General features: G+C 30.0%; 5 protein-coding genes across 19 annotated transcripts; 3 read left to right on the plus strand and 2 right to left on the minus strand.

Annotated features, from left to right (window-relative positions):
* The first annotated feature begins 4,818 nt into the window (after window positions 1-4,818).
* LOC142330041 (uncharacterized) lies at window positions 4,819-84,979 on the plus strand. 12 transcript variants are annotated; one of them, XM_075375053.1, is made up of 8 exons: window positions 5,027-5,272; window positions 13,259-13,422; window positions 36,778-36,910; window positions 52,402-52,573; window positions 62,971-63,210; window positions 66,544-66,692; window positions 78,333-78,419; window positions 82,657-84,976. In XM_075375053.1, exons 6-8 carry the CDS (start codon window positions 66,615-66,617, stop codon window positions 83,149-83,151), a joined length of 660 nt encoding a protein of 219 aa, XP_075231168.1. In that variant the 5' UTR covers window positions 5,027-5,272; window positions 13,259-13,422; window positions 36,778-36,910; window positions 52,402-52,573; window positions 62,971-63,210; window positions 66,544-66,614; the 3' UTR covers window positions 83,152-84,976. The 12 variants fall into 12 exon arrangements, with proteins under 12 accessions (XP_075231176.1, XP_075231168.1, XP_075231171.1 ...); XM_075375061.1 differs by lacking the exon at window positions 66,544-66,692 and having other exon boundaries at window positions 4,819-5,272; window positions 82,657-84,979; XM_075375056.1 differs by lacking the exon at window positions 36,778-36,910.
* A 7,651-nt stretch (window positions 84,980-92,630) lies between these two features.
* On the plus strand, window positions 92,631-132,270 carry LOC142330326 (uncharacterized). 2 transcript variants are annotated; one of them, XM_075375548.1, is made up of 6 exons: window positions 92,631-92,740; window positions 94,182-94,268; window positions 111,815-111,895; window positions 116,890-117,094; window positions 127,023-127,103; window positions 131,652-132,270. In XM_075375548.1, exons 2-5 carry the CDS (start codon window positions 94,185-94,187, stop codon window positions 127,058-127,060), a joined length of 408 nt encoding a protein of 135 aa, XP_075231663.1. In that variant the 5' UTR covers window positions 92,631-92,740; window positions 94,182-94,184; the 3' UTR covers window positions 127,061-127,103; window positions 131,652-132,270. The 2 variants fall into 2 exon arrangements, with proteins under 2 accessions (XP_075231663.1, XP_075231662.1); XM_075375547.1 differs by lacking the exons at window positions 111,815-111,895; window positions 116,890-117,094; window positions 127,023-127,103; window positions 131,652-132,270 and adding an exon at window positions 98,976-100,832.
* An 18,236-nt stretch (window positions 132,271-150,506) lies between these two features.
* LOC142330043 (Golgi-specific brefeldin A-resistance guanine nucleotide exchange factor 1-like) lies at window positions 150,507-169,379 on the plus strand. Of its 2 annotated transcripts, XM_075375065.1 has the most exons (5): window positions 150,507-150,908; window positions 157,874-158,047; window positions 164,756-164,869; window positions 165,311-165,478; window positions 169,139-169,379. In XM_075375065.1, exons 2-4 carry the CDS (start codon window positions 158,015-158,017, stop codon window positions 165,335-165,337), a joined length of 174 nt encoding a protein of 57 aa, XP_075231180.1. In that variant the 5' UTR covers window positions 150,507-150,908; window positions 157,874-158,014; the 3' UTR covers window positions 165,338-165,478; window positions 169,139-169,379. The 2 variants fall into 2 exon arrangements, with proteins under 2 accessions (XP_075231180.1, XP_075231181.1); XM_075375066.1 differs by lacking the exon at window positions 164,756-164,869 and having other exon boundaries at window positions 150,508-150,908.
* Window positions 169,380-177,254: 7,875 nt separating this feature from the next.
* Window positions 177,255-203,773, minus strand: LOC142329740 (uncharacterized). Of its 2 annotated transcripts, XM_075374485.1 has the most exons (7): window positions 203,634-203,773; window positions 202,091-202,237; window positions 195,501-195,629; window positions 194,377-194,490; window positions 190,298-190,426; window positions 186,336-186,443; window positions 177,255-184,723 (listed from the first exon to the last, which is right to left on the minus strand). In XM_075374485.1, the coding sequence occupies exons 2-7, from the start codon at window positions 202,232-202,234 to the stop codon at window positions 183,650-183,652; spliced, it is 1,698 nt and encodes a 565-aa protein (XP_075230600.1). In that variant the 5' UTR covers window positions 202,235-202,237; window positions 203,634-203,773; the 3' UTR covers window positions 177,255-183,649. The 2 variants fall into 2 exon arrangements, with proteins under 2 accessions (XP_075230600.1, XP_075230601.1); XM_075374486.1 differs by lacking the exon at window positions 186,336-186,443.
* Window positions 203,774-229,330: 25,557 nt separating this feature from the next.
* On the minus strand, window positions 229,331-271,654 carry Sirt7 (sirtuin 7). The gene is made up of 8 exons (XM_075375601.1): window positions 271,468-271,654; window positions 263,082-263,179; window positions 252,530-252,745; window positions 248,768-248,939; window positions 245,307-245,401; window positions 241,264-241,399; window positions 235,418-235,538; window positions 229,331-231,051 (listed from the first exon to the last, which is right to left on the minus strand). The coding sequence occupies exons 1-8, from the start codon at window positions 271,570-271,572 to the stop codon at window positions 229,595-229,597; spliced, it is 2,400 nt and encodes a 799-aa protein (XP_075231716.1). The 5' UTR covers window positions 271,573-271,654; the 3' UTR covers window positions 229,331-229,594.
* Between the last annotated feature and the right edge of the window lie 6,665 nt (window positions 271,655-278,319).

Here is a 278,319-nt window from a genome sequence, read left to right on the forward strand (position 1 = left end):
AATTTAATAATAGTTGGAGATTGGAATGCAAGCATTGGAAAAGGCAAGGAAGGAAATATAATGGGTGAATACAGGCTGGGCAAAAGGAATGAAAGAGGGGACAGACTTATAGAGTTTTGCACGAAGTATAATTTAGTAATTGCCAACACCCAATTTAAAAATCATAATAGAAAATATACACTTGGAAAAAGCCAGGGGATACTGCAAGGTATCAGATAGATTATATCATGGTTAAGCAAAGATTTAGAAATCAACTCGTTGACTGCAAAACATGTTTTGACGAATTCGGCGCGAACCAGGTGGATGGACGAGTAAATCGAATACATACAGCAATTACGCTATCTGTTCCATTCTCTGTACACAATCACCACTACGTACAAAGTACCACAGTTTCAATTTTTTTTCACTGTATCGTTCAGAAGATATTTTATACTGTTAGGATTTTTTTACTATTATTACCTTATTAATCTGAATTAATTAGTTTTAATTTTCAAGTTAATAGTTTTTATATTAAAATATTTTTAAACTATTTTCAATATAATATATTTAAAAATGTATTTTTTAAATGTAATTAATAATTTTATCACACAAATACAAAAAAATAATAGGATTTATAACTGACAGTTCGATTTGGTTCGCTTTTAATCTTTATCTATTAGAATTGCATTATCTTAAATAAATTTTAATGGTTTTCTGAGGAAAAGAAATTATGACTATTAAAAAAGTAATCAGGTATACTTAACTTTGTTGCTTTACAAGTTACAAGCTGTTAACTGCCACCTTGACTGGAATTAAGTAGCGTTTAATGATTTTGTAGTCTAGGAACTCTTTATAACCTTATTTGAAAATATATAATTTCACATAATAAGTAAATATCCTCGATGAATCGGGAGCTAAAAAAAAAATTAATTGGTTCTGAAACTTTTTCAAAATTTGTTGAAAAACAAAATGTTAAATTTCTCAGTAAACAAAACCTATCCATATTTAATTTATTCTGTAGTAAAAAGATTACTTAAATAATGACAATCTACCATCGTTTACGCTGTACTAAATATTTTACAATTCCATTTCAGTGTTTCCGATATGTAGTCCGATATAAACTAAAAAAGCTACTGGACCGATTTATGCGCGGGGGAAAAAGGGAGAAAGAGAAGAATAGGAAAAGGGAAACAAGGAAAATCGGAAAAAGAAAAAATCAAAAAAAGGGGAAAACGGGAAAAGAAAATTGAAAGGAGTAAAAGAAAAGGAAATAAGGGAAAGAGAAACGGGGAAAATGGAAAAAGAACGTGATAAAATGAAAATGGGGAAAAGGAAATGGGGAAGGGAAGGGAAAAAGGATAAAATGGAAAGGTTAAATTTTGTGAAGTTCCGTAATGGTCATTTTAACTTTCTGTAATGCTTTATCTAACTTTCAATTGTGTTCATTTAATCTATATTTACTCAAATCTAGCATAGTGAAGCATGCGAGTCTGCTAGTTCAAATAATTAAATTATTTAAGATAAAATACATAAAGAATACTTGTTTTAATGCGTGATGAAGATAAAAGTTGTTGCCGCACTATCTAGCCAGCGTGTCTTTGCTGACACAGTTATTTTGTAAACATTCCTCACTCCAACCGACTACGACGTTCAAGGTTAACAGAGTCTATCACTTTTATAGATCCCTTACGCAGTAGCAGGATTGACTGTTATCTTATAAAACAAATTAAATAAAGTCAAAAATATAAAATAAAGCATGCAACTTTACACTGTACTTTTTATTTATTTTATTATTATTTGAATTATTTTTGAATTTGTTGTCGCCTTAAGAATTATTTTTATGTGCAAACTAAGAATGAAATATTAAAAAACCCTCTAATTCAAAGCGGAACCCAGTATCTTCAGTTTCTTTAATCTGATTAACCTTTTAATTTTTTTGTTTAACCTCCGGGACTACCGTCAGGTATTTCTTTAGAGGATGAAACGAATGATTTGCAGCGTGTGTGAAAACGGCATGCCTGACCGGGATTCGAACCCGGGACCTCCAGATGAAAGGCGGAGACGCTACCACTCGCGCCACGGAGGCCGACAATGAGGCTGGTTAACCTGTAGATTTATAAGATTACGTCTAAACTGAGAAACGAGCCCCAGACTTCCAGCGTATCCAATTGGTTCTTTTTAAAAATTTTTATTATCAACTTATTTACAGATGATTCTTACGTAAGTAAAATTTAACTGTGTGAGGAATAAATCGATTCCGTATCTAGTATTTATATGAATATAAGCGATCTGAAACAGAAGCATTACGCAAGTAATTCTGTGCGTCAACTAAGAGTCAATCACAGTCTTAACGTTATGAACATTCTAAAATGATACTCGCGTAACCATATTATGTTACAAAGCTGCGACCTTTCTCCAAGCTGAGTAAAACTCTTCAGACTATGATTAACGTTTTTTAATTGACAATATCCAAATAAGCATTTAACATATGAGCTAGCGTCCAAGCCAAGAATCGAACCCAAAACCCTCAGTATATCATTCGGTTGTTCTATTACGGAGGTGACAAAATAGATTAAAAAAACCAAAAAAATCCGAGATCCGACAAAATTTAATTCCATGTCACTTAATGACTTTCAATATAATTTTTGGATTAAATTGTTTCATTCATTGAGAGCCAAGTATTATTTAAAAACAACAAAATATATTGTAAAAGATCTAAATAAAATTAAATTAGGCTTTACATCTATAATAAAGTGTATTAATAAATAGATCTGTGAGTGTATGTACGCGCGTACAACATACATTTATTTGAAAATTGTAGACGGGCTTAACCGTAAAATATGGAGGTCGACTAGATATAACTTTGAAATTTAGATATAATACTAATCATTACCTCCTTACGTACCATTCCTGGTTTCTATAATCTATATCATAAAAAATGTGGGTGGCTCTGTTATTTACCTTTTTCAACTGATGACTATTAAAGTCATAAGGGACTGCGTTGTTACAAAATTTTCCAGATCCTAACCGGGTAGCGAATTCGAAACTTTTAGTCTGGCAGGTAAGAAGCTACCTCTGTAACAGCGTGGAGGTCACGTTACATCTAAAAAAATTAATATATAACTTTTTAATCCCTGATTTGATCTTTAAACAAATAGAGTAATAATTACACAATTGTATATGCGCGCGCATATATAATATAATTTGTGCAAAATTAATAATAAATTTAAAAAATCTGATGTTGACACCACATGATTTCCTTGTACGCCTATTAGATTACATATACATATTTTTTGCTGCACTTCATATAAACTTATTTCATTTGAAAGTGAGTACGATCCTCTAATTTATTAATAAAGTGTTGTCACAATTGCTGAAATATTCGTTTTTATTCACATAAAATATTTATACAATTATTAATTCAACAATCTTACATGAAATAATAGAACAGAGTAAAATTCCTTTTATTATTCGTATTACTAGATCAGTATTATTCGTATCTTCGTGAGTTGCTGATTAACAAAAGTTTTAGATTTCTGTTGTGTCGTATAAACAAAAGTTAATAATAATTAAACTATTCCGTTTAGTGAACTCCTGTATACCGGTTACAAATGTTAATTTCGACCTAGCTGTGTAAATTATTCACATTTTATTATTGGATTATTTGCTGAATAATCAAAAATAAAAAAGAAATAATCATACAGGAAAAAGAAAGATAACATGAAGAAATATATTTCAAAAAAAGAGGAAGAAAATGAATATGAAGGGGAAGAAAATGTTTAGAATACGGTAAGAATAAGAAAAATTAGAAGATGAAAGATATAAAGAGGAAGAAAATGTTAAAACCAAATAAACAATAAAAAAATATTGAGATGGTAAATATGAAGAGGAAGAAAACGTTAAGACAAGGAAAGAATAAAAATATTAAGAGGGATGATGAATATAGAGAGAAAATTTGAAAAATAGAGAACTAATTAAGAGCGGAAAAATTATATAAAACGATAGAGCGATTAAATGATTGGCAACAAAAACAATTAAACGAAATGATGATCAACTCCGACTTATGAGAATATTGTCCGATAATATCAGAGGAGCAATGAACTAAGAGATAAGAATTTTTTGCAATCTACTAAAGATCGGGTATGTATGCCTCAGTGTATATGTTGTTCTTGTGAGGGACTATTTTTCAGTCACTCTGTAGTTAACTTTAATGTGGATAAAATTAAACAGAAAATTCCAGAATAATTAAACAGAAATTAAACTAGAAAATCCAAAAAAATAATACGATTTTAAATTATATTTTCAATTAATATTAAATAATCAGATGTTTCACCAACATCTATTCATATACAAATACGAGTATTGTGTATATGTACGTATACGTATACATGTATATATATCGTATGTAATTCCTATTAAATTATATTTACACATTTTTAAAGTACATAACATTTATTTCACTAATAATTTTTGTCACTTTTTTTTATTATCACTGAATTATTATGTATTGTAATTTTTTTTACAATCACGGGTTAATTATATATTAAATCAATATATTTAAATTAAAAAAAAGAAAAGGTAAAAAAAACAAATGGAGATGAAGTCTGATTCAAACCGATGTGCCTTCCCTTTAAGATCAAAATATTTTATTAATTAAAATTTTATTTTTAATTTCGATGGCAATCAAAAAGGGAGGTGCACAACTAGTTGTTACAACAGTGCTAAATCCAAAATTTCAACATTCTACGACTAATCGTTTTTGAGTTATGCGATATACAATCGCACATACATACGTACTCGTACAGACGTCACGACGAAACTAGTCAAAATGGATTCAGGGATGGTTAAAAAGGATATGTCCGTTGAAATCTGAAAACCGAAACGTATCGCAATTACAATACTTCCTTTACTTCGTACAATAAAGTAAAAATAATTTAATATTAGACAACGTATAATGGATGGTCTAATGTAAAAAAAAAATAATAATGGTGAATGAAACAGTTTGCGAACCAAATTTTAAATGGAATAATTTTTCATGATAATTTTGTTGTACAAAAGTAGTGGTGGAAGAAGTCTGTCGCTGACGATCGTTGCCGTAGTGAGGCGAGGCATAATGAGAGAAAAAAATGATGAAATCCGGCAACACTGTTGTACTTGTCGGCGGGAAGTCATGGTAGATTACTTACACGCAGTACAATTAGTGAATCCATGGAACAGTTGTTTAACCTAACCCACTTGTAACGTCGTCGAATTTGCATATTTCTATAGAGATATTTGTTATTACTGTTTAAGGGTGAGTTTTATTTTATATTTTTAATATTATTAATTTTTATATTATTACAATTTGTTATACTATAATTTGCATTTGTTTTATCCTTTGTTTGTATTATTCAAATAAAATACGAGTAAATTAAATAATCTTTTTAACAGAAATTCTTTAGTAAAAAGATTAGAATTACTGAAAAGAAACGTACTTCAGTATAACGTAAATGTAATTCAAGCTACCTTAAATAAAATTTCAGACACCCAAGATTTTATTAAGTGCAATATTACATCCGAAAACCGTATTTATTCCGTTCTTTACACACAATAAATAAACTGCATGTCATTGTACTTACTGAATTAATGTCTACTCAAATATTCTAATTTTAAAATATTTATTAGATTAAAAATGTTAGAACCCAGTTTACACTCATTTGTACAATGAGATATATACAACAAATAATTCATTATGAGTTTTTATATTGTATCATTTTCCATATTTAATTTATCTGTTTTTAAGAATTAAAAAGAAAATCATAAAATTGTTGGAAATGTATATCCATCATTTTTTTAGAGGAAAATGATTTTTAACAAAAATTTAATGACCTTCCTTAGATCGATCGGTTGGTAAATTAATCGACTGATATACCGATAATTCTGGGTTGGAATCCTAGCATCATTCGGCATTCCTTATCAGTCACAAAATATCTCATAACTACTCATAAGTAATAATGTAAACAGAAATTACTCGTAAATTATACGAAGATTAATTTTTCCTTGAAAATATTCGGAACGAGCGTTAAAATATTTTAAATTTTATTCGTAACATTTAAAAAATATTTACCTATAATTTTTTTAATTGAATTTTCGTTTTAAAGTGTATTACAAGGCACAAAAAAATCGCTTCAGTAGGTTGACTGGATCAAACACCTGCTAACATGTCGAAGGTTCTGCTTTGATTCCAGGCACGGGTTCAGTAATTCTTCTTATCAGCCGTGATTCATCTAGTTAATTATGTGTTTAAGAAGGAATTATACATCGCAAATATATATGAAAAAACTGTTTTTCATTTTGAGGCATTACGACCGCACTATTAGGTTTTGTAGAAAATCTAAAATTATGAAGGATTCTGTGAGATCGGCCCGTTAGATCTTGAGATTATCCAGGATAAACTAATTGTGTCTTCATATAACTTACATAATGGTGTAAATTAAATTTAAATCTATGTAGACTGAAATTTTTTTTATTATACTTGTTCGTTATTATTTTTTAAATTAATCTAACAGAGAAAAAAATCACATTAGTACATAGTTGGGTTCTATAACGATCGACTGATCTACTGAAGGTCTTGTGTGTTCGATTCTGAACTTGGGTTAGGCAATTTTATATGATCACCATTTCATCTCATTCATTACGTACAATAATAAACGACGCGAAATAAAGAAATTACAAAAAACTATGTTTCTTTAGCTGATCAAAGGAGGCACTGCAATTTAAAAAAATTTAAGTAGCAAAATTTATCGATGTACTCGTATTTTCTAAATAAAATTCTATATGTTTAATTTTTTATTACTAAAAACGATTTTTCTCCAAAAAAAAATATTTAAGCGAAAAGGACGATTACAGTGGTAGTTCAATTGCTAGAAAACCGACTAAAATACTGAAGGTTCTCGGTTTGATTCCAAGCATAGGTTTGCCTTTCCTCAGCAAATCAAGATGCATATAAATAATTACGCGTAAGTAAATACTTGCGCAGGAGTTATAAATTTAAAAAGTACGTAATTTCAACAGAGGATTGGAGACCTTGTTTTCGGTTCTATTCCCAGCTTGTGGTGTTCTTTTTTTGTGGCTATTTATCACATTGGATATCATTAACTACGCAGAAATAAAATTTGTCATCTTAATTTTTTTTTTTTAATAATAAATGGGTATAAAAAAGCTTAGATCGCTGAAGGGGATTTACAGAAAAATAATATTTGCAGAATACTGAAATTCCGATATTAGAAATAGATTATCTTTATTTAAAAAATAAAATAAATTAAAGAATAATTTTCGATTAAAAAGAAGGTATGTTTTTCGCAAAAAGAAAATTAGAGACCGGGTCCTGGGTTCGAATTCAGCTTGTGTTCATTAACTACTCACAAGTCATTATGTTATTATGAAAAAGTCTGTAGAAAGCGTAGGATCACTAAAAAAGGGTATACTATAATAAATAAATTTTAAGGTACTGCATTTCTGAATCAGATAATGAACTATTTTCTAGAAATAAGTGAATTAAATTAAAATGTTCAGGTCATTGCTTTAAAATTAAACGAATCGCGAATGTTTGAATAATCGATTATAAAATATATATTTATTTCCAAAATAATTACTTCCATCCAAACATTTAAACGAAATTTTGGTTAATACGATGTCTGAAGTTTGGCATTTAAAAAAAATAATTTTTGTCCAGATAAATGTTTTTGTGTGTACTTGCAGAGCTTGGGTTATTAATCCAAAGGTATCAGATCCGAATCCTAATCAGACTCATTAAAAATGATTTATATTAATGTACATGTATCATTTACAATTTTTAGCTATATCTACGTATACCTCTCTCTCTCCCCGTATACCCACACACCATCACACACACACACACACACACACACACACACACACACACACACACACACATGTTATATATATATATATATATAGAGAGAGAGAGAGAGAGAATAAAAATAATTTTTTCCACTTCATGATGGTAAAGCCTTTACTTTTTCATTAATATATATTTTTCTTAATTGTAGAGAATTTTAATTTTTCAGTAGGAAAAGAGCAGAGCTACCAATAAAATTTTAAGGAAGTTTATAAAAAAAATGAGAAAATTTTATCAGTCTTTATTTTTATATTACAAAGGTTTTGCTAAAACAGACTTCGAGTGAGAAAAAAAATTATATATATATATATATATATATATATATATAATAAAATTTTGCGTGCGCACGTGTGTATACAAGTAAATAGATAAATAAATTAATGTATTATTTATTAACAGATAAGTTTACTGAAACTGAACACTACTTCAAAATATATATTTATATGAAAAATATCAAAATATTCTTTATTAAAGAATTAGAGGATCGTATCTCACTTTCAAATGAAATAAGTTTAAATAAAGTGCAGCAAAAATGTGTATATGTAATTTAATAGACGTGAAAGGAAGTCATGTTGTGTCCACATCAGATTTCTTTTTTAAATTGACAGTGAGGTGGTTTAATATTTTCGTACGTAAAAATTAACTGGATTCGGATCCAGAACCTTTTGGATATAAGTCAATTTCGTGATACATTTAATCTGATAAAGTAAAATGAAATGTACATTGTTTTGTCAACCAGAACGGTAGTAATAAAAAAAAACCCAGAAAATTGAGTTCTGCAGCCATTTCAATATGTATTATGCGTTGACTGTTAGGTAAGCATGTCAATTGACCTGACAATTTCTAATGCAGTAAATTTTCTCCAAAAAAAGTACTCTTCCCGTACATTTTTTGGGTCGGTGAAATCAAAGAATGGATCTGTGATGTACAAGTATTTTGTTAAGTTTTGAGTCTGTTGTGTAATTAAGGAATAATGGAGTTAAATAAAAATATTGTGTGTGCGCACGCGCACACACACAATATTTTTATGTAACACTTACTCGTATTTATTGTTAAAATGGGTGACGTTGCATCTGATGTTCGTCTGAATTCCGTTCTTTTTATACAGTAAATAATTCTAGGTTCGATTTCCGGTTACGCTTGGCATTTATTATCAAAATTCATAACATGAAAAAATAAAAAAAAAAACAATGTAAAAAATGCGTGATAGTAACTGACGTTTGTCGGCCTCCGTAGTGACCGTGTCTCGGCCTTTTATCCTGAGGTCCCGGGTTCGGATCCCGGTTAGGCATGTCATTTTCACACGCTACAAAATTGCCATTTGATCTCATCCTGTGAAGCAATACATAACGGATGGCCTGAGTAAACGAAAAAAGAAAGTATACTTTGTATGTTGTCAATACGAGTAAAATAAATTAATTAAAAAAAAAAAAACTAGTTGTAAATATTCGTTTAATTTAGTATGAGATAACTTTTTAAATCATACTGCAATCATAGACAGAACTGCTCGCCGACGCGCTGCTACAATTCCCGCCTTGTTATGACACGTACAAGGTTAAACTGAGTTCAAGGTTAAACTACAATGCCGTCCCTTACACCACTGCGTAAAGCACATTTTAACTATAATAATTATTTACGAGTTTATAACACTGAATAAAATAAACTGTTCGATTCATTTCTTTCTCATACACCGACTTTTTATTTATTTATTTATTTTTGTTTTTAATTAATTTTTATTTTTTTATTTATTTTATATTTTAAATACACGTATAAGCAGCATGGATGTAAGATGATGGGTCGAAGCCGATAATATCGAACCTTGGTTCTTAAATGTTTTTTTTTTTTTTTTAAGTAGGTTTAAATAAATTTAACTGTTTGGAGACCAAATTAATTCTAAACGAAGTATTTTATAAATATTACAAATGCAATTGTGTTTTGAAATGTGATCATGTTATGAAAGTCGAACCCAGGATCTTCCACTTAAGCTGTTATTAATAGTGATACTCGGATATTCATTACGAATAGAACTACAGCTTCTGTAGATATACAGCCTTCGCTGCGGTGAAAGAAGTGAAGGTGTCATTTGTACGACTGAACTTCATTTCCGTTTCGACGCAATATTTTGTATTTATCTGGCCGTCTGATACTTTTATTTACTAGAAATGTAATCGAATTAATTACGAATTTTCAGATTTTTTTTTTTTTAACCTTATTGCTTTATTTCATTTTATATAAATTAGTTTACAACATTCTATCATATTAAAAACTGGCCGATCAGTTGATATAGTTGTTAGCTTCTAAATCTGCTGGTCTCGGGTTTGATTCTGGGTAAGAATTTGGCTTTTTTTAAAGTATCTCACTAATATTATCTACCTCATATTTCTCGCTCGTTAAAATACACGTGTAGGATAATACGAGGTCGTATTGTAAATAACGTTGGAAAAAATAGATCTGTTATTATTTAATATTATGTTTGTTTATATATTACTTTACAAAACGGATAAACGTTATCGTAATATTTTTATTATACCTATTGAAATTAAATACTATTTTAATAAAATGTAATTCGTATAAAATAATGGACTAATCTTTATTTAATTTAATTATGTCAGATGTATATATAAGAAAAGGACTATAATTTTTACCTCGCATACCAATAATGACCGTTATGTTTAGGGTTATATTTGAATTGTATCACGCGTGATGTCCGACGCTAGCCACCAGCCAGATGCGAAGAAAGACAGCTGGCCGTTCTGTTCACCATCATCCCCCCTCTCTAGACTCACACCATCTTCGCATTAGTCATCGACTGACAAATCTTTTCACTTGACATTCCACAAAAAATTAAAAAAAAAAATAATAATTACCTCTAAAATTCGTCTTTACAAAATACTCCTCCCATCAGCGTATGATCTATACAATTTTATAAATTATAATATTTATCATCGGCTATTGAACTATTTTTTTTGTATTTATTAAAATATTTATTACTATAAAAAAATATTTTATTACATTTATTTATCATCAAACAATTTGTTTTAATCACAATCTTATTATTTTTTTTTAAATTAGCGCAAATAATGTATTTTCAATAAATTAAATAAAATTCTACCTTCAAAACTAGATTTAACTAATATACCGACGGTACACAAGAGTGATGAAGCTTTCTATTATTTAATCAAATGTAATGTTTCATCTGGATAGAACTATACGTGTACTGTCTTCATCAGTAATCCAAGAATTCACAGGTACACGTACATGCACGCGCAAAGGGAGAAATCTGTTACCAGATAATTACAATTTTTAATTTTTATTAAAATAACGTTTACTTCTTAACAAATGTTATATATTCATAAATAAATGCATGGAAACATCAGAATATTTAATTTACTAAACAATTTACACGAATCTCATTTACCGGTACAAAACAAAGTTCTGGTAGCCCATTTTAGTATATTTTTTTTTACTTTTTCAAGTAATCACAAAACATACTGTAGTATTATATTTTAGACAAGATATACATAAACGTAATAAATGATAACGATGATACAAGATTAGCATTTTATTAAAACACTTGAAAGAGCAAAACAGTGTGATTTGACTCGATTGTAAATGAAATCGGTTTAGTCATCTCATGAAAATTTGCTACGTAATTAGACGGTCCAAACATTTTACATAATGTACAACAGAAAATGTTACTATTAAAAGGAATAATATTTATGTAATTAGCATATTATTTCTTACTGAGAAGTGGATCGCACAAACTTTAACCTTATTTAAAGCTAAAGTTAGGATTTGCATGGCGGGTCGGTAACTTTATGTAAGAATTCAATTTCCACGATGAGGTTTACAAAGTTTTATTCTGTTTTGCTCGATCTATCTGAAAATTGTCCGGAGTGCGAGGTGGAAGAGACCACCCAACATGTGTTGTTTTTTGTCCACGATTCGCCATAGAGCGTAGAGAGATGCTCGGCAACCTGAGACGTGAGCACATGTTCTGCCCTGAAGATACCCTACGAATCTTATTAGAAGGTGAGGCACAGTGAAAGACTGTGGAAAGATTCGTCAGGACGGTCATGAGGAAGCTGCAATTATATGAAGAGTTCCGCAGAGGAGAATGGCGGTGGAGGGCGCAGGGGCGGAAAAGTTCTCGTATGAGTGCCTAGGGGGTCGCCTGGGTGGGATGAGGCCGGGCACATTCTGCTCGTGCGTCTGATGGTGGCCACTGATAAGTGGTGTGACTATTTGAGATATTTGTCTTGACTGCTGTGGGTGTTAGAAGCTTTGTCCTGTTTTCTGCAGGGTTCTTGTGTGATGTTGTCGGTGTTTGTAGCTGACGTGCTGTATGTGTTGCTTCAAGTAGTGTTGTTTGTGTGGTGTGTGACATTTGTCGATTTGTTACGACTGTGTTTGTGGACTATTCCCCTTTCTTTTGTTGAAATGTTTCTATAAGCAGTCCCAGGAAGGGGGAAGCCAGGAGTGGAGGTTTAGTCGGTAGTGCGCAGATATACATACGCCCTTGGTTATTACTGGCGGAACCTGTTAGCGAGCCCGACACTGCTTAGGCGTCCGTAAATGGGGTTCCTCCACGACTAATCATTAATTAGTCGTGGAGTTAGTGCGTGAAGTTGGTTAATTTGTATTTACAATTATAAGTGGCAAACGTTTTTGTTATTATTAATATCACCCGATATTACCATTTAGATTTATTTATTATACAAATATACTCATAATTTAACCAAATTTAACCTACGCTCGCTTTGATCGCTAAACTTGACTGATTAACAGAGTAATGTTTTGAGTATTTAAACAAAAATTATAGTATAGGTTATTATTACCCACCGGGTTGGTCTAGTGGTGAACGCGTCTTCCCAAATCAGCTGATTTGGAAGTCGAGAGTTCCAGCGTTCAAGTCCTAGTAAAGCCGGTTATTTTTACACGGATTTGAATACTAGATCGTGGATATCGGTGTTCTTTGGTGGTTGGGTTTTAATTAACCACACATCTCAGGAATGGTCGAACTGAGAATGTACAAGACTACACTTCATATACATATCATCATATACATATCATCCTCTGAAGAATTATCTAAACGGTAGTTACCGGAGGCTAAACAGGAAAAAGAAAGAAAAGAAAAAGAGTATAGGTTATATTGGTTTTTAATATCTGAATAGATTTTAAATACATTCAAATGTTAAAATAGGTCTAGATTCGATCAATTATAGATTTGAAAATTTTTTCAAACTGCGGTACCACCGAAAGTGCGCAAGTGCCAATTTACTTTTGTAATTTTTTAAGTTACAACGAAATACTTACTTTTAGTAATACTTTACAATGTTACTGATCATATTAAAGACCGTTTAATTTTTTCTCTTACAGATGCGAAAGGACTGCCACGATTTCCTACATGTAATCGCAGCACGATGCCTTTCAATGCACGATTATTGGTAAAGATATGTTCGGAAATTTCAGGATTTCTTCTATTTTTCTAAATTCTATTCTTCCCTTAAAAAGGCGAAGGCTTAAGAATTAACAGTACCAAGGTAAGCAGTTTACAGTTAAAATCTCATTCAGACAGCTAAAAAGTTAATGATACGTCAACAAAGATTTTTAGATGTGGTTACGAATTACTAAATTCTTGTAAATAACTTTTTAAAAACGTGAAGAAATCTTAGAAAACAAAGGCGGAGATAGAAAAATGTAAAACACCAGTAAAAGAAGTATTATTCGTTTTTTGGGTACTTTTTCGTTTCTCCCCCTCCCCAAAAAAAGTTTCCACATTTTTCACCTGGAAATAACTCAAAATAAAAGGAAATATTGATATTAACAACCTGGTAGAAGAAAAAACCCAATATAACCATTTATTTTATAAATATAATCTAACAAAGTTAACCTACGCGTGCTTCACTTGCTAACCTTGACTAATTAACAGTAATGTTTTGTGTATTTAAATAATAAATTCAGTAAATATTGGAATTATTTATGATAATCAAAACATTACTGTTAATTAGTCAAGGTTAGCGTGCAAAGCGAGCGTTCGTTAAGTTTGTAGTATGTTAAGTTGAAATATCGATCCTTTTTCGGTAAGGGGGTACCACATTTTTCCTTTTTTTATTTCCTTGTACAAAGTAAAGGTAGTATTGTGATCGCGAAAAATTTCGGTTTTCAGATTTTAACGGAAATATCTATTTTGATCATCCTTGAATCCATTCTGACTAGTTACCGCGTGACGTCTGTACGTATGTATGTATGTATCTCGCATAACTCAAAAACGATTAGTCGTAGGATGTTGAAATTTTGGATTTAGGACTGTTGTAACATCTAGTTGTGCACCTTTCCTTTTGATTGCAATCGACTGAACCAGTAATAAGCCCTTATTGAGAGCCTTTCAACGATATATCAAAAGTGGTACTTATTTTTATTGGTTCTACAGTTATAGTCAAATAAATTTTTTATTAATGACATATTTGGATCTTACAAGGGGAAGGCAGATCGGGACGAATCCCACTTTACACACACATATATATATATTTAAACTTTTTTTTAATTTAAATATTTTGATTTATAATAATTATTAACCTCTGATTGTAAAAAAATTACGATAAATAATAATTCAATAATAGTAATAAAAAAAAGATATTAGCAGTTATGAATGAAATAAAAATTAATGTACTTTTATTTTAAAAAAAAAATGTGCATATGTAATTTAGTAAGCGTACAAGGAAGTCATGTGGTGCTCAGATCAGATTCAAATGACTGAAGACAAAAAAAATTCTAATACAACTACTCCAAATAGTTCAAGTTGATTGACGTATTCACTCAACCTTTGGTTTTTAAACCGATCAAAATATTGAGCTAATAGTTTTATTAATAATTCCAGTTTGTTTATTGTTAATGGTTTGTTTATTTATCCTGTTGACGAATCCATTTGAGTATTAACATTAAAAAATGTAGTACCAATGATTAATATATAAATCCAACCTAATGTTTCTACTATATTATTTTTTTAATTCAACTTATCCTTTTAATAGCAATGAAAAGCTACTATTATCAGGAGTACTATTATAATTTTCCCATTAAAATTCTGTATAATTAATTTCATGAGATTTTTATATCATAAATAAATGAAATTTTCTTTTGTTTTTTAATTAAATATGATTTAATCAAATTAGGTGAAGTAAAGTTAGGCAGGTGAAGAAAGTATTATTTAAACATGTTTTACATGATTTTTAAAATAATTTGTAATTTCTTATTGTTTAAATTAGTCTAAAACTATTAGGGAATGACTTAAGAATAAAACTGTAACAAAACATCACTAAATTTCAATTATCACTTACAACAGCATTTTGAAAGTTATTAGTTAAAAAGAAAATTGTACTAGTGATTTCTTAACACAATGTCAAAAAGCCATTCATACAAAAAGAAGGAATAAAAGCAAAAAAAATGGAAGCGGCTTATCATTTTAAAGAAACAGTTACAATAAAACATCATTATCCAAAAAAGCAAAATTAAGACACTAAAAAGCAAATAGCATTGCCTGAAGTCTTATGTAGTTCGGAAAGCCTACAGAATTTCTTAGGAAAAATCTAGTAAAAGTAAAAAATTACTTTATGAAAAGTACAAAATAAGCTAGTTCAAAGAAATTGGAAAAGATCTAAAATTATTAAATATTTCTGATGAAATAATTTTTGACAAATAAAATTAGTAGATGAATCTAAATTTTCAATGAAACAGAAAAGGAAAGAGTGGATGAACCTAACAAGGAAAGAATGAAAGAATTTTAGAAAAGAAAGAAGTCAGGACAGGATGCGTAATCTTTAGGAGGTCCAATCACAAGCAGAAAAATAAGAAAAAAAAAAGATTTTCATGAAGAAAACTATTTAGTAATAGAAGATAATTATACTGATAGAAATGTTTAAATAGACATTCTGATTTTAAAATAGCTACAACTATATCAATGTGCAGTTTCAATTACGATGTGTTATTTTGGTGGTGGGGGGGGGGGAGAGAATACTTGCTTTTATTACATTTAAATATGTATGTGATATAAACATTACATATTTATATGAATGTATAGGCTGCTTTTAATTACATACACACACTCACAAAAATTTATTGTGTGTTCAAAATGTACATGCATGGGCACACGCACACACACAAACACAATAAAAATATATTACATATGTTCACAAATTATAACAAACTTTAAATAACTTTTCATAAACCATATCTCTACCTACATTGGGGATAATTGAAAAAAATTTAATGAAAAGAAAAAGGGTTATGACACATCATTTTAAAGAGCATCAAAAAACAAAAAGTTTTGATATAAAATATGATCCTACAACTCTGACCAAAATGAAGGCCATTTAATACCTTTCACAGATAGTTTCAATAGTAGCTTATAAACATAAGAAGTGGTGGTTTCATACCACAGAAATAGATTACACTGTAGGCCACTTTTGAAAAAAAAAATGGCTGCCATTTTGGTTAGAATTTCTGTAGCCTGATGTTTTATGGCCATTTTTTTTTTATTATTTTTGTAATGCTTTTTAAAATGAGACATTATAACCTTACCCTTCCCATTAAAGTTTTTTGATTAAATCCTAGGCCCCTTGGGTGCTTCAAGGCGTGATGTTCTTATTCTGAATTGTTTTGGGGAAAAGCAATAACTAAATCTTATTTTTATATGTTTAAGGAGTAAAACTTTATTTCATAATACTTGTGTACACTAAATAAATGTGTTTATCGTTGTATATAACAATTTTTCATTTTAGATAAGAATACAAAATTCAATATTCTAAGTTGCATAGTTTTTCAAGTTAACGATGTAAATTTTATTCATAAGAAGTTTTCATTGTTTTTAATATCTAAATGTTATAAAAGAAAAGAAAATGAATAGAATAGTTACAATAACAAGTGTAATTTTTTTAAAATTAAGTGATTTCAGTCTTTAAATGGAAGGAGGGATTAGAAGACTCAATAAGAAAAGTTTTATCCAGTATCCAATTAAAAGAACTTCTGTACTAACAAAGAATTATAAAAAAAAAACAAGAAAAGAATCAGGAGAAGAAAGATAGATGAGTAAAGAAAATGGAAATACATACTATTCTTACTTGAGTGAGGATTGTAAGAGAAGTTAAGTGAATATTTGTAGAATATATTCTGTCATGTGATAAATTTAAAATAAACTGCATTTAGATGAATATGAAGAGGATGAGATGAAAAAATCGCTGCATATATATATATAGATGGAAAAATGAAAATGTTCAGTTTAAATTAAAAAAAAATAATTGACATGTAATGAAAAAATAGATTAAACATTATTGTACATAATAATATTTGCAAACGAGGGAATTTATACTCAGGCTATGGATAGAAGACATATTTGAAAACTTATTCTTACCTAAGAACGTCTTTTCAAGCTCACCTGCTATAAAATATTAACTTAATACTGTAAAAAATATTACTATAAAATATTCAGCAATTCAAATTTACAAATAAATCACCCACCAATCCCTCTCTAGTGTTTCGGTACTTAGTTGAAAGAAAATTATTTTGCTTTATTGTATATTTTTATAAAGTAATCTATATAAATTTTATTTTATTTAATTAAAATATATTCGGCTAAACTAAAAATAATAATATTTTTAAGCCTACAAAGAGTGTAAATGATAAAACGAAGTTCATTAAATCCCTTAATTATGCTAACCTATTCCTAACCTTGTAATTAATATTAACATAAATGCAAATCACATTATTTAATTGTGTACTACTTCTTAATATAAAATATTATTACGGAAAGAACTTACCTAGTTTACACGCCGAAATTCTTTTCTAATATATACTGAATACGCTAATTACAAATAATCATATAAACGAAATTTGATACTGTTTTAAAAACACCACTACAGATCGCAAAGAAATAAATATTATTTACTTAATATTAAAAACGGTAAATAAATATTATTTACTGTTAGATTTGACAACGTTAATAATACTTATATTAGATTAATAAGTTATCATAAAGAAAATATTACTGTCAGTTTTGTTTATTTTCACTACATTGCTTTATACGTTGGAAGCAGCTAATAATATTATAAAGTGATATAATTTTTCATCAATGTAACACATATTTTGACACTGTTGCTAAAACACATTCAAATGTTGACACTGTTGTCAAGTTGTTTTGATGAATTTGTGACCAGCGGATGGGTGAGGGGATACACTTACAGCAGTTACGTTAACTTGTTCCATTCTCTCTATACAAAAGCCACCTTTTTATTTTATACTGTTAGATTTTTTTTTTTTTTACTATCATTTCCTTATTAATCTGCATTAATTAGTTTTAATGTTCGAGTTAATAGTTTTTATATTACTTTAAAACTTACTTTAAATTACTTTTAAACTATTATCAATATAATATATTTAAAAATGTATTTTTTAAATGTATAATTAATAATTTTTTCACAAAAAAAAAAACAAAAGGATTTGTAACTGACAGTTCGATTTGGTTCGCTTTAATTAAAAAAAATCTTAACTAGAATTCTACACAGAAGAATTGAGAGGAGAGTGGAAAGAAGTGTTAGGAGAAGACCAATTTGGTTTCAAGAAAATTATAGGGACAAGGGAAGCAATTTTAGGGCTCAGATTAATAGTAGAAGGAAGATTTAAAAAAAAACAAATCAACATACTTGGCATTTATAGACATAGAAAAAGCATTCGATAACGTAGACTGGAATAAAATGTTCAGCATTTAAAAAAAAAATTAGGGTTCAAATACAGAGATAGAAGAACAATTGCTAACATTTACAGGAACCAAACAGCAACAGTAATAATTGAAGAACATAAGAAAGAAGCCGTAATAAGAAAGGGAGTCCGACAAAAATCTTCCCTATCACCGTTACTTTTTAACCATTACATAGAACTAGCGGTTAACGATGTTAAAGAACAATTTAGATTCGGAGTTAACAGAACAAGGTGAAAAGATAAAGATGATACGATACAGGGAAAAATCGGAAAAGTAAAAAAATCAAAAAAGGGAAGAAGGAGAAAACGGGAAAGGGGAAAAAGGAACAGGGAGGGAGATAATGGAAAGAAAAACAGGGTAAAGGAAAGTGGAACGTGGTATAATTAAAATTGGGATATTTTAATAAATTATTTAAAACAGATAAGAATATTTGTTTTAATAATGCGTGATGAAGAGATAAAAAAAAGTTGTTTGCTGCGGTGTCTAGCCGGCTTTCGTTGTTTTGTAAACATTCCTCACTCCACCGACTACGAACGTTCAAGGTTAACACAGAGTCTAGTGCTTTTATAAATTTCTTACGCAGTAGCAGGATTGAGTGTTATCTTATAAAACAGTTAAATAAAGTCAAAAATTTTTGGATTAAATTGTTTTATTCATTGAGAGCCAAGTATTAATTAAAAACGACGAAATATATTTTTAAATATCTAAATAAAATAAAATTAGGATTTACATGTATAATAAAGTGAATTAATAAATATATCTACGGGTGTATGTACGCGCTACAAACTTAATATATATTTTTTTAAATTCCTGATTTGATATTTAAAAAATATAGTAACACTTAATAACAAAATTGTATGTGCGCGCGCGTGCGGGTCCGTATTTACATGTACTATTTCTTGAGCTTGATTTCGTATATAAAATAATTATTATATGTAATTAAATAATAAGTAAAAATCTCGTTTTAACCCCTTTGTGTATGGTTGGCTGTTGTAGTAATATGTCCATTTATAGTTTTAAGTGAAAATTTATTCTCTTTAATATTTTATCTAATTACAAGTTCGGCAAGATTGATAGTAAATTTTAAAAACAATTTAATATTAGACGACGTGTAATGATGGATGATGTAACGTTAAAAAAATTTGATGGTGAATGAAACAGTTTGCGAACCAAATTTTAGAATGAATAATTTTTCGTCATATTTTGTTGTTTAAAATAGTCTATCGATGACGTTATTCCGGAGTGGGGAGACGATGAGAAGCATTATGTGTTGTGTAACTAAAGAAATTCACCGAGATGTTTTGTCTTGTAGTTAGTTGGGAATTATCGGTAGATAGATGACTGAATATATGCAGTGCAATGCCTTCACATAAAATGTTGTTTATTCTAACCTAATCCACATGTAACGTTATCCAAATTTCATCATTTATTGAGATATTCCTTATTACTGTTTTAAGGTGAGTTTTATTTATTTTGTTAATACTATCTTACAATTTTTTATACAATAATTGGCAGTTGTTTTATTCTGTGTATGTATTATTCAAATTATTTATTAGATTAAAAATGTTAGATTCCAGTTAACGCCGATTGATTTTTACAAAATAAATTAATAAATTTAATAATAATAAATAAATAAATTTGTTGTATTAATTTATCCAATTAGCGGCTAAACCATATCGAAAAAATAAAGGAAACAAGTTATATGTTCGGTTGTAATTTTAGTTTATTTGGCCATTACTTAACAACGGTGACTGGAGCTCCTAGGTTCGACACCCAAAGTAGCTTACCGTTTCTTCACCGATCTCAATTAATGTCGTTAAATATTCGGGAATAACACAAAAATTTGAAAAAACTATTTTTTGATAGGAAAGAAAGCTACAAATAATCATTTTAATAAATTTGTAAAAATATTTTTAGAAATTTATCGGTGTATTTTTTATTTAACATATATATATATATATATATGTTAAATAAAAAATATATATATACAGAGAGAGAGATTGACGGAGGGGGGAGTGAGAGAGTGACTGAGAGAGAGAGGGGTTGAGTGTGAGACAGAGCGGCTATATAGAGTGAGAGAGATAGGGTGGGAGAGAGTGCGATGGTGTTGGAGAGGAATTGAGAGAGGAAGATAGGGGGATCAGTGCGGGCGAGGGAGAGGAATAGAGAGGGAGAGGGTCTCTCTCCCTCGCTACGTAAAAGCGTGGTAGAGAGACACAATTCTTAATACGGAGTGGTATATAAACAGCTCTAACATTGTGACTCCAACAGGTGCTATCTTCTTTAAAAAAATTCCAAAATTTTTTTTTGAACAAAGGACGTTTATGAAGTTATAACTGGAAATTATATGACGCTTTAACTCGACCAGTACAAAAACCTGACTTCTTCTGCTCGCGGAAACGATAATACTGTTTTAATTCAATAATTTATAGTTATTAAATATTCACTATAATATAGGTTGGAGGTTGTGTGTAGAAGTACGGTATTGAAATTCTGAAGTGAATTAAAATTTATAGCCTGACAGGGATATGAACCCGGGACCTTTCGGATAAAAGGGAAGACATTACTACTCCACCTCGGCGACTGGCGAGGTGATTAGTTGATACGTTACGTGCAGAAGTATTAATTACCCGTGACTTTCAGTATAGTCAGTTTCTCTATTGCGTTACCGAGGTGACAAATCGATTACACGTGTTTGCACGTTTGTGTTCGCGCGCTTTTTTGTATTATCGACGGGCTGGGCTCTACTGTGAAATACGGTAGTCGGCTTGCTGAGATAAATTTAGAAATAACACTTTTATATCATAACCCCCTTATGTACTCATTAATATTTCTTATCTATATTAAAACAAATGATCCCCTATTTTTTTTTCTCTGTGATTAGTTACTAAAGACGATATGGTCTAAGTTATTGTAGCAATATTTAGTAAAAAAGATGAACGGGCGCTCTAGTTTTTTTTTGCTCTTGGACATAAAATATGCGTGAGTGTAAATTATATCCGTAAATTGAATATTAGGTAAAAGGAAATAACTGAAAACTTAACATTACAGTTCAACGTTGGTTACGTTCCTTTGTTAACTTTGTATACATAGGTTTAAGCGAAAATTTGGTTTCAATTATTATTTTGTAAAATTAAAAGTTTTCAAATCTGTAAAACATTAATGCTATACTGTCGGTTGTTATTATGAGAGGAGAAACAGTACAGTGTAGGCAATACATTTTAGTTGGCGCGCTAATTTTATAATTTATTTTGCAGGTTTGTTGTTCGGACGTTGTTTGAAGCGACAGAGAAATAACGTGCGTGGCAGAGAACGTGGTAATGTGTAAAAACAATTATTTTAAATCTTTAGTCGCCATTAATCAGTTTCACACTTTCTAGATCCAAGCCGAGAATCGAACCACAGATCTTCGGTATAAAAGATAACTACGGCTGTGCCATCGATGCGGTGATAAATTAATTTCTAGTTTTACCGATTTCAATTATCGTGTAAGATTTGCAATTTATAAAATATTATTGCGTTTTTAACTTAGAAAAATAATTTTTTGAAAAAATAATATCGATCAAGTTCATGCCACTACATCTTTTTAATTAAATTGTACAATTATAAAGATTATTATTTTTTAAGATATTGTAATTAATTTTCATTTTTTTATTCACAAAGATACTAAAAAAAAAGAAGAACAAATCCACTTTAATGAAATCAGACTGTTTTCATGTAACCCGACACAATACTTCAAAAGTAGATAGACAGCGGTACATTTTTTTTTTAGTTTACTACTATTGGGGCAAATATCAAGCCTCTTTTTGCCCTTTTCCATGACTTTTTTCACTCATAAAAAAAATAATTTTTTAATTTATAAAGAAAAAATCATTAACAAAAGTATAAAGAAAAGTTTATACTGGATTTACTCGTAAAAATAATACGCATTTTTCATGCAATTAAAATGTTTAATTTGTAACTCGCTAGTTAGATTTTTTTTTACAAAACTGTTGATCATTTTATGAAAAAAAATGATTACGATAACTTTTGTTATTAATTTTGTAAAAGTGCTTTTAAGAAACAATAAATTATATCGGTAGAAAACTATCTGATATAGACTTAATTCCACACAAACTGGAGTCTGTGTATAATACATCGTTTCCTGAAGAAAGAATCCATTAATTTCTCGCATTCTTTCTTGCGATTGTGATAGATATAAACCGTCTCTGGTATAGGAGGTACCAATAAGAATTGCTTTCTCGGATAGTAATGATGCTCGGTATATACAGCCTTCGTTGAGGTGAAGGAAGTGAAGGTGTCATTTGTACGACTGAACATCATTTCCGTTTCAGTAGGTTAGCACCTTGTTACGCGACAACATATGTTAGCTAAGTAAAGTATCTAACGGGAAACGGCTTCTTCGTAATTCTTCTTAAAGAATATGCTAGCCGTAACTCGATTACAAACTGTTTTCGGACATATGTTTGTACGAACCCTTCTTCTTAATTTCAAGCTCTAAAATCGGTTCCCAAATTATTTCTCTTTCCTCCTAAATCATCTTGTGTGTGTTACATATATATTTAATTACACAAATTAAAATATAAAGTAAAAATACGCAAATATAAAATGTATAGTTTACATTTTATAAAATTACCTTTTTAAAAACATCATTTATGATAAAATAATTTCTTCACTAAAAGTCTTAATAAAGTTTGTAAATTCGATGCGACGATCAACTTGAACGTTTAAAAAATTTAGACGGGATTACTCTCCTGTTACAGTGAGAAATATAATTTTTGTACTTACGAAATAATTTCATAGAATCGATATACATACATATAAAAATATGCCAGAGATTCGAATTAAATTTGATTTGGCTATATTTATTCCTTATAATATTTAACAGAACTACGATTTTGCATAAATATCGTGGAGGATGGAAATTGAAAGCGCCCTGGAGAAGTTAGATCCGATAAGAAATTACTTTACAAAACGGATAAATTTAATCGTAATATTTTTAAAAAAATTATTAAAATTAAGGGAGATTAATTATTATTTTAAATAAAATGTAATAATAGAGATATAAAATGATCGACAAATCTTGATTTAATTTAATTTATATCGAACGTCTATATAAGAAATATATTAGGGATATTAACTTTGTTATTCGACCGCAATACAAACACGTACGCACATTTACGGTTGATTTGAATTGTTGTACCATCGCGTGACCAGTACTGTCCGAGGGTAGCCAATCAGAGTGAAGTTAGCCACCTGCATTGTTTGACCACCCCTCTCCCCGCTCCTGTCTACGCATTAGTCAGACTGACAGTTGGTTTTACTTATGCGTCATCCCAAAAAAATTAAACAAAAAATAATTACCTCTCACAGCATATGAACGATACAATTTTATTATATTATTGTCTTATTTTTTATCATTGCCTATCGAAGTATTGTTTTTCTATTAAAGCATTTATTATTATAAAAAATTTACTTATTACATTTATTTTATTTATATTTAATTTTTTTTTAAACACTTCGCTTTTATTATAATCTGAATTTTTTTAAATCTAGCACAAATTATGTATTACAGTAAATAAATTTGTACCTTCAAAACTTGATTGTATGTTAGTTCAATCTAGTTTTGAAGGTACAAATTTATTTACAAGAGGTTGTTGATGAAGCTTTCTATTATTTAATAAAATCTAATGTTACAGCTTGATAAAACTATATGTGTATATGTCTTTATCAGTAATGCAAGAGTTCGCACGCACGCACACCCGCGCGCGCAAATGAAGAAATACGTTACTACATAATTACAATTTTTAATTTTTATTAAATATTAAATACGTTTACTTCTTAACAAATGTTACCGTTCGTAAATGTAGATGTGGGGATACATCAGAATTTTTAATTTACTAAATCACACGAATCATTTACCGGTACAAAACAAAAATTCACATATTGCTATATAAATTCATATTTTGATTTAAGCAAGTTTTTTAAAAAAAAGGCCTAAGGATTAATATTTGAATATATGTATAAATAAATATACACTTATACAGACGTTTGAGAAAAATACAAGGTCTTCTGAAGCAGCTTTTTCAATATTGTAATACCGGGCGAGTTGTATAGCGTTATTTAGACGGGAAAGTAAAAGAACCGCTCAAGATTTTCCTGGATAGATCAAGGGAAATCATGATAAATACATAACCGTGATAAATTCATGACAATGAGTGTCACAAAATATTTAATTAAATTTAAAAAAAAAATTAAAATCGGTTAAAAATTGTATTAATACTAAGAAAAAAACACAACCTCGGGCGATTTAGTACAATTTATTAACACAGCATCGAATTGTATTTACTATATATAACCTATCAGCCAAAATGTTCCGTTGAATCGCTTAAAATTTTACTTTAATATTTACTGTAGAGATATCCTTCGTAAGTTAGATCCACGTGTGGATGTCTGTTGCGTATGGAAAAATTATGCAAACCATAGAGTGTTTATATAAGAACTGTTTGATTTCAAGTACGATTTAAACGGCATTATATTTAAGGTAGTATAACTTACTTACTGTACATTAGTGTCTACTCTTAACGGGTAGATTCTGCAGTTTTTCTTGGTGTACTTCGATATATGTACCATTCGTTGCTCTGCAAATATCCAGACGGTAATCCGGCTCTTCTCACGTACTCGTCAGGATGTCGAGTGTAATGTATGCTACCGTCGCATTGCAACAACCCTCTTCTGTAGATGGTTGATGTCGCGGATTTTCTCCGAATAATGATTTTTACATGCCCTCCCAAAAATAAATCTAATGGGGGTTTAGGTTCCTTGGTGGCCGTGCGATCAGCCCTCCATTTCCATTCCGCTTGTTTTGAAACCGATGTATAATGCAGCACGGACACGGTTGCTGTAATACCGCAGAGCGCCATCTAGCCGATAGAAAATTAATCCGTTTTACTTCCTTGTACGAAGTAAAGGAAGTAAAAAGTATTTGAGCTAAATTTCAACTTATAGTGGTTAATGGGTTCACATAAATTCGGTATTAAAGCAGGTAATGAAAAAAAAATTACAAAATGTAAAATTATAAATAAATATTCATTTTTATTATTTTAGCTGAGAATAAAGATATCAAAGATTAAATTCCACGGAAAACTAAATGAACTGTTCCGGCATTTGCCCTCTTGTATCAAGGGAAACCGTGGCAAAACCTTGATAAGAACAGCCTAACAATGTTTATGTCTACGATACATTATCAGATTACAGGCTTATAACATAGTAGAAACGACTTATACATTACGATAATATTACAATTTTAATTATAATAAATCTTTATGATTTATAAATTTCTTCCACATCTGATATCCATCCTTTTTCCCTGAAAAAAGAAATAAAAAAATTATCTAATAATAACAGCAATCTACAATCTCGTATCAGTAAAATATATCGAAAGGTTTTCACCTGTTACACCCGTCTTCAGGAGAATATAGAAAGAATGGAGTAAAAAAAAACACATTATGTGTTACGGTGGTTCATTAAAAGCACGAGTATATTACTTCAATTCTAACGATCGATTATGAATACATTTTTGATAAAATATTAAAAAAGTCTTATATAATATAAGGAAAATTACAATGAATGTAATCGATATGTGGATTAACAGAATAAAAGTTCTTTGAACAATGAACTCAAACATAGAAATTTACAATTATGTAATCTATTCTGATCGGTTCCAGATAAAAATCTAAACAGTATTTTGATCCTGTGTACTGATATTTGTCATATATATATAAATATATATATGTATGTATTTCTGGGTTTTGCAACAAAAAAAAATCACATCAGTTATTTTCCAGTTATAAATAAATCAAAAAATTATTGTGCTTTAATGAGCAAATATCGTTTACTATGCTTAATTTACAAAATGTATGAACAGAATATTGCCTTTCATACGAGTGACGTAAACAAACAAATCGTTTTCAATTCTAGATGAGGGAGATTAAAATTTAATGAATCAATTTTTTTTTTTTTAACTAATTTTTCTTCTGCTACCTCTTTAGGCTACCTAATGATGGCATAGAGACCTGCAGTCTGGTCTTTGGAACTGTTGCTAATTGTAATCTTAGTTAGCAGTCAATTTACTGTTAAAGCTAAATATTTAAAACTTATATTTAGGTATAAAATAGATAATAGCGTAGATAGGGCTATTAGTCCCTTAGTCAAATGTATGTAGACTACTCTTGCATCGATTTAAAATACCAAATTTGGCCTTATAATTGGTAAAATAAAATAAAGTTAAACGAAGTCAGGGACTCCCCTTTTATGACTAGACTAATTTACTGTAACAACTCTTATTTTAGCTGCGCGATTACAATTGTGGTCGATGTCTATACACCGTTATGGTCACAAGCAAGAATTTAGCCATCGAAAGTATCTACCTTCACAAAAAATAGACTTGTTGGCTGTAGTTGAATGAATTGACAGATTCTTGTACATTCAATCCACCAGTATGGCTTACACCATAAGGGCTCACCGTTAATGACAGATCATTTTTCCTCTTGGCTTTGAAGTTTCAAGATGTTACTTTAGCATCCAAGAAAGTTTATTTAAATGAGTTAATTAAATCTTGTATTCTGATGAGTAAATAATAATATTATATTATATACTTTATATACATCGCATCTCTTTTCCGTTAGATTCCAAAATGTGTGTTATAGTTATGATAACGAAGAAAGCAGGAGCAGATAAACGTGAAGAATACAGTAAAATTAGCTTAACTAGTCATGCATCAAAAATCTTAACTAGAATTCTGTGCATAAGAATTGAAAGGAGAGTGGAAGCAGTGTTAGCAGAAAACCAGTTTGGTTTCAGGAAAAGTATAGGGACAAGGGAAGCAATTTTAGCATACAGATTAACAGTAGAAGGAAGATTAAAGAAAAACAAACCTGCATACGTGGCATTTATAGACTTGGAAAACGCATTTGATAACGTAAACTGGAATAAAATGTTCTGCATTTGAAAAAATTTAGGTTTCAATTACAGAGATAGAAGAAAAATTGCTAACATTTATAGGAACCAAACAACAACAGTAATAATTGAAGAACATAAGAAAGAAGCTGTAATAAAAAAGGGAGTTCGACAAGGATCTTCCCTATTCCTGTTACTTTTTAATCTTTACATAGAACTAGCAGTAAATAATATTAAAGAACAATTTAGATCCGGAGTAACAGTACAAGGTGAAAACATAAAGATGCTACGATTTGTTGATGACATGGTAATTATGGCCGAGAGTAAAAAAGATTTAGAAGAAACAATGAACGATTTGGAAGAAGTTTTACACATGAACATAACAAGAGCAAAACAAAAATAATGAAATGTAGTAGAAATATTGTAGATGGACCACTGAATATGGAAGAGAAAACATTATGGATGTAGAAGAATTTTGTTACTTTTTAATAAGTTCTGTTCTTTGTGCCCTTTCTTGTGTTAAAAATGTTCGTGTTGTATGTTTTTCTGGCGAGTGTGAAGCAGGCGTCTTTGTTTTTGATTTTCTTGTTTAATTTTATCTTAATGTGGTGTCTTCTGGTGTAAGACAGTTTCCTTAAGATCCTCTCTTATTGCTCCAATCCACCTGCATCCTGTTATGGTGTTTTTCTAGTAGAGATTGTACTATACTAGCTGTCTCAGAAGACTTGAATCTTCTGATTCAAGAAGATTACTACAGTTAAATTTTGGAGTAATAAATTGTAAAGTAATGATACATAAAAAAATTAGCAAAATTTCTCATAACTTTTCATTTGTTAAAAATAAATATTTTGTTAATAGTCTATTAATTATGATTCTGGCCATTTAAAAATATTCTGCTGTTGCTTGCTGTTGTATTTCTATGCAATTTATTCAACTTCCACAATAAAAATATATAAATGACATTGAGTATTTATCGTTTTCCATAATTTATTTTAGTGTTCTATTATAATGTTAGTTAATAATAATATACTGAATGTTCAAAAATTTGAACGTATTGAGAATTCAAATTATCTATGTCCTGATTTGTTTGATTTATTAACTGTACATAATTTTTTGTTTTTAATTAAACATTAATGTCTTTTTTCTTTTTCGAAAGTATTATGTATTATTTTTAAATTTATCCATTAGGTTAAATCGATTACATTTATTATCAAGTTATTGAATTTGTAACAAAATTATTGAAAATAATGAATGGTATAATAAAAAATAATGTTAATTCCTGAATTTAAAAATTATAAAATTCGTTTACAAACATAAAAAATACCTAATTATTAGTCAGAAGTGATCCATTAGTGAAAAAAAACCTTTTGGCATGCCGAAAGGTGGAGGTAGATTTCACCGGTGCTAAGTAAGGGATAAAAGGATGCAGAGGACGCTTTGGCTCCTTCATATGCAAGAATGAAGGTCAGTTGGGGTGCTCCGATGATGCATTTGGGACCCTCAGGTGTGAGAGGGGGACGTGGCGGTTTGCCGGCTTCGCGCAATGCGTAGCCGGCAACCTAGTGTAGGGACGGGAAGGGCAGCCTCTAAGTGGAGGGATGTAGTGGTCGTCCAGAAGGGAGGGCTGCTGCATCTTGATGAAACTGAGAGGACCCCGATGGGACGCCAAAGAAAAGGCAAGACAGGGGGGCAGTCGACTGCCACGACACTCCGACATTCCTGCGCATAGCCTAACGGCGGAGGCCGGGGATGTTGGGGGTGTTTAAGAAAAAAAAAAAAAAAAGTAAGGTATAAAAAAGATTTCTACCTTAAAGTTAAGAAAAACTTTAAATTTACTTGTACTAGTTTTCCGTGTTCCAAAAAGGGGTAAGTCGGTAATCTTACTCTCTACTCAGCATCATGAGAGGCAAGTGAAGGGTGAAGGAAGTGAATACAAATCTGAAATAATACTCTGTTGCAACAAAACTAAAGGTGCCGTAGAAAATGGAGACAAAATGACAAGAGAATACAGCCGTGTTAGAGGAACCAGGGGGTGGCCACTAACACTTTTCATGGAGATGGTAGATATTTCAGCACTGAATGCATAAATTCTGTACACACAAACATTTCCTGAATGGCAGGAGAATAATCGGAGCCGATGGAAACTTTTCATGACTGAGCTGGCATTTGTTCTTGGCAAAGGCAACATGGAGGAAAGAGCTAGAAATATCAACAGTCTTAATAAGGAAGTAAAAGACGCACTGAAAGCATGCGGTACTGAAATTCCGACAGCAGTAATCCAACCTGAAAGTTCCAAGTTACCATCACAGTGCTGTCAAGATTGCAAGAGAAATGAAGATAGTAAAACACGATTCTATTGTGTAATGTGCAAGAAACTTGTTTGTAATATATACAAAGAAGAAACTGTTATTGTGAAGCGCATGTTATGCAAAAATGTACCTGAACGAACAGTTCAAAAATGTTATTTTGAGGCAAAGCACTAGTTTACTGCAATGACAGCCAAAACGTATACATTTTTAATTTTACAGGTGTCCATTATTGAATTTCTCTTGTGAATGATATAAAATTTATTGTACTTTGCTTCTACATTCAGTTTTTAATACTTTTAATTATTTGAAAAACTGTATTTCATAACTAAATAAAGCTATTCGTTGAAAATAACAGAATCTAAAAACAAATATTACACTAAATCACAAAGTAGTACTGGGGTAGTCAAAATACTCTGTTTGGTAAAATAAAGGTGTCGAAAGCTTGGCAATGGGAGGGTTAATTTAGACCGGGTCTAAGCCACGCCATCAGACAGGTGGAAAATAAATTATGGTATGTCATAACAAAAAATCTTCTATTTGAAAAGTTATATTTTACAAACCAGAAATAAATACTTGTTAATTTGAGATACAATACGTTATCGTTGTTCTTTTGTGCATATTTATAGTTTCAATTTATTTGAAGTTTGAAGAGATTCTTTTGGAATTTTGAAAACTACAAATTCATAATTATTATAAAAACATATAGAGTCGTACATAGCTGCAAGATTTCAATTAAGATAAAGATGAAAAAGGACTAATAAATCTAACAAGAATTTCCACTAAAACTGATGGCAATCTTGGACATCTCTTTGTAATGCCAGGCAGAAAAAAAAATTGCACTAATAAGAATTATGTTTCTAGTGTACCACTATTTTACACAAAACATGAAGAGACTACTTATTTATTTTTAACAGATCTCCAAGATCGAGAAGGGTTTCAAAGAGAAGCTTTCACTTTTGCAATACTGTTAAAAAATTTTACTGAAAAATAAAACATTTTTTTTTCTACTAAATGTAAGTAACATTGTACTTACTTATGATCGTAGAACGGTCCACTTGTCTCGTACAAGAACATATTAAATATTAAATAATTTAACTGTAATCTGGTGAAAATTTCATTCTCATTGTTTCAAATTCCTCTGTAAAGTTAATGAACAACAAAAGCTGAAATCATGGCAAACACGGCTGCAAAAAAAAAAAAAAAATATATATATATTAAACCCCTTAGCATAAGAGCGACAAAAGTTAATAATTTTTTATCAGAATAAATTATATCTTAATATTGTGAAACTTAATAATAGATATCGATCACCTTAATTCAGTATTTATTATTAATTTATTTTTTATTTTATTTTGTAATGATTATTTAATCATAAAAAAAAAGTTGTACATTTGGTTTAAATATTACCATGAATTACACTACAGAAAAATGGTTTTAATACCGTTGTTTTTTGTGCAATTCAAATAATTTCTCTCATAGCATTCAATAAAAGTGTTACAGACTGATTATACATCAAATTTACTTCTATAAATCATTTTAATACATACACCCCCCTCTTCTAGTGGTTGTATAAAATAAACAATCAAAAAATTCAAAAAAAAAAAACAATAATGTTCAATTTAAACATAAATTTATTTTTTTGAAGTCGGCACAAATTAAAACAAATAATCAACAATTTGCCGATTCCCACCATTCTAAAAAAAAAGTTATATTCCAATTATATGCACTTAATAAGGTGAATAGTACTGTGTGCGATTTCATATCTGCAAACCAAAATTAAATCGAAGGCCAGGGTATTTAGTAACGCAAATTTAAAGAAAACCTGATTAATGAATTATACATCTTAAAGTATGATATTACCTTACCTAATATCTGTTTTTCTTTAGTTTTCTTCTGAATCATCCTCAGGAACAACTCTTTTCATTCCCCAGCAGTAATCGGCAAGCATTTTTAGACCATTTTCCCTGGAAGCATGTTTCCATCTCTGACACATCCTAAGAAAAGTGTTCATTGTGCTTATCAGTTACGTTGCTAAAGTTAAGTGGAAAAAATTTCAAATGTGAATGTAAGATATGTAATTTTCTTTAGACATATTTGTATTTGAAGTCGCTTTCTTGATTAAAATTATTTCCTCTGTTAATTTTATTTCTTCATTTTTTGTAAAATCTTGTTTTTTTGTAATAAGTTATGTCCTTATGTTTGTCCCAATTTTTATTTCATATCATTCTTTTTTTTGGTCTTTATTATCCCATTTTTTCTTTGTTTTCTGTACCTCACCTTACATTTAGACACAAATATATTGTGGTAAGAATCTACCCTGGATGTAATTTACAATCCATAATTTAATTTGGAAATCTCTCCTAATAATTATAATAGTCTAGTAGATGGATTTCACAAATATATGTAAAAGTTCTTTTATAAATTTCAAAAAGAAATCCTGTTGACTTCCAGTTTATACATACAGGGCGGTGTTGGGAGTCTTACACATATCACCAGTGGCAGCGACCCTATGGCCCCTAACCACCTCCATGCGTAGGCTATCCCTATCCTGCCCACCATGCATGCTTTGGCAGAACACATTATCAACGATAATGTAGCCTCCGTTCACAGTGGAACTTCTTTCTCTCTACGTCTATTCACGTGTGGAGCGACCAGTATAGTAGGGGTCCAGGGTTCGATTTACAGCACCACAATAAGAGGAGGGGGTCGCTGTGTACATCCAATGTCAGCAACAGTATAGATCAGGTCATTGTCAGTCCCAAGCCGATGGGTTGGAGAGTCCTGTACACGTTGACAGTAGTGACGACCCCAAGGGAGCCCCCAACCACCTCCTTGTACAGGCTGTCCCCTCACCATCTGACATATGAAGGCTAGCCCTTGTGCAATAATTTCTGTGCAATCTTGGTTTTGAGGATACCCTCTACCAAGGCAGCCATTCTCACCATGATATTTCGCCGGTCAACATTGTCTTCAGCAGATTATCTTCATCAAGCCTACCAACAGCAATGAAGCACCAGGATGTCTTGCTATCACCAGTTTATACTTAGTTAAAAATTCTGAAGGTGTAGTTCTTTAAGTTTTTAATCTAGCTCATACTATCTTGACTATTTTTCCTTCGCTTTATTATAAAATTAATAAATGTAATAAACCTCTGTCAATTGGATAATGTTTAATTTCCCTACATATGTGAAATCTGGTTTATTTAATTCTATTGGTAAGCTGTAATCAAATCTCACTCGTGTTTTACAGTGGTAGTTCAACGTACATTTGAATGAATTTTTGCATTTTATTGTACGATCAAATGAAAATTATTCTTTTGATCCATTTTTGTCTAAAAATCAATTCCAAGGGGGTGTTTGATGCCTGCAGAGTAATTAGACAGTTAGATAGAGTCTGAAGGTAAGCTGAGAGCAAGTCTGGTTCTAGCAGAGAATACCAGGTCTGAGGTATTGCTTGGTGATGGGATAGAGATGAATGAGCAGTGTAGTTTTGTCGTGGTTATAGATTCCTCAAAGGGAGAAGACTGCAAAGCTCGAGTGTTATCGAGCATTGCTTAAGATTAACGTGGTGACAAAGCTTGACTTGGCAATCAATAGGGTGGGTAAATGCCTCCTCAGAAGGTTGCCAAGTATGTCGCAAGGAGAGCTGATCAGAGGTACTCTTTCCGGCTGGTGCCAGATAGAGCTGCTAAGCAAACAGCTCTGGGTGGAGACAAGGGTAGTGTTCTACAAACGGATATGGTGCCAACCCAAAATAGGACTCTAGTGGTTAGAGCAGAGGGACATTCTTATGTGGTTTATCTTTACTAATTTTGTCTTACTAATTCCCTCAAAACATTTTTCTATAATTTGTCTGTCTTCTTGAATAATTTCATTGATCTATGATTTCGCAATTATAACTGAAACTTTGGTCGATTATCCATTCCCCCCATGTTAATTATCAAGTCAATTTATTTTGAAGCTTTCAGCCCATTTTAACTTCAAATATTTTTATTAAAATTTTGGCCACTTTCGAACTGTTAAAACTCACTTGTAAAAATTTTCACGATTAATTACTGTATTACTTAATAAGGTGGTAATACGTTTTAGGTGTTTTTTTAGCCCTTTAAAACATTAATCTTATCACCAAATTTTTTATTCAAAAATGCACTTTTCAAGAAAAATTATTGAATAATTATGATAGTTAATATAAACAAGAGTATCTATTATTCACAGTTTTAACTGTTTACACAGATGCTCCGAACTAATGATTTTATGATTTTGAAAGTAACACAGATCTATTTTCTTTTTGCAATTGTACTGACCTAGGACTGGACCCACCCACTTTTGAAGCATTAGTCAGTCCCCACCCAGTGAGAGGTCGCCACCTACGCAAAACGGCCATACTGACATTATTGGCCACACAATTGAAATTAGTTGCTCAGTCCAATTTCATACACTGAAACAATCTTACGCACCACAATATATTTTAAGAGTTTATATATATATATATATATATATATATATGTGTGTGTGTGTGTGTGTGTGTGTGTGTGTAGACTACTTAACATACTCCTGAAAGTAATTTCTTACATATAAAGACCGAAAATACCTTTTTAGAGAATTGCACATAATATACTAAAAACTACTATCACAAACACATAATATGCAAAAATAAGACAATAAAATTCACAATACAACATAAGCCCCGACCTGAGTACTCACCTACATAATACATGAATGAAAACATGATTAATAAAATACACAAAATACATGCATAAATACCAAAGATGCAACATCATGCATATACATAAAAATCAATACACTTAATACATACAGAAACTAATCTTGCTCGACTACATATATACAATACTATAAATAATAATGAAATACACAACATTAAAACACAAGCCCCAACCAAAAAGGAGCACTACATCAACTACGACCCATGCAAGGTACTCCTACTCGCCGTCCTGTGCCTCTCTTCCACACACTATAGCCTCAACAATGGGAGTTTTACCCTGCCACGCTACTTCCAAGGCAAGCATCTTAGGGACTACATTCCTGACCATTAACTCCCCAAACTCATTCACTACTGGGTGCGACAGCCTAGCATAACATGTTCTCAGTAGTGAACGACCCCACAATACTGGCATAGGGGAGAAGCCCTCTTCCCACTTCATCCTAGTTAAGCGGAGGCACTGTACCTTCCAGAGCTACTTGAAAGACTTAAGATTGCAGTGAAGCTACTTGAACTTCACTGCAATCCCTACTCAGGTGCCCCTCCCATGCACAGTTATAACACTGCTTCCGGTGGTCGGCCACAACAAAGCAGCGCTCCTCCGATGATCTGTGGGAGACCCTATGGCAGATCCAGCAGATTTTAACTCTGTGTTTGTCCAGCAAAGCTCCGCAACGGCCACTGCATAAGAATGACCCTCTGCTCTAACCACTAGAGTCCTACTTTGGGTAGGCACCATATCCACTCATTGAACACTACCCTTGTCTCCACCCATGGCTGTTTGCTTAGCAGCACTATCTGCCATCAGCCAGAAAGAGTACCTCCAATTGGCTCTCCTTGCGACATACTCGAAGTCACTTACCCATCGCATTACCATTGCCAAGTCAAGCTTTGTCACCGCGTTAATCTTAAGCAATGCTCAATAACACTCAAGCTTTGCGGAGTCTTCCCTCTTGGTGGAATCTACTACCATGATGAAACTACGCCGCTCATTCATTTCCATCCCATCTCCAAGCAATAACTCAGGCCTGGTATTCTCTGCTAGAACCAGACTTGCTCTCAGCTTACCTTCAGACTCTTAACTGTCTAAGTACCTTGCAGGTACCAAACACCACCTTAGTGTACCCGCTACTATTTCCGTTAACATCCAACACATGGACCGCATCACTCCCCAGAGCACTGGTGGCATTGGGTTCACTCATGCAAGTAAACCACTCCTCCCGCCAGAATCTCTTGCACAGGACAACTACTTCCTCCTCGTTGACTCTCTCGATGACCAACACTCTGCTGGAGCTTCAGGACAATGTCTTTAATCTCCTTCTTAGTTTTGGTGTTTTCTTTTACAAGCAGGGTCAGTTTCCTGACTTCTTTATCAACCGCCCTGACTGCCTTCAACACCTCCGTGTCAGATCCATACCCCATAAGATCCACCATCTTCTTCCCCAGGCGTTGACTACTGAATTCAACTGGACCATCCTCCTTAGCAGGTGCCTCTGCAGCTTGCGTACAAATGGAAGACCTAGACAGGCTTATATGTGGCCTAAAGCCGTTTACCTGTAACATTTCACAGCAAAATATCCATTGGTCACATGCGAACCATCATGATCATGTTGAAGAACTGGCCAATATATTCCACCTGACCTCAACTAAGAACACATCTATTTAGATATACTTTTAACTAAAGATGTTTGTCTCTACGTACTGATAGATTCTTTATTATAATACATTATATTTCTTACTTTTATTTATAATATTTATACAAAGTGTGATGTCAATAACAAAAAATATTAATGTTTGGGTGTTTCTTCTTAAGTTTTCTTTGTCTACACCATTCTTTTTTTTTTCTCATGCGATCATTGTTCTGCAGTATATTGCACTTCACAATCAGTAGCATATATTATCAAATTACAAAAGAATTCTTTGATTAGTGTAAATAAACTTCATAAAGAAATACTGAATTGATTGTATAAAATATTATAATCCAGTTAATTAAAATTCTGCAAAAAAAAAAGAAAAATTTCTCAATATATTATGAATTTTTAAAAAATAAATTACAGTAATAAACAATCTATGTAGAATTCAAAGTTCATTATTAATTATTATTATTACCTCATGTATTTTGGGAAAGAGCAAAATACAAAATTAATTTTTGTTGTTGCCAGGGGAATCCAACAACCTGGTAGATTTTCCAAGATGGAGGAGTTTACTACAGAGTGGTTATGTCTGAAAGGAGGTAGTGTTTGTTATATTATCTGCTCATAGTGACTTACAGTAAAATTACACGGGTGATTGCAGGTAAAAAAGAAGGAAAAATCCAGTTAGTTAATGTAATTGTTTTTTGTCTGTAGAGACATATAATTTAATAATCATAAAATTTTATAAAGATTGTACTAACCATCATACTCGTGCTATTATTAGTAAAGTTAGTTTCATTTAAGTAAATAATCGCTTTGCCGGCCTCCATGGCGCGAATGGTAGTGTCTTGGCCTTTCATTTGGAGGTCTCTGGTTTGAATCCCGGTCAGGCATGACATTTTCACACGCTACTTGTCATTCATCTCATCCTCTGAAACAATAACTAATGGTGGTCCTGGAGGTTAAAAAAAAATAGAGTAAATAATCGCTTGGAGAATGTGTAATTCACAAAGTTCTTCTAGAATTATCACTTTATACAAATTCTGTTTTAATCTAAATGAAAATAAAAAAAGTTTAAAATGAAAAATGAAGTTTAAAGTAAAATGAAAATGTAAAAAGTTTAAAAATTATCTTTAAAGTAACAATTTTGGAGCACAGAACTTACTTCATCTGTTTATATTTGAAATAATTTTTTACATTATCACCTTTCTCCAATTACCCATCTAAGTCTGTTGCTTTTCCGTTTTGCTTGAATTATTTAGCTAACATTGCATTTTTTTTAAGATGTCACAGTAGCTTGAGTTTTTCATTATAAATTCTATCCACCATTCTACTTGCACCACAACATTTCCTCATAATTTATAATTTTTTATTCTTTATCTTGTTAGTTTTTCCTGTATGTTGTTCTGATATTCTATAGCTGGAGTTTCTGATTTTAATGTTTTGTCTCTCTTAGTGCAATTTATGCCTGTAAAACGAATCGAGTAAACCCTATGAGAAATTTCAAACTTAGTAAACAGGTGGTTATTTTTTTAACTAGAGATCTCCTGAAAAAGAGAAGAACTTTCTACTTGTACAACTAGTATTCTTCCCCAAACTTATTTGTAGGAATATTGAATCGGTGCACTTATTAAAATAAACTGAGTAGCTTAGTGAAAAGAGATATTAAAAACAGATTTGAAAAAAGGAGAACTAAAATGGCCATACAGAAAAATTGTTGTGATGCTGTTTTCTCTGCATAAAAATCCCTTGTGCAAAATCTTTACAACTAATAAAAAAAATTAAATTTAAAACTAGTACACTTGATTCACCTTGTGGCACATAAAATGTTCCACATAGTAACAATATTCACAAGTCTATTATTAACAAATAAGGCTATGTTAATAGGCTAGTTGACTGTTTTTGAGAAACCAGTTTATATTATGCCTCACGGTCTATTTTATTAAAATATAAATGTTATACATAAATGATCATTTACACGACTTATTTTGCATTTTTATAAAGTAATTAAAATTTTCCACCAAAACTCTTCAAACTGTCATTGCCTCTCCTATGACAACACACCTTATAAAACAATCAGATGTTTAGTGGAGTCTTTAAGATGTTTCAAAAATTACCAAGTCTAAAATGAATTCAAAGTTTTACAAGTACTGTGTAGTGCCTCAGTGTGAAAGTACTACCATTAAAACTCCTAACAAATTGTTTATTTAACTGTATATATGTTATATGTTAATTTATTTAGTAAGATCCAAATTGTAAACAAAATCCTTCATCTTTGGCGGTTATAGATTCTAATCTTCAAAGACCGGTGAAGAAATCGTATTAACTTTTTCTATATGCTAGGTGGATGAAATTTTATCGTCTAGTAACACAGATTGAAGTCTTAAAATAGGAGTATATCCTGCCCATGAAGCACAGGTCTTAATAATGTCAATGGTAGATTAATGAACTGAATAGCATCTTTTTTTTAACTACAGATATTTTGCAAACAAAAAATTGAAATTATTTTGTTTTTCACACTATACCATTTGAATACCAATCGGCATAGATGAATGAATCCCTTTGTATTACTGTACTTTGTATTAAATTTTCTGCACAAGATATACAGTAGAGATGTAAAGCCCGTGGTTTTTTTTACTTCGTAAGTTCATTTTAAAATATGCCAATCAAATTTTGCTACACCTCATTAACAACCACTTATACTGTCTGGTATAAGTTTGTTATACCGTCCAAAGTATTTGCTCAGCCTTCTGTTCAGATTAGCAATTTATAATGTCATTTCATTTACATTCGCACATATCATCTTCATTCATCCCCTGAAGTAATACCTTACGGTGGTTCCAAAAGCTAAACAAAAAAAGAGAGAGCCCATCTTTAGTATGACATAAAATAAAACTTGTACTAGACGATGGCAAATGCAGATTTAAGATGCATACATAATTAATATAATGTTCTATAGTGAATACAGCAATCTTTTACTACTAAAAATAGGGTAACAACAACATCTAAAATATAGTATTGTGCAAAATCTTTACAAATAATTATTGAAAAAATTCAATTTAAAACCAGCGCCATCGATTCATCTTCAGACATATAAAATGTTCCATATAGTAAAAATCTTCACAAGTTTGTGTTATTTATAATAAATAAGACTAATTAATTATACTTGTTTATTTTTACTAAAACTCTTTAAACTTAAATGCAGCATTCCATGAAATGTTTTACCATTTATGATGTCAAAAATTAAAATTTGTCTTTTACAAAAAGAATCGCCTTCAGTTATTTTGTAAAAGAAATCTGATCATGAGGTTTTACGTTGTTTTTCTATAATCTAATTAAACTTAAAATTATACTCACTCATATCATCTAGATGATTGTGTTAATCTTAATCTGATCATCATTTTATTAGCCTTTTCATCTTATTTTTTGTTATATATTCATCACATGCACAATTTTCTAAGCGTTACTTTAGTATGTTGTTCCAGCAGTAAGTAGTTGAAATATCGCAATTTTCTGTAGCTGAAACAAACTTGAAACAATCTGCAGAAAAATTAGTATAAAAATAATAAAATAGATTAACAAGTTATTAATATTTTAATTCTTTTGGAATCCATTTTTCATTTTTTATTCTTCATCACACAATTTTTTTCAACATCGATTAGTTAAAATATGACATAATCTATACCTGAAACAAATATTCTGAAACAAAATTAGTAAAAATATCAAGGCGGTTGATAAAAATACAGTTTGGTGTACTTGAAATATACATAATAATAAATAAAACAGTACTTCAGAAAATTCCGATCAGGTTAACATGGCTTAACAACATGTACTTAATCTAATCTTAAATAAATAAAAAAACAATATTAAAATAATACCCTGCTTTATAATCGCGCCTACTGTGGACGGGGTATGGAACGCGAACGCGACTTAACATAATTAATTCTAACTTAAAATATATAATGAACCTGTAAAAAAAACACAACACATAACATAATTAAAAAACAATTACAACCTACTGAGGGGCCTACTGGGGAAACGCGATTTTTCCTTAATTCTAACATGCAAATTTAGTCTAACATGCACATGTTTGTAAAACAAAACAAGAATATATAATTACCTGAAAAAGAAACTTAATTCTACTGGAAAAGGAGCACCAGTTACGAAGTAAGTAGTCCTCCCTTTAATCGTTATTATAAAACTAAATAGTTAAGCCACATTAACGCTGTTCACTCTTAACCTATGTAAGTAATCGTTGTCGTACCTGCAACAAAAGATAAAATAAACTATGTTAGTATTATTTATGTACCGTTAGTAACAAAAATTTATTTATTCAGTAGCATTAAGAAAATACATACTATCTAATCGATAGCTATTCTATAGCGATGTTATAATTCAATTTTATTATTTAAAAGAGTGGAAAAGAGCTTGTGTATCTATTTATTTATTGATCTAAGAAAACAAGACCGTTTATCCAAAATACTTAATTAAAAGGAACATTGTTAATCGTTATAATAGAGTTAATAGTTAAACTGTAACTTAACGGTTCAAGAAAGTAATTTTAATAAAAAGAAATAAAATAGTATTCTTTATCACGTCATTTTATCTTTATTATTTTAAATCGAACAGAATGGAATTTTTGTGTTTTAATATTTAATTATGTTTATTAATAACTTTTTATTCATTTTTTGATTAATAATAAATTAAAAGAAAATTTTTGATTACTAAAAGATTAATTAATTAATTTGGTTCTTTATATTCTGAGAACTTTTTTTTATAAATACTTTTAATAATAGCGATTAATGTAGAGTATTTTTATAATTAAAAAAATGTAGCAAATTAATAAATGTTAAAAAATTTATTAAAAAGTAAAAATATTTAATTATTTATTTGTATTGATGAAAATTATTAATTTAATAATACATTTACAATTATCAGTGGCAGCTTGTAACTAAAATTAGGTGGGGGTGCTGCTCCAGAAAATTTTTTTCTGGGCCTTTTCAAGGTAGGGTTAATGTTTTCTGTAAAATAAAAAAAACAATGAATCATAGAATAGCTGAAAGCAGGATAATAACCTAATTCTACATTTTATCGCATTCAAGAATATGATTTGTGCGCTTAAAAACCGTATTCTGTTGAACCGAATAAATAATAGAATGTGAATACAGATAATATTTTTTAGCATCATTAGATAATAATTTAATAAAGTATCCGCTTAAAAAGATTATGGTCCAACGGTGCTTAATTTTAATTTCTAGGTTCACAGAAACAAATACATAATTAGGTTTTACTAACTACCTTCTTTTTCACCTTTCCAGTGTGTTTTTGGACAGATTTGGCGATCAAAGAGCCCTTGCTTTCCGCCATCTTCTGATCGCTACAGAAAAAACAGCTAAACCGCTTTCATATTCCTTCCTCTGACTAAACAAGAAAAGGGAACATGCAATGTTCCATACACACGTGGAGTAAAAAAAAAAACTACCTTCCACCAGACGCCAGGGTCAACAATGCTGTGGCCGCAACAATGCTCTCTCTTCCTCACAGCCTTGTGTGCAGCTTCCTATCTGTGCATGCGCACAACAGCCAAAACTATGCTGCTGGAACTGTGAAGCGCACAGTTCCGTACAAAGATTTGTGGGTGGGACTGTGGGTGGGGGATGGCTACTGACATTAAGGTTAGGATTATATATTGTACGAGTATAAAGAAGGAATTAAAGAAAAAGGGACATTATGTTAAATGTTATTAATAATATAAAGTGAAAATAGGGGATGCTGTGGTTCCACAGTGCCTATACGCAAGCAGCCACTGATGTATATTATAATATATTAATATTAACCTTTTTGTTTTGCTTAAAAAAGTATTTTCAATACGTAAATTAAACGCTTTAAAAACTTGTACACAACATCACATTCATTAGTATACGTTGGATTACATAAGAATGAAAAAATCTATCGATTATACTAACAGTAACAACACCACACCTGTTATCTAAACTGTACATTATAATGCTTAAATATTTAGAATGATTGTTAAATAGATAACATAAGGTTGTTTTTAATTCCATATTAAAAATATTTACATAATGTTACAAAAATTTATAAAACTTATTTAAATATTATAGTTCAATTTTATAAGAAAAAGAAAAATCATAAAAATTTACCTGATGTGGCAAATATTGATCGATATGATGATAATCATGACTTTCAGTACTAATCAAGTTCATATTACGTATAAAATATTTAAAGGGTAGATACATAAAGGGTAAGTCAGTTTTATTGAATTAAATCTCTGTAGAAATTGAAATATTTTTATTCTTTTACTTAATTTATTTATACATTTGTTATAATAATTTGATGAATAAGATACAAAGATATAAAATATAATTATTTTAAAAATGATAAAACTTCTCTTACAAAAAATAAAAATTACGGTTAACTGACATACTATAATATTTCTCAGCCTGTCCCCTCCCCCCAAATTATAATAGTAGTACTTACCTTAATTTTATTGCCCTGTGGTGGTAGAGGCCTTCAATTGCAGCCCACGATAACAACCAGGTTGATTCGTCTTCTTTCTTCTGATTCCTCAAACACGATCGACCAGCGCTTTTATGAATCATCCGGATATCAAGGTACAGACTTGTAGGTATCCGCCGGTATAGACTTGGCACCGGTGGATACGAAGCTGAAGAACTGCAAAGAAGGCCACTGTACCGCCGAACTGGATAATGATGCCTTCTTAAAACTAAAAGTTCAAATCAGGGTTTGCTGTTTTTTTTACGATCATAGGCGATAATCCATTTTCATGAAACAACATGAAAATAATTAGAGGTATAAAAACATAGATTTATTCCGAAAATATTAAAATAATTCAAGTTGAAATTATTTCATACCCGTAATAATCGTATTTAAAAATAAGAAAAAATTATAAAAGATTTTATTATACGCTTTAAATAAATATCTGATTTACAGATTTAATTCACCGATTTTGAGCTTGCCCTGATTCAAACAAAACACATAATAAAAACAAAATAATATTGCAGAAGTATGTAGTTGATGACTGAAGATCGCTGAGAGGATAAGGGCCAGGGTGGACTATACCCCCCCTTAATGAAAAAGTATATAGTAAAAGTTAAAAAGAAATTAAATGATTTTCATTAATTACACTAATTCAAGAAACCAATTAAATTAATCTGAAAAATCTAAATTAAAAAAAAGCTTTAAAAGAGCAAACTTTATAATTAATTTTACTGTTAAATTTTAATTCGCTTAAAAAATCAGAGTAATATAACTAAAAATGAGCTTTTATTAAAATTAAAATAAAAATGTTAAATGTAAATTAACTTCTAGTGAAAAGAAAAATTAAATGAACAGTCTAAATATTAAAAAAATTATAATTTTGAAAAAAAAGAGTATTTCCCTCGGTGGATAATCGGGAGGACTGATGCTGTTGATGCTGAAGCGATGAACTGAAGAAAATGTAGACTGTGGCTCGCTGGATGGGGTAAAGGGCCAAGGTGGAGTATCCCCCCTTTATTGAATAATAATAACAATAAGTTTAATTATTTAAAAAAATGTAATTGTTAAATAAAAATTAATTATTAATCTATGTTCAAAAATCATTCTTAAAACAAATAAAAAATTACATCCCCTTAATGGAAATAAATTCCTTACATAATAAAATTAGGTTATTTCTTTAAAAAAATATAAAATAAAAAAACAATTTAAAATTGTGCATTTAAAAATATTTTTAACTTAAAACAAATATAAAAAAAAACTTTATTAAAGCAGTTATGTATTTTCATTAAAAATCTAAATTTATAAATACTATTAAAACTAGAAAATAAATAAAATTTAAAGAAAAATTATTTTAATATAAAAAGTACAATTTTGAAAAAATGAGATGTTTCTTTTGGGTGGATATCAGGGAGGACTGCTGCTGATGGAACTGCTGTAGTCGGACCTGTAAAGAAACAGCACAAAAATATATATGGGTGTTAACATTAGTAACACCCATCTTATATCATTCGTGTATCCACATTAACGAATTGAGCCCGTATCGAAGGACGGCCGGTGTCCGACGCGGTTGAACGCGTACGCGTCGCGCACTCACTTATTGAAATATTACAACATATTTATGCTTCTTACATATCAGCTGAAGAAATTAATTATATGCAGAATATGTATAGCAATATCTGTAAGACCATAATTGTGTAATATTTCCTACAGATATATACATTTATATTCTGTAATCAGAGCGAATTTGTGTTTGCTGATATGTACTATTCCCTGCAAAGGCAGGAAACATTCAGTTATCCATTGACATTGTACTCTGTACACCGCAAAGCAGAGCACAGATAATGGTACCTGATAGATGTTACGTACTCAAGTCTCAAGTACCAAACATTTATGCTGGTTACTGTTAATTCAACATTGAATTGTAATCTTATTACTATTCACCCTAACTGGAACATAAGACCAGAACAATATTATCATTTAAGTGGCTTTTACACTGAAAAATGCCGAGTTATAATGAAGTTAATTAAATTTAATGCAGATGTATTTATAAAATTCATTACAATAAAGAGTAGTAGATATTATAATTGTCACAAGTTATATTCTTACGAGTGCCATATTTCCATAGTATATTACACAGAGAGTTCTTAATCAAAAATAAATTTATGATTTTATGGTTTCAACATTTCCAGTCATTCTAGAAGCTTTCACATACTGCTTCATGCTTTGCCACCCAAACCGTTTCAACCTTGTCCTCAAATAACAATCTCTACAATATGTTGTAAGAACAACTGAATTTTTATCGGAATATAATTTATCTATATAATCTAGAATAAGAACACAAATACTTTAAAAATGGAAGAATATTCTCTTCTGAAAATTACTAGGCGAGTAAAGATACAGGGCAATGTAATGTTTCACAAACGGTTAGTTTACTGGGTTAGAACGGTTGTAACTCTATGTTATTATTTAAATATCTAGAAAAAACATAAAACCCATACAATCTGTGATAAGAGGGAACAGTAAAATGATAATGTAGTAATAAAGTGACATGAAAAAAAAAAAGATTTAAAAAAATTATAAAATTTTACTGAATTTACACTTAATAAACATTTTTGAAAAATATGTTCCTAAAGATTTGGAATCGATCGATTCCAGAACATAAATACATTAAATTGACCGTTAAAAATGAATAAAAGGTAAAAATTTTGAGCTACAACAATAGGCTGAAGGTGATTCACAGTGAAAAGTAACATAAATTAAAGCACAATTTAATTATGAAGACGAAAAACGAAGTTTATTAACAGTAGCAAAAACGTTTTTATAATAATATCAGTAGAAATAATTTATTCACCTCATCAGAATAGAATTGAACAAAAGAATATTCTTGCATTGGGGGTTGATAATACCATAAATACTGAAATATACTGGTAGATTAAACTAGTGAACGTTATATTTGAAAGAATTACTGGCCTATACGATATAACAACTTCAATAATAGGATCTGGGTCAAAATAGATTCAAATATCATTAATTATTCTGAAACAAATACAATCGTTTAATTTGTACAATTATAACTAATAGAATCATAATAAGAGAAGTTCATGGGAAAATTCTCAGAAGAATGTAAAATTAAAAATAGGAATAAAGCAAAGGGGTAGTTTATCGCTAATTCTTTTTAACCGTGTCTTAGAAAAATTAAGAGAACGGGAGAAAAAGATGAAAAAAATTGGTACACACCGTGAAATAAAACCGGGTTGGAAGTTGAAAGTTATTTGAATTAATTGCCAAAACTTTCCTAATGACACTGCAATTTTCTCAAAAAATCTCACACAGTAGGAGAACAAGTAAACGGTATAAAAGAAATCGCAGATAAAGTAGGGTTCAAAATTTCCTTCAATAAAGCATTACTGATAACCAATAACAAAAATTCAATTCAAAATGTGGAAAAATAAACAAAGTTAATAAATTTAAATATCTCTGAGAAATAATCCAAGTTAACGGTTTATATAAAGATGTCAGTCTGTTAAGAACAAGATGATGTTCTTGCATTTTATCTTTATTAAAGGATTCTACTGTGAGCAACTTAAAAAAAGAAAAAATATGATCCAAATAAGGGAAAAAAGAAAACGCCCCTCAAACTGTTTCTCATATAATTAATAACTAATTATCTTAACCTCAAACAATCAGATTTTAGTTAATTCTTTGAATACTTTGTCGATCGACAAATAAATTAACCAACAGTTAAGCTTAAACTTAATGACCTAAATTTAAATATATTATGGCAACATAAGTTTATACTATATGTATAGTATATATTATAGCAACATATATAATATACATAAAAATCCACCACCAGTTAGTTTGCTTATAAACTACCCAAATTAATTGCTAATGGTTAACAGTCAGTAAGTTAGTATATGATTAGTAGTTAAAGACACAGATTTTTATAAACTACCCAAATTAATTGTTAATGGTTAATAGTTAGAAGTTAGTGTATATGATTACTAGTTAAGACAGGAGATAGTTAAGACACAGATTTTTTTATGTATATATTAATGTCACCAAAATTAAACAAAGTAAAACTTTTTTAAACATCAACAGAGAAAATATCAATCGGCAACTTTTCTCCTAAGAAATTAAAAATTTAATCTGATTGAGGGGTTAAAATTATAATTATTATTACTGTTATGTGTATGTTTTTATATAAACTATAATTTTAACTAATCTCTTTGTTTGTTATTATTATTATTGCATGGCCAAGTAAAGTAAAAGTTCTTTTTGTTTTTCACGAATGTCCTGATTCTTTTAGTAATCGTTTCATGTTTTATTGTACAATTTATATGTACTTATAAACCCTTCCTGCAAGTTAAAATTTTACAAATTTTAAGTAATTTTTACATATTGGTTAATATTTTTATTTTATTTTTCCACAATTAAATATTAATTGCCTTCTATTTGTAATTTTGGTTTGAATCAACATTCTCAGAGTATATAATCGACTATATACAAATAAACAAATTAAAAATACGAATAAATTTAGGTACTCGGGTGAAGTTAACAGACCAAAAGAAATGGACAAGGGAACAAACATTGTCAGTACCAGTAAATTCTAACATCCTATGGCCTACCGAATAACATATAATAATATGAAACATATCACAAGGACGGGCAAGATCAGTTACTATACAACGGTAATCCAAACAGGAATTTTATATGGAGCCAAACGCATAGCTCTGAACAAAGGGGAATAGGTAAATTGGAACCTGCTGAAAGACTGATACAAGGAAAATCCTAGGGCCCACAAAAACTAACGATGGTTGGAAATTAAGGAAAAACGAGAAACTTTACTGGGAAATAAATGCGTAAGCACCACATTAAGTTAAGACTGGCATTTTACAGACATCTGTCAAGAATGAATTTAAACAGGCTTACGAATAGAATTTTTGACAAGTGTAATGGTGAAAAAATGAGTATTAAGTGGTTCAAGCAAATTAAAGGGGACCTAAGGATAGCAAACATAAATGTGACGGATTTAAAATACAGAAGGTTGCTTACAAAAAAAATCTTAGAATTGAATGGGATCCAGAAGGAGAAGAAAGAATACGGTAATCGAAAGCAGTCAAAAGAAAGAAGGAAGTTGGACAGTGAAAGAATGAAGGAGTATTGGAGGGCTAAAAAACTAGCCGGTTAACTAATTTTTGTGATTCTACAGTGACCGGTGTTGAAAAAAATTGTTTAAAGATTTTATGAGAGGTGATGGTTAAAGTTGATTTGTATCATGTGACTTGCAATCGGTTTCTGTTTCAACTTCCTAGAAATATGGAACCGCATGAAAATTAAACATAAATAAGTAATTAATTATTTAAAATGAGAAATAATTCATTTCATAATGATTAAGATCTCTTGTGATAAATGAATGAATATATCTGTTGATAATTAACTTATGTAACAATAAAGCTGTGTAAAATTTTTTAACAGTTTTTTGAAAAAAAAGTATATTATTTTCAGTCAAACGGCGGGTTTGAGGGGTTGAAATTGAATTTTCTTTATGTTTTGAGGTACGAGAAGTACTAAAATATCATTCACTCAAAATTTAAGTTCCTTATATACATTAGCGTACATCATTTTCATTGAAACTTAGATATGCTGTAGTAGTGTAACTGAAGTTGTGCGTGTGAAAATTTGATGAAGACCGGTTGAGTTATTGAACTTATGTAGTGCATTGTACTGTGAAAATCAGTGCATTTCAGACTGCGAAATAGCGAAGGTCTCATAAATGAAAAGTTTGTCAAAACTGTGCGAGAATTCATTGTAATTACAGAAGTTTATTGTTTGAAATGTTTGGAGATGTTGTGTATGTGTAAGTATGATTTTTTTTTGTTAAGATTGCTAGATATCACAATCAGATTTTAATTAACTGAAAATTACTTTTAAAAATCATGAAAAAATTATAGAAGTACAGATTAAATAGTAAGGTCACTTTTGTGTATGTAAAAAGCCTTACAACTTATTTATGTCCTATTTGAATTCCATATTACTAAAATAATATTAGATGAAAAATAATCTGTAAACATGTACAAAAGAATACGTGTAAAACACTACCGATGGTAAATAAATGTAATATTACTGCTAATAACAACTGAATTCATTTTGTTATCTAGGATCTACAAGTATCTCAGAACTAATGAAAGCATAATATTACTGCCAACTTATAGCATAATATTCTACTGGTCTCGTTCCATCATTCTAATAAACATTATCTAATTTAAAAATTTTAATTAAACAGTTACTTAAAAAATTCCAGTAATAACTGGTTTTAATTTTAAACCGATGCATTTTTGATTAAATTCATTGAATAATTACATTTTTTCTTTTTTTTGTTTCTTGAGGAAATGAACTAGCCATTACCCCAAAAATTTCTTAAGCTATAGATGCAAATTAAAATTTAAAACAGCAGTTTATTCACAACAGCCTTGATATGAAAGCTGTCTATGTAAACTGGAATTACCTCAACTGAAATAGTCAGTATATGCAATAATCCTTGGTGCATTTTTTTTTTTATTAATTATTTCAACAATAATTAATTTTTTTGCATACACCTTTTTTTCAGTATATGTCAATGCCTAATGCATGCACTTTTCTATTAATTATTTAAACAATAATTAATCTTTCTGCATATACCTTTGTTTTCAGTATATGTCATAATGCCTAATGCATGCACTTTTTTCTATTAATTATTTAAACAATAATTAATCTTTCTGCATACACCTTTTTTTCAGTATATGTCATAATCCCTAATGCATGCACTTTTCTATTAATTATTTAAACAATAATTAATTTTTCTGCATATACCTTTTTTTCAGTATATGTCATAATCCCTAATGCATGCACTTTTCTATTAATTATTTAAACAATAATTAATCTTTCTGCATACACCTTTTTTTCAGTATATGTCATAATCCCTAATGCATGCACTTTTCTATTAATTATTTAAACAATAATTAATCTTTCTGCATACACCTTTTTTTCAGTATATGTCATAATCCCTAATGCTGCATGCACTTTTCTATTAATTATTTAAACAATAATTAATCTTTCTGCATATACCTTTGTTTTCAGTATATGCCATAATCCCTAATATGCACTTTTCTATTAATTATTTAAACAATAATTAATCTTTCTGCATATACCTTTGTTTTCAGTATATGTCATAATCCCTAATGCATGCACTTTTCTATTAATTATTTAAACAATAATTAATATTTCTGCATACACCTTTTTTTCAGTATACGTCATAATCCCTAATGCATGCACTTTTCTATTAATTATTTAAACAATAATTAATCTTTCTGCATATACCTTTTTTTTCAGTATATGCCATAATCCCTAATATGCACTTTTCTATTAATTATTTAATAATAATTAATCTTTCTGCATATACCTTTGTTTTCAGTATATGTCATAATGCCTAATGCATGCACTTTTTTCTATTAATTATTTAAACAATAATTAATCTTTCTGCATACACTTTTTTTCAGTATATGTCATAATCCCTAATGCATGCACTTTTCTATTAATTATTTAAACAATAATTAATTTTTCTGCATATACCTTTGTTTTCAGTATATGTCATAATCCCTAATGCATGCACTTTTCTATTAATTATTTAAACAATAATTAATCTTTCTGCATACACCTTTTTTTCAGTATACGTCATAATCCCTAATGCATGCACTTTTCTATTAATTATTTAAACAATAATTAATCTTTCTGCATATACCTTTTTTTTCAGTATATGCCATAATCCCTAATATGCACTTTTCTATTAATTATTTAATAATAATTAATCTTTCTGCATATACCTTTTTTGTAGTACATGTAACAATCTTTGGCGTACACATTTTTTATTATAAATAATTTAATTAATAAATTGATAAACATTTTACCAATAAATTAATAGATTGTAGAACTATTTTTCAATAAACTGCATTGCTTAATCTTCACCTAATTTAGGCTGTAGCAAATTTCAACTGATTGCATCATCTTTTTTTTAAATTGTAGGAATTCATTTTATTTTTAAAAATATAAATCACGGTATGTAGAGCAAACAGCAGTAATTGAACAAATAAAAAATTATTAGAATTTGCAATTTATAAAAAACCAAAATGTTGCCATGAAAGCATGGACAAAAGACTACAGCCTTAAAACAATTTTTTATTAAAAAAAATCTATCTAATTTAAAAAAAGAAAAAAATCACATTAACATATAAATGTCATAGCAATAAATATTATATTAAATACAATTTAAATGATTTATCTATTTTATAAAAATCAATTTTTTAACATTACAAAGTCTAAAGCACGTGGCTTTATAATAAATCAGTAACCAGTCAAAATTGAATATTAATTTATATAATGAATTTAAATACTTAACAACTATTATTCCTCGCATAAATATGCTGCTTTTCAATAAGTTTACCCTAATTTTACCTTAAATCCAGGAAAATAACTTTTTAAGCTAATATTAAACGACGGTTTTTTCCGTTCAGTTACACGACGTTAAATGCACATGTTTTAACAGGTTTGTGGGTTCTACAAAAGATTTGAGTCTGGTAATAATCATCCGCGGTCATCTGTTTTTGTTTATTAGATTATTTTTAAAAAATACGTTTATAACTTTTAAATAAATAATATTTGTAAATGAAACTAAATAATATATATTAATTAATGTCTTAATTACAATCAGTTAATAGTTTTAATTATTTACTTCTTTATACAATTAGGTACTATTTTAAATACAGATCTCTTTATTTAAATTTAAGTTGGCAAAATGAGAGACCGTTGTTTTTTTTATCGGTTTTACTTAACGTGTATAATTATTTGTAACATGATTTTTTTTTACAATAGAAAATTTAATAAATAAAGTTACAAATATAAATAACTAACAACATTAAATAAAAATATTTTCAAAATATACATCTTTAGAAGAAATCCTGTAATCGGTTTAGTCTGATAACCTCATATGTTTCGTGATAACCAAATCATATGTTTCGCGATTTCTAATTTACTTAAATCGTTTTGTCTACCTAACCTACACAAGATAGGTAAACTTACTTATATGAAAAACTATGTTCGTAAATGTATTTAATTCTTATTGTGTTATTTTAAATTGATTAGTTATAGTTAAGCTTATATCAAAAATTAATTAGATTACAAATAATCTTTTTAGTTTTAATGTAGTGAGGTTATATTACTTTTTTCTTCACTTGTGTGTAACTACTCGTGACAATGTTAAAAAAACGGCTGAAAAATTAATTTTATCGTGCAGTTGATACACACAACCAAAAAATTACGGAATCAGAGATTTATAAGGGGGTAAAAATTAATCCACTTTCATGGAATGAATACAGTATGTGGTTTCCAATATGACAGAATTTTACAAACGTCTTTGACGATTTTTTTAAATCGATTATCGTAGATTTTTATATAAAAAATATCGTTACATCGTGTCCTCTTAACCTTCATTATATATATTACCGCCCTCAGTAAAAATTTAAATTACTATTTTTTGAATTTATTCGTAAAGTTATTTTGTAATTTTGATCTGCAATACAAGATGTTTCTGTATTTTAGGTTAATATTATGCAACCTAATCTATTTGTCGGCCTCCGTGGCGCGAGTGGTAGCGTCTCGGCCTTTCATCCGGAGGTCCCAGGTTAGAACCCGGTCAGGCATGGCATTTTCACACGCGCTACAAATTGTTCATCTCATCCTTTGAAGCGATAACTTAACTGTGGACCCGAAGGTAAAAAAAAAATTAATCTATTTACACGTTTCATTAGTATGTAACCTCTGATGTAATTTTATAATACATTTAGCTTCAATTATTGTAATATACGTATAAAATAAAACAGATTGTTAAATTACGGGTTAATATTAATTTTATTATAGTAAACAGTATGAAAATAATAATTGCGAGAAGATAGTACTGTCGGATAAAACGTTTTGGGTTCGATTTCGGGTTACGATTGACATTATTATCAGAATTCATAACGTGAAAAAAAGCAATTTAAAAAAAATGCGCGTGATAGTGAGCGGTTAACTCGCGTGGTGCGAGTGATAGCGTCTCGGCCTTTCATCCAGAGGTCGCGTGTTCGAATCCCGGTCAGGCGTGATATTTTCACACGCTATAAAATTGCTATTTCATCTCATTCTGTGAAGCTATACATAACGGTTGGCCCGGAGGAAAAGAAAAAAAAATGCGGATATTCTGGATGTTGTCATTGCGAGTAAAATAAATTTAAAAAAACCGATTATAAATGTTCGTTTAATTCATGTCGGATAACTTTATAAATCATCGTACATCGACAGAACTGCTTGCCGACGCGCTGTCTACAATTTACTTTGCTATGTGAGTCACCCTCTCCAATCGCCGCCAGACCAGTCCTTGATCAAGGTTAAACTACTAGCGCTGTGCGGAACACCCGTTTGTGTAAAGTACATTTTAACAAAAATAATAATTAACGAATAAATACGCGTACTTACAAGATAAATACGTAAAAAATACTTTTTTATGCGATATAATTTATTTCAATATATTGAAATAAGAGAATAAATTAAAAAAATTATAAATATAATTAACAAACTTAATCTACGCTCGCTTCGCTCGCTAGTCAAGTTAGCGAGTGTAGGTTAAGTTTGGTTAAATTTCATTTATAATTATTACAAATTTATAATTTTATTACAAACATAATTATCAACAGACAAATGCCTCATTAACCTTGACCTTTATCATATTACCATATTTCTTCTGCTTAATAATTATTTTTGATGGCAGGCATTTTACGAAAAATTACCCAGATTGATTCTAAACGGATTATTTTATAAATATTACAAATAAAATCATGTTTTGAAATCCGATTATGTTATGAGATCGAACCCAGGATCTTCAACTTAAGCTTTTTTTTTTATTACCGATACTCGGATATACATTACGAATTGAGGTACTTATGATCCAAGCCGGGAATCGAACCTGAGACCATTTCAGCATATCTCGATTTTATTTTTATTATAATGCATAATATTTTTGAATGAAACTGTTAAATAAAATAAAACTGTTCTGAGGGAAGATTAAGTCTATTTTTTAACTTATTTAATATTTATTATAACAAGTATGTGATTTTGTGCTGAAACCGAGAATCAAAATCGCGACTTTAAATTTTTCAGTCTTTTTTAATAGGTGATACCTAAATAAAATTTTTAAAAGCGAAAATCAAACTCGCAGACTTTCATTACATCTATATTTTTTAATGAACTTATATATAGATGAAATTTATATTCTGTGGGAATCAAATAGAGTCTAAATTTATTTATTTTTTTTAAACGATTATCCGTGCATTAAATATCTCTATATATATCGAATCTTCAATTTACGATAATTTTTTTTTTAACGCGTAAAACTCATACAAGTATTACAGATATGGAGTGATGCCCGAGCTGTAACCGAACCCTAAAAATCAAATATAAATTTAATACAAAAATTTGATCTTCTTTAAAAAAAATTCCAATTTTTTTTGAACATAGGACGGTTAAGAAATTATAACGAAAAGAACTGGAAATTATACGACGCTTTAACTCTCGACGAGTACAAAACCTGACTTGTTTCTCGCGGAAACGATAATTCTATTTTAATTCGATAATTTATTATTATTAAATATTCGCCGTATTAGGTTGGAGGTTGTGTGGAAGTACGGTATTGAAATTTTGAAGCGAATTAAAATTTCAAGCCTGACCGGGATACGAACCCGGGACCTTTCGGATAAGAGGAAAGATATTATTACTCCACCTCGGCGACCGGCTAGGTGACTAGTTTATATGCTCTCAAGTATTACATTACATTTACTTACGTAAACTTAAAAGAATCGTAATAGAAAGTATATGCGATAGAAGATAAAAAGTCTGAAATTTTATAGGATGTGATTTTTAGTGACGTTCTAACAAAATAATTAACTTAAAAATAATATGTAACTTTAAATTTGCTTTCAACGGCTTATTTTATTTATTTATTTAGTTTTTTTTTGTTTTCTCTTACGCGTTATACGTAAATATAATTATTGAGAAAAATACTAATTCTAAACCGAGAACTGAATCTGAGATCTTCAGTTTACTCTTATTTTCAGTAGTGAAACCCGACTAAACCGGCTAAAATTGTGATCCGGTGTCAAGTCGAGAATCAAATCCGTATCTTTCACTATATCAGTCTGTTTCTCTACTGCGTTACCGAGGTGACAAAATTGATTACAGAAATGAAATGAGACACGAAAAATTATAATTATATGTTACTTTGTGATCTCTAAATATAATTTTTGAATTAAATCCATACTAAATGTGTGTTTGCGTGTTCGTGTGTGTATTTGTATTTTAGGCGGGCTGAGCTGTACTGTGAAATACGGTAGTCGGCTTGATGAGATAAATTTAGAAATAATCCTTTTATATAACCCCCTTATGTATTCATTAATATTTCTTATGTTCTTTATTAAAACAAAATGATCCTGTTGTTTTTTTCTGATTAGTTACTAAAGACGGATAGGGTCTACGTTTTTGATAACTTTAAATGGGGCATGCAAATATATCTGAAAGGAAAGCAAAACAAAATACATTTTGACTTAATAATAAAATACACATTTACACTGATATAATACACTTATAAATAGGATGGTATCGGTAGTGCACAATGCAATGTATTTAATAATTAACTTATCAGTTCTAAATTAAAAACAAGTTTTACACCGGCCAACAAAATTTAATCTTTTGTTTGTAAAATAAAATGGTAATTTCTTATAGTATTTTTTATGCTAATTTCTTATATGTTAATGAATTTTTTCTATCGGGCTTAGTTTTTTAATAATCGAAATTTCTTTCGAAACAAAAAGTGTTATAACACTTTCTCTTGACTTGTTTCCCACGTAAACTTTAAAAAATGCACCAAAAATGTTGGCTGATTAAGTTTGTTTCGTACATCGTGTAAGCAACATGACATTGTTGTACACTATCAGCGTCCTTTCTAACCGTGCCGTTAACAACTATTACTCAATTTAACGATGTAGATTAATTTGTTACATAAAATAATCTTGCTTGAATGCTTACTAAGAGAAATAATTTTTGGTAGGTCTACCGATTGGTTTTTGCAGATAATGAAATACTATTTTGTGCCGTAGTCCATTTCTAAAAGGAAGAATGACATATAGTTAATTTTCTTAATTGTACATAATATGAATGTGAATTTTTGAACCCGTTTTACATTATTTAATTATTTACAGTTGTATTGATTCTAATTGTGTTATGTAAATAATATAAAACTTAAAAGTAACTAGATAAAAGTAACTCTTAAGGCTTTATGTTTATAGTTAACTTAGACCTAACTTTTTGGTGTATCTTTTGTCTGAAACTTTTTTACCGTTTTAATATTATTTTTAATGCTTGTAAACAAAGTTGCGTTTTATTATTCGTGCTTGTTCTAATTTTCATGTTAATTATTTTTAATATTATTAAAGCATACTGGATATTGCCGCCAAATAAGAAGTGTCTAATGATTTACCCATCCTAGCTATCTATTTCTAATTGTGTGCTTAAGGTGTTTAATACTTGTATTTAAAGAAACGCATGAATATTTACTTCCTCGCACAAATGATTTAAATGTAAGCCTCAAAAGTTTTTGCTTATAAACTCAAATTTGCAATAATGCTATTGTGAAATGCATAGCGCATTAATTCGTTGAACAGCACGACAAAAAATGACATAAAACTAAAGTCATTAATAATTGAGTTTCAGATTAATGTAATTTTTCTTCCAAGACATGTGTAGCTAATTATTGGCTCTTTCTTGGAATAATAATAATAGCTGATAATAATTAGCTGCATAAGGAATTTTGGAAGAAAGAGTTTCGTTAATCTGAAACCGGTCAAACTTTAATCCTTATATACTCATTAATTAAAATTAAATGTAAAAAAACATATTCGGAGAATTAAAACTAGAATTCAGATTTTTAAAGGAAGAAAAAATGGAACAGATTAAAGAGTGTCAGTTTTTCTCCAATTTTGTTTTAATCGTTTTAAAACAAATTTTAACTTTTCCCTTTTACAAAACCATTCAAAATTTATTTATATTTGTGATTATAAGCTCAAGTTATGTCATTTGAATGCTTCCAAAAATTCTACTAATCTTTTGATCTCAATGCGATCTCAATATCTTCTCATATTTTTTACGGTAGATCATTCTTTCCATTACTAAATAATAACTAACTCTACGGTGGGAGGGAGGCTTGGGTAAGATGATAACCCTGCTGCAACTCCTTACAGTTTGATGATTCCCCAACATTGTGCAGAGTAAGATCCTGGAAATTGAAAATTATAAAGTAAAATGGTAATGGCCGAATGATGAATGGCTTAACAAACCTCAGTCAAACCACTGGCCAGCCTAATTATACAATGAGAATATTCACGATTCTTCTTTTATATGTAATAACATTCTTTTAAATCTTTGATTCTCAAAACTTTTTTGCCCACTGCTCACATTAGAATCAAAACTTTTCTAGCGCCCCAAAATTTTTAAACTTAACCAATCCTAAAAAATAATTGCAATTACTGTTTTTAAGATGCGCTCTTAAAAACAGTAACTTTTAAAAACAATTAATGTTTTTGAGCGTTGCATATCCTACTTCTGAGTTGAAACTTAGATTTTAAATGAGAGCAATTATAATGCACATTTAATCATATTTAGAAGTATTTTTATTAAAATTGCTTTCAAAAAAATTACAATTGTATCTATACAGTTATATAACAACAATAATGATAGCGCATTCAATATAACAATACAATAATTAAAACAAAGCTTTCAATTGAAATTTTTTTTGTATGTAGTAGGTATTTAATTTTAGTTTGAAAGATCAGGAAAACATAATTTTTTCCTTTTTTTTTAATCAGTCATTGCCTTCATTCACCGTCTGAACAACCCCAATCTTCTTGGGCCCCATGAATGCCTCCAGCGCTCACAAGGGAGCATTATCAACCGCTTTGAGAATGAATGTTAAACTAATTGTTTTTTAATCGGGTACAAAATCTTGAATGTTAATTTGTAACATTGTAATTCAATTTGTAAACTTGCGGTTGTTTTTCTTTATGAATTGCATATCTTATTTTACTGCCAAAAAGTGTTAGTTACGTGCTGCATTTACATATTTTATATTTACAACTTTATTATTTTTTCCTAAGAAATTCCATAGGGCTTTCGAACAGTATAAGACTTCAGGCAAAACTAATGTACTTTAGCGTGTTAATTTCACTTTTTTGAGCGAATATGATATTTATAAATAACACTTCATGATGCTTGTATCATAGAATTATATAATCCAGCAGAAGTAAACGGAACATGAATGGGTGAGATCATAGGTGGTTCTTTTACTTAATTTGTGTTAATATGTAGCATTAAGTATCTTCAAAATAACTATATTAAAAATGACTATGTAAAGGCAATAATTATTTTAAAAAAAAATACTTTTCAATGTAAACTTGCATTTCATTGTAATGAAATGTTTTTAAATGAAATTATTTTCATGAAGACGCTTTTTCAGATAAAACATTGTCCCAGTAAGATACAACTCTGAATGAATTCTTAAATGTAGTATATTGTTTGTTTTGAAGAAGCCACTTTTGTTGTAGTTTAAAAAAAAGTTATAATTAAGAAAAGTTTTATAGTTTTTAAAAAGTTAAAGTCTTAGGAATTCTTGAGAAAAATTGTTGATTTTTTGATCAAGTTATTTTATTTGGCTTCTTAAGCAGGATGAAATTATAAAGTAAATCTGCCAAAGACCTTTTTTTTGCCATTCCTGATAAATTTGGTAATTACAGTCGTTCAGTTAGGGAAGTTCAGTGTATAAATGTGTGAATCCAATTGTCAATGCAAAAAGATGTGAACTAATAAATAAAATAATTTGCAGAATCAATAGCCAAGAGTGTTATAACAGATTGATTCAGTTTTGTTTTGATAAGCTAGACTACATTTCAAATGTTATAACGTATCCTGTTATTTTTATTTCGTTTTGTTTGCAATTACACCTTCAAAGGATCACCAGGCGTAGTCCAGAGTTCTTTCTTTTCCAAATTGTTTCGTTTTCTGTTTCTTTGGAAATGTAGATTCAATCCACTAGTTTTCTGAAAGAATTCATCAAAAATTATTTCTTTGGAAATATTTAATAATTCGAGTTCTTCAGTCGAGAATTTCAATCTATCCTCATCGAGAACTTGCTTATTTGATTTTCCTTTTTTCAAAAAAAAGTTACATATTTGTTTTATTAATTTAGTTTCATCCGTTCCATTCAAGTGACCGTAAAATTTTAGTTCTTTTTTTAATTCCATGACTTGTCAAAATTTGTTTAATTTATAAATATCATCTCAATATCTTTGAGTTTTCTTAAAATAATGTTTTCGACAATTACTAGATTTTCCTAGAAGTTCTGTATGCCTTCTGTACTATACAAAATGTCTGGAAAACCATGGTTTTATAGTGTTCTTGTTTTTTAATTGGAATTTTTTATTTTATGTTTCTTTAAGATGAAAGCCACTTTTCATTTTTTGTGTTCTGGAGATTATTTCTTTTTTTTCTAATATATTTAAAGTAATGATTTTACCTAAGCGTTTCAACTTTTTGATTCTTCTGAAATTTTCACGATTTGCATCTACGTTTATTATTTGAATCCATTATATTAAATGTATAGCTTGATTTTGTTTGCACTTTTTTCTGTTTATTGAAATTTCATTCTCCCGTCTAAAGTTTTTTCCAAAGTTACCATCATCAACTGATGGTAAAATGTAAACATTTAGATGTTTACTTTTGTATTTTTTTTTTACAAGTATTTGTATTTTCATATTCTATTCTTCAATCGATTTTTCCAGAGCGAAATTGAACGATGTGAGAGACTGTCATCTTGTCTTCTGTCATTTTTAGTTGAATGGGTTTGGAAATTCAACCTTAAATTTTAACTTTTGAATATGTTTATTTTATAATGCTTTAGTGTTATTGACAAATTCTTTCAATATTTTAACCAGAGCTTCTATTGAATATGCCTTTAGTAATCTTAGAAATATAAATATTAATTCCGGATATCTAATTTTTTGGTACGATTATTATAATTTTTTTTTGCAGAAACAAGTGTTTTAGATTTTTACGTTATTTATTCTCAAACTATCTACGGTGGAAATATGTGAATTTTTTAAAACTCAGCTCTATCAAACCAGCTGATATTTTAAATTTAACATTTTCAATTTTTATCTTCAGTAAATAACTGTTTTTTATTGGTTTTTTAAATTAACTCGGGTACTACTTTTTTTATCTAAAGGAAAAAATCAGATTTTTAGATTTTCTCATTTTTTACAACCAGACATAAAGTGTCAATCGCTACTGAAAACAGTAACAATTCTCAAAAATACTTTTTTTTTAAATCAAAAATATTCCATGTAAGTATATTCCAACTATTAGTATCTCAGTTACAATAAATAGACTTCAATTTAGAATTATTTAGACAATTTTAAGTGAAACTTATGAAAAATCGATATTTTTGTTTTCCTTTTGAAAAACTCATATTTTATTTTTGGTTAATTGAAACCCAACCGCTAAAGAACATCGGTATCCACGATCTAGTACAAATCCATACAAAAATAACCGGTTTTACTAGGACTTGACCGCTGGAACTCTTGAATTCCAAATCAGCTGATTTGGGAAGACGCGTTCACCAACAAACAACAAAATAATTATCGTGTTATACTTTCATTAGTTTTATTCATACTGTACAATCTACAGTAATAGAAGCGTTATATTATGAACTTTGTATACTAAACAAAGTAAATTGTTATACCGAGCGAGACGTAAAATAAAAACACAAATATCAGAATTGATAATTATTAATTTTATTATAAAAATCAAAGAAAATGTTAATATTTTATCAAATACAATCGTAAACATTACAGTACTGAAAAACAGTTCAAAGGAATAACATAAACAGTAGTAAATATCATAAAATATTAAAATGGAAATAATAACAATAAAAAATTGAAACTAAATGTAAACCAGCCTAAATGTACTTAAGGTAGATTTCATCAAAACAAGGAATTAAATTAAGAGCCGGTTGCGAAGGACACGATGGACAATAATATTGGGATTCTTTTTTGTTTACACATTTTTTTGCATGCGCACTCGAAATTCATCGGTTTCCATTTGCTGTGAAATATGAATTGGGGTCTTGCCAATGCCTCTATAAACTGCAAGTTCCAGCCTTATTTTCTATCGGTTAATACAGATTAATTTTTAATAAGAAGTCAGTAATGATGTTCTTACACTTAAATTTCACCTCATCTATCGCGCTGATAAAATTAATAAAAAAAAACTAACACAATTGACTGTAGAATAATGCTGTAAGAGTCCATTGAACATTAAAAACATGAATTGTAGCGGTTATAATATTTGTAATCCATTGTGCACTGAATAAGTATGAAAGACCGGTCAAGCAGACAAATGTAACTTTTACTAAGAAACATACCCGAGTCCAGATTAAATATGGAGAGGAAGAAATTATACATACTTGTATATTACAACAATTATAACTTCAATAAAGAAATGTAAATTTGATCGGCTGATAAAAGGTAATGGCATCCAGGAAGGATGATAAAGACGATTATTCCCTTAATACCAATGTCGGTGATAGAAGGGATGAAGGTTTAATTTGCAAAACCGTCATTCATTTCCTCTAAATTTACAGTTATTAGTAGTTTGGCTAAAAACTTTAATTCTTTGATTAAATTTTTTTTTGTTGAAACTATTTCAGAATTTCGAATGTAATCTCAGAGTCATTTTAAATAGGTTATTTAGTGAAAAAATATTGCTCTACATAATTCGTATATCTTTTCATAAGTTTTATAGACAGTGTGATAAAATTGTATAGAAAAAAGTTATTTACCGGTGGAAAGTATAGTTTACAAATCTCAAAGCTAACCTACTTGTAAAAAATCTTAACTGCAACCTTATGGTAAAAAAAGGTGAAGATAAATCTAAATAAAAAACGATATCCTTACTTCCATTAAACCTAAGGCATTTAAGATGTAACAGATGTAATTAGTCCTGGTATATTAGACGGAATGGAAAGAGAGATAAATAAAAGAACTCGAAGCTAGCCTACTTGTCAAAAATCTTAAATCTAAACTTACCTGCAAAAATAAAGGTGAAAATAAAACTAAATAAAAAACTTTATCCTTGCTTAAGTAGAACCTAAGATATTGAGAATGAAACAGATCTAATCGGTCCTGATATCAGACAGAATGAAAAGAGAGATAAATAAAAGAATAATGTCAGAAACAAGTTTTCTGAATAACAGAATTCTATGTTGAAAGAAGATTCGATTAATTTGAGATCCACATGTATTTCAGTGGTATTTTTCTAAAGTGAAACCTTGACATTGAGTTCAACAGATTGTAAGCTCAAGAGATGTGACAGCAGAATGATTAGTTAAGACTAGGGAGGGCTGCATACAGAATCTTAATACAGTGTTAACAGTAATTATCGCATTCAAAAATTGAAAGAATCATAACGACTAAAACGACTCAAACATCTTTTATAAATGATTAAGCAAAGATATTTCAACCGATAACACGATCGATTAGTTATCCTATCCGTTTTATTTGTAAAAATTATATTAAAATTAATGTCAACCTGAAATACAGACCGAGTTAGGATATCATTTTTTTCAGCCGTTTGAAAACATTTAATTCTTACTAATCTCTATTAAAAATGACAGACTAATAAAGCTCAGGCGACCGATAAGATTTTAACGTAACATTTGATGTCGATGACTGAATATGAAATGACATTCCAATCGATAAGGTGTTGCGTTGAAGTAAGCGAATCTAAATTATCATTTCTGTACTTTACTTTTTAAAACGTAAATTTTTTTTTTGAATTCAGTAATTTCATACGATAACTAATAAAATTCATCGAAGAAATGCCTTTTTGTTTTATTTTTGTATCGGATAGTCACATTTTCATAATTAAATATACATAACCTTGAAAATAAATGATTTTATTTACGGAAAGCAATAAAATTTAACGAAGGAAAAACATTCATTTTTTTCTGTAATGTTCTTTCTTATTCCTGTTTAGGTATTACTTCAGAGGATGATACGTGTGAGTTTAAGCGAAGTGTAATCTTGTACAGTCTCAGTTCGACCGTTTCTGGGATGTGTGGTTAATCGAAACCCTACCACCAAAGAACACCGTTATCCGCGATCTAGTATTCAAATCCGTGGAAAAATAACCGACTTTACTACGACTTGACCGCTGGAACTCTAGATTTCTAAATCAACTTATTCGGGAAGATATGTTCACCGCTAGACCAACCCGGTGAGTTTTCTGTAATGTTAGTTTTATTTGAAATTATGTAGTATTACTTATGAAGTTGTAATTTACCGATTGCATGCATCACTGTGTTTATCTCGGTATAAGAAAAAAGTTTAATTTTTAAGAAATATATATATATATAATTATACATAAAAAGAGGTACTTTTGAGGTGATCACATTTATTATGAATACAAACATAACCTCACAAATTGGTGAATTTAAAAGAGTGAAATTCTTGGTTCATATTCCTAGTCGGTATTTTTTTTAAACGCTATAAATCTTTTATATGAAAATATATAAAAAAGAAAACATGCATGAAACAGGGCAGCAAGAATATTTGTTTGTACATCTTGCCAAGACTGATGAGGAACTGATAACATTTAAACAAATAAGCCATTTTCTTCTTTATCTTTTTTTTTAATTAAAAATGTCAACCTAGTTGTTGTAAGAATTCTTAATTATTCTATTCAAGATGATATTTTTATTTACTATTTATAGTCCACATAACATGTTGGATTTATATCTGGATCGAGATATTTTGATTTATACTGCAAAAAAGTTATTAACGAAATATAGGGAGGTAAATAGCTTTGATGAAAAGATATCAATTAACACTTTATGGTAGATAAACATTTTGTACAACAATACCCAACAAAGAAAATACAATGAGATGAAGCTTCATGCTACGAACAAAGCCTCCTAATCTTATTCATTTTATACTCAGATGCAACATTGTTTACAAAGATGACGTAAAAGAGTACAAAGCTATCCTTGCTTTTATGAAGCATGTTAGTTACGAGAAGCTTTGTTATTGTTGTCAATAATCTTTATTCTATGTTACTGCATTTTTGTTTTCAAACTAGACTGATATGTTCTTTAACGTTTACACAAGTAACCTATGTATTTTACCAAACCAATTAGATTTAACCTAGGTGCAAACAACTTTTTATTGATAGATTCAATAATGCCAAAGCCTACATTCTGTTCTGGACATCAAGATTGATAATATACTGAAAGATCCCAGTTGCATACTATTACCGGAGCACTCGCACAGATGAGGTATTTCTGTGAAAATCAATTTATTTTGTAACTTTAATTAAAATAGGTGTTTTTGAGTTCTTGGATTCTTCATAGATTGGCAATAAATTAATGGTGGCCCTCTTAAACTTATGAGGGTTTTATCCACTTTTCCATCAGAAAACGGTACGCACTTTCTCCCTTTGAACACTCGCATAAAACTGATTGGTCAAATACATTAAACAAGAGTAGCAGAAAATTCAGTAAAAGGAAAACTTTGTATTCAAGTAAGTGTCAAGTGCACATAGAGCATGTAGTGAATACATTTTAGAGGTATTCATGTTTTAATTGACTATTCTTAGATCCAATAAACGATGTAAGATGCCTATAAAGGATGTAGGACCCAATAAAGGATTTAATGGATGTAACTAATTAACATATAAATCCATTCATTTGTGTTTATATATTGTTGAAAAAGAATGTATAGAAAATTTTAAGCAATATTATGGACTTTCTTTTTTGAAGTTTTCTCTAACCAGTATTATAAAATACTTAAAACATCAGCTGCTACCAGGAACTCAGTGGTTTCCCAGAAGACTGTTTGATACAGGCCTGAGGGTACATGGTGGTTGCTAACTCACCACCTCATTTCATGGTTTTCACATTTATTGTGGACTGTGATGTATGATTACGAACACCCGAATAGCACAGCAGCACAGTTGATATGTATTCCTTTCATGTGTTGTCATCTGTTGACACCCTCGGTAACAGATGGTTTAAATTTATTCTGTCAGATGGTTGTTGGTAGTCATTACAGTTATTTTTACTGAGTGAAGCAAGTGTGTTTTACATACGTGTGTCGTAAGTATAAATATAACTAAATACAATAAAATAGAAATCTCTATAATAACACATTTAATAATTAATCACATTTGCATAGCCAGAAGGTAAGAAATCGTTACGTATTTTTTGTGAAATTATAGTCCCTCACCCGTGATTGTGTCAAACTTCCTAATTAGCAAACGGGAAATTAGTCGTGAACAATAAGAGACAGATATTCAGAATTATTCTGGAGGTGAAATACTTTGAAGTATTCTCAAACAAGTTTAATAAAAACATTAAACATATTTATGGAAATAGGCAGATTTTGATGTGCTTGTGTTTTTTTCAGTTGAAATCAAATCCTACATATATATTAAATTTTTTATTAAGTTTGATATACTGGTTGTGATTGTTCAATTCTCTAAAAGGTAGTTGTAGAAGGTTCTTGTAAATTTTCTATAACAGAGATAATCTCATATTTTTCTGTTAAATTTTTAACTTTTCCACAATGGCTTCTTTGTAATACAGAAAATTAATGCAGTCTGGCTTTACCAGAAACAGTGTACAAAATTTAGATGTTTAGTTTATCGTATGCTTCTCCTGAAATTTTCATGCAAAAAATCTGTAATGTGTTTTTTTAATGGTTGGTTGATAATGGCATACGTGAGGCTGTAGTTTTACAAGCTTTTCATGTCAGATGTTACTATGTCAGATTAATTAAAAGGAAAAGAAGCTTGTCAATTACTGTAGCCAAACCGAATAGTATGCTTATGTTAAAACACAGTGTAACACTGAAGTGTCATGTCATATTATGCTAATCAATAAGTATCAGTTCTGGCATTTGTCAGTTCAAGAAGCTTGTTTGATAGAGTTATAAGTAGGATCCGGGTAGGACACTCCCTTTGGACTCCTGTTCTTCTAATAGATAGTGGAATACAGCCTTATTTTATGTTTACTGGCTTTAATTTTATCTTACTCTTTAATTATCTTTTTACATGTAAAAATTTTTTGATTCATTAAAAATTAAATTTTCTTCTTTTATACAACTGAATTGGCTTCCATTAATACTTAAAAAACATGCAATAATCCTTGTTTAATTTAGCATCAATGTCTATATGCCTAGTGAAAACTTTTCTTTTGCAAAAATTGTATCATTTTAGGTAAAAAAAAACGATGACCTCTATTGTTATTGTCAAGTCATGTATATTTTTTGGAGATTTAGAAATTCATTTATACCATAAACTGTGGTTTTCATGTGGTGTTAGTTATATAAATCTACATTATTTGTGTAAAAAGTCATTTCCATACATAACAGACACAGGTTAGTGTATTAAAACCCGCTTTGATACATAACAAGTCTTAAATTATCTCAAACAATATAGTTAGTTCCAAGCTCTTGACTTCATCAGATGTTTGAGTAATATTTCATTTAACACGCTTATTTTAAATCACACTTTTGTAGTAGAATATTAATATTACTTTAAATTTTTTTGCAGAGTATGGATGCACAAACTAATAATTCAGTTTTTGAAGAAAATCCATTATCCTTGCCCGTTAAAAAGAAAACATGCATGAAACTGGGCAACAAGAACAATTGTTTGTACATCTTGCCAAGACTGGTGATGAACTGACAATATTTAAACAAGTAAGTCATTTTCTTCTTTGTCTTGTTTTAAGTTAAAAACATAAAACCTAGTTATTGTAAGAATTCTTAATTATTCTATTCATGATAATATTTTTATTTGTTGTTTATAGCCCACGTAACATTTTGCATTCATGTCTGACTTGAGATGTTTTGACTTATAGTGCAAAAAAAAGTTATTAACGAAGTATTGGGAGGTAAATAGCTTTGATGAACCGATTGCACTTAAGACTTTACAGTAGATTTTGTACAATTTGCAACAAAGTAAAGTCAATGAGTTGATGCCTCGTGCTAATATTAAGATTGATAATATACTGAAAGTTTCCAGTTTCATACTATTTAACGAAGCACTCGCACAGATGAGGTATTTCTGTGGAAATCAATTTATTTTGTAACTGTAATTTAAATAGGTGTTTTTGAGTTCTTGGATTCTTCATAGATTGGCAATAAATTAATGGTGGCCCTCTTAAACTTATGAGGCTTTTTTCTACTTTTCAATCAGAAAACGGTACGCACTTTCTCCCTTTGAACACTCGCATAAAACTGATTGGTCAAATACATTAAACAAGAGTAGCAGAAAATTCAGTAAACGGAAAACTTTGTATTCAGTAAGTGTTAAGTGCACATAGAGCATATAGTGAATACATTTCAGAGTTATTCATGTTTTAATTGACGTACACATTTTTGAACTATTCTTAGAGCCAATAAACAATGTAAGATGTCTATAAAGGATGTAACATTTCAATGATATAACTAATTAACATATAATCTCTTATAAATCTATTCACTTGTGTTTGTACATTGTTGAAAAAGAATGTATAGAAAATTTTAAGCAATATTTTCGATGCGTCTTTTTTTAAGTTTTCTCTAACCAGCATTAGAAAATAATTTAAACATTAGCTGCTACAAGGAACTCAGTGATTCCAAGGTGACTGTTTGCCTTGAGGATCCATGGTGGTTGCTAACTCACCACCTTATTTCATTGTTTTTATATATATTTTCGACTGTCATGTATGATTACAAACACTCCAATAGCACAGTAGTATAACTGATATGCAATCCTTTCATGTGTTGTCAGCTGTTGACACCCTCAGTAACATATATATTAAATGTGTTCTGGTAGGTGTTTGGTAGTCATTAAAATAATTTTTACAGAGTGAAAGAAGTGTATATTATTTACGTGTCATAAGTATATTAATATAACTAAATATAATAATATAGTAAACTCAATAATACATTTAATAATTAATTGTATTTGCGTAGGCAGAAGGTAAGAAATTCTTATTTATTATTTTTTTTAATTGTAGAAGCTCACCCGTGATGGAATCAGACTTGCTAATTAGCAAATGGGAAATTAGTCGTGAACAAGAAGAGACAGATATTCAGAATTATTCTGGAGGCGAAATATTTTAAGTATTCGCAAACAAGTATAATAAAAACATTAAACACATTTATGGAAATAGGCAGATTTCGATGTGCTTTTGTGTTTTTTCAGTTGAAATCATATCCTACATATATATTATATTTTTGATTGAATTTGGTGTACTGGTTGTGATTGTTCAATTCTCTAAAAGGTAGTTATAGAAGGTTCTCGTAAACTTTCTATAAGAAGAGATAATCTCATATTTTTCTGTTAAATTTGTAACCTTTCCACAATGACTTCTTTGTAATACAGAAAATTAATGCAGTCTGGCTTTACCAGAAACAGTGTAATAAATTTATATGTTTAGTTAATCGTAAGCTTCTCCTGAAATTTTCATGCAAAAAATTAGTAATGTTTTTATTAATGGTGCAAAGGGCTTATGAGAGGCGGTTTTACAAGTTTTCATGTCAAATGTTACTATGCCAGTTAATTAAAAGGGAAAGACACTTGTCAATTGCAGTAGCCGAATAGTATGCTTGTGTTAAAAACACAGTATAACATTGAAATGTCATATGTCATATTATGCTAATCGATAAGTATCAACTCTGGCGTTTATCAGTAGGATGCTTGTGTAACTAGGGTGAGGTTAGGACACAAATTTTTGACTCGCGTTCTTCTAATAGTTCATGGAAGACAGCCTTATTTTCTGTTACTGGCATCTTAACTGTTGAATTATCTTTTTACATCTGAAAATTTTTTGATTCTTTAAAAATTAAATTTTCTTCTTTTATTTGGCTTCCATTAATACTTAAAAAAACTTGCAATAATCTTTGTTTAATTTAGCATTTATACCCATTGCATACCACGTAATTATAATTATACCATTATAATTTAGTCTATATACCCAGTGAATACTTTTCTTATGAAAAATATTATATCATTTTTGGTAATAAAAAATGATGACCTCTACTGTTATTGTCTACTCATGTATATTTTTAGGTGATTTAGAAATTCATTTATACCTTTGGTTATAAACTTTGGTTTTCATGTGGTGTTAGTTATAAATATAGATTATTTGTATAAAAAGTCATTTCCAGACATAACCGACACATGTCAGTGCTTTAAAACCCGCTTTGATAGTCACACTATTATAATCGAACATTAATATTACTTTTTTTTGCAGAGTATGGATGCACAAACTAGTGATTCAGTTTTGGAAGAAAATCCATTATCCTTGCCCATTAAAAAAGAAAAAATGCATGAATCAGTGCAAGAAGAACATTTTTTTGTACATCTTTCCAAGACAGATGATGGTCTGACAATATTTAAACAAGTTAGCTATTTTCTTCTTTATCTTTTTTTTAAGTTAAAAACATAAAACCTAGTTATTGTAAGAATTCTTAATTATTCTATTTATTATGATATTTTTATTTACTGTTCATTGCTCACTTATAATCATTTTGCATTTATGTCTAGCTTGAGATATTTTGATTTATGGTGTAAAAAACATTTTAGTAGAGTATAGGGAGGGCGGGAAATAGCTTTGTTTAACAGATTAACTGATTCAAGTAAATCTTAACGAACTCATAAAAGATTTAAAGTATCCAAAAACAGTCTGGAATGCTTGCTTCCCGGCAAAAAGGATGGAATCTTCTTAAAAAGGAATACGATATGTAGCATTTATCGTAATCATCATTCTCAATTTAAAGTTATTTTTCTGAAGAAAATGCCTTAGTGTTTTGTAATGACATTTCTTCTCTTATGCAGCCACTTTGTAATGAACATAACCCAACAGAATGGCACTTGTTCATAGATTCCTCTAAAGTTAGTTTAAAAGCTGTGCTTCTGCATAACAGCAATAAATTCCCATCAGTACCTGTGGCCCACTCTGCTACTATGAAAGAAACTTATAAAAATATAAATCTATATTGGAAAAGCTTCAATATGCAGTATATAAATGGAGTATTTGTGGTGATTTGAAAGTGATTGCATTTATTCTTGGTTTGCGGCTTGGTTACACAAACTACTGTTGTTTATTGTGTGAATGGGATAGTAGGGACAGAAAAACATTTATTAGAAAAGAACAGCCTAAACTAATGGCCTAAAAATGTGTATCTACCTCTGTTACATATCAAACTAGGATTAATGAACAATTTCGTCAAGGACATGGACAATACTCCTGGTTCATGTACTTAAAACAGAAGTTTTCTAAAATTATCTGTGAAAAGAAACTCTAAGAATTTGTTTTGAGAAAGCTGATGCACACCATGGTTTCAAAAAAGCAATTTTTTTGGGTAAAAAATAGTGGCATTTGAATACATTCTACTAATTTTCAGATTTATATCATGCAATACTCTTATTACTATTGTATCATCATTTTATTATCATTACCGATTATAATTTAAAACACATGAAAAAAAGATTCTAATCAAGGAATACTGAAAAATCCTAGAGAAATGGCATAAAACCACAAGGAACCCTCAGAAAACTCATAAATACCACACTAAAAACTATGCATGAAGTATAGATCCTGGAAGAGTAGCCTCACGGCTGTTATCAAAGACCAATAGGAATGGTATGAAGTACAATATTTCTTACTATTATTCATTTCTATGTTTTATGGATGTTTTAACAGCAATAATAATACAACATGCTGTCTGTTGGGAGGTAGAAAACAGTTTGATATGTTACAGAATTTGTTATGGCTGTGCCGCATTTACAGTACCATAAGAGACACAATGAAGTAGTTTCTCTTAGGACAACAATGTTATTTATAAAACTGGTTTCTGTGAACAGATTATAAATTTACTTGCAAGAATATATCAGCTGCATTTCAGCAGGTTTGTTGTATGATGAGGAACAGTATATTTTGGCACTATGAAGAAAGAAACAAGAGACCTTATATAAAACCTCGCTCGGAATGTTTATTCTTTATCAAAAGCCACGAGTTTTCAGGAGTGACTTGTCAATCGTGCAATCCTACACATACTGTTTTAACATTTCACATACAGTTTGGTATCACTTTTTAAGCTTTTAATCAAAATATCTAGCGTTAAACTAGAATCCTAAATATTAGGTAAACCATCAAAAAGTAAATGAAAATATCTTACTTGTCCAGATGTTGTCAGTTTACCATCTGTCATAGCAACAGGAGCAATCAAATGTTCTGTTCGCTCTGTTTCATGCTTGATTTCATTTTTAATATTTGAAGATAATGGATCTTCATAAAAAAAATGAACTATCAGTTTGTGCATCCATACTCTGCAGCAAAACATAAAGTAATAATAATAATTTATTATCGTTATATAATTAACATCTATTAAAAATATATCTGTTTTTCTTACAATGTAAAAATAAATTGATTTTTATAGAAATAAATCATCCTAGTGAGTACATCTATAATAACATTCATCTGGAACCTTTCAGTAAATAAACACACATGATAGTGCCAGAAAAGGGAAATATTAGAGGCATTGGCAGTAAATTAATAGATCAATAGAAAAAGATTTGCGCTTAAGCACAATCTAAATTGTATGGAAAAAGAAACAGGTTGCTGGTACATATATAAAGAAACACATCAATCTTGTTTGGAAACAAAAATGCAGTGACACAGAATAAGGATTATCGAAACCTATAACAAAGTTTCTCGTAACTGAACATGCTTGATAAAGGCAAGGATAGCTTTGAACTCTTTTAAAATATTTTCATAAACAATGTTAAATGTGGGTATAAAATGAATATGTTAGTCATCTGTATTTAAGGCATGAGGCATCACCTCACTGTATTTTATTTGTTACGTATTGTTGTACAAAATGTTTATCTAACGTAAAATGTTAGATGCAGTCTGTTAAACAAAGCTATTTACCCCCCCTATACTCCACTAATAAATGTTTTTTACACTATATTTCAAAATATCTCATGTCAGACATGAATTCTAAATGATATGTGAGCTATAAACAGTAAATAAAAATATCATCATGAATACAATATTAAGAATTCTTACAATAACTAGGTTTTATGTTTTTACCTTAAACCAAGACAAAGAAGAAAAAAGCTAACTTGTTTAAATATTGTCAGACCATCATCTGTCTTGGCAAGATGTACAAACAAATATTCTTGTTGCCCTGTTTCATGCGTGTTTTCTTTTTTAATGGGCAAGGATAATGGATTTTCTTCCAAAACTGAATCACTAGTTTGTGCATCCATACTCTGCAAAAAAAATATGAAGTAATAATAATATTCTATTATAATAGTGTGACTATCAAAGCAGGTTTTAAAGCACTACAATGTGTCTGTTATGTCTGGAAATGATTTTATATACACATAATCTATATTTATAACTAACACGAAAACCAGAGTTTATGGTATAAATGAATTTCTAAATCTCCAAAAAATATACATGAGTTGGCAATAACAATAGAGGTCATCGCTTTTTATTACCTAAAATGATACAATATTTTTCATAAGAAAAGTATTCACTGGGTATATAGACTTTGATGCTAAATTAAACAAAGATTATTGCATATTTTTTAAGTATTAATGGAAGCCAATTCAGTTGTATAAAAGAAGGAAATTTAATTTTTACAGAATCAAAATATTTTCTGATGTAAAAAGATAATTCAACAGTTAAGATGCCAGTAACAGAAAATAAGGCTGTCTTCCATGAACTATTAGAAGAACGCGAGTCAAAAAGGAGTGTCCTAACCTGACCCTAGTTATAACTCTGTCACACAAGCATCTGACTGACAAACGTCAGAGTTGATACTTATCGATTAGGATAATATGACATATGAAATTTCAATGTTATACTGTGTTTTTAACACAAGCATACTATTCGGCTACTGCAATTGACAAGTGTCTTTCCCTTTTAATTAACTGGCATAGTAACATTTGACATGAAAACTCTGAGTTCAATTGAGACGTAAAAGTAAAAGATACCTCTATAAATTTTTCTTTTGGGTTTTAATTAAGTTAATAAATAATTTTTTTATTCCGATTAGTGCATAATAATATATTATATAAGAGTATATAATACTCGGGAACGCATAAATACGTATTTTTCATTAATAAAAAAAAGGAACTGTCCCGACATTTGTGTGGATGGATCAAGGGAAACCGTGGTAAATCCTTAATCAGATCGGCATGACAAATTTCACTATCGATTAAAAAATAAAATTAGGTTCGATTAAAGTCCATAAATATAAAAACAGATGAAATAATATCGAGATAACTAAATTAAGCGACTAAATATATAATAATTCACAATTCAGAAGGCGTTAATGAAAATTATTTGTCTTTGTTTACACGGTGAACAGGATACAGGAAATTGAGGTTTTTTTTACATTTTAATCGGTATAATTTAAAAATTTATCGACACAGTAATTAATAAATAAATTCGTCATTAAGCAGGTAATGAAAAAAAACTACAAAAAATAAAATTATAAATAAATATTTATTTTTATTATTTTAAGTAAGAATAAGTATATCAAAGATTAAATTCCACGGAAAACTAAACGAACTGTTCCGGCATTTGCCCTATTGTATCAAGGGAATCTGTAAACATGAATAATTAACTGTTGGTGTTGGTCGGTCGGTTATGAGAGATGAAACAATGTAGTCTAGGAAGTGCATTTTAGACGGCAGACTTGTTGCAGGGGTGGGGAGCGACAGAGAAATCACGTGGTGACAGAACGAAGCTTATGAAATACAGCGGTCAGTCTTGGGTTGTTTACAAAGTTAGGTTACAAATTAGGTTATCGTTTCTGTGTCCACTCTTGTTTAACAGTTATTGTTACTTCTTGTACATTTTGGATAATGGTCCTCATTATTGATCGCAGTAAGTTTTTCTTATATTATTTTAGTACAGCTTAAAATAAGTGTTATTATTTTTGTTTGCCTGTTGTAGGTACTTATGCGGTTTGGTCCACCCCAAACAAAAGTTTAATTGTTATGACGATGTAAAAAATGTGCAAACAATGAAAAATGCTTAACGCGCATTAAATTGAAACGGAAAGACCTGATTAACCAAATTTTATTTGAAAATTACAAACGTCAAACAAAACTTTAATTGTAAGGCCATTCCTCTGAAACGTGTTTTCAAAAAAAAAAAACCGTTATAAGGATACATTTTACGCCACATATGACTGCAAAAGTTCTCTGTGGGTACCAAAATGTTGCTTATGCATTTCTTTTGTCTTTTGCCATGTTAATTCGATGTGATTGGTGTATGCACCGGTTTGAGGGTCAATGAAATTTTTACAACGATTAACTGTAAAATGGGTGTATCCAAGATCCTTAAAATTTCTGTAAACTAACCTAACCTAACTTAACAATAAAAAAATATTGGGGTGGAACAAACCGCATAAGTGCCCTATTGTATCCGTACTTATCGTGTAATGCATTTTATAATATAATTAGCACGCTCTTATTTTTACAAAATAAATTTATAACTATTTCTTCATATAACATCTGAACATTTCTAACGCTGTTTTCTATTTTATAATACCAGCGAAATAATATCCCAAAGATAAACAGAAATGAAACAAGTTACACGCATGGTTTTAAATATTAGGTTAATCGGCCGATATAAATAATTAACTGAAGTAAAATTACTGCACAGTCTGAACGTACTGTACTCTGAGGTAAGCAATACATGGTTAATGTGTTAAAAACAATTATTTTAGATAATCTAAAATCTTAGTCGCAATTCATCGAAGATGAATTGTGACGAAACATTGCATTTATTTTTCTTTAGATAACTTCTTGATAAGCTAACATAAAAAAGGTAGAAACCAGTTTTATTAAGATTTATTGTTGAATTTTATTGCAGCTTAAGTTCAGGTGTACGCTTTCATTCGCTAGATTACATATTATTATTTTTTTAAAATTATTATTAATTTTAATTTTAAAAAGAATAATGCCTGATCTCGGTCTAAGTAAACTATAATTAGTGTAACAAAAATATATTTCATTCTAGAAAGAAATTATTTTACTTTATATGGAATTTAAAAATCGATATAAAAAAACAAATATATATACATACTGTATATATGTGTTATACAGACATTGAAGATTGAATATCTAGCTTTAGATAAAGACTTAGTAATCTTCTTTGCAGAATCAGAACGGGAAACAATCTACAAAATTAACCGATTGAAAGAAGTAACTGAAAAAACAGGCTTGCAGATCTTCTTTTCAAAGTCAGAAATAAAGATAAGTGCCGGTAAATATTCCAAAACGTCAATAGAAAGCTTGGCAAATATGATCGCGGATCATTTTAAATATCTTTGAGAAATAATTTGTAGAAAGGTAAATTAGCGATTAAAAAAAAAAAAAAAACAAAAATCATAACAACATAACTTTTACAGAAAAAGTATTTATTTTCAATAAAATGAACTATATAAATGTAAAATTTAGACAGCACAGTTGTACAACCGGTTATTCTGTACCGCATGGAAACTACAGATGTAACTGGAATAGAAAATATACTCAAGATAGAAATAAGGTTATAAATCTTATAAATCTCAGAAGGTTAAGATTTATAAGACCGAGAACAAATAAAGAGATGTATGATAAATTGCAGACCTGGAAGTAACAATAAGAAAACGATGACTAAAATTCTATGGACAAATAACCGAACAAAGCTAAACAAAACATGTCTTCAATAAACTCTGGAATTATAAAGGTCAAGGTCGCTATGTTAAATAGAACAGAATAACTAAAAGTTCATATTACAGCAGATGACTGTCCAGATTGGTGTTTCTCAACCAGTGGGGTGTGCCCCCCTTTGGGGGGGGGGGCGTGATAACACTAAATGGGGCATGCAAATATATCTGAAAGGAAAGCAAAACAAATACATTTTGACTTAATAATAAAATACACATTTACACTGATATAATACACTTATAAATGGGATGGAATCGGTAGTGCACAATGCAATGTATTTAATAATTAACTTATCAATTCTAAATTAAAAACAAGTTTAATAATTTTACACCGGTCAACAAAATTAAATTTCTTGTTTGTTAAATAAAATGGCTATTTCTTATAGTATTTTTTATGCTAATTTCTTATATGTTAATGAATTAACAAAAAATGTTATCACACTTTCTCTTGACTTGTTTCCCAAGTAAACTTTAAAAAATGCACCAAAAATGTTGGCAGATTAAGTTTGCTTCCTACATCTTGTAAGCAACATGATGTTGTACACTATCAGCGTCCTTTCTAACCGTGCCGTTAACAACTATTACTCAATTTAACGATGTAGATTAATTTGTTACATAAAATAATCTTGCTTGAATGCTTACTAAGAGAAATAATTTTTGGGAGGTCTACCGATTGGTTTTTGCAGATAATGAAATACTATTTTGTGCCGCGGTCCATTACTAAAAGTAAGTAATGACATATAGTTAATTTTCTTAATCATACATAATATGAATGTGAATTTTTGAACCCGTTTTACATTAATTAATTATTTACAGTTGTATCGATTCTAATTGTGTTATCTAGGTAATATAAAACTATAAGTAACTCTTAAGGCTTTATGTTTATAGTTAACTTAGACCTAACTTTTTGGTATATCTTTTGTCTGAAACTTTTTTACCGTTTTAATATTATTTTAAATGCTTGTAAACAAAGTTGCGTTTTATTATTCGGGCTTGTTGTTAGTTCTAATTTTCATGTTAACTATTTTTAATATTGTTAATGCATACTGGATATTGCCGCCAAATAAGAAATGTCTAATGATTTACCCATCCTAGCTATCTATTTCTAATTGTGTTCTTAAAGTGTTAATACTTGTATTTAAAGAAACGCATGAATATTTACTTCCTCGCACAAATGATTTAAATGTAAGCCTCAGAAGTTTTTGCTTATAAACTCAAATTTGTAATAATGCTATTGTGAAATGCATAGCGCATTTATTCGTTGAACAGCATGAGAAAAAACGACATAAAACTAAAGTTATTAATAATTGAGTTTCAGATTAATGTAATTTTTCTTCCAAGACATGTGTAGCTAATTATCGGCTCCTTCCTGGAATAATAGGAATAGCTGATTATAATTAGCCGCATAAGGAGTTTTGGAAGAAAGAGTTTCGTTAATCTGAAACTGGTTGTCAAATTTTAAACCTGATATACTCATTAATTAAAATTAAATGTAAAAAAAACATATTTGGAGAATTAAAACTAGAATTCATATTTTTAAAGGAAGAAAGAATGGAACGAGTTAAAGAGTCAGTTTTTCTCCAATTTTGTTTTAATCGTTTTAAAACAAATTTTACTTTTCCCTTTTACAAAACTATTCAAAATTTTTTTATGTTTGTGATTATAAGTTCAAGTTATGTCACTTGAACGCTTCCAAAAATTTGACGTATCTTTTGATCTCAATGCCTTTAATAAATACTACATGTTAATTAATTCCTAACATTATATCTTCTCATATTTTTTATGGTAGATCATTCTTTCCACTACTAAATTATAACTAACTCAGTGGCGGGAGGGAGGCTTGGGTAAGATGATAACCCTACTGCAACTCCTTACAGTTTGATGATTCCACAACATTGTGCAGAGTAAGATCCTGGAAATTGAAAATTATAATGTAAAATGGTAATGGCCGAATGATGAATGGCTTAACAAACCTCAGTCAAATCCCTGGCCAGCCTAATTAGACAGTGAAAATATTCACGATTCTTTTATATGTAATAACGTTCTTTTAAATCTTTGATCCTCAAACTTTTTTGCCCACTGCTCACATTAGAATCAAAACTTTTCTCTGGATAAATGGCTATCCAAACCATTTATCTGTCGTTTAGATATTGTATTTAACTAATCCTAAGCATATCTATTATTAGTAGTAGTAGCTGTTAAACATTTTAGGGTAGGTATTTGAGGCTAGATCCAAATTTGTGTAACACTTCTATTTTAATGTGTGAATACAAAATCAAAGACCTGGCTGAAGCGTAGTGGCGGCCAAGCAAACCCTTGAATTTCTAACTTTGCAAAACTTTATTTGCAAAGAAAATGCTTAAGGCATTTTGAAATTTTAATACTTTTAAATTTTGTATTTAATGAAATAAGAAATAAAAAAGCCAGATTATTTAGTCGGGTTTAAAATTTTCTCAGGCTGTTTCAAAATTGTATTTCATAAATATTGAAAAAATCTAAATGTAGATAAAATTTGTTTAAAAATTTCAATGAATGAAATGTTTTACAGTTAGCAGCGATTTTATTGTTTTTATTATAAATACTTAAATTTTAACTTGAATGTTTTTATTTTTGAAGGTAATGGACATACCTTTAAAGAATATCTACACGTTTGAAGCTCTATCCTCTAACATTATGAAACTAGAAACTGAAGATGATGATTGTGTAAGTATAATTTGATTTATATTTTTTGTTTATGTTATATAGGAAGTGTCATCACATCATTAAACTTAACATTAAAATGTTGATGATTTTATGTTTTAGGATAGTAAATCTTTGCAAGTGAAAGTGGAGCCACTTGGTAATGGTTGTGATAATTATAATGAAGATCTCTTCAATCGCAAGAGATCTATTTTATAATTAAAGTGATCTATTAAGTTTATTCTAGCCCTCTCAGTGTGTATACATTGGAGTATTATATGAACGAAAGATTATGTATGCACTTAATGTCGATTCTTTAATTTGACTTCATTGCATTTTTTACCATGTTTTGAATTTTTCTTTATGTGATTTATACATAGTGCCTCAAAATCACATTACTAAACTGAAAAATAATAAATGGATTATCTACTGAAGTCTTCATGTGTTACATGTTTTCATTTTGCAGGATCGCTTATCAGTTTTAAAAAAACAAGATCTAATCAGCTGATTTTATTGCTAATTGTTGTAATGGATTTTGTGATTAACAAGTATGAATTGTATTTTGACAAAGAGCAATGCTTGTTTATTCTACAATGTTTGTAGTAAATAGTAATGATATAATGAAGTTGTAATTTCAACAAAAAAAAAGAATTATTGATATTATTAATGGTGATATCTTAAAAAAGATGCTTTATTAATTGAAGAGACCAATTTAGTTAAATAAGAAAATTTAAATGTTGAAAATGAAGTGGTGCTGTCGTTAGATTTTGCATACAGTGAAACGTAAATTATCCATCTGAGTAATTGATGGATAATTTTGGAAAATTAACTGTTTTTGAAGTCGTGAGTTCTAAGCTTCAAATCCTAGTAAAGACGGTTACTTTTATTAGTATTTGAAAACTAGATTGTCGATACTGGTATTCTTTGGTAGTTGGGTTTCAATTAACCGCACATCTCATGGATGGTCGACCTGAGACTGTACAAAGCTAAACTTCATCTACATTCATACATATCCTCCGAATCCACCTCCGAACCACCTTACTGTGGTTCCATAGGTTAAACAGAAAAAGAAAATTAAATATTGATCTATCCAGTACCAAATGTGTTTAATTTAAAAAATGTTTATCATATCATACTGGACATATTCTAATGTTTATGGGTAACACTAAAAAAAATCCACATGCAGCAACTTTTGTAATAAATAATTTAATATTAACTCCATGAAGAGCACAACAAAAACCAGTATAAATTGCATCAAGCTGAGAGTAATCATTTAGCGCATCAACAGTATCTTCCATTTATACACACAGGTTTTATTCAATTAAATTTACCTTCAAAAAATGTTTGTTCAGGAACTATAAATTTTTTCATGCAAGGTGTAATTTTCATACAAAATAACTTATCTAAGAGTTTCACAAAAACATTGCATTTCCTGATAGGGTGATAATTATTGATGTATGAATGACACCATTTTTATTTAGCAGGCACGGGCATATGTAGCAAATTTTCCAAACACCAAAGAAAATATGATTATTTAAAGAATGATTGATGAACTTAGTTAAAAACTGTATAAAAAAGGCAGAGCATTTATTGACTAAAAGAGGATGAATATATTCTGGGCCCATAAAAGAATTATTAAGTGGACAAATGGTGTCTTCATCATCATTTTCAGTTAAAATAATGTTACTGCGGTGATCATTTCAGTTAAATGTAATTTTATTCTTGGAAAATCATTGTTAGTAAAGACTCCCAAACATTTTAGGAAAAAGTTCTACAATGTCAGCATGGGATTTACTGAAAATTAGTTGCAAGTTCTGCAAAGTTATTTCAGATGACATTCATTTCATCAAGATGTGGTGCTTTGTGGAAACAGCCATGAAATTAGTAAGACACTGTCTAAGGGTTGTCTCCAGGGCAGTGTGTTGGGGCCTCTGTTGTGGGTGGTAGAGTTTGATTCTCTTCTGCGGCGTAGGTTGTCCAGCGGGTGTTGTGGTGGCTCATGCTGATGGCAGGCTCCTGCTGGTCAAACAGTGCTCACAAAGGAAGGTTGCATTCGAGCCACTTGGGCCTGCAGGATGCTTGAGCCGTGAGGTCATCAACATAAGATGAAGTTCAGCTTGGAAAAGACCACCAGTCCAAAGTCCATTTGGTGAAAAGCCTATATATTGATGTCAGGCCAGCGAATCAAATATATTCAGGTTCAAAAGTACCTCAGGGTGTTTCTTGATGACAATTTTTGATTCAAGGAGCACTTACAATAGGTTGCAAAGAAGGCCTGTAGTGCATTCTGTGGTATTGGACATCTGATCAATCCTGATGGGGTTCTTAATTTTAAGACCATGAGTACGCTGTATAAGGGTGTGTATGAGATAATTATGCTATATGCAGCGCCTGTCTGGGTGAAAAATATGAAATTTAAAAGTTATTGAGACCAAATACATCTTGCTGTTAACGGTGACAGGAGGCTACCATATGATGACATGAGTCAATTTTTGTGATTGCTGGAGTGAATCCAATTGATCTACTTGTGTCAGAGGAGCAACAGTGATATGTTGCTAAGAAGTCAGGAGAGTTGACTTCTGAAAAAGTTTGGACCATTGAGCAACAGGGCTATCCTTTATGGCAGGCAACATGGGGTGAAACAGTTGATGGGAATGATCTGTTTGCTGGTTTGCAGGGGGGCGCCTCTTGGGTATGATCAACAAATTTGTGATGCAATTTCTTCCAGGGTATGGCACGTTTAGGGACAGATTGGCTTGCTTTGGCCTGGTTGATTCCGTGTTATGTCTGCAATGTGGTGCGCTGGACAATTACGTTTATGTTTTCTATGAATGTTTCAGTATGATATGAAGCAGCCCACCGGGTTGGTCTAGTGGTGAACGCGCCTTCCCCTAAATCAGCTGATTTGGAAGTCGAGAGTTCCAGCGTTCAAGTCCTAGTAAAGTCAGTTATTTTTGCACAGATTTGAATACTAGATCGTGGATATTCCCCCTTGGGTTTTCCGTTTGTTGTTCTGTTATGTTCTTGTTATGGTATTAGTGTTCATGTTTTATGTTCTTGCTCGTGCTCTCTATTTATGTTTTGCTATGTTCTGTTTTATGTTTTTATTTTATTTTATTCATGCTGGTGTGTGTTGAACTCAGCCTTTCCTATTAGGTGTAGTTTATTTTATTGTAAGATTAATTGGTCAGTCTTGTTTAAGACTTATTGATAGGTTTTTTTGTAGGGATAATATGGAGAGGGTGACATTGCGACCAGAATCATCACATGACAGGCAGGAGTCTATTCCTACAGGGTCAGGATGGACGTGATACAGATGAAACATAGTTGTGAAATAAAATTTTATTAATGAAATGAAAGTAAAATAAATTTTAATTCTGTATTTATATTAGGTAAAACTAAACAATATTTATAAACTCTAGTCCTTCAGATCTGGGGAACAGAGACTATTGTCCTCTGCTGACTGTAAAAGCTGTATGAATGTGTACTAATGAGTTTAATGTGCAACACATTGGCTTCTTCCATCAAGACAAAGAAACAATGTGTTGCACATTAAACAACAACAGTTTTTGTCCACAATTTTAATAGAGTTAAGAATTCTTGAAAATTGTACAGAAGACTTGTACCGACAATACAGTAACAAAAATTGTTTCCTCCCATATATGTTCACCAGAAACATCTGGAAATTCATTCACTAGTCTTGATAAACGAAACCATGCCCCTCATCGGACAAAAAAGTGTAGATCTGGTGTATCTGATATCGACAATGTTTTTGAGAAGTCAATCTGCATTAATTAAGGTGTTACGGCTGGTTCTCATATGTTGTTACACAGTACGATTTCAGATTTAAATCGGCAAGAATCTAAAGGCAAAATGTGTAATTTACATTGCTTTATTTTGATATCTAATATATATATTAGATACATATGTATGTGTAGTGTATGTATATATACATACACTATAATCTACAGGGTGTCCAGACGAAAAGTATCCTAAATTACAACTTGTATTAAGAAAACCGGGTAATAATTTTTACAACTTTCTTTTCTTTTTATTAAACTCAACTTGTTAATGTAGGTTAGTCAGCTAAATAAAATATCATTATAATTAGGATTGTTTTTAATATGAATATATGTTTAAATTATTCAATTTTTTATACGTATTTAGTGGCTTTTTGAAAGATAACACTTATTAATGTTATTGTGATTGCAGTAATTTTTTATTAATTCATAATTATAACAAAAAATAACTTAATTTGCAGGTTGCTATGGATAAAGGAACTATCAAGAGAAGTACCAAGAATTTTATTACTTGTAAGAGCATAAATAATTCGTTAAATGATGGAATTATAAGTGAAAACTCTAGTGAATGTAATTGTGCTTATGGTGATGTAACGATAGAAAATTTAATTGAGAATATAAGTAGTGAAAACAAGTTGCTCGAGCAGAAAGGAAAGAAGTTGGTTTGTGAATATTGCAATGAAAGATTCAGATGTAACTGTTATTTAAAGAGACACATTAACATTCATACTAAACAGAAAAAAAATAATAGTAACTTTTGTCAAAAGTCATTTCATTTTGAAAATGTTTTAAAGAGACATCTTAATATTAATACAACAATGGAAAATTATGTTTGTAACTTCTGTCAAAAGACATTTAATAGTAAAAATAATTTAGTGACACATCTTATTATTCATACAAAAAAAAATTATATTTGTAACTTTTGTCTGAAGTGTTGTGATGATAGGTCTGCTTGAAAATCACATTTAAATATTCATATTAAGGACAAAATTTATGTTTGTAACTTCTGTCCAAAGTCATTTAATAGTAAATATTATTTAGTGAGTCATCTTAACATTCATACAAAAGAGAAAAATTATATTTGTAACTCTTGTCAAAAGTCATTTATTGACCAATACAGTTTAAATAGACATATTAATATTCATACAAAAGAGAAAAATTATATTTGTAAATTCTGTCAAAAGTCATTTAAATTTAAATCTTATTTAGTGAATCATCTTAATATTCATACAAAAGACAAAATTTATATTTGTAACTTTTGTCAGAAGTGTTTTTATCGACGTTCACATTTAATATCACATTTAAATATTCATACTAATGAGAATAATTATATTTGTAACTTCTGTCAAAAGTCATTTAAATGTAAATCTTATTTAGTGAAACATCTTAATATTCATACAAAAGAGAAAAATTAATTTATAACTTCTGTCAGAAGATGTTTAATCATTTTTTTAATTAAACGTTGTGTATTAATTTACATCTCAAAAAGAAAAATTATGTATGTAAATTTTGCCAAACGTCTTTTAATTGCAGTTTTGATTTTAAAACACATTAATTTCCACAAAAAGAAAAAAATTAATATTTCTAGCATTTATCAAAAATCCTTTAATCAGATTTATATTTTGGAAAGACATCTTAACAATATCCTTATTAGAGAATTGTTATGACCTTTTAAGAAAATTGATTAAGGAAAAAAGTAATAGCATTCTTTTATATGTGTATAATTTAAAACTAGTACGACAAAATTTTTCTTATGTTTATAATGTAATGTTACATTTTTCTCATTTTTGTATGTTACAACTTAAGGCGGGGAATTTCTATCTTGTTTGCATCAAAAACAGATTTGTATATTACTGTAGTTTATAATATATGACGAGTATGTACATTTCAACACCAGAACTATAGCAGTCAGAAAATATGGTGTAAAAAAGTTGTGTAAAGTTCTCAAGTGACTTGTATAAATCACAAGTTGCATGTGATTTTCTTGAACATTTTTTTTCTCAAATAACGCTGATATTGAATGAATCTAAAAGCCTCGTTCTGATTTTATATTAATTTTAACTTCACATCGTGTGTCTTACATTTTAGTAATGTTTTCAAATATTAAAACCAAACAAGCTGTGCCTGTTATCAATGTAGACCTCAAAATCTTTACTAGCTTTTAATTTATTACCAACATACATGTAAAAAAATTAGTGCTACTTTCATGTATCAATTTCTTTAAAAATGTCTATTGTTATCTGCTGGTTGTGAATTATTTTCCTCTTGTTATTAGCTTTTATTTAACTTTCTTTAGTTTTAATCAAATCTTGCAACTGCTATATCTTTTGATCTATTTTATGAAAATCAATGAAATTATGTACACATATGTAACTTCGATGACAATACAATATTGTGTTAAAATTTGGATATGACCTATAACAAGCATAATTAAAAATACTCCATAACTATGAAAATAAACAAAAAGTAACATTTTGAAATGTATGTCTCTATTCATTTAAATAGTCTTATTACTCTCTCAACTTCTGTTCACAATTTTATTGTGTTCACAATAAAATAAGATTTTTTTTTTTGGTAAGGATGGGAGCCGCAAATCTAAACAATAAGAGGGCAGAGACTTGGGATGGTAGGTCTCTCCACCGTGCTCAGAAATTCTATTTGCATCTCTACTAGTTTTCGTTGTTATGACTTCTAAAATATTACGAATTTATTTGTGGAAATTTAGACATATTTTTAAAAGTATATATACTGTTGGAAAATGTAAAAAATGTTTAATTTTTTTTTTTACCCGACAAGTTTAAAACATCCCGAAAAATTAAGAATCTTTAAAATAAAATCCTCTGTTGCCACTGTTAGTATTCTAATACATTTCTTTAAGACATTTTTTGTTATATATTTTAGGGGATTTTTATTTAAGATTTTTTTGACTGATTAATTAATTCATTTAAATCTGTGATAATTAATTTCTAAAGATTTTGATTTATTTTTAATATTCGTCAAACATTTGTATTTTTTTAGGAAATATATAATCCTTTTTTTCTGCAATTATTGCCTGATCTTCCATAAAGGCAAAACAATTTCTTCCTAGGTTGTCCTTTTTGTAACCCAATTTTTTTTCTACCACATTTAGTTTCATTGTTTTCCTCCATTCTTTGATGTCTATCTAGAACACAATTAAAAGGGATCTGACTCAACGGTCTCATTAACGTATATTTTACCATGCTTAAATTATTTATTGGTAATTTAAATTCTTTTTCTGCTAACTGAAAATAAATTAATCTAATTAATGCTAATTAGAAAAGGCAATAGAAATTATTTGTTCGGTTAATAAGGTTATAATTTATGCAGTTTATTAACTTTACACATACTGTTTGTTCCGCACAAAATCTCCCATTTCTAAACCATCCTGATGTATTCTCCAAATTGTTTATTGATGTGCCCTTCTATTCTCACAACTTTTGTAAGATTTTATAGGTTACTGAAAGAAGAGAAATTTTTCCTCTGTAATTAGTAACTTCCATTTTGTCTCTTTTTTGTGAAGAGGATGATTAGGGCATTCTTGTGGGATTTTTCCTCTCTTCAAAATGTTTTCAAATAATTTTTCTAATAAATCATATGATAATTTTAAAAATTGCAATTTACTCGTATATTATTACTCGTTAAAAAGGTGTGATAAAAGAAACAGTCTTTCTTCTCAATTCTAGGTGATTGATGTTCAGCATTGAAACAAATTCATATAATAGTCAAATATTAGCAGTGTATAATTTGTACAATCTAATAAATCAAAATTATAAGTAAAAAAAGGGATACATTTTTTTATTTTTTTAAGTGGATGATTATAATTAATATTTATTTTCCAGTAAAAATGGTTTTGTCGTAGACTGCTTTCTCTATATATACAGAGGTACACATGAGTTATGTACAGAAATACAGTCGTATGCTGTTTACTATATTTTTCTGTATTACAACAATCAATAAAATATCAGTGAGATATTAGGAGCTATAATCTGTTATTAGGAGTTTTTAAATTCTTGTTAGCAGAAGAATTTATATCTCATATGTATGGACAGATAGAACTGAGTAGTACATAGAAATGCATTTGGTTACTATTTATTTCATAAAAGAATTATGATGGATTAATTTTTTGCTTTAATATGATTGGTGTTCAGTATTTTCACAAATTACATTTAGCGAGCTGAAGGTTTGCCCCGTCTTTGTCGAACAAACTGTTCGCTGGCTTAGGCAAGATGAATGAGTAGGGTTTACTGTACTATCTAACCGATGACAACATCTGATTACTAATAACATGACAGATTTGTATATAAGATGCAAACACAAGAGTCTAGTACAATACAGTGACTAGTACACTAAACACAGGAGTTGCGAGTAGAAAACTTTCAGCTTGCGTATTGTATTAAAATACCAATAAAATATTTGAATTTTGTAACCTGTACAATTTAATACATGAAAATAATAAATAAAAAAGGCATTAGATTTATGATATTTTTTTTTAAATAGTTTGCGTAATTCATAATATTTCAGTAAAAGTCGCTGCTGTTAATAGGTCTTTCTCATATGATTACAGATAGGTACATGTGAGTAGTACACAGAAATACATTCGGTTGCTAATTAGTTCATTTTACAACAAAATAATGAGGTGCTTGAAAACTATCAATGTCCAATAAACTATTATAAGTGAAATAGGAATGATATAATAGTGCATTTATTCATTCTTATATGATGACTTATTTTTTCTACAACATCAATTTTGCTATTTTCCAAGTCTTCTTTGTTAGCTTTTTGTTTTTTAAAATAGTCCACTAGTATTTTCATTATTCTATATTTGTACTATTAATATGACAATAGAACATTTTATCTTCTTTCTTGAGTGTTATCCATTCAATTTTATTGTATTTTTTCTGCCTTCAGTCATTGGACTGGTTTGATGCAGCTCTCCAACAATCTGTATTTAGTGCCTGTCGTTTCATTTCAGTATATCATCCCCTATATCCTACATCCTACATCCCTCGCAATTTGTTTTATATATTCCAAACATTGCCTGCCTGCACAATTATTCTCATCTACCTGTCCCTTTAATATCAAGTGACTATTCCAGGATGCCTTAATATGTTACCTGTAAGAGTGTCTTTTTTTAACTATATTTTTCCAAATGCTTTTTCATCAACTGCCGCCACACCTCTTCATTTATCACTTTCTCCACCCATCTGATTTTTAACATTTTCCTGTAGCACTACATTACTAAAAATTTTAATGTTTTCTTGTCAGGTACTGTTATCGTTAGTTTCACTTCCATATAAAGCTACGCTCCAATCATATGCTTTAAAAAATGTTCTTCTGATATTTAAATTAATTTTTGATGTAAGCAAATTATATTTCTGACTGAAAGTTTGTTTCCCTTGTGCTATTCGGCATTTTATACCGCTCTTGCTTTGTCCATCTTTAGTAATTGTACTTCCCAAACAACAAAATTCTACCTCCATAATATTTTCTCTTCCTATTTTTATATTCAGTGGTCCATCTACATTATTTCTACGGCGTGTCATTACTTTTATTTTGTTCTTGTTTATTTTCATACCGTAGTTCTTGTACAAGTCCTTCATCTATGTCATTCATTGTTTCTTCTAAATCTTATTTTTACTCTTTGCTAGAAATACTATTTCATCAGCAAACCATAGCATCTTTATATTTTCACCTTGCACTTTTTTTCCAAATCTAAATTGTTCCTTAACACCATTAACTGCTAGATGTTAAGTAAAGATTAAAAAGTAATGGTGATAGGGAACATTTTTGTTGGATTCCCTTTTTAATTGCAGCTTCCTTCTTATGTTCGATTATTACTGTTGCAGTTTGGTTGCTATAAATGTTAGCAATTGTTCATCTATCTTTATACTTAACCCTAAATTTTTTAAAATGCTGAACATTTTATTGTAGTTTATGTTATCAAATGCCTTTTCTAAGTCTATAAATGGCATGTATGTTGGTTTGTTTTTCTTTAATCTTACTTCTATTATTAATCTGAGCACTGAAATTGCTTCGCTCTTCTCTTGACACTTTCCTGAAACCAAATAAGTCTTCTAACATTTCTTCCACCTTCTCAATTCTTCTGTACAGAATTCTAATTAAGATTTTTTATATATGTAGTTAAGCTAATTGTTTTGTATTCTTCACATTTGTCTGCTCCTGCTTTCTGTGGTATCATGGCAATAACACTCTTTCTGAAGTCTGATGGAATTTCCTGTTTTTCATAAATATTACACATTACACATCAGTTTGTATAATCTATCTATCGCTTCGTCATCTGCACTGTGCAGTAATTCTGCAGGTATCCTTTCTGCTAGTGACATCTTTTAATGTTCTATTAAATTCAGATCTCGCTATTATATAACACTAGTTTCATTTCCTCCATATAACATTTCAATATATTCTACCCACCTATCGACCTTTTCTTTTGTACTATAAATCAGTGTACCATCTTTATTTAACGCATTATTAGAATTTAATTTATGTACCACAAAATTCTCCTTAACTTTCCCATATTCTGTGTCTATCTTACCAATGATCATTTCTCCTTCCACTTCTTGAGACTTCTCTTTAATCTGTATTTCTGTTTGTACAAAATGAATATATCAAAGACAATTTATTATTAAATTCACACACAGCAAGTTTTTTAATAAGTAATTAGACATTAACTACATCAAATGCACAACGAAAGTCAGTATAAATTGCATCAAGATAATTACCATCATTTAGTGCATCAACAGTAGCTTGCATATATGCATACATACATATAAGTTTGTTCGCGTAGATTTATTTTCCAAAAAACCATGTTGTTCAGGAACTATATAAATTTCGTTATGCAAAGTGTGATTTTCATACAAATTAACCTAAGATCTTTGCAAAAAAATTGTATTTGCCGAGTGCAATAATTATCGATATCTGAATGTCACCCTCTTTAAATAATAGGCATGTTTCGGCTTACGTTGTGAAATAAAACCTCAATTTTTGAACTGTAAAGTATTTATTAATATCACACACGACACACTATTAAACTTTTAATTGCAGATTATGAGCTACACTGTTAGTAACAGAGGCCGTAGGAAGGCGTGTAAGTCAAATGGCCTCTTCAACATCATTCTCAGTTAAAATAATGTTTAACTGCAGCGATCATTACAATTAAATGTAATTTCAGTTAAGGAAAAATCATTGTTAGTATAGACACTCCCAAATTTTTTAGTTTAGAAAAAGTTTTACAATGTCAGCGCCCTTATTAGCATACCCATTTCAAAAACCATACAAGATTGAAAAGATCTGCTGTTGTTATTTTTATTAGCAAATTTAAAAAAATCTTTGGAATCATCAGATAAAGATTCCTCAACTTTAACAGTTTAAATTTAATAATAAATCTTTATGACTGAGAGTATTGCTTACACTTTGTTCTTAAATAATTCTTAATAATGGAACAATTATTAAGAATTTATGTTGTTTTTGAATAATATGGAACTTTTTGTTGTTAGTAATAATAATTTTACTGCAGAACTGCTTCAAAAAATACTTTTTTTATAAGTAGTTTTGGTATATGACCTTTAACAATATTATTAAGTGGTCGCAATGGAAGGTGGTACTTGTGTTTAAACTGATGTATATTAGTTAAAAAAAATTGCATAAAAAATGAAGGAATTGTTGGAAACAGCAATTATTTTTTCGCTAACTGGATTTGGGCAATTTTAGTTAATGCAATTTCTTTTGTAAATTAGGGTTGTGAAAAGCGGAAAACAAAAAATGTTTTCCATTTTTTTCTACTTTTGGAGGTATATTAAACGATTATTTCTCAATAATTATAATTAAGATTTAGCCCAAAATTAGTATTATTTTAGTTTGCAGAGTGTTTTTTGTGAGACAACCTATCTTTAGTTTCAGTGAATATTTTATGGGAAAAAACACATCATTGTAATCATTGAAAAAATTTGAATAAGTATTTAATATTTAGCTTCTAATTGAGGTCGAGAAGATCATTAAAAAAATACAGTTGCAACTAGAAGGTGATCGTGTATACTGTTCGTTGCTATAATGACCAGTGATAATCTGAAGAACCGGCTTTCAATTTACTGCGGAAAACGCATTTACTTTCTGTAATGAACCCTGTTTTTGCTGAACCTGCATGACATACTGTTAATATACTGCTTTTCTGATGAGTATTTTAATTTTAATATCTCATTTTTCTTTGAATCTTGCTATATGTATTTATCAGAATGATTTTCATTAACATACATCTCATCTATGTAAAATATATGTCAATCATCACATGACGCTTTTAATTTGTGAAATTTGTTTAAAAATTCAAATTTTTTTTTAATGCAATAGCATGTTTTTCCATCTGAAATGTTCAGTTTTTTTTATAACAAAAACCAATTTTTTTCACAGTGTGACAAACAGTTGTAGATGATAGCTTTACATGTAGTTTTTCCTGTATTTCCTCTTTGAACTTCTTAACGATAGGGATTTCATTCTGAACGGTAGGGCAGTACTGAGGTAACTGTTCAACACAACGTCCAGTGAGATGCCTACTCAAAGGTCAAAATAGTGATGATGATGATTGCAAACCTCCTGAAAGGAGATGCCACTTGAAGAAGAAGAAGAAGAAGAAGAGTAAACTGTACAGAAACCAATCTTACATTTGCCACACCAGATTTACAACTTTCTTCTACCTTATAGAAATAATAAAAGCCAGTTTTCTCCAATTCAATATTAGTATTCAAAAAATCTATTGGAAGATCTGTAAAAGCAAATATAATTAATTTATTTGGAAAAATGTAACTATTTCTTATTTTGTTTTCTACAACTGAAACTGTTGTCTGTAATGGAACCAAAGCAGAAAGCTGGCCAGTTTAGTGTAGTAATTATTAGGTTACAGAGCAACTAGGGTTGTATTTGATTCCTGGCAAAGATTAAAAATCTTTTCACCTCACATTTTACCTTGCCTATCTTGTTAAATACATGTGTAACATATCCCCAAGTACAACAAGATAAAATAAAAAAATACCTTACTGTTATGTTTATTTTGATTTTATTTGGCACTTTATAATCTATAATCCAGAAATAAGTAAATTGTTGAGTGGCATTGGTTCTTATGTTTCTCCAAAAACAGTATATTGTTTATACAAATATCACATATGGCAATTATCAGCCTTGCAAACTGCTTCAAGCTGTACCTATTTAGGTAATACAGCAAGAAAAATGTTTCAGAGGTGTTTTTAAAGTGGTAAACAGTTATGAAGGAAAAGATTCTCATCAATGCTTTGTTTCCTATATTGCTGGGGAGCAAAGAAATGGTTAATCTAGAGCGGGAAGCTTGATAGGATTTATGAAATGTACCATAGTGAAATTTTATTTTGGCCCTTGAACCAGTAATTATGTTAAAAATATGGTGTACGGATAAATTTGTTATGACTGTTGAAACGATGCATACAAAATGCAAAAATAAAACTATGGACTTTTTTACACAAGTAGGTTTAGAGAAAAATCTGTCGGAGACTAACTAAGAATAAAGGGCAGAGGAATTGGCATGAATCAAACTGTTTCCAGACGTAAGAGTGGGTTTAGAGAATACTGGTCAGTGCTCATAACTCCACTTGAGTACCTATAATCAAGGGAAATGAGTAACGAAAAAAGATTACTAACCAACGAGTATCTGTTTTACGCCCTCTCAACTGAAGAGTTGCATAAAAGTCAGCAAAATATTTCTGTTTGTGACTGTTTACGACAAAGTGGAGTTGAGCCTAATAGTGTTGAAAACGTTTACCATGCGATGCGTAATATTGGAGGGATTCAGTCATATTGGTATTAGATTATATTACTAGATCGTTGATACCGGTGTTCTTTGGTGGTTGGGTTTCAATTAACCACAATTCTCAGGAATTGTCGAACTGAGACTGTACAAGAATACAGTTCATTTACACTCATTCATATACCATCCTCTGAAATATTTTCCGATAGGTAATTACCGGAGGTTAAACAGGTAAAAGAAAGAAAAAGTCATATTGATATACTGCCTTCACGGATTTATTGGCAAAGATCGGAAATTTAGGAACTCTGGAATTGTACTTAACACTTTCGTGTAATGATCTGCTCTGGCCGGGACATTTTTTTTGGCAGTCGAGTTTTTTTATCTTTTAACAGATATAAAATATCTGTCATCTCTTAAATAATTTCGGTAACGTGTTCTGTGAATATATTTCCACACAATATATACAATACCGGTAAGTCGGCTAAACAATTTTTTTTTATTTTAAACTATTTAAAACGTTGTTTTATAATGTATAATTTTGGCCTTTTTTGGAAATTGTACTATAAAAAGTCATTTTATATTTCAGCATTTACATTACTGCTAAAATTCATGTTGGCATCGTCTGTCCGACTGATTTGTCGTAATCATTTGTTTGGGAGTTATGTTGGTTCAGTTAAAGACGTTGTTAGTGAATGTAATTTAATCGTCGTTCGTTGATATTCGTTACTTGTTTATAATACGTAAGTTAATTAGGCTAATATTAATAATGTCTGCTAATTTAAAAAAAATAAGTCTAATTTTTCTATTCACTAAAAATGCAGATTAATGTAAAAATGATGACGAACGTCCATTTTGTGTAGTTAATTTGATTTTTTAATGATTTATTCTTCAACGTATTTTTTAACGTTTATTGTTTTATCCTTTAAGTAACCTACTTCTAACCTACCTTTAAGTAGTATAATAAGTAACCATAAACAATAGTTTTGTTTTCAGATACAGTTGTTTAATCATTTTTAGATTATATAGTAATAATGTTGTTTACTTCAACGAACACCATAAAAAATATACACGGAAAATTATAGTAAGAGTTGAAGAGAAGAGATTTTGTCAATATTATTTTAAAAATTAATCTTTAAGGTGGAACAGCATGGTGAAACATGATTACACCTTAAATTATTTACCATTAACATTTAAATTAGCGACTGTATGGAAACAAGCTTGTGCTTACTGTATGGTTTTTTCTAGTTATTTGCACATTTACCCCATACTCCATTCGTACATATTATTACTTAACAGTGACTATAATTTTTCATTTTATTTGTGTACAAGGTTATTTGCTTGTCTTTATTATTGTATATCATTACAAAGCGGTCAGCCTAACAATTCAAATGTTCTGCAGTTTTAAAAATTCATCGAGACAATTTTAATGATAGTTCTGATTTAATATTACTTTAACAGACTTTTATTTCAGTAACAAAGAATTGAATTAAAAAATTGAAAAAATTTAGAATAAACATAATGTTAGAATAAACTACAAAAATGTAACCTCTCTCCACAGAACTCTAACCTTTGTCCACAGAATGGATTATCATCTTAACAGGTCACCATAACTCATAAAACTGATTGTTAATTGACTAAAATATTGATATCATCGGCTTGGACATTGACCTTGTACAGATCATTGCTATCCAAACCATTTATCTGTCATTTAGATATTGTATTTAACTAATCCTAAGCATATCTATTATTAGTAGTAGTAGCTGTTAAACATTTTAGGGTAGGTATTTGAGGCTAGATCCAAATTTGTGTAACACTTCTATTTTAATGTGTGAATACAAAATCAAAGACCTGGCTGAAGCGTAGTGGCGGCCAAGCAAACCCTTGAATTTCTAACTTTGCAAAACTTTATTTGCAAAGAAAATGCTTGAGGCATTTTGAAATTTTAATACTTTAAAATTTTGTATTTAATGAAATAAGAAATAAAAAAGCCAGATTATTTAGTCGGGTTTAAAATTTTCTCAGGCTGTTTCAAAATTGTATTTCATAAATATTGAAAAAATCTAAATGTAGATAAAATTTGTTTAAAAATTTCAATGAATGAAATGTTTTACAGTTAGCAGCGATTTTATTGTTTTTATTATAAATACTTAAATTTTAACTTGAATGTTTTTATTTTTGAAGGTAATGGACATACCTTTAAAGAATATCTACACGTTTGAAGCTCTATCCTCTAACATTATGAAACTAGAAACTGAAGATGATGATTGTGTAAGTATAATTTGATTTAGGTTTTTTGTTTATGTTATATAGGAAGTGTCATCACATCATTAAACTTAACATTAAAATGTTGATGATTTTATGTTTTAGGATAGTAAATCTTTGCAAGCGAAAGTGGAGCCACTTGGTAATGGTTGTGATAATTATAATGAAGATCTCTTCAATCGCAAGAGATCTATTTTATAATTAAAGTGATGTATTAAGTTTATTCTAGCCCTCTCAGTGTGTATACATTGGAGTATTATATGAACGAAAGATTATGTATGCACTTAATGTCGATTCTTTAATTTGACTTCATTGCATTTTTTACCATGTTTTGAATTTTTCTTTATGTGATTTATACAGAGTGCCCCAAAATCACTTTACTAAACTGAAAAATTATAAATGGATTATCTACTGAAGTCTTCATGTGTTACATGTTTTCATTTTGCAGGATCGCTTATCAGTTTTAAAAAAACAAGATCTAATCAGCTGATTTTATTGCTAATTGCTGTAATGGATTTTGTGATTAACAAGTATGAATTGTATTTTGACAAAGAGCAATGCTTGTTTATTCTACAATGTTTGTAGTAAATAGTAATGATATAATGAAGTTGTAATTTCAACAAAAAAAAAGAATTATTGATATTATTAATGGTGATATCTTAAAAAAGATGCTTTATTAATTGAAGAGACCAATTTAGTTAAATAAGAAAATTTAAATGTTGAAAATGAAGTGGTGCTGTCGTTAGATTTTGCATACAGTGAAACGTAAATTATCCATCTGAGTAATTGATGGATAATTTTGGAAAATTAACTGTTTTTGAAGTCGTGAGTTCTAAGCTTCAAATCCTAGTAAAGACGGTTACTTTTATTAGTATTTGAAAACTAGATTGTCGATACTGGTATTCTTTGGTAGTTGGGTTTCAATTAACCGCACATCTCATGGATGGTCGACCTGAGACTGTACAAAGCTAAACTTCATCTACATTCATACATATCCTCCGAATCCACCTCCGAACCACCTTACTGTGGTTCCAGAGGTTAAACAGAAAAAGAAAACTAAATATTGATCTATCCAGTACCAAATGTGTTTAATTTAAAAAATGTTTATCATATCGTACTGGACATATTCTAATGTTTATGGGTAACACTAAAAAAAATCCACATGCAGCAACTTTTCTAATAAATAATTTAATATTAACTCCATGAAGAGCACAACAAAAACCAGTATAAATTGCATCAAGCTGAGAGTAATCATTTAGCGCATCAACAGTATCTTCCATTTATACACACAGGTTTGTTTGTGCAATTAAATTTACCTTCCAAAAATGTTTGTTCAGGAACTATAAATTTTTTCATGCAAGGTGTAATTTTCATACAAAATAACTTATCTAAGAGTTTCACAAAAACATTGCATTTCCTGATAGGGTGATAATACTGATAGGGGATGTACTGAAAATTAGTTGCAAGTTCTGCAGAGTTATTTCAGATGACATTCATTTCATCAAGATGTGGTGCTTTGTGGAAACAGCCATGAAATTAGTAAAACACTGTCTAAGGGTTGTCTCCAGGGCAGTGTGTTGGGGCCTCTGTTGTGGGTGGTAGAGTTTGATTCTCTTCTGCGGCGTAGGTTGTCCAGCGGGTGTTGTGGTGGCTCATGCTGATGGCAGGCTCCTGCTGGTCAAACAGTGCTCACAAAGGGAGGTTGCATTCAAGCCACTTGGGCCTGCAGGATGCTTGAGCCGTGAGGTCATCAACATAAGATGAAGTTCAGCTTGGAAAAGACCACCAGTCCAAAGTCCATTTGGTGAAAAGCCTATATATTGATGTCAGGCCAGCGAATCAAATATATTCAGGTTCAAAAGTACCTGAGGGTGTTTCTTGATGACAATTTTTGATTCAAGGAGCACTTACAATAGGTTGCAAAGAAGGCCTGTAGTACATTCTGTGGTATTGGACATCTGATCAATCCTGATGGGGTTCTTAATTTTAAGACCATGAGTACGCTGTATAAGGGTGTGTATGAGATAATTATGCTATATGCAGCGCCTGTCTGGGTGAAAAAGATGAAATTTAAAAGTTATTGAGACCAAATACATCTTGCTGTTAACGGTGACAGGAGGCTACCATATGATGACATGAGTCAATTTTTGTGATTGCTGGAGTGAATCCAATTGATCTACTTGTGTCAGAGGAGCAACAGTGATATGTTGCTAAGAAGTCAGGAGAGTTGACTTCTGAAAAAGTTTGGACCATTGAGCAACAGGGCTATCCTTTATGGCAGGCAGCATGGGGTGAAACAGTTGATGGGAATGATCTGTTTGCTGGTTTGCAGGGGGGCGCCTCTTGGGTATGATCAACAAATTTGTGATGCAATTTCTTCCGGGGTATGGCACGTTTAGGGACAGATTGGCTTGCTTTGGCCTGGTTGATTCCATGTTATGTCTGCAATGTGGTGCGCTGGACAATTACGTTTATGTTTTCTATGAATGTTTCAGTATGATATGAAGCAGCCCACCGGGTTGGTCTAGTGGTGAACGCGCCTTCCCCTAAATCAGCTGATTTGGAAGTCGAGAGTTCCAGCGTTCAAGTCCTAGTAAAGTCAGTTATTTTTGCACAGATTTGAATACTAGATCGTGGATACCGGTGTTCTTTGGTAGTTGGGTTTCAATTAACCACACATCTCAGGAATGGTCGAACTGAGAATGTACAAGACTACACTTCATTTACACTCACACATATCATCCTCCTTCATCCTCTGAAGAATTATCTAAACGGTAGTTACCGGAGGCTAAACAGGAAAAAGAAAGAAAGAAAGTATGATATGAAGCATACAGAAGTGATTTGTTAGCTTGATGTTAGGTCGACGTTGGATTTCCATGAAAATTTGAAAAACCAGGCTGAATGGACCATCATTGAAAAACATATGGGATCTCTTGTAAAAGAAAGGCTTGCTGAAGGTGTGTAGAGTAGGTTCCCCCTTGGGTTTTCCGTTTGTTGTTCTGTTATGTTCTTGTTATGGTATTAGTGTTCATGTTTTATGTTCTTGCTCTTGTTCTCTATTTACATTTTGCTACATTCTTTTTTATGTTCTTGTTTTATTTTATACATGATGGTGTGTGTTGAACTGAACCTTTCCTATTAGGTGTAGTTTATTTTATTGTCAGCTCAAGTGGTATTAGTGTTCATGTTTTATGTTCTTGCTCGTGTTCTCTATTTATGTTTTGCTACGTTCTGTTTTATGTTTTTGTTTTATTTTATTCATGCTGGTGTGTGTTGAACTCAGCCTTTCCTATTAGGTGTAGTTTATTTTATTGTAAGATTAATTGGTCAGTCTTGTTTAAGACTTATTGATAGGTTTTTTTGTAGGGATAATATGGAGAGGGTGACATTGCGACCAGAATCATCACATGACAGGCAGGAGTCTATTCCTACAGGGTCAGGATGGACGTGATACAGATGAAACATAGTTGTGAAATAAAATTTTATTAATGAAATGAAAGTAAAATAAATTGTAATTCTGTATTTATATTAGGTAAAACTAAACAATATTTATATACTCTAATCCGGCAGATCTGGGGAACAGAGACTATTGTCCTCTGCTGACTGTAAAAGCTGTATGAATGTGTACTAATGAGTTTAATGTGCAACACATTGGCTTCTTCCATCAAGACAAAGAAACAATGTGTTGTACATTAAACAACAACAGTTTTTGTCCACAATCTTAATCGAGTAAAGAATTCGTGAAAATTGTACAGAAGACTTGTACTGACAATACAGTAACAAAAGTTTTTTCCTCCCATATATGTTCACCAGAAACATCTGGAAATTCATTCATTAGTCTTGATAAACGAAACCATGCCCCTCATCTGACAAAAAAGTGTAGATCAGGTGTATCTGATATCGACAATGTTTTTGAGAAGTCAATCTGCATTAATTAAGGTGTTACGGCTGGTTCTCATATGTTGTTACACAGTACGATTTCAGATTTAAATCGGCAAGAATCTAAAGGCAAAATGTGTAATTTACATTGCTTTATTTTGATATCTAATATATAAATTTTTTGGACAGACAGGTCCTTCTTTGAATATCAGCAATGGCCTCTGGAGTCATTGTAATGAAAGGTCATCTATTTCAATTTGAAATCAACTTTGTTGTATGCCTTTTTGAATTGTGTATGCTGCTTTTTGCTTGAATTCTGTCATTCAGAAACTTTTCAGCAAATATTTGATGTGTTCCTGTAAAGGATTCGAAATGTGTAAGGTGTACCACTAAAGTACTAATTTTTAAGAGATGTTTTTATTTTATAATCTTATATCCTTATAATACAAGATTATATTATTGTAATTATATATTATAAATAATGTTTTCTTAGTTTTATATATATATTTACTTACATATACAATACATACACTATAATCTACAGGGTGTCCAGACTAAAAGTATCGTAAAGTACAACTTGTATTAAGAAAACCGGGTAATAATTTTTACAACTTTCTTTTCTTTTTATTAAACTCAACTTGTTAATGTAGGTTAGTCAGCTAAATAAAATATCATTATAATTAGGATTGTTTTTAATATGAATATATGTTTGAATTATTCAATTTTTTATACGTATTTAATGGCTTTTTGAAAGATAACACTTATTAATGTTATTGTGATTGCAATAATTTTTTATTAATTCATAGTTATAACAAAGAATAACTTAATTTGCAGGTTGCTATGGATAAAGGAACTATCAAGGGAAGTACCAAGAATTTTATTACTTGTAAGAGCATAAATAATTCGTTAAATGATGGAATTATAAGTGAAAACTCTAGTGAATGTAATTGTGCTTATGGTGATGTAACGATAGAAAATTTAATTGAGAATATAAGTAGTGAAAACAAGTTGCTCGAGCAGAAAGGAAAGAAGTTGGTTTGTGAATATTGCAATGAAAGATTCAGATGTAACTGTTATTTAAAGAGACACATTAACATTCATACTAAACAGAAAAAAAATAATAGTAACTTTTGTCAAAAGTCATTTCATTTTGAAAATGTTTTAAAGAGACATTTTAATATTAATACAACAGAGGAAAATTATGTTTGTAACTTCTGTCAAAAGACATTTAATAGTAAAAATAATTTAGTGACACATCTTATTATTCATACAAAAAAAAATTATATTTGTAACTTTTGTCTGAAGTCTTGTGATGATAGGTCTGCTTTAAAATCACATTTAAATATTCATATTAAGGACAAAATTTATGTTTGTAACTTCTGTCCAAAGTCATTTAATAGTAAATATTATTTAGTGAGTCATCTTAACATTCATACAAAAGAGAAAAATTATATTTGTAACTTTTGTCAAAAGTCATTTATTGACCAATACAGTTTAAATAGACATATTAATATTCATACAAAAGAAAAAAAATATATTTGTAACTTTTGTCAGAAGTGTTTTTATAATAGAACTACTTTCAAAGGACATTTAAATATTCATACTAAGCAGAATAATTATGTTTGTAACTTCTGTGAAATGTCATTTAATAGTAAATCTTATTTAGTGAGTCATCTTAATATTCATACAAAAGAGAAAAATTATATTTGTAACTTTTGTCAAAAGTCATTTAATCGAAGTTCACATTTAATAACACATTTAAATATTCATACTAAGGAAAAAAATTATATTTGTAACTTCTGTCAAAAGTCATTTACTATTAAATCTTATTTAGTAAGACATCTTAATATTCATACAAAAGAGAAAAATTATATTTGTAACTTCTGTCAAAAGTCATTTCAATATAAATCTTATTTAGTGAGTCATCTTAATATTCATACAAAAGAGAAAATTTATACTTGTAATTTTTGTCAGAAGTGTTTTTATCGAAGTTCACTTTTAATATCACATTTAAATATTCATACTAAGGAGAAAAATTATATTTGCAACTTCTGTCAAAAGTCATTTAATAGAAAATCTAATTTAGTAAAACATCTTAATATTCATACAAAAGAGAAAAATTAATTTATAACTTCTGTCAGAAGATGTTCAATCATTTTTCTAATTAAAAGTTGTGTATTAATTTACATCCCAAAAAGAAAAATTATGTATGTATATTTTGCCAAAACTCTTTTAATTGCAGTTTTGATTTTAAAACACATTAATTTCCACAAAAAGAAAAAAATTAATATTTCTAGCATTTATCAAAAATCTTTTAATCAGATTTATATTTTGGAAAGACATCTTAACAATATCCTTATTAGAGAATTGTTATGACCTTTTAAGAAAATTGATTAAGGAAAAAAGTAATAGCATTCTTTTATATGTGTATAATTTAAAACTAGTACGACAAAATTTTTCTTATGTTTATAATGTAATGTTACATTTTTCTCATTTTTGTATGTTACAACTTAAGGCGGGGAATTTCTATCTTGTTTGCCTCAAACACAGATTTGTATATTACTGTAGTTTATAATATATGATGAGTATGTACATTTTAACCCCAGAACTAATAGCAGTAAGAAAATTTGGTGTAAAAAAGTTGTGTAAAGTTCTCAAGTGAGACTTGTATAAATCACAAGTTGCATGTGATTTTCTTGAACATTCTTTTTTTCTCAAATAACGCTGATCTTGAATGAATCTAAAAGCCTTGTTCTGATTTTATATTAAGTTTAACTTCACATCGTGTGTCTTACATTTTAGTAATGTTTGCAAATATTAAAACCAAACAAGCTGTGCCTGCTATCAATGTTGACCTCAAAATCTTTACTAGCATTTAATTTATTACCAACATACATGTAAAAAAATTACTGCTACTTTCATGTATCAATTTCTTTAAAAATGTCTATTGTTATCTGCTGGTTGTGAATTATTTTCCTCTTGTTATTAGCGTTTATTTAACTTTCTTTAGTTTTAATCAAATCTTGCAACTGCTATATCATTTGATCTATCGTATGAAAATCAATGAAATTATGTACACATATGTAACTTCAATGACAATACAATATTGTGTTAGAATTTGGATATTACCTATAACAAGCATAATTAAAAATACTCAATAACTATGAAAATAAACAAAAACTAACATTTTGAAATGTATGTCTCTATTCATTTAAATAGTCTTATTACTCTCTCAACTTCTGTTCACAATTTTATTGTGTTCACAATAAAATAAGATTTTTTTTTTGGTAAGGATGGGAGCCGCAAATCTAAACAATAAGAGGGCAGAGATTTGAGATGGCAGGTCTCTCCACCGTGCTCAGAAATTCTATTTGCATCTCTACTAGTTTTTGTTGTTATGACTTCTAAAATATTATGAATTTATTTGTGGATATTTAGACATATTTTTAAAAGTATATATACTGTTGGAAAATGTAAAAAATGTTTAATTTTTTTTTTTACCCGACAAGTTTAAAACATCCCAAAAAATTAAGAATCTTTAGAATAAAATCCTCTGTTGCTACTGTTAGTATTCTAATACATTTCTTTAAGACATTTTTTGTTATATATTTTAGGGGATTTTTATTTAAGATTTTTTTTGACTGATGAATTAATTCATTTAAATCTGTGATAATTAAATTCTAAAGATTTGATTTATTTTTAATATTCGTCAAACATTTGTATTTTTTTAGGGAATATATAATCCTTTTTTTCTGCAATTATTGCCTGATCTTCCATAAAGGCAAAACAATTTCTTCCTAGGTTGTCCTTTTTGTAACCCAATTTTTTTTCTACCACATTTAGTTTCATTGTTTTCCTCCATTCTTTTATGTCTATCTAGAACACAATTAAAAGGGATCTGACTCAACGGTCTCATTAACGTATATTTTACCATGCTTAAATTATTTATTGGTAATTTAAATTCTTTTTCTGCTAATTGAAAATAAATTAATCTAATCAATGCTAATTAGAAAAGGCAATAGAAATTATTTGTTCGGTTAATAAGGTTATAATTTATGCAGTTTATTAACTTTACACATACTGTTTGTTCCGCACAAGATCTTCCATTTCTAAACCATCCTGATGTATTCTCCAAATTGTTTATTGATGTGCCCTTCTATTATCACAACTTTTGTAAGATTTTATAGGTTACTGAAAGAAGAGAAATTTTTCCTCTGTAATTAGTAACTTCCATTTTGTCTCTTTTTTGTGAAGAGGATGATTAGGGCATTCTTGTGGGATTTTTCCTCTCTTCAAAATGTTTTCAAATAATTTTTCATAATAAATCATATGATAATTTTAAAAATTGCAATTTACTCTTATATTATTACTCGTTAAAAAGATGTGATAAAAGAAACAGTCTTTCTTCTCAATTCTAGGTGATTGATGTTCAGCATTGAAACAAACTCATATAATAGTCAAATATTAGCTTTGTATAATCTGTACAATCTAATAAATCAAGATTATAAGTAAAAAAGGGGATACATTTTTTATTTTTTTAAGTGGATGATTATAATTAATATTTTTTTCCAGTAAAAATGGTTTTGTCGTAGACTGCTTTCTCTATATATACAGAGGTACACATGAGTTATGTACAGAAATACAGTCGTATGCTGTTTACTATATTTTTCTGTATTACAACAATCAATAAAATATCAGTCAGATATTAGGAGCTATAATCTGTTATTAGGAGTTTTTAAATTCTTGTTAGCAGAAGAATTTATATCTCATATGTATAGACAGATAGAACTGAGTAGTACATAGAAATGCATTTGGTTACTATTTATTTCATAAAAGAATTATGATGGATTAATGATTATCTGTAAAATGATTGGTGTTCAGTATTTTCACAAATTACACACAGATTTGTATATAAAATGCAAACACAAGAGTCTAGTACAATACAGTGACTAGTACACTAGACACAGGAGTTGCGAGTAGAAAACTTTCAGCTTGCGTATTGTATTAAAATACCAATAAGATATTTGAATTTTGTAACCTGTACAATTTAATACATGAAAATAATAAATAAAAAAGGGATTAGATTTATGATATTTATTGTAAAATAGTTTGCGTAATTCATAATATTTCAGTAAAAGTCGCTGCTGTTAATAGGTCTTTCTTATATGATTACACGTAGGTACATGTGAGTAGTACACAGAAATACATTCGGTTGCTAATTAGTTCATTTTTCAACAAAATAATGAGGTGCTTGAAAACTATCAATGTCTAATAAACTATTATAACTGAAATAGGAATGATATAATAGTTCATTTATTCATTCTTATATGATGACTTATTTTTTCTACAACATCAATTTTGCTATTTTCCGAGTCTTCTTTGTTAGCTTTTTGTTTTTTAAAATAGTCCACTAGTATTTTCATTATTCTATATTTGTACTATTAATATGACAATAGAACATTTTATCTTCTTTCTTGAGTGTTATCCGTTCAATTTTATTGTATTTTTTCTGCCTTCAGTCATTTGACTGGTTTGATGCAGCTCTCCAACAATCTGTATTTAGTACCTGTCGTTTCATTTCAGTATATCATCCCCTACATCCTACATCCTATATCCCTAGCAATTTGTTTTATATATTCCAAACATTGCCTGCCTGCACAATTATTCTCATCTACCTGTCCCTTTAATATCAAGTGACTATTCCAGGATGCCTTAATATGTTACCTGTAAGAGTGTCTTTTTTTAACTATATTTTTCCAAATGCTTTTTCATCAACTGTCGCCACACCTCTTCATTTATCACTTTCTCCACCCATCTGATTTTTAACATTTTCCTGTAGCACTACATTACTAAAAATTTTAATGTTTTCTTGTCAGGTACTCTTATCGTTCGTTTCACTTCCATATAAAGCTACGCTCCAATCATATGCTTTAAAAAATGTTCTTCTGATATTTAAATTAATTTTTGATGTAAGCAAATTATATTTCTGACTGAAAGTTTGTTTCCCTTGTGCTATTCGGCATTTTATACCGCTCTTGCTTTGTCCATCTTTAGTAATTGTACTTCCCAAACAACAAAATTCTACCTCCATAATATTTTCTCTTCCTATTTTTATATTCAGTGGTCCATCTACATTATTTCTACGGCGTGTCATTACTTTTGTTTTGTTCTTGTTTATTTTCATACCGTTTTCCAAATCTAAATTGTTCCTTAACACCATTAACTGCTAGATGTTAAGTAAAGATTAAAAAGTAATGGTGATAGGGAACATTTTTGTTGGATTCCCTTTTTAATTGCAGCTTCCTTCTTATGTTCGATTATTACTGTTGCAGTTTGGTTGCTATAAATGTTAGCAATTGTTCATCTATCTTTATACTTAACCCTAAATTTTTTAAAATGCTGAACATTTTATTCTGGTTTATGTTATCAAATGCCTTTTCTAAGTCTATAAATGGCATGTATGTTGGTTTGTTTTTCTTTAATCTTACTTCTATTATTAATCTGAACACTGAAATCGCTTCCCTCTTCTCTTGACCTTTCCTGAAACCAAATAAGTCTTCTAACATTTCTTCCACCTTCTCAATTCTTCTGTACAGAATTCTAATTAAGATTTTTTATATATGAGTAGTTAAGCTAATTGTTTTGTATTCTTCACATTTGTCTGCTCCTGCTTTCTGTGGTATCATGGCAATAATACTCTTTCTGAAGTCTGATGGAATTTCCTGTTTTTCATAAATATTACACATTACACATCAGTTTGTATAATCTATCTATCGCTTCGTCATCTGCACTGTGCAGTAATTCTGCAGGTATCCTTTCTGCTAGTGACATCTTTTAATGTTCTATTAAATTCAGATCTCGCTATTATATAACACTAGTTTCATTTCCTCCATATAACATTTCAATATATTCTACCCACCTATCGACCTTTTGTTTTGTACTATAAATCAGTGTACCATCTTTATTTAACGCATTATTAGATTTTAATTTATGTACCACAAAATTCTCCTTAACTTTCCCATATTCTGTGTCTATCTTACCAATGATCATTTCTCCTTCCACTTCTTGAGACTTCTCTTTAATCTGTATTTCTGTTTGTACAAAATGAATATATCAAAGACAATTTATTATTAAATTCACACACAGCAAGTTTTTTAATAAGTAATTAGACATTAACTACATCAAATGCACAACGAAAGTCAGTATAAATTGCATCAAGATAATTACCATCATTTAGTGCATCAACAGTAGCTTGCATATATGCATACATACATATAAGTTTGTTCGCGTAGATTTATTTTCCAAAAAACCATGTTGTTCAGGAACTATATAAATTTCGTTATGCAAAGTGTGATTTTCATACAAATTAACCTAAGATCTTTGCAAAAAAATTGTATTTGCCGAGTGCAATAATTATCGATATCTGAATGTCACCCTCTTTAAATAATAGGCATGTTTCGGCTTACGTTGTGAAATAAAACCTCAATTTTTGAACTGTAAAGTATTTATTAATATCACACACGACACACTATTAAACTTTTAATTGCAGATTATGAGCTACACTGTTAGTAACAGAGGCCGTAGGAAGGCATGTAAGTCAAATGGCCTCTTCAACATCATTCTCAGTTAAAATAATGTTTAACTGCAGCGATCATTACAATTAAATGTAATTTCAGTTAAGGAAAAATCATTGTTAGTATAGACACTCCCAAATTTTTTAGTTTAGAAAAAGTTTTACAATGTCAGCGCCCTTATTAGCATACCCATTTCAAAAACCATACAAGATTGAAAAGATCTGCTGTTGTTATTTTTATTAGCAAATTTAAAAAAATCTTTGGAATCATCAGATAAAGATTCCTCAACTTTAACAGTGTAAATTTAATAATAAATCTTTATGACTGAGAGTATTGCTTACACTTTGTTCTTAAATAATTCTTAATAATGGAACAATTATTAAGAATTTATGTTGTTTTTGAATAATATGGAACTTTTTGTTGTTAGTAATAATAATTTTACTGCAGAACTGCTTCAAAAAATACTTTTTTTTATAAGTAGTTTTGGTATATGACCTTTAACAATATTATTAAGTGGTCGCAATGGAAGGTGGTACTTGTGTTTAAACTGATGTATATTAGTTAAAAAAAATTGCATAAAAAATGAAGGAATTGTTGGAAACAGCAATTATTTTTTCGCTAACTGGATTTGGGCAATTTTAGTTAATGCAATTTCTTTTGTAAATTAGGGTTGTGAAAAGCGGAAAACAAAAAATGTTTTCCATTTTTTCTACTTTTGGAGGTATATTAAACGATTGTTTCTCAATAATTATAATTAAGATTTAGCCCAAAATTAGTATTATTTTAGTTTGCAGAGTGTTTTTTGTGAGACAACCTATCTTTAGTTTCAGTGAATATTTTATGGGAAAAAAGTCAATTTTTGTGATTGCTGGAGTGAATCCAATTGATCTACTTGTGTCAGAGGAGCAACAGTGATATGTTGCTAAGAAGTCAGGAGAGTTGACTTCTGAAAAAGTTTGGACCATTGAGCAACAGGCCTATCCTTTATGGCAGGCAGCATGGGGTGAAACAGTTGATGGGCATGATCTGTTTGCTGGTTTGCAGGGGGGCGCCTCTTGGGTATGATCAACAAATTTGTGATGCAATTTCTTCCAGGGTATGGCACGTTTAGCGACAGATTGGCTTGCTTTGGCCTGGTTGATTCCGTGTTATGTCTGCAATGTGGTGCGCTGGACAATTACGTTTATGTTTTCTATGAATGTTTCAGTATGATATGAAGCAGCCCACCGGGTTGGTCTAGTGGTGAACGCGCCTTCCCCTAAATCAGCTGATTTGGAAGTCGAGAGTTTCAGCGTTCAAGTCCTAGTAAAGTCAGTTACTTTTGCACAGATTTGAATACTAGATCGTGGATACCGGTGTTCTTTGGTAGTTGGGTTTCAATTAACCACACATCTCAGGAATGGTCGAACTGAGAACGTACAAGACTACACTTCATTTACAGTCACACATATCATCCTCATTCATCCTCTGAAGAATTATCTAAACAGTAGTTACCAGAGGCTAAACAGGGAAAAAGAAAGAAAGAAAGTATGATATGAAGCATACAGAAGTGATTTGTTAGCTTGATGTTAGGTCGACATTGGATTTCCATGAAAATTTGAAAAACCAGGCTGAATGGACCATCATTGAAAAACATATGGAATCTCTTGTAAAAGAAAGGCTTGCTGAAGGTGTGTAGAGTAGGTTCCCCCTTGGGTTTTCCATTTGTTGTTCTGTTATGTTCTTGTTATGGTATTAGTGTTCATGTTTTATGTTCTTGCTCTTGTTCTCTATTTACGTTTTGCTACATTCTGTTTTATGTTCTTATTTTATTTTATTCATGATGGTGTGTGTTGAACTCAGCCTTTCCTATTAGGTGTAGTTTATTTTATTGTAAGCTTAATTGGTCAGTCTTGTTTAAGACTTATTGATAGGTTTTTTTGTAGGGATAATATGGAGAGGGTGACATTGCGACCAAAATCATCAAGACAAGATTGAAAAGATCTGCTGTTGTTATTTTTATTAGCAAATTTAAAAAAATCTTTGGAATCATCAGATAAAGATTCCTCAACTTTAACAGTGTAAATTTAATAATAAATCTTTATGACTGAGAGTATTGCTTACACTTTGTTCTTAAATAATTCTTAATAATGGAACAATTATTAAGAATTTATGTTGTTTTTGAATTATATGGAACTTTTTGTTGTTAGTAATAATAATTTTACTGCAGAACTGCTTTAAAAAAATACTTTTTTTTATAAGTAGTTTTGGTATATGACCTTTAACAATATTATTAAGTGGTCGCAATGGAAGGTGGTACTTGTGTTTAAACTGATGTATATTAGTTAAAAAAAATTGCATAAAAAATGAAGGAATTGTTGGAAACAGCAATTATTTTTTCGCTAACTGGATTTGGGCAATTTTAGTTAATGCAATTTCTTTTGTAAATTAGGGTTGTGAAAAGCGGAAAACAAAAAATGTTTTCCATTTTTTCTACTTTTGGAGGTATATTAAACGATTGTTTCTCAATAATTATAATTAAGATTTAGCCCAAAATTAGTATTATTTTAGTTTGCAGAGTGTTTTTTGTGAGACAACCTATCTTTAGTTTCAGTGAATATTTTATGGGAAAAAACACATCATTGTAATCATTGAAAAAATTTGAATAAGTATTTAATATTTAGCTTCTAATTGAGGTCGAGAAGATCATTAAAAAAATACAGTTGCAACTAGAAGGTGATCGTGTATACTGTTCGTTGCTATAATGACCAGTGATAATCTGAAGAACCGGCTTTCAATTTACTGCGGAAAACGCATTTACTTTCTGTAATGAACCCTGTTTTTGCTGAACCTGCATGACATACTGTTAATATACTGCTTTTCTGATGAGTATTTTAATTTTAATATCTCATTTTTCTTTGAATCTTGCTATATGTATTTATCAGAATGATTTTCATTAACATACATCTCATCTATGTAAAATATATGTCAATCATCACATGACTTTCTTATTTTGTTTTCTACAACTGAAACTGTTGTCTGTAATGGAACCAAAGCAGAAAGCTGGCCAGTTTAGTGTAGTAATTATTAGGTTACAGAGCAACTAGGGTTGTATTTGATTCCTGGCAAAGATTAAAAATCTTTTCACCTCACATTTTACCTCGCCTATCTTGATAAATACATGTGTAACATATTCCCAAGTACAACAAGATAAAATAAAAAAATACCATACTGTTATGTTTATTTTGATTTTATTTGGCACTTGATAATCTATAATCCAGAAATAAGTAAATTGTTGGTGTGGCATTGGTTCTTATTTTTCTACAAAAACAGTATATTGTTTATACAAATATCACATATGGCAATTATCAGCCTTGCAAACTGCTTCAAGCTGTACCTATTTAGGTAATACAGCAAGAAAAATGTTTCAGAGGTGTTTTTAAAGTGGTAAACAGTTATGAAGGAAAAGATTCTTATCAATGCTTTGTTTCCTATATTGCTGGGGAGCAAAGAAATGGTTAATCTAGAGCGGGAAGCTTGATAGGATTTATGAAATGTACCATAGTGAAATTTTATTTTGGCCCTTGAACCAGTAATTATGTTAAAAATATGGTGTACGGATAAATTTGTTATGACTGTTGAAACGATGCATACAAAATGCAAAAATAAAACTATGGACTTTTTTACACAAGTAGGTTTAGAGAAAAATCTGTCGGAGACTAACTAAGAATAAAGGGCAGAGGAATTGGCATGAATCAAACTGTTTCCAGACGTAAGAGTGGGTTTAGAGAATACTGGTCAGTGCCCATAACTCCACTTGAGTACCTATAATCAAGGGAAATGAGTAACGAAAAAAGATTACTAACCAACGAGTATCTGTTTTACGCCCTCTCAACTGAAGAGTTGCATAAAAGTCAGCAAAATATTTCTGTTTGTGACTGTTTACGACAAAGTGGAGTTGAGCCTAATAGTGTTGAAAACGTTTACCATGCGATGCGTAATATTGGAGGGATTCAGTCATATTGGTATCAGATTTTATTACTAGATCGTGGATACCGGTGTTCTTTGGTGGTTGGGTTTCAGTTAACCACAATTCTGAGGAATGGTCGAACAGAGACTGTACAAGAACACAGTTCATTTACACTCATTCATATACCATCCTCTGAAATATTTTCCGATAGGTAATTACCGGAGGTTAAACAGGTAAAGGAAAGAAAAAGTCATATTGATATACTGCCTTCACGGATTTATTGGCAAAGATCGGAAATTTAGGAACTCTGGAATTGTACTTAACACTTTCGTGTAATGATCTGCTCTTTTAACAGATATAAAATTTCTGTTATCTCTTAAATAATTTCGGTAACGTGTTCTGTGAGTATATTTCCACACAATATATACAATACCGGTAAGTCGGCTAAACAATTTTTTTTTATTTTAAACTATTTAAAACGTTGTTTTATAATGTAATAATTTTTGCCTTTTTTGGAAATTGTACTATAAAAAGTCATTTTATATTTCAGCATTTACATTACTGCTAAAATTCATGTTGGCATCGTCTGTCCGACTGATTTGTCATAACCATTTGTTTGGGAGTTATGTTGGTTGAGTTAAAGACGTTGTTAGTGAATGTAATTTAATCGTCGTTCGTTGATATTCGTTACTTGTTTATAATACATAAGTTAATTAGGCTAATATTAATATTTAATGTCTGCTAATTTAAAAAAATAAGTCTAATTTTTTTCTATTCACTAAAAATGCAGATTAATGTAAAAATGATGACGAACGTCCATTTTGTGTAGTTAATTTGATTTTTTAATGATTTATTCTTCAACGTATTTTTTAACGTTTATTGTTTTATCCTTTAAGTAACCTACTTCTAACCTACCTTTAAGTAGTATAATAAGTAACCATAAACAATAGTTTTGTTTTCAGATACAGTTGTTTAATCATTTTTAGATTATATAGTAATAATGCTGTTTACTTCAACGAACACCATAAAAAATATACACAGAAAATTATAGTAAGAGTTGAAAAGAAGAGATTTTGTCAATATTATTTTAAAAATTAATATGTAAGGTGGAACGGCATGGTGAAACATGATTACACCTTATATTATTTACCATTAACATTTAAATTAGCGACTGTATGGAAACAAGCTTGTGCTTACTGTATGGTTTTTTCTAGTTATTTGCACATTTACCCCATACTCCATTCGTACATATTATTACTTAACAGTGACTATAATTTTTCATTTCATTTGTGTACAAGGTTATTTGTTTGTCTTTATTATTGTATATCATTACAAAGCGGTCAGCCTAACAATTCAAATGTTCTGCAGTTTTAAAAATTCATCGAGACAATTTTAATGATAGTTCTGATTTAATATTACTTTAACAGACTTTTATTTCAGTAACAAAGAATTGAATTAAAAAATTGAAAAAACTTAGAATAAACATAATATTAGAATAAACTACAAAAATATAACCTCTCTCCACAGAACTCTAACCTTTGTCCACAGAATGGATTATCATCTTAACAGGTCACCATAACTCATAAAACTGATTGTTAATTGACTAAAATATTGATATCATCGGCTTGGACATTGACCTTGTACAGATCATTGCTATCCAAACCATTTATCTGTCATTTAGATATTGTATTTAACTAATCCTAAGCATATCTATTATTAGTAGTAGTAGCTGTTAAACATTTTAGGGTAGGTATTTGAGGCTAGATCCAAATTTGTGTAACACTTCTATTTTAATGTGTGAATACAAAATCAAAGACCTGGCTGAAGCGTAGTGGCGGCCAAGCAAACCCTTGAATTTCTAACTTTGCAAAACTTTATTTGCAAAGAAAATGCTTGAGGCATTTTGAAATTTTAATACTTTAAAATTTTGTATTTAATGAAATAAGAAATAAAAAAGCCAGATTATTTAGTCGGGTTTAAAATTTTCTCAGGCTGTTTCAAAATTGTATTTCATAAATATTGAAAAAATCTAAATGTAGATAAAATTTGTTTAAAAATTTCAATGAATGAAATGTTTTACAGTTAGCAGCGATTTTATTGTATTTATTATAAATACTTAAATTTTAACTTGAATGTTTTTATTATTTAAGATAATGGACGTACCTTTAAAGAATATCTACACATTTGAAGCTCTGCCCTCTAACATGAAACTAGAAACTGAAGATGATTGTGTAAGTATAATTTGATTTATGTGTTTTCTTTATGTTATATAGGAAGTGTCATCACATCATTAAAATTAACATTAAAATGTTGATTTTATGTTTTAGGATAGTAAATCTTTGCAAGTGAAAGTGGAGCCACTTGGTAATGGTTGTGATAATTATAATGAAGATCTCTTCAATCGCAAGAGATCTATTTTATAATTAAAGTGATGTATTAAGTTTATTCTAGCCCTCTCAGTGTGTATACATTGGAGTATTATATGAATGAAAGATTATGTATGTACTTAATGTCGATTCTTTAATTTGACTTCATTGCATTTTTTACCATGTTTTGAATTTTTCTTTATGTGATTTATACAGAGTGCCCCAAAATCACTTTACTAAACTGAAAAATTATAAATGGATTATCTACTGAAGTCTTCATGTGTTACATGTTTTCATTTTGCAGGATCGCTTATCAGTTTTAAAAAAACAAGATCTAATCAGCTGATTTTATTGCTAATTGTTGTAATGGATTTTGTGATTGTCAAAATACAATTCATACTTGTTAAGAGCAATGCTTGTTTATTCTACAATGTTTGTAGTAAATAGTAATGATATAATGAAGCTGTAATTTCAACAAAAAAAAAGAATTATTGATATTATTAATGGTGATATATTAAAAAGATGCTTTATTAATTGAAGAGACCAATTTAGTTAAATAAGAAAATTTAAATGTTGAAAATGAAGTGGTGCTGTCGTTAGATTTTGCATACAGTGAAACGTAAATTATCCATCTGAGTAATTGATGGATAATTTTGGAAAATTAACTGTTTTTGAAGTCGTGAGTTCTAAGCTTCAAATCCTAGTAAAGACAGTTACTTTTATTAGTATTTGAAAACTAGATTGTTGATACTGGTATTCTTTGGTAGTTGGGATTCAATTAACCGCACATCTCATGGATGGTCGACCTGAGACTGTACAAAGCTAAACTTCATCTACATTCATACATATCCTCCGAACCACCTTACTGTGGTTCCAGAGGTTAAACAGAAAAAGAAAACTAAATATTGATCTATCCAGTACCAAATGTGTTTAATTTAAAAAATGTTTATCATATCGTACTGGACATATTCTAATGTTTATGGGTAACACTAAAAAAAATCCACATGCAGCAACTTTTCTAATAAATAATTTAATATTAACTCCATGAAGAGCACAACAAAAACCAGTATAAATTGCATCAAGCTGAGAGTAATCATTTAACGCATCAACAGTATCGTCCATTTATACACACAGGTTTGCTTGTGCAATTAAATTTACCTTCCAAAAATCTTTGTTCATGAACTATAAATTTTTTCATGCAAGGTGTAATTGTCATACAAAATAACTTATCTAAGAGTTTCACAAAAACATTGCATTTCCTGATAGGGTGATAATTATTGATGTATGAATGACACCATTTTTATTTAGCAGCACGGGCATATGTAGCAAATTTTCCAAACACCAAAGAAAATATGATTATTTAAAGAATGATTGATGAACTTAGTTAAAAACTGTATAAAAAAGGCAGAGCATTTATTGACTAAAAGAAGATGAATATATTCTGGGCCCATAAAAGAATTATTAAGTGGACAAATGGAATTATTAAGTGGTGTCTTCATCATCATTTTCAGTTAAAATAATGTTACTGCGGTGATCATTTCAGTTAAATGTAATTTTATTCTTGGAAAATCATTGTTAGTAAAGACTCCCAAACATTTTAGGAAAAAGTTCTACAATGTCAGCATGGGATGTACTGAAAATTAGTTGCAAGTTCTGCAGAGTTATTTCAGATGACATTCATTTCATCAAGATGTGGTGCTTTGTGGAAACAGCCATGAAATTAGTAAAACACTGTCTAAGGGTTGTCTCCAGGGCAGTGTGTTGGGGCCTCTGTTGTGGGTGGTAGAGTTTGATTCTCTTCTGCGGCGTAGGTTGTCCAGCGGGTGTTGTGGTGGCTCATGCTGATGGCAGGCTCCTGCTGGTCAAACAGTGCTCACAAAGGGAGGTTGCATTCAAGCCACTTGGGCCTGCAGGATGCTTGAGCCGTGAGGTCATCAACATAAGATGAAGTTCAGCTTGGAAAAGACCACCAGTCCAAAGTCCATTTGGTGAAAAGCCTATATATTGATGTCAGGCCAGCGAATCAAATATATTCAGGTTCAAAAGTACCTGAGGGTGTTTCTTGATGACAATTTTTGATTCAAGGAGCACTTACAATAGGTTGCAAAGAAGGCCTGTAGTGCATTCTGTGGTATTGGACATCTGATCAATCCTGATGGGGTTCTTAATTTTAAGACCATGAGTACGCTGTATAAGGGTGTGTATGAGATAATTATGCTATATGCAGCGCCTGTCTGGGTGAAAAAGATGAAATTTAAAAGTTATTGAGACCAAATACATCTTGCTGTTAACGGTGACAGGAGGCTACCATATGATGACATGAGTCAATTTTTGTGATTGCTGGAGTGAATCCAATTGATCTACTTGTGTCAGAGGAGCAACAGTGATATGTTGCTAAGAAGTCAGGAGAGTTGACTTCTGAAAAAGTTTGGACCATTGAGCAACAGGCCTATCCTTTATGGCAGGCAGCATGGGGTGAAACAGTTGATGGGCATGATCTGTTTGCTGGTTTGCAGGGGGCGCCTCTTGGGTATGATCAACAAATTTGTGATGCAATTTCTTCCAGGGTATGGCACGTTTAGGGACAGATTGGCTTGCTTTGGCCTGGTTGATTCCGTGTTATGTCTGCAATGTGGTGCGCTGGACAATTACGTTTATGTTTTCTATGAATGTTTCAGTATGATATGAAGCAGCCCACCGGGTTGGTCTAGTGGTGAACGCGCCTTCCCCTAAATCAGCTGATTTGGAAGTCGAGAGTTTCAGCGTTCAAGTCCTAGTAAAGTCAGTTACTTTTGCACAGATTTGAATACTAGATCGTGGATACCGGTGTTCTTTGGTAGTTTGGTTTCAATTAACCACACATCTCAGGAATGGTCGAACTGAGAATGTACAAGACTACACTTCATTTACACTCACACATATCATCCTCATTCATCCTCTGAAGAATTATCTAAACAGTAGTTACCAGAGGCTAAACAGGGAAAAAGAAAGAAAGAAAGTATGATATGAAGCATACAGAAGTGATTTGTTAGCTTGATGTTAGGTCGACATTGGATTTCCATGAAAATTTGAAAAACCAGGCTGAATGGACCATCATTGAAAAACATATGGAATCTCTTGTAAAAGAAAGGCTTGCTGAAGGTGTGTAGAGTAGGTTCCCCCTTGGATTTTCCATTTGTTGTTCTGTTATGTTCTTGTTATGGTATTAGTGTTCATGTTTTATGTTCTTGCTCTTGTTCTCTATTTACGTTTTGCTACATTCTGTTTTATGTTCTTATTTTATTTTATTCATGATGGTGTGTGTTGAACTGAACCTTTCCTATTAGGTGTAGTTTATTTTATTGTCAGCTCAAGTGGTATTAGTGTTCATGTTTTATTTTCTTGCTCGTGTTCTCTATTTATGTTTTGCTACGTTCTGTTTTATGTTTTTGTTTTATTTTGTTCATGCTGGTGTGTGTTGAACTCAGCCTTTCCTATTAGGTGTAGTTTATTTTATTGTAAGCTTAATTGGTCAGTCTTGTTTAAGACTTATTGATAGGTTTTTTTGTAGGGATAATATGGAGAGGGTGACATTGCGACCAAAATCATCACATGGCGGGAGTCTATTCCTACAGGGTCAGGATGGACGTGATACAGATGAAACATAGTTGTGAAATAAAATTTTATTAATGAAATGAAAGTAAAATAAATTTTAATTCTGTATTTATATTAGGTAAAACTAAACAATATTTATAAACTCTACTCCTTCAGATCTGGGGAACAGAGGCTATTGTCCTCTGCTTACTGTAAAAGCTGTATGAATGTGTACTAATGAGTTTAATGTGCAATACATTGGCTTCTTCCATCAAGACAAAGAAACAATGTGTTGCACATTAAACAACAACAGTTTTTGTCCACAATCTTAATCGAGTAAAGAATACTTGAAAATTGTACAGAAGACTTGTACTGACAATACAGTAACAAAAATTGTTTCCTCCCATATATGTTCACCAGAAACAGCAGGAAATTCATTCACTAGTCTTGATAAACGAAACCATGCCCCTCATCTGACAAAAAAGTGTAGATCAGGTGTATCTGATATCGACAATGTTTTTGAGAAGTCAATCTGCATTAATTAAGGTGTTACGGCTGGTTTTCATATCTTGTTACATAGTACGATTTCAGATTTAAATCGGCAAGAATCTAAAGGCAAAATGTGTAATTTACATCGCTTCATTTTGATATCTAATATATAAATTTTTTGGACAGACAGGTTCTTCTTTGAATATCAGCAATGGCCTCTGGAGTCATTATAATGGAAGGTCATCTATTTCATTTTTCAATCTGAAATCAACTTTGTTGTATGCCTTTTTGAATTGTGTATGCTGCTTTTTGCTTGAATTCTGTCATTCAGAAACTTTTCAGCAAATATTTGATGTGTTCCTGTAAAGGATTCGAAATGTGTAAGGTGTAACCACTAAAGTACTAATTTGTAAGAGATGTTTTTATTTTATAATCTTATATCCTTATAATACAAGATTATATTATTGTAATTGTATATTATAAATAATGTTTTCTTAGTTTTATATATATATATAAATATTTACTTATATATACAATACATACACTATAATACCCTGTAGATTATAGTAGATTATAGATTATATAGATTATTAAACTCAACATGTTAATGTAGGTTAGTCAGCTAAATAAAATATCATTATAATTAGGATTGTTTTCAATATGAATATATGTTTAAATTATTCAATTTTTTATACGTATTTAGTGGCTTTTTGAAAGATAACACTTATTAATGTTATTGTGATTGCAATAATTTTTTATTAATTCATAATTATAACAAAGAATAACTTAATTTGCAGGTTTCTATGGATAAAGGAACTATCAAGGGAGGTACCAAGAATTTTATTACTTGTAAGAGCATAAATAATTCGTTAAATGATGGAATTATAAGTGAAAACTCTAGTGAATGTAATTGTGCTTATGGTGATGTAACGATAGAAAATTTAATTGAGAATATAAGTAGTGAAAACAAGTTGCTCGAGCAGAAAGGAGAGAAGTTGGATTGTAAATATTGCTATGAAAGATTCAGATGTAACTGTTATTTAAAGAGACACATTAACATTCATACTAAACAGAAAAAAAACAATAGTAACTTTTGTCAAAAGTCATTTCATTTTGAAAATGTTTTAAAGAGACATCTTAATATTAATACAACAGAGGAAAATTATGTTTGTAACTTCTGTCAAAAGACATTTAATAGTAAAACTAATTTAGTGAAACATCTTATTATTCATACAAAAAAAAATTATATTTGTAACTTTTGTCTGAAGTCTTGTGATGATAGGTCTGCTTTAAAATCACATTTAAATATTCATATTAAGGACAAAATTTATGTTTGTAACTTCTGTCCAAAGGCATTTAATAGTAAATCTTATTTAGTGAGTCATCTTAATATTCATACAAAAGAGAAAAATTATATTTGTAACTTTTGTCAAAAGTCATTTATTGACCAATACAGTTTAAATAGACATATTAATATTCATACAAAAGAGAATAATTATATTTGTAACTTCTGTCAAAAGTCATTTAAATTTAAAACTTATTTAGTGAATCATCTTAATATTCATACAAAAGAGAAAATTTATATTTGTAACTTTTGTCAGAAGTGTTTTTATCGAAATTCACATTTAATATCACATTTAAATATTCATACTAATGAGAAAAATTATATTTGTAACTTATGTCAAAAGTCATTTAATAGAAAATCTAATTTAGTGAAACATCTTAATATTCATACAAAAGAGAAAAATTATATTTGTAACTTCTGTCAAAAGTCATTTAAATGTAAATCTTATTTAGTGAAACATCTTAATATTCATACAAAAGAGAAAAATTAATTTATAACTTCTGTCAGAAGATGAAAGAAAGAAAGAAAAATTATGTATGTAAATTTTGCCAAAAGTCTTTTAATTGCAGTTTTGATTTTAAAACACATTGATTTCCACAAAAAGAAAAAAATTATTATTTCTAGCATTTATCAAAAATCTTTTAATCAGATTTATATTTTGGAAAGACATCTTAACAATATCCTTATTAGAGAATTGTTATGACCTTTTAAGAAAATTGATTAAGGAAAAAAGTAATAACATTCTTTTATATGTGTATAATTTAAAACTAGTATGACAACATTTTTCTTATGTGTATAATGTAATGTTACATTTTTCTCATTTTTGTATGTTACAACTTAAGGCGGGGAATTTCTATCTTGTTTGCCTCAACCACAGATTTGTATATTACTGTAGTTTATAATATATGATGAGTATGTACATTTTAACCCCAGAACTAATAGCAGTCAGAAAATTTGGTGTAAAAAAGTTGTGTAAAGTTCTCAAGTGAGACTTGTATAAATCACAAGTTGCATGTGATTTTCTTGAACATTTTTTTTCTCAAATAACGCTGATATTGAATGAATCTAAAAGCCTCGTTCTGATTTTATATTAAGTTTAACTTCACATCGTGTGTCTTACATTTTAGTAATGTTTTCAAATATTAAAACCAAACAAGCTGTGCCTGTTATCAATGTTGACCTCAAAATCTTTACTAGCTTTTAATTTATTACCAACATACATGTAAAAAAATTAGTGCTACTTTCATGTATCAATTTCTTTAAAAATGTCTATTGTTATCTGCTGGTTGTGAATTATTTTCCTCTTGTTATTAGCTTTTATTTAACTTTCTTTAGTTTTAATCAAATCATGCAACTGCTATATCTTTTGATCTATCGTATGAAAATCAATGAAATTATGTACACATATGTAACTTCGATGACAATACAATATTGTGTTAGAATTTGGATATGACCTATAACAAGCATAATTAAAAATACTCCATAACTATGAAAATAAACAAAAACTAACATTTTGAAATGTATGTCTCTATTCATTTAAATAGTCTTATTACTCTCTCAACTTCTGTTCACAATTTTATTGTGAACACAATAAAATAAGATTTTTTTTTTGGTAAGGATGGGAGCCGCAAATCTAAACAATAAGAGGGCAGAGACTTGAGATGGCAGGTCTCTCCACCATGCTCAGAAATTCTATTTGCATCTCTACTAGTTTTCGTTGTTATGACTTCTAAAATATTATGAATTTATTTGTGGAAATTTAGACATATTTTTAAAAGTATATATACTGTTGGAAAATGTAAAAAATGTTTAATTTTTTTTTTTACCTGACAAGTTTAAAACATCCCAAAAAATTAAGAATCTTTAAAATAAAATCCTCTGTTGCTACTGTTAGTATTCCAATACATTTTTTGTTATATATTTTAGGGGATTTTTATTTAAGATTTTTTTGACTGATGAATTAATTCATTTAAATCTGTGATAATTAATTTCTAAAGATTTTGATTTTTTTTTAATATTCGTCAAACATTTGTATTTTTTTAGGAAATATATAATCCTTTTTTTCTGCAATTATTGCCTGATCTTCCATAAAGGCAAAACAATTTCTTCCTAGGTTGTCCTTTTTGTAACCCAATTTTTTTTCTACCACATTTAGTTTCATTGTTTTCCTCCATTCTTTGATGTCTACCTAGAACACAATTAAAAGGGATCTGACTCAACGGTCTCATTAACGTATATTTTACCATGCTTAAATTATTTATTGGCAATTTAAATTCTTTTTCTGCTAATTGAAAATAAATTAATCTAATTAATGCTAGTTAGAAAAGGCAATAGAAATTATTTGTTCGGTTAATAAGGTTATACTTTATGCAGTTTATTAATTTTATACATACTATTTGTTCTGCACAAAATTTAAAAAAAAAATCTAAACCATCATGATGTATTCTCCAAATTGTTTATTGATGTGCCCTTCTATTCTCACAACTTTTGTAAGATTTTATAGGTTACTGAAAGAAGAGAAATATTTCCTGTGTAATTAGTAACTTCCATTTTGTCTCTTTTTTGTGAAGAGGATGATTAGGGCATTCTTGTGGGATTCTTTCTCTCTTCAAAATGTTTTCAAATAATTTTTCTAATAAATCATATGATAATTTTAAAAATTGCAATTTACTCTTATATTATTACTCGTTAAAAAGATGTGATAAAAGAAACAGTCTTTCTTCTCAATTCTAGGTGATTGATGTTCAGCATTGAAACAAATTCATATAATAGTCAAATATTAGAAGTGTATAATCTGTACAATCTAATAAATCAAGATTATAAGTAAAAAAAGGGATACATTTTTTATTTTTTTAAGTGGATGATTATAATTAATTTTTTTTTTCCAGTAAAAATGGTTTTGTCGTAGACTTTCTCTATATATACAGAGGTACACATGAGTTATGTACAGAAATACAGTCGTATGCTGTTTACTATATTTTTCTGTATTACAACAATCAATAAAATATCAGTCAGATATTAGGAGCTATAATCTGTTATTAGGAGTTTTTAAATTCTTGTTAGCAGAAGAATTTATATCTCATATGTATAGATAGATAGAACTGAGTAGTACATAGAAATGCATTTGGTTACTGTTTATTTCATAAAAGAATTATGATGGATTAATGATTTGCTGTAAAATGATTGGTGTTCAGTATTTTCACAAATTACACACAGATTTGTATATAAAATGCAATCACAACAGTCTAGTACAATACAGTGACTAGTACACTAGACACAGGAGTTGCGAGTAGAAAACTTTCAGCTTGCGTATTGTATTAAAATACCAATAAGATATTTGAATTTTGTAACCTGTACAATTTAATACATGAAAATAATAAATAAAAAAGGGATTAGATTTATGATATTTGTTGTAAAATAGTTTGCGTAATTCATAATATTTCAGTAAAAGTCGCTGCTGTTAATAGGTCTTTCTCATATGATTACAGATAGGTACATGTGAGTAGTACACAGAAATACATTCGGTTGCTAATTAGTTCATTTTACAACAGAATAATGAGGTGCTTGAAAACTATCAATGTCCAATAAACTATTATAACTGAAATAGGAATGATATAATAGTGCATTTATTCATTCTTATATGATGACTTATTTTTTCTACAACAATTTTGCTATTTTCCAAGTCTTCTTTGTTAGCTTTTTGTTTTTTAAAATAGTCCACTAGTATTTTCATTATTCTATATTTGTACTATTAATATGACAATAGAACATTTTATCTTCTTTCTTGAGTGTTATCCGTTCAATTTTATTGTATTTTTTCTGCCTTCAGTCATTTGACTGGTTTGATACAGCTCTCCAACAATCTGTATTTAGTGCCTGTCGTTTCATTTCAGTATATCATCCCCTACATCCTACATCCTATATCCCTAGCAATTTGTTTTATATATTCCAAACATTGCCTGCCTGCACAATTATTCTCATCTACCTGTCCCTTTAATATCAAGTGACTATTCCAGGATGCCTTAATATGTTACCTGTAAGAGTTTCTTCTTTTAACTATATTTTTCCAAATGCTTTTTCATCAACTGCCGCAACACCTATTCATTTATTACTTTCTCCACCCATCTGATTTTTAACATTTTCCTGTAGCACTACATTACTAAAAATTTTAATCTTTTCTTGTCAGGTACTCTGATCGTTCGTTTCACTTCCATATAAAGCTACGCTCCAATCATATGCTGTAAGAAATGTTCTTCTGATATTTAAATTCATTTTTGATGTAAGCAAATTATATTTCTGACTGAAAGTTTGTTTCCCTTGTGCTATTCAGCATTTTATACCGCTCTTGCTTTGTCCATCTTTAGTAATTGTACTTCCCAAACAACAAAATTCTACCTCCATAATATTTTCTCTTCCTATTTTTATATTCAGTGGTCCATCTACATTATTTCTACGGCGTGTCATTACTTTTGTTTTGTTCTTGTTTATTTTCATACCGTAGTTCTTGTACAAGTCCTTCATCTATGTCATTCATTGTTTCTTCTAAATCTTATTTTTACTCTTTGCTAGAAATACTATTTCATCAGCAAACCATAGCATCTTTATATTTTCACCTTGCACTGTTTTTCCAAATCTAAATTGTTCCTTAACACCATTAACTGCTAGATGTTAAGTAAAGATTAAAAAGTAATGGTGATAGGGAACACTTTTGTTGGATTCCCTTTTTAATTGCAGCTTCCTTCTTATGTTTGATTATTACTGTTGCAGTTTGGTTGCTATAAATGTTAGCAACTGTTCATCTATCTTTATACTTAACCCTAAATTTTTTAAAATGCTGAACATTTTATTCTAGTTTATGTTATCAAATGCCTTTTCTAAGTCTATAAATGGCATGTATGTTGGTTTGTTTTTCTTTAATCTTACTTCTATTATTAATCTGAGCACTGAAATTGCTTCCCTCTTCTCTTGACCTTTCCTGAAACCAAATAAGTCTTCTAACATTTCTTCCACCTTCTCAATTCTTCTGTACAGAATTCTAATTAAGATTTTTTTATATATGAGTAGTTAAGCTAATTGTTTTGTATTCTTCACATTTGTCTGCTCCTGCTTCCTGTGGTATCATGGCAATAACACTCTTTCTGAAGTCTGATGGAATTTCTCGTTTTTCATAAATATTACACATTACACATCAGTTTGTATAATCTATCTATCGCTTCGTCATCTGCACTGTGCAGTAATTCTACAGGTATCCTTTCTGCTACTGACATCTTTTAATGTTCTATTAAATTCAGATCTCGCTATTATATAACACTAGTTTCATTTCCTCCATATAACATTTCAATATATTCTACCCACCTATCGACCTTTTCTTTTGTACTATAAATCAGTGTACCATCTTTATTTAACGCATTATTAGATTTTAATTTATGTACCACAAAATTCTCCTTAACTTTCACCTTTCACTTTTTGCCTTAAAGGCATTAAAATCATATCTGTAAACATTATACAATTCATTGTTACACTGAAATTTAAAAAAATGTGTGAAAGGAGTTGCAAGCAACCACTTTTTCTTAAGCCAGTGTTGGGTTTCAGTTTTCCTCCAGCTGTTAATAGTAACTTTATTTACCACACCACAAAAGGGTGATAAGTTGCATTATTATTACGCTCCTTCTTGTAAGCAATTCAAAAAGTCATTTGTAAACCAATTTTTAAAACTGTCCCTATTCATTTCTGAGTGATAATCTGAAGAACCGGCTTTCAATTTACTGCGGAAAACGCATTTACTTTCTGTAATGAACCCTGTTTTTGCTGAACCTGCATGACATACTGTTAATATACTGCTTTTCTGATGAGTATTTTAATTTTAATATCTCATTTTTCTTTCAATCTTGCTATATGTATTTATCAGAATGATTTTCATTAACATACATCTCATCTATGTAGAATATATGTCAATCATCACATGACGCTTTTAATTTGTGAAATTTGTTTAAAAATTTAATTTTTTTTTAATGCAATAGCATGTTTTTCCATCTGAAATGTTCAGTTTTTTTTTATAACAAAAACCAATTTTTTTCACAGTGTGACAAACAGTTGTAGATGATAGCTTTACATGTAGTTTTCCTGTATTTCCTCTTTGAACTTCTTAACGATAGGGATTTCATTCTGAACGGTAGGGCAGTACTGAGGTAACTGTTCAACACAACGTCCAGTGAGATGCCTACTCAAAGGTCAAAATAGTGATGATGATGATGATTGCAAACCTCCTGAAAGGAGATGCCACTTGAAGAAGAAGAAGAGTAAGCTGTACAGAAACCAATCTTACATTTGCCACACCAGATTTACAACTTTCTTCTACCTTATAGAAATAATAAAAGCCAGTTTTCTCCAATTCAATATTAGTATTCAAAAAATCTATTGGAAGATCTGTAAAAGCAAATATAATTAATTTATTTGGAAAAATGTAACTATTTCTTATTTTGTTTTCTACAACTGAAACTGTTGTCTGTAATGGAACCAAAGCAGAAAGCTGGCCAGTTTAGTGTAGTAATTATTAGGTTACAGAGCAACTAGAGTTGTATTTGATTCCTGGCAAAGATTAAAAATCTTTTCACCTCACATTTTACCTCGCCTATCTTGATAAATACATGTGTAACATATCCCCAAGTACAACAAGATAAAATAAAAAAATACCATACTGTTATGTTTATTTTGATTTTATTTGGCACTTGATAATCTATAATCCAGAAATAAGTAAATTGTTGAGTGGCATTGGTTCTTATTTTTCTACAAAAACAGTATATTGTTTATACAAGTATCACATATGGCAATTATCAGCCTTGCAAACTGCTTCAAGCTGTACCTATTTAGGTAATACAGCAAGAAAAATGTTTCAGAGGTGTTTTTAAAGTGGTAAACAGTTATGAAGGAAAAGATTCTTATCAATGCTTTGTTTCCTATATTGCTGGGGAGCAAAGAAATGGTTAATCTAGAGCGGGAAGCTTGATAGGATTTATGAAATGTACTATAGTGAAATTTTATTTTGGCCCTTGAACCAGTAATTATGTTAAAAATATGGTGTACGGATAAATTTGTTATGACTGTTGAAACGATGCATACAAAATGCAAAAATAAAACTATGGACTTTTTTACACAAGTAGGTTTAGAGAAAAATCTGTCGGAGACTAACTAAGAATAAAGGGCAGAGGAATTGGCATGAATCAAACTGTTTCCAGACGTAAGAGTGGGTTTAGAGAATACTGGTCAGTGCCCATAACTCCACTTGAGTACCTATAATCAAGGGAAATGAGTAACGAAAAAAGATTACTAACCAACGAGTATCTGTTTTACGCCCTCTCAACTGAAGAGTTGCATAAAAGTCAGCAAAATATTTCTGTTTGTGACTGTTTACGACAAAGTGGAGTTGAGCCTAATAGTGTTGAAAACGTTTACCATGCGATGCGTAATATTGGAGGGATTCAGTCATATTGGTATCAGATTTTATTACTAGATCGTGGATACCGGTGTTCTTTGGTGGTTGGGTTTCAGTTAACCACAATTCTGAGGAATGGTCGAACAGAGACTGTACAAGAACACAGTTCATTTACACTCATTCATATACCATCCTCTGAAATATTTTCCGATAGGTAATTACCGGAGGTTAAACAGGTAAAGGAAAGAAAAAGTCATATTGATATACTGCCTTCACGGATTTATTGGCAAAGATCGGAAATTTAGGAACTCTGGAATTGTACTTAACACTTTCGTGTAATGATCTGCTCTTTTAACAGATATAAAATTTCTGTTATCTCTTAAATAATTTCGGTAACGTGTTCTGTGAGTATATTTCCACACAATATATACAATACCGGTAAGTCGGCTAAACAATTTTTTTTTATTTTAATCTATTTAAAACGTTGTTTTATAATGTAATAATTTTTGCCTTTTTTGGAAATTGTACTATAAAAAGTCATTTTATATTTCAGCATTTACATTACTGCTAAAATTCATGTTGGCATCGTCTGTCCGACTGATTTGTCATAACCATTTGTTTGGGAGTTATGTTGGTTGAGTTAAAGACGTTGTTAGTGAATGTAATTTAATCGTCGTTCGTTGATATTCGTTACTTGTTTATAATACATAAGTTAATTAGGCTAATATTAATATTTAATGTCTGCTAATTTAAAAAAATAAGTCTAATTTTTTTCTATTCACTAAAAATGCAGATTAATGTAAAAATGATGACGAACGTCCATTTTGTGTAGTTAATTTGATTTTTTAATGATTTATTCTTCAACGTATTTTTTAACGTTTATTGTTTTATCCTTTAAGTAACCTACTTCTAACCTACCTTTAAGTAGTATAATAAGTAACCATAAACAATAGTTTTGTTTTCAGATACAGTTGTTTAATCATTTTTAGATTATATAGTAATAATGCTGTTTACTTCAACGAACACCATAAAAAATATACACAGAAAATTATAGTAAGAGTTGAAAAGAAGAGATTTTGTCAATATTATTTTAAAAATTAATATGTAAGGTGGAACGGCATGGTGAAACATGATTACGCCTTATATTATTTACCATTAACATTTAAATTAGCGACTGTATGGAAACAAGCTTGTGCTTACTGTATGGTTTTTTCTAGTTATTTGCACATTTACCCCATACTCCATTCGTACATATTATTACTTAACAGTGACTATAATTTTTCATTTCATTTGTGTACAAGGTTATTTGTTTGTCTTTATTATTGTATATCATTACAAAGCGGTCAGCCTAACAATTCAAATGTTCTGCAGTTTTAAAAATTCATCGAGACAATTTTAATGATAGTTCTGATTTAATATTACTTTAACAGACTTTTATTTCAGTAACAAAGAATTGAATTAAAAAATTGAAAAAACTTAGAATAAACATAATGTTAGAATAAACTACAAAAATATAACCTCTCTCCACAGAACTCTAACCTTTGTCCACAGAATGGATTATCATCTTAACAGGTCACCATAACTCATAAAACTGATTGTTAATTGACTAAAATATTGATATCATCGGCTTGGACATTGACCTTGTACAGATCATTGCTATCCAAACCATTTATCTGTCATTTAGATATTGTATTTAACTAATCCTAAGCATATCTATTATTAGTAGTAGTAGCTGTTAAACATTTTAGGGTAGGTATTTGAGGCTAGATCCAAATTTGTGTAACACTTCTATTTTAATGTGTGAATACAAAATCAAAGACCTGGCTGAAGCGTAGTGGCGGCCAAGCAAACCCTTGAATTTCTAACTTTGCAAAACTTTATTTGCAAAGAAAATGCTTGAGGCATTTTGAAATTTTAATACTTTAAAATTTTGTATTTAATGAAATAAGAAATAAAAAAGCCAGATTATTTAGTCGGGTTTAAAATTTTCTCAGGCTGTTTCAAAATTGTATTTCATAAATATTGAAAAAATCTAAATGTAGATAAAATTTGTTTAAAAATTTCAATGAATGAAATGTTTTACAGTTAGCAGCGATTTTATTGTTTTTATTATAAATACTTAAATTTTAACTTGAATGTTTTAATTATTTAAGATAATGGACGTACCTTTAAAGAATATCTACACATTTGAAGCTCTGCCCTCTAACATGAAACTAGAAACTGAAGATGATTGTGTAAGTATAATTTGATTTATGTTTTTTCTTTATGTTATATAGGAAGTGTCATCACATCATTAAAATTAACATTAAAATGTTGATTTTATGTTTTAGGATAGTAAATCTTTGCAAGTGAAAGTGGAGCCACTTGGTAATGGTTGTGATAATTATAATGAAGATCTCTTCAATCGCAAGAGATCTATTTTATAATTAAAGTGATGTATTAAGTTTATTCTAGCCCTCTCAGTGTGTATACATTGGAGTATTATATGAATGAAAGATTATGTATGCACTTAATGTCGATTCTTTAATTTGACTTCATTGCATTTTTTACCATGTTTTGAATTTTTCTTTATGTGATTTATACAGAGTGCCCCAAAATCACTTTACTAAACTGAAAAATTATAAATGGATTATCTACTGAAGTCTTCATGTGTTACATGTTTTCATTTTGCAGGATCGCTTATCAGTTTTAAAAAAACAAGATCTAATCAGCTGATTTTATTGCTAATTGTTGTAATGGATTTTGTGATTGTCAAAATACAATTCATACTTGTTAAGAGCAATGCTTGTTTATTCTACAATGTTTGTAGTAAATAGTAATGATATAATGAAGCTGTAATTTCAACAAAAAAAAAGAATTATTGATATTATTAATGGTGATATATTAAAAAGATGCTTTATTAATTGAAGAGACCAATTTAGTTAAATAAGAAAATTTAAATGTTGAAAATGAAGTGGTGCTGTCGTTAGATTTTGCATACAGTGAAACGTAAATTATCCATCTGAGTAATTGATGGATAATTTTGGAAAATTAACTGTTTTTGAAGTCGTGAGTTCTAAGCTTCAAATCCTAGTAAAGACAGTTACTTTTATTAGTATTTGAAAACTAGATTGTTGATACTGGTGTTCTTTGGTAGTTGGGATTCAATTAACCGCACATCTCATGGATGGTCGACCTGAGACTGTACAAAGCTAAACTTCATCTACATTCATACATATCCTCCGAACCACCTTACTGTGGTTCCAGAGGTTAAACAGAAAAAGAAAACTAAATATTGATCTATCCAGTACCAAATGTGTTTAATTTAAAAAATGTTTATCATATCGTACTGGACATATTCTAATGTTTATGGGTAACACTAAAAAAAATCCACATGCAGCAACTTTTCTAATAAATAATTTAATATTAACTCCATGAAGAGCACAACAAAAACCAGTATAAATTGCATCAAGCTGAGAGTAATCATTTAACGCATCAACAGTATTGTCCATTTATACACACAGGTTTGCTTGTGCAATTAAATTTACCTTCCAAAAATCTTTGTTCATGAACTATAAATTTTTTCATGCAAGGTGTAATTGTCATACAAAATAACTTATCTAAGAGTTTCACAAAAACATTGCATTTCCTGATAGGGTGATAATTATTGATGTATGAATGACACCATTTTTATTTAGCAGCACGGGCATATGTAGCAAATTTTCCAAACACCAAAGAAAATATGATTATTTAAAGAATGATTGATGAACTTAGTTAAAAACTGTATAAAAAAGGCAGAGCATTTATTGACTAAAAGAAGATGAATATATTCTGGGCCCATAAAAGAATTATTAAGTGGACAAATGGTGTCTTCATCATCATTTTCAGTTAAAATAATGTTACTGCGGTGATCATTTCAGTTAAATGTAATTTTATTCTTGGAAAATCATTGTTAGTAAAGACTCCCAAACATTTTAGGAAAAAGTTCTACAATGTCAGCATGGGATGTACTGAAAATTAGTTGCAAGTTCTGCAGAGTTATTTCAGATGACATTCATTTCATCAAGATGTGGTGCTTTGTGGAAACAGCCATGAAATTAGTAAAACACTGTCTAAGGGTTGTCTCCAGGGCAGTGTGTTGGGGCCTCTGTTGTGGGTGGTAGAGTTTGATTCTCTTCTGCGGCGTAGGTTGTCCAGCGGGTGTTGTGGTGGCTCATGCTGATGGCAGGCTCCTGCTGGTCAAACAGTGCTCACAAAGGGAGGTTGCATTCGAGCCACTTGGGCCTGCAGGATGCTTGAGCCGTGAGGTCATCAACATAAGATGAAGTTCAGCTTGGAAAAGACCACCAGTCCAAAGTCCATTTGGTGAAAAGCCTATATATTGATGTCAGGCCAGCGAATCAAATATATTCAGGTTCAAAAGTACCTCAGGGTGTTTTTTGATGACAATTTTTGATTCAAGGAGCACTTACAATAGGTTGCAAAGAAGGCCTGTAGTACATTCTGTGGTATTGGACATCTGATCAATCCTGATGGGGTTGTTAATTTTAAGACCATGAGTACGCTGTATAAGGGTGTGTATGAGATAATTATGCTATATGCAGCGCCTGTCTGGGTGAAAAAGATGAAATTTAAAAGTTATTGAGACCAAATACATCTTGCTGTTAACGGTGACAGGAGGCTACCATATGATGACATGAGTCAATTTTTGTGATTGCTGGAGTGAATCCAATTGATCTACTTGTGTCAGAGGAGCAACAGTGATATGTTGCTAAGAAGTCAGGAGAGTTGACTTCTGAAAAAGTTTGGACCATTGAGCAACAGGGCTATCCTTTATGGCAGGCAACATGGGGTGAAACAGTTGATGGGAATGATCTGTTTGCTGGTTTGCAGGGGGGCGCCTCTTGGGTATGATCAACAAATTTGTGATGCAATTTCTTCCAGGGTATGGCACGTTTAGGGACAGATTGGCTTGCTTTGGCCTGGTTGATTGCATGTTATGTCTGCAATGTGGTGCGCTGGACAATTACGTTTATGTTTTCTATGAATGTTTCAGTATGATATGAAGCAGCCCACCGGGTTGGTCTAGTGGTGAACGCGCCTTCCCCTAAATCAGCTGATTTGGAAGTCGAGAGTTCCAGCGTTCAAGTCCTAGTAAAGTCAGTTATTTTTGCACAGATTTGAATACTAGATCGTGGATACCGGTGTTCTTTGGTAGTTGGGTTTCAATTAACCACACATCTCAGGAATGGTCGAACTGAGAACGTACAAGACTACACTTCATTTACAGTCACACATATCATCCTCATTCATCCTCTGAAGAATTATCTAAACAGTAGTTACCGGAGGCTAAACAGGGAAAAAGAAAGAAAGAAAGTATGATATGAAGCATACAGAAGTGATTTGTTAGCTTGATGTTAGGTCGACATTGGATTTCCATGAAAATTTGAAAAACCAGGCTGAATGGACCATCATTGAAAAACATATGGAATCTCTTGTAAAAGAAAGGCTTGCTGAAGGTGTGTAGTGTAGGTTCCCCCTTGGGTTTCCGTTTGTTGTTCTGTTATGTTCTTGTTATGGTATTAGTGTTCATGTTTTATTTTCTTGCTCGTGTTCTCTATTTATGTTTTGCTACGTTCTGTTTTATGTTTTTGTTTTATTTTGTTCATGCTGGTGTGTGTTGAACTCAGCCTTTCCTATTAGGTGTAGTTTATTTTATTGTAAGCTTAATTGGTCAGTCTTGTTTAAGACTTATTGATAGGTTTTTTGTAGGGATAATATGGAGAGGGTGACATTGCGACCAAAATCATCACATGGCGGGAGTCTATTCCTACAGGGTCAGGATGGATGTGATACAGATGAAACATAGTTGTGAAATAAAATTTTATTAATGAAATGAAAGTAAAATAAATTTTAATTCTGTATTTATATTAGGTAAAACTAAACAATATTTATAAACTCTAGTCCTTCAGATCTGGGGAACAGAGACTATTGTCCTCTGCTGACTGTAAAAGCTGTATGAATGTGTACTAATGAGTTTAATGTGCAACACATTGGCTTCTTCCATCAAGACAAAGAAACAATGTGTTGCACATTAAACAACAACAGTTTTTGTCCACAATTTTAATAGAGTTAAGAATTCTTGAAAATTGTACAGAAGACTTGTACCGACAATACAGTAACAAAAATTGTTTCCTCCCATATATGTTCACCAGAAACATCTGGAAATTCATTCACTAGTCTTGATAAACGAAACCATGCCCCTCATCGGACAAAAAAGTGTAGATCTGGTGTATCTGATATCGACAATGTTTTTGAGAAGTCAATCTGCATTAATTAAGGTGTTACGGCTGGTTCTCATATGTTGTTACACAGTACGATTTCAGATTTAAATCGGCAAGAATCTAAAGGCAAAATGTGTAATTTACATTGCTTTATTTTGATATCTAATATATATATTAGATACATATGTATGTGTAGTGTATGTATATATACATACACTATAATCTACAGGGTGTCCAGACGAAAAGTATCCTAAATTACAACTTGTATTAAGAAAACCGGGTAATAATTTTTACAACTTTCTTTTCTTTTTATTAAACTCAACTTGTTAATGTAGGTTAGTCAGCTAAATAAAATATCATTATAATTAGGATTGTTTTTAATATGAATATATGTTTAAATTATTCAATTTTTTATACGTATTTAGTGGCTTTTTGAAAGATAACACTTATTAATGTTATTGTGATTGCAGTAATTTTTTATTAATTCATAATTATAACAAAAAATAACTTAATTTGCAGGTTGCTATGGATAAAGGAACTATCAAGAGAAGTACCAAGAATTTTATTACTTGTAAGAGCATAAATAATTCGTTAAATGATGGAATTATAAGTGAAAACTCTAGTGAATGTAATTGTGCTTATGGTGATGTAACGATAGAAAATTTAATTGAGAATATAAGTAGTGAAAACAAGTTGCTCGAGCAGAAAGGAAAGAAGTTGGTTTGTGAATATTGCAATGAAAGATTCAGATGTAACTGTTATTTAAAGAGACACATTAACATTCATACTAAACAGAAAAAAAATAATAGTAACTTTTGTCAAAAGTCATTTCATTTTGAAAATGTTTTAAAGAGACATCTTAATATTAATACAACAATGGAAAATTATGTTTGTAACTTCTGTCAAAAGACATTTAATAGTAAAAATAATTTAGTGACACATCTTATTATTCATACAAAAAAAAATTATATTTGTAACTTTTGTCTGAAGTGTTGTGATGATAGGTCTGCTTTAAAATCACATTTAAATATTCATATTAAGGACAAAATTTATGTTTGTAACTTCTGTCCAAAGTCATTTAATAGTAAATATTATTTAGTGAGTCATCTTAACATTCATACAAAAGAGAAAAATTATATTTGTAACTTTTGTCAAAAGTCATTTATTGACCAATACAGTTTAAATAGACATATTAATATTCATACAAAAGAAAAAAAATATATTTGTAACTTTTGTCAGAAGTGTTTTTATAATAGATCTAATTTCAAAGTACATTTAAATATTCATACTAAGCAGAATAATTATGTTTGTAACTTCTGTGAAATGTCATTTGATAGTAAATCTTATTTAGTGAGTCATCTTAATATTCATACAAAAGAGAGAAATTATATTTGCAACTTTTGTCAAAAGTCATTTAATCGAAGTTCACATTTAATAACACATTTAAATATTCATACAAAAGAGAGAAATTATATTTGTAACTTTTGTCAAAAGTCATTTAATCGAAGTTCACATTTAATAACACATTTAAATATTCATACTAAGGAAAAAAATTATATTTGTAACTTCTGTCAAAAGTCATTTACTATTAAATCTTATTTAGTAAGACATCTTAATATTCATACAAAAGAGAAAAATTATATTTGTAACTTCTGTCAAAAGTCATTTCAATATAAATCTTATTTAGTGAGTCATCTTAATATTCATACAAAAGAGAAAATTTATATTTGTAACTTTTGTCAGAAGTGTTTTTATCGAAGTTCACTTTTAATATCACATTTAAATATTCATACTAAGGAGAAAAATTATATTTGTAACTTATGTCAAAAGTCATTTAATAGAAAATCTAATTTAGTGAAACATCTTAATATTCATACAAAAGAGAAAAATTATATTTGTAACTTTTGTCAAAAGTCATTTAAATGTAAATCTTATTTAGTGAAACATCTTAATATTCATACAAAAGAGAAAAATTAATTTATAACTTCTGTCAGAAGATGAAAGAAAGAAAGAAAAATTATGTATGTAAATTTTGCCAAAAGTCTTTTAATTGCAGTTTTGATTTTAAAACACATTGATTTCCACAAAAAGAAAAAAATTAATATTTCTAGCATTTATCAAAAATCTTTTAATCAGATTTATATTTTGGAAAGACATCTTAACAATATCCTTATTAGAGAATTGTTATGACCTTTTAAGAAAATTGATTAAGGAAAAAAGTAATAGCATTCTTTTATATGTGTATAATTTAAAACTAGTATGACAACATTTTTCTTATGTGTATAATGTAATGTTACATTTTTCTCATTTTTGTATGTTACAACTTAAGGCGGGGAATTTCTATCTTGTTTGCCTCAAACACAGATTTGTATATTACTGTAGTTTATAATATATGATGAGTATGTACATTTTAACCCCAGAACTAATAGCAGTAAGAAAATTTGGTGTAAAAAAGTTGTGTAAAGTTCTCAAGTGAGACTTGTATAAATCACAAGTTGCATGTGATTTTCTTGAACATTTTTTTTTTTCTCAAATAACGCTGATATTGAATGAATCTAAAAGCCTCGTTCTGATTTTATATTAATTTTAACTTCACATCGTGTGTCTTACATTTTAGTAATGTTTGCAAATATTTAAACCAAACAAGCTGTGCCTGTTATCAATGTTGACCTCAAAATCTTTACTAGCTTTTAATTTATTACCAACATATATGTAAAAAAATTAGTGCAACTTTCATGTATCAATTTCTTTAAAAATGTCTATTGTTATCTGCTGGTTGTGAATTATGTTCCTCTTGTTATTAGCTTTTATTTAACTTTCTTTAGTTTTAATCAAATCTTGCAACTGCTATATCTTTTGATCTATCATATGAAAATCAATGAAATTATGTACACATATGTAACTTCGATGACAATACAATATTGTGTTAAAATTTGGATATGACTTATAACAAGCATAATTAAAAATACTCCATAACTATGAAAATAAACAAAAACTAACATTTTGAAATGTATGTCTCTATTCATTTAAATAGTCTTATTACTCTCTCAACTTCTGTTCACAATTTTATTGTGTTCACAATAAAATAAGATTTTTTTTTTGGTAAGGATGGGAGCCGCAAATCTAAAAAATAAGAGGGCAGAGACTTGAGATGGCAGGTCTCTCCACCGTGCTCAGAAATTCTATTTGCATCTCTACTAGTTTTCGTTGTTATGACTTCTAAAATATTATGAATTTATTTGTGGATATTTAGACATATTTTTAAAAGTATATATACTGTTGGAAAATGTAAAAAATGTTTAATTTTTTTTTTTACCTGACAAGTTTAAAACATCCCAAAAAATTAAGAATCTTTAAAATAAAATCCTCTGTTGCTACTGTTAGTATTCCAATACATTTTTTGTTATATATTTTAGGGGATTTTTATTTAAGATTTTTTTGACTGATGAATTAATTCATTTAAATCTGTGATAATTAATTTCTAAAGATTTTGATTTTTTTTTAATATTCGTCAAACATTTGTATTTTTTTAGGAAATATATAATCCTTTTTTTCTGCAATTATTGCCTGATCTTCCATAAAGGCAAAACAATTTCTTCCTAGGTTGTCCTTTTTGTAACCCAATTTTTTTTCTACCACATTTAGTTTCATTGTTTTCCTCCATTCTTTGATGTCTACCTAGAACACAATTAAAAGGGATCTGACTCAACGGTCTCATTAACGTATATTTTACCATGCTTAAATTATTTATTGGCAATTTAAATTCTTTTTCTGCTAATTGAAAATAAATTAATCTAATTAATGCTAGTTAGAAAAGGCAATAGAAATTATTTGTTCGGTTAATAAGGTTATACTTTATGCAGTTTATTAATTTTATACATACTATTTGTTCTGCACAAAATTTAAAAAAAAAATCTAAACCATCATGATGTATTCTCCAAATTGTTTATTGATGTGCCCTTCTATTCTCACAACTTTTGTAAGATTTTATAGGTTACTGAAAGAAGAGAAATATTTCCTGTGTAATTAGTAACTTCCATTTTGTCTCTTTTTTGTGAAGAGGATGATTAGGGCATTCTTGTGGGATTCTTTCTCTCTTCAAAATGTTTTCAAATAATTTTTCTAATAAATCATATGATAATTTTAAAAATTGCAATTTACTCTTATATTATTACTCGTTAAAAAGATGTGATAAAAGAAACAGTCTTTCTTCTCAATTCTAGGTGATTGATGTTCAGCATTGAAACAAATTCATATAATAGTCAAATATTAGAAGTGTATAATCTGTACAATCTAATAAATCAAGATTATAAGTAAAAAAAGGGATACATTTTTTATTTTTTTAAGTGGATGATTATAATTAATTTTTTTTTTCCAGTAAAAATGGTTTTGTCGTAGACTTTCTCTATATATACAGAGGTACACATGAGTTATGTACAGAAATACAGTCGTATGCTGTTTACTATATTTTTCTGTATTACAACAATCAATAAAATATCAGTCAGATATTAGGAGCTATAATCTGTTATTAGGAGTTTTTAAATTCTTGTTAGCAGAAGAATTTATATCTCATATGTATAGATAGATAGAACTGAGTAGTACATAGAAATGCATTTGGTTACTGTTTATTTCATAAAAGAATTATGATGGATTAATGATTTGCTGTAAAATGATTGGTGTTCAGTATTTTCACAAATTACACACAGATTTGTATATAAAATGCAATCACAACAGTCTAGTACAATACAGTGACTAGTACACTAGACACAGGAGTTGCGAGTAGAAAACTTTCAGCTTGCGTATTGTATTAAAATACCAATAAGATATTTGAATTTTGTAACCTGTACAATTTAATACATGAAAATAATAAATAAAAAAGGGATTAGATTTATGATATTTGTTGTAAAATAGTTTGCGTAATTCATAATATTTCAGTAAAAGTCGCTGCTGTTAATAGGTCTTTCTCATATGATTACAGATAGGTACATGTGAGTAGTACACAGAAATACATTCGGTTGCTAATTAGTTCATTTTACAACAGAATAATGAGGTGCTTGAAAACTATCAATGTCCAATAAACTATTATAACTGAAATAGGAATGATATAATAGTGCATTTATTCATTCTTATATGATGACTTATTTTTTCTACAACAATTTTGCTATTTTCCAAGTCTTCTTTGTTAGCTTTTTGTTTTTTAAAATAGTCCACTAGTATTTTCATTATTCTATATTTGTACTATTAATATGACAATAGAACATTTTATCTTCTTTCTTGAGTGTTATCCGTTCAATTTTATTGTATTTTTTCTGCCTTCAGTCATTTGACTGGTTTGATACAGCTCTCCAACAATCTGTATTTAGTGCCTGTCGTTTCATTTCAGTATATCATCCCCTACATCCTACATCCTATATCCCTAGCAATTTGTTTTATATATTCCAAACATTGCCTGCCTGCACAATTATTCTCATCTACCTGTCCCTTTAATATCAAGTGACTATTCCAGGATGCCTTAATATGTTACCTGTAAGAGTTTCTACTTTTAACTATATTTTTCCAAATGCTTTTTCATCAACTGCCGCAACACCTATTCATTTATTACTTTCTCCACCCATCTGATTTTTAACATTTTCCTGTAGCACTACATTACTAAAAATTTTAATCTTTTCTTGTCAGGTACTCTGATCGTTCGTTTCACTTCCATATAAAGCTACGCTCCAATCATATGCTGTAAGAAATGTTCTTCTGATATTTAAATTCATTTTTGATGTAAGCAAATTATATTTCTGACTGAAAGTTTGTTTCCCTTGTGCTATTCAGCATTTTATACCGCTCTTGCTTTGTCCATCTTTAGTAATTGTACTTCCCAAACAACAAAATTCTACCTCCATAATATTTTCTCTTCCTATTTTTATATTCAGTGGTCCATCTACATTATTTCTACGGCGTGTCATTACTTTTGTTTTGTTCTTGTTTATTTTCATACCGTAGTTCTTGTACAAGTCCTTCATCTATGTCATTCATTGTTTCTTCTAAATCTTATTTTTACTCTTTGCTAGAAATACTATTTCATCAGCAAACCATAGCATCTTTATATTTTCACCTTGCACTGTTTTTCCAAATCTAAATTGTTCCTTAACACCATTAACTGCTAGATGTTAAGTAAAGATTAAAAAGTAATGGTGATAGGGAACACTTTTGTTGGATTCCCTTTTTAATTGCAGCTTCCTTCTTATGTTTGATTATTACTGTTGCAGTTTGGTTGCTATAAATGTTAGCAACTGTTCATCTATCTTTATACTTAACCCTAAATTTTTTAAAATGCTGAACATTTTATTCTAGTTTATGTTATCAAATGCCTTTTCTAAGTCTATAAATGGCATGTATGTTGGTTTGTTTTTCTTTAATCTTACTTCTATTATTAATCTGAGCACTGAAATTGCTTCCCTCTTCTCTTGACCTTTCCTGAAACCAAATAAGTCTTCTAACATTTCTTCCACCTTCTCAATTCTTCTGTACAGAATTCTAATTAAGATTTTTTTATATATGAGTAGTTAAGCTAATTGTTTTGTATTCTTCACATTTGTCTGCTCCTGCTTCCTGTGGTATCATGGCAATAACACTCTTTCTGAAGTCTGATGGAATTTCCCGTTTTTCATAAATATTACACATTACACATCAGTTTGTATAATCTATCTATCGCTTCGTCATCTGCACTGTGCAGTAATTCTACAGGTATCCTTTCTGCTACTGACATCTTTTAATGTTCTATTAAATTCAGATCTCGCTATTATATAACACTAGTTTCATTTCCTCCATATAACATTTCAATATATTCTACCCACCTATCGACCTTTTCTTTTGTACTATAAATCAGTGTACCATCTTTATTTAACGCATTATTAGATTTTAATTTATGTACCACAAAATTCTCCTTAACTTTCACCTTTCACTTTTTGCCTTAAAGGCATTAAAATCATATCTGTAAACATTATACAATTCATTGTTACACTGAAATTTAAAAAAATGTGTGAAAGGAGTTGCAAGCAACCACTTTTTCTTAAGCCAGTGTTGGGTTTCAGTTTTCCTCCAGCTGTTAATAGTAACTTTATTTACCACACCACAAAAGGGTGATAAGTTGCATTATTATTACGCTCCTTCTTGTAAGCAATTCAAAAAGTCATTTGTAAACCAATTTTTAAAACTGTCCCTATTCATTTCTGAGTGATAATCTGAAGAACCGGCTTTCAATTTACTGCGGAAAACGCATTTACTTTCTGTAATGAACCCTGTTTTTGCTGAACCTGCATGACATACTGTTAATATACTGCTTTTCTGATGAGTATTTTAATTTTAATATCTCATTTTTCTTTCAATCTTGCTATATGTATTTATCAGAATGATTTTCATTAACATACATCTCATCTATGTAGAATATATGTCAATCATCACATGACGCTTTTAATTTGTGAAATTTGTTTAAAAATTTAATTTTTTTTTAATGCAATAGCATGTTTTTCCATCTTAAATGTTCAGTTTTTTTTATAACAAAAACCAATTTTTTTCACAGTGTGACAAACAGTTGTAGATGATAGCTTTACATGTAGTTTTTCCTGTATTTCCTCTTTGAACTTCTTAACGATAGGGATTTCATTCTGAACGGTAGGGCAGTACTGAGGTAACTGTTCAACACAACGTCCAGTGAGATGCCTACTCAAAGGTCAAAATAGTGATGATGATGATGATTGCAAACCTCCTGAAAGGAGATGCCACTTGAAGAAGAAGAAGAGTAAGCTGTACAGAAACCAATCTTACATTTGCCACACCAGATTTACAACTTTCTTCTACCTTATAGAAATAATTAATTAATTAAATAATAGGCATGTTTCGGCTTACGTTGTGAAATAAAACCTCAATTTTTGAACTGTAAAGTATTTATTAATATCACACACGACACACTATTAAACTTTCAATTGCAGATTATGAGCTACACTGTTAGTAACAGAGGCCGTAGGAAGGCGTGTAATTCAAATGGCCTCTTCAACATCATTTTCAGTTAAAATAATGTTTAACTGCAGCGATCATTACAAATAAATGTAATTTCAATTAAGGAAAAATCATTGTTAGTATAGACAGAAACTCCCAAATTTTTTAGTTTAGAAAAAGTTTTACAATGTCAGCGCCCTTTTTAGCATACCCATTTCAAAAACCATACTAGATTGAAAAGATCTGCTGTTGATATTTTTATTAGCAAATTTAAAAAAATCTTTGGAATCATCAGATAAAGATTCCTCAACTTTAACAGTTTAATTTAATAATAAATCTTTATGACTGAGAGTATTGCTTACACTTTGTTCTTAAATAATTCTTAATAATGGAACAATTATTAAGAATTTATGTTGTTTTTGAATAATATGGAACTTTTTGTTGTTAGTAATAATAATTTTACTGCAGAACTGCTTCAAAAAATACTTTTTTTTATATAGTTTTGGTATATGACCTTTAACAATATTATTTAGTGGTCGCTATGAAAGGTGGTATTTGTGTTTAAACTGATGTATATTAGTTAAAAAAAATTGCATAAAAAATGAAGGAATTGTTGGAAACAGCAATTATTTTTTAACTAACTGGATTTGGGCAATTTTAGTTAATGCCATTTCTTTTGTAAATTAGGGGTGTGAAAAGCGGAAAACAAAAAATGTTTTGCATTTTTTTCTACTTTTGGAGGTATATTAAACGATTGTTTCTCAATAATTATAATTAAGATTTAGCCGAAAACTAGTATTATTTAAGTATGCAGTGTTTTTTGTTAAATACAGTATTTTATATTTATTTTATTAAATTACAATTTTCAGTCTTGTGTAATAAAGAATTAAAATCTTTAAAATCAGCTACAGTCATTCTTTCAATGTGGATATTCTTCCCACTTTCTTTAAAAATGTTTCCCAGTCAGAGCATGGTATTTCCTCGGTTTTAATTTATTTTCTTCTTTTTGATTATGCTGCGATTGTATTCACTTTTGCACGAGTGTGCCCAGGCAACAATTATTTGTGGTTGATAACTTGTAAATTTTTCTATTAATTACATGTACATTATAATCATATCGTGTTTTTTATTTTGACTCGAACAATTATTTAACAGTCCAGATATTAAGTTCATTTATATCATCTTGCAAATATTTCCCTGCTCATTTTAAGAAGCTTGATGGTATTTCATTTCCTCTACACCCTCCAGTGGTTTCATCATAATCGTGCAAAATGAATCTGTTGTTTTTGGATCATCATTGTGAAATTTAATGTCCATAGCTTTCTGAGATAAATTGATTGTTTGTCATAAAGGAACGAGATAGACAAGAGTTTCTGTAAATCCACCATTAAAAGTTGGCTTTCTGGCCTTTTTCCATCAATTCCTGTCTTTAGCTTTCAGTTTATAGCATTTATCAGCCTCGTCCAAATGAGTGTTTTTCTTTTATAACAAAGAAGCTCTTTCTTCCAGTGGCGTCTTTAATTGACGAATTATACTCTTTGTTAAAAACTGTAAGGGAAAGCCATTCTTTTGCCACCTCATTACTTGATTTCCATTTTGATCACACGCATATGTATAAGAAAAACCACTATATGTATATTTAATCCACACCCATGATATTTTTTTTGTATTCTATCTTGACTATAATGGCTCTCGTAAGCTGGGTATTTGTCTTATGTGCTTTTATTGCTTCAATAATATAGTTTGTGGTATTTTATTCGATGGTGCATGTTTGCCTTTCTTTATCACATGACATCATACTGCTTTCAGAAACCCTCTTCAAAACTGTCTTCACCATCGGCATACTTATTCATAGAGTACTTAAAAACATTGACTGACAGAAATGTATTTTTTTATTTAAAAATGAGAATTTATTCAGGGTGTTTCATAATCTTCTTAAGAGTTACAAAAATTCAGTACAAAAAAATGTATTTCACTGACCTAAATGAAAGTTGTACGAGGTGATGCATGGACTCAAACAGTTTTTGTTAAAATCTATAAACGTTTGATATGTGCTCCTCTGGTGACACGGCACACATCAACACAAAAGTCTAGCTCTTGCCAAACTCGTTCTAACATGTCATTTTCGATAGAGTTGATTGCATTGATTATGCAATCCTTTAGCTCAGGGATATTGTGCGGCATTGGTGGGATAAGCACATTATCTTTCACGTAACCCCAAGAAAAAAATCACGTGGCATGAGGTCTGGTGATCTTGGTGGCCACAGCATAACGTGTTGGTCTTCTTCAGGCGCACGTCCTATCCAGCGCCGAGGTAATGTTGTGTTAAGATACTGTCGAGCCTTGTTATGAAAACGGGCAGGACAACCATCTTGCTGGAAAATGAAGTCGTTGAGTAGCTGAGGCCATAAGCCATAATTGTAACATATCCAGGTATATCATACTGGTTACTGTCGTTTTTATAAAAAAGAACGGCCCATACACTGCCTCACGAGAGATCGCACAAAAAACGTTTACTTTCGGAGAATCCCGAATGTGTTCCACATAAGCGTGTGGGTTTTCAGTTTTCCAAACTCGCATGTTATGACTGTTTACTTTGCCGCTAATATGGAAAGTAGCTTCATCGCTGAAAATTATCTTCTTTACAAAACCTTCATCTAACAACATGTTTTCCTGTAACTGGAAACAAAAATCGAGCCTATGTGTTTTATCTCCATCAGAAAGACGCTGGATAATTGAAGACTGTACAGTTTGCATAATAAACGTTTACGGAGAACTCTCCACACTGTTGTTTTCGGAATTCCTAATTCTCTGCCTGCAGCTGCAGTCGATTTTGACAGGCTGCAAATGAAACTTGCATGCACACATTCGACATTGACTTCTGAGGTTGATGGACAACCGGTTGATTTTCACTTGCACAAGCAACCGGTTTCACTGAATTGTTTATACCATGCATGAATTGAATTGTCACTTGGTGGCTCCTTATGAAATTTCAACCGAAATGCACATTGCACAGAAATTACTGACTTTGACAAGTGAAATTCTAACACACAAATTGACTTCTCGCTTCCCGTGGCAGCCATTTTCTCTAATGTCGATGTCTAGCGAGCAAATGGTTTACTAACTGCCTAGTGTATGAGGAAAAAACTATTTGAACTACTCTTTCATAAAGTACTTGTTTTATTCTTTGAGTGAAATAGTTTTTTGTTAATGAATTTTTGAAACTCTGAAGAACATTATGAAACGCTCTGTATACATTTGTCATTTCCCTTTGATCCTCTCTACTACAATTTTGCATTCCTCTTCTGGGTACTGGTCCTGATGAATAAATTTTTGATACAATGTACTGTCTCTTCATTTCCCAATACTTGTCTTTAGACCAAAATTTATCAAATATTTTTCCTGTCAGCCTCACTTCAGAATGTTTCATTCTGCAATCCTATTTACAGCCAGGGCCTGTAACACGACTTGGTACTAGCTTTCCTGTTGAAGAACATTACCTTTTCTGACATTTTAATCCAAAAAGTAGCATTTCTTTTTCTTTAGGTTCATGACCTACATGATGAACTCATATCAGAATTGGAATAAGGCACAAATTTCTTAATGTTTTCAATCTTTTCATTAACTAGTGTTACATGAGACACCACAAGCTCTTCATGATTTTCACATGGTAAACACTTTTAATTTTCAATAAAAGAGATATCAGAGCCTGGCAGTAGATTATTTGCCTTGCTACTTCAAGAAAATAATTGAAATCACCAATCGAATCATCCTCTGAAATGAATGATTGTATTTCTTGAATACCTTTTAATTAATGGCCAATAACCTGCGACCCATTTAGTCATATGTGAAATACATCAGACTTCAGTGGTATTTGGATTACTATCAAACTGAATCGTAATTATTGTTAATAGCCTATTTTTGTTTCCAGAATAATTAAAGCGGTCGCTATTATCTGTCTTCAAAAATGCATATACCTTTTTCCCTTCATCACCTTCATCAGTAGAAGAATGTACTAAAGGGAAATGCAGCTGTTTTTCCATTTTTTTTCCCCATTTTCCCTAGTCTTTGCAATAATATGTAAACTAAAACTAATCAACTGCTGAAAGATTAATACATTATTTGATCTTAAGTCCAATTAACTGACTTCATGATTCGGGCTGTTTTTTCTTGCATCAAGTAGTTCTTTAATTGATGTAGTTCTATTTTTTAAATTCATTAGAAGAGAACATTATCTCTCATTTAGAGTTTACAGCTATGTATGAGGTGTTATTGTTTTTTAATGGTAATTTTAGCACTTGTTCATCAACAGTCTTGTTGATTACAGGCTTATTTTGAAAAGCTAACCTAATTTTCTAACATAACCTAGAACAATGCCTTGCATTAACTTAATATGATTACGAATTCTAACTAATTTTATTTATCCTTAATACTAGTTTTGTAAAAAATATTTCAATTATATGTAATTAAGACCCCTGGTAGTAAGACATACAAATAAGAAAATGTAAGGTTACAGTTAAAAGAAAATTAAATCGATATGATATAAATATTCTGTCTACAAAAGTTCATGTTAATATTACCACAAAATAATTAAAACTTAGGTCGATCAAATCTCAAATAGCTTAAAAAGCTTCTCATCAGCCGGAACACGTGTTAGGTTAGAATGTTTACTCATTAACATTTTAATAATTAAAGACGATAGTAATAACCTTATCTTTTGTCCAAAGCAGTTCAGATAAGAACTAAATTCATTATAATTTGACCTCTATTCATGACTAATTATATACATAAAGAGCTAGGTTAGATACTGCATTAATTCAAAACATAACTGCAATAGTGGTGGACCTAACACAACCTCTCTTTAGGACAAAAGTGATAGAATAGTTATATCCCTAGTGAGTACTGGACTTAGGAAAGGAATATTATATTTTGCTTTGAACCAAACAAACGTAACATATCATAGGATAAATCGGTTTATCTTATATTACAAAACAAGATTCCATTGTTAATTTCAAGTTACTAATGTAATACCTTCTAAAATTTATATATGTTAATCATCTGATCAATTATAAATAACCGGTATCAGTGGCGGATCATGTTTAGGCACCGTGAAACTGCAGCACCCCCTATTTCCACTTGATATTATCGATAATGAACCCTTTTTCTTTAATTCTTTCTTTATACTTGTACATTATATATGGTCTGATTCATTTAGGTGTCCTGTGTAAGAGTAGTATGCCCTCTCCGTAAATGGGGAACAATAACCTCTTAACAATTATTCTAGATTGAAGAGTTCCATGGCAGCACAGCAGTGGAGGCTTGCGTATAGGCACTGTGTAACTGCAGCACTCCTATTTCTAGTTGATAACATTTAATATAATGAGTCTTTTAATTATTTCTTTATACTTGTACAGTATATAATCCTTATGCTTAATGTCAATAGAGGCTGAAAGACAGAGAGAGAGCACTGTCGCTCTTGCAGTGCTGATCCTGGCATGCTGGTAGAAGGTAGTTTTGTTTTTACTCTGTGTACGGAATGTTCCTTGTTCGTTCCCTTTTCTAGTTTAAATATGAAAGCGGTTTAGTCGTTTTTTCAATAGCGATCAGAAGATGGCGGAAAGCAAAGGCTCTTTGATTGCCAAATCTGTTCAAAAACTCGCTGGAAGGGCGAAAGAGAAGGTAATTAGTAAAAACTAATTTGTATTTGTATCTGGGTGCATAGAAATTTAAATTAAGCACCCTTCGACTATAGTGTTTTTAAGCGAACATTTTATTAAGTTAATAATCCAATAATTCTAAAAAAAGTAATATCTGTATTGATATTTTATTACTTATTCGGTTAAACCGTGTATAGTATTCTTGAATGTGATAACGTGTAGAATTAGATTATTATCCTGCTTCCAGCTATTCTATTTGATTCATTTTTTTTTAGTTCTTTAATTTTACAGAAAATTTTAACCATTACCTTGAAAAGGCCCAGAAAAAATTTTCTGGAGCAGCACCTCCACTAATTTTAGCTATGAGCTGCCACTAAGTATCATTTATATTAATGAAAACTAATTCACCAGGTTATAATATAGAATAAAACTGCACATAAATATTCTTTTGTTTGCTAAAGATTTGAATCAACTAAAAATAAAACCTTAGTTTAATTACTTAAAATGAATATATATATATATATACACACACACACACAGATTGTCCCATGAAGAAAAGGTGAAATTTCAGAATAGTTTTGCTGGTGAAAATAATCATACGAGTATAAACATAGGTGTGAAAACATCTGGGTTCGAATCCCGGTCAGGCAGGGCATTTTTCATACACTAAAAATTGCCATCAGGCTAATGACCGTAGCAGTAGATGCTAAAAAAAAAAAAAAAATCAATTTGAGATATTATATTCAGTCGAATACTAGATAGTGGATACTGGTGTTCTTTGGTGGTTGTGTCTCAATTAATCACACATCTCGGGGATGGTCGAACTGAGAATGTACAAGACTACACTTCATTTACACTCATACGTATCATTCTCATTCATCATCTGAAGTATTATCTAAACAGTAGTTACCGGAGGCTAAACAGATAAAAGTTATATGTTGTATTTTAAAAATACATAATTTAATTTTAAAACCTGTGTCACCTGTGAACGGTTATAATACCATTACTGAATATTTTTAGCCCTTAAATGGACATTTTAGTAAGTTGTCTGTTGGGGACAAACAAACCGGCATCAACTTTTAACAGGTCAGCTCTGAAAGTGGTCATTTTAGTTCTATAGTTGACTATGTCAATCGTTGGCCCTACCCAGGAATCTCAACCTCATGTGGTTCTTAAAAGAACTCCTTTGGCTTTATTATCAGGTTCCTAGAATCGCTGCAGCGATAAAGTCTTTGATCATTTCTATTGAGCATTTTCTTCCTTTTATTTTTCTTTCTGTTTTGTTGGTTCGGTCTGTCCATCGATGGTGCTTCGACTCGGTTGTGTATGAGTAAGCATGCTATTTTACAGCTGCCAGACTACAGTGATCGGTTGAATTTAGTCAGAGTAATATAAATAAGAAATATTTCGTTTTTTATAGCTTTGTTATACATTTGTTTGCTTCTTATTTCCACTTCCGTCAATTGAATAATGAAGTTTGTTAAAACAGCGCAATAACAATGACATTAACTGTATTTAAAAAAAAAAATTGGACCCACAATGCGCGTTCTACTCATACCGACCAAGACTCCAATTTTCGCTTCATGTAAAGATTGTTCGTGTAATTCATAGGGGTTAGTTGACCGCAGTCGTGTATTTTACGAATTAATATACGCTTCATCTGTAAAAAACCGTAATGTTGAGGATACCTATAGAATTTTGGGTCAATAAAACGTTCAAACCGATGACAATCTTTCGTCTTTTGGTATATTCTTTAACACACAATACTTTGTAGAGGAGAAGTTTCAGTTTTTTCTTACAGCTTTATATGTGGTAACAAGTCCGATATCTTGCTACTGTGCTAATTTACGCATTGACTGTAATGGACTTTCGGCCATAGCATCCGAAATATCAAACAGTTTCTGTTCATTTAGTTGGTCTTTCATTTCAATCAACATTTTCAGGCCCAAAATTTTGGGCCTGTTGCCTGAAATTTTTCAATAAGAGAGAGAAAAATGCGTTCTTGTATCGAAAGAACCATTCTTTCCTAGGCTAACCGTATTTTTTTTGGGTTTAACCCAGGCTACATTTCTGAAATTGCTTAAAAGTCTTAACGGTTAACGGAATTCGGGATCTTAGGAAAAAACTTGGCTGCGATACGATAGAAAGAGACACTTTCGTGAAACTAAATTTAAATAGTTTTCGATGAAGCCACCGAACTACTTGATTACTTGATTTGTGCGCTAAAAGTAAACATATTTCATAATTTTACAATTATACTACCTTAATCGTTCGGCTTTCCTTATCGTTAGTGTGAAAAGACCACCGCTCCGATCCATATTTAAAAAAATAAGTCCTTTCAAATTTTCATATCATATTTACTTTTTTTTTTTTATTCGACTAAAGAGAGAAGGAAATCTCGTTTGAAATAAAAAAGGAAACTAGTTTCTTTAAGTTTTTAAACGACATTCTGAGCAGGTAAACCCTAAAATAAAATCACTTTTGAATGGAGTCGTTGCGAAATTTTCAAAATCGACCTCTACAAAACATTTGTCGAAATTGTTTATCAGAAATACCGTAAAGCGTTCGTTACAGTATCTGTAATTATGTTGTAATGTAACCGTAATTATATTCTGTGTATGTTTTGATCCTAGATATTTTTTTAGAAAAATCCATCGTACGTTGTAAATCGCCGATCCGACGGGTATAAAATCTCCCGTAAAAATTATCAAAATTTTTACTACAAAAATTAACCAAAATTTTATCGAGTTTAAATTAGCCGTATTAACTTTAATGAAAATAAGTCGTGAACAAGAACGTACTGAAAACATAAGAGCGCGCGAATTGTGTGGAACTAACATTTACGTACAACTTAGATAACGATCACGATTTTGCAGAAAATCATCCTATCGATTATTTATTTTCGGCCCGTTACTTTTTATTTCTACTCGAACCCGATGTACAGACAAACTCGTAAATTCGTTTACGGTACGGATGTAACCTGTACGCATTTGCATACCGGTATTAAATAAATAAAAAATCTCACAAAGGGTCATACAGCTCTAACATTTCGTTTAGCGACGTAATTTAACACCGATAATATAGCGACCACCTCCAAAATGTTTTTCATATTGGAGACTCTAGCCGCCGTTTTATAATTTTCTTTTATAGCTTATATATCGTGAGGACTGTTTTACTTAAGCGATGACAATTTAAAAAAAAAATTAATTATAATTATTATAAATGTACACGAACGACTTTCTAAACGATTTAGTGCGATAGCGGACCGATCAGTAGCGAATTTTAGTTCCTACTCGCGACTCTGAGAGAAACTACATCGATAATACAAATTACGTACATAAATTCGTTTTAATTCTTCATTTATAGCGGTTTTTAATAATAAAAAAAAGTGGTATATGTTTTTTTTCCACCGGCTGAACGCAATATCTTTAGGTTTTTAATCATTTTTATCGAAATAATATAATTTTATATTATGACTGTCGTTATTTTTCGAAGTCTCAGTTAGCGGTTATAATTATATCGGTGGATTTTGCTTTAGAACACGTAATACTCTTATTTAAACAATATTATTATATAGAAAAAATAAAATTTTATTCTTTAAATATAGTGACGAGCGATTCTTTAATTTTTTTACAGAAAAAGCCATACGATGCCGAAAATTTAAATGAAAGTTTAAAGGTTAAATGAAAATAAAGGTTAAATGAAAGTTTAAAGCTAAGACTGTCATCCGTACGAAGAAACCTGGACAGCGCCGGATTTACCTTGGACGACGCCCCAAGCAAATCGATATTTTTGAGGCCCCCTCAAAAATGGTTTGCATGACAAACCAATTTTAAAATATACTGTCATTATAATCTATGCTAAAAATATAAATGAAGCTTTTACATAATTGAAGATAGCGTAAAGTATTATAAATATATTCTTTATTTTTTGTTAATTTCACTTTTATTTTTCAACATTACTTCGAGGCCCTGTCAAAGCGAGGCCTCAAGCAGCTGCTTTTGCTTTATGGTAAATCCGTCAATGAACCTGGAAGGTGTTAAAAGTGCACTTGAAGATATTTCATATAAAACATTTATAATATAAATAATAACCGTAATAATACAAAAGATAATAATTTAGCGAAGTTAAAACTAAGATCAAGAACGATCGAATCTATTTCTTTTTCAATTAGACGTCTAAAAGCGACGAATATCAAGAATAATAACAGAAATAGTCGAGTAAGACTTAAATTTAATTTACTTAAAGGGATTGTATCTGTTCCGGTTCCAGTGAATGTTATCGACGGGCACCGACAGAAAACAGAAATATTATCCGCGGTCGGATGAAATGAAGGTAACAGGATAGGCGGTCGGTAAACATAATACGTATACTGCAGAAAATAAGTACCGTAAATAAGCGTTGAAGCACTCCTGTGTACTAGCGGCCGGAAGGACTAGCCTACCGTTTAAATATATTTTTTACCGGAAACTGCTAGAGTGTTATGTTAGCCAACATTGTTTTGACATAGTTGATTATATACTCGGAAACGGCAGATCGGTCGTCGCTAGGATCTCTTAAAAGTTGCGCGAATGAGAATTTCCTTTTTCCGATCAAGAGAAACTCAGGAGAACGAACCGTCTGTCAGAAATCAAATATAAGAAAGATCATTGATAAATTGAAGTTTTCAGTTTTTCATCGTTTCGAAGGGGTTTGACACCTATTACTTTTCCACTTAGTCGCAAAAGTAATAGTAATACTTTATTATTATTTATTTTGCGCTTTTTATTACTGTAATAATTTTATACGTAATATTACTATTACTAATAGCGTTTACTTAACCCTTCTATTACAGACGTTAAGAACGATTGTATAAACAAAAATCGATATATATGTTTAATGATGTCACTAGCAGTTTATACCGCTACTTAGAGATAGGAATTATTTTCTGGGAATCGTTTTAACATGTACAAAATTTTCAATAAATTAAGAAAAGAGGATAATTTTAATATTTTTTTTTATAAAGGCTCGAATACGAAAGGCCCCCGTACGACACGCATTTGTTTTAAAGCTACGATCGGTTTGATAAGGATGATGTCTTTTAATACTATTATATGACGCTTACTAAAATCGATCGTGCGCTTGTAAATCGAACGATGTTTGTTAAGAGGTAATCGGTATTACTTAAAAGGTACTGTTTCGCTTAAATTTTTAATCTCTTATTCTAGTACAAGCTGATTTTTACTTTAATCTTTTACGTTTCTTTGCGTTAACCTAGCTTGTAACTTTTTTAAAATCGCAAGATTTTTTTCGTTATTTCATCATCGCCTATGCTCTTTTTACGTTTAGTTTTTTGTTACCGCTTTAAAGTTTTTTTAAACGACGAATGTTTTGTCATTCTTACCGAATGCTGTTCCCGGTTATCGCTCGATCGAATTTGATCTTAAAATAGTAATTTGATGCGACAAATAAATAAGTAAAATAAAAACCCTCAGGTCTTTCTCAAGTTTTCGAAAATAAACTCTACGAGTATAAATAACCGCTAATACGGACTAGTGTACCGTTATTTATTTCATACGTAAAGTTTTTTTTGTAATATTTACGCCGCCTATCGTTAAATTTCTATTCTTATCTTGTTATGTACGTATTCCGTTTGAAGGGCACGATCGTCTTTGTAGTTTATTCGCTATTGTTGTTTATGTAACTTCCTGTTATATTTTAATCTCTGACTTAATTTCATAAAAATAAAAATATCGACAGTCGTTAAAAGTCAAACGCGTAAAAATCTTTTCTTTCGGCTAGTTTATTTGCTCTCGTTAATCGTTATTTTCTTTGAATCGGTTTCGTTTTTTTCTTAATAATCGATCCGCTGCTCGTACTTCAACGGTTTTTTAAAAACGATGAGCCTTATCGCGCGGAAACCAAAGCGGTAGTAGAAATAGTTTTCATAAAACAGTATTAGAGACCGATTCGCGTAAATTTAAAATCCGTTTTCAAGTATATATAATTTTACCGCTGTCTTTAAACGGGAACACTGTTTCCTGATGTTATATTCCTGTTTACGTTACGAGTAATTCGACGAATAATTTTCTGATCGTAAAAGACGTGGGACTATCGATTACGGCAGTCGACCGGCATCTCAGAAGTACTTAAGGTATGTGGAAATAAAACGAAGTAGAGAATAGAATCTTGATTATGTAGTTTCAAATTTCCGTTATAAATTTTCACAGACGTCGGCCGATGCATTATTATATTTTATTTCGATATTTTGTAAATACAAAGTTCAACGGGTCTGTCTAGATTTCAAGGTCAGAAGGGGATCTCTTCGGCTATCCATCCGTCCGCCGATTACCGAAGGTCGATCTCAACCGGTCTTAATCGGGTATCGACTTTATATTTCTGTGTAAAAAAACGGACGCGGTTCAATTTTTTTAGTCCGTCGTCCGACAAAGCGAGATTTTATCTGATCAGACCGGTCTCTTCGTTTGCCTCCGTTAATCTTTTCGTTTTCACAGATTTCAGCCGTTCTACTCGGTTAGGTTATCTTGTTATCCGCCGATGTAATTCGCTTACCTAACGGTTCTCTACGTTTCAGTGGAGAACACCTTACGGACGGGTTAGCCGTAGCAGTGCGCTCCTGGAATTACCGTATATATCGTACGCGACTTATAACTAAGAGTGTAACGAATACTCGCTAAAATTACTCTCATATTTTCTGAGTAAACCACCGGAATACCGTACCTTCGGTAAGACGGGGAAGGAATGGTTTTTATTTTTACGATTTTGAAACTAAAGTAAATTAAAATAATAAATAATTATATATTCGTAATATACTCGTATTTTATTATAAAATATATTATGAAAATCTTTAAGAAAACGAGATGGAAAATGATTATTTTAGACACTCTTGCGATTTTTTACGCTAAATTTTCTAAACTTTATCCAATAATAAAAAATGTATTCTATCGACTTATAATACGATTGTCGTTAGAAATTCCCTTAAGAAATAGGATTTTAAAAATTTATTGTATTCGCCTTAACAAAACCAACGTCGTTTTTTTTTAGTGAAATTATCAAATAGATGTACAAAATTCTTATGTAATAAAACATACATTAACGAACTAAAAAAACGGATGAACGTAACAAATCATACGAACGAGATAAGGGGTTTGGTCGATCGCTCGCATTCGGTTGTATTCGGTGAATTCATTTCGAATAGCTTAATATATCTCGATTTTAAAAATCGGATATTTTACCTGTGTTTTTCAAACTATATTTTTTAGCGATTGTCAGTTAGCAGTTGTTACCGAACACGTTAACTCGTAATATATTAACTCTAAAGCGGTAAATATACTTTCCGTTCGATTCTATCGATTGTTATCAGGTAACGAATCGAGAGGGAAATGCTATTCCGCGGCCGTCATCTTACAATAATTTAAAGTAAGTCGATCGTGTCGCATGAGGTAGAAGCAGTATACGGTTTTCAAGCCTGTAATTAATTCTTTAGCGCGCATTTTTACGCGATTTGTTGTAATTAGATTTTAGAGATGGAATCGTTTGATAGTCGCAAGGATTATAACGTTTAAAATCAGATTACATTAAATATATAATTATATATGTAATTCCGTAATAATCTCCGGCGGGGATCAGACTGAACGGTCGTAGTGCAGACAACTCGCTCCTGTTCGCGAGCGGTTTTTTAATTTTTGGAGGAAAGCGATCCATTAAAGCTAATAACGGTCAGTAATTTTAAGCCGATCGACTTAAAATTACAGACCGGTAAGCGCTTGCGGTTGAAATTCTTACCGGATAAAAACGTTTTTATGTACGTACTTTTAAAATACATATTATGCGTTAGTATCGTCAGTAACAGAGTACGGACGGGATACTAAGGTAGATGCATCGGGTTTATACTTCTGTATAACGAATACGTTCTTGCGATACAAGAACAAACGGTTTTTAATGTGCCTAATTCGTTTCCAGCAGTCAGATGTTCATCGACTTCAATAAATAGTATTTACTCTTGGAAATGTTTGCCCGATATTTTTATTCGGTTATTTCATCAAATAATAAAAAAGTCGCATAGCGCTGTACGTATGGTATCAGATAAATCACAAAAACATCTATTTCTAGATAGAAGTAGCCTGATTATTCGAGTAATAACATCGGTGTATTCCGATATATTTTTTCTAGTCGACTTTTACTAGCGGTTCCAGTTTTAAACATTTTCTACAGAAAGATGCCTAACACACTTACTGCATTACTATATTCTACTGCAAATCTTAATACCTTTACTTGAAGTTTCAAATTACATGTACGTATATATATATATATGTATATATATATGTGTGTGTGTGTTTGTGTGTGTAATATACAAATCCAAGCTAAATAAATGGTTTTCAGCGGGTCAAAAAGAACCCAACCCATTGAACTTTCATACTTCATCTTTAAACAAATTCACAGACGGTCCTATAATAATCGTAATATTTTACGATTATTATAGGATTTAAAACTATAATTATTTTACGATTTAAAACTCAGTAGCAATACCGCTAATGATTATATCATTAAAATCCCAGATTAAACGTATTTTTACTCGTTATTTTTAATACTGTAAAAATAAATAAAAAGATGATCCATTTTCGCTCGATTTTTCTTCAAAAATTATTTATAAAATATTTTTACACGTTTGTATTTTGTATTACGCACCGTTTAAAAGTAATTAAATTTAGTAGTATTTAAAGTTTCAATGTTTAATCTTTTTCATAAAATTTTATGTACGGGCTGCAATCGGTTCTACTGCAAGTACCAAAAATATAATCGTCTCATAGGTATGCGATCCAAAATTCTATAACACACTTTCGGTTAGAATCTGACAGCTAAAACAATACAACGCTCTTGTATGGGCGACTAAAAGTAGAATACGGCTTAAAATTACGAACAAAAAATTCCTTCGAATGAAGTCTCCAGTTTCGTTCGCTTGAATTTTCCGTTGAAATTATTTTGTAAGTGCACCCCGATCGAATATATCTCAAAAAGGTTTCGCCAATACGGGAAGGAAAGCTCGATTTGAAATTTTGACACATATTTTTCCACTAAAGTCGTTAAAAATCTATCTTAATTTCACCGTTAAGAATTCTTTCTCGAAAAAAAAATTTGATATCATACGTTACAAAAAACTGTCTCGCGCGATCTTTTGCTGCGGTGGAGCCCCTCTTCAAAATTCTGAAAATTTTTTTACTACAACTTAACAAATTTTACGGTATAATTTATCTTTTATCGTGCTTAACCGTATCAAAAATCGCGAAAAATCTTTTATCGTGAGAGTGGGTTACATGAAAATATTGTAGCTTTATAAATTTTTTGAATAAATTATTTGTCGCAGAAGGAATTAATATCAAAAGAATTATTAATAAATGAACCGTATAACTTAGCAAGGAAAAACAAAATCAAGTAAAATTTTGAAACGTTTTGTACTTACAACTGTAATGAAAATGATGTGTAATAAAGTAAGAAGAAAAAGAGTGCTTACAAATCTATTTGCTTTAGACCGGTTAATATTTAGCTGTAGAATTTGGGTTAAAAATAACAGTATAATATTTAGTTTATAAAAAGGAAAATAAAAAAATTAACGTACAAGGTTTGTTCAGAAATTAAGCAAACTCTTTTTAATTACTCGCTGACAGAAACATTCAGTGACGTGCGATCGGCAGAATTACGTTCCACATAACTTTCTCTGTAATCACATGTTCTTGGACTGTTGATATCTCATTTAGTTTTCGCGTTATTTCGATGCGCACGAGTACATCGTGTTTAAGTGTCAGTAGTGATGTTTGTAATGCGCCATTTTCAAGAGCGATGATACAACGTAAAGGTTTGCGTGAAACCGGGGAAAACTTTCACAGAAACGTTTAAAGTTTTGAAAGAAGCTTACAGAGATGACGACAACCTAGAGAGGTTGTACGCAATGTTACAAATGGTTTTTACGATTTGAAAGTGATCTTCAGTCGATCGAAGATGACCCTCGACTAGGAAGGCCATCGATTTCGACCGATGACACCCGCGTTCAGAAAATCAACGATCTGGTGCGTGCAAATCGCCGATCGACTGTCAGAGAAGGTGCAGAAGAGACTAACATCTTGATCGGATCGTGCTGTGACATGTCGACAGAAAAATTGAACGCGCATCGAGTCGCGGCAAAGTTTTTTCCTCGTTTGATGACCGAACGGCAGAAAGATCGAGTGGACGTTTGTAGGCGACTTCTTGAACAAGCAGTGACGATGAAGCATTCGCGCAAAGAATCATAAAGGGAGACAAAATCAGGGTTTACGGCCGCGATATTGAGACAAAAGTTCAATCATCACAACGGATCGGCAAAGGATCTACACACCGCAAGAGAGCACGTCAGTCTTGATCCATCGTCAAAGTGATGCTCTCTGTTTTTCTGATTTTAATGGAATTGTGCGATTTGAATTCTCGCCTCAGGGTGAAACGGTGAACCGTGCTTACTGTCAAGGAGTTTTAAAAAAGAGACCAGAGTTGTGAGGATACAACTGATGCTGCATTCACCATGACAATGCGTCTCCACACTCGGCTTTGTCAGTTCATCAATTTTGTGCCAAAAATGAAATGACTGTCCTCCCTCAGATTCCCTACTCACCGCACCCGGCTCCTTGCAATTTTTCTTTATTTCTGATATTAAAATCGGCGATGAAAGGACGTCATTTTGAGACTACCGATGACGTTAATGCAAATTTGTCACGGACCTTAAAGACCATTTCAAACGAAGCTATCTAAGACTGCTTCGCGAAGTAGAAACACCGCTAGAAAAAGCGTGTGAGTAGGGGAGGGGAGCACTTTAAAGGAGAAAAGAACCGATAAGCTGTAAAATTAATAATAAAGATTAAAAAAGTTAAGTTCGGTTCTTTTCTGAATAGACCTCGGAAATTTTAAAAAGTTAGTAATTTTCAGAAACGTGAAGTTAAGATTAAAGGGATGCTGTTACGTATAAAATTTTACTAAATCTATAAGATAATCGTAAATGTTAATTCCAGAAAATAAGTAGAAAATCTATTTTTTTAATATGTAAAAGCTAATTGCACTAATGCAAAAAAATGGAAGCTTTACAGTAATATCCGAAGAAAAAATTATTTATTTGTCTGTATGTTAATTTACTTTAATTCTATATACTCCAATTTTTTTTTAATCGCAAAACTTTAAAAAATTTCGAAATTTTGACATTCCAGATTAAAGTATTTTATACACATTATTTCTGCGCAAAAAATAAAATAAAACATTTAAGAGGTTTTCAAAAAGAAAAATTAACGTAGCAGTAAGTAAACTTCAGAACTTTAATAAGTCATCGCCACACGATCAGACAAAACGACATGTTCCACAAGTCGCTGCAAAATAAATCCAAAAAGACTTAGCCCCGGTCAAGAAATTTTTAACAAAAAAGAGAAATATTGAAGTAGAACGTTCAGCGATCGGGTTTAAGGCCTTAAGATTAACAAAGTTGTTAAGTTTTGTAATCGTAAAAATAAAAAATACGTATATATTTATACATATGAAATGTAAAACAGTATTAATGTTGTGATGATGTATTAATATGCGACTTATATTAATGCACTGACATTTAAAATAGCATTAAATCAGGTTTTTTTTTAGGAAAATAATTAACGCTCTATGTTGTATTTTATTATTATGCGTGCCAAGATTTATTTATTCACAGCCTTATTTCTTTCCTTCTACTTTCAGTAATATCTTAGCGAGCAGCAAAAATATAAATCTGTTAACTGTAATTAAGTTAATTTGAATATAGATTTAAGTCTCATGCGATATGCAATATATGAACCGTCTCGTTCAGAGAGAACTCCTCTGTAGGTTGATCGATCGATCCCTTTATCTTTTCTCCCGTTTCCTGATTTTAGTTATTTATTCCTCAGTTAAATAAACGCTACGGGAAGTTAGGTTTGTTACCGCCATAGAATCATCTGGCACCTTTTAACAGCCAGTAGGCCAGCCATTTCTTTGAGACCCGCTAGAGCAACAAATCTTTTTCGCGCCTGTGAAACCGTTTAAGATTGCGTTTCCTAAATCCAGGAATCGTTCAGAAAAACAAACTGGCGGCTGAGGTGCCTTTTGAGAAAAACCTACAGGCCTCCTGTTCCTCATCGAATATAATTTAACCTAAACTAGCTTTCTTGCCCGGTGTTAATCGATAAACATCATTCAGAAAAGCAAAATGCTTAGCCGCTTATCTTATGTTAGCACTTAATTGTCTGTGAACAGATGTCGATACTATAAGATAAAATACATAATTTTTCATTATGTATTTTATCTTATATATGATTTACATAGATTCTATAAAATATCATTACGCATATACATATGAAAATAAATAAACAAACGGTTTCAGTAATTGTAAACTACTTTTTTTATCACAGTCGGTTGCTAAATTTGTAAAAAAATGTCGTAACATAGCGATTTACAGGTTTGAAAGTCTGTTTCTTTACAGCTTTAGGGTGATTTCATCATAATTATTTGTTTGTGGAAGGGAGAAAACAAGAGTTTGTCGTGCAAGGGAGTAATCGCTTCCAACCTAACACAGTTAATTTCATTTAAAGGAAGAAAATGACCACCATGATCCTTTTATTGTGAGGATGCGCGTCGACAAAAGTGTTGCCTTAGTAAGGTTTACTGTACTTTCAGTTTTTGTTTAAAATTATATTTTTAAGTAACGCATGAAAGGTATAGCTTTAGAATTTAAATAAAAGTACTACTTTAAAAATACGATTTTGAGTTACAGATATGTAACGTAAATTTTATTTGATAAACTGATGTTCATATTCTATTTAAAAAAAGAAAAAAATGTAACCGTAAGTTGTGCTGATGTACTGGCAATTGACCAGAAAGATACTTAGTTCAAAGAACTTTAAGTACATTACGCTTTTGATATTTATATATATTTCTTGAAAATGTTCGTGGAAAGGTGCTTATCTAATAGAGAATGTTAAGAGTAGTTTTACCTCATTTTTTTTTTAACTCACTAGTTTTATTATTTAGCGTTTCACAAATTTATTGATTTGAGTATGTAATTGAAATTTCTGATTTTGATAGGTGAAAAAAGAGGAGGAGGAAAGAAGGTGATCGGAAAGGAAAAGGACGAAAAAAGGCAAGTTGTAAAAGAAAAGATGACATCCTCAAGCTCGAAGTCCAGCTAATAGCCCACATGATGCTGATGAAAGCGACTCAGAAGAGATGTCTAGCGGTTACCATCAAGTTTCCATTCAGGTAATGTTTGTAGTAAATATTTTTGTTATTTTAAATGCGGTTATATAGTCATACGAATGTTTTTTTTTTTTTTGTATTGCAGTTACAATAGTACTGATCATTATGTAATGTTACTCCATGTTGTTAAAATGCCTTGAAGAAGGTTATGAATATTCATAATCAAAATAAGTTTAAATCGATCAAGATTTGCATTAGATAAATGTATGGCATCTTATTGCTATCATTTTTTACTTGCTCCTTTTTTTTTGTAATAGAAGTGATTCATAGATGCGCTTGGTGTTGAAGTCTTAGTTCTGCTTGTCTGGCTATTTAATAATGGTAACTGTCATATCCAAGATTCACCTATTGTAAAGGTGATTTTTTGAATTACAGGAACAAAATGATGTTGTGACAGATTTAGTCGGTACAAAAAAGGATTACAATAGTATGAAATTTGTTGCGAATATGCTAACGATGAAAACTTTTACGCTACGATGCAGAAATAAATATTTAGCCGGCTTTCCTCATTTTTTCATTTTGATTGTAATGCCAGTACCATCTTCTCGTTATGATTTAACTATATTCTTAGCTTCTTGTGATGACACCAACGATTTTCATAAAATTGTACCCGTCACATTTATAGCACACGATTTTCATGTTCGCGATAAATCAGAACCTCTCAACATTATGCTTTCCCCTTTGATTTACAATTAAGTGATGAATCCAAAATTTATCCGCAGAACCATCTTTAACGTAAAGTTTTTTAGAACCGTAAAGATTTGCAAAATAAGTTGCATAACCGTAGCTAAGTTCAGTGCCATTTTTTTATTGTTTTGTTACCGTTTTCAGGACTTACTGAGCACTGAGCTCAATAAATCAGATTGATTTTGCGTGAATTATTATGCCTAAAATGATTGCTGCTTCATAGTACACGACTTGTAAATCTTTCATTCTGTCATATTGGAATAAGGGTGAAAATTATACTGGGCTAAAAGCAAAATATTATTAAAAAGCTGATCAGCCAGCCTAAATGTTATATGTCTTTTTAAATTTACAAGAGGTTGTCTCTAAAGTAAAGACGGTTTCATTGTCAAAAAATCTATTCTGAAAACTTAATAAATATTTTTTTTCTGTTAAAATTCATCTCTTATACTACTTCTCTATATAATCGCCACGTGAATTAAGAGATTTATCGTAGCGATACACCAGCTTCAACATACCCTCGTCGTATTCTTCTTAGCCACCGATCAAAGTTCATCGTCACCCGCGAATCGCTTACCGCTCAAAAATTCTTCCAATTTCCCAAACAAATGGTAATCAGAAGGAGCTAAGTCCAGATTATATGGTGGGTGATTGTAAATTTCCCGTCCAAATGTTCTCGGTAAATCACGTGTCAGACCCGCAACATGTGGACGTGCATTATTGTGCAACAGGACGACGCTGTCCGTCAGCCGCCCATGTCGCCGATTCTGATGGCATGCCATAACTTACGCACAGTTTCACAGCAGGCTTCTGCATTTATAGCTGTCCCACACGGTATGAAATCGATCAGCAGTATGCCAAAACTGATCCCCAAAAGACTGGCCATCATTTTGCGTCCACACGGCTGGCTTTACCTTTGTCGGTCTGGTTGGTGATTGAGGATGACGTCATTCACTAGACTGCCGTTTTCTCTTGAATATAACACAAAATCCATGTTTCATCACCAGTAACGATTGAATAAGGAACTTATAACCTATTTCTGTGTAGCGCATCAAAAATTTCAAAGCAGATCACATTCGGATTTTTTTGTGACATTCTGTTAAGACCCGACGTGCACAAACCTTTCTGAAGATTAAAGGTTTAATCTGCAGATTATTGGTCATGAACAATGCGACCAATAACATCTGCCGAAACATCAGGAAAAGAAGGACCGGGTTAGAAATCGTTGAGTAACAATCTTTTCTGATTTCATCATCGACGCAGTTTAACAAGTCCTTGGTGATTATGAAGGCCTCCTCAAACGTTCTTCATCGTGCACATTAATTCTGTTATTTCTAAACCTTTCACACCTTTCATTCATTACATTGTCACTGTACACAGCAACCGACTGCCTATGAATTTCAGCCGGCTTAACGTTTTGATAGTTTAAAAAATGTATGACTGCATGTATTTCACAGTCGGTGGCAACATCTATTTTCCTATTCATTTTATAACGTAATGATTCTCATATAATAAAAGTTACTACAATGCGACAACTTACAGACAATACAATGTGTATATTACTAGAGTTGCCATGAACGATAGGTTCACCAACCTTAAGGAGAGGTATTTCCCAGCGGTCTTTACTTACGATATTCCTCGTAATTGAGAAATACTGCTAAACACACACACATCATAAACAACAAAACTGTAATACTGAACAGGTCAACATTGAGCAAAGCAGATGTTCTTAGAGTGGTTCTGAAAACGTGTTAAGTGATAAAAGAATGAAGCTAAGAAAGGTAAGCAGTACTCAACATAGAAACAAAACATACAAGATATAGTAGCAAGGATAGGTTTAAGAAGAATATTAAACGTAAAGAATATTTATATATTTGGGTACAATATATATTAAAGAATATATATTATAAAGAATATATATCGTAAGAATATATATCGTAAAGAATATATATTTGGGTACTATGGTGTCAGAGGACTGAAAGAATGCAATGAAAATAAAAGGAAGTATAGCAATGGCAAAGTAAGGCCTCGGTAAGAAGAGGGTATTACTATGTAGTAAACGCCTGGACTTAGAGTTAAGGAAGAGGTTAGCCAAATGCTACATATGGAATGTCTTATTGTATGGGAGTGAAGCATGGATGATAAGGAAGAGGGACTGGATTGAAGCTTTTGAGATGTCATGGAGAAAATAAAATGGGTTGGATAAAGCAAGGAATGAACAGAATTAAAGAAGAAAGAACACGTATGCTGAAAAAGTAAACTCATTAAGACGTGTGGTTAAAGAAAGTGGAATCTTGACAATTGCTTGAGAAGGATCAATAGAAGGAGAAAGGATGAGACAAGAAGAAAAACAAAGTTAATCGTTGAGGTGAAGATTGGAAATTACAATGGGATGAAGGAGAAGGCAGAAATGGAAAGAAAAAGAAGTGCTGTAATGGACCTACCACAGGAAGAGTACTAGATGATAATGATGAGCAGAAGGAAGTGTCCTAAAAAATGAGAAAGAAAAGATTGGATTCTTTGCATGTAGTGCACAGGCACATCAATCCATGCTTATGATTTTTTTTTCTGTTTAGCCTCCGGGAATCACTGTCGGGTATTGCTTCAGAAGATGAATGAGGATGATATGTATGAGTGTAGTCTTGTACAGTCTCAGGTTGACCATTTCTGAGATGTGTGGTTAATTGAAACCCAACCACCAAAAAACACTGGTATCCACGATCTAGTATTCAAATCCGTATAAAAGTAACTGCCTTTACTGGGATTTGAACGTTGGAACTTTCGACTTTGAAATCAGCTGATTTGTGAAGACGCGTTCACCGCTAGACCAACCCGGTAGTTATTGTCAAGAGTACCTGGCACGACATAATATAACATCTCTGGAGCATCCACCATACTCTCTCGTTTTAGCGACAACTGATTTTACTTGTTTCCTCATTTGAAAAATACTCTAAAGAGGAAAAGATAAAAAGAATGCTGCTCATGAGAAGGGCAAAATAATGAAATAGCTGAGGATGATATCTCAAAATGGTTCCAGGAATATTTCTAACAACTTTATAGATGTTGACAAGTGTATAGCTGCCGAAAAAGACTACTTTGAAGAAAATATATTCTAAACTTTTTATGTAAATAGTTTTAAAAAAATAATTAATTCTAGGAGCATTTTTATCCTACCTTGTATACTGGCATAATACTAAAGAAGATTAAACTAATAATATTATGTTTAGTTTTGTAAGTATGTACACTTTGTTTTCATATTTATTTTTACTAATGACTGAATACAAGGTGTGACTGGAAAGTTTTAAGGCAGGTGCTGCCATTGCTCAGTAGGAGGGGGTAGGTTTGCCCACGGTGTGGAAAGGAAAGAATGTTCGTGCTTAAAATATCCTGAAAATATCACTGCGATTTCTTCATCCAGTAGAAAATTGCATTCTGATGACTGAAGATCTGTTTTTGGTTCTTGGCAGATTATTGATTTCACAAAAAGGATAAAAACACAATGAGTTTGTCAAATTTTGCTTGTAAACCAGAAATCAGCTTCAAAGACTTATGAACTCTCAAAAACAGCTTTCAGTGATAAATGTCTGCTGATGAAATGTTTTTATCTGGTTCAAAAGATTCAAAGATGGCCGTCAATCAGTTGAAGATGACCCCTGGTCCAGCTGGCCTTCCACTTTAAAAAGTAACAAAAACATTCTGATTGTAGACTTGTTAAATAGAGTAATTACAGGTGATGAATCACAGGTTTATGGGTATAACCTAGAATCAAAGGCACAGTCATTGTAGTGGAAGGGTCCCAAGTTCACTATTATAAAAAAAAGAAGACAAATGTGATGATTGTGAACTCAATGTTGGTGATTTTCTTCAATTCTACGGGTATTGTGCATCATGAGTTTGCCCCTAGGGAGCAGAAAGTCGACCAGGAATACTATAGAAGTGTCCTTCAGTGATTGAGTGATAGAAAAGGCCTGCACAAAACTTGGGGAGACAAAAAGCGGGTCCTCCACCACAACAACACATTGGCTCATCGTACATTCTCGATCGCAGAAATTTTAGCCAAATTCCTATGGTTCTAGAACCCCATTATTCCCCTGAGTTTTCCCTGCCAACTTCTACATGTTTCCCAAATTGAAATCTTCACTGAAAGGAAAATGATTTGACTCAAAGAGATCCGCAAATACAGAGATGGTTAACTCCCTTAAGAAAGAAAATTTTCAGGAATATTTCCAAAAGTGGAAACATCATTGAAGTAATTGTATTCAGTCAGAAGAAACTGCTTTGAAGAATCTCCATCATGATAGTCTGTAATTACTGCCATTTTGAAATTAGAATCCCAGTCTTAAAACTTTCCCGTCACACCTTGTACTCCTGGCCATCATTTTTATTGTTAGGTATTGACTGTTTAGATTCTTCATAGAAAATGATGTGTAAAATTTAAAGAGATTCTAGATATTGCACATTTTCTATAATCACATCTAATCTACGTGTCACAATATAATCATACAACTTATAAATATGCCCTCTTCATTTTTTTTTGTTTTTATGTGCATACAAGTATATATATATATGTATATATTTTTTTTAATTTAGTAAAATAAAAAATACTCTGTACTAATTAATTCCAAAAGCATAAACAAAATTCAACACAATCCACCAAAGTACAGAATCAATAAGAGGTCTTACCTTACTTTATTATTTATCTTTTTATTTTTATTTTCTATATATCAAAAGCGCTTTCAAGGAATCTCCTCATCATCAGTTGATTAAAATTAAAAACACATTAATAAAATGCTAATATAATTTTATTACATATATGACCTATGTAGTCAATTAATTAAAATAATTTAAAATCTTTTAATTATATCGCCAGCCACCATATTTAGTGGGTGGCCACAAACATGTTTATAAAAAAAAATTTTTAATATTTTTGACGTTAAAGATTTTTAATTATTTTAATTAATTATTTGACTATATATTATGTCATATATGTAATAATATTATATTATTGTTTTATTAATGTTTCAATGTGTAATTAATTTTTAATTTTAATCAACTGATGATGAGGAAATTTCTCAAAAGCACTTTTGATATATAGAAAATAAAAATAAAAAAGATAAATAATAAAGTAAGGTAAGAGCTCTTATTTTGATTCTGTACATTGGTGGATTGTTTATGCTTTTGGAAAATACACACACGCATGCGCGTGCACACACATAGCTTTTTAATCCATTTCTTTCTGCTTTTGTCTCTCTTTTAGCTGCTTCCTATTATCATTGTATTTCATGCACTATTTTTTTTCATGCATGTATTTTTTCTATAAAGTATCAATATTCCAATTTTAATTTGTTACTTCATCAAGAAAAAGTTTCAGAAACAATCAAGTAGTCATGAAACCACATTTTGAAAATTACGTTTACCTATACACAGTGTTAAAGATATCCTTTGATGTGAAGAGGTCTTGTTAACATATTACAGTAATAATAATTGTATTTAGTGAAATTTTATAAGGAAACCAATCCATTGTAGTGTAATCTGAAAATTTATGAATCGGATTAGTATTTTCTAAATGAATTGGCCGGAAAGAATTTTCCAATTCTATAAAATTCTTTCATCCTTACCTCAGAATCATATAATATTAGAATTTTTGGTTTTACAATACGATCTCATTTTATTTATTTTGATGAAGCCGTTTCAATTTTTCATATCTATAATGATTATTATTATTAAAAAATATCTGGAGTTGACAAACATAGTGTTAGGTGAAAATTATATTTTTACTGGATTGGAGCAGTACAAATCTGTGAGGAAATGAAACAACCGATCGTTACAAGAGTTGAAAAATTCCTTTTTGTAATCAGTTAGCGGTTTAATGTGATAAAGTAAAAAATATGCGTGTAAGAAATTAATCTTAACATTGTTACTTAAGTACTTGTACTTTAGAGTAAATTGCTCATTGTTATTTATTTTTTTGAATATGTAGTATAGATTAAACGATATAATGAATTATTGTTTGATTTTTATTTTTAGGTATTTCTGCATCATCTTACTCCTCTTCAAACACTGTCAATATTTACTGCACTCTGGCTGACAATTCTTGATTTTATGGATAAATATATGCATGCTGATAAAAGTGATCATTTGGTAAGTGAAAAATTAAACTGACTATCGGTGATATGTATGCAAGTCAGGAACATCTTACTTAACTATTTGTCACTCTAAATCTCATTTCTCATTTTGCTATGGTTTTTGAAACCGTGTGGATAAGTTTATCATTAGTGACTTTCTACAGAACTGTTTTTCTGATCGCTGTTAGGAATTCTCATAATTTGTTGGTACGGAAGTAAAATTTTTATTTTAACATTAGGTTTTTTATCATCTTTACATTTTTTATTTAATATACAGCATTTTACATATCTTTAATTTGTATATATATTTTCTACTGTTTGTTACGTTAATCAAACCGATGTTATTTGATGTGTATCGTATTCTGTTATAGTTAACAATCAGAAACATAGGTTAAATAGTTTTCTGAATCTTGTTATACGGTCTGATGTGTATACTGTATAATGTTTGTCTGTATAGTACGAGGCCATACCTGAGTCGCTGTAGAACATGTTGCTGGTTATGGATTCAGCCAAAGTCTTTTCTAATGGTGAGGAGTATTCACCTCTTTGGCAGTCACATGGGACAAAATTAATACATTTCTTCCTACCCTTAAGGATGAATTATTCAAAGCTCAAGCTTAACCAGGTAATCTTATTGATTTTTAATTAAATATTGAGCACAATATTTACTTAAGTAATCTGTACACAGTTTTTTACCGACTGATTGTAAAAAATAACTCTTATATTTCTTAGATGTTAAGGATATAAAGATTAATTTTGTTCAAATTAATGTAGTAGACTATGAAAAACAAAAAAAAAGATGAAAAAAATTATTCCAAATTTATATTTAGAAGAAAGACTACCTAAAAATTAAGCTTTTCTATATAGATTTGTAATATGTACAAAGAAGAAGAGTGCATTAAAAGGATTAATCAATTTCTTGTTTTGCACTACCTGTACCAGTTTTTTTTTTGGTTGTGGTAAATGTAGAACATTGATGTCAAAAGGAACCAGTCACCATTGCTTTTTCTAAAAGTATTAATTTTTACTGCTCTGCCGATCTGTGGTTCGTGAGCAGAGTGAAAAAATGATTTTATGGCTCATACTGTATTTGAATGTCATGCTGATATGTAGTTTTGCTCAGTGAAGGTGCTGAGAATCCTATTTTCACTCCCCAATTTATCTAGTAAGCCTGTCACTGTAGCTTAATATTCATGAAAATGTTATGTTATCTTCAGCAGTGACTGATATCTCGTATTAAATTGTACGCAATCGTTACAGTTTTGTCATCTAATATATCTACACGCATATGGGTTGGCCAGATAGGGTTTTCTGGAGCCGGTAAAGTATTGTGGAATCGGGAACGAGGAAACGGTTTGGAAAAATTAAATATTCTAATTGTGAAAAACTTAGGACATGCGATCAAAGATATTAATAGAAGATTGAGATTGGCTGCTAAAGTACGATCAACTTATCATTCCTATGGATGTGATATCAGTTGGTTAATGGTCAGTCGATAGATGTACACTCACTATTCAAAAGTAAAAAATTTTTATATGAAATAGATTGTGGAAAAATGTACATGAAACCAAACTTGTAGTAAATTTGGTATTCTAACCATAGGGTGAAATTCTGTATTTAAGAAATGCTTTAATTGAATTCCCAGAAAATTGTTCACTTAAAAAATGAGTAAAAGAAATTGAAAAATATTTTTTTATAACTGAGGGACTGATATTGAGTTTAAAATATTCAGTCGGCATACTCTGGGATAACTTATTAAAATAAAGACCACCTAAATACTCAATTAACCATCTAAAAATTTCATCGCGTCAGATTGCTTTCAAATTGTTTTAGTTGAGAAAGCTCTTAATTTAATTAATTTTTTACATTTTGTTGTCTAACCGAATAAATGTGTTAGGATATTAGGATTGAAATACAGAGAAGGAAAATTTGTTTAGAATATGTATAAGAATTCAGTAGCTGTGATAAGATTAGAGATCTAGAAAGGTAAGCTGAAATTTAGGAAGGCCAGAAAACCTTTTCTCAGACATGTTAGTCTTATCACCTTTCCTATTCTATTTATGTTTAAAAGAAACAATTGAAGTTGAAATTTGATAATAATCAATCAGGAAAGAAATAAAAAAAATAAGATACCAACAAGAAAGAAAATAAAGATGTTGAGATTCAATATTGATATTGCTTAAACAAGAAACCAGCAATTCTTTCCGGCTACTGGTGAAATATACATTCTGATATGATATTTTGAGAAGATGAGAACTTTTTTACTGCATCGGAGGAGCTAAATTTTGAAATGCTAGATCTTCCTTGGATCTCTGAATTACTCTTGAAGCAGAATGTTTTATTGGATACTTTGAATCCCAGTGCCACGTTTGCTGTCTTCTTCAATTCTGAAAAGGCTTAAAAATTGACTTGCTGAATAGATATGCTGCGCATCTTAAAAGAATGGGATGTAGATGGGAATTTTCTGGGTCTTCATAGTAAGATTCCTAGAGAATAATGTTTTTAACTTCAGAACCATTTACACTGGAAAATGTACCTTAAAGTACTGATGTTCTATAATTTTATTTTCTTTGGCTGTAAACAACACTATAAAATTTATTAAAAACCGCCTTAATTTGTTCATTATATGTAAATCATTTAACAGCCTACATCCATCGGCAGCTGCAAAACTTCATTTATGAACGAGTCATAAGGTGAAATTATCTAAATTAACAAAAAAATCTCAGTATCACTCCACATAAATTTAGGTCTGCTTTATGAATGCATTGCCTGAATTAAACGTGTAAGAGAACTCAAAATTCAGTGTTTAAAACATTTTGGTAGGTTAACAAGTAACAGCATAATATTTACAGTAACAGCTTTTGGGGTGCAGATGAAATGTGTACTTAAATTTTACTGAATCTTGGTAAACTACTAAATTCAATTAGTAGTTTACTCCTCGGAGTGTACAATTCTTGGGATGTTGGATCACCATTCGTAAAATTTTATTTGATTTGCTACCGGATCATTCCTGTCTAGTCAAGTAGTAACTTTAATGAAGAATGGTGAGCCTTTCCCTCTCTGGTTGAGTCTGACCAATAATGATTTACATGCATCATAAAGGGACAATCTTAGCATCTTCTGTGTGATTTTGTTTTTATTTTCAGTCTTAATCCACAGATTCCCATTTAATTTAGTTTTATGATTATTCAAGCTCCGGGAATGTTTGTTTTATCTTTCCTTAGTATGAAACTACATGCTACATTTACTGTTCATTAGTATATTTACTTAGGTGATTAGTTATAAGAAAAACAGACAATAAACGTGTATTATTATTACAGAATTTCTGCAATAAAGATACTTCTTTATAAGGTGAAGCGATTTACATCGATGGATTTAACCAGAGCAGTTACATTAGATGTTCCTTTATGGCCTATTTTCTCGGATACAGATTTTATGTATTTGTCTTACCGGTGCAAGCATGCAATAATTGGAGACATGTCATCTTCTATCTTTCAAAAAAATATATATACTGTAGTTTGAAATAAGCTCTACTTGAGAACGTTGATACAAACATATATCTAAAAAACATTTTGTTATCAAGTTACAGCTAGTGAAAGATTTTTCCTGTATTTCAGTTTTCCTAGTGAAATGAGTTCATACTGAAACTTTCTGGTGTTAAACTGGATGGTTTTGTATGACTTTTAACCTTAAAAATCAAATAAAATTGATCACAGAACTGCATCTCCTGCAGTTTTCATAATATCCAACATAAAACAGAAAAAATAGCTCTATATACATGCATGTATATATATACATGCTTCTTAGAGCCATCTCTTAACCTAAGTTGACCGTCGTAAACTATTCTTAATTTTAGGCGGCTGCTGTAAATAAATAAATGGAGAACTTAAATCTTCAGTCGTTAAAACTTTTCTGAAATATAATGACGGGAAAAATATGTTGCTGTTAAAATATATTAACAAATTTTAATATAACTTTTCAAGAAATTTGAAGGAAACTAATTGGAAAACAGTTATTTACTTTAGTTCTAGAAGTACCGTTATTCAAATATCAGTTTGATAAACATAATTGGTTTGTTATAAATTTTATATGTGTGTGTGATTGTGTGTTGTTTCTAAAAAATAAATAATTGTTACACAATTATTTACTTTTTGTATAATTTAGTATTTAATACGATTCAGTATAATTATTTATTTTATTTACTTATCTATTGTTCTGTATCTACTTTTATTATAACTTGTGTTGTGTTCATGAATTAGTTTTAACTTAACGGTTTTATTTACAGGAATACCAAGCATGCCATTATTGTTAACCGCCAATCTGCTGGAGAATTCAACTTTACCTACAGTACCTGTATTAGCACCACCAAACAGTGAATAATTATAGATTACCTTTGAACAACTAAGTTGTTCAAAGGTTTTTATTGTAAATTCGAATAATGCATTTAGCGACAGAAAGTGTAAAACAATTTTTAATGTAATTATACATGATGGTGTCTGAATACAATTATATAATTTTTTAAATGATTTTGCCTATATTTTTTTAATATAACACACACTTACTTTTCTTGTATATTTTAAACATTTAATATTTTTAAGTAGAAGTGATTCTGTCAGAAAAGAATATGTATACAATCTTAAGTTAAAATTTATTTTTCATATCATGATAATGACAGATTACTTGTGTTAATAATTCATATTTATCTTAAACTATTTCAGTGACATATTGTAGAGGTTATGATAATGATAAAGTTATTAAGCGGTAAATGTTATCTATGTACGATTTATTTTCTTCTATGGAAATTTACATAATGCTTGTAATATATATCGCATTTATGGTGTATAGTAAATTATGTTCGCTTAATCTTTATTATAATTATTGAAACTACCCTGATAAAAATATTTTTAAAGTTACATTTGTTCGATGCAAGAACTAGGACCGTCGCCTGCACTTTTACTTTACTTAGAAAGCTGTACAAAGATTTTCAAGATATTTCTCAATTAAATATATTGTGTTACAACAGAAAATTAAGGCGGGACTATATACAAATACCTTTGTGTACCGATAGATATAAAGAATAGATTTTTTAGCGGTCCTGATTTCAGGACTTAAAAACTAATGCGCATTAATTCCATTTGTGCGATTCATCTGGAAAGGGTCATTATTAGGTATTATTATTTTCTCATCAGATTTCCTACCAAAATGTGAAAGTATTTTAGGTTTATTTATCAGTCAGTGGCTTTGTTCTCTTTTGACTTATATGCGATTCTGCATTACTGAATCTTTATAGACAAGAAAAAAAAACATTCCTACTGCACCTTTTGTTTAATACCTCTATGTGGACAAGGATGTCCTGGACACCTGCACCAGTAGGAGGAGATGAAGAACAAAAAAAATTATTTATTTAATTTTTTTTGGCAATCCACTTTTGCATAAAACTTCAGCCTTATATTCTCCAAAGCAAGGGAGATTTGGCTAGAAATATATATATTTAACGTTGGAGTAAAATACAATGGTGCAATGCAATTTTTCCTCTAAGATCACTCTTGCAGAAATATGATATTTTGGAGTCTACTAAGCACTCCAAAGTCCGATAAAATTTTATCAGATTTACTAAAAATTTAAAGGTCCAAAAGAATTTCTATGACTTTCGTGCTAAGAGCTTTTGCAAATTCAAAATATCAAAGTTTTTGCCCCACCATCATGGGTTACTGTCGATATATTTGGAATTGTTTTATGGCTTTTGGGTATTATAAGAAAATCTTTGAATTTAAGAAATGAAAACGGTTTTAGAACTGCACACTTTTTGAACATTTAAAATTGTTAAAAATTTTATCTTTGTCTTATCTAGCTTTTGCTCTATATTAAGCTAATTTAGAGACTGCCACTGGATTGTTCCAGCTCTGCTTCTAGACAAGGCACTAGTGTTCAAATTAGGTTTTAAAAGATCTTTGCTTAATTAAATGAACGCAAACAATTAAAATCATGCATGCTGTTCTTACTTGTAAATAAATATTACCTTTCAAAACCCAATTTGAACACCTACATTGCAACCAGTGGTAGCAACACAACATTCAGAAGTCCCACCATCAATCTCTAAAAAAACCGAGTTCCACCCCTCAGTCATAACTTGAATCTATTAAATTCTGCAATGTTTCTGCTAAAGTTTAACTCGCGGTATAATTTTTCCAGACGGTTCTCCATTTGTGCAAACAGTTGGGTGGCTGCAAACTATCTAGATTACAACTGATCTGGCCAACAATTTTGAGAGTTTTAAGGTAGGTCTCGCAGAAATGTTTGTACTAGTTCTCTCTCTATTACCTCCCGGATTCAAATACTGTTTGGGAGGATTAGATAGATTAGAGGGCTCAAAGCTTGAATTATAGAATTTATTAAATACCACATATTACAACCGCATAATTTAAACACGTGTATAGAATTTTAATCATAGGGACCAATAAAATTTTTTTTTTTCATTGCTAATCCTCTGTTAAAATTTGTGTATATTATATTCCAACATTTAAAAAAATGTTTGGAACTATATCAGTCAATTTTTTGATTTTTTTTCTTTTGTTTACTTTTGCGTATAACAAAAGGTTTTTACAGTTTTTGTGATTGGTTTCTGTTTTTATAAAACAATTACAAGAAACTGAGCTATCTGAGTATTTTCATCATAACCATAATTTTCTATTTTCTTTTTACCCAAAGAGTGCTACGCTGTCATATAACTGTGCTATACTGTCATATACGGTCAAATCTTTATATAATGAAATCGAGAATCCCAGGAAAAATTTGTTAAATAGAGCTTTTCATTAGAGATAATAAGAATTCCGTCTAATTTTTTTTTATGAATGTTTTATCGCATTTTATAATGAATTAAAATTGAATAGTTATTTTTCTTAATAGCGCTATAGAAAAAAATGTAAGTGTATTTTTATATCATGCATTACATATTAATTATACATTCTGTATAAAATGTATGTATCTCAGGTAAGAACTTACCTCGTACTTAGAATGCTTGAAGGCTATACTTAAAAGCTTCTTGTACTCGGTTGTAGGTTGCCTTGCAACCACCATGACTGATGAAAGCATTGCAAAAATCCACAATGCGAATTTAAAAGATTGACGGTTGAAGATACAAGAGTTTGCAAAAAATCAGTAGACCGTACTCGCATCTTACACGAGCATCTGGATATAGATAGCTATCGGCACAATGGGTGCCGTGTTTTTTAACGGTTGATCAGAAACGCAGACAAATGAACATTTCTCAGCACTGTTTGGACATGTTCAACCGTAACTCGACTGAATTTTTGCAATGTTTCATTACTGCTGATGAAAAGCGGATTCATTATTACTGCCCTGAGACAAAGCAGCAGTCTAAAACAGTGGGTCGAAACCGATGGAAGGCAAAATGTATTGGACCTGTGGGAAAGTCGTGGCCACTGTTTTTTGGGATGTTCATGATGTAGTGTCATTGACTACTTGGAAAAAGAAAAAAACAATCACCGGAGAATATTATATAACGAGAAAAAAGTACTTTTTTACCTTGACAATGAACCTGCGCACACATCTTCTGTTGTTGCTGCTAAAATTCACAAACTGCGCTTCAAATTGCTTCCATATGCACCATATTTAGCTCAGAGTGATTATTTCCTGTTCCTGAATCTGAAGAAATAGCTTGGTGGGTGAAGATTTGCCTCAAATTACAAAGTCATAACCGAGACAGATGCCTAGTTTGCAGAGCTTGAGAAATTTTATTTTAATGAAGGAATAAATAAGCTGGAAAAACGATTGAACTAAGTTTATTACTTTAAAAGGTGACTCATGTTGAAAAATAAAAAAAATTTTGTTTTTTTCCTTAGGTCACAAACATTCTGAATCGCCCTCATATGTATGCACTGAACTATAGAGGGATTATGCGGTAAATGTTTTCTAAGTATTTTTTTGTTATGTCTATGTAATGTAGACAAATGTCTCGTTCAGATAAACGAATAAAGGTTTGCACAATAATGTTAGTGCTCTGCATTAGTTAATGGATTTCAGGAAATTCTGCTACTTTAATATGTAGGCAGACAGTAACTGCAGAACACATGTTTAAATTTTTTGTTACGATTTTATTGTTAATGGCTTATAAGAGAATCTTGGAAATTTTTGCTTTACCATTTCAGTAAAAATAACTTGTCATTCTTAACTGTTGTCAAGAATACTTTGTGTTTGTATACATTTATAATTTCAGTGCAGAAATTAAAAGAATAACTATCTTAAACTCACAGAGATGTCTAAAATATTAAATTTAGTGTCACTGTTAAAAAGCATTTCATAAAATTTACTGATGTTACTAGATTATCATGTTAATATGCAGTATGTCACCATTTTGTTATATAGAGGTATGAATACGTTAAATAGAGGTAAATTTATACTTAGTCTTATTAAAATGTCACTGTGCAGAAAAACAATTTGTAAAATCAAAGTTCGTTATATATAGAGGTTCAAATGTATTTAAAGTTTTATTCTTAGGTGGTAAATCAGTTTTGGTGGGCTCCCCCTCCCCTCAAAATTAACACAGCTTGATAAGGTAATCAGGTTCAAGAATCCCTAGACAGTTTCGGTTTTTCATTTCTCAAAAAAAAAACTTGAGTTGCCAGTACCGCCTGATAATGTCATATCCCTAATTTGTAATTCCTTTTAGTTTCAAGTGGTGTTAAACAAAACAGATTTGTATGTTATTTTATTTTCCAAGGCCTCCTTTCTTAAGTTTGATATATTTTGTAACTTAAAAAGTAATTAGGGTGTTAGACCTCCCACTCATCAGTGATTTGATTCTAAGTCGGTTATTTTGTTCTCGTTTTACCTTACACCTTAAATGATCAATTCCTATAATTTTTTTCACTACATTCACTCCATTGATGCAAAAACAGTTTTGGAGTAGTGCAACCTCAAGATAAGAGTGCAATTCAAGTTGTTCTATGAATTTTGAGACGAGTGAACTGAAAAGGTTCCTATACTTTTTCACAAATATTGATTTCTACTAAGTACCAAACAAATATTTGCATGGACTATGCTCCTTGCAGAAATCATACCACCCTAATTTCTAATCGGTTTTGATCATGGTGAACAAGAACAATGTAATTTAATTTAATGGCAATTTAAACTTTTCCATTATGCATCTATTTTTAAACATAAGTGTTACAGAGGGCTGCACCGCCTAATAATTATGAACTAATTGAGATTTTCATCTTCCCCTTTCATGCAGTGGATTGAGTGATGTATTAAGATTATTTTTCAAGGTTCTTTTATGTTTAATAATAATTTTGTAGAGAAAAATTCCAATGTGACCAGTGGTTCCAAGAATTCTTGGATAAATCCAACAAAAATCTTCCAATTTTTCATTCTTCAAAGCCTCCTTCTATGTTCATAAGAAACCCTTACTCAATGAATTTATGTTTGACACCTTTTCTTATTTTATAGATTTATCCTGATGCTTAATAATTGGAAAGTGAAAATTATTTGATGTTTTTTTTGTAGCATCTTTATTATTAAAACCATTTTAATTAATTTATGGCATTATTGTTTAAACTGCAGTAGAACATTGCTCAGTCAAGTTAATATAAACGGACCATACCTTGGGTAACTAAACACTCAAGTAATACAGTTTGGCCCCATTAATTCTGGTTTAAAAATAAATCTATGCTTAACATTTCCACAACTTATACTTTAAAATATTCTATTAGGCCAATAAAATAGCATTTTTAAGAAAATCATATATATATATATAGTTAATAGAGTATGACATTTAAAGTGAATATTTGAAAGTAAAAGTAAAAATTACTCTAAAAAAGTAACAAAAATTTATTATTTTACATTAAATAACTTTATAAATCATTTTAAATGTTGCAAGAAGTCCTTTTACGACCTTGTTCTGCCATTATTCCATGCTGCAACATTACGCAGCCACCATAGTGTCAATGAAGAATCTTACTCCTTTTAATGGCTTTTTCAGTTGACCCTCAGTAGTTTGTAGATTACTGCAAGCCATAAAAGAGGTTTTGATGACTTTCTGACTCGCTCAGTTTCTTGTTGATGTTGAGCTAAAATATTATCCCGACTTTCAACTGTCATTCATTGGTTTTGACAGCTTCCCAAAATTCTGGCAGTTATTAAAGTACATCTTTTACATTAATAACATTGAAAAGAGCATGAATATTCCCACTAACCGACTTAATTTTATCTGACAAAATTATCCAACATCGTGAATGATTTATATAGCAGATTATCTTCACATATTCAAAAAAAAAGATTTTCATAAAACCATTTTGTAAATCCATCCGTACACTTTTTTTTTAGTATATTTCATGGGAAGGGAGTTAATGTTTTTAAAAGCTCTCGGGTGTTAGGCTTCATCAATGAGAACAAACTTACTAAACCCCAATTTATTTGAACGGCAAGCGTGATGGTTAAACCCTCTTTTTGCTTCACTGTAGCCAAGAGCTAATTTTTCTTCTTTAAAAACAGAGTTTTGATGATAGTATTTTGTAATTTAAACCGGTTTCATCACATTTGAAAACCTTTACTGAAATTTCAAGATTTCAGCATCGGTTATTCTTAATTTTGTAGTGTTTTCACTGACAATATCTTACTAATTGTCTAGGATTTCAGTCGATCAAGCCAACCCTGATTAAATGTAAATTTCTCTTCCCCCATATTTAAAAATTCCAGAGCATTGGCATAGAATCGGGCCTGATAGCAAGCTACTTTATTTCAAATTTGATTGAACAGCAAAAGTAGAATTTACATTTTTTCACATTTGTTTGTTTGATGGCTCTAATTTGTGTATCACTACTAACCTTTGCAAAATCGATCTTTCAATTTCTGTTCCAAGTTGGATCCAAAGCCTCTTCAATTGTCCCCAGTCCAACAATGATGAAATAAATAGCCCCTAATTTTTCTTCTGTAGTAACAAACTTGTTTTATAAACTTCCAAGTCTCTATGGAGACAATAGTTTACTAGTTCTCTGTGGAGAACTAGCAAATCACACTTACAATATGACAGTAACCGGTCCTTTACTATCTACTCTCATTCTGATTACTGTAAAGAATTATTTTAATTACAATGTGTAAGTTTTAATTTGAGGCCGTTCTTGTTTATTTCTCGCCATCTTTTAAAAATATGTTGATTTGCACAAAAGTGATGCTAGACTAAATACTATATATTTCTGTTTCCTTTCAAAACTGTCCCCAAAAAAACTAAAAGGGCGATTTTGCAAACCGATTCATAATAATGAAATAATTTATGGGTCTTGAAAATGACCATATGTTTTAAGACTAAAATGTACATGAGGAAAAAATATACCAAGCACAATAGTTTTAACTCTCATTATGTAATTTTTTTTCTGTTATTTTCATAACATACAAACAAAATTAATAGCAATCACATACTTCATTCTATAGCCCCATATAAACCACCACCAAGCATTGGCAGAATGGAAGAATTATACTTTCTAATATACAGATAACATCAAAAATATGTATAATAATAATAATAATCTTGTATAATAATCCACCTACCTCTGCAACAGAACAGTATCTCAATTTAATAAAATTATTTTAGCAAGTGTAATTCACTTTCTTAGTTTCTGGTTGAGAAAACTACCATTTCATCTGTACATTTATATCTATGGGGATATTTTCTTTCAACATGTAAAAATCTATAGATTTATAGAAAATTAGTCGAAATTGATTAAATCAATCTTTCTTGGGATCACTCAATCACGTGAAAAATCTTTTAGTAGAAAAAGTAATGAAAGTACTGACTAATTTGTTGGATTTTCACTTAATGAAAAAAAAAAACTACATCAAATCAATAAATCTAATAAAATCTTAAGGTAAACAGGCTATCTCAATAATGAATTTATTATTAACGAGTTATTATTTTGAACAATGAATCATGTATGTAATAATGAAATTACTCTTAAAAATATAATTGATAAAAACAAAGAAGGAATCAGAGCTGCTTTACTAGTAGCTGTAGTGGAGGCATGTACTTGTTTGTAACAAACCCTATAGAAATTCATTCTCTTCTCAAATTCATTGTAATGAATGGGTAAATTTTTTAACCCTGCATATATATATATATATATATATATATATATATATATATATATATATATATATATATATATATGCACGGTGTCCCTGCCTATGGAGATATGGAGAAACTTTCAGGAAATTTCTACTAGTGAAAATAATAGAATAAATTAACTTTTAAACATAGCTAGATTTCACCCTGATTTCAGCTCTATATCTACGCTAAATAAGATTGATTTTCATTAATACTAAAATTAAAATAAATTTTTAAATTGAGAGCAATGTTTAATGAAATTAAAAACGAACAGTAATTGTGTAATAAACATTTTAATATTTTATTTTTTACATTTTACAACATTATCAATAATAAATATATTAAAGCATACATGATATTCATTCAATTATCAGTATAATTAATTTTTAAGGTCACCACACCAACCATCTCAACAAAATAAACAGAAAGATTCGTAATTAAATCTTAAATAAATATAACCAGTAATATATATTACATATTTTCATCAAATTCATGCAATAATAGCATTATTAACAAACTTGATAACTAATATTTTTCTTAAGTCCAATCATGTTTATGTATTATAGTAAAAACATCACAATTACGAGGGTTTTTTTCAAGGTCCGATCGGTCACGAAATTAAAACCATAATGAAAATTAAAAATTTTTTTATTTGTAACAAGTACTTACATAGTTACGCTATTTCTCTACATAGTCGCCACTCCGATTTAGACATTTGTCGTAGCGTGGTACCAACTTTCCAATACCCTCATCATAGAATGGAGCTGCCTGTGTTTTCAGCCATGTTTTTACGCTGGTCTGCACCTTGATGTCTATGCCAAAATGTTGTCCTCCTACCCGGCATTTCATGAGAGCAAAGAGGTGAAAATCTGATGGAGCAGTATCTGGGCTGTACGGTGGGTGATCAAACACCTCCCAATGAAAACGCTGCAGGAGTTTGTTACAGCTGCAGTGTGCGGCCGAGCATTGTCATGGAGAAAGACAGTGCCTGATGACATTCCTCTCTGCTTATTCTGAATCGCCCTTTGTAGACGTTGAAGAGTCACGCAGTATGAGGCTGCAGTGATGGTCGTGCCACGATTCATGAATTCCACCAAGAGAACTCCATTCCGGTCCCAGAACACAGTAGACATATACTTTCTGTTGGAAAAGGTTCGCTTGAACTTCTTTAATTTTCTGGGAGAATGAGAATGCGAATACATACACTGTTTGGATTGTTCTTTTGTTTTTTCAGTTTTGAAATGTTTGTTGAAAAAATTCTTCTCCTTCACTATGGTATAGCTGGAGAAACGTTAGGGAGGTGTCCATTTTCATTGTTTTGTGATGGTTGGACAGCATCTTGGGAACCCATCTCGCACACAGTTTGCGGTACTGAAGTCTCTCACTAACAACAGTATAGAGAGCCGACCTTGAAATTTCAGGAAACGAATCACTCAATACAGAAATTGTAAACTGACGATTTTCTCGAATTGCCACATCCACTCGCTCAATGAGATCATCGGTTGACAGTCGCTTCCTTCCCTGACCGCCTGCATCATGAAAATCTGTACGTCCTGCTTTAAAGTTCCTGCACCATTGTCGCACTTTGCCGTAACTCATTGAAGTTTCACCATACACATTACTTATTCGTCGATGAATTTCAGCTGCATTACACCCCTCAGCCTAAAGAAATCGAATTACCGCACACACTTCACACTTGGCGGGAGATGCTATTCTTGTAGACATGTTTACGTGCCAGCTGCGTGTTCAGAACTAATCGAAGTGAAGCGACGTGATTGAAAGCCTTACTAGAGATGCTGTGCAACACATACGCGCAAAGGTTCATCCGATTTTTGCGCAGGTTTTTATTTTGCGATCGATCGGACCTTGAAAAAAATAACCCTTCTAACTTCTACATTACTTTAAACTGCCCCCTTTTACTAATAGCCTACATATATCTACTTGAAAATATTTACATCATAAATTAATTAATATTCTAAAAATATCAATTTACAATTTTATTTTTTTTGTTAATAATATTATTATATAAAAACTTATGAAAATAATTGTGACTATATATTAATTAATTATAGCATGATGAACTGCCAACAGCAATTAAAGATAAAAAAATAGAAATTATTATGAAAACTACTAAAATGCAAATATGAGTTTGAAAAATACTAAAATATGAGTTTGTAAAAATTACTTGCAGAGGCAGTCAAATCAGCGTGACAAAACATTTTTTAATTAAGTTTATTTACAGAGGAGTTTCGACAATATAATTTTTACATTAATTAACGATTGTTAAATTATAATTAACAAAATTAATAAAAATGATTGTTTAATAGCAATTGAAACATTATATATTATAGTATCACATTTAAATCTGCTAAATTTTTGGTTTGAACCCATCAAAGCATGTTATTATTTTCCATACTACAATTTCGACATCCACAAGCAGCTGTAAACAAGCCTGTACTTGCTAAGGCATTGGCCTGTAGTTGCTTTAATTGCTAAAAGTAAATTAACAAATATAAAATATCTGTCACTTTTTGAAGAAAAAATCTAAAATCAGCTGTCATAAAACTCAAATAGCATTTACATAAATACAGTAAAACAGTACTTTTATCAAAATGTAAAAAAATTATGCGATTCCAGCATTCATAAATTATTAAAAAATTACTTTCCTTATTTAATAATAAAATAAATCTGTTGCAAAAGATAAAGAAAACAAATATTCAAATTTGGTATCCAACAAAACCGCTCTTAAGCAAGTTCTCAGTTTTGTACCTTTACAGTACAGCTAAACAAAAAAAGGGAAGGACTCTCAAAAAATCTTAACAGCAACAAATTATTAGAACAACAAACATCAATTGTACCATTGTGAACCGACTTATAATTAATTTACATTCTGTTCACCCACATGAAATATGAATGTCCCTCGGACAACATTTGAAGCGGGTCTTTCTGTGGGCAGATATCAATGAGACAGTGCTACTTTGGTCATGTAAATACTAAGTACCAATACATCCAGAATAGGATAAGGCGGTGGATATTTCATCTGGTGAACAGAGTGCAATTATAGGAGTTAGTTCACAAGGTACAACACGGTTTTTGTTGATCGATTGCACCGTGTCATAATGTTAGAATAAATAGTATCAGATCAGATTATTCTTAGTCTGAGAGCACATATTTTTTAATTACAAATATTGAAGGTAAAATAAATGTAAACTGCATCTGAAGGTAATAATATAAACTACATCCTGTATAACTAACCGATTGTTCCATCACACCTGGAACGTCCAGGCAGAGCATCCTGGAAATAGAAGGGTGTGAAGTAAGGATGAAATGGTAATGGCAGAGACATTTAATAAATAGGTTCTCATAGACTGAATGCGAGAAGATGAATATAACTGTAATGTAAGCCGTTTGTATTTTTTAATAGCTGATATTTTTAATAATGTTAATGTAATTATTGTAGACTGGATTATTTGTAATGCTCAAGCTCTCATGGCAATTATTCTTTAACATAGGACTGTGGTGGAAATCCAGTACAAAGGGTAGCTGTATCAAGCCCTAATTCTTTGAATTAGATACTAATGCTTGATGTTCTGAACCAAGGATGTAAATTATAGCATTATATGATCTTTCAAAATCTATTGCAATTTCTCAGGGCAATAATCTTAATAATAATGATAATCTTGCGTAATACTATTTCAATATTTTATAGAACCAAACATGTTAAAAGCACACTTAAAAACTTGTGTTTGTTCTTAGTTGATTAAACATGAAGATTTATGAGACTCAGTAAAACACATAATCACATCACTACAACAGATAAAGTCAAATATAATTACTTTTTTATTGTTTTAAAAGATGCTGCAAAAATAATTTTGTTTATTAAACATTAATGCGATCCAATGTAGATTCCCTGCATTAAACAATATTAACAAATGCAAATATAAATTTAATAACTTATTCAATAAATATCTTATGTCTTATTCGCTAAAAAACTAAGAGCAGCATTCTTTATTAAAAAAAGTACATCCAAAAATAAAAAAGCCTTTATTTTGCCTATCATTGAAACTTGTCTATATAGTAAACATTATTATTCATGAATATATTTTTTTATTAATGAAGATGTATTTTTATTTAAGTGAAACACATCTACAAATTAAACTGGTAACACATGAACATTTAAAAAAAAATATTTATAAGTAATAAAATTTAATAAGTATTATAAATTACATTACACTAACAGGCAGAAGAATGATGGGTAGTATAAACCTCATGCTAGGTGGACAGTTGCTATGAGAGACATGATAATGTACCTGGGGTACAGATCAACAAATCATGTAAATTTAGTCAACACATAGTAGACAGTTGTACAAGGACCTAAAAAATCTTGAAATCGCTGAATGTGTTGATCACTACTCAGTCGGCTCCAAGGGCTTCCAAACGCCGATTAATCATGTCAATGATAATTTCAGTGTTATTGTATGCTGCCTAGGTTTGGGGTGGAGCAATGAGAGTCATGAGGAACTGGGCACGTTTACACAGTCCACAGGTGAACGTTGTTGGGTGTTACGGTGTGTTATACAACTATGTCATACAGTGCGGTGAGCGTGTTGGCATCAGCTTTGCCAATTGACCTTCAAGTTAGAGTGCAAGAGCTTTGCTACGATGGTATGGCGAAGCGTGAGGACAAGGCTAATGTAATGGAGACATGGCATGAAAAATGGCTGGAAATGAAGCAGCCTGGACAAGGAGATTAATCACAGACTTAGACATATGGATGAAACGGAAACATGGCAATATAGATTTTTATACGTCACAATTGCTCTCCAGCAAAGGAATGTTTCAACATTACCTCAATCGATTTGGCAGACGGGACACTCCAAGCTGCACGTTTTGCAACAGAGAGGACACAGTGGAGCACACCATATTTATGTGTGCACAATGGCACCTTTGGCGAACATCGACAGATTAAGACCTGAAAACCTGGTGTCCTTCATGCTGTCCTCAGAAGAGAACTGTACCTTTGACACGTATGCTATGAAGGTATTACACGGTAAGGAACCTGAAGGGAGATGCCGTGGACTTTAGCGTAGGGAAGGGTGGACAGCCCCATCTGTGAATGCCAGTATGCTTAGGTGAGCCAGTTCCGATGAGCAGCTGTGGACGCCAGGACTAGCGTAGGTCAGAGATAAAATCAAGATAGAGACCCGGCCGTCGTGCAGGGCCCTGGAACGACATAGTCGGGCCTGGTTACCCCCTCACGGGGATTAGAGACAGGCAAAATAAAGATCAAAAGATCCGATCGGGGTGGCCAAACTGCCGTGCCGGATTTACTGCTGGTGAGCGAGAAGGCTCCCTTAGAGTAAAGGGACACTTTCTGGGTTGAGCTTTATTTATATTGTATTGCTGAGGGGAGTAGGGTCGGGAAAATTTATGGTAATACAATACAAACTTCAATACTCTGAATCGTCAGTTATATTTCCTCACCTAACCTAACTAAAATCAATTAAATCTCAGTTAAACCAGCTATTTACTTTGTAGCAGAAAGAAGTGAAAATCCACAAATAAAAATAGAGTGCACCGCCCTCCCTTTCGTTAACAATAGTACCTAGTATTTTAAATTATATACCTATGAAACTGATGGCAACAACTTTTAAATATTATTATTTTGAGCTTTAAAAATTAACATATTTCTGCTGAAATAAAAATCAAAATAAATTAGATTGAAACAATTACAAAGGATCTCCAATAAGTATGAATTGAAGAAATTTTTATAAACAGGATTTCCACTGAATTTTAAGGTTCGTTTTTCCTGACTTTACTGACCAATTCATTAAAATTTCCTGACTCTCATAATGATATGCTATTGCCGTTTACTCCGCAAAGTACATAAATATTTTTTTTTGCAGTCTCTACCGTACCCGTAGCTGCCCAACTCACACTTTTTTTTCTATTATCAAATTCATTTTTTAATGATTTTTTCCATCAATATACATTTAAAATTTGGCTAATTTTTGTGATAAATTGTTTCAGTAATTTACACTGTAAAGTACAAAACAAAAAATAACAAAACTATAAGTTTTTTCCTGATGAACATCATGGTAACTAAAAGTAACAGACAAGAAATAAAAGCTAACTAAAGCAATTTTTAAAAATAATTGGTACACACATAGAATTGCTGAACTTTTTCACAAGAACTAGCCTACATTATTTTGTCAAGGAAAAAGAAAACTATATTTCATAACTTGGTTTGCATAAAAACATTAAGATACATAGATTTCAATTTAATAAAGAATCAAAACTTAAAGTTAAACTAAAAGTAATACAGATAGAAAACTAGAACAGAAAACACTAATATTTACTTGAAAAATATGTTGTCATTATTAGTCCAGTGTATTTGCAGAATGCCATCTAAGTACAGTACAGGAACATGATTGATGACAAGAGCATTTAATAGCTCCAAGTTGGAATTTTGACACTATAAAACTATCAGGAAAAGTAATTTTAAAAGTTGCGCCAATATCTTACAAACATAATCATTACAACAAAAGGAAGTAATTTTTTAAAGTATAACTCTCATTAAAGATTTCTCACAAATGTTACAAACAAATTTTTTCTTTGGTGTGTAAATTAATATGCTTCTTTAAATTAGAAAGATGATTAAAAGCCTTTTGGCAGAATTTACAGACATAATTTTTTTTCCTTTGTATGAATATTAAGATGCTTCTTTAAACTAGAATAATGACTGAAAACCTTTTGGCAGGAGTTACAATCATAATTTTTCTCTTTTCTATGAATATTAAGATGCGTCTTTAAAGAAGAAGAATGACTGAAAACTTTTTGGCAGAACTTACAAACATAATCTTTCTCTTTTGTATGAATATTAAGATGTTTCTTTAAATTAGAAGGTTGATAAAAAACCTTTTGGCAGACGTTGCAAACATAATTTTTCTCTTTTGTATGAATATTTAAATGTAAATTTAAACTAGAACTTTGATTAAAAGTCTTCTGACAAAAGTTGCAAACATAATCTTTCTCTTTTGTATGAATATTAATATGCGTCTTTAAATTAGAAGGTTGATAAAAAACCTTTTGGCAGAAGTTGCAAACATAATTTTTCTCTTTTGTATGAATATTTAAATGTAATTTTAAATTAGCACTTTGATTAAAAGTCTTCTGACAAAAGTTGCAAACATATTTTTTCTCTTTTGTATGAATATTTAAATGTAATTTTAAATTAGAACTTTGAGTAAAAGTCTTCTGACAAAAGTTGCAAACATAATCTTTCTCTCTTGTATGAATATTAAGATGTTTCTTTAAATTAGAAGGTTGATAAAAAACCTTTTGGCAGAAGTTGCAAACATAATTTTTCTCTTTTGTATGAATATTTAAATGTAATTTTAAATTAGAACTTTGATTGAAAGTCTTCTGACAAAAGTTGCAAATATAATTTTTCTCTTCATTATGCATAAGGTGGGTTTTTAAATCGTTATCATGAATAAGAGACTTTTGACAAAAATTACTATTATTTTTTTTTTTACAATGAAAGTTAATGTGTCTCTTTAAATAACATTTACATCGGAATCTTTCATCGCAATATTCACAAACCAATTTCTTTCCATTCTGGAAAAATAACATATTTTCACTACTTATATTCTCCACTAAATTTTCTTCCGTTGTTACATCACCATATGCACACTTACATTCATTGGATATTTTGATACTTCCCTTGATGTTTCCTTTATCGATAGTAACCTGTAAAATCAAAAATAACTAATAATTACAATTGCAAATGAAAGAGACAAATCAAAAATCAATGTCCAATTATGACGGAATAAAATTGGCACCATCAGTCTGTTTTTTCATGGAGCTCACTGTTTGAAGGCAAACGTACCTCAACTGCTTGAAAACTTTGTTGTTCCTCAGATTCCTGCAGGATACAGTTTCCAACAAGACAGTGCTTCACCACACTTTTATTGAGATGTTACCATGTTTCTGAACAAGGCTTCCCTGGATGTTGGATCAGATGAGAGGTCCAACTACATAGCCAACTAGATCTCTCCCACATATCAGTCTTTTGGACTTTTTTGTTGGGATTTTATTACAAGTTGTAACAAAGAAAAGTTTGAGATTTGTACAATTTAAAACAAAAAATTGCTGTATGCAATATATATATATATAATTAAGTAAAGAATAATTAAAACATTATTTTTTTATTAACTATTATTCATTTATGAATTAGTTTTTAATTATTTATTAAGTTTATCTGGTAATAGATTGTTTAGCATGTTACTAGCAAAGATAAGGTACCTTATTATTGGTTTTTTTGTTTAACTTTGTTGTAATGCTGTGTTTACTGGTACGTTTTATCAATAATGGAGAAACCTAAAACCCATATTTTTAACAAGAATGGATGACTTCAGACCTAATGCTTTGGGTCAGTCACACTGTATCTCAACATAACATAAAAAAACCAAATTTTTAATCATAACATAAATACCAGTGAACCAATTTTTATTTTATTTGTACACAATTACTTGTCATGCAAAGGGGCTTCCAATGAGGTATCACAACCTACATTGTCTCATTTAAAAAAAATAAGTTTTCAACTCCTATACATTTTGAGAATACTTAAGAGCAACATTTTGTGTTGGTAATTTGAAAAATAATTTTCAAAGTTTTAATCTACAGATTATGATTATTTCAAATGGTTTAAGAAGTAATATCAATAACTTTATAGTTAGTTTGTTGGACTGGATTTTAATAAAGTACAACCTAAATGGTTTTCACACCTACTGAGCGAAGGAGAGAGTGGTTTTTAATTTTCTTTTCACCAAAATTCATTATTTTTTTCGCTTTGTCGATTAATGTAATTAAATGTTACTATTGCAATTTAAGATTTTTGAATTGGAATAGGTATAGTGGAAAGGGCGAGATCCACCCCTTTGAAAATAATTTTAAAAAGGTTCCCTTCGACAATGGCATGCATACATGACTGCAAACAGAAATATGATGGAACTGGTAGCTATTGAATAATAAATGTGGTAGCTTTTTACACCGACCTCTGTAAAACTAATTTATACAAGCAAATTTCTACATAATGTACTTTTTGTACCATATTACTATATCTCTTTTTTTCTTTTATTGTACATACGTTCCAAATTTCTTCTTAATTTTACTGAAATACATTTACGTTTTATCTTTAATTTTTTTACTTAGTGTCTTACCCGTTTAACATTAGAATGATATGTACAGTATATATGATAAACCTTTTTTAAATTATCCTTTTCAATTATCCATATTTGGCCTAGCAAAGATTCATCTGGATAATTGGTGTTTCACTGTATGAAAAATCTAATACCCTTACCACTTCATTTTCAACTAAATTGGTCTCTTCAATTGCTAAAGGATCTTTTTCGATGTCACCATTACTAATCTCAAGCAGTTCCTCTTCCAGTTGTATTAAATCTACTTGCTGTAACAAAAAGCAAAACATAAATGCTTCAAAGTAAATATGTTTATGACTTTTGTATAATTTATAAAATAAAAATAAATTGTATCTTTAATTCGCTTACAACTTACATAAAAAGTGCAGCCACACTTAAATTATTACTATTATTATTAGGTGATTTTAATATGCCAGGTTTGGCTAAATGTTATCAAAAAATGCTGCTACTCGCCTTACAGATTTTTCTACAAATTGTAATCTTTTACAATCAAATAATTGTTAAAACTGTTGTGGTTATTCTCATGATTCTGTTTTTTCTAATCATACTAACATTAGTGTTAATATTGCTTATGGTGAAATTTTTTATCGTGATAAATATATCATTTATCACAAACATCATCAGCGATAACATTACCTAAGATTTTCAATTCTAATCTTATTTCTTATAAATACTTACTAGATTATACAAATATTAATTTTGTAATATTCATCATTTACTAAATGAGAGTTTGATTGTAAATAATATTTATTTTTTATATCACCATATAAGCATGAAGCTAGTGTGTGGAACTTGAAAATGGAAATTTGAAACTTATGAAAAGTGTCACTCCTGATCAGGATTTTATCAAATCCTGAGGAATCACAACTATGTAATAATAATATTGAATATCATGTACCAAAAGTACATAAACAAAAAATTTAATTTTCAAAGCGATTCTCTAGTGAACTTTTTATCGCAATTACAAAGTTCCATAAGCTTCAAAAACAATATAAATCTACTTTTAAATTAAATAATGAAATTGAATCAGTGTGTCATAAATGATGTTTGTGAACCGGCAAGATAAATGAGATGTCTTGTGTTAGACAACTAAACTCAAATTATAATGCATAGAAGTAGTAAGGAAAGGAAAGAAGGTAATGCTTCCAAACGTTGTCAATGATTATATATTTATGGACAGAGTTGATAGGATGGATCAAATGCTGAGAACACACCCACTTGAAAGAAAAGACAATAATGGTTGATATAAAAGCAGTTCTGCCAACTTTTAAATATCACTATGTTCAATGCTCTGTTTTACAAAAGAAAAGCGGTGGCAAGTACAATCCTCTTCAATTCAGAGAGCAAATTACTAAAATTCATCAATTCTTGTAAACAAAAAAAATATTGTTAAAGACTGAGATCAATTAAAATTAAAATTTATTATCTTAGAAAAAGAATAAAAATAATTAAACGTAATAATACTATAACAAATGATCGCCTGTACTCATCATTAAGATTCAACATTCTAGATTTAGTAATGTGAAGAAGATACAAGAATATGAAGATGATGTAAATAATATTTATATTGTTGTACATTTTTATGCTTAGTTTATGTCGCATGTTTTGTGGCTCGATCAGAATATTGAGAGGTTGACAATTTAGAATGTTTATATAATTACAACTTACTGGTTTAAAATGTTCATAATTATAACCAGACAAATTAATAATAAGTGACAATAATAAAACAATTAATGAACACAAATATTAATATAGTAATTACAACCACAATAATAATCAGGATAAAAGTAGTAAACGATAATAGAACATGTCAATAACAACAAATCAAAATACATAATGTTATCAACAAAGAATAACAATCAAAATACTACACATCAAATAGTTATAAGCGTTAATAGTAAATACAGATTATATACACAGGACAGAGTTCAAAAAATCGTTCGGAATTTATTCCAGGTAGAAAGAAAAACTAGAATTCAACCCATTAAAAAAAAAAAAAAACGGCTAGTCTTAACCCTTTTTAAACACTTTGTCTTATATTAACAAATGATCTTATAAATTTCACTTGCAAATACCCTTGCTATCTATAATAAAGTTTATTGCATTATTTCTTCCACTTATACATTTATAGCTTTACTGTAACTCACCGATAGTATTTCTTGTTTACTGGAATTACTCGTGGCATCATCTTAGTCTTATCGAACTGGATTCAAGACTCTCCTTGCTGGACTGACGTCTTGCACTCTCATCTTCGCAGACACAACTGTGACTCTCTTCACTGGACTGGTTTGCAGAACTCCACCGAACTCACACAACTCGCAGCCTCTCCTTGCTGAACTGCCCTTGTGGGACTGACGTCGTAACACCTTGCAGACTGGTTCTAATAGAACTCTCTTTTAGCCGGTCTTACTGGGCTATTTATACTTCTAGCCTCTTTACCTACCAGACTGGACCCAACTCATAGTGTGAAAACAGCTGTTCAAGGCTTTTGTTCCCATGAATTCCAAACCTGGCCTCTTCTCACCGTACAACAGGTGTTCACTGCATGTTAACAGGCAGTATAACAAAGGATAATTGTTTAAACGACCATACTTTACAAAAAGGTTCTCCTTTTTGTCCCTTTCTAAATTCCTGCAATTGTACTTTACATTACTTTTATAATCGGTAGGAATCCTTTACTCAGGCTCACTATACCGGTCTTGTTACAATATTGTATAAATTGGAGTAAAACAAATACTGTTATATCAACACTATTTTGTAACAACTTAAATAATACAAAAACATGTTAAATAACCTTAGTATTAATGTTATGACTATAATTATAAATTTACCCTTAAGTTTGCCTTCCTTAGTTTTGATTAGCTCTGTTACAGGATTTTGTACAGACTGACAATGCAGCATCCCATGAAAGTCAAATTTTCATATTACGTTTTTAGGGTTCTGTTATTATGTTTGGTGATTATTTTTTTGTTATTTGAGGTTATTTGGCACAGTGGTAAGTATGTTGGTGGTTAATTGAATCCAGACCAGGCAACTTAAAAAAAAAGTAATACATTATTTGAAAAATTTAAACACTATTGAAATAAATCTTTGCTTCAATAAGAAATTTTTTATTGATCTTTATTTTACTGGGGTTTTCAACTGACTTTTCTGCAATTCATTTAACAAAAACACACCTGACACTTAAGCAGGATGACTGAATATGATACTCACTAAGAAAATTTTCAACATCATCAAGCCAAGTAAATTAAAGTCCATTTGGATGAAAGAAACACAAGACAACCTGGAACGACTCCAAATCTCAGAAGAAATCAAGCACAGAAGAAAATTTAGGGATGAAATTAGAAATAGGAAAATTGAACAAGAGCAAAAACGACAAACAATAGAAAGAAGATGAACTGAGGAGAGGAAGAAGAAACATAGTGAACAGATGAAGAGGTTTTATAAAGAGAAGGAAGTAGAGCCATGATGGTTAAGTTCACATGCTCTCCTAAAAGGTAATAATCAGAAATAATAATAATAATACATATGAGTTAAGAAATGTATCGGATGTAATCCAAAATTTACATACTAGATAATAATAATAGTAATGAAAAGATAATACACTGGGACACCAATTTTCCAGATGATAACTGGACTGTTTAAAATCCAGACAAAGGAACTTAAAACTAGTACATTACTTGAAAAATTTAATTACTAATCAAGAAAATCCTTGCTTTAATACCACTTATTTTTATCAATATTTATACTGGATTTTTTAACTGCCTTTTTTGCAATTAATTTAGTATAAATATATAACTGGCCTTTGTAGAACTAATTATAAAAGTAAATTTTTATACAATTTTTTGTACCATATTACTATACATCTTTTTTCTTACATTGAACTGTATTTTCATTTTCCAAATTTCTTCTTAAATATGTTTACTTTTTCCATTTAATTTTTTTTTTTTTGCTTATGTCTTACCCATTAAATATAAAATTATAAGTGAAGTTTATATGATAAAACTTTTTTAAATTGTTCTTTTCAATTATCCAAATTTGGCTTTGCCAGGTCTATCTGGATAATTGGTGTTCCACTGTATGCAAAATCTCACACTCTTACCGCTTTATTTTCAACTTTTAAATTTTCTGATTTAACTAAGTCAGTCGCTTCAATTGCTAAAGGATCTTTGTCAATATCACAGTTACTAACATCAAGCAGTTCCTCTTCCAGCTGTAGTAAATCTACTTGCTGTAACAAAAAGCAAAATATGAATGCTTAAAAGTAAATATGTTTATGACTTTTTATATAATTTATGAAATAAAAATAAATCGCTTAACACTTACATAAATAGTGCAGCCACAGTTACATTATTACTATTATTATTAGGTGACTTTAAGTTTTGCTACGTGTTATCAAAAAATACTGCTACCCACCTTACAGATTCTTTAAAGTAATAGTAATTTTACAATAGTAATCTTTACAATCTCTTTAATAGTAATCTTTTACAATCAAATAATTGATAAAACTCTTGAGGTAATTCTCATGATTTTGTTTTTTCTAATCTTACTCACATTAATGTTAATATTGCTTATGCTGAAATTGTTTTATCATGATAAATATCATTTACCTTAGAGATAACGTCATCTAAGATTTTGAATTCTAATTTTATACCACATAAAATCTTACCAGATATAAAAATATTAATTTTGTAACATTTAACATTTACTAAATGAGAGTTTGATTGCAAATAATACTTATTTTTTTATATTGCCACGTAACCTTGAAGTTTGTACATGGAACATGGAAACTGAATTTTGTAGCATAAAAGAAATGCCACGCCTGAATGGGATTTGATATTAATCACAGATACACAAATTTTTTAAAGGAATTGCAGTTATGTATTAACAATATTGTTGATTATCATGTACCATAAATATTTATAAAAAAACTTAATTTTCAAAGTGGTTATCACAGCAGATAACTTATTATCACAATTATTAATAATAAAAACTTCCATAAGATTCAAAAACAATATAGATCTACTTATAATTAAGAATTATTTAAGAACAAAGTATATGTAATATTGTTAGTCACAAAAATGTATTTTTTAATTATACTGTTTCGTTGAGAAATCTTTATCCAACGATTCAAAATACAAATTACCCATCCCTTTGCTTGAGGATAAAAATGGAAAATTAGCCTTAACGCCAAAAACAATTGAAAAATTAAAGAAGTACTTCAAAAGATTATTAAATTAAGATTATTAATCGAGGTAAGATTTCAATTCCAAAATCCAGCAACATGAAAAAAAACAACCACCCACCTGGACAGAAGATCGCCTTCACGATGAGTCTACTTCACGACTCGAGCAAGCACTATGTTGTTTGTGTCTAGTGGGCCTATTACCACCACACAACCCGCATGCTAATTGGCCGATATGATGTTATATCATTAGGTGGTTTACCTAGTTTGGTTGGTTTCAGCTATTTTCCATAGAGCCAGAAAATATTCAAGTTTGAGAATAGATGTAAAGCAATAATAATTATAAATAGCTACACAAGTACTTTATGACAAGTGAAGTCACCATTGTATATAGTTTCTGAATTAGATGGTATGCGAACGATGAAGATATTGGGGATTTTGATAGTTTAATTATAAAAATATTAGCTTCTAATTTTACAAAAACCGCAGCAAAATATAACTGTTCTGAATGAATACATAAAGTTGTTAAAAAAATCTATTCACATTAAAAACAGCTGTTGGGTTGTGTATGAGATTTCCACTCATATTTCATATTTCTTATTTATATATTTACATTTACATTTATATACTCATGCAAGCAATTTTTTTTTTCCTGTTTAGCCTCCGGTAACTACCGTTTAGATAATTCTTCAGAGGATGAATGAGGATGATATGTATGAATGTAAATGAAGTGTAGTCTTGTACATTCTCAGTTCGACCGTTCCTGAGATGTGTGGTTAATTGAAACCCAACCACCAAAGAACACCGGTATCCACGATCTAGTATTCAAATCTGTGTAAAAATAACTAGCTTTACTAGGACTTGAACGCTGTAACTCTCGACTTCCAAATCAGCTGATTTGGGAAGGCGCGTTAACCACTAGACCAACCCGGTGGGTTCATGCAAGCAATCTGTAATTTTTTTTAAACAACTTTCAAATTAAAAGATTTTTTGGAAGAACTTCAAATTAATTCACCTCAATAAAGCAGTACTTGTTGATAACACTTCCTATCTATATCAATACTATTATACAAAGAGGAAGAGCGTTTTTGTTTGTTCGGGATAAACAGAAAAACTACTCTATCAATTGCAACCAAATTTTTACCTGTGTTTCTCAGCATATTGAGGTTTTTTGATATCTTTCTGTTGTAGAAAAAAATATACATATGAGTATATGTATTTAGTATTGGAGATTTGCCAGTTGAAGCACAAACTTTAATGAATTGAATTAATGAACTGTGACTCTGTATCACTGTTTGAGCTGGGTTTGAACTGATGATTCGTATCAGTCAATTGAATAATATTACAAATATGAATAATATTAAATAATTTCTGTTTAACAATAATAGGCTTCCTGTGGAGACTGCGTATGAGGCTAGAGTGGTGAGTTATACGTGCACCTCGTGGGAAACTAGACCAATCATTAACATTAAAGGGTAACAATAAGGGTGCCCCTAGGGTGCTGTTTTGGGAGGTGCAATGTGGTGCTCTTGTAACATCTCTGCAAACAATTGTCAGATTTTCAAAATTCAAACAGGGTATTTTTTAGAAGGTTAAAAGCTAACTTTTGCATGAATCAGGTACACTCTCCAGATCATGATTATTTAGAAATGTACATATATATATCTGTTTGTTAATGCATCATGCAAGAACCAAATGACCGATTATTTTCAAATTTGCAGGATAAACTTGTGTTATCCCCAGAGAAGGTTTTAATCCTTCAACTGAGTCCGTAGCTCCCAGGGTGGGTGAAGTTGTGGAATAAAGATATTCATTAAGGAAAATATAGATTAATCCTTTTACTTCATTACTATATTTCTGCTGCCATTGCAAAGAAATAAGTTATGAATTTTTTGTCGTCAAAGGTATGTGTACTTCAGTTACCAAAGTTTTTATTATTCTCTATTTTGTAATTTAGTTTCTTTTTCAGGTTTCTGTAAAGCAAGAATAATATAATTATTATTTATCAGTATTATTCTCACAACCATGAGGATAACATACAATGCGAGGGGGGTCTAGGAGGTGAAGCCCTCTGGGTGGATGGCAACCTAAGCAAACTTTGCGGTGTCCAGGGTGCCAGTCCAGGAAAATTGGGAATGGTTAGCGAAGCAACATCTGCAGCTATGGGGTAGGCTAAGATTCACCTGGACTTATCTGAGCCCTGAAGGTTACAGATTCTGGTTAGACAGCTTAGTATTTTATACGAGACCCAACATGTGCTTAATCCCTATTTGGGCAACTAAGTTAGATCATGGGTTTTTTATACAGAAATTAAAAAAACTTTTAAATGAACATTTTTGAACATACATTTTTATAACGTTATAATGCTATACAAATATAAAACTCTCTACACTACCGTATTTTTAAAATTGCACTAACGATAACTGAAGGTGAACATTCACAATAAAAAAAGTAAGTCATTGATAACATTTTGCATCAAATGACTGTCAGTATGACTACTTTAGCATTTCTGCAACATGTCTGCAGGGTAATAACTTCAAATATCTTTTGTAATAATATGGTAAATATGTTAATTTTCCTAATGTAAATACAGAATTAAATTTTATTTTATTTCATTAATAAAATTATATGTCATGACTGTTTAATCTGTCGGGTAAGGTTTTAATTACTAACCTAATAAATATTCAAATATGACAAATGATTTCAATTAACAACCGATTACCCAGAGCTTATTAAAATGAGAACTCTATCAACAAGTTAAAATAACACATTTAGACATCACTGAAGTTTAAAAACAACATTTTTGCCCTCACGCATTAACAATTTATCATTCACACAAAACTTAATATGTCCGTATTAATTAAAAACAATCTTTTTAAAACAGAACTCACCGAGATGAAAAAAATACATTAATTAACAAAAAAATACAGTAATAAAATTAACAGGAGACAAATCAATCATATTTGTTACAATATCCAATAATTAAAAATACTTACATGACCTGGATAAAATTCCACCTCTTCTTCTGTCTTCACAGTGTGTAAATAATTTATTTCAAGTTCATCGATTTTCATGTTAAGATTAAGCTGCGGTAAAACTTTCTCAGATTCCTTTTAAAAATAAGATAAAGAAAAACCCTTATAAACTGTGAAAACAAATTAATATTTAATAAATATAACCTGTCAGAGAAAGGTTACCGTTTTTATTCTGATAATATTATTGCCTCTGAACTTGCTTTGGCTTTGAGCGAATGAAATACTGACTTATGGGTAATGTAAGAAAATACAGGCATAGTATTCAAAATCACAAATTGCAAAAGAAATTAAAAATGAAATTCATGCAGAGTGTGATAAGGTGGAAAAAATGTTGTTGAAGCAGCAAGATAAACGAGATGTTTTAGGTTTGACAACTAAACACAAATTGGATTGTGTAGAAGTAGTATGGAAAGAAAGAAGGCAATGGATCCAGATGTTATCAAAGGTTATTTTATTATGAAGGTTATGAACTATATATATATATATATAGTTTAAGAGACTAAAATATATATATATATATATATATATATATATATATATATATATATATATATATATATATTTTAGTCTCTTAAATAATTGCAATTTGTTCAACTAGTGTGAACAATAAAGCTACCCCCCCCCCCCTTGGCTCAATGACATGAGGATATGTATGACATGTAAAAAATGTGTAGTCTTTACACTCAAATCTTTGTTTCAACAAGAATTCTTTTTTATCTATCTTTATTTTATGGTGTTTTTTTTACTGCCTTTTTAGCAATTCATATAGAAAAAACTATATATAGATAAACTAATACTATATATTATATATATATATATATATATATATATATATATATATATATATACATAGGACTTTCCTTAAGTAATTACAAAAGCAAATTTCTACACATTGCATTTTTTGCACCACATTACTGTACCATATTTATTTTTTCTTACATTGTACATATGTTAAAAATTTATTTTTAATTTTACTATATATATTAAATTTTTTAAATTATCTTTTCCAGTTATCCAGATCTGGCCTTGCAAAGGTTCATCTAGATAATTGGTGTTCCAATGTATGCAAAATCTAACACCCTTACCACTTCATTTTCAACTTTTACAGTTTTTGATTTAACTGAGTTGGTCTCTTCAATTGCTAAAGGATCTTTTGGAATATCACCATTAATCGTATCAACCGGTTCCTCTTTCAGTTGTACTAAATCTACTTGCTGCAACACAGAACAAAAAATGAATGCTACAAAGTAAATGTTTATAATTTTTTGTATAATTTATAAAATAAAAATAATCTATACCTCTAATTCACTCCCCCCCCCCACCACACACACACATGCACATTAACTATCTAGCCATAGTTAAATTATTTTTTTTTTGTCTTCAGTCATTTGACTGGTTTGATGCAGCTCTCCAAGATTCCCTATCTAGTGCTAGTCGTTTCATTTCAGTATACCCTCTACATCCTACATCCCCAACAATTTGTTTTACATACTCCAAACGTGGCCTGCCTACACAATTTTTCCCTTCTACCTGTCCTTCCAATATTAAAGCGACTATTCCAGGATGCCTTAGTATGTGGCCTATAAGTCTGTCTCTTCTAAATTAAATTATTATTATTATTATTTAGTGACTTTAATGGGCCAGGCTTTGTATTAGAAAACCTAGAAAATGTTTGTTAGGCCACATTTAATCATCCAAATTCAAACGTTAAAAATGCACTCACCTTACAGATTTTTCCTACATATTGTAATCTTTTACAATCAAATAATTTTTTCAAATGTTGTAGTAATTCTACCGATTCGGTTTTTATAATCTTACAAACATTAGTGTTGTTAATATTGTTTTTATGGTGAAATTTCTGTGACAAATATAATTTACCTTTAGAGATAATGTTACCTAAGATTTTAAATTCTAATCTTATATCTAATGAATACACACCAGATTATAAAAACATAAATTTTGTAAGATTCAACCTTTAATGAATGATAGTTTGGCCCTAAATATCTAATTATTTTTTATGTTGTTACATAAGCTTTAAGCTTGTGTGTTGAATATGGAAATGGAATTTTATAGCGTATGAAACATGTCGTGCCTCACCGGAATTTTAATTGATCATGATATAGAAATCTTTGCTGAAGAGTTGCAGCTATGTATTACAGTGGTCACTATGAAAGATAAACTTGTGTTTAAACTACTGCATTTAGTTAAAAAAAAAAATATCGCACAATAAAAATGAAGGTATCAGAAACTCCAATTATTTTTGCACTAACTGGATTCAGCCGATTTTAGTTAGTCATTTATTTGAAAATTAGGGATATGAAAAGTGAATTTCTTGCACTTTTTTTTTGAAAACATGAACTTTAAATTGCTATAAAATCCAAACCAATACATAAAAAGCTTCTATTTTTAAAATTAGATTAAACGATTGTTTCTCAATAATTGTAATTAAGATTTAGCCCAAAACTACTACTATTTAAGCATACAGGTTGTTTTCAGGTAAAAACATCACATTTCGGTTAACATTAGATGTAAAAAAAATAAATTTCCATTAATATCAGGCATTAATTTTGTAGAATTTTTATTTGTTGAGTTGAGTTAATAAACATTCCTGTTTTATGGTGAGGATCATAATAATAGATTTAAAATTGTGGAAATTGGAAATATGTGAAGGGCTGAAGAAGCATTCTCAGTACGCAGTACAGTCTCAATATTGATTACAGTATATTGATATTATGTCATTGTATATTAGTAAAAATCAATTGCAATGCCAGTCTTCAGTCTGATGGGTTCATTAAGCCCTTGGCTATGATATCTAACAAATCATACGAATATTTTATTTTGATATGTTCAGTTCGTGCTGGTTTCTTAGCAAGTTTATTTAACACTATCGCCCTATGTCAAAGACAGTTTAGAATAGTAAGTTAATTTGCATTTTTTTATCGGGTTATAAGTTAAAGATTTTTTTTGTAATTTCTCTGTAACTATCTTAAGTGTAATATGAATGAGATGGAAACACCTTTGTTTACCGGTCAACAAGGCTGTACAATTAAGAGTGGTTTGAGAAATGTAATCTGCAATAAATAAACATTTTTTCAAAAGCTATACGACTTTGAATTCTGTAGTGCAATTTACTTTGATAAAGTTCATGAACCCATCACGGAAACATGAACATTAGATGAAGGTCACTACAAAGGATGTGTAGGAGTGCTATAGTAAGCACAGTTGCATTCAGTTTGAAATGCCAGGGGAAAATAGGACATGGAATGCAAATCTGTTACTGGAAGATTTCAACAGTCATGCATTGTGCACAATCTTATATCAGTACTACCCCTACCACTCAGAATGAAATCCCTACCATTAAGAAGTTCAAAGAGGAAGTAGGGGAAAACTCGATGTAAATCTATCGTCTACGACCGTTCGTCGTATTGTGAAAAAAATTGGTTTTAGTTGTAAAAAAAAAAACCGAACATGGTCAACATTTCTTGATGGAAAACCAGATAATGCATTAAAAAGAATTGAATTTTAAATATATTTCAGAAATTAAAAGTGTCATGTGATGATCAACATATATTTTACAAAGATAAAAATGAAAATCATTTTTATTCATTAACCCATGGGTTAATGAAAATCATTTTCATAAATACATATGGCAAGATTCAAAGAAAATGACATATTAAAACTAAAATGCTCATCAGAAAGGCAGTCGTTTAATAGTATGTCATGCAGGTTCGGCTAAAACAGGATTCATTAAACAACGTAAAAAGGTTTACAGCAGTAAATTGAAAGCCTGTTCTTCAGATTATCATTCAGAAATGAATAGGGACAGTTTTAAAAGTTGGTTTACAAATGAATTTTTGAATTATTTACAAGAAGGAAGTGTAATAAGAATGGAAACGCAACTTATCACCCGTTTGCGGTAAATAAAGTTACTACCAACAACTGGAGGAAAGCTGAAATCCAGTAGTGATTTCCAGAAAAAGTGGTTGCTTGCAACTGCTTTTACACTTTTTAAGTTTCATAGTTAAAATAAATTGTATAATGTTAACTGATATGATTTTTTAATACCTTTATGTAATCTGTTGTTCTTTTTATACAGATGAGTCTTTTATAGAAATATTGCAAACAGTTGTTAAAATAAATGAAAATAACAACACCAACAGTATAATAATAATGCAAAAATTACACTTCATAATATTAACAAAGTATAAAGTATCTAATAAAACTGTGTGAAAGACAATATTAACCATGCCTGCATGTCGCTGGTCATAATAGCAACAAACAGGATACATGCTCAACTACTAGTTGCGGCTGTACTTTTTGAATGATCTTTTCAAACCTTTCCAAACTCAATTAAAAGCTTAATATTAAATACTTTATTTTCAAAATATCGTCAACTTATTCAAATTGTTTCAATGATTACAATGATGTGTTTTCCCCCCAAAAAAATAATCATTGAAACTAAAGATAGGTTGTCTCGTAAGAAACACTGTATGCTTAAATAATTCTAGTTTTGGGCTAAATCTTAATAATAATTATTAAGAAACTATTGCTTAATCTACCTTCAAACATAGAAAATTTATATTTTTAAAGTTTAGGAATCTTTATCTGATGATTCCAAAGATTTTTTAAAATTTGCTAATAATAATGACAACAACAGATCTTATCTACCTTGTATGCTTTTTGAAATGAGTATGCTAATAAGGGCACTGGTATGACACAATGTTTTTGCTAAAATATTTGGGAGTGAATACTAACAATGATTTTTCCTCAACTAAAATTACATTTAACTGTAATAACTGCTGCAGTTAAATATTAACTGAGAATGATGTTGAAAGGGGCCATTTGATCTAATAATTCTTTAACAGGCCCAGAATATATTCATCCTTTTTTAGTGAAGAAATGCTCTGCCTTTTTTATACAGTTTTTAACTAATCTCTTCAATCATTCTTGAAATGCTCTTCTTTTCCTAAGACAAGGCATACATTTAGGTTTTCCAATTTTCATAGTATTTATAAATGACATCAGTTTCATTACACACTACTCATATTTTTTTTTTTATTTTTTGCAGATATGAAATTGTTTAAGCCTATTATAAAACTAGCTGATATTCAATTACTTCCAGTTGACTTGAACTTTGTATAAAAATTAATTTATATATTATTTCTTCCAACTTAAAAAAAATTGATTTCATACTCAATTTGGAAGGTTTGCAAATGTTGATATAACTGTGTAACTGAATAATACAAAAGCTATCTTCTATTAAAGACTTAGCTGTAGGTTTTGATAGCAAGTTATCCTTCAGTGAATACACAGATTATACTGTAAGACACTAAAAATTGTAAATTTAATTAAGAGATTCTCTACAAATTTTAGAAATATTAACTCGGGAAAATTTTTTTGGTTATGCATTTTATATACTGTAGTACTAAATTATGGCTCTGTTGTCTAGTGGCCTTTTGCCGACTTGCAATTAAAATTACTAGAAATACCACAGAGAATTTTTCTTAGATATGCAGCCTATAAAATCTGTGATTCTATGCACTTTACCGATCATTAACTTTATTAATATTTGCTAATAAAACTTTTAGTAGTTATTTTGAGTATCCTAAATTATTGCAGCTTTGACTTACATATAATAATGACTAGACTGCTTAGGCGTAATTTTCAATATTTTCTTGGTTCAATCCATTCCATATATCATCTATTACTAGACTACCTTTACTGTGTAAAGTACACTTACAGTACAGTTAATACCTTATCAAGAGCTATTCTAACTTATGAATGATAATTTTGTTATGTACTTATGTTTTTTTTTTTAATAAAATGATTTTGTATTCATGGTTTTCATGCCTGTCTATTTCAATTAAATAAATAAATTCAGTTTAAAATTTATCACACTTACAAAATTTAAAAACTTAGCAAATACCAATCACCAGCCTTTGCTTTAGGGTAAAAATAGAAAATTAGGCCATAACAACAAAGACAACTGCAAATTTCCAGCAAGTACTTTGAAAAATTACTAAACTACCAAGTACCTGAGGTAAGATTTCAATTCCAAAATCTAGCAACATGAACTGAAAAACCTAAATACACAATTAAATGAAAATAGACAAAATCACCCAGAAATTAAATTACAAGGTAGCAGATGATAACTTGACTGCAGCAGAATTACAGGAAGAATCATGAAAAAAAAGCAAGAGAAAACTGAAAAACTTGCTAGAACAGATATAGAAAACTGAACAAAATCTCACAAGACTGGAAAATGCATTAATACATAAACTACACAAATAAGAAGATGAAACGTAAGTAAACAACAACAAATGAATTTCCCTCTTACCTTTGACAAATAAAATCCTTTGAAATGCACTTCAAAATAGAACTGAATTAATATAGACTTAACAACTGGGAGAATATGAAGAAGGATTCAGAAAAGTAAGATCATGTGCAAAACAAATCTTGAACCTTTAAACAATAAGGGAAAAATTACAAGGCATAAAAACTAAGTAACTGTCTTTGTAGATTCAAAAAGGTATACAACTCAATCTACAGAACTTCCTTATTTAAAATTCCTAGAAGAATTTGGTGTGGATCCCAACACAATTAACATTACTGAAGAGACTCTTTCAATCACGAAGTCAGAACTAAAATTCATAACAGAAGTGTCTTCATAAGGGAAGAATTAGAAATTAAAACAGAAATAAGACAAGGGAGTGGTTTAGCATCAATTCTCTTTATCTTTGACCTACAGAAAGTAGTAAAAGAATGGGAAAAGATGAAAAAAGTTGGAATACACCACTAAATAAAATTGAGTCTGAAACTGAAAGGAATTGAAATAACTGCTTATAGCCTTTGCTGAAAATATTACAATTTTCTTACAGAACCTTGAAAAGGCAGCAGAACAAGTAAACAACCTAAAATAATTTGAAGGGGAAATAAGGCTAAAAATTTCTTAGAAAAATGCAGAATTCATGACCAACCAAGATTCTCCCGAGTCCCTAAAAACGAAATATGGAAAATCAATAAAGTTAACAAATTTAAATATATGGGAGAAATAATCCAAATTAATGATTTGGATAAAAAAGCCAATCAAACAAGAAAGAGAAAAATAAAATTAGCCTACCAACAAAGGATATTTTCAACAAGAACATCTCAGTAGGTGCCAAAATCAGACACTAAAATACAGTAATCAAACCGGAGGACCTGTTTGCATCATCAGATGCATCTTCAGTTTGAAATCAGATAAAATAAATCAAATAGAAAAATACAGTAAAAATTTTAGAAAGATTCTAGAACCAATAAGAATTCACGAAAATGGATGGAAATTTAGAAGTAACAAAAACATTTACATATACAATGAAACCGATAAAATGCCAATTTCATCAGAAAAAGGAGAGCCAAATCTTTTTTCAGTCTCACAAAACAGATTTTCAACCACATTTAAAGAAAAAATTAATGAAAATCAACACAGTTCAGTGGTTGTAAATGAAAATAAAAATATTTTTTCAATACAGAACAATGTTCAGAAAACCAGTAAAGACTTCACAGAGAGCTAGAAAAAAGAAACAACATTTGCTCAGAAGAGAGAAGGGAAAAATAAAGAAAGGAATGAAGAATTGTTGGAAAACCAGGAAAGAAAATATGCAGAAGAGAAATAAAAAAAAAGAAACGAGCTTACATGCTCATGCGATGTGTTAGTTTCAGTCAGTGGTAACAGAAGCCATATCATTTGTGCCGCATTATCCTGTTCAGTCACTAATTTAATATTTTTATTAAGAAGCACAGCTTCATTAGCAAAAGTATTATTTACAGGCCCATTCATTATCTGTAAAGAAAAACAAAATTAAAATAAATAACCATAATAATAAAAAAAAAATAAAAAAATGTATAATAAAAATACCTTTGACTCTCTTTTACACCTCTCATAAACAGCTCTCTTATAATTCCTTAATGATTTTTGTTTGTCTATGTTTTATGGTGGCTTGAGTGAGGTTATATTTGATACTGATGCAAGCTTTCTCAATGAAAAACTTAAGGACACAAGAACAAGAACCAAATAGTTGGTTTGGCTTGACATCTAAAAGAAAGTTGTTACACTTAATGTCAATCCAAAGCAAACTCTCTTAATAGATAATCAGATTGCCATTAAACTTAAAAATAAAGCGATGTTCTACAATAAAGAAAACTAGATGCCATTATGTGAGGAAGATGGAGAAAGAAGGAAGCATTCAATCTGAAAAACAGGCAACCGATATATTTACAAAAGGACTCGTCTGCTTAAAGGAATGAAAACACTCATGCATATGAAAATTCAATGTATATATCGATTTCTGAGAGCTTAAAGTTAAGGGGTATTAATATTTTCGTACAATAATCGTGTTTTATTTGTTTCATAAATTACTTATAATTTTTGTTTTTGTGAGATGTTAATTTTTGAGACTTTTTGATAGAATTGACAGTTTTGCGAAATTATTAAGCAGGTGTATGTAAATAATTATGAAGATGGTTTTCACCCTTGGTTCAGTGACACAATAGTTCTTTGCAACCTACCTCCGTTTATTTTAGCGAGTTCTACTTGACATACTAAAACCCATTGACGTTTGCTAGGAGTTATCATGAAACAGTTTTCCATTAATTATAACATAATTGAAAGCTTAAACAGTATCTTACAAAACTGTCAACAATCAACTGTTCTTTTTTATTAGTATCGGGGAATAACGGATAAGTATTATAATTTCTAACAAATAGAAAGAAAATTACGGCACTTACGCAGTTTGTTCCACCCCTTACGTTTCTTTATCGTATAAGTCATTACTGTTAACGTTTTGAGTATTTCAGTAGTAAATTCAGTAATTATTGCAATTATTTACTACTTAAATAATAAAAATTAATCACCCGATATAACCATTTTTTATTTATTTATTTTATAAATATAATTTAACGAAACTTAACATATGCTCGCTAACCTTCATTTACACCATGTAAGTAATGGCGTGTACGTTAAAAACAGTTAGGGTGGAACAAATTTCGTATGTGTCAAAATAACTAATTAAAAACGACTAATAATGATAATAATATGCCCACGATATAACATGTTGCTTAAAAAACCATTTTACGACGCACTCAAATGAATTTTATCACAGGTTAAAGCCCACACCACCAATCCAAAAACTCAACTTAAATTTGATTAATTTATATAAGAATGATATAAAATTACTTACTTAGTCAGATAAACAAAAATGAAAACCAATAAATAAGTAATACTGAAATTAGGATATAGATCTTTCCTTAACACTTTCACACTTACAGGTCATAGAATTATTGATAAATAATGCCAACACACGCAATTGTACACTTCAATACATACGATATCTCGTTATAATGTTGGAAAAATATATAAATACATATGATATTGCGCAACAAAGTTAAAAAATAATTTTTCATCACGTAACAGCTAAACAAGTTTAAAATAAAAATTTTACTGAAATTTTCATAAAATTCTTAGAAGCGATTGAAATTTATTAATTCATAAAACAAAAAATAACAATAATAATAGGTCAGCATTTAATAATAATGTTCTTTTTGTTAAACATAAAAATAATGAAACACAAAAACGTAGTAGTTATACATAAAAAGTCAAAAAATCATTTTAATTAATAAATTAAACAACCAATAATTATTTTTAATTACTTTATAGATTTTTGTCCGTGACGGTCGGAGATAATATCAATTTAAAAGTACATACTTCTGTAACGACAAACCGAAGCAAAATTATATATAATTTTATATAAAAACATACTTCAAATATTTTATAAGATATTAGCTGTCTTTTTATAGTGTTGTTGCCACATGCCTAATTTAATATCGGCGAATGTCAACATCCCCGCCAGAGCAGCAGGCCTGGCCGGCCCGCCGAGGGAGCCGCTGGACGTGGATGCTACCTTCCCGCTCCAGCTCCAGCGCGCCGGGCTTCAATCGCCCTGGCCGGCGGACTCAGCTGCAGGAGCCGGCCCAGCATGGGTTCGCTCGGGGAGAACCGCCTACGCCGCGCCGGCACTGCGGGGCTCTGGGAGCCACCACTGCCACGCTGTAGTGGCGACCCAACTGCCGCTGAGGGAAAGCCCGGTCAGACTTCAATGGACGAGCCGCAACTCCCCGACCTCGCCGGAGACCAGCTTCCGGACCTTCCAGCTCTTCTCATAGCTCACAAAACGGACCTTTTCAGGACCTCCATAAGGTTATGAATTACGAGCCGTCGAAGCCATTTGACGACAACAATCCTTCTTAGAGCTACCATAAGGTTAGCGACTATAACGAGTTGTTGAAGCCAACCACGACAAAAACGGCCCTTTTCAGGGCTACCATATGATTAGTAAGTGCCACATGCCGTCGAAGCTACCCGGTGGCAGTGTCAACTTTCACCGTATCAACTCTTCCCCACCCTACAATTAACTCGCGAAGACCGGACGTGTAAAAAAGTGGTCGATTAAACACAGCGCCTGATTTTGAAGTCGAGAGTTCTAAGGTTCAATTCCTAGTAAAGGCAGTTACTTACTATGATTTCAACCTTAGAACTCTCGACTTCAAAATCAGCTGATTTGCGATGAAGAGTTACAACTAGGCCAGCTCCGTAGTAAATACTTCAGAGGATGAATGAGGATGATATGTATGGGTGTAAATGAAGTATAGTCTTGTCCAAACCTCAGTTCGACCATTGCTCTGAGATGTGTGATTAATTGAAACACAACCACCAAAGAATACCGTATCCATGATCTAGTTAACAAATCTGTGTAAAAATAACTGACTTTACTAGGATTTGAATGCTGGAACTCTTGACTTCCTAATCAGCTGATTTGGGAAGACGTGTTCACCATTAGATCAATCTGATGGGTTAAGGAAATAGTTTACCTCACAGCTGTTTCACACTGGTGTCACATGACATTATTGGATGGTTTATTTTTTAAATCAGTTTAAACCTACTTTAGAATGTGGTTGACATAAACATCAGCTGATATAAAATTTTTTAATGCAACTAGGTATCTAGAATTTGTTCATTCAGGACAATGTATAGATGAGGTGAATGTATGTTTGCAAATGTCTTGAAGGAGAAAAGCTCAACAGCAAAAGTTAAAAAAATAATTCCTTCATACTTCTCTTAGAAGGATTTACTTCTTAAAAATCTTGAATTTTAAAAAAGGATATAAGTGTCAAATGCAGTTTGAAGATTAATTGTCAGAACATTTGGATGATTGTTGAGTTTTGATTAATAAATTGAGATTTCTTCTGGAATTGTAGGTATATGGAGAGTCATTTATATTATTGTTTATAATGGACCAAGGTAAATCTGCGAGTTGTGAAAAACTTTGGATTAAAAAAATAATATAATTGCATCAGATTCTTTTAATATTCTCAGTTACCGGCTGCCATATGGCTTTGTAAATAATTAAATTGTTCAGAGATAATTTTGAGTTTCAATTTACAATCCAGTACAACCGAAAAAATTTAGTAATCAGTTATTCTCATTTTTCCAAATGTGGGCCTTTTGTCAAGGTGAATACCAAAGTATTTCTAGAATTTGATTGTGGTAGCTGAGTCATAGAGTATAACAAATGGACATTTGTTCAGAGAATAAAACTAACATGCATACTTTTATTTTCATTAGACTATTTGCCACATTTTTCACCATGCTCAATGTTGTTTAACTTTTAAAATAGATATTTTAGATTATAACGGATAAATTTAAAAAAAAAAAATTTTTCGGTATCAAAGGCAGAGAGCGCTTAAAATCATCTACTCTTCTATTATGATTTGATATTTTCCATGATGTCCATATCTTTTTACTATAATTATTGATGTAAGAAATTTACATATCAATTATTTAAATAAAAAAAATCTGCAAATTATGTAGTACAAGTAGAATGTGCTTTTAAATGAATATAAAAATAAAAGATACAAAATGTATATTGCTTTTAATAAAAATCATACGTAATTAGTTAACCATCTCACCTCTATAATTAATTAATTAAATTTAATTATTATTATATAATAATTATATATTCAGTATATAACTTAAACATTATATATTCAGTCGGTATTGTTTGACAACCGATCAAATTGATTGTGTTATTTTAAAAATGTTATTATATACGAGGGGCACGTTATCTACCTAAGGGTGTTGCGAGTTTCATATTGAGATGTGTTTGATACCTATATGTAGTTCATAATATGTGTGTGCTACGATCTAACTGTGACTGAATTTCTAGTTAGTAACCCGGCTATGGCAATGAATTTGCAGAAATTGGAGCATCGATCAGTCATAAAGTTTCTGACCAAAGAAGGCAAATCTCCAAAGGACATCGATTGTAGGATGGTTACTGTGATTGGTGATAATGCGCTTCCACAATAGCAGGTGAAATTCTGGTCCAAACAATTTATTGGGGCAGGGGATCCATCGAACATGATTTCTACAGCGAAAGACCTGTGGAAGGAACCCTACCCAACATCTGCCAAAAAGTGGATAGATTGGTTGCGGAAGACAGGCTTGTTATGGTTGCAATACTTGCTACAGAATGTGCAGTGTAAGAAGGAACCATTATAACAATACTTAATGATCGTTTACACTTGACAAAAGTCAGTTCCCAGTGGGTCCCACAAAATCTTACACCGCATCAGAAGCAATGACGTGCACAGTTGAGTGTGTAGAACTTGCAGCTGTGTGAAAGAAATCTTATGGATTTTTTTAACAGGTTGGTGACTGGTGATGAAACACGGGTCGATTACTGAGATCCTGAGACTAGAGTCCATGCAGTAAAAACACAAAGGTTCCCCCGATGCCCAAAAAATTCAAGACCCAGCCACTGGCTGGGAAGATCATGGCCACAATTTTTTGTGGGTAGAAAGGGAATTTTGTTGATTGAATACATGGAGCACAAGCAGGCTATTGCTGGTAATGTTTATGCTGAGTATATTCAGAAGCTATGAGCAGCAATAAAGGAAAAAAGGCAAGCGAAGTTAAAGGTGTCTTGCTTGTGCTTGACTATGCTTTAGTCCACTCATCACATGTAGCAAAGTAAGCTTTGAAGGAGTGTGGATTTCAACAACTTTTGCACCGTCCATACAGTCTGGACCTGGCCCCCGGTGATTTTTTCTTGTTCAGGAACTCAAGAAAATCCTTCAGAGTAGTGTTTTCATAATGATGATGAATTGAAAACAGCTGTTTCAGGGTATTTTGCGAGCAAGATAAAATTTTTTTTACTCAGGCATAATCTCTGTGCAAGCTAACTTTTTGAGTGCTCCTTGTAGCTTGAGAAATGCAGTGTATGTATAAAGTCATGATGTGTTTTTAAATTGCTATTATTGTTAAAAAAAATTATTAAAAGATGAGAAAACATTAAATTAAACATCTCTAATGAAGTTTTAGATGGAACGACATGAGAATGTATGTATTGAACTTTTTTTATCCTGTTTGTGAATGGTTCCTGTAAATCATCAGAGTTAAGAACTCTGGGTACACTTTCAATGCTGTTGCCACATTTTTGTGAAATGTGCCAACAGATGTGTAGGAGTGGTAACACTTCCATCTTTCATCCATAAGGTTGTGGGTTTGATTCCCGGTCATTTATTGTATTTTTTACAGCTTATAAATTATCATATTTCATTTTCTTTAGAAGAATGTAGTTTTCCAACTACAAATCCTGTCTAATCCCAGAAATAAAAATAGGGAAATATATTACGAGAAATAATATGAGGGCTGTCCTGAAAGTAACTACTTTTCTACATAGTCTAGACATTTTTCAAATCTGTAGTAGAGTTTTTGTATCCCTTAATCAAAGATTTCTGCCATCTCGTTTTCAGCCATTCAGTGACACTTTCTGGAGCCCGTCACTGCCATCAAAGCACTTAGTTGCCAGCCATTTTTCATGTGAGGAAACAAATTGTAATTGCTCGGTGGCAGAGCTGGATTTTACATGGAATGATTGAAAATTTTCTATACAAACTTTCCCAAAAATTCTTGTTCAGTGAGCCGTGTGTGGAAATATACTGTCATGGATAAAGAAAATCGCAAAAGTCAACATGCCATGTTTTAGATTGCTCTCTGTAGAGTTTTTAGGGTGTCACAATATACTTCTGCATTTATTATAGCACCAAAAATTACTCACTTGCTGACATGTGTTTTCTGGCATTTTCACAGCATTTTTAGTGAAGAGTGTGTGAAGTTATAAAAAAATACAAATATGACAGATTTCTTAATAAAACCAGTTTTTGGATATATTAGCCAAAAACTATTCCCAGTATTCTTAATTTCAATGATTTATGGGACAGTTTCTTTGATATGACTTTTTTTATTGGTATTTAGTTCATTTTAACACCCTTTAATTTCCAGGAAGCTGCTCAGTGAGGTATTGCAGGTGTTGAACAGTTAGGTTGTAAGAGATTACTTTTTTATATTCCCCTGACTAAAGCAGAAAATGTATTTTTGTGTTCTTCCAAAAATGTACAGCAAGTTTAACCTTGTAGTTAATTCTGTTATTGATTTTATTATGAACAATCAACAAAATTTTATTATGGAGAAAATGTTTGTGTGCAAACTATTGCTTACTATGTGATTATTGGGTTGAATTACAAATGCATACCATACTGCATTTATTCATTGAACAGAATGATAAAAAATGACAAAACTAAAATTTTTAATTGAGTTTCAGATTAATGTAATTTTTCTTCAGTCATTTGTAGCTAATTATTGGCTCCTTCCTGAGTTTCATTAATCTAAAACCGGTAGTCAAACTTTAAAGCTAATATAGACTAATTAATTAAAATTAAAATCGTATTTAGAGAATTAAAACTAGAGATTTTTAAAGGAAGAAATAATGGAAGAGGTTAATGAATCAGTTTTCTTCCAAGGGAAGGTATTTTGTTTTAAAACAAATTTTAATGTCTACTTTTTACAAAACAATTGAAAATTTATTTTTATTTTTGATAAGCTCAAGTTATGTTACTTGAACACTTCTAGAAAATTCCATTTTACAGATGGAGAAAGAAGGAAGCATTCAATCTGAAAAACAGGCAACCGATATATTTACAAAAGGACTCGTCTGCTTAAAGGAATGAAAACACTCATGCATATGAAAATTCAATGTATATATCGATTTCTGAGAGCTTAAAGTTAAGGGGTATTAATATTTTCGTACAATAATCGTGTTTTATTTGTTTCATAAATTACTTATAATTTTTGTTTTTGTGAGATGTTAATTTTTGAGACTTTTTGATAGAATTGACAGTTTTGCGAAATTATTAAGCAGGTGTATGTAAATAATTCTCAATGTGTTTAATAAATACTATATGTTAATTCTTAACATTATATGTTAGTTTTTACCGTAGATCATTCTTTCCATTACTAAATTATAACTAACTCAGCGCTAGGAGGTAGTTTTAGAAGTATTTTTATTAAAATTGCTTAAAATTGCTTACATTGTGTCTATATAACAACAATAGTGACAGCATATTCAATGTAACAATACAATAATTAAAACAAAGCTTATGTAAACCACACTTCATAATGTTTTTATCATAAACTATCATAGAATTATATAATCCAACAGAAGCAAATAGAGCATAAATGGTGAAATCATAGGTGGTTCTGTCACTTAATTGGCTTAAGTTAATATGTACATTAAGTTTCTTCAAAATAATGGTTTTAAACCATATTAAAAAGGACAATGTAAAGGTAACCATTATTTCAAAAGAATACTTTTCAATGTTTATTCATTGTAATGAAATGTTTTTAAATGAATTCTTTTCGTGAAGGTGCTTTTACAGATGACATTGTCACATTAAGAGAAAACAATGAATAAGTTCTTAAATGTACTATATTGTTTGTTTTGAAGAAAGTTATTTTAATTTCGTATCCTGATAAATTTGGTAATTAGTCATTCGATTAGAGCGGTTCAATGTATAAATGTGTGAATCCTATTGTCACTGCAAATAACATGTGAACTAATAAATAAAATAATGTGCAGAATCAATAGCCAAGAGTGTTGTTACAGATTGATTCAGTTTTGTTTCTGATAAGCTAGAGTACATTTCAAAAGTTTATAAGCTATCAGATCTTTAAGGATCACCCATAGTCCCGAATTCTTTCTTTTCCAAATTCTTTTATTTTTTCTTTAAACTTTTATCTCCTTTCATTGGTCCAATCACTGTGTTTACTTTTCTGTTTTTCTGGAAATATAGATTCATCCACTAGTTTCTGAAAGATTTCATCAGAAATCACTTCTTTGGAAATAATTTAGATTTGAAATTTTTAATAAATAATTCTAAAATTCTTCAGATTTGTTTAATTTAGAAGTTGAGTTATGGCTGTAGTTTTCTTAAAATAATTTTTTTTCAACAATTACTAGATTTTCTTAAGAAATTTTGTAGGCCTTCCATACTATGACTATGGTATGACACACATGTGTGTTACACATACTATAACACCTCTGGTAATAAGAATTTTTTATTTTATGCTTTTTTGAGATGAAAGCCACTTTCATATTTTGTGTTAAGGTTTTTATTTCTTTTTTTTTTCCCAAAAATATTCAGGATTTTACTTAAATATTTAAACTTTTTGATTGATTACTATTCTGAAATTTTCATGGTTTGGATTCTACTTTTATTATTGGAATCCATTATGTGAAATTTGTAGCTTAATTTTCCTAATTCTTGAATATTCATTCTCCATATCTAAAGTCTTTTATCAAAGTTACCAGATCATCAGCTAATGATAAAACATTTACATTTAAATCTTAAAGTCCCCAATTTTTATTAAGTATTTGTATTTTCCTATTCTATTCTTCAATTAATTTTTCCAGAGCACAGTTGAATAATATTGTAAGAGACCTTGTCTCACTGAGATTTTATTTGAAAGGGTTTGGAAATTCCACCTAAAAATTTAACCTTTGTTATTTTATAATTTTTTAGTGTTACGGACATAAATCCTTTCAATATTTTAACCAGAGATTATTGAATCGTATGCCTTTAGAAATTTTAGAAAAATAGTTAATGTTTTTGTACAGGAAAAATGCAATGCTTTCATTTTTTATCATGCTGTTCAATGAATAAATGCAGTATGGTATGCATTTGTAATAATAGCATTATTACAAATTTGAGTTTATAAACAAATATGTAAACAGATAGCTAGGTTGGGTAAATCATTAGTGATTTTATTCAGCAATAACCAGTATGCCTTAATAATATTAAAAAGAATTATTAACATGGAAATTAAATCTAACAACAAGCACAAATAAAAAAACGTGATTGTGTTCACGAGCACACAAAAATAATATTAAAACAGTATAAAAGTTTCAGATAAAAGATACACCAAAAAGTTAGGTCTAAATTAACTATAAACATAAACGTCTTAAACGTTATTTATAGTTTTATATTATCTAGATTAACACAATTAGTACGAAGTACAACTGCAAATAATGTAAAACGGGTTCAAAAACGCATATTTATATTACGTACAATAAAGAAAATTAACTAATGTCATTGCTTACTTCTAGTAAGTACCACGGGGCATAATAGTATTTCATTATTCGCAGAAACCAACCAAAAGAACTATTAAATTATTTCACTTAGTAAGCATTCAAGGAAGACTTATTTGGACTAACAAATTAATCCACATCGTTAAAGCGAATAATAGCCGTTAAGGGTACCGCATGAAAGGACACTAACAGTGTACAACCACGTCAGGTTATGTATTGAACGCGTTCTCTCGTTGCTTACTAGTAGAAAACTGCCAACATTTTTGATGCGTTTTTTTAAATTACGAGGGAAACAACTCAAGTGAAAGTCAACTTATCAAAACCTAATAAAGAAGATTATTATTTACTTACGCACATTATTTATTCACACTAATTCATTTTTTTTATATACATACGAGTACATTTTAATTTTTTTTTTATCCAAAATCACAGTTTTGATTATTTATATACTGGAATATTCTAGTAAACCTGAACCTTCTCCTAAAATCTACAATATGAATCCTTTCTAATTCTACAGCTTAAGTACAAAATACTATAACTTGTGATATATATATATATACACTATTTAATAGTGTTACTATCTTCTTTTTACAAATAACTTATCTTGTATAGCAATGAAAACAGTATCATTTTCATTTTATAATTCGATTTCTTTAGGCTGAGGGGTGTAATGCAGCTAAAATTCATAGACGAATAAGTAATGTGTACGGTGAAACTTCAATAAGTGACAGCAAAGTGCGACAATGGTGCAGGAACTTTAAAGCAGGACGAACAGATGTTCATAATGCAGGCGGTCAGAGAACTGAGTGTCAACCGATGATCTCGTTGAGCGAGTGTATGAGGCATTTCGAGAAAATCGTTGGTTCACAATTTCTGTATTGAGCGATTGGTTTCCTGAAATTTCAAGGTCAGCTGTCTACACCATTGTGAGTGAGAGACTTCAGTACCGCAAACTGTGTGCGAGATGGGTTCCCAAGATGCTGTCCGACCATCAAAACAATTAGTATGGACGCCTCCCTAATGTTTCTCCAGCGCTACCACAATGAAGAAGATTTTTTGAATAAAATTGTCACAGGGGACGAGAGGTGGGTCCATTTCGAAACTGAAGAAACAAAAAAACAATCCAACAGTGGATGCATTCTCATTCTCCCAGTAAACCAAAGAAGTTCAAGCGAACCTTCTCCAACATAAAGCATATGGCTACTGTTTGAATGCAGCACCACCTCCTTTTTATTTTTCCTAAAAATTAAGTAATTTTTGAGCGGAAAATGTGCGATGATATCTAGCAAACTATCATACATCGGATCAAGAAACAGGTGATAAAGTTCTTCAATGAGGGGTTCTTCAGTTGTTTCCTGATATCAAAAGTGCTTGGATGCCAAAGGAAATTATATTGAGAAAAATAGTTTAAAATTAATTTTCATTGTAAAAACAAGAATCGATTTATGATAAAACCATATTAACTTAATTAACAAAAAATTGTCATTTGTACATTGTTGCATATAAAACAACCGCAATTACTCTTCATGTAATATATGGAAATGGATATCTGATATTTAGATTGAACTGTAAAATATTTGAAACAAATTTTAGAAAAATCTGTGATGTGTATTACCCAGTTTTATTTACATGAATATTCTACATGAAGTTAAACATTTCTTTTTGTTTTTTATTAAATATACCAATAAATTTGATGTACTGAGGATCAATGTGTAAATTTTCCTTCAAAAGATTATGCAATTCAAAATACTTGCATTCTAATTAATTGTTTACCTACAAAAATATATAACTGCAATAATTTTTTGTCTGTATATTTTACTGTACAAGAATTTACAATAATTAATCTGTAAAAAATTTATGATCATTCATTGTAAAAAAATAACCAGTAATTCAGCATACTGTTGGATAGATTTGAATCTAAACTGATATAACACTATATAATGAACCGATATAAAATTCCATTTGACGTTGAAATATTTGTATTTAGATTTTTTATATGGGTTGACAACTGCAGTTAATAATGAAAGGTCAGTAATAAACTAAAAGCTCCAGGTTTGTTACATATTAGTTAAAATATATATATAAACATGATGTAAATTATGCATATTGTCTAAATCACCATGTGTATAATGCTGCTTGGTCATTTTGGGAACTAAACTTGCACCTTGTATACATAGTTACATATTTTTCTGTCATAAATCTACTACAAAGCTGTAGTATTTAACCAAAGGATAAATTACATAAATAGATAAATGAAAACATTCATTTTTATTCGGATGTTTTTTATCAACAAAAAATAGGATAGTAGTAGTTTTATTAAAATAAAGAATCATTTGTACTATTAATATTTATTAAATCCTTCAACAGCTGATATACAGCAAAATGCACATACACTAATTAATAATCAATCATATGAATATATATATAAATACACTTAAATTATACAAAAATGTTATGAAATAGTTCATAACTGTGATACTTTATAACTACGCGATAACAATAATGCCAATCTGTTATCGCATACTGTATGTTCATTTAATGCTATTACCACCATACAATAGGTGTTGTATACGAATAGACACAATATGTACTTAAGTATGACACGCCCATAAAATTTATTCAAATGGTTATATGTTGACATGATAAAACTTGACATAAACATATAGGCACTACATATATATCCAACAAACTTTTAAATTTCTGTGCGTTTAATAAAAATCAATTGCAGAAACACGTAGTTAGATCAGCTAATTTAAAACTATAGTCGTATTCATAATGTACTCGATAACAAATATAAATTAGAGATAGATACTTTATTTAACTTTGAGATTCGTTGTTTTCAGAATTAAATATACAAAATTCCATTGACTATAATATAGTGAGTGTTCCTGGCCTCTACCCCAAGGCTCTAAATTCAAATCCTAATCAACCTTAACATTTCTAACAGACTGTAAAAATTTAACTCTTACCCCATAAAAAAGTAAAATTTGTAGTTACTAATAAGAATAAATAAATAATAATATTAAATTACTTATAAAAAATATAAGGAATTTAATATATTTATTAGCTAGCGGTAAGCCGCTAAATTGTTTTGTGCAATTTTTTCTAAGACCTTAAATGCTTATTTTTCTCAATAAATGTTTTTCTGGATTTAGAAAGATGGATTTTAATAACTGGATATCTTTCTTGGTGTCAATACTTCCAATATACTACATGACTTCAGTAATCAAGTGGATACTGAACCATTTACTGATAAGAATGTTAAAAGCGAAAATATTACCGCAAAAAGATTTATCTGTTTTTTCTAGACATATCATACATGACTAACTAAATGTATAGCTAGCTACATAAATACCAAATACATAAGGTCTAAAGAATGTTGGGCACAGAGTTTTTTCTAATTTTTAAATTCATCAAGGAAATTCTTAACACTGTCAAATATGTACAAAATATAGAGGAAAAAATTGATACAGCTGTCGTTCTACACTAATCATGGAAAAACGTGTATAGATGTTTGTTTTTTTCCAGAGCACAAAACAAAATTCTTAATAGTTCACGTAGAAAGTGATTCCAAGAAGAGAAGAGTTAAAAAATTGGTGCTGGACAGACACTGCATGATTTCATTTGAATGATTATTTCATGAAAACTTATGCTAAGAAGATTTGGAAATCTCCCTAACTTACATAAAAAGCTGCCCCCTCTATAACCGGAGTGTTTATTGTGTAGATATCCTAAAAGCAAATAATTTTTTTAAAAATGCATTCCAGTTACATGTTGTTGGCACAGGAATTTTGGAATGAAAGTCCAGTAAAGATTTAGTTCCTATAAAACAACCATCGTATTTCTGGAGGATGTATTTCCTCATAGAATAATTTTACAGGAATTATGGCCTTCTAGAATTCGGTTCCCTTAACTTTCAATGAGGACATCCAAAGACTATCTCTTCTTATTTGACATGTCACACAATTTTAAGAAACAGTGGATTTAATTTTCCTGAGTTTCAAGATTTATTAAACGTACAGTAACTTAATAATTTTAAACAGCGATCTTAATCTGCTTTTGCAACCACCATTCCTGCTAAAACTTGGTTGCATATGGCAGAATCAAAAGCATCAACTGGATATCTGCCTAGCCACCGATGGTGTACAACTTTCAATAGAAACATAAATAAAACCTTGAAAATCCCTGATTAAATTAGTGCGTTTCGTGTTTATGTCAGTTTTATTAAGTAAACATAGCAATCTGAATTCCAATAATGATATAATGTACATTTTAAATTCTCTTAAGACAAATACTTGCATTTATATCATATTTATAAAAAATAAAATAAATTTTTACAAAATATAAGTCAATATATTTTGAACAATAAGTAAAATTATTTTATTTACTACTAGGAAAATATGTATACTTAACAATTTTTTTTTTTGAACACACAATAAGATTAAATATTATTATCGATATAAAAATATTATAACAAACATTGTCCGATCCACACCCAGTCAGTCAGAATATGGTTTAACCAAAATATCATTTATTAGTAAAACACAGCTAATGGTTTATAAATTAACAATATTACAAGTAATTATTAATTTTTTATATTTACTGAACAACTTTAGTTTTATTGTAATCTGTTATAAAGTAAAGAAAATAACTTGTTAATAACAAAGCAAAACTAACATTTATTTTGAACACGGACGGCTATTTCAAATTTCACAAGAAAGAATATCTGTAATTCATAACAAACACATCACAACAAATATATATATACTATAAATGTCAGTTCTGCTTTACATTAAATTATTTTACATAACAATAATACAATATTTATTATAAATTATATTTAATAATAAATTACAACATGTGCAAACTTGTACAATCTTTAATTTTATAGACGCTTTCATTGCAAATCTCTTACCAAATAAGATAAACAGTTTTGTTTAATTGAATTGTTCTGGAATAGCTAGAATTATTTAACATGTGGGGATGATTCTACAGTAGAGTGAATCATGTTGCAAAATAAAATGATTAATTTTGTCATATATTTATAATTTTTAAATTTGACTAGTATGATCATTAGCCACCACAAATAAAATGGCAATGGTATGTGATGAACTTCAGTTAACTTTAAGAACCAGTTTCAATGAATGTGTGCCATTGATAAACACTCTTAACTTATTCTTCACACATATACGAATTTCTGGAATATAACTCCTTGAAAAATTACAGGTGTTGTAGAATATCAGGTTTTAAGGAATTCAGTTTTAACATTTTATTCGGAACTTATATTTTCTCTGAAAAAATGTTTAATTCAAGGAAATTAAACAATTCAAGGAAATGTTTAATTTCCTTGAAATGTTTAATTTCCAATTTTTTTTTTAATTTTAAGGAACAATTCATTTAAATTTTGATACACATGAATCATTCATAAAAATATCCCTTTAATTTCCCTCCAAAGTAAATATTATTTTATTTGTTATAATTTAATCCAATTTATTGTTTTTAGTAGAATTTGAAACAATAAATATAATATATAATATTTGTAATTAATAAAACCATTATTTGCATATATATTGGGTACCATAACTTACAGTTATAGGCTACCTATCATAAGACAAAAGTCACTAACAGAAATGACATAAATGTTCCCAAAAATAACAAGTATCCCACGGCAGACTTATCAGGAAAAATGTTTCATGTTGCATCATTCTTCACTGAACTGAATATAAAATTTCATATTGACATGTCAATACTGTTAAAATGTAGGTGATGAACAGAACTACAAATGATATAATTGCATTCTTCACCATGGCAATTGGCAGTAAAAAAAATCATTTTTTTAAAGGATGTAATATTGACTAGTGCATCTTATACTTAAGAATTGCTTGCACATATTACAGTAGGATTTTATAACCATAAGAAAACATAAATATTTGTAACCAATTAAAAATAACTACTTACAGACATTGAATGTAAAGGTACTTTGAAAATCACCTGAGAAATTATTCAACTGTAAGAAAATTACAGTTGAAATTATTCAATCGATAAGAAAATTTTGAAAATTTACTTTAAAAAGTTTTTATTACAAATTAATTCAAAGATGAGCAATGATAAACAGTTTTACATGAACAGAGTAAATTACACAGTAATCTCAATAAACATTAACTGAATGAAAAAATTAATTTTGATTATTAAAAAACTGTTATGAACTAATGAAAAAAATGACATAAAAATAAAGTTAACGTGTTAAAGTATAACAAAATCTACAAAGTGAAAAAAAAAAAAAAAAATATATATATATATATATATATATATATATATAAATTTGTAATAACCAGGCCAAGTTGAAAATAAATACATCAATAATTTGGCAAACTTTTGATATAAATAATTAAGAAATACACTCATTTAGAGCCAATGAAGTAGTTTAATGGAGTACTGTCCAATTTGTGACTCATCCTATCTCACTATTAAGTCACTAGGGAATGATTTAAAAAATGAAAGGTAAGTGATATGTTTAACACTGCAGCAATTAAATGATTAGATAAACAAGAGGAGTAATTTTGCCATACAAGGGTAAAAAAATGATCCTGGGCAAGATGGTAAACTATCCTGATCAGCCACTTCTGTGAGTTGATTTTTGCCTTCATCTTTATCCTTTATTCCTCCCTCTTTCCTGGATGAGTAATATGGTAAAATGGGCAGTCATTGTGTTTATTCCATCTGTGTTATAATGACAGGGTTGTCAATTTGAACTCAGGTGGGTAATAAGACAACTGAAACTGTGGAATTATTCAGTGAATCTTGTTTCCCATCAAAATATTAATATAGTAAAATTAGGAACTAAAAGTTGCTACACGGTTAAAACAGGCCTCCTTACTTGTCATATAATCTAATTTAGATAAATAGGTTAACATTTTAAACAAAAAAATTTACATAGAAGTTAAAATAATATCTTGCAACATATCTATTAATCATTTATAAAATGTATTGCGGAATCATAAGCAGTTTACTACATTAACCACAAAAAAAAAGTTATTTAATAGACAAATCACTTTTTCTTTGATTTATCACAGGGACTGAAAGTAGAAGAACATTATGCATGCAATTTATAACAAATGAAAAATGTTGTGATTGATTTTTTCAAATTAATTGTTTAGTTATTACTGCAATGAAACAGTCTAAAGTTATTATGTAATTACATTGTTTTTACTAAAACAAATAAATGGATTTAACAAAATGAATTTTCTCATTCCTATATTTGTTACAACAAAATTTGGCTGTATATATTATATTTTAGTAAATAATTTAACTAAAATAGATAAACCACATACATATACATATTTTCCATACAGATGAGTTATCCTTAACTTTTATATCTCAGAGCATAGTTTATATTAAATTTGATTTTCTATTTTTATACCCTTCTTGAAGAAAATTAAACTTCTTAAAAACTCAACCACATTATTTTGTATGTTTCTTTTAGAAAAAAAATATATATATATATTAATTATATAGCATACTTATTTTTAATAACAAGAATATTGGATTAGATCTAGATAATGTATGAAAAAAGATGTAATGTAACTTGAAAACGAATAAGAATTACAATAAAATTATTTCCTTAAAAATAATTTTTACTGGTACTATCTGTTTTTAAAAGAATTGTCATAACTCACACTAGTTGAAATAAAATCTAAGTTATTTAATCTAAGTTATTTTTATGCCAATACAAAATTTACTTACATTTTTAGTATGGATTAAATATTTACTAAGGAAAAACAATACTAAATAAAGCCAACAATTACATGATTTTTACTAATTATTAATAAAATAAAACAAAATCATTTTTATTCATAATAAGACTATATATACTGTAAAATAACTATCGCTTTATGTTTCCAAAAAAAAGTTATTACTTTAAAGGTATTTTACAAAGAGCAAACCAAAATTGGCATCTTCTTGCAGAAATAACATAACCATAATAATATGAGATTTGTTCAGGAAATTCATTCAATTTTTTTCTTTATTCCTGCGCTAAAAACGTCTGAAAAAAATAAATATGGCATCCATTTTTTTTTTGTTAGAACAGAAAAGCAATTTTGTTAATTATTTCATAGAATATGGCATTGTAATCAATTTAGAAGTGTGTGTAAGATCATACTTAAAAGGTTAAGAAGGGTTATTCAAAGTAAACATTGTCGCTGTAAATGACTAATGAATTAAAATTACTCTAAAAAATCATAACTTGTCACAAATTATGGTTGTATGGCTATGACACAGAAACAATGCTCAAACTGTCTGAACAATGGGATCTTCCAAATGAATAACACAAAAAAAAATTCCACTTCAATAAAGATTTAAAATTCTTCTTACAATTTTCTTCAATTATTATAAAATTGTGTTTTTTAAGTTTTTATCACAAGGTACAACAACCAATAAAGAATTTTATTTGGGCACTTTTAACTCATTTACATAAAACTATTCATATAAAATTTTTGATTTACGCAAGTAACATTTTTGGAAATGTAACATAATAATGTACTAGCCCGTACACACTTAGTTTCAACAAATAAAAAAAACAAAAGGTGTTATCCAAAAATTTCTGAATAAAATCTTAAGGTTCTACTGGAAAGTGAATTCAGAAGTGTTTCAAAAACTGGAAAAAACATCAACGTAATCATGTTTTATCTTATGAAAATTATTTTGAAAGAGAACATAAACAGAGAAGAAAAAAAAAGTTTTACCAAACTGAAAATGCTTTTTTAACTTTTATTATAAACATCTAACATTAAATGAAGGAGAAACTATATATGCATTATTATACAACTGCGTGGATATGATTTAGTTTTAAGAATATATGGCATTTTTTAAAGAAGCTAATATAAGAAAGATGTGGGTTGATTTGAACTTGCTTAGTGTGAAAGTTGAGAGAAATATTAATTCCTTTGAGTAAAAAATTAATGTAATATTCAATATCATATTACTCTTCTTTAGTTCATTTATAAAAGCACAAAATAAAAATTAAAAACATTTTTTATATAGTGTTGTTCCAAACAAACCACTATAGATACCACTCAAAATATTTATTTCTGAAAAAAAAAATTTGTTAATCACATCGATAACTCAAATCATACATTTTACATATTCGGTATCATCCAAACACAACTGCATAATTTGAGTGTTTGCACACATATAGACAACCACAATCACTGTAAACTTCCTTAATCTTTCAATAAATCTCACATCATTTTTTTTTCTGCATTAAAAGATTGAATAACAGATCAAAATTCACAAGCTGCAAGTTTTTCAATTTTATTTCATTTTAAGACACATGAGCTTTTAAAGTAATGAAACTAAGAATAAGTATGACAAACAAATGACGTACTAGTTAATCGTCAATCAGCCAAGATCATTGGTATATACAGTAGTTATGTGCAAATAGGGACTTTTCATCCAATCTTCATTAAAAAAAATATACAAAAAAAGAAAGAAAAAAACACTACCAATATTCTTATAGAACAAAAAATAAGAAAGTAAATGACAGATTTATCTTTGATAAAGAGAAATGTGTCTTGCCACAGCACATCTATAAACAAGTTGATCGAGTATGTTGGAAAAATTTAACTTTGTGGCAGATTTTTTAAGTTGATTTTATACTACATATTATTTTAATTAATTTTTTTTTTTTGTTTAGGTTATTATAAATTAAAAATTTTTGTGAAGAAAAAAGACCATTTTATTTTGCCACTTGGTGCAGGTAGACTACTTTAGCGAAAACTTATAGGGAATCCTGAAGAATACTCTCTATTTTACAACAAACATGTAAACACAGTTTATAGTAAAGAAATTTATTTTTTAATTAATAGTTTTTCATATTATAATTACAAATGTTAATCTTTAAGTAAGAAAACTAGAAAATTTTAAAAATTCTGCCAAAAATACAAAACATAATGTAAATAAATTGATTTCTATTTTTAAATATATTTATAATTTTTTGAGTGCTATTTGTTTATAATTTAGTTGTGAGCTAATGTGTCCAGTATAAAATACAAATACAGTAGTTAATTTAAAATTTAACTTTTCAGATCAATTGATTTTTTAAGTATAAAATAATACTAGAAAGCAGCCTCCCCAGAAGGAAAATATGGGCAGCACAAAAGGGAAAAAGGGTATCCCTAGATATTATTTCTTATGCTAACATTCATATTTATAGAAGAGATCCATAAAAATATGAAGAGGAAAACAAAAAGAGTCAATAAATAAGATCATAGTTATTACTAATGTTGGTGACATTTTGGTAGCAGAAAATATAATCAAAAATCACTTGCTGCTTGGATAGAAAAAATAAGAAACTACAGGATGGAAATAACCATAGAGAAAAGTAGATATTAGTAGAGACAAAGAATGATCAAAATAGAAGAGGCAATCTACAGATACAAGTATTACAAATTGATAAATTATTTAGGTAGTGAAATATCTGAGGATGGAAGAAATATTTTCACAGTGAAAATTGTTTGTTTACATTTCTGAACTATGGTTCATCTTGGGTAACAACAAGAAGAAAAATACAAGTGACTGCAGTTTTTAATAATCGTAATAGGAAAGACAAGAAGAGATCGACAGAAATACTTTGCTAGGGCGCAGAGCAATGCAAGAGAGAATCAAATAAGTCAAACTAAATATTGTTTTATCACTTCACCAGCTGTGAGTTCAACAAAGATACCTAAATATAATTGAAAAAAGGCAAGAAAGCTTAAAAAAAAACCAAGCATGAGGAGACAGGTAAAGTGGAAATCTATGATCTGCAGCTTGGCTCAAGAGGAAGGGTGAATAATAGTATTGTTATAATATTATAAATATATTACAGAGATGTTTTAGAAGATAAAACCATTATTTATACAAATAATTTAACTATGCATATTTATTTTTATAAAAACCCGTTACTATAAAGAAAAATAGCACAAAAACAAAATATCTACAATACATATTACTCAGCTTATATGAGAACAAGTTGGATCTTAATATGAAGACCAGTAACAAAAAATAATTACAGTAAAAACCAGAATATTATTTTCCTAATATCTTCTCCTTAGATCATTGTATCAAGTATTCAACAGACTGAAAAGTCAAAAACTCAGAGATGATTCAGTACAGCAGAGTGTACAATACTGTAGTTATTGATGGTACTTCTACACTAGTTAAATAGATTTCCTGTTGTATCTCTTTTCATGTTAACATCTGAAAAAAAAAATAGATTAAATTTCCTTTTCTTGAGTAATGAATTTGATTGAAGTCAATCGATTTAATTTTAACACCAGCAAATTAATATTTTATTCATTTTTCACTTTTGGGTTGAAATTTATAAGTTTGAGTACAAATTATACATTATAAGTATTACTTTGTTATTATTTAAGTAGACATTTGAGTTAGTTATATTTTTTTTAGAATTTTTTTAATGAAATTCTAAATATTCTAATTGTTGCTACATTAGAATAACCATATATATTGAAAATTCTAAGTCGATTAATTTATTAGAAATTATGAGCATACAGGAACACTGTTAGACAGATATCATTGACACAAATATAATTTTTTTTTTTTAATATAACCAAGAATTATCAACACAAATTAAAATGTAAACAATTAATTTAATTAGTACTTTCTTAAGAATAATAAATTATTACTTGAATAAGTTTTGTTACATTGTTAATGTCAAAAACAAAAAAAAAATAATAATTAGCAAGAAACATAAATAAAAAACTTACACATTACTCAACAGTTCATCAATTAATTTATCAAAAATGTTTAATCGTTTAAAAATTGAGTAAAATAATGTAAATATGTTTTCATAACTTTCTGAAATTAATAAATTAAATTACAATACAAATTGATAAAAACATCGATAAAAATATAGTATGGCAATAATTAAGTAAAGCTTACTGTCTAAGACACAAACTAATTTAAAAAAATAAAATTTTTTTAACTTACCTTAAACATTTATTTTATAGGTTGTTCGATTCAAATTTTGAAAAACTTCTTAACTGTTCAAATTCAAAATGACAGCAATCAGCAGATATCTGAACTCAAACTTAAATGGTGTAAAAAGGTTTTTATTAAAGTGAATGACAGTTGGCAGTGTATGTTAGCTTACAGTACAACTATCAGACAACATATAAGAGGTACCTGACAGGTAACGATAAGACCATAACATGTTGAGATGTCTACAGTCAAAGTATAAATATGTCAATACATTACCACTCCTGATAAATCAGCTCCTCAATAATGAAAATTCACTCATATCAGTTAAGCAGTTGTGATAAGAATATTTTAATACTTTAAAAATGTTAAGCGCTTAGGGTGTTTACAAACAATTTATATTAAAAGTAGTCATAAAGGTCACAAATGTAACTAAAATAATATTACTTTATATTTAATATCAAATGATTTTAAAAACAGACTGTATAGCAACTAAAATGAAATCACTAACTCCTTTTATCCTTTCAACACTACATATTTATGTTAAAACAAATTTAATTTATTTGTTGATCTATATGTTACTGATATTTTTAGAATTATTTTTACAATTTTTTGATACTAACTATAATAGTAGAGTAGTCAAAAAACAAAGATGTTCAGTTTAATAATTTTCTGAGTTAAAAGAATATTATATCCATCTTGTATAGTGTCATTCTCGTGCACTTTTATACATTTCAATTTATTTGTTCCTTTAGAATAATTAATTTACGATGGAAAATTACCAAAACATGAAATATGACAAAAATCTTTATCGAGGAAAAAGTTAACAAGATAACCAAAGTTACATATAAACTCATAAGAAAGATTAATGGTCCATTAGCACAAACTCATAACATATCAGAATATGTTATGAACCCTAATTCACAGAAAATAACAAAATTATACAATAAAATTGAAGAAAGTTTACATATTTTTCAGAGTATTTATGTAGGATTGATGTTAAAAAATTTGATTTACATTAAACAGTTATTGATTTTAAAACACATAAATAAAAGTTTGAGGTTAAATTGCTGGAGTACGATTGATCAGGTGTTAATGTATATTACGACAATTTAGCTTGTTTAGCCTACACTCACAGACCAGTAAGATGGTACTCTTTTTAGTTAAGTTTATAAATAAACTATAGTGAAATTAGAAAAAAAATTATAAAATTAATATGTCTTGGATGAGACCAGTATAAAATGATATAAATAATGAAATTTTAATACATTATTATTTCAACCGTATTCAGTACTCTGTTCAATCATATTTAGATCTTAGGAGGCAAGGACTTAAGAAAACTGATGTTCTAAATAAATAATTAATAAAGCATTTTTAAATCAAGTGAATTTATTAGTTTTTGAAGATGGTGGCATTGTTTAATGTTATAGAATCATATACGAATATATATAAAATAAAATTACCATAGTATTCAGTGAGTTTAGTCGATAATAAAATGTTTACTTTGTTTTTTACTAAAAACAACAATAAATAGCACAAGTTAATCTAAATTAAAAAAAGTATCAAATTGTTTCATCAATAAATGTTATATAAATAGCGGTGAAGATGATTCAATTATCTGCAGGTAACTGTTCCAGGTCATACTAGGAACAAGAAAGTTTTATAGGATTTATAAACAGTTAATATAGTTTGTACTTTTTAAAAAACCTTAGATTACAGATCTTTTGAAATTTAAAACAGAAAGATTAATGCATCACAGAAATGTTAATAAATTGTAATATCATAGTGATTCTTGTTACAGAGTTTCTATCGAATGTCGACTCGGTTAATCAAGATGTTTATCATATGATAAATGATGGCTAGGATGAAATGGTTAGCAAACAATACGCAGTTTTACTGTTTATAAAGTATTTATTCTTTTGGAACGCTTAAACAACCTGTTGTCGCATAGTTAACATCAACTCAATGATAATACACATCGGTCAAGACTTTTTATCACTTCATATCAGTTTTATTTTTCATACAAACATTACAAATCAAAAATTTTTAACACCTAAATAAAACAGGCTTTTTAAATATTAATCATAAAAACTGAGCTTTATTTTAATTTTCGAATGTATGAAACTATGAATAGCAATGATGAGAATGAAGTAATCTTAGAACAAGGAATTGGAAAATCAATGTGTACATTAATTAGGAACCGTTTAAACTGCTCGCATAAAAAAAGGTTAAAAAACTTTATCATACTGAAAAAATGTTGAATAAAACTTCAGTTAGAAATGCACGGTAGCGATATATTTTTAACTAATAAGTTCTTATCATTTAGTATTCAATTCTCTTTCACGAACATACAATGACTGAATTAAATGTAATATTTTTTCCACAAAAGTTTTAAGTTTGTTACATTCCTTAATTTTTTATGGTGAAAAGGGCTTTTTTGATTTATGCATATGCAATACTTAGGTGAGGTCAATGATATACAGTCTCAATAGGCCATACATAAAAATCAGCAATGCTTACAAAAGCCTTGGCTGCAAGAAGAAAATGCTCCATTCACTTATCATTTCACTTATCATCAAGGCATAATCGTATTCAATATTAATTTAGCTCTTCAGTGCTTTAGTCATTAAATCTGTATAGATGGGAAACTTCTGCCATGAGATTAGTCTAACAAACTGCCAGAATGGGAGTTACAATACTTTTTAAATCCACGACCTTTAGTAATAAATAAGGGATATTTTGATTGACTGTTATAACTTCCACATCTTTACTTTTAAAACTGTCATAGTTCATAATGTCAATTCTAGTAAGTAGATATTGAATAATTTTCATATTTTAGTTCAGCAAATATTTACTAATACTTTTACAAGTATTCTATTTTTACAAACATTTTCATATAGTTCTTTAATCTCTAAGTTAGAATGTAAATCTACTGTACTATTAGAAATAAATTACAGACTAAAGTTGAGAGAATGAGTTTTTAAAAATTTATTATCCCTTTGAATGTAAAATTAGACTACCACATAACCCTCAACAGAGTCAAATTTTGGTAGCATAAAGATGAAAGGAACTAAGTTTTTTTACATCAATGATATACAAGTTTATAAAATCTGGAATACCATCAATTCAAAAGAGTTACTTCATTTGCAACCCATAAGATATCACAGTATAATTCATGTACAGTTTTTTGTTCACTAAAAAATACTCTTTTTACGTAAACTGTTGACCAGTTAATAGAATATTCATAAACTCACACTGAAAAAGAGGAATAAAGGCTGTAAGTTATGTACTATTCTGTAATAAATTTGTAAGGCTGTGGTGAGAAATAGATGAATCACACCAGAAAAACAAAATTTAATTAACTGAATCTGAATTATGTACTTAATTAGTTTACTATAAAATATGTATGTTAATAAAATAAAAAAATTAAACAGTAGCAGACGCTACATTGAAAAAAAGGAATAAAAATAAATTTTTTTTTTTGCTTGATGATTTCACCACATAAGCTTGAAGCTTATGCGTTGGATACAGAAATGGAATTTTATAGCGTATAAAAATCCCATGCCTGACCAGGATTCGAATCCATGACCTTTGGATGAAAGGTCGAGAAAATGACTAAACAGAGTAACTAAACAGAGGCAGCTTTATTTCTGCTGGCTTCTTTCAAAGAAGCGGTACTCCTTTCTAAGGAAAAATAATGTAACAAGAAAAACAGGCAAAGTAAACTGATTATTTTAGAAATTATGAAAACATTCCCTTCCTAGTTTATCTAGATCAGTTTATCATTAATTTGTCTATACTACTGATATAAATTAAATATTAAGTTATAGCTCCAAAAAATTTGAATAATCGAAGTCTAGGTAAATAAGGTTCACATTACTCCAGTATAATGTGACTACATAATTTTAAGGAATAAAAAAAAAGCAAGGTTACTTTTAAAAGTTAAAACAAATTTTAAACAAAACTCAATTTTTACAAATATTTTCTAAAATAGCAACCCTGATAAAATTATCAAACAAAGAGAACTTGTAACAATCTTTTAAATAATAGCATTCAAATGAAGAAGACTGCTATTCTTTTTTGAATGATTCTTCCAATTCCTGACAAATTTGGTTACACTCAAACCAAACATAAAAATGATTGCAGTAAAGATTAGAAAATTAAATAAGACTGCATGATTTTGATGGATGCAAAATATAAGGTCAACTGGGAAAAATTTATGTAAGGTGTTATAGCTGCATGTGATTAAATTTATCATAAAAAGAAAATAAATATAACAGATAGCAATTTTCAGAATAATCTATAGAAAAATTTATCTACAAATACAGAACAATTATCTACACGTATATGATTTATTAATTACATTCATATGTAAAACCTGTAAATAATTTTGCAAATTATGCCCCAAAATAGCTTCTTGTTAGCTGCCTACAAAAAAGAAATATCCCTGGACAGGTCTGTACGAAAAACTACCACCATTTCCAAAAGGATGCAAATACCAAGGACACAGTAATTCTAAGGTCCTTAGCTCTGATTTGATGAGAACTGATTAAAAATACTGTGCATGCTAGAGAAGAAGGGAGAGATCAGAAGTAAAGGAAAGAATGGATTACGAGAAGACTGATTCACCTACATAATAAAACAAAAAAACCAACTCAAAGGAGTATTTCAAGGCCCCTCCAGTCAGTGCCTAACCCACTCATAATTTTGAGAAGAGTATCTACTTAGTATTGGAATAGAATCGCTGAACAAAGATTCTATGTAAACAAACTGGAAAGAATTCTGCAACAAACTGCTTTTTCTCCGATTACTAAAGAGGCCAATGAATAAGTTCAGCCTTTCTTAAGTAAAACTGTTCTGACATTCTAAGAACTAGGTGGCAAATTACAAATCTAAGTGAACTAAAAATCTTTAGCCAAATCACCAATATAAGTTCAATTTAAAGAAATTGTCTAAATTTAATGTTTTAATACAATTTGAAAGCTTCTAAGATTGGAATACACAACTACTGTGTTATCAGATCAACGATACTATTAAGTAACATTTCTAGTATCTGGGCTGTTAGTTCTACTAGTCTGAACTGGGGTAGACAACCTCTGCAGTAAATTAACATTCCTAAATTATGGTATATAAAGTAAAAACAATAATAAAAAAAATTACAATAAATCATTAAGTGGAAGACAATTAATATAAGGAAGAAACATTAACATAAATAACTGTTCAAAGACCACGGATATTAAATGATCATAAATAAAGAAAATCTGTACAGAAAATAATGAAATTAATTTCAAGATAGTGTAATACAGCCTTACCTTATGTAACACAGAAGTACATTTCATTACTTATGAACATTTAAAAAAGTAAAAACAATAAATAATTACAATATTAGTAAAAAAAATTATATTCCTTAAGTATATATAAAAGAAATCTTACAAACTCTTCATTAAAAAGATTAACTAAATAATTTTTTTCTCCTTTAAAAAAAATATACATTCTAATAACTTCACTTTTTCCATCAAGACTGACCAACAACATCTAGACAACTGAACTATCGATACTGTAATTTACTAAATAGTTATTGAAATACTGGTTACAATTATTTCACATGCACTTACTAGTAATAATTTATATAAATAGAGTTAAAATACTTGTATACATAAGATAAAAATCTATTAATAATTTCATCTTTTCTTTTTTGCACGTTTACGATAACCTTTACCGAACCAACCGGGGTTAACGATAGGAACTTTATTATTAGTTGCATTTGAATTATTACTGGTCGTCGCTGTACTTTTGTTATCGGATTGATTTATATTACCGTCCATTGGATTATCGTTATCACTATTGTCATCTTCATCATCGCAACAATAACAAAACGGTCCGTTTTCAGGTATCACAGGTATTAATCTCTTATAAAATTGGCACGTAACATTAGCATAGTTTTCACTACAAAACCGACAAGATAAAGTATCATCGATACAGTTTTTGTCACCACCGTCCTCATTTTTATTACCAATGATGACAGTAGTTTTTGAAGACTTTACTAAAGAGAGATCAAGTGGTACAGTCTGAATCAAATCGAACTTATTATCACAGTTTATATTATTTTTAATACCAAAATTATTACTTAATTTATTATTTTTAATATAATCGTTACTACTATTACTATTTATCAAATCTCCCTGAGAAATTTTTGTACTTTGCGTTAATAAATCGACATCGCTACTAAATTCACCCTTTACACCGTTATCATCCGTATAAAATTCTGTTTTTATAACTGGATCTACTGATTTACAAATGTTACTCTTTTTATCGTCATTGTTAAAACAAAACTCTTGAAAAAATTCACCGGAATTCTTTTTTGCTAGTTCTTTACCTATTTTACAATACAGTTTATCGAATTCATCAAGAGGTACAGTAAAACCAGTTGTTTCTACATTATCGATTAAGAAATCACTTGTTGACTTAATACTGTTATTAGTACCAGTAATACTGTTTGTATCTTTTTTATCATCGATATCATTTTGGATGTTTTTGTTATCACCGCTACTACAGCCACCGTTACCGCTGGAAACATCATTAAAAGGCCTCCAAAGATCATTTTTTAATTTAATGTTAGGATTGTCATTATCATTTTTACATAATTTATCATCACTACTGTCAATATTATCAGTATTATTGCTGTGAAATTCATGTTTATTACAATTTAATGTATTATTTTGATCGCAATCGCGAATCAAAAATGATTCATTATCATCAATAAATTCATCGGTTTCCATTTTAACAATATTACTTTCAATAATAACATCTTCTTCAGAAGTCGTAATAACAACTTCTTCCTGTACTAAATCAAATTTTACTTCTTCTATGCCGCCGATATCACTGATTATGATGTTGCCACTAAAATCATCATCGATAGATACATTTTCACATTTGATACCACACGATAACTCTTCCTGTCGTTTTTCATTTTCTTTCTGTTTCACATCTAGCTTTAATATCGGTTGCGAAGTAGTATGTAATTCGACTTCATGCAGCACTGTTGCGTGTGCAAATATTGGATCAAGGTGTCTGATATACTTAGGGATGTTCATACCAAGGTGTGACATTACCAAACTCATAACTTCATCACATTTTCCTATTAAAACAGAAACAAAAATAAAAATTAAAGAAATAGAATATCTAATATTAAAATATTACAATTATCCAATCGTAATTACGATTATGATATCCAATATTAGATATCATAATCTATGATAATATTCTAATGTTATGATTAACCATTATTTTTTAACCGATTAGCTGATAATATTTCAACGTCTTTAAAATTTTTCATAAGCTTTTTTTTTGGAGGATTCTAAGGGCTTTTTACTAATGTCTCTGCAACAAGCTATGACATCTGTAAAATGTAACTTGAGGTGTGTTACAGTTTCTCAACAGGTAGACAACAGAAGTATCCTAATTATTTTTCTTTCATTGAAAACAACTTAAAAATGCATTCTTGTTTAATACACTTGAACACCATTATTCTCAAACACGTACAAAGATGAAATGGAGAAACAATAATATTAAAGACTGCAAAACAAACATTTCTGCCTGTAAAAAATTTAAATTTGAATACAGGAAAAACTGACTTTAGCCCACTGTTAAAAACAGCTATAAAACATGAATTTTTGTTTTTATTAATAGATGATAATTTTAAAAAGGGTGAGTTTTTGGGTTTAATCCTTTTGAAGCATTAAAACATTAATTAATACATCTAGCCTGTATTCTAACTCAAAAATAAGTTTGTGTCATCACAGAAATAATCACAGCATTTTAAACTAAAGTGAGATTCAATTGATTGTTCATATTTACATATGAATCAAATATTTCTGTGTGTGGTGTTTTATAATAATATTGACTTAATCGCTTGACTGATGTTAACAATCCTTTTAACAATGTTTTTTACACAAGTTCGAGGATGGTTTTAGGCATAAATTTGTCTTGGAAATTCTATTATTAGGTAAGTAAGCTTAAACAGAGTGTGTTGCATTTACAGTGTAATTTTTCTGTGCTGTAAAACTATGAGTAACAGGCAGATTTATTGCTCCCAGGAATGACATTTAGAATTTATTTATTGAACCAGAAAACTTTACATAATCTATACTATTATACAAAGTAGAGGGTTTTTGGTTTTTGTTTGTTGGGCTCATGTTTCTTGGCATTACTGAAAATGTTTTTAGATATACTTCATCTCAAAAAAAAAATATATATATATATATATCCAGTAGTGGAGATTTGCCAGTTGAAGCACAAAATTTAATGAATTGAATTAATGAACTGTGAACTGTGAGTCTCTCTATTACTGTGTGTGCTGGGTTTGAACTGGATGATTCGAATCAATCAAACGAATAATATTACAAAACTAATAGAATTAAATTTATGCTAAATAAAATAATATTAAATAAATTAAAAAAAATTGTATAAGAATAATAATAGGCTTCCCATCGGAACTGCATGTGAGCTAGAATGGTGAGGTATGCAAGCACCTCGGGAAGGATAGACCAATCATCAGCATTAACTGGTAACAAACGGGGTACTCAGGGGTGTTGTATTGGGAGGTGCAACAGGGTGTTCTTACAATATATCTGCAATCATCCGTTTTTCAAAATTCAATAGGGGTATTTGTTAGTAGGTTTAAGGCTAACTTTTGCACGCATCAGGTACACTCTTGATCTAACAATGATCTAATAATGGTCACTCAGAAATGTTATATCTCCACATCCAATCTTCCAATTTTGATGTGATCCAAAGTGTCATAGGCTATATTAAGATTAAAAACTATTTATCTAAACGGATAAATAATAAATAATTCATTACAATGCAGCACTTCTTATTCAAACCCCTCCTTTCTTATGGTCGCCGCTCCAAGATATTTTTCAACAGAGATGTTTTCAATAGAGGTCTAATTGAAGTTGAAGTCAAGGTTATAAGTCTTGATGAAAAATATTTATGTGATTTCGGTTTACCATCGCAAATTCTCTGACACAATGTTCCAAAATTTTTTAATATCAATGAACTTCAAGAGTACATAAATATTAACCTTTCTAAATTAGAACCAGATCAAGCACCAAGCATATGATTACATCAATCACAACATCCATATCAACTATTTTTAAGAAAAAAGTATTCTTTTTAGATGCTCCTGGAGGTCTGGGAAAACCTTTTAAATTAATTTACTTCTCGCATATGTTCCATGGATAGATAGCTTGGCTCTCGGTGTAGCTCTCAGTGCTGCAACACTCCTCGCTGGTGGTAGGATTGCTCATTAAAGTTTTAAATTGCCGTTAAATATATCATGTAAATAAGAGTCGGTTTGCTCTATGCGTAAAAATGGTCTATGCGTTAAAGATAAAAGATATATTGTATGGGATGAAGCACCACGATTCATCGAGCTTGTGTTGAAGCGATTGACCATACTCTTAAGAGATCTTATGTCATGTGATAAGTTAATTAGAGCAATAACTTTTGTCTTTGCTGGAAATTTTCAGCAAAATTTGCCAGTGTGTGAGAGGGAGATGCTAGTATAAATATAAAATATAAATCCCTACAAAGGTAAACCTTGTTACCTAACTGCAGATCTAGTACTTAAAACTATCTTAAAAATATAAAAAAATTATTAAGTCTTTATTACTGAAAGGTATAATACAGTAAAGCTAGGATTACATATTTTTTCGATTAGAGTTAATCCAGTTTTTCAGTTAAATTTTTAAAGAAACTATTTCAATACAAATATTTTTTTAGATTTTTTGGTACTTCATTGAAAGTTTTGATAGCCGTATCATAACTATTTTTATTGTTAATCTTTTTTTTAGACTTTTATTTCTCGCAACACTGTTTGATGTAAGGAACTGGTTTTTGAGGATAGGGTAATAATATCTTAGTGCTTCAAAAGTAAACAATTGTTCCAAATTCACTGGGTTGACTTGCATAATAAAATTATTTTTGTTTATAATTTTTAATAATCTTATTTGTAAATCTTGTAAATAGACACAAGGCTGTTTTTAAATACACCTCCCCAAGCTATTATTCTATAATTTATTATACTATGGAAAAAAGCATAGCATATCATCATCCTTACTGTTTATATTGGCATAGACTTAAGAATTTTATGAAAAATGTTCACTAAATATTTAGTGTTTCTATATACTCAATGTGTTTATTCTGTTTCAGATTAAATCAAAAATAATTCCTAGTATTTGCAATTTTTAACTCTCTTTAGTATGTTTCCTTTAATTCTTGCATCTATTTGAGTCAGTACATTATATTACAGTAATTACTGAAAGTCATATGTAAGTCTTATCGACATTTAACAATAGCTCATATAGCCGACCAACCGTCTACTTGTCTAAGATAACTATTCATAATTTCTTGCGCTTCGTCCCAGGTACACCTGTGGATATAATTGCTATAGCATTATATAAGACAGAATTGTTTCGATGGGGATTTCTTTTAGGAAAACATTTATATAAAGTACAAACAGCAGCGGCCCCAAAGTTGTTTGTGGAACACCAGTATTTACTTTACAATAACTACTTTAATTATCATTAATTTTGACTTTTTGACATCTATTGCCAAGATAAATAGCTTGTAAGTAAATCCAAAGCCTACTCTCTAATCCCTATACAATGGCTTTTCCAATAAAATTTGACGGTCAACTGTGTCAAAAGCTTTCACCAAATCCAAAAGAAGTTATCAATAATGGTTTACCTCGGTCCAAATACTGAATATATAATTTACAGCATTTTTAGTTCCCATTTTCTTCATAAAGCTGAGATGTTCATTTTTATTTTAGTATTTAATCTACTGAAATTGCTAAACACAGTATTTGAGATATTAGTGATTTAATAGAAAATTTGAATGTACTTATACGTAGACAAACGATGTAATTTTTCTTATCGAGTTGTCTGTAACAGTATATAATTACAATTGTCACTAAAACTACAAATGCATTTTAATTTTGCATTTTACGTTACAAAATTGAAAATTATTTTCAATTTATAACCTGTTTTAATCAAATGAACATGGAATTTTAATCATTCCATGCTTCTGATTAATGTTTTAATCAGTTCCCTGCGTGGGATGCTTGTTATTCTTGATAACAGCTGTTACTTACAGGTATACTTTGTGATTCATGTTTGGTCATTCACTACCTTTCACATTATGACACTGCAACATATATTATTTTCTAGTAGATGTGAGACTAAATAAATAAGTTATTAAATAAAACTAAAGATACATTTTCATTTGTTTACTGTAAATTTAAAATGTTATAGTTAAATTTGTGTCCAGTAGGTAATCCACGTTTCTTTGTTTGGTTGTAACACTGTTATGTTAATCTCAGTTTGTTTCATCAACCTTTATTTCTGATGAAAAGTATTAGATATACATAAATATACATATATGAGTCTGTGTGTGTGTATGTATGTAGGCATGTGTGCTACTTAAAATAAAATATTTACCGTTAATTTTTAATGTTGCTTGATCATCTTTAGGTGTCCATTGTAAATTAACAATAAACAACAATGGCCTCTTCTTAACTGGCTTATCCATACACCACAACCAAGGATATCTCTTTAATACCTAACATAAACATAAAACAAACAGATAAATTAAAAATTTAATTACCAGACTTTATATAACAGATAACAATGCAGGTTATTTAAATCAATTAATATAGTTTCAGCTCTGCTCCATCAACAACAAAATTAATAATTTTAAACTTTATAGAAATTGTAAATAAATAATAATATAAAATACATTTAAGTGTTGCTGCTGGGGGGGGGGGGGGTGTCATCTACATCGGTCTAGTAAAATAATAAAATAAATTTTTTGGACTTAATGCTTTGGTTTATTTATTTTTTTCAATGTTAGTGCTTTTGGAAAGATCTCTGCTTGATCAGAACATATCTGTGATTAATTAATAAAAAGATTTTAAAATATTTAAATTATAAAGCTGTCAATTTTTAGCAAACCTTAATATTTTGGTTCGCCACATATAGTTCTCTTGTTTTATTTTCTGTTAATGAAATACAAGAATATTTTACAAATGCTAACTATAATTTTGATGATATTGATAATTATTCAGTGAATGATGAAGATTAATGCGCACATAATGAAAATATTGACAATACACAGGTTATGGAATCAAAGATTATGAACAATAAAAGTGAATAGAAAACAGATAATGGTTTTGTCTGAAGTATTTTTAACCTGATACTTAACATTTTTTAAATCAACAAGCTTTCCGATATTTTTTGTTAATTCATTAGACCAGATGCAACAGTTTTCCCAGAAAAAAATTCCACCTATAGTAACCACTTTCAATAGAGAATTTTATACTTAAGATGTTTGTAAAACTGATCCACAATAAATAAACTTGACAGTTTTAGTTTTAAGCAATTGAATTTTAATTTTTTAGTTTTGTTTATTTATTGACTTTTTTTTGTATCGCTTTATTTCTTAATGCAACATATATTTATTTTTACTTCCTTGTACAAAGTAAAGGAAGTATTGTGATGGCAAAAAATGTCAGCTTTCAGATTTCAATGGAAATATCCATTTTAATCATCCCTGAATTCAATTTGACTAGTTTCAGTATGACGTCTGTATGTACATAAGTATGTACGTATAACTCAAAAGCAATTAGCCATAGGATGTTGAAATTTTGGATGTAGGACTGTTGTAACATCTAGTTGTGCACCACCCCTTTTGACAGCAATCAACTGAACCAAAAGTGTCCAAAAAAGCACAAAATCAAAAACAAAATCTGGATTTTGGAGTTTTTCTTAACTGCAGTAATAAGCCCTTACTGAAACCTTTTTGATATATCATTAGTGGTACTTATTTTCATTGTTCCACAGTTACAGTCAAATGAAATTTTAATTAATGAAACATTTAGATCTTAAGAGGGGAAGGCACATTGGTTTGAATCAGACTTAATTTCCCTTTTTTTAAAAAAAAAATTTTTATAATTTATGTACACTGATTTATTAATAACACTGATAAACATAATTTTTGTTTCTTAACATGTGACACATGATTTTAATATGTTTTTTGATGCTGAAAATGAATATGAACTCAGAAGCTTTCTATCACCCACCATTTTTGAAAATTTTCAAATTTTAATAAAATAATTTTTTTCATTTTTCAACGTCTAGTTAGCATTTTTTAAGCTCCTATATTGTATTTTGTTAGCTCATTTTTTATTGTTTAACTTTGTTAACATAATTTGTAAGCTATAAATAAACAATACTAGACAAAGAATTAAATCACATATTATGTCATATCTAATACTGAATAGTAAGCCTTCACAGACAAGATTAATCATGTCTGTGCAGGTCAAAACATGTAGCTGAAAACACAACTGTGTTGTTTGTATTAAGCACTGGATTTTGGAATGAATTAATTTGTTCAGTCTTAGTGCTGTCTTAAGTTTTGTTAATGGTGCAGTGTCATAATGCCTCGAAATTGTATAAATGATGTGGATGCATTTTGTTATGTAAGTGGTGAGTTTACCATAAAATCAGATAGAAAAAACATTACATCTTTAATTAAAAAAACATATCATTTGCTCTTTCAGTGTAAAATTGCTGTTCAGGATAAGACCTGGGCTCCTCATATAGTATGCACTGTATATTAGAGCCTGGCTGAAAGGTACACGGAAGGCGGCTTTGCCATTTGGTGTACCTGTGGTTTGGCGTGAACCAAAGGATCATGTAACCAATTGTTACTTTTGTTTAACAAGTGTATCTGGAATTTCTAAAAAATTGAAACATATTGTAAAATATCCTTCATTGCAATCAGGCCTGTATCTCACAGTGAAATTATTCCAGTTCCTGAGCCACCTGTGAATGTATGTTTTGAAAGCAGCAATGAAGAATCAGGCAGTACTAAAGAAAACAATGATTTAAATTACCTTCCAATAAGCCACATCTTATATCACAAGGTGAATTAAATCACTTGGTTAGGGATTTAAATTTATCAAAAAATGAAGCTGAACTATTAGGATAAAGACTACAAGCTTTGAATTTACTTAAAAAAAAATACAAAAATTTCAGTTTTTTGAAGCTAACAAAAAGAACTTTCTCAGTACTTTGTTGATGAAAATAATTTGATTTATTGCACAAATATTGATGACCTTATGTTGCACTTAGGACAAGTTCATAAACCTGAGGACTGATGCCTTTTCATAGATTCATCCAAGCATAGTTTAGAAGTGGTTTTACTACACAACAGTAAAAAATATCCTTCGATACCAATCGCTTACGGTATTAATTTGAAAGAGCCATACGATGTGATGGAAGACGTTCTTGAAAAAATAAACTATAAAAAAACATAACTGGAACATATGCGGTAATTTGAGTGTTATAGCTATTTTGTTAGGCATGCAGTTAGGCTATACTAAGTACATGTGTTTTCTTTACGAATGGGACAGCCAAACTGCGGATAAACATTATGTTACCAAGGAATGGAAGAAACGAGACAACTTAACTAACTCCAAATGGGAAAAATATTTTTCTTAAGCTCTTAGTTGAACCCAAAAAAATATTTTTACCCCCTCTTCATACCAAGCTGACTAATGAAAAATTTTGTAAAAACAATGAGGAAGGAGAGTCCTGGTTTTTTGTACATCAGGCAGAAATTTCAGAATGTAAATGAAGGAAATATTAAAGAAGGAATATTTGTTGGTCCTCAAATAAGAGAGTTGGTCTAACATGATGTATTTATGTCAATGTGAAATAATGTAGAAAGTGCAGCTTGGGCTTCATTTAAAGACATTTACAAAGGTTTTCTCGGCAAACAAAAATCTTACAATTACCACGATATTGTTAATCAAATTCTTACTTCATACATGGAATGACTTTATCTATGGGATGTAATATGTGTTTGAAAATACATTTCCTCGACTCACATCTGGCTTTTTTCCCAGAAAACCTTGGAAACGCAAGTGATGAACACAGTGAATGTTTCCACAAAGACATTTCGGTGATGGAAATGGAATACTAACATCTAGCCAATTACTGTTGGACATTAATTCAGGATGTGTCTGAGGCTATTTTTAAAAGAAAAGCAGCAAAATCATTCTATCACAGGTATGGGTAATGCAAAATTATAAATTTTTCAAATTTTAACTATATTTTCTCTTATTTTTTTTGAAGCGTAATTTATTTAAAAATAAGGGCTATAGGAAAATTATATTTATAGATCTGTATTTATTATATTGTATCTGTATTATTTAATAGTATTTATTATAGATCTGTAATGCATGCAAAAAAGGAATTTCAGAAATGGTATCACACTTACAGAAACATTAAACAAAATTTTTTTTGTCTATCAGGGTAATTATTAACCTCTCATTGTAAAATAATTTAAATAATAAAAAATAAAAAAAATATCAGAAGTTATTAATGAAATAAAATTTTATGTAATTTTCATTAAAAAAAAAATGTGTATATGTAATTTAATAGGTATACAAGGAAGTCATGTGGTGGTCACATCATATTTTTTCTGAAATAACAATTGCTACTTAATAAACAAGAACAAATTACAGTCAACATTTGCAAAAGATTCCTGAGTATTTCATTAACAGAAACCTTTTAAATGATGTCTCTTTACATTATAGCTGATTTTTTTAACTTATGCCCACCCGTAAAGACTCTTAACAAAATAACATTAAGTTATTCATGTTTTTCTTTTAAATGGATCAACTTTATTACAAATAATATTTTAAATGTAAACTCCAATAAAGTTATGATTTCACATGATAAACTTGTAGGAAAGCTAATATAAAAATTGATTGATCATCATTACTGATGAGAATCACTTTAATAGAAACTGTTTATAAAGTTAAGTTTGAAAATTTTATTTAACATAAATTAAATAAGACTTTCATACAAATATAACAAAAAAGCGTACCGCATGAAAACACGAAACAGTATTCTAATTAAATCAATTTTACTTCAACTCGTATTTTAACAGTAATTACTAATATAATAAATCAAATTAAAATTTACAAGCAAAAGAGATCTAAGATGGGCATTACTCTGTAACAACAAAGATTTATCAACTTTTTTTTTTTAGAAGATAAAAGTCACTAAACACAAGTTAAAACCATAATGAGCATTGTAAATACACTTTTATATAACTATACTATTTGGTCATAAACTAGATACTGCTTCTTATAATCACTCCATTGATGACGGGAGCTGTACAACAATTTTAAAAGGATCTTCAAAAAGAATAATTCTACGTATTTATAAAGCGAGTTGATTTTCAGGTGTGTTTTGCAATTTTTAATCAAATTTAATTATTATTATTATCAATAAATATAGTTTCATACATAAAGCATTTAATATGTGTTGTTATTTAAAAAAATATTTTTCACTATTTTGTGTGTTTAATATACAATAATTTAGCTTATTATACCATACTATTTAATATGCCATAATTTCATAATATTCAAGGAGGTTGTAAACAACATTTTATAATGTTAAGTGTAAAATTTTCAAGTAGCAGTTATGTCGGTTCGCATATCCTATTTTTAAAAGGCAATTTTCAAAATCTGATTCTGTCAGAGCACGTAATGCCTACGTATGCTTCTTGCATACGCAGTTAGACCTGGCTCCAGTCTGTGCAATGTCATATATTAAACAAAAAATAAATAGAATATATTATTCGATTACATTTTTGAAGGCTTCTTTACTTTGAAGACCGGCACCGTTAAATAAATACAATCCTACACATAAAATCTACCAAAGATGTTGCTAATTAATCCTGAAAAGCTTTTTGAAAGAAAAAATTCTATGATTTTAAAGTAATTTGATATTTAATGATTTTTCAAATGGCTATGTTTTTGTAGTTTCATATTTTTTAAGGAAATAGAAAATTTATAGGGGGAAAAATATATTAAAGAAGAACAAATCTATAATTATTAGCTTGAACTTAAATCAAAATTTATTACAAACAAAAATGAAATAAATAGTTAAATTTGAACCATAAATTACAAATAAATCAGTTAAAAACTAATATATATTATAAAACTCTCACCTAGAGACTAAAAATTTAAAATTGCATAGAAGAAATACATACAAAAAAAAACCGTATTGAAATATAACAGGTTCTAAGATTTAAATTGTAACAACAAAGAATTTCAAACTTGTTGGCCCTAGCAGGGTCCAAGGATATAGAGATCCTCTACATCTCATAGCATAAATGTATAACCATTATATCTGCATAATTGCAGGCATAGCAATGAACACTTTAGTCATTAAAAACGACAAGATGACATATAATAATCATTAATTACCTTAAGACTTGAGCCAATGCAGAGAATAATATCAGCTTTATCAGCATTATCACAAGCACCTTTCCAATTCAATGGCCACCTTAATGCACCACGTTCACCAAAGTGAACAATAGTGTCACGCAAAGGTTTTCTGCAACTATAACACAAAAAATACATAAACTAAATAATATATATTTATTGCAGAAACATTTTTAAAATTCTTTTTTATTTTATTCATCATACACACAAACAGGAATTTAAAAAAAAAGCTGGCAACATAATGTCGCAGGGCTTTCTCACCATACGGCTTTATCTGATGCACGGCTTACACACACAACTTAATTAAAAATATTTGTCATTTTATTTAAATAAAATATTTTTTGTGTATTTAATTTAATGATGCTAACTAAGGTGCAGACGCATACCGTATTTCATTCACGCGGGTGTGGCGATACTAGCGACAACTTTAAATACTATTCATTTATTTAATTCTACTGCTCATCTGTGACGTTACAACATAAGTGCCAGAGGCTAAACAGAAAAAAAAAGAAAGATGATTACAGCAGTTGTACATCAGTGCTACACTAGCATTCCTTTTGGCAAGAGGAGGTACTAATGACACACTGTACCTACTTAGCCACTAGCTTATTTAGAGCATTTTTTGGGGTGGGGGTGCGATCTTATAAAAACCCTTTTTTGGAAATATTATTATTTTTTAATTGTTAACAAATGCGCCTTGAAATTACACAGATTGATTTCTTTTCATAAATAGTAGTCCGTATAAGTAATTCAGCATACTTTAAATAGACAGTTATCAATCTGATAACCATAAAATCTCTCATTTACTGGACTAATTTTTGTCATCTTAGCTCAATGTTATTAAGAATAATGGTCATATCAGTACAATCTAATTGTATTACTTTATCTATATATTAACTTTACTGTTCTTAGAGTTTAAAACAATATATTCTGTACATAAATTTTCAAAACAGCCTATTTAAAAAACATAAAAAATTTGTCACATATGATGAGTTTAACCCACCAATTTGGTCTACTGGCTAACTTGTCATCGCAAATAAGTTGTTTAACAGCTGATTTTTGAAGCAAAAGGCTCTGAGGTTCAAATCCTAGTAAAAGTTAGTTGCTTTTAAATTGGAGCGCCACAACAGTGATAGCCACAATACGAACCATTCTACTATCCTTTTAGCATAACATTTGATTCATTACCCAACAACGAATAGGACTTCATAAGATGCATTGTGATGTTAGTATTGGATCGCAGAACACAATCTTTTTAAAATGTTAATCACCTGAACATATAGCTATTTTGAACGTTATTATATTTTAAAATTTAATTTGAATTATTTATATATATGTTATGTCAAATTTAATAGCAAACAATATAACTATATTGTTTGCTTCTTGATCTGATTCTAAGAAAGGTGACTCATTTCCTGAAGTATAATACTTGGGCTTGTCTGTTTATTTTTGCAATAAATAAAATCACGATAGATTATAACTATGTCTATATAAATCGACATATATAGTGTTGGTCAATTTATCATTTAGCATTTGTCTGCTGACGTAATTAAAATATTTGTTGAGAATAAGGTTACTTTTTATGATATAAAAATATACCATAACATTTTTTTTAAGGCAAAATACCTAATCATTTATACAGTATAAACAGTAGAATTAGAAAATATTTAAAATAATCCATAATATCATCCAGTAACTCCAGTAACATAAAATAATAAGTTAAATTAACAAGAAAGCAATTTGCTTCTGCATGTGAAAACTAAACTGAATTTTTTCCAGTTCGGATAGCAGGCATTGCACTAGCCATTTTAAATCAAGCTTCAAGATTCATTGCAGCACTTATAAGGTTAAGTTAAGTTCATTCTTTTAGTGAAATTTCTAACATTGTATTGTTAAGAGAAAATAGATGGCAGATTAGATATAATGAACAGGAACAGGATGCCTGCTAGTTTGGTTTTGTGCAAATCCCGGATAGGAAACTTTAGGAGTTCTTAGATAATCTGCAGAGGGGTACCATCCCTCAGAATCCCAATAAACAATTGATTTCTCTACTGGCTTCTAGAAGATGCCAGTGTAACACCCGAAATGGAAACACAGCGGTGGCTAAACCGATCGGTTTGGCCACTGCCTTGCTTTGGTTAGGAAAAGAATGAAGGATAAGCACACTGGAACTAAGGGGTAAGGATTATAAAATAATAGACTGTCTCTCATCAGGGTAATTATTTCTCAGGACCAAAAAAACAGGGAGTAAGTGATATCTTTTAACAAAGAATTTTCTTCATAATAGAAATTTTTAATAGCCTATCTCCGTAATGTGGAATTGTTATATTTTCTTCAAGACAATACGAGGCATATTTTTAAAGTAAGCTCTGTGCTGAAATAAAAACAAAACTGAAAAATATAAAAAAACTTTTATACTATCTTCATTCCCTGTTCATGAAATTCAGCCGCCAGTAACTTAAACCACGCAGTAAGCCACATTTTACAATTCATTGTCATCATCAAACCTTTGTGACGCAGCTACTGTTATAAGATGAAGAAAAAATAATAATCACTAAGAGGTAACACCAAGGCTGAAGGATAAATGATTGAAGATTTTCCAGCAAAATCTTTTCTTATCATTTAACTATCTGATTTGTCGTGGCATTGTCATGCAAATACAAAATTCCACAAGCTAGCATCCCACTTTATTTTTTATAGCTCTTCTAATAGTTTTTAACATTTTGCAATACATATAGACATTCACAGTAGTTCCACGTTCACTAATTGACAAGCAAGGGAACCATTTTTATCTCAAATAACAGAAGCCATAAGTTTCTTTACCAAATGTTCTTGTTTGAACTTCTTCAGTCTAGGAGATGATGAATGCCACCATCATATCGACTGCTGCTTTTCCTCAATATTTGAATAAGAAATCCAGCTTTCATCTTTGATAACAATGTGACTAAATTATCATATATCACCTTCATTTTTATAATGCTGCAGAAATTTATGTGCTACAGGAAAACGTTTCTGTGTTTTCTGTATGTGTGTGTGTTTGTGTGTCAATTAACATCTTCAGCACCCATATGGCATATGTTTTTTTATAGCCAATTTTAAATCAAAAAACATAAAATATCAAAGAAAATTGTGAAACCCCAGTTTACTCAAATTTTTTTCTTTAACTTTTTCAATCAATTATCTGTTATCATTATCATAGATAGCCAGCTACTATGTTCTTCCTCATGAACTGAAGAAATGAATGCTAGGTTTGCGCTTTGCAAAATGAGATGTCTTACTTTAGCATCACTCAAAATATTTGGCCTGTAAACATCACAACTTTGCCAATGAATTTTAGCTGTAGAATTGTTTATACCCATCAAAAATTGAATTTCTTGAACTTCACACTTAGCAAAATTACAAATCATTGCATTCATTAAAAATGGATGTTTATAAACAACAAAAAGACTAAACTATTGATGCTAACAGCTGAGTATTAATTGAAATAACTGTGCAACACAAGAGCTATCTATTTACATCGTATATATATTTGTATAAAAGCATATATTGTGTTGAAACACAATAATATACTACACACAACATATACTCAAACATTTGAAAATTATACTGTTTTTGTAACATTTTACATTTATCTTGGTTTAATTAAAAGAAAGTTATTCTTTTTAGTTCAATTTAATTACTCACATTAAGTTAAATGTGCTACAAAATGTTATGGAATATCCTACACAATCAGAAATTTTAACTTAGCAACAACTTGGGGCAAATTTTTAACTTATCAAAGATGTTTAGACTAATTCAACTTACAAAAAAAGGATATGTATTATTAAATCAGCTTTTATTTATCAGTTTTAGTCTTCACTCTTTTAAACAGTTTAAATTCTCTACACACACAACCCTACTGTAATTACAATTAAGATCTATTTAAATTAAAAGTAACAGAGATACAAATCAAAATGTACTAAGATGAAAAGATTAACATGAATAGATTAATTAACACATGAACGAATAACACTAATAAAACTTACCAAAAACAAAGACGTGCAGTTTCATGACTGTATCTGCCAGTGTGTTCAGTAACATCAAATAATCGCCAATATTCTAGCTTACATGGTGTACAAACCTAAATAATATATAATAATCCTTAAAAATAACAAACGCAGTAATAAAATAAAAATTCAACAACAAATTTTACATAAAATAATAAAAACTAAATCATTACATTATTACAATGTGTTAAATGACAGTACTTACAGTAAAACATTATTAAATATTTCTCCTTATGACAGCTACAAACTACAATAATTCCTCTTAATAAGAGGACAAACTCTACAAAATTACTATAAAAAATAAGAACTTAATACTGTTGAAAAATGAGGATGCCATTCCTTAACAATACAGTAAGACATGACTGTCATATTCAAAATCATTTTCAAAAACACTCACACGTTAGAATATCATCTAAATGAAAATAATACATTAGTAGCTGAAAAACAAACAACTTTATAGGTCACAAATTCATATTTCTTATATTCATGATAATTTTGTTTAATAGTTAGAGCAATTTTTAATTGAAAAATGATTTTATTCGACTGAAGAATTTACATACATCCCTAATCATAAATTACATTCATCATTATCATTTAACATTAATCATGAATTACATTTGCAATCACAATTACAACTAAAATAACATTTATATTGGGAAAAGACTATCAGATCATTTATGAGATATAAAAAGAGCAAAATAAAACTATGTAAACAAAAAAAATCTTTTTTTTCCATTTTCCAATATTAAACTACTAAAAAAAATTAATTTAATTTTTAATCAATTTACAGTCTATAACTTAAAGGACAGCAATAATAATAATAATGTTTTCATGTGGATTTTAGATAGGAATAAAACTCAGTGAAAGAAATAAAAAGTGAAATTTTCGCAGTCTCTAAACTGTGAAAATCAGAATGCTGTTTGGTCAAATCTCATATTATGCCAACATTATGAAATGTAAAGATCTTTATTGTTAACTAGTGAAATTACACATTTTTCTAAGTAGTATTACATTATTATAAATAACAACAGTACTGCTAAATTAGATTACAAATAACTAAATTAATTACATTATTATCAAATTATTACTACACACCTTTGCTGTGGACCCAGCAGCTAGCTATTTCTCAAAATCTATTCAAACAAATTGTGATCTTTGTGACACTGGCGTTACATAAATTCCACTAAATAAGAGTTTAGAAATCCTTCACCGGTACTATACTCCACTGTATTTCATTGCTTGGCCAAGCTCCACGTGCTTTCAACTGATTGCATGTGAGCTCCTGTCTGGGGGTCCATAAAATTGTGTGTACGATTGAGTTGGTGAATGTACTGTCCAGGTAAATTTTAATACCTCTGTAGGCACATCATTCATCAGAAATTATTGTGAATCCTTGTCTTCTTTGCTCAATAATAGGCAGCGATGTTATTGCACTCTTAATGGTTTTGTTTCCCTGTAATAATAACCACCAAAAACCCATTACTGTGGTAGGACCCGGTCGACTTGATTTTTCAAAAAAAGAAAATATACTTTCCTCGATTTCCACAGTCGAACCATGTCTACTGATCATCAACTGATTGTTTAACGAACTGTTTGCCCACACTTCTTACATATAATTGGACCGATCCATTGTAGATGAGTAGTTTATTTTCAATTCTTATTTACAGGAATTAACAAGAGGCTGCTAGCACAAAAATAAATAAAGAATATACTGTTAAAACAGAGTAATCTTGAACCTATAAGGTACGTGTCTTAGGATTGTTTGAAATAAGTTCATCAAGACATACCTTAAAGGTTCAAAATTGCTCTGTCTTAACAGTGTTTCTTTATTTATTTTTGAGCTAGCAGCCTAAAAAAAGTGTCAAAGAGGATTGTTAGGAAGAGGTTCATGCTTTGACACGTGCCCAATAATCCTGTATATCTAAATGCAAAGCCATATTATGCCCATTAGTACATATTTGTGGGTTATGTAAAACTGTATACTCTTGCAGAAACATGAGTGGATCTAATTCGTCTTTCAAGCTGTCAAATAATAATATAAAATTTTTACCACCACAGTTCTACACATAATAAAAGTGAAACAATTTCTGAAATCTAGTAGACTAATCTCTCTTTTTTTATTAAGCCTTTGGAATCCCAAAAAGGTATTACATCAGAGGATGAATCAGAATGATATGTATAAATGTAAACTGAAGTATAGTCTCGTGTAGTCTCAGGTCAACCATTGCCGAAATGTGTGGTTAATTGAAATCCAACCACCAAAGAACACCAGTATTAACCATCTTGATGACTACTTGCTCAGTGACTTATATTCATTTGATCCTGTTATTTTAATTTATCTATTATTGTTATATGATTATATCACTGCATAATAAAATAATATAATTCATGACAACTTAGAAAAATATGAAGTCATGGGTATCATTTTTGATTTCATAAAAAATTATTTCTTAGCTATCTAAATAACTGAAAAAGTAACAGAAAATTTTCTAAAATTTTTTATGTTAGTTTTTCTACTAAAATAATGCTTTCTGGCTGCTTTGGGTTGGATCAAACAAATGGAAATCAATATATGGAATGTCTTGATACTAAACCCAAATTACTGGCTATTTTTTTATCACACAGAATGTAACATTTACGACTGAAAACTTCTTTAAACTCTATTAATAGTCAGTTTATTTTTATCATAGCCTATTTTTTACTTTTTGTAAAAAAAATGTAACATTTAAAAGAATTAAAGACCCCCACATTTTACATAAGGTACAAATCCAGCCTGGTTAGACAGTTAACAACACATTCTAAATCTGTCTACAGTTATAATTCTATTTTTTAATGGAAAGTTATTACTTGTTTCTTTTGAGAAAAAATATTTTAATTTTTGAACAATATGACTTTTTTCCTTTTTCAAGTTATAATTGAAAAAAATGTTCAAATAGTTTTCTATATCTAATATTACACAAAATATTAATTTTTGTATCATATTTGCAAAAATACAATATTTTCACAGTATTTTAACACTGAAAAAAATAAATAAAGAAACCAAGTTGAAATCTAGATGCCTAGATTTTTGATTCTGAATTAAGAATGGCTGGTTTGTCTAATTTCATTTGACAGTATATTTTATTTATTTAATAGACCTTGTGAAATAAATATTATGTTTCTTAAAATGAGTCGAACAAATTTTTATGAATATTTACTTGTTAAAAAATTAATCACGATATAGTTACTAATTTAATGTTCAATTTGCTCACTTTACAATAAAAAATGATATTTTTATCTGTCCATACAAACTACTGAACCATACAAGAAAAAAGAATGCGCATATGTGTTCACAAATATCATAATATCACATACATAAATGTGTACATCTATGACAGCACTAAAATGACTAAATACATATAAAAGTATATAACAAATGGAATATATATGAAAGAACATACCTCAAGGTACATATTTCCATGAACTTCTGATAATGCTGAACGTGGCACACCACTCCTTAAATGTAATCCATCACAGTTTTGAGAAACAATATGTTTCAGTTTACCACAACGGTATAAAGCAAATAAAGCCATATGAGTTATTGTAGGCTCTGCTTGAGTGAGATCATGACAACTGTACAATAAACAAGCAGTATATTAACATAAGTAAAACCAGGCAGGACTAAAAGTAATACAAGAAATTTAACAGTAATAAAGATAACTGTTCACAAGTAAGAGAAATGGAGAAAGAATTATTACAGATAAATCCTAACTGCTGATCTCATTTAACGAGTAAAAAATAATTACTTTTAAGAAAAAAAAGAAAAAAATAATTTATGAGATTCATTACAGTATATGTCAAAAGAAAAAGCTTGTTTTTAAAGATCAGGCAGTCGATGGAAAAAGTTTCATACCACATTATAAATATTCTTTTCTGCCTGTTGTCAGCTGTAATTTATTTGAAGAAAATCTGTGCAACTGCAACAATAAAATTTTTCTTTTACTATAACTGCTTTACTGCTAAAATCAGACCTTAATATTGTAACCTGACATTCTACTTTTTCCTTTCAATAGGCTATATCTTCACTGACAAATTTATAATAAATTAATACAGATAATAAATTAAGAAAATTAAAAAAAAAAATAAATAAATATTAAAATACTATGAGAGCAGTAGCAGCAAAATTTCTAAAACTTATCAAAAATTGGGATTCTCAGTTTAACCCATCAGGAATTATTACTGTCAATATAGTAGTAATTAAATAATACTAGGTAAAAACTAACAAAGATAAGGTACTAACAAAATAAAGATAAGGAACTAACAAAAAGGTAAGATGACTTTTAGTAGCTGTAAATTCATATTCAGAACACTGTATGCAATCTATATGTAAGTGTATAAACAAACATCTCTTCACAATGCAACGCTACACCTAAAAGTGAAATTCTCTCCTACAAATAATACTTACTCCTGGAAAAAAGAATAATAATCTAAAAATAATGTTTTGTAAATTCAAAACTAACAAGCAACTTAAAAATACAAAAAATAAAATTTAGTTTTAGACATTACCTGTTAGTTTTGTAGAAGTTCTGCTTTCATAGGTCCTCTCGCTGAACATTTATTTTACACAAAAATGGTTTATGAAAATTAGGCATCCATTAAAATAATTTAAATATTAAATGGATAAACTGAACCAGGATTAAATATACAAGTATAAACAATGTTTTATCGGTACTTTAACCTCTACTACTATAACCTTTATCTGAACTTAAACTTATAGTAAAATATCTACTTTGAGCTTGCATTTGACAATAGTAATCTCCAATCTTTTCAACATAACATGAGTACTCCACCCATTTACATCGATGCTTTTAAATTTTGATTTGCACGCTTCCATAATGTCAATTGTCTGAAATGTAACATTATAATGTTAAATGCGGTTTTTGACTTGAGCATAGGTCAGGCGGTAGACATAACATAATTCTTTATTTCTTTTTTTTTCTGTTCATCCAATTTGAATGTTTGCCTTTTCCTATTAAGTTTTAGAAATTTGTAAAGTTCCACTTTTAACATATTTTACCCTAAAACTGATTTAATTTTTTTTTAACCATTCATCACAGAATTTTTGACAGATAAAAAATTTGGTGCTTTATCTTACTGAACGTTAAATTACATAACGATTACCTTCAGTAAAATTAAGCTACGTTTTTCTATTACCTATCTAGAAAAATATACTGTGATTCACCTTTGAGCTAGTAACTGCTCAAGGATGAAGATAATTTTCATTGAGCAAAACAATTAGGAATGAAACTGCTATCACCTCCAGTATGAATAATTATTATTCTGTTACCTTTTGGAATTGGAACTGACACACCTTCTTGTTCAAAACACTGTCATATTTTTTGTTGGCAATGAGAACTTAAAACACAGGTCTTGTAAGTAGTCTTTCTTCAGCATGATATCAAGCGATTTTCCTTTACACAAACCTTTTGTATTGTACGTCAAAGTTTTTTAATAAGAACTGACCTAATATTATTCTTTTCTACCTAAATCGGCTTGTGTCAACAGAGTGCTAAGCTACTTTTGCCACTACTAAATATTCCACATTTAATTTGACGATAAACCTTTTCAGAACAGATAAGCAACCTTCAAACCGATGGAAAATAATTACTACACAGCAAATGAAATTGCTATCAGAACTGTCTCTGTTGGTTACTTTCCAAGTAATGTTTTTCTGTTTTTCAAGCTGAAGATGGCGGCTTCAAAGCTAACAACACTCTTTTACGTCTCTCTTTACATTTCTTTGAAGATATCTTAGCGGCATTTATAATGTGTTCTACAATTTTTTGATATCAATAATAAAAATATCAGCTTTGATTTTATCAGTCATAAATTAAAATAAACTATAACTTCATTTGTTAATGCACATCTTTACTGCCTGATCCAGACATTACGTACACTTATAAAAGAGACATTAAAAGGTTAAAATGACAAAAAATAAATAGAATAGGTCTAATGTCAAATAAAAGTTAGTAAAAACATAAACACTAATTTAACAAACGCTAACAGAAATACCCACAAATCTAACAAACCTGATACTTAATGCGAATATACTTATGAGAATAATGTATACAATGATAATATCAAGCATTATTTCTATATGTAAATAAAAATATGAAAAAATAAAATTTTTTTATAGCGCTATAAGACAAGAAATTGGTTGTATTGAAGTTGTCAATATCATGCTGATAAAGCTTAAATGGAAAGTAATAATGAATCATTTGAACAGTTACTAATGCGCTACAGTTTTGTTTTACTGTGTTGTATTAACCCACACAGATGAGAGAAGCAGAGTGGTTCAATGTGTACATAACCATTTACTTGTCAGAAATAGAGAAACTGTGCGCATTTTATTATATACTAAAACAAACAAACGACATGTCAATAAAAAAAAGATGGTCCATAAAGCAATAAAATATGAATAAAAATATTACACATAATGAAGATAATTATGATAAAAATAAAATAAATTTTTACGTAAAGGAAAATGGTAAAAACATAAAAAGCTTAGATATCAAGATAATCTAATCATTTTCAACAGGGTACACCAACAACATTTTTATGTGACACCCTATCCCTGGTAAATAAGCAAATTCAGCAATGCTGTAGGGTTGTTTTAAAAATAATTTTAGAATAATAAAAGCACAAACCCTGAGACCAATGACATTATCCTGGCTCAGCCACTTGACTGTTGCAAACCCAAGATCGGTGTACTCATATAATTCAAATCAAATTAATGACATCATTTGAAAGCCACGATTGAATAGGCAAGTGTTGGTGAATAAAACTTATTTTTTACCCTCCATAAAAACCGTACTGATAATCAATTAGATAAGCTGATCACTTACTTTCATATTTATGAGCAGATTTTACCTAGTCACCGATAAAAAAAATTATTCAATTACGTTGTTCTGCATCAGCTTTAGTTCTACTGAAAGTTTTAACAATAATACACGACAGCAAGATAAAAATTAGATCACGAATAACAGACTTAAAGATGGTCTTTTTCAAATCAGCATCACAAATAAATAAATAGAACGCGTCTCATTGATATTTGAAGTTAGAAAACTGTGAAATATAAAATTAGCATCCCTCCACCGAGTACTGGCAATCAGGCCTATTTACCCGATCCAAATAGTTGAATAATAAAAGTTCATTTAACTCACCCAATATCTTTCCCTTGCTGTAATCTTGTCCATATGCCATTCGTGCCTCTATAGTCAGGTATTCTGGCTGCTGTACTGACACCGGCACCTGAGTATACAACAAGATGTTGCGCATTCAATAACGCACCGGCCAACAAGCGGCATTTCTCTGCCAATATGCTAGGCTGGTCTTCTATTTCTTCTGATCTTGACTTTAAACGACGACGTTTCTCTAACCTATTAACACCAACATAAATAACATACCAGCAGATAATTAAATTTTATAAAAGCAACATGAAATTGAAATGGTATAATAAAAATATAATTGAAAATGTTTACATATTCTTTTTTGTTATTAATAATTTCCTTTTATATATATATTTATATTCACCTGAAATACATACAAACTAGAATTAAGGCTCTTTGTATAATTTCTGAACAGAAAATAAAGCCCCTGGAAAAATCACAAATGGGTTGTGATTTTGGGTTGCCAGTGTTGGGAAAGACAGTAAACATCTCAATTTTTATGAGTAAAGCATCCAAATTCCATTAAAAAAAATGCAAAGCAGTATCTCTCCCACAGACCACAATACCAGTCTAGCTAATCTTATTTCTTCTCAAGGAACAATATCCTATCTAGGCTTAAACATTCCACAAGAATTCTGGTTAAATGGTTCAGATGGATAATTCCATATGATACACAATTCCAAGGAATGGTTTTCTTAAGTAAACCTTATCCTATATTCAGATTTCTATTATTTGCAAAGATTTGTTGTAGGTTTTATATGAAATTGCTGATGATTAATATCCTGTTCTCCTCCCACATTCAAGTACTCTGACCGACCGAGGTAATGAGGGTAGAAAGATGTATGGAGAGGAGTTTGAGATGCTCTTCTGCATGAAGTTGTTTATCCTGTATTGTGCTTATTCTGTGAATAAAATTTTTCACTGACCAAACCTATTCCTTATCTTGATACCTTTCTCCCTGGTGGTTTTTTCCTACATACCCATTTCATTCACTACGATTTCCTACCTACCCAGTTGGACTTGTCTGAATTAGTATAACGCTGGCATGTGTAAGGTTTGATTGGGATTTAGGAATCATCTCTAGTGCAAGTAGGTGTGTGAGGACTCCACTCTATATTTGATTATATAAGCCCAATCTGGAATTAAAAATGCTTATCAGAGAGAGCCATAATCCTTCAAAACAAATAAATACGTGAATCTAATTAAGAGATTGAACATCAGGAAATGGGGAAGGGGAAATCAAGCTGATCAGCCCGTTTAGGGGCTGCAAGCTTTTTGATGTTCAAGGTATTTTTCTCTTTCTCACGATCACTAGCATAGTTGTAATAGGGGAAATAATAGCACGTTGTAGAAATTAACAAATTACTATATGAAATTGTGAATGATCATTGGTTAAATATAAAAAACAGTATAAAAGAAGCAGCTGAGGAAACAACAGGAATTAAGAACAGAGAAAGAATGCGGAAGAAGTGGATCAGTGAAGAAATGATAGAATAAATGCATAAAAGGAGAAAATGGAAAAATGTTTGGACAGAGAAAGGTAAAAGGAACTATATAAATCTTAATAATGAATTACGAAGAAAAAGTGAGAAAACAAGAGAAAAGTGGTTACAGGAAAAGTGTGCTGTAATTAGAAAAACGAGAAAAAGAAGGAAGATTATGAAGATTATTAAGATCTAATGCATAAAGCTGCAGAAATGGTATTAAAAAAAAAGGAAAACGTTATAGAGTGTATCAGACTGAGTCAAAGAACAAGGACATAGTAACTGAAAGAAATGAAGTGAAAAAGATATGGGAAGAGTACATCATGGATTTATAATATATCAAAATGTGACGTAAGCATGGCCACGAAAGCAATGGATAATGGAAAAGCTGGAGGATGTGATGAATTGCCAATTGAGTTGATGTAAGCTCTTGGCAAGAATGGAGAAATTCTACTGTTGGATCTGTACAATAAAATATATGATGAGGGTAGATGGCCTAAAGACTTTCTGGATACAATAATGGTGCCATTACCAAAGAAATTTAATGCTAGAAAGTGTGAAGAATACTGGACTATTAGTCTAATTTCACACGAAGCAAGTCTTACTAAGAATTCTGAACAGGAGGTTGTACAATAAACTGGATGAAAATATTGCAAAAGAACAATATGGCTTTAGAAGGGGAGTGGGAACTAGGGATGCTGTAGGACTACTGCGAATTATTAGTGAAAGATATATAGAAAAGAGAAGAAGAGTATATGTTGGATTTGTAGACCTTAAGAAAGCTTTTGATAGAGTAAAATGGGATAAATTAATGATGATTTTGAAAAAGAAAGGAATTGATTGGAAATATAGGAAACTTATGAAAAAGTTATATATGAACCAGAAAATAAAAGTAAGAACAGGAAGTGAGACAACGCAACAGATAGAAATAGGAAGGGGAGTGCAACAAGGATGCTGCATGTACCTGTACTATTCAATATTTATCTAGAAGAAATCATCAACAATGGTTTTAAAGGCAATAGAGGGATGACAATAGCTGGTAGAAGAATACAATTTGCTGATGACATGGTGGTGCAGGCAGAAAGTGCAACAAAGTTAAATGTAATGCTTAACAATCTAAATAGGGCATGTGAAAATCTAGGGATGAAAATTAATAAAAAGAAAACAAAATGCTTGGTATTAAGTGGCAAAGATGAAAATATTAACGTAAGAATTGGGACTGAGGTACAAGAGCAGGTGGTGAAATTTAAGTACTTGGGTAACCTCATAACATAAGATCTTAAGAGTACCATAGAAATCAAAAGGAAAATAGCAACGGGTAAGGAGGCATTTAGAAGGAAAAGGAGTTTGCTACGTGGGAGATTACAATTAGATTTGAGGAAAAGATTGGCAAGATGCTCTATTTGGAGTGTTATGCTTTATTGGTACAACAATATGGACTTTAAGAAATGAAGACAAACGACAAATTGAGGCGTTTGAGACGTGGGTGTGGTGGAAAATGGTAAACGTCTGTTGGCAAGATAGAGTAACAAATAAGGAGGTGTTGAGAAGAGTGGACGAGGAAAGGAAAATGTTAAATACCATTTTAAGCAGGAAAAGGAACTGGCTAGAACACTGTATGAGAAGAAAGTGCTTACTAATAGATGCAGTTGAAAGATTGGTAAATGGAAAGAGAGGAAAGGGAAAAAGATTTCAGTTGATCGATGGGATTGTGGAAGGAGGAAAATATATGGAAATAAAAACACTTGCACAGGATAGGAACAAGTAGAGAGCAGCCATGGCAAGACCTGCCCCATTGGCAGAACACAATGAATGAATGTATGAAAGTAGACATAAAACAAAAGTTAAACATTAAGATTAAATGACATTATTTTTCTAAAATGTAGATTTTCACAAGTACTGTAAGTAGTGAAAAGCATAACACTCCTTGAGTACTATTCTATTTACAAAATGAAAATTCCATAGAAAATTCTACATAACTTTGTAGGAAAGTAAATGTAGTTCTTATGGATAAGCAATATAAAGTTTATTCATATTTTACAATTTTTTAATTCGAAATTCAAAAACATTTCTATATATTATGCAGCTGAGAGATCAGTAGCAGCAGAATAAACATTGTAATCAAACTTTGATCACACAGTAATCAAATGTGTGATGACATGCAGTCACTATATTTATATGTTATATCTTTCTTTGGTATTACTTGTTTCTATTTTATTAAGAGGCTGTTATTGTTCAGTATTTATCTAATATTTTACGTATTCAAGTGGCTTTAATTTTAAACTATAACATTTGGTAATGCTGAAGTGAATGTGAGGGTGATCCTGAGCAGCAAGCAATCCTTGTTGCAGAATAACAGGACCGCAGAACTCAGTACTTTCATGAGGTTTGTATGGTGAAGAGAGATTCCTGGAGTTCCTTTGTGCATGAGCAGGGGAACAAGGACCCCTGGGGAGTCGTATATAGGATCTTGGGGCACAAACAAAGGAAGGACGTTCTTCTGTCTGCTCTCTTGACCAGGCTTGGTGTGATTTTAAATACGTCTGGAATCTTGCACACATTATTAAACAAGTTACTGCCTGATGACAATGAAGCTGGAATGACTGCATACCATCAGCGGGTGTAACATGAGGTTGCTGATTTTGTGGAGGAGCATTGTCTTTGAAAATAACTGAGGCTGAAGTGCGTCAGCCACCTGAAGGTGGCTCCATGCTTTAATGGAATAATGGCGGAGCTCCTTGTTTGCTCGGTAGGGATAAGCATGAGAATTATCAAGCATATTTTCAATAAATTGTTGTTTGGTGGATACTTTCCAATTTGTTGGAAGAAGGGTATCGTTAAATTGTTGTTTAAAGGTGGCGACAAGGATCCTGCTGTCAGTTTGTCATATAGGCCCTTGACATTACTACCAGTTATTGGTAAGGTCTTTGAAAAGGTTCTGTCTTTTCACATAAATGAGAGGCTAACCTCATGTTGCTTACTGATAGAGAACCAGTACGGGTTTCGTCCTGGAAAAGTACCGAGGATTCCATACTCCAAGTGATGAGTGTGGTGACAACCAGTGAGATGGAATATGTCCTGGGAATTTTCCTAGACATTTCAGGGGTGTTTAAAAATTTGTGGAGGCCCTCAGCCATTTATCAACTGCAAAAAAGAGAATGCACTGTGAGTGAATTGCAGGTAACGCAAAGTTACTTCAGTGATTGGGATGTGCTACTCTGTGAGGGCAGCCATGTGGTAGGCAAGAAACTTTCCAAGGAGTATCTCCAGGACAGGTACTAGGTCCTTTATTGTCGGTGGTGGAGTTCGATTCTATTCTGTAGGTGAGGTTGCCCAGCGAATGTCATATTGTGGCTTATACTGATGATGGGCTCCTGCTGGTCGAAGGATGCTCATGAAGGGAGATTGAGTTCCGAGCTACTCAGGTTTTCGGGATACTTGAGCTGTGGGGTTATCAACATGACATGACTTTCGGCCCAGAGAAGACCACTATGATGCACCTCAAAGGTCATTTGGCAGTAAGGTGGCAGGTTCATGTTTTGATGGCAGACCAGAGCATAAAATAAGTTCAGACACAAAAGTACCTCAGGGTGTTTCTTGATGAGAAAATGTAATTCAAGAAGCACCTTCAATATGTTGTGGAGAAGGCCTGTAGAGCCTTCTTTGGTATTCAGTGTGTGGTCAATCCTGAATGGGGTCTTAATTTTAAGACCATGAGTATCCTGTATAAGGATGTCTGTGAGGCGATTATGCTGTATGCGGCATCGGTTTGAGTGGATAGGCTGAAGTTTAAAAGCTAACGGAACATATTATTGAGGGCTCAATGACATATACTTTTAACGGTAGTGCATGGCTACCGTACGATTTCATAGGTGGCGATCTTGAAAATTGTGGGTGTAAAACCGATATACTGGGAATGTCACTTGTGGCAATTGCATCGGTAGCATCCTAACCGAGGCAAGAACAAGTCTAGCAATGTCTTTTGCTGAGGTTTTGAAGATGACCTCTGGTAAAGCTCATATGGAGGGGGTGGCGGCTGCAACTGTCACATGATGGGCGTCTTCCCTTAGAGGGTCAGTGCTATTAGTAATAAAAAACTTGAAATGCTTACATAAAATAGTTTGTATAAAAAAATCTTTTCACTCCACTTGTGCTGAAAATCTTTTAAGTTTTACATGAGTTAAAAATGTTTGAATGAGTAAAAAATGTTATGAAGAAAATAAAAATAATGTTAAGAGCCATATGAGTGAGGCTATTTCTCCAGAATTTGAGGTATGTAATGATCCAAGTTTTTTTATTTTGGATATGTTTAAACAGCAAAATTCTGTAATTGAAAACCTTAAAAGTCTACTTACTTAATTTTGCAGTGATAAATTTTATGATTGTGATTTTAAAAATTCAGTGATCAGCGAGTGAAAATAAGCTGTTATGGGAAAGATTGATCAGCAAAATCTTACAATTATACATCTAGAGGATAAAAATAATAAAATAAATTTGAAATGAATAAACTATAACGAAGAAGCAGAGAGCTTAATATTGAAATATATTATTTTTTCAAAAACACCTGGGGAAAATGTACATGTAACTATATATTCTGTTGCTGACTTTTTCAATTTTTTAATTAAAAAAAAAACTGTTGTTAAATCTAAAAAACAATTAAAAAATTACGTGGACTCATAGAGTTAATTATCATCTATAAGAAAGATGCTATATTCCCGATCCTTGTTAGTTTTGATATGATTAAATAATAATCATTACTTTTAACGGGAATAAAAAACAGGATTCTTACCAACAGACTCAATAATAGTTTTGCAAACTATCTTGATAAAAATTTACATTGAAAAGCATCTATGCCCCCACTTCAAAAAATTATTAATATACATAAGAATGGTTGGCAAAGAAAAACTTCATATTTATTTCGTATAAAGATTTGAAATTTTTATTAAAAAAAAAAAAAAATGTTTGACTTCCACAATTGTTTTTGCTGTAGTCACTTAAAATTTTATTTTTGTAGTTTTTTGTCTTTTATTTTTTTTCCATTGACATATGAATTGTTGTAAAATTATGATAGTAATGAAAGTACTATTAAATTTAGAACTACTTATACTAATAGTCATGAAAATTGATGAAATCAAGTTAATATTTAAGTTTATTAGATTATAATGTTAACCACATATATGCCTAATTTAATATCAGCAGGTGAACATGGTAGCAACTATGTGAGCGCACAGTATATGTATGCACTGATACAGCATCACTCCCACCGTGCAGTTCTCCGACCATAGTGGCACTGCAGCCCCACCACTCTCAGGCTCCAATAAAAGAGCATGCACAAGAGTGAATTTTCAATTCATCATCAACCACCACCTGGAGAAGATCAAGGAAAACAGAAGAAGTTCCCTGGCTGGTCCAACATGGGACTTTCCAATGGATGCCAATATCCCTGCTGGAGCAGCAGGCCTGGCTGGCCTGCCGAAAGAGCCGCTGGACATAGCTTCCTTCTCCAGCTCCAGCTTGCCAGGCTTTAATCACCCTGGCCGGTGGACTCAGCAGCAGGAGCCGGCCCAGCGTGGGATCGCTCGGGGAGAACCGTCTTGGCCACACTGGCGAAGGATGACTGACGCCGACCTGACACTGCGGGGCTCTGGGGGCCACCACTGTCATGCTGTAATGGGAACCCAACTGCTGCTCAGAGAAAACCCAGTCAGACTTCAATGGACGTGCCGCAACTCCCCAACTTCGTCAGAGACCAGCTTCCGGACCCAAAAGCTCTTCTCAGGACCACCACAAGGTTACAAATTACGAGCCGTCGAAGCTATTCAACAACAGGCTACCTTAAAAATAAGCCCTGAAGGGCTGAGGTAGTCCTTCTCAGGGCTAACGTAAGGTTAGTAATAACAACCAGCTGTCAAAGCCAATCAATGACAAAAACAGCCCTTTTCTGGGCTACCATAAGGTTAGTAAGTGCCACGTGCCATCGACGCCATTTCATAACAATAAGATATGAGTACAAAAAAAAAATCAAGAATTTTATTATTTTTTAAACAACTTAAATCCTGAACCAGATATTATATTAACAGATACATCTGGATATTACCTCTAAATAAATGGATACATCTGGATATTACATCTGATCATAAATTACAAGGAATTCTTTGCAAATAGGGAAATTTAATAGTATATGTTAGAAATATTCAGTGTTCATCCTGTTGAAATGGACTTAATAAAATGTGCTTCTTTTTTCAGAAAATTAAGTATAAATAATGAGATCGTATAACGGAAATATACAGGTAATTAATATTAAACCAGATTTCTTAGAAGATTTAAGTGAACATTTAAAGAGGGTTTATAAAATTAAATACCATATTATTTTGGTGATGCTAACATTGATTTACCAAGAAATTCAGTAGATGTAGGCAGATATTTAGATATGATTGTTATGTTTCTTTCTTAAATTCAATCACCAAATTCTAAACAGAAATGAAAATTCAATTATTTATTTCGATTACAAGTTTATTAAAAAGTTTACATATGGCATCTAGTTATGTAGATGTAAGTTTCACTAGTCATTGTCTTGACTGGCTTCAGTGAATTTTAATATGCATTATAGGAAAAATAATGATGGAAATAAAAATATGATAGTAGCAGATTCTAATGCAGAGATTGATAATATTAGTGAAGAAAACTGGAATGACGTTTTGGCAATGAAGAAGTTGATTAAGCAAATAATTATTCTTTAAGTAAGCTTTATCATATCAATATAAGTTTCAAATATAAAATTATTAATAAAAGTAAAAATGGTGTAAACTAGTCATGGTTGAAGAGCGGGACTGTAAAATCTACAAGAAATTGTGAACAATAAATGTATTCAAAAGGAACAGTTACTGAATGACATAAATGGATTTCTAGTAAGCTACAATAACATATTATTTTGTTAAAAAAAATCAAACAAAAAGCAATAAATCTTGCTGGAAATGTAACTCATCTGTTATAGTGAAAAAGTAGACACTGAATTCTACAACCTACTTCATCGTCGGTATCTCTTTTCACAAGTGCTGAGCTTCTTGTTGCTTATTGTAACAGTAATGACAGATTAATTTATAGAAAAGTATTCACTATATAGTTATGAAATGAACAGCCACACATCTTTACCTACAGTATCTGTAATTGATATATTTCAAATCCATTACTTCAGCCCAGAGAATTCCTCCTATTTTAAAGTACCTGGACATTACACACACAACATACTGCTAGAGAAATTTTACTATATCTCTGATTTAGCAACTAATGGAGCCTTTGAAGTCTTCCACGAGAAGGGGAGGCCCCTGCATTGGAGAATGGAAGCAATGATGAATACAATACACATCATATAAGAAAATTTTATTATCCTCTCTCACCCAAACTCTAATACTTAACCTCTAAGAAAAACCTCTCCTAATCCAAGCAACCCGTGAAAGATTGAGGTATCCTGGCAAGAAACTGGGTCAAGGGACAGGTTTGAGATGGGAACAGATATCCCATCTGATGAACAGCAGTAATATCTCAGGAAGCAGTAACCACTATCGGTCACTCTGCTTACAAAATGAGGTACAGTAAGGTAAATCCCACAATTACAGGTCGGTTTAGAAGCCTCAAGAAGCCAACTTCTCTGCTAGGATATGCTACTGCAAGGTAAATAACCCGTGTGAGATATTTTGTTCAGACCTGTAAATGGAAAGTATTGAGACAGAATTGTTAAAATAAAATTGGAAGAATAAAGAAATGACTTTTGGATCTTGGAACATTATTTCATTAACCTGAAAGAAATGTAGCTCGGAAGAAAGGTAGGATCGTGCAAGAAGTAGAGAAATCGACATTGAATTGCAAACAGTTCAAAGTTATGACTGAAGGACTCCAATGATTAACGGCAAAAAAGGAAGGAAAAGTAACAACTGACAACTTTTATTACTTTTACTTTTATTGCAATTACTATTTATTTTTTAATATAACTCCTTAAAACAAGCATAAATATTTATTAATTTCAATCAAATTAATGAATCTACCTAAAGCAGTAAATAAAAAAGGTATGCATCTTAACTTTTAATTATTTTTTTATACATAATGTAACATGTTTGGTGATAGTGGTTATTTTCTTAAATGATACTTAATTTTAAACATTACAAGTCATAACATTATTTTTAACCTGATATATATACAGTTATATAACTTTGTTTTTACTACAAATTATGTAGCTAGTACAATTGAGACATCCCATACAACAAGGCAAACTCGACAAAATAAACTTTCAAAAAGACCTTTTTTGACATGTTAGATGACAACAGAATCGCATTTTAAAGCAAAAATTCCCACTACCATTTACTGAATGGAGGATTGCTCAGCAACTAACTTAAAGTAAGGAAACAGTAGCTATGCAGTCGATCAAGATCAGATAGTGACCAAGTTCACCCTTATGCCTTCTTCTTTGGACACCTATGAAGAATAACTGTATGCTCTAAAACCTTTTTGTTTACTTTACACTATTTTTTTCTAAGAAGAATAAGAGTGAACTTGTTAAAAATAACATTACTATAAACACTAATTTTTTTTCTTTAAAAATATTTATTTTAAATCGCCATTAGTGGCGTTCACCCTTAGAGCACGGGTGCCTCAATTAACTTCTTCTTATTCTTGTTAATTTAAGTAATGTGTCTCCCTACAACCTGCTATGTGTAGTCTTAAAGAATAAAGAATGGATTAAAAAGATAAAATCCTCTTTATACTTACAACTTATGATATGATAAAAATTATATCAGAAATTTTCATAACTAATATTTTTAACAAAATCATAAATGTAATTCATTAATCTGTCAATCTCCGTAGTAGAGTGGTAATGTCTTGGCCTTTCAACCACGGGTCCTGGGTTTGAATCCTGATTAGGCACAGTATTTTTCACATGCTATAAAATTCCATTTTTCGTATTCTCATGCACAAGCTTTTTTGGAGAATTAATTAATTAAAAAAAGAAGAAGAAAAAAAAAGTAAATTATACTTCTCAGTTAAGTGAAAAACAAATTCAATTTTACCTTGTGTTTACTTCTTTAACAATAGTAGCACTGTTTTCTAGTGTTTCATTTTCTTCTTCTGTGCGATCTGATTCAGATTTCTGTAAAATTGCGTACACCTAGAAAAAATTAATAATAAATATAACAAACAATATAGATCTCAGAAGGAGGTGGTTAAAATACATAAGACAATATGCTCTCAAAATACAATAATAAATATTGCATAAACTATATCAGTTGTTGTACAATTGTACTGGCTTAAGAGGGAAAAATAATAGTAAACCTACCAGGGTAAACTATGTTTTATTGATAACTATAATTTAATTAAAGTTCAGAAAAAATAAAAAGATTAAGCGATGTATAAAGAAATAACAACAAATCTGTAAAAAAAAGGTAGTGATAATATGGTTAAACTTAGCATTGTAGAATACTTGAAATTTAATCCTTTCTCCAATGATAAAGTTTTAATATATTTTTTTACTTAAAACTTCATTCATGTTCTTGATAATTTATTTATTTCCTAATCAAAAGAAAGCTTTTAAAATATTATAAAATGGCCTGTTTTAATAAGAAAGTTATAAAAATTAGTAAAACTTTAACCCAGGTATTATTCTTATCAAACTCAACAAATGAGGATAGATATTTTACATTATTTAAACAAAAAATAATTTTATTTTGCCTTTATCTCGGTGACAGAAATAAAAAAAAAATAATTTTTTTAATTCCTATTTTTTGAAGTGGGTGTATCAACAAACGTGTTGTGGTTTATCCTCAGTTCATGTTCACAGAACTTTATGTTAGTCATTTCAAAATTTCAGATGTAAATAAAAAAATAACACTTTTTGCATGGCTTGAAGTTTTCAAGCCATGCATTAGTATGCAACTGCACATTTACACGTCATTCTTGTTTACTAAACCTACATCTTTCACTGTCATCACTTATGTTCAACACCATTTCATGCATATGTTTGCACTGCCTTTGTTCAGGAAAAATGTTAGCATTACATAGAAAATAGATAGTATCTTTCATTTTATACATCTCATAAAGTTTAAATAAATTAAATGGTAATTCCATTCTCTAACCCAACTAGTATAGTACTAACTATTCACGACAATGCGCTTTGTGATAACAGTGTGCACTGGCCAGAACATGGTTAAACTCCCGTGCAAGATCAGACATTAGGCATTATTGTCAATAAAACTGGTGATCAGCAAATGGAATGTGTATTATAAAATTAGTGGTGGACAAATTACAGAAGCTGACCGAAAAAAAAAATTTAATGAAAATAAATTATTTCAATAATTTTGTGTTCATAATAAATAGATAATTAAATCGATGACGCCTATTCCAGATACTGCAAAAGAATATCCCATATCAGAAATTAAAATCAGCAACAAAGCAGACTTGGTAAAGCAGCAGGTTTTGATACAGTGTATCTTCTGGAACTAGTATATTCTTCAAGAATCTAGGTCCAGGAGCTTTGAACTATTTGGAGAGCCTCTTTAACCATATCCTGGACACTAAACAGATACTAAAAGAATTTAAGAAAGCTAAATTTATCGCAATATTGAAACCTGGAAAGGAAGGTGATAAACCGGAACATTATGATCCAACAGCACTACTTTCAGTGACCTATATTGATTATATTATTTAAAACACAACTGCTCTGAAAGTCGACACGGTTCTTCTAAAAGAGCTAGGTAGTTTCAGATCAAGCAGATCGTGTATGGATCAAGTTGCAGCAATTAACCAGTTATTGAAAATGGTTGAAAAGAAGGCGAGGACAGTAGCAGCCTTCCTGGACTACCTAAGCTTATGATAGTCTGGAGAGAAGGATTATTAATCAAACTTGCAAAATTACTAAACCGATTAGCGGAACGGTGGGCGATCCAATTTCTTAAAGTAATACTGCAAGATAAAGCCAGTAGATAAAGGAGATTGGCTAAATCATGTACTATCGCAGGGACCAATTTTATCATTGCTGTAATTTAATATTTGTGTCCATGACATCCCAGAGATTAAAAAATTTCAGTATGCTGATGACATCACTTTGGCTAACCAAAGTGTGCACTTAAAAAATGGAGCAGTTTCACCTCAGGAGGACCTTAAGGTGATGAGCAATTATTTCCACAAATGGAGATTACTTCGAAATTCGACCTAATCTGAGTTGGCAACATTTCAATTAAATAATCATAAAGCCGATGAAGGGGTGAAAGTCAAATTTAAAGATTAATTTGTAAGCAATAATAAAACACCAGAGTACCTAGGAATTGCACTTGATCACACCCTTTGATTAAGTGACATATGAGCATCTCACATATGTGAGCATCTTAACCAAGTAGCCCTAAAATTAAAGAGCAGAATTAATTTAATAAAACTAGCTGGCACCAGCTACGGAACTAAAACAAAAACACTTTGGATATCTACACTGGCACTGGATTTTTGGTAGTGGAATACTGTTCTTCAGTTTGGTATAACAATTCAAATTTTTCTAAAATAACATGGACACTTAAGAACTATTTGTCTACCTTGGCTACCAGATTTCATCAGGACATCACAAGAATTTGTCCTGATCAGGGACAGAGAAAAATTTAATGATAACCCGCATTTATTAATAAGCGAAGAAATTGCAAATGCTGCTCCTGGAAGACTAAATCAAGAAAATTTCCTCTGACAAATAACCTTGAAGAAACTATAATATAAGGGGAAAATGGAAACTCCTCTGGGAAGTTAATCGACAAGAAACAAAAAATTCATGGCTGATAACAGACTTGACCAAAGTGGTTCCTGGAATGGTCCTCGTAAAAAAACTTTGGTGCCGCCTAAACAAAATATTAATAAGCCAGGAAAAGAACGATAATAATATGTATAAATGGGGAATGAAGAACTCAGCTCGATGTCTATTTGGTGACTCTCGACATACTACAGAAAAATAACATATTACAGAAAAAATATTTAGTTTTAGAGCCAACATATTTTAAAGAACAAGAATAAACTAAATTAAAAGTAGTACTTTAATAAATTTAAAGTACATGTTTAGCATGCAACATTAAAATAATATAATGCTGACATCATATGATACAAATACTTCTAATAAAAGCTACTTTAAATAAACTGAGATCTTATCAGATTGTCTTGGTTTTTAAGATGATGGATGTTCTTAAAACATTAAGGCTATACATTATATAGTCTGCACATTAAAAATACTATTTAAGGTTGAGTTTGGGACTATTGATAATGGTAGATATAACATCTGAAAATCTAGCCTAATTGGAGTTTAGTTTTGAGTTTATTGCTCAAATTTAATTGTGGTAAAGAGGCAGCTAATGTATAAGGACCCCCAAGCTATTGAACATTATGCGTTTTAATTTAATTGAAAAGAAAATTCTAACCATAACAAAAGCACTTCAAAACTAGATAATAAAAAGGTTTTCTTTGACTTAAATTTCATCTGATTTTGACCTTCTTTATTCTCTCAACCTTACTTTTTCTAATGTAAAGCTTATTTTTTGCTTTTGTTCTAACTTACATTTCATTCTGTATTAAATATTTACTGTTATTATTGTCGTTATTATTATTATTAACTTTTCATAATTGATAATCATTGGTTTGATGTAATTTTTATTTGATTTTTCTGTTTTTTTTTATTTACAGCAATCTACCTGTTAATTAATTCAGTTTAATGTGATTTGATTTAATTTTTGGTTTATTAATATTTAGTTAATATACAAAAGTGTACTTATTCTATCGACCGACAAGTTCCTAACTTAAGTAGCAGCAGCCATTAAAAGAAGTTTAATAAATACAATATGTATTAGTTTTACTTATTGAATAAATGAAAACTCTAAAAACACTCCCTTTCTTTGACTGTGATCGTTGAAAATTGACTGCAGTGGAAATTAGTTTTATTTCGGTGTTGTTTTCAGATATTTCCATTAAAATAACTGTAGCGTGTATCATAAATGAAAAATAGGCCTGTCTTTGAAGAGTTATACGTAATAAACCAGTCGATAGAAAAAAATTGAGTTTATAAACAATATTAAGACTAAATTTTATTCTTATTTGCATTATTCCTGAAAACTTGTAAAAATTATTACAATTATGCATAAAATGTTTTGCTCCTTTTTATCTGGAAGTGCATTAGCGTTAAAATATATTTAAGAACACTTTTATCTATCATTTTAGTATATAAGAAAATGTTTCGATAGTAAACTGCAATACAGCATTAAAATTTTATTTTCATTTATGAAAAAATTGTTTTTTCATCATTCGGTAAAAGGTAGGAAACCTTTTTTCTATATCTGTGAGCAATTAAAATAATAGAGGGAATGATTCAAGAAAAGAAGGGAAAATATATCTACAATGAAAAAAATAAAACGTTACGTTATCATTAACGTAATTATAACTAACGTTAGTATTACGTTAACATAAACAGAAATTTTCTTGTATAGCCTCATTGTACAAGACTGATATCCAGTCCAGTATTGTATGAGGAATCTAAAAATAATTTCAAAGTAAAAAATATGTTATCATTTCAAAAAGAGAAAAAGCATACTACTACATGTTTCTGACAAGTACTTTCATAGCCAGGTACATCTATAATGGAAGTCTCATCGTCCTTTGAAAATTATATTACTATTGATGAATTTTTAAATACTAATTTTAAAAACCCTGAATTTTTTGTACCTCTTATTCTATGTGTATATAAATATATTTTCATATACTTCTCATCAACATCTTCGGTACTGTTGTATTGCACAATACAGAAGAATTACACAATTCAAATAAATAAGAAGAAGAAAAAAGTTGATTACTGGTTCAATATTTACATTCCTTCTTTACTTTTCTAGCGACCATTGTTTTCTGATTACTTTTTAAAGCAAGGAAAATCTTTTGAACACCGCTTAAAAATTCATCACCTGGAGTCTTTACCAGGTTAGCAGTGCCAGTTGTAATTCCTCATTTTTTTTTTTAACTTTTGTAACCAAACCATTTCTTGAAGTGAAGGGATATTTGGAAATCACTGGTTAGCGGCCTGGGGTTTAAGGCAGTTGAACAAAAAATTCTCATCAGAACTGTTGTATCTTGTTAACAGAATGGGCACATCATGATTAGAATCTATAATAATTAGGAATTGTCATGTTGTTGACAACTCTTGTTGTCAACTTCTTATATTACTAGTTCTGAATGGCATGTCTAAGTTTTGTAAGCATTTATATTGTGATTGTAGCTCTTAACTTGACAAAATCCAAACAAAAGAAACTTATTTGATCACAGAAAATATTTATTTAGGTTTTCCATGCTGACTCTTCGCTTGGATTCTTTATTCTGAACAATGTCACTGAATGGATTGTTAATTGTATCAACATTTGTTAAATCACTGCTCATGGTAAATGAAAAAAAGATTTATCTTTTGTAGTAATCCAAAAATTATATCCTATGATTTTGTATGCACCTGTCAACATTTGTAAATAACTTTTTCCTTTGTTTTAAATAAAAATTGAATTTCTGTATTTATTTTCAATTGGCATTATCTGCATCAATTCTCTCAAAGTTAAATCACTACAGGTTTTTTACAAAGTTGTATTTGCTTTATTGGCAATTTATCAAAGTTAAAATATGCCAAACCTAAAAACCTAAAAAATTGTGTTTTTGACACAATTATTTTGTTCTTTACTTTTTTTTTAATTATTGAACATTCCATTAGGGGGCCATTAAAAAAAATACCTGGGTCAAATATTATATAAAAACCACTACTTTTTGTCCAGTGAATTTTAGTATAGCATCCATTTTTAGTTTGAAGCAGAAATCTATGTAAAATATTTCCTAACTAAAAAAATTAAATATTTTGTGGCTATATTAATAAAATGATTTATTTATTTTTAGATCTGGAACCAGTTTGTGACACTTTTAAAAAGCTACTTAAGTAGAGGTGTTTTCTTTCATTGAATAATATATTAATGGATGTTATTAATTGTTTAAATATGTAAGTCTGTACATATACTAATAGTGAATTAAAAATACAAAAAAAATACTGTAGACCACAATACACTACTAAAGATGAATTCTGATAAGCAAATAATAACTATTAAATTTCTTTCTTTAAAAACAGCATCACAAAAAAAATTAACAATATGAAATAGTTGTTTATATATTAAAATGTCAACCAACTTAAATTTTATATTTATCCATTAATACGAGGGACATTCAATAATTGAGGCAAATTGATGTAGAAATGAAACAGTTAGTAGAAGTTTTGTACTTTCATGACTTTAGGTTGGCATCACTGGCACGAGCTGAGAACAGCTGACGGATAAAAACCATTTGTTTATAACCTCAATATTTCACTTAACGATGGCATGTCTGCTTGAAGTTCCCAGATTAGATGAACAATGTTCAATGATCCGTTTTTTGCTTTCTTAAAATGAAAAACTGGCTAAAATCTTTTCTTAAATTATTTTACAGTATGGTGAAGGTTGTATGAACCACGGAAATTTTTATAAGTGAGTAGAACAGTTCAAAAACGATTGAATCTCGGTGACCAAGGGGCAATGTCCTGGCCAGCCAGTTGAAGTGTCAACTCCTTCACTTGAAACGTGCATTGATGACAATTTTCATGAAGGCCGACATATTACATATAAACATATAGCAAAAACAGTTGCAGTATGTGTTGGCACAGTTCATAACATTATCAATAACATGTGCAAGGTGGGTCCCGAAAGAGTTAACACAACAACACAATGAAACAAGACTCAAATTGTGTAGACTTGAAAGAACGCTATGAAAGGGAAGATGACCCTTTTCTAAACAAGATTTTAACATGTGATGAAACTTGGGTTCAGCATTTTGAACCAGATTCCAAAAGACAAAGCATGGAATGGAAGCAAAAGAATCTGTCCAAAAATGATCCATTCCATCCATTCCATGGATGGAATGGATCTGTCCAAAAGAAATTAAGAATGCAAGCATCAGCAGTTAATGTCATGTTGACTGTCTTTTGGGATGCCTAAGGTGTCATCTTCTGTGATTATTTGGACAATCAGCATACAATAAACAGTGCCTGCTACTCAGACATGCTGATGAAAAAAATAAAGCCAGCAATGACAGAAAAATGTAATGGATCTCAAAGAAATGGTGTGGTATTGCCACACGACAATGCTCACCCTCACACCACCCAACTGACCCAAGAAACAAATGGATAAATGGGTTGGGAGATACTAAAACATCCTCCCTACAGTCCAGATTTGGCTCCCTTTGATTTTGATTTGTTTGATCTACTCAAGGAGACATTACATGGAAAAGAGTTCAGCAACAACGGGGAGGTACAAGAATTTGTGGTTAAGTGGCTCAAACAACAAGATAAAGACTTCTTTTTGCATCAGGTATAAAAAAACTAGTTCATCATTTGGACAAGTGTATTAATATTGGTGGGAATTATGTTGAGAAGTAGTAAAAGTTTCATTTGTAAAAATACAGTGTTTTTTCTACGTCAATTTGTCTCTTTTAATTATTGAATGTCCCTCATAAATACATCAAACTTCAAACAAATAAAATATTAATTGAAAACTTAACAAAGTAAATATCTATAGCCCAAAAGGTATACAGTTGCACATGGTCAAGCCAATATTTTCACCAAGATTTCTTCTACATATAACTAATCACTGAATAAATTTAATCACATAAACAAGTCTTAGGTCAGTAATTTGGCTAATGAAATTTGATAATCCCATCTTTTTAACACAAATCCTTTAGTTAAAAAATCAGATTTACAACATTCATCAATCAAAATTTCTGATCAGGATACACATAAATTCAGTTAAAGGTTTACATTTTGTCAGCACTATTTCTTGATATCTCAAGAGCGAAACTAAAATTAACCTTTTTTGTACTCTGTGCTTTAAAGAAATAATATTTTATCGGAAAAAATGCCAGTAACAATTGTAAATAACGTTTATATCAATACCCATAAACAACTGATATCACACGTTTGCAAAAATATCTTTTAAAATAAAAATATTCTCACCTAATAAAAAAACCAAAAGATCCTAAAGCTTTTTCGCGCAAATGGTAAATTTATCTTATGTAAACGAGATAGATTTATAATAAATATGCAATTTCTTTTTTTTTTTTATTGTAAAACATTTTCACTAACGAAAAACAAAATTCCACAACTGTACAGGTTATTTTTTTCTTTCCCTGCAGTATTTAAGAAAGTAAAACAGTATTAAACAATAAAATTCTTCATTTAAGTAGCATAGAATCTAATTTATAGAAACAATACACCGATAAAAAAGCACTTAACGCAGTCCGTTAAGATAAAACAAATTTCGTCAAAGTGTATTTAAATATATTTAAATCTGCTTGCATCAAAAATTGTAATCTCTAAATATTCAACCATTCACTTACTTTCTTATAATTAATACTTTTTTCTTTTTTAACGCAAAATGTCACATTTAATGAGGCTTTTCTTCGTAAACCGGACGGCTTTCCAATCCTACTACTGTCATCCATTTTCTACAGCTTTCGATTATTTTGATTTTTTGACATAACCTAGCCTACATAGCACATAGCAGGTGTCTAGACCTGTACGCCGCAAGCAGCACCCAAAGAGTAAACTATTACATAACTCTTTACGCAATAATATTAAAAGCAAGCAGTCTTGGATTTATTAAAACATAAATTTCTAAGATAAATTATTTGAAACAAAATAATAAACGAACTAAAAACTTACAAATTAGTAAATTCCATCCATATTAATAATAAATATTTATAGTATCAAAATGCAAAAAAACAAAATAATTCGGCTTAAAATAATAACAAAGAATTCAGCGTCGCTGATTAATAATCTCAATATAAAAAATGAAAATCTACCGTTTATACATAAAATAAAAAAGTTCATGAATCGCAACCGAAGGGATACCTCAGTTCATTGATTTACATAAAGCGCTATCTGTGAAGACAGCGCTTTACGATCGTAATTCCATACTTTTCATATTGCTGCTTGGTCTAAAATTTCACTCATTTCAAAATTGTAGACTTTAACCGTCACATTTTTCACTAATTTCCTATGAAATGATTTTACTATTAAAATTATATTTTAAAACATTTATTCAATAATTTCTATTTTGTACTTTTTTGTAGATAATAAAAGTTATTCACTTTTTGTTAAAAGTTTTTATTACCTGTTTGTTTTATACTGGGTATGTTTACAATAATGATGTACATTATGCATTTTTTTTGTAATGTTATATATTTAACTAATAAAAAAATAAATTATCTCTGAATAATTAAGTAACTTTAAATATGGATATTGCACTTTTCAGGTAGATATAAATTTGTAAAAAAACGATATGAAAGTATTTCTGTTGACCATAATGTGAATTTCTAGGCAACTGGCTAAATTTTAATTAAATTAAACATTTATTTTGTCTTTAATATCAAACCATACTATTTTTTAAAAATAACATTAAGCTTGGCTTCATTTAAAATATTTATTATGCTAGTACAAATTTTCATATTGGAGCTCCTTCAAAATAGTAATTCTTTTCAAGTTACAAAGTGAGTATCATATAACTGTTTGGCTCCCATATATATGAAATGTTGATCTATATTCAGTAAATTAAAAGTCAAAACTTCTATAAGCATATACACACACATAAACATATATATGTGCATATTGCAATGGGATTTTGACTCCAAGAAATTTTTACTTTATCATTATTTTTGTTAATTTCTTCTCTTATATTGTAATATTATTCTCTTATATAAGTTCATTAATCTTATTTTCTATTCACAAATACTAGCACAACTGAAAATTGATATGATAATTTTATTATTTAATTCAATAGATAAATGAATATAATTCTTTATTATAAGCTGTTTTTCAACTTTTAAATTAGACAACAAAACTGCATGATTATTCATGTCCAGAGTGATAATAGCTATTTAGTTTTTATAATTATTTTTTTTTAAAGAAATTAAAGAGATTCAATGAGTACAATGGAGTTATTTAACTAAAAAACAAAGCGGAGAAGATACATAAATTTCTGTCACCCTTCATGGTTGAGAATTATCATTTTTTAACTGAAAAAAAAGTATTTATTTAATCCTTGTCATTTTAAAAATAAGCATATAATACTGACCATAAATCAGTTTATGCCAGAAAATTAAGCAAGCATCCATGTAGATCTAACAAATAAATTACTAATTAAAAACTTAATTAAGCACTAAAATTATATAAAGTTAATTATCATATTTTATGTTTAAGCTAAGCATTAAGTTTCATGTTTAATTTTTTATTTTATTATCACACAATTTATTAAGTCATCATGGTTTTTTGCAGTTTTCTCTTTCTCCAGTATTCTCTAATTCTTTAAGTTTGCTGTTCTCTTCTTTCTTTTGCCCATTCTTGAGTACTTCTCTATCTTTTATCCTTTCTTTTTCTTGAAAACCCTGAACCGATTCAATTTTATTTTTAAAATTTTCTGTCTGATATTTCATTTTTCAAGATGTTTTGGTTTTTTATATCGATATTAACCTCTTTCTTACAATTAATTCTTGTTTTCCTTTTATAAAAATAAATAAATATTTGTTTTGTATAACGATTATTGGCCATTCTAAAATTGTGTCCAAGGAAAAGGAAAAATCTTCGTTTTTTCATTGTTGTTATTAAATTTTTCATGTGTTGGTGAATATCCTAGTCTATAATTACTGTTTTCATAAACTGGTCCTAGAATTTTCCAAATTATTCTTCTTTGTATTTTTTAACTCTTCCATTCTTAAATTTTCGCAGGTGAAAATACATTGTTCTATAACCCTATTGTAGTGCCCGATTTTTAGATTGGCATTCTTTATTGTAAATATTTTTTGTAATTCCGTATGCACTTTCAAGTTGAAATTTCTGTTTCTAATTGCAGATTTGTCAAGGCCATTCTTCTGAATGGCCTCCCAAATATCTGAATTCTTGAACCAGTTCAATTTGGCCTATTTGTTCAAACAGATTCTGCAGAGTTTTTAATATTTGTCTTAATTTTAGATTTTTTCTGTCATAATCTGTAAGTTTGTTTTAACAGTTATCTTGTTTAAAATTTCAATTTGAGTTTTGGTCTACAAAGAGGATCGCTACGTCATCTGCGAAAGCTAGCCAGTTAATTTTGATTCCTGGTTACCATCCTCGTTTTATTGGATTTTTTTTTTTTGGTTCCGTAATTCTAGGTTCCACATTTCAATATTATTTTCCAAAACAGAATTTAAAATGATCGGTATAATTTGTCCCTTTGTCTTAGAGTGATGTTAATTTTGAAAAGCTCAGAAAATTATTCTCTACATCTTATTTTTTGAAGATGTTCCCATTTAAATTTCTTTAACTGTTCACTAATTCCAAATTATTGAATTATATTTATTAAGGTTTTTCAAACTACGGAATCATAAGCTTTCTTAAAATCTATGAAAGAAATCACTGAATTTTTATGTTAAATTACTGATTTGTTCTGAACATGAGTGTCCTTTTCTAAAAACCTCCTTTTTATCCAGTCTTTCTTAAGTTTTTGTTAATAATATTTTATGGTAGCTTTTATACAGATGGAACAGAAAACTCTTTTTATAATTATTCACATTCTGCTTGTCGTCCTAATTGTGAAGGGATGAATCAGTGTGATTTTCCATTCATCAGGAATTTTTCCAGTTTCCTAAATTTGGTTAAAAAGACTATAGAAGTTGTCAATTATTTTTGGTTCTGAAATTTTAAAATTTCTGCTGTTATAGAAACTTCGTCGCTTGCTTTTTTGAGACATTAAATAGTTATTTATTTTCGTTTTTTGTGGATGGATTACATTTTTCAAAGTTTGGCTTTTGATCTTTAAATTTAATTTTTCCTTTGGTACTGGTTGAAATATTTAGCTAAAATTTTGCAGTTTTCTTTATTATTTGACCCAATTTTCCACTAATTTTTAAAGCAAGACCTTGTGTTTGGTAAAAATCTGTGGAGTTATGTTTTGTGAAATCTTCCTGTAGAGTATTTAGTTAATCATTTTTGTTTCCTTTTGTTTAATCTTATTATTTTCCTTTGTTAGAAATTTTCCCAATCATTTAATTATTTTGAGCATTTCCATCTTTCTTCTAATGCTTTGTCACATTCTTCATTCCACTAAATTCTCTTTTTTGAGCTGCATCATTTAGTTGTTATTGGATTTTGTCTCAATTCTTTTTTGAAATTTTCTATTATTTCATCATTAATTTTCATTCTGTCAGCGATATATTTTTTGATTTTATTGAGAAAGGTATTGATCAGTCAAAATTTGTTCCTATTTTTAACTTTAACATTCATAATTTCTCTTCGAAATTGTTGCATGGTCTAGCTGGAATTCTCCCAAATTTAGAATTTGGGAGCACATTATTTTCAAATTTAAATGTTAACAAAATTTAACTAACCTTTCCCCATTCACATTAGTTCTTTTATGTGCTGGAAAATTTTGTCTCTTTTTTTCCCCAATTGAGTGTTAAAATCTCCGAGGAGAATCTTAATCTTTTTTCAGTAACTTTTTAAACTTCTTTTTCAAATAGTTCCCATTTATTATCCTAGTTTATTGGTGTGTGACATTTACTTACGGTGTAATATTTGTTTTTACATTTTGAGGTTAAAAGAGATAATCTTCCAGATTTAGAGGAGAAATTGATTACATTATTTATATAATTTTTATAAACATAAAAAGTCATTCTGAACATTATTAAGTTTTTGTTAATTTTGATAGGTTTTCCTTTATTTTTTTTAACTTAGTTTATTAAATTATATTTTAATCATTCTTCACATTTAATATTTTACAAACATATAACTCAAGTATACCCATTATAAAACTCAAAATTAACTTTTGTTCTATCTATTTCTTATTCATATTAACTTTTGTTCTGACTATGTCTTATTCATAATTATAAAAAAAAAATCTCTGCTAATCCGTATTAAAGCAGTATGCTGAACTAATTAGTCTTAAATTAAATAAACTCAAAGGAATCACTGTTTTTTATTTTTGTAATAACTAATGTTAACCAATAAACAAACTTAATGGTGCATTGTTTTTAAGCATAACTTTTTTTTAGCAAAACTACGTATTTGGCAATATAAACCCTTGGAAATATCACAACTTTCAATTTACTGAAATTCAGGCATACATTAATAATATTACCCAGCACTAAACAAAGATCCAACAATCTATTTTTGTCTTGAAAACTTGTTCACACTTAAAATTTTGAACTTTCAAGTAGTCTCAAGCAGTAATATTATATTTAAATTGGAGTGCATATAGGCATAATTCAGCAATATTGTTAAACATTTATAATGCCTATATGATATAATATTAGTAAAATATAATTTTGCCAAGCTTAGCAATCAAAGATGCTTAAAGCCAAAACAGTATTATATAATTTCATACTATTTTACTTTAATAGGAAATCAATTAACAAATGAATTTATCATCCACAAAAATCTCTCTTTAACAAGATGTTACATTATTGGTATAAATAATACTATCATTATCATCAGTGCGAATTCAATCCATGTAATTAGTAATGTACATCTACCTGAGAAGTATAATGCAAATGTCTTACTCATATTTTAAGCTAAACACAATTCACCACCAAATGAATGAACTACTCAATATAGAATTTTCCAACCATTAATTAATTATCTTCTGATATAAATAAAATTCCATAATCTCTAATGAGACTAACAGTAAATAGTGAGATAATTTGAGGGATATCAACCATATTAATAAGATCAAGGGACTAAAAACCCTTCAATGTTGCAATCAGAATTTAGAAGAGAGATTTACATGTTTTGTGGGTTCAATTATCACAAAATAATCTAACACACTTTATCAGTAAAAGGTTAACAAAAACTATGTTTAGATAAATTGGTTAAAAAAATATTTATCAACAATAAATATACATAGATGTACATGTAATTATACTTAAGTTTAGAAATTCTTACCCCCTCCTATCAAACTGAGCCAATTACTAAGTTCTGAAAACACTGCAGTTTTCATCAGTTTATTTTAAAATCTTTATATGATTCAGCATTTAACAGGAGTCCTACACAGAGTTTCTGGTGAATTATTTTAAAAAGTTTCAAAAGAAACTGAAGGAGTTCTATGAATAAATATGATAACAATAAATTAGGCTTAAACCAGGGCACTGAACTGCACATCAATCAAAATTTCTTGCGAAGTAATACAGGATAACTTTCAATATCAGAAAGATACTCTAACAAAGACTGAGATAGTGTCATTTTTATTTACAGGTCTATCAAAAGCATCAGGTAGTTAAAAATCTCCCAGAACTACAATAAAACCTTGTGCAGATTATTTGAAAAATTTTGTGATTGTGCAATCTATTTTCAATTTTTTCCCTCTACTTATCAGCTGAGTAATATCTACAAAGTTTTGAGGTATTAATTTGTAGTTCAGTGAAGTGCTCAGTCCTTTTCTTCTAGTTACTTTATCATATTGATAGTCCTTTCTGTGATTGTGGGTGCTGTAATTGTTTTGTATGAAAATACTTACTTCTCTCAACAAGATAAATCTGCCAGATGTAAGGCGAGTTAACAGAATCGTTAAATTGAAAAATTAACTGGTTTCAGTATCACCTAATTGTAGACAAAATTGAGGGAAGAAATGCAATGAAGCTAACACTTCATGAGATAATGCATTTTTAAGCTAAAGTAAGATAAATCTAAAAAAACTAACTCTTTGACTCTCAAAAACAACTTGCAGAGGCCAGAGCCAAAGTACACGATTCAATGATTTATTAGAGATAATTGGAGGTTGATTAGAGGGATTGTAGACCAGTGAAAATACAACTTTTAACATCTCGAATGATAAAAACAAAAAAAATTAGTAGGGAAGGAAATATGAAGAATTGACTCTGGAAGACTGGAAAAAGGCATTATTTTCTGACGAATCCCAATTTTCTGTTCAAAGAATAAGAGTACAGTATGTTGAAAGAGCTGATGGTAAAATCTAAGTCCAAAACGTAGCCACCTAACTGAGAAGCATCCTCTATAAAAGATGTTTTGGGATTGTTTTTCATTAAATGGGATCACTTCTGCCCAGGGAAGGTATGATGAATAATGAAAAATATTCATTAGAAAATAGAGTGACAAGTTGTTACCAGTGTTTACAAAACCACTCTGACAGATCTGTTTCAGGAAGAACTAGCATGATGACATTTCAAAAAAGGTAGCCACATCTTTCCAGGGCAAGGAAAAAC

This window comes from Lycorma delicatula, chromosome 9 (assembly GCF_047948215.1).
Source record: "Lycorma delicatula isolate Av1 chromosome 9, ASM4794821v1, whole genome shotgun sequence".
In the NCBI taxonomy this organism is placed as follows: Eukaryota; Metazoa; Arthropoda; class Insecta; order Hemiptera; family Fulgoridae; genus Lycorma; species Lycorma delicatula.

Excerpts from the sequence above, each read along its gene's own strand:
- LOC142330041 (XM_075375053.1), top strand. The coding sequence starts at position 66,615 with ATGCATGAAACTGGGCAACAAGAACAATTGTTTGTACATCTTGCCAAG. Across the intron at positions 66,693-78,332 it reads AACTGACAATATTTAAACAA|GTAATGGACATACCTTTAAA; the intron begins GTAAGTCATTTT and ends TTATTTTTGAAG. Across the intron at positions 78,420-82,656 it reads AAACTGAAGATGATGATTGT|GTTGCTATGGATAAAGGAAC; the intron begins GTAAGTATAATT and ends CTTAATTTGCAG.
- LOC142330326 (XM_075375547.1), top strand. The coding sequence starts at position 94,185 with ATGGACATACCTTTAAAGAATATCTACACGTTTGAAGCTCTATCCTCT. Across the intron at positions 94,269-98,975 it reads AAACTGAAGATGATGATTGT|GTTGCTATGGATAAAGGAAC; the intron begins GTAAGTATAATT and ends CTTAATTTGCAG.
- LOC142330043 (XM_075375065.1), top strand. The coding sequence starts at position 158,015 with ATGTCTAGCGGTTACCATCAAGTTTCCATTCAG. Across the intron at positions 158,048-164,755 it reads ACCATCAAGTTTCCATTCAG|GTATTTCTGCATCATCTTAC; the intron begins GTAATGTTTGTA and ends TTTTATTTTTAG. Across the intron at positions 164,870-165,310 it reads CTGATAAAAGTGATCATTTG|TACGAGGCCATACCTGAGTC; the intron begins GTAAGTGAAAAA and ends TTGTCTGTATAG.
- LOC142329740 (XM_075374485.1), bottom strand. The coding sequence starts at position 202,234 with ATGAATGGGCCTGTAAATAATACTTTTGCTAATGAAGCTGTGCTTCTT. Across the intron at positions 195,630-202,090 it reads CTAACACATCGCATGAGCAT|CAAGTAGATTTAGTACAACT; the intron begins GTAAGCTCGTTT and ends TCTGTGTTGCAG. Across the intron at positions 190,427-194,376 it reads TGGAATTTTATCCAGGTCAT|CAAGTAGATTTACTACAGCT; the intron begins GTAAGTATTTTT and ends TTTTTGTTACAG.
- Sirt7 (XM_075375601.1), bottom strand. The coding sequence starts at position 271,572 with ATGGATGACAGTAGTAGGATTGGAAAGCCGTCCGGTTTACGAAGAAAA. Across the intron at positions 235,539-241,263 it reads GCATTGGCTCAAGTCTTAAG|GTATTAAAGAGATATCCTTG; the intron begins GTAATTAATGAT and ends TGTTTATGTTAG. Across the intron at positions 231,052-235,417 it reads AGCAACATTAAAAATTAACG|GAAAATGTGATGAAGTTATG; the intron begins GTAAATATTTTA and ends CTGTTTTAATAG.